At 39.5% G+C, this 263992-nt stretch overlaps 5 protein-coding genes and 1 long non-coding RNA gene across 16 annotated transcripts; 2 read left to right on the top strand and 4 right to left on the bottom strand.

Moving 5' to 3' along the window:
- The first annotated feature begins 24423 nt into the window (after positions 1-24423).
- AICDA (activation induced cytidine deaminase) lies at positions 24424-30198 on the top strand. Its single transcript, XM_025166846.2, has 4 exons — positions 24424-24609; positions 27714-27984; positions 29743-29858; positions 30129-30198. The coding sequence occupies exons 1-4, from the start codon at positions 24424-24426 to the stop codon at positions 30180-30182; spliced, it is 627 nt and encodes a 208-aa protein (XP_025022614.2). The 3' UTR covers positions 30183-30198.
- Positions 30199-31149: 951 nt separating this feature from the next.
- LOC148216235 (uncharacterized) lies at positions 31150-41588 on the bottom strand. Its single transcript, XR_015795574.1, has 3 exons — positions 41449-41588; positions 38631-38676; positions 31150-33818 (listed from the first exon to the last, which is right to left on the bottom strand). It is a non-coding gene; the product is annotated as an uncharacterized LOC148216235 (long non-coding RNA).
- Positions 41589-41754: 166 nt separating this feature from the next.
- On the top strand, positions 41755-85841 carry PHC1 (polyhomeotic homolog 1). 5 transcript variants are annotated; one of them, XM_025166850.2, is made up of 15 exons: positions 41755-42020; positions 59012-59069; positions 60469-60579; positions 61963-62040; positions 62851-63000; positions 64446-64601; positions 65576-66077; positions 66785-67590; positions 68023-68182; positions 70833-71041; positions 72235-72349; positions 73267-73375; positions 73526-73673; positions 82308-82539; positions 83114-85841. In XM_025166850.2, exons 3-15 carry the CDS (start codon positions 60523-60525, stop codon positions 83266-83268), a joined length of 2877 nt encoding a protein of 958 aa, XP_025022618.1. In that variant the 5' UTR covers positions 41755-42020; positions 59012-59069; positions 60469-60522; the 3' UTR covers positions 83269-85841. The 5 variants fall into 5 exon arrangements, with proteins under 5 accessions (XP_025022618.1, XP_007428593.1, XP_087993688.1 ...); XM_007428531.4 differs by having other exon boundaries at positions 59012-59170; XM_007428532.4 differs by having other exon boundaries at positions 41756-42020; positions 59012-59170; positions 68023-68167.
- A 149-nt stretch (positions 85842-85990) lies between these two features.
- M6PR (mannose-6-phosphate receptor, cation dependent) lies at positions 85991-98000 on the bottom strand. Its single transcript, XM_007428536.4, has 7 exons — positions 97701-98000; positions 94886-95044; positions 94052-94218; positions 93854-93963; positions 93259-93407; positions 88535-88661; positions 85991-86674 (listed from the first exon to the last, which is right to left on the bottom strand). Exons 1-7 carry the CDS (start codon positions 97718-97720, stop codon positions 86552-86554), a joined length of 855 nt encoding a protein of 284 aa, XP_007428598.1. The 5' UTR covers positions 97721-98000; the 3' UTR covers positions 85991-86551.
- A 4150-nt stretch (positions 98001-102150) lies between these two features.
- Positions 102151-161248, bottom strand: LOC103051099 (ovostatin-like). Its single transcript, XM_088137561.1, has 35 exons — positions 161118-161248; positions 159415-159571; positions 157512-157564; positions 156015-156035; positions 151156-151324; positions 149520-149604; positions 149204-149315; positions 148328-148442; positions 148054-148163; positions 146594-146752; positions 145955-146197; positions 144819-144876; positions 143078-143223; positions 142185-142334; positions 141732-141899; positions 138135-138270; positions 136521-136635; positions 135159-135387; positions 133484-133613; positions 131423-131544; positions 127437-127488; positions 127245-127328; positions 124672-124848; positions 123889-123970; positions 120156-120312; positions 118388-118462; positions 117484-117649; positions 114242-114462; positions 112540-112755; positions 110365-110489; positions 108348-108438; positions 108046-108114; positions 107858-107960; positions 103731-103804; positions 102151-102282 (listed from the first exon to the last, which is right to left on the bottom strand). Exons 2-34 carry the CDS (start codon positions 159530-159532, stop codon positions 103752-103754), a joined length of 4110 nt encoding a protein of 1369 aa, XP_087993687.1. The 5' UTR covers positions 159533-159571; positions 161118-161248; the 3' UTR covers positions 102151-102282; positions 103731-103751.
- Positions 161199-235586, bottom strand: LOC103050633 (ovostatin-like). Of its 7 annotated transcripts, none has more exons than XM_088137558.1 (36): positions 235509-235586; positions 233445-233628; positions 232736-232892; positions 231506-231558; positions 231251-231271; positions 227744-227912; positions 225684-225768; positions 224886-225003; positions 223345-223474; positions 222970-223079; positions 222198-222356; positions 221598-221828; positions 220752-220806; positions 220059-220207; positions 218732-218881; positions 217708-217878; positions 216975-217080; positions 215916-216015; positions 214129-214357; positions 209623-209749; positions 208878-208969; positions 207449-207500; positions 204787-204870; positions 203502-203678; positions 201803-201881; positions 201284-201440; positions 198201-198275; positions 196188-196353; positions 195317-195537; positions 194489-194704; positions 194263-194387; positions 193692-193782; positions 192401-192463; positions 192209-192311; positions 191824-191890; positions 161199-161301 (listed from the first exon to the last, which is right to left on the bottom strand). In XM_088137558.1, exons 1-35 carry the CDS (start codon positions 235571-235573, stop codon positions 191847-191849), a joined length of 4314 nt encoding a protein of 1437 aa, XP_087993684.1. In that variant the 5' UTR covers positions 235574-235586; the 3' UTR covers positions 161199-161301; positions 191824-191846. The 7 variants fall into 7 exon arrangements, with proteins under 7 accessions (XP_087993684.1, XP_087993683.1, XP_087993685.1 ...); XM_088137557.1 differs by lacking the exon at positions 161199-161301 and adding an exon at positions 169288-170221; XM_088137559.1 differs by lacking the exon at positions 161199-161301 and adding an exon at positions 170230-171188.
- Positions 235587-263992: the final 28406 nt, after the last annotated feature.

The raw sequence follows: 263992 nt of genomic DNA, 5'->3' as shown, positions 1-263992 counted from the left end.
TCAGAATGATTTTTTAAATGTTTAAAATCAGACTTTTCTTCCAATCTACCTGTCCAAATAACCATAGAAACCCAGCAAAGAGCAGCATGCAATATGATACACTTAACATAACTCATAAGCAGCAGAAAAATAAAATAAAATAAAATAAAAGAATTTGTTGGCTGTTGGTCTCTCTTCCAGTTGCATGAGCAAAGTGCACACCGCTGAATTTGCAACCTACCAGCGACATTCATATACTGTAAATAAAAGTCACCAAATTTAGCATACAGCCTGAAAATTTAGCATCAATAAAAGTATGCATACATGACATCAGGCTCAGGGAACAAGCTGCTAGGTAAATTCCTGTTGCAACCAATGGATCAACATTAGGTTGATCTGAAAAAGTGGAGCCTGCACCTATGGGAAAATGCTAGGGGAAAAAAAAACATGCATACCGTGTATACCTGCAGAGGCAGAGTATCTCTGTGTGGTGGAACTCATTGCCTTTTATTGTTACCTTGTACGTTTTGAAATCACAACAGATGATCAGCAACACTTACCTAATGCATATGGAGCAGAACTTTTGCAGTTGTTTATTCATTATCTCCTTGCAAAATTATCTACCCACCCAATGGCCTACAGACCTTGGATTGTATCACTGGAATTTAGGTTAATGGCCACTACATCTCAGAGACACAACATTCCATCTTTTAATGGCCCCAAATATACAAAATAGGGGCCCAAATCTCACCACTCAGTAATGTTACTGTATCATGAGGCATACACCCCTCCTTCATGTTATCCCCAGCCAAAAAACGTTGTCTAGCCTTGATATGATGGATAATTGGGCCTAGGGTGACAAAGGCAGCTTCGAGTCTTGTTCTGCTTTAGCAGGGCTAGAGAAATGGGGGCCTTCCAGGTATTACTGGATCTTAAATCCCCTCAGATTCAAGAAGCTGACATAATCAAGAGGAGCTTCATTCCAAAAGTGCTAGGAAGGCCTCAGGTTCAACACATCTGCTTTTGATATTATAATTTGTTGCCAAAAGGAAAGCTTTTTGTTGGCAGACTCAGAGATCTTTGTATGCTAGGATGTCAAGAAGATAACTGCTTCAACCATGCAAAGCAATTTACAATGCCATCTACTTCATGAGTGCTCCTTTGTGGAAGTAGAAGCCTGTTATCTAAGGCTGCATGAAATAGCTTAAAACCCAAAGCTATGTTTGACTGTAAAATATTACACAGAAACATATCTTTTCTGTGGTGCTTACAAGCATTCAGTCTGGCATTACAGATGCCAGGTTCCCATTTTTTAAGAACAAGCACCAGAAAGGACTGCTGCTAGAGTTTGAGTTTGAATCAGACTCTGAGATTGTGCTGCAGGTATGAAATTAATACTTTTCCTGGTGCTATTGTCTTCTCTTCAAGGGGTTTGCTATTTTGATATGAGAGGAATTCTGTGGAGAGTCTGAGTCCCTGATAGTCTCATCCTTGCCAGTAAGGTCAAAACAAGAGGGTTGAAGCTAAGAATAATCTATATTGGGAGAAATGGGACTCTGCAGAAGTAAGGGAAGATGACCCAGGTTGGAGAAGGAACTCCAAAATCAAAACTAGAAGAAAGTAATGGAAAGCCACTTCTGTATGGACATGGCTCAACATATAGATGACTGGGTACCAGATGAGGAGATCCTCCAGGTTGAAAGCAACTCTTTAGTTATTGTGGAAAATTTTTAAATTTCCGTGAATGGATCTAGAGGTGACAACAGGCCCGAACAAAGCCACAAAAGAGTCTGTTCACTGATGGTGCCAGTGCTGAAATAGCTTTCCTCATTTTGCACAGATATATTCAAAAGAATATGAGATGTAAAATGCATGGGAGAAGAGAAATCTGAATGCTTAATTGTGGAAATAAAATATGCTAAATTAGATATTTTAGGAATAAACAAACTTAGGACAGGGCCACATTAAACTGGATGATTACATACGACATTGTTAAGGAATGAGTCGATATGAAGGAATGAGGAGCAATGATCCTTGCACAGAATAGTATGAATATGCTTGGAAATACTGTTTGTTTTCAACCTTGACTTTTTTTTGCCATTTATCTCTCATTTATAAAACAGGTTCCACTGTCATGAGAATTTCTGCCTTACCAGCTTCAATCTTTACTGTATGTAGAATGAATGAATGAATGAATGAATGAATGAATGAATGAATGAATGAATGAATGGTTGATTATAACTCAATAAGCAACAGGTTCCCAATAAACAGCAAGATTTGAATAGTATTAATTCAGTAATGGAGGATATAGGCTAATAAACTTTTGTGAAGAGAATTCTTTGTGCATTGTTACTTGCTTCAAGCAGCATAATCTCATACTTCATCTGGACATTACTGGATGGACAACATTTTGAGGGCACATATGTGGCTGCATTGTGTGCAAGTGCTATCCTCTACCCTGGCGCTGCCAAAAAAGTCGTATGTCAGCATAAATTGCACTGTTTGGTCTGTTTCTGTTCCAGTTACTGAAGCCCATTTAGGGATAGCATCTACAGCTATTCCCAGTACAAGTGAATTTGGGCTTGGCCCATCATAGCCACCCAGTGCATGAAAGTATGGCTCCCATTCTTCAACTGGGATGAGACAAGTTGCCCAACTAAGGCAGTTCTAATTCTCCAGAGCAAAATCAGATAATTAGAGCAAGCAATGCTTCTGTAACACATTGCTAGGCTTCTCAGGCTGCCTCTCTTTTTCTGTTTTCATAATCTTTTATTCTGCTTTTTGTGCTGTAATAATTATTGAGTATCAGTTTGACCTGGGCTTTGCTTGGAGAGGACAAAAAGTCCTGTTGGGGCCCTTTTTGCCAGGTGGCAATCAACATCAAAACATTATTTGGAATGGCCTGCCTTATTCTTAAGTTTACAGACTTTCACCATACCTAACATTGGTTGTAACATCAGCAGGGGTTTACTGGAATAGATCTATCTAAGTCTCCCTTCCTAATGGCAGAATGGATCAGTAGAGCCTCCTTGGAACCCAATATACCTCAAATGGACCTGCTGAAAGGCCCATTTAACTGAGCGTACTTTATAATCCATCTGAGGGATAGTGCTAACATCCAAATAAACTGTGTTCTTAACTAAAGAACAGTTGGAAAGTGATCGCTATCAGGTTACATATCAACTGTAAAATTTAACATGTGAGACTAAGGTCCTTGATACTGCAATATAGTCTATCAAAGAGGACTTTGTACCAGCCCAGTCTGTATCCAATTCAGAACCCCAAGGTCTCAACTGTACACAGTTTGCATCAGATGCAATCTTTGTAGGTTTGGAATGGGGTTTCTTGATTGACAAGGTAGTAAGAAATACACTGCTATAAAATCAGGAGGGTAGCTATGAAACCTTGTATAAAGCTCATGATCATTAAGTCCAATCATCTCATTACAGTCTCCTACCACTATCATATGAGCAACCCATGCAAATGGTGAGAATAATTTTTGAATGTTTCATTAATCATGGAATGAGTGCTTAAGGGGGGGTACATGCACATTAATTAATAACAAACTAAAGTTATTACAATGTAATAATACTGACACTGCATATAACTCCAAAGGGGGCAATTCTAACATGTCTACCTGTAATGTTGAAGAAACAAAGTTAGCCCCCTGCACAACCTGCCTCCTCCATTTTTTGGGAGAGCATATGGAGACAATGATTTGTATCCCTTTTAAAAAGGGTCTTCGTCAGTCCATGTCTCCTGTAAAAGAATAAGATCCTATTTATCCACGTAATTTAGAAAGGCACCATCATCTTACTTGCCAGTGACTTTGTTGCCAATTCCTGTTCTGCCTCAGTTCTGAGGATAGTAACAGATGCTGAATTTGGGACAAGTTAAGGAGAGTGATGTTGGGTTCCTTTGGCTTCTTTTCCCCTCCACCTGAGCATCACCTGCTGGCTGGAAAAACAACTGCCAACTGCTTTCCTTTAAAATAGCAGGGTGTAGTTGAGTGAGTATAGGCTGATGGTTAGAATGGCTACTTTTACCACCTGTCGTGTGGCCTAACAGATCACTGGGGCAGAGGGATCCACACTTGTTAACTTCTGAAAGTTTAAACCATGTCTGAAACTGATCAAAGGCACAGAGGAGGAGTGTGGAGTGAAGTATAAGGGAGTCTTTGATAAGGTGTGGGCTGTATCCTTAATTAGTGCTGCAAGGCAATGATGACCATGGCTGGCAACACCAAGAAATAGTCTGTGGAGTAGGCAAAATGGCATCTTTCACCATATGAATAAAAACAGTTGAAAAGTACAATCTGTGAAACCCCTGCTTGGCTAGAGCACCAGAAAACCTCATTTCAGAACCAGAAGCACACAACAAGCAGTACCTGGCCCTTTCCTGGTTTAAATCAACCTTCTGTGCAGCACAGAACCAGCAGTCTTGTCTTTAAACACAGATCTATCACTCTTTCATGGAGCACTATACCCATGTACGTAAGGAAACCACTGAAACCTGACAGTGGTTAGGAAAGGGTAAGTGGTAAGTCATGCATGGCATGGGCAAATGCATTCCCCATGGAAGTCAACATCCAATCTCTCCTGCAGGCCAAGCTAAAAGGCAGTTTCCAGCAATTGCAGGAGAAGAGCCATGCCCATGGCACCCTAAAATGCCCAAACAGGAGCTGGGCAGTATGAAGGAAGGTAGAACTGGCCTTGGAAATGGGGAAGGAATGAGCAAACTGTTAAGGGGTTGGTTTCAGAAAAGATTACTCAGTCCTGAGAAAGAGGAAAGCATGAGAAAGAAACTCAAAATAGCCTTGCTTGATTTTGTTTGAGAGAGAAGAAACTGAGAGGCTTTCAAGATTTTGTTGTTCTACCCTACAGCAATAAAGAGCACGCCTAGAATCCCTGCCATGCCTGTCTCAAAGGCTGATGGCAGATCCAATGGCTGAGCATCATCAACCGCAAGACTGAGTCCATAGCAAGAGGAGGAGGAGAGGAAAAACATTTAAGCTGTGGGCTCAGGATGAAACAAAGGCAATGGTTTGAGGACATGGCATAAAAAAGTTTCTGGAAAGTATGCATGCTGTGGTTAGCAAAATGTGAAGATGAGCCTTGAACCAAATTGACTAGAATAGGAATGATTTCCTAAGGTGGAGAAGGGCAATCCAGTCAGCTAGGACAGTTTCAGATGAAGATTTTGGAGCAGATCATGTATTAATGTGCCACATATCTTCAGAGAAGAGTTCTACCAGAAAGTTTTGACCTGTAAGAGCTGTTTGAAGAGATAAGAGACATTGTGAAAAACAAAAACAGTCCCAATGTTTCAAAGTAGAAAAGTTTCAAGTGTCTTTCAGAACAGTTTATCATGATAGCTAAGAAAAAAGCCTGGGACAAAAGGACATAACTAAATGCAGACTTTCAGTGTCAAACAAGAATGTCAACAGAGGAAAACAAAAAGAAAAGGAAAAGGTACCTAACTGACTTATAAGGTCAGAGCATATTGGTATACCAAATAAAGGAGATGCAAGATAATGTGTTGATTACCAGAGCATTCCACTAATAGCAAGAAAATTTGTAAAAAAAAAAAAAATCTAACAATGAAGAGAGCTATATTTGGAGAAACATAAGCAAGATGAACATCCAGGTTTCACAATAGGCAGGAGGACACAAGATCAGCTAAGACAAGATGAATAATGGAGAGAGCAAGAAAATTTAAGGAGGTCTGTCTTTGCTTTGTTGAACAGAGGAAGGGCTTTGAATGTATACTGTAGATCATGTCAGAATGTGGAATATATATTAAGGCAAATGGACACTGATTATTATTCTGAGGAAACTTTAGAAGGAACGAAGCTTCTGTAAACATACAGCTAGGAGAAGCAGAATGGTTTGGAATAAAGAAGGGAGTGAGGTAAAGATGCATATTTAACTAGTACAGAGAATATATTATAAGAATGGCAGGTATCAACATTGGAGATTAAAATATTAGCTGTCTGAAAAATGCAGGCAATGTAACTTATTAGATGAAAGTAAAGGAAGAAGCGCTCATAAAGAAAATAAAAACAGAAAGTGAAAAATCTGGGTAAATATTAAAACAAAATAATGTAAACTAGCATGCTAGGTGAATGCACAGTGGATGATTAAAGGTAATATTTTTCCCACTTGGGCTCAAGAATAGATGCAATGGACAGAGCGTTAGAGAATGTAAACAGCAAATTACTCTTAGGGAAGAAGACAGTGACAAATTTTGACAAGATCATGAAGCATAAGCGTTATTTTGATGAGAAGAAAGATCCGAATAATTAAAGCAGCAGGTTTCCAATGGCAACATCCATTGAGATACTGAAAAAGTATATGAGAAGGAAGATAGGACTTTTGAATTATGGATTTGGAGATGTTTAGCAAGTATGCTGTAGACTGTGTGAAGAATCAGCCCTGCCTGATATAAGCAGATGATAAACTACAAAAAATCACTGTGCTTTGCAAGGATGAGGGAAGGAGAAGACAACAGAGAAAGTGGATGGACAAGACTAGGGAGATGCTTGGAAAAACTTTAGATTGCCACCCGGAACAAATTAAGATGACAGCATTTCCCAATGTACTGTAACTAACTAAAACTATGGCATTTTCTTAATTCAGCTCCCATCTGTTTCTTGACCTGGTCTACCTCGAAGGACTGACATGAATTTTGAAAGCCTGTCCAAGTTTCTTACATTAAACAGAATAAAGGTAGGGCTATTTTGAGTTTCTGTCCACATTTCCTTCTCTCTCTGGACTGTGAAAACTCTTGTCCAAGGACCTCCTTAGCGGCTCTTCCCAAAGGTCACCTCTAAATTCCTTTACCCCCTTCCACTGGGAAAGAACTGGCTCTCCTTCTCACATGGCATGCAGGCAGGAAAAAGAGATACAAAATTTAAACCTTGGAACTGAGAGATAGGGAGAGGTAGCTTGAGGCTTATAGCTGGCAGTTGCTGATTTTCTGTTCTAAGTATCTTTAATAAAATCAGCTTATCAGATCACTCTATCCTGTTCTGCTGTCTGCTAGCATGTTAAGGTTTAGGTGAAGCTGGGCAACAATTACATTATATTATAGAAGAGAGAAAAAACTCACACCCTCTAACCATAGTCTTCACTGCTGAGTTACTCTGTTCTGGTCCCCCTTTGTTCAGTAGTGTTGAACTCCAGGGTGGGGCAACAGAATCATGTGAAATCGCATCAGAGACAAAATTGCTTTGTGTCAGACTTTAGGTCATTCTGAATCACTATTATCTAGTCTTTATGTGTGTGTGTGTGGGGGGGGACTGGCCCAAGGTCATCCAGCTGGCTTCGTGCCTAAGGCGGGACTAGAACTCTCGGTCTCCCAGTTTCTAGCCTGATGCCTTCACCACTACTCCAAACTGGCTCTCTATTATCTATTCTTAAAAGCTACTTATTTTTTATTTTATTTATTTTTAGCTCATGATTTCTTTAAAAGCTCATGCCAATGGTCCCCCTAATTTTACACCACTACCAACAACAATTCTGTGAGGTAGGTAAGGCTGAGAGAGAGGGAGAGAGACTGGTTGGTTGAAGGCCATTCAGGGGTCTCCCTAGTCCAATTCAACCTCTTACAGTAACTACACTGGCACTCTGAGATCCTTTTGATTGTGATGGCCAGCAACCGTGCTGACATGCTACTGTGACCCCATGACTGAGTTCTTAGTTTGAGGCCTATGGGTGGGGAGGGGGGAGGCAATGAATCTGAGCTAGCTGGCTGGCAAAAGAGACACAGCAAGAATACATATTACAGTTTTGCAGAAGTCAAGCATTAAGCCAGTATTACGCCTTCTCCCCTTGCTTGAGGACTTTTTTTTTGCAAATACTGGACATTCTGATTTGGGTTTAACTCCTACAAAGATGGGAGTCAACAAATAAAATCAGTTAGAGGAATACTCTTTCTGAAAGTTGGAGACTATTTAGATTCTTCAAGAGTACTTTAACCTTGGAAATAATATGTAAAGTAGGTTGTTAGGTTTCTTGTTTTGTACTGAATGAAAATCTGGAAGCAAAATGGTGCATCTGAAAATGCAAAATATTGTTTGTTCCAGCTGTTGCTGTGCACATTCTTTTGTAGATCTGTAAACTCACTAAGGTTATGCCGCCCTCTCGTTAACGGCCCCATCATAATAAGCAACTAGTAGTCATGCTACTCTAATTGTACAGAAACAGACCTCAGTCAAGGTGTGATTGCATTTGTCTTATGTCAAGGAGTAATGCAGGGCGCTGCTACACAGGCACCTGCTCTTAGCCACCTGCTGGTGAAGATGAGCAGGACTTTTGCTGCAGGCAGCATCCTGATGAAACCACATCCTGCTCACCACTTATGCAGCAAGAATGTGTGATCTTCAGCGGCCCCTCCTTTGCCACCCCTAATGGAACTGTTCCATTCACCATGCTCAGAATCATGAAGAAGCACTAGATTCTCAGAGGACAAACTTCTGAGCTGGGTAATACTGAAGCAGACGGGTCAATCTGTAGCAGCACTCTTTCTCTTGCCAACAAACTGCTTGCACATATGTAGTGGATTCACGCATCACATTAAGCCATGGTTTCTTGAATGAACCACAGTTAGATGCCTTCATGCTGTGTCTTTTGCCTACTTACCCCCATTTGGTGCTTTGGCTGATGCCTTAAAATGTGTGTATATGTATGTGTGTGCACCTTTGAGTCAGTGTTGACTCCTGGCGACTGCCTGGACTAGTCCCTGCAGTTTTCTTGGCAAGATTTTTTAGAAGTAGTTTGCCCTTGTCTTCTCCCTAGGGCTGAGAGGGAGTTCCTGGCCCAAGGTCACCCAGATGGCTTCATGCCTAAGGCGGGACTAGAACTCACCATCTCCTGGTTTCTAGCCTGGTGCCTTTAAGCAGTACATTGAACTGGCTCTCATATATACTGTTGCTGGAGATAATTCTTTGGATCAAACTCCCCAACAGTCAAATCCTCATGCAGAGGAAAAATGAATTTTGGCTCCAGTGCACAGTGCATGGATTTAAAATAGCACATAGCACATGGCAGACCATTCTAAATGCTGCAGTTACAAAGGGATATTTTGAGCTGTGATTTTAGAACAGTAAAAATGTTCACATACTATGTCAAATAGCTAGTCTTCCTTTGGGGAATACATCAAATGGTCAATAAAGTAGAACTTCGGGCTGATGATGATAGTGAAGACCTGCATAATGATCCATGAAAAGAAAATAAGCAGGTTCCTACTTAGTTCCTATTTTCACCTACAAAACATTGGAGGGTAGGGAAATAAGCAAAAGCACATCGATTGAAGTTTTGGAGTCTGGACTCCCCAAACTATTGGGACTGTGTGCAGATCTGGAATTCTGAGGTTACTTTCACAAAATAGCTGTGAAAGATCTAGTTACTGATTCACATAATAGCTGCCAATAGGGATGCAACAAGTTCCAAAGCAAAGATTTCCCAGCATACTATCCGCCATCCTCTAGCCCTCCTTTCATAGGATACACCTCCTTTTCTGCCTAACTCTGAGCAGGGGAATATGCTTAGAAATGAAGCCCTGGACTGCAGCTGCCCCTCATTTTCATTTGGGGTTCAGCAGCATTATTGGAAATAAGAAGGATGCTGGCAGCTGGCACTTTGCTTTATAGCATTCCAGGTTCATACGTTTAATGCTGCTCAGAATTGATTTGGAGTCAGGCAGTGCCAAAATTGAATAAAATAACATTTATAATTTATTTAATGAAGAATCAGCTGGATAAGGGGGCCTGGTAAAAGCCAAGTGAAGTCTCTACAGGCATCAAGCAGGACATTCCAAATTGGAGGAATGGGAGATTCTGGAACATGGCATGGAATAGATTGAACTCCAAAGGGCCAGATAAATTATGAAAACTACTTGCAGATGACTTTTTAAAATAGACAGGGAGCTTTCCCCACTTCCATCTAATCCCATATAAACATGTCCTGACACCTTGTTCTACTTTTTTTCTCCATCTTGCTCCCAGGCCATGCAGAAGTAGTCCTCAGCTACTTGTATTCAGGTAGTATGCTTCAAGCTGACAGCTCACTCTACAGAATTTGATGCACTTCGCACCCATTCTGTCAGTGGCACAGTCAAGTGGCCTCTGGCCTCTGCAGGCTGATGCACACCCTCCCCTCCAGGCCCACATGGCCTCCCTTGCTACCATTTTGTTCTGCTGTTTCTGAACTGTGTTGAGTGGACTTGTGGAGCTGTGGAGTTATGTGCTAGATACATGTTCTTCTGCTTTACTGTACTCACAAACATGGTTGTGGGAGAGGGATGCCTGGAGGAAGAAAAGGAGATGTTCAGAGCAATGCAAGGATGCCCAAGCAGGTCTTTTTGCTATTCTTTAAAATTAGTTGGACCACTAACTAAGCTCCACACCTCCATAAGTCTGTAGAACACAGTGATGGCCTCTCACAACCCTTAATAAGCAGGGCTCTGAGTTCATTCTCTCTGGAACATTTGTGACAGAATGGGTAGCGAGGGAAAGGGGTGATGGAGAGAGAGTGGAAACAGTGTGGGTGAAGGAGAGAGGCTAAATAGCCCAAAGAAACTGTAGCCAGGACAGAGGAAGAGGAGCTGGTGGGTTGTTATTATTGTTCAGTCTTCTTAAAGAATTGAGATCTGAAACACAACCTGGACTGATGGAAAATTCCATACCAGATGATGATGGGGAAGAGGGGAACAATTTGCCCAAGGAAAACACTTGGGAAGTTTCAGTTTATTTCAAAAGATCTTCTCAAGTTAGCTAAAAATACAGGCAACAGGGGGCGAACTATTATGGATGTCAACTTTTCCAGCTCCTAATGGTGAAAGTCTAGTTTTTCCCCCTTTTCTTTTTTAATGTTGCTGATGAAGAGACTGATCCCACAAGCGTGAGATGTTTCACCTCTCAGTTGCAATTGTATAGGATTAGCAGACTATGGGGAGAATTGGGAGGACTTGTAAGCAGTTTTAAGTTATAAATTGATTGAGGTTAGCTGGAAATGTATATCCTCCTCTACTGAACACCCTGCCTAAACCTACAGCAAAGCTTGTTTTGGGAGCTTGGCTCTGACTTTATTTGAAACAATGACTAGATATGTGTCTCATCTCTCAAAATTAGTTTTTGGACTAATTTGTTTTATGACATTGAGGCTACAATTTCATTGTTTTCTGTAATGCACTGAGTTCTTTTAAGAGGAAGGGTGCTATATAAATTCAAGTGTTAACAAGAGCAGCAGTGCAATTATGTATGGATCTCTTACCCAACCTGGAAGGGTATTTAAACTACAAGTGCCAGAATTCCCAGCAAGTGAGCGAAAAGTCTCAGTACATCTGGATGGTATGGTCAGACCCACCCTATTCCTGCATCACTGTTGTGATTAGTGGAGGTTTTCTGATTGGCAGATGATGTTAGCAGGTGCTTAATCAGGACATCACCATCTGGCACTGAGTCAGAGCAGACTCAGGGCTCAGTAGTGGGGGCAGCCAGTTTTGCTGATTCAAGGATCATGGATAGCACTTCCAGTCAGAAAGGACTGGCCTCCTACTGTGGTTATTGTATAAAAATATATGTCCCCTCTCCATTCGCACTTTATAGCATGTGTATATTTTGCAACTAGATTTCTGAGTTCAACCACTTTGTAACTAGTGCAGGTTCTGAAGAAGCTTGCAGAAGTGCTCAGCCTTGGATCCATTTCAGATCATTTTTTCCATTTTATATCCCTGCCTCCGTTTTATTCTGGACATTCAGTGATGTTCATATGTAAACACCTTTACCTTTGGAAGTAAGACTGCCAATGGCAGTGTGGGCAGAGGAGGCTCATTTCTTTGTCACTTGCTTTCACACTGGGAAATGCACAGATGTACATGTCCTGTAGGAAAAACCTTTCTGTTTCCTGGCTTTGGGGGGTTGAATACATGAATTCCATATTAGGTTGCTGCAGAGTTTCTTTATTATCTATTTGAATTATATCCTGCCTTTCTAACAGGAGTTCAAGGCAGCATACATAGCACTCCTACAACAACAGCCCTGTGAGGTAGGATTGGGAATGAGGAGGAATGACTGGCCCAAAGTCCCTTGGTGTCTACCACTAAATCACACCAGCTCTCCCTCTTGCTCTTTTATTCTCAGGCATTTGGTGCTCCTTGAATCCTTGAATGCTCACCATTATTGTATTTTAGTGGAGCAGAATAATTTTGAACAATGCAAGAACGCAGATCTCCGTGTAAGGTACATTCTGCATTGTGCTCATTACCCATTGAGCAGAATTTGCAACTTGCAATCGTGGTTTCCACTTCTGCCTTCAGCAAGCAGAGAAAGTTTAACTAAAGCTTTCACTGTAGAGGAAAGGAAGTGAATATTCAGATGTGGCTAAAAAAATGGCCAACTGTAGCTGAAAGCGGGCAATTCAAAATGTGATTTCTGAGCAAGGAGATGAGTGGAAAACAAACAGCTATTTATATCTTTCGACCAGATTGCACTGCTTCCTGTTGATTAAAAGAGGCAATGTGTCCCTCCCCCTCCCCCTCCCAGTGCTTGTCTCAGATTTAGATTTATTTGGTGTTGATTTTTCTTAGGTTTTTCTTAATTAACTCTAGAGTGAGAAGTAATGGTTCAAGTAGGGTTAAGGAGATGCCCAAAAAAGACAAATGCAGCCGACTGGTAGGGGGATGAGAAGCAAAAGTGATGGATTGCTTCTCTCTTTCATTGGCAGACAGTAACTTCCATAGACTTTCTAACCTGACAAGATGTTTGCTTTTTGGAAGTTTCCCCCTTCATTGAAATCAGGGGAGGGATTTACTGATGCTGCCCCAATGTCTTAAGGGCCTCTCTTAAGAACAGAGCAGACTTTGCTGCACCAAAAGCCTCTTTGGATCCTGTCGTGTCTTCAGAACATCCTGGTTTGAGTTTATTGCCAGTGGCAACACTAATCTCAGTAGATTCACATCAGTGCAGTTTTTCATAAAAGTAACTGGGATCCGGGGAAGGGGGAACAACTCAGAGAACCAAGTCTTCTCTGCTGATGCAGGAACATCTTTGGATTGTCCTAATACTCTCCAGCAAATGAATCTGAGGATCAGGGTTGCATTCTGAAGGTGCACTAATTCTAATGCCAATAGCATTGCATTAGAAACAATACAAAAATTAAACATGAGGTATTAAAGTCATCCCTTAAAGTTGCAATTCTAATTATGTGGATGTGTGTCCCCTATCTAGGATGGTATTTGCCTGTATTACAACTGCAGTTAGCACTACTAATGATGATGGTATTTTTAAATGTTATTAAATTCTATATTTCTCTCATGTTTACCTTATGTTTTAATTTGCTAATGGCATAGCAACTTCGTTTCCAGACAAATATATAACACTGTAAGTTGCTTTGCCTGACATGGACATGCAGATCAGTTGCAGCCAGAAAAGAACATTACTGTGGTAATGTTTCTGAGGAACATCATATTCAAAGATTCAACGCTCAAGAGAATCAAGCAGCTCTGGTGGAAGGAATAGAAGAATTCCTGTGTTTTCTTTGAAACAAAATACCACATTTTCACACTTACAGTATATGTATAACTTTGGATTGGCAAAATAGATGTCTTCTTCCAAGGAGCCCACAGAGAGGCTTTCACATCAGAGTTGTTAGATATCACCTGTTTTATCTCCTTCTTGATGTGATTAAGGATAGCACTGTACCCTGGAAGCTAAGACATAAAGCAAATAGTCTGTGGTATGAAATATCTGCCAAGGGGGAGCGGGTAAAGTGACCTTCAGCAAGTCTCTTTTTTAGTATTTTCCCTCTTCTCTGCAATTATATTAAGCTACCATGTAAATCTAAAAATAGGCCTTATATCTGAAATGTTTAAAATAATTACTCTATGCCTTTTTTACCTGCAGATTTTTTAAAGAAGGAAAGCTTAACCATTCTTACAAGCAACATTAGGATTTGGATAATACAGCCAGGCAGAATTATACTCCTAGCGCAAGGCAAGACTTAGAAAGATTCATCACCACCACCAACCACTACTACATTTAATGCCCTATTTTAATTCTGGATCCACTAAGTTCAATAATCTGAGTAGACATCAGACAGGAATCTGGGGATTGGGAGACAATATGGAGAAAAAAAATTAATATTTTTCTACTCGAAGAGAGAAAACATACATTAATAATATCAAGACTACCACCTACAATTTGTGTTATTCAAAAATTAAATTATAATTACATGAAGAAAGGGCAGTTATCACTGGCAGCACAGTCAGCACACAAGGAAGGAAAGGTTAATTTTTCTCTCCCCAGATGCAGTCACACGCAAAATGCAGCCCCTGAAACTTCTTCTTTTGTAGTTTCTGAGATACCACTCTCTATACTTGCTGAAGGTGTTGGTGTAGTTTCCATCATTATGAGACTGCAAATACTTGAAAAATGTACTCTAAGCCCTAAAACAGACTTAGCAAAGAAAAAAAAACTTTTCTCAAATCCTTAAAAAAAAGCCCCAGAAAAGTGTGGTCCTTCCAAAAGCCCCATCACACTGTACAGTAGTAAACATTGCTGTGAGAAAATTAGACCTCTCCTGGATGAAAGTGCCTATCCTTTCATGTCTGGAATTTATTTCTGTACCACCACCATCCCTCCAGGAGTGATTGATTCTGGACATGCCATCCTGAACCAGGAAAACATAACATTATAACAGATAGCAAAGTCATCATCTTAGGTACCAAAGTTTTATTTAAGAACTATTTTCCTATATACCGTAGTGTAAGTATTCAGTTAATAATAAGTCCTATTAGAATCATAACAGCTATAAAATAAGTGACAGGGAAAGTTGGAAACATATCTTAGACATTTCAGCCTTTTTGCTATAACCATTAGCTATATTTGTTGATATCTGTGGTATTTATATAAATTGATGTATATATTTTGAGGGTGCGGGGATTGATAACATTCAAAGTTAAGGAACCAATCAACGTCAAACATCTTTTCAGCATGGGAGCCCACAGCTCCAGTGAACTGTGTAACTCCACCCCAGAAAGACTAATTTCTAAGAGGGTTGACAGCCAGCCAAAGACACCCACCTCTTGGTACTTCTCATTTCTAGTCAAAGGGATACTCAGGCAAAGAACTGGCGCTTTGACTCAAAGAGATTCCCCACAACAGCCCCGCACAGTCATGGACAGGTAAACCTGCACCTTCTGCCCCCGGGCAAATTGCTACATCCAGAATTCACTTGTTATGAATTTACTGTTCCTCCCCATCTGACTCAGCTCTCCAGATGGCTTCTTCCCATCACTAACCAATTCTCTGAGGCTGTCAGTTCTCTTTTTGACAATTGTTTTCTCTCATTATTGTTTTTGTCTCTCTCATTATTGTCTCTGTTAAGGTTTCTCTATCCTCTCTTGCATATAGTTGACTTTATATTTTGCATTTTAATGCAATTTGTTCCATAAGGTTATAAAAATAAGGTAGATTATATTAATTATTGTTGTGACAATTATTTCCCTCACCATGCATGCCATTTTACAGAAGTAAAAGAAGCAGGCACCTATCCCTAGGACCTTAGAATCAACAAGGAGGGATTCAACTTTGAGTAGGAAAAGGGAAAAAAGGAGAGAGGCATACTTAAACTTTGGTTACTATGCACTTTTTCTACTAAGATTAGACTAGTTGACAGGTGACTCCTGTGTAATTCAGATCTTCCCAAATCAGGAATAGTTGTTTTAATAAAGATTCATGATACATAATACTTCTTTGAACTGGATCTAAGTATAAATTTTCTGTACCTGTTCATAGTGACAGACAGAAAATTTTTGTTGTCCTGTGTCTATATTTCTTCTGGGTGACTGGATCTAAATGCAACATTTTTGAATCTGAGCTACTCATACATATCTATCTATCTTAATCCTTTTGTCCCAATGTTTCACTCAAAATGGGACTGCAACATAGATTGTTAAAATGTTATTCAAAACATTTTAGTTAGGTAAATACATTTAAAATTAATTAAAGCATGAACAATGCTTTCACCTGACTGATTTTCCATAACTGGTATATTGCCTTCTAGACACTTTTTATGATATATTTAGATTTTTTTCCCCCTTCCTAGCATTTTTCCCACATATGCAGGGTCCACTTTTTTCAGATCAACCAAATGTTAATCCATTGGTTGTGACAGGAATTAACTAACCGGCTTGTCACCTGAGCCTGACATTGGGGGCTTAGAGAGAGGGACTGGCCCAAGGTCACCCAGCCAGCTTTCATGCCTAAAGTGGGACTAGAAATCCCAGTCTCCTGGTTTCTAGCCTGGAGCCTTAACTACTAGACCAAACTGGCTCTCTTAGCTTATACTTAGCCTTAGATGTGGGTTCCATAATTAGCAAGTTGTTAGCTGCCCAGAGTCATGAATTTGAGATGGGTGGCCATATACATTGAAATAATAAGTACTGTAAAATAAAACTTGAAAGGTGGCTAAACCTTCCATCTCAGACACTTGCCCAGACTTCCTTGATCCAGGGTCATCTGCAGCAAGGCATAATTTCATTTGAGTGACAAAACATCACAGTGCAATCTCTGCCTCTTACGGACTTGCAGGCAATATCATAACACAAGTACAAAATGGGTAGAGTTGTATCATGACACATTTGCCCTCCTCTCTCCTCTGGATGCTCATGCTCTCATCCTCATTCAAAATAAAAGTGAAGGAGAAGAGAAAATGAACCATATCTTCTCAATTTCATCCCTGCTCACTTGCACTGAGTACTGAGGGGAAAATGCAGAACTAGCAAGCCAGCATTCCATTTACAGGACATCCTAGGAAACTGAAGTTCAGGAGCCACCAAAAGGTGTGAGCAATAAGAGAGGACTATCTTCAAACTGTAGATGTCCATCATTTCCATCTGAAATCCAGTTTCAAAGCTCTTCCCCTAGCGGTCCAGCTGAAAATAAATCAGCTGAGTTGCTAAAGAGGATGACATCATGGGGTCACAGGATGGGATTAACATAAAAACATCTCATGTGGAAGTCTGCTATGTTGGAAGAAAACACCTGTCTGTCATGACCAGCAGCATATGTCTTGTACAAGTCCTTGACAATTTCCAATCAAAACTTCTGATAAATGTTTTGTTGCAAAAAAGTTTATAATAAAATCTATCATGTGGCATCTGCCTTTTAAAGATGTTTAAAAAATTTTTACAAAGTAAAAGCTTCTGCAATTGGCCTCACTGTTTAAGTAGAGTATTTTTTGCCTGTGTAAGGATAGTGTTAGATTTACCTGCCATTGTGGGAGCACATATCTCTGAGTTCTTGCATTGGATGCTTCTTGGTGAGGAAGTTGAGAAGAGTGATCCTATGCAAGAGGCAGCCTCTTCTGGTGATGGATAATTAAAAAAAAAAATCTGCATCCAAAGTATGTGAATAATCTCATTATTACTGACATAGGGCTCTTCCCCAGACCCAGTCATGTGCTTTTCAACCATCTCTGAGCTGGGAAGAAAGTATATTGTTTTCTAACCATTGCCCCACAGTTGTGCTTTTACTATGCCTCTACAGTGAGCGGTTAAAGTTGCTGCCTGTTACTTTCTATGCAGCAATTGGTTCCTGGGCTGGGCTGGGCTGGGCTGAGCATCAGCAGCGGCAGCAGCAGCAGCACTGCTTTTTCTCATCCCAGAAGGCAGATGCAAACACTGAGAGTTAAGGGGACAAGAGAGGCAGTAGGGTTTTCCTTCCTCTTTAAAGCCAGCACATGCATCGGAGCCCTGGGTTTAAAGGGACAAGGAAAGGGGAGGGGGCATACTATGCTTGCTTTCCTGATGCAAATGGAGTTTGGAGAGCCCTTCTGGCAGGGTAGGGATTGGTAGGAATAGTGACTTTTTAGAATATGTTCCATGAGGTTGCTATTCCTTCCCAAACAGCAGCAGCAACAACAAAAACTTTGTTTGCCAGGTGAGATACTGTCCTCTCTGGCAGTCAAACCAGAAATGGCCACGGAGAAGCAGAGCCCTGTGGCTGATGGCAGAGGATGGTCCTGAGGTGGACCAGTTGGAACCCTGCAGGTCAACAGCCTCCCTCAGGGTCCTGCCCATGTGAATCAGAATGGTTCTATTTTCAGTGGGAAACACCACTTCCTCTTGGATCCAATTCCAGCCTGCCTCTGCAATAAGCAGGTACCAAGAGGGGGGTTCCATTGTGAGAAAATGTCCCCTGTGAAAGGTTAGTGGAATAAGGTCTGAGCAAAAGTATTTAAACAAAATCTCAGGGGTTCTCAAGGAAGTTTCACTGATGTACTGCATAGATTAATTTTTGATGGTATGCTCAGGGCACTTCCACACAATTCAAAGAAGCCTTCTTGCAAGACTGTAGCTGTGAAGGATCCCAAAGGATCCCAGCTATTGCTCCTTCCAGCCAGCCAGCCAGCCAACCAGCAGAGGAATGCAAAAATTAGCACTAAGCCAATGCCCATCCCTTAGCCCTGTCTCTCCAATTTTGGGGCAAGTAGAAAATAAATAAATAGCCAATCATTAGCTGTGAAACTGCACCTCTGCTGTACTGCAGCCTGGTGCAAAGACACTATGTTGCCACAACAGCATAGCAGTGGCAGGGAAACATAGAGAGGCAGGAACTTGGACCAATGGGGAAATGGGAAAACCAGTGGGAACCCCCCCAAGGTCTGTGGAACTACATCGTCACAGTTCGCAAAATTGAAGTTTTGTGATTTGTACTGAGTTGCAGCTAAGGCAGAAGTCAGTTAGCTGCCCAGGGGCAACAATGGTGTGGGATCATAGTGGCATAGTGCCAACTGGGAAAAAGTCATCAAATCCTCATATGGAAGTGTCTACTGTTCTCTCACAGCCAGCAAGTACAGCATGTTTTCATCTACCATGTGTCAATTACAACCCCAGAAATAGAAAGGAATGACAATAACTGCGTCCAGTTATTATAATATAATAGCTCTATATGTGCAAGGTCTTCTAATAAGAGACTTAGGAACACAGGTCTGAAAACATAAGCTCAAAGTGGCAATACGCTTCTGCTTTATAATAATACTTTGTATCATGTAGTCACAATTATTTCCATTGTCATTTATTAGATTACACAGAACTCTCATATTTTAATTTTATCACTGCCATAGAATACCCTGTTGTTGGGGATTGAACACATGGGTAAATCCCTTAGATTATGTTCTTGATAGTGGGCAAGCTATCAATATTTTGAATGAATAAATGAATAAGACTTGTGCTTCGTCCTTATTCTGACCATCCTTGTAAGATCTCTGTTATGAAGACAAAATAGCTGGTTAAGTCCTCACTGTTACCGAGAGTTCATCAGAAAAAGAAGATGCTGAGTTAAGATTATTTTTAACCCATTCACTCGTGTTTTGCATTGCCTTTGGGGGTGGCAAATGTCTCACTTTACTGAGCACAGTTGTTCACAGCCCTGCTCTTCTCTTCACAGTCCTGCTTTCACTCTGATTTGGAAAAGTCATCATGTAGAAAGAAGACTGCAGCTAACAAAATATTTTTCTTTATATTTATTCCTTTAAATCAAGGACAAAGTTATTTCTACAATTTTAAGTGTTTGTCTAGACTCCAGAATGGAATGATTAAATGGAAAATGCCTTTCTCTTGCACAGGTTTTTTTTTCCAGATTTCCATGAATTTCTTGACCCATATATCTTCTGTTCAGAGAACAATTCTTTACTAGATAAATTCTGATTATTAGCTATGATCTCTCTCTCTGCTACTGTATGAAATACACTTGTGCATACAGTATGTTGTTAAAACGCCATCAACTTATCAGCCATGTATGCAGTGCATAAGTGGGACAAGTTGGACAGGGAATTAGGGTCTGGGAAACAGTTCTGAGGAAGTAATGAGCTCGTGAAGGTCCCAGGCAACTGGCTCATGCAACTTGCCTGCAGATTGGATGAGATGTGCCTATATATGGCAGCACTGATAATCTTTTGGGAAGTGCAGGATTGGACCTCCTTAGGAACCAAACTGTTCCACTTAGTTTAAAGCTTTTTGAAGCCTTAGTATTCTGAGCCATTTGTTTCCTATATGCCATTATAGTAAAGCAGGGTATGAATTTTTCTGTAGTATTTCAGGACATATTGGAAAGGAAACTCCAGAAGCACTGACTCTTAGCATCTTTATCCTAATAACAATGCAGTAGGACTACCAGATCCCATTGGAGGCATGATGAACTGCAACAGCAAGAAAGATTTCTTAATCTGTGTTCTGTCTTAATTTTGAAAAAAATGCAGACACCTTTTCTTGTCTCCCAGACCTGTCCCCAATGTGGTCCTGAGGCTACGTAGAGTCTGGACTGCTTAAAAATGAAGTTAGAGCCTGGCAAATAATTCTATCCTTCTGATTTAGGCTTAATCTAGCCCTACAGGGGCTTCACTAATCCTATGGGACCTGTTTAAATCAAAATGGAGGATGAGTGTCACAAATAAATTGGGGTTTTATGGTATGTCAGCTGGTTTCTTGTTATTCCTAGAAATAGAAAAGGACTAAGAATGTCATCTGACAATATATTAAGAATGTTGAATTCCAAAATGAGTTAATACAAACTACATGGATTTATCACCTGCCTGGAGAAATTAAGAGACCCTTCCCAGCAGAATATTTACTTTCCTTCGCTTGTTCTAAGTACTGGTGAGTCTTCTTTAGAGTCTGTTTCAGTGCTCCTCCCTCAGCAGTTTGGGAGGGCAAGTTCAGTAAAACCCACCTATGTCCACAGGAGGGTGGGGGTGGGTGGTAAAAAAGCAAGAGGGTGGTCATGGCATGGCAATTGAAACCCTGTCCCTTTTGTATGTGCACACACATACAAAGAAGTAAGGCTTTGATCATGCTGCTGTGACCACAATACATACATGTGCATCAGGAGAAATTGATTCCTTAGAGCATGGCTTCCTGTGATGTGAATTTTATTTAGATTTGCATTCCAGACTATTTCAGCCTTTATTTAAAAAAAAAAAAATCCCTGGCCAGAGAAATGAATGTTAACAAATAAAAGTTCTGAAGTTATCTAACTAATTGCAAATTTTGTTCTTAAGCAATAAGGCAGTGTTTCTCAACCTTAGCAACTTTAAGATATGTGGACTTCAACTCCCAGAATCCCCCAGCCAGCAAGGCTGGCTGGGGGATTCTGGGAGTTCAAGTCCACATATCTTAAAGTTGCTAAAGTTGAGAAACACTGCAATAAGGTCTGATGTATTAATGTTAAAAGGTTTGTTCTATAGGATATGAAAGACTAAGCCCCAATACTGTCAGTGATAAATTGCATAGATGTAAATTATTATTTTATTGTTTCTATTTTATGTGTATTTGTTTTATCCATATTGTACTCTGTAATAGTTTTATTGTAACAACAAGGGGATTCCTTCTTTGTTCCTACTGTGACAGGAACATATACTGGAATGTCACCTGTGTCTCATTCCTAGCCTCCTGCAGAAGTAGCCAAAAGTTCTCTTTAGCCTGAGCACTGCTGAAGTGGTGCTTTCCTTCTTCTTCCAACAAAAAACTTGCTGTACAGATCATTTGCAACACCAGAGTCACTGCCAGATTTACACTTGGTGAGGCCCTAAGCTATACAAGGCTTGGAGGCCCCTTGTTAAAAAATTACACCAGAAGGTTTCACAAAGGTGCATACCAACACAGGACTCTGGGTTACCACAAAAAAACTGAAAACATATATATGCCTTTTAATTGCATATAAAGCCATTTTAAAACTACACATAAAAATTTGGTATACAAGATTTTAAAAACTACAGTATACATAAAAGCCATATAAAATTCTAATAGCAAAAAAAAATAATAAATCTGAAATTTCGTAAGTTTTGCTTATGCCTAAATCCACCACTGACCTGAGTGATAAAGCTGGCAATGGTAAAGTCAGGGACTGGGATCTGCCCAGCTCCATTTGGCTGCTACAGGCATGTCTCTTTCCTACCTTGTTGCTGGGCACTGCCTTGAATGGCCATTTTGGCTAGGGCTGCCAGAGAGAGAAGATACTTGGCCTGCATAGAGGCATCTGCCCATGGGCTCCTCTGTAAATGCGCACATCTGTCTTTCAAAACAATGTATAAAACAGAACTGTTGTTGATTTAAACTGGGAATAGACAGGTGATTGGTTACATCTCAAAAGAATGAATGACAGTTTTTTTGTTGGTCATGAGGAGAATAGATTTCACAATGTTGTTCCCCTGCTGGTTTTATTATTTGGACGAAGTACCACTGGGATACTCCAATGCCATTTGGTTCCTCTGCAGGTCACCTCTGGGTGGTACCAGTTGCAGGCTCCATCTTTAAATGTGATCACCACAATTCTCAAAGAGCAAAGTTCACTTCTTTTAACATGGGAATGTCTATATTCCACAAGATTCAAATTCGGATGTAAAAAATATAGATCATATTCCATTTGACTGGTTGATGTGGCATAGGAGGAGCACCGGATGAGAAGGAACTCTGCAGCTGTGCCTGCAGGCTCTATCCCGATGGAGAGGTCTTTTTAAAATTATGATTAATTAATTCTACATGGGTTTATCAATATTGGTATACTGATCTTCCAGAATTTTGATATTCAAATGCAAAAAAACCAAAAACCCAGCTGAATGGTTGGTGGTATGTACCAAGGTTATAGTGTGATATGTGAAGAGCTGTTGATCTGTTGTTTTAGAATGTTATTTTCACATGGGAACATAAATCTTGAGGTAGGTGTGAATATATAAAAATAAAAACCAAAACATAAATACCCTAGCTGGTGGGGTTCAAGTAGGGTCAGTGGGTGATGTGGGGGGAAGCTCTGGAAAGTTTCTTTTCTGCTCCAGCTACACCCTCCTATCAGCTGTCCATTTCTGTCCATTAGACAACAGGAAATATTTCCTAATGGTAAGAACTGTTCAACAGTGGTGGGACAATTGGCTGGGAGAAGGTGAATTCTTTTTTACTGGAGGTGTTTAAATGGAGGGTAGATGGCCATATGTTGGTGATGCTATCGTTGTGGATCCCCAGCCCTTATATTCTGCAGTACTTTGATTGATTGACAGTGGAGTAGCTGCCTTCCAGGTCTTATGAAGAACGATTGGTGGTTGGCTTTTCTGCCCGAAAGATGCAGGGTGGGAGGGAAAAGGAAGCTGATGAATTCTGTAGTTGCTATACTGTATTACCCTCCTGGATTACATCTCTAGGGACAACACCTCTCACCTCCCTTCTTCAGGAAGCACAGTAAAGCTCAGCTGGGGGGCAGTGCAATTATGCTGGCATTCTTTTCTGCCAGCTCAGAGACAGGAGGAATGTGCATTAATGCAGCCATGAGGAAGTGCCCTTCCTCTCTACTTTGTTCTCCTAATCAGAAGACTGACATCCTTAGGCTTTCTCTTTGAGTCTCTACCTAGGAGAACATGTAACATCTGTAATAAACTTTACTTGTCCTTTTGGACTTTAGATGCTTTTAATGAGCTTGGTCCTATTCATATGTGAATATTAAATAAAACCGCAGTGAAGAACTGGAGGATTCCAACCAGGGTTGCCTCACATTTTGGGCCACATATCACTGTTTTGGTCACACATACAAAAAGTTAATGTAGACCTTCTACATTAAAGTTAATGTAGTCTTTCTCTTTATTCCCTCTCGTAAAGGTTTAGAGCTGCTATAAGCTGTTTTACTGACTGAATATCACCTTGAATACCATAGTGTACTCTGACTAAAACTCCATATGGGATGTGAGAAAAGACATAAGAGAGTGGAATGGGCCAGAAAGGGTCCTTTTAAAATAAAATTGATGTTAGAATGTGATGGAGAAACATGAAAAACCACATTTAAGGACTGTAACCCTGTCAGTGTTATACTTTTATTAATTCCTTTTGATTGATGGATGGATGGATTATGTACCATCAATTCAGTGTCAATAAGCCAGGACAACCCAATAAGCATGTAAGACAAAAGGGGTCAATAGCAAGAAGTTTCAAAACTCGCAGGGGAACCAAAGTCTATATTTTCAAAAACTGTCAGGAATGCTAATACCTGCAGTGGAAAAAGTTTCAATTAGGATTGCTATTCATGACAAGGAAGAGTGGTTATTAAGGACATTAAAAGCCATCATTGCATCAAAACATTATTCATTCAGTTCAGATGGTTTAAAGTAAATCAGTAATACAATATAATCAGTCCATTTTTTAAATTAAACTTGCTTTTCCTGTTGGTCTCATGCCAGTATTAAATCTAAGCTTTACATTGTATTAACTGTACCCACTGATTTTCTTTTTGTCTTTTATTTTTTGTTTATGTGCTTGAATACATAGGAAATATTCTTTTGCCTAGCACAAAATGACCAACACTTTAGTTGGCTGTCTGCTCCTGAGTTCCTCATTTTTAATCTCCCCTTTGATTAAACTTGAACTGCCCTGTGATTCCCCATATTGACCTTCATATATAAATATATGCTGTTAATTCTCTTAATGTTCCTGCCTCCCTGCAGTCTTCTAATGAAGCAAAAGGAATTCCTTTACCATTTCAAGAACTTGCGATGGGCTAAGGGCCGTCATGAAACTTACCTTTGTTATGTGGTAAAACAGCGGAATAGTGCCACATCCTGCTCCCTGGATTTTGGATTTCTGCGCAATAAGGTAATGGGTCACACATTCAGTTTCCATTGGGTTCTCTCTAGTAGGGGCCTACAAACAGTGAAAGCAAAGGAAGAGGCTGCCTTGGACTCCACAAGGCTAGGTAGCTCTGGGTTCTTGCACATTTGATTACAGTATATCATTTTCCTTATTCAGGGATTAGCCTTCCTGTGAACCAATGAAAGTCTATTAGGGCTGGTCAAAGAGAAAAGCAATGTTTCACAAAGCACGCCGCATGGTTCCTCCTTCAAATGTTAAAGCAGCTGGTTTCAAGGCTGTCCCCAGCTATTTGCATGTATCTGTGCACATGCACAGACCACACCTCTGAGATCACCAGCAAAGCATAATGACACAGATGGTTGAGAAAAGCTTTCAAAAGCCTTCTGGTGGGTGCAACTGTTTTAACACACTTTGAGGAGTGTGCCAACATGCTTTATGAAGCCCTTATTTTAAATGCTTTGGACAGCACTAGTACTTATACCTACATTTATCTTATCATTAATCCATGATTTTGCCAATCCATGCCATTTCCATATTAGATCAATTACAACTTAATACTGATGATGTAGTTGTGATTTTCGCATAAACCCTCCTACCCTCCTTCAGTTATTTTGGAACACTGGAGAGAATAATTATTTCCTGTGCCCAGTCTTTGGCAAAGAGTGATGCTAGTTCTAGAAACGTTCTGCTTTCTCTCCGAGTGCTTCACTTTTATTTGTGTAATTGGTTCCAGTAATCAGTCAGAATATTCCTTCCTCAACCCACTTTGGGATGACAGAGAACGGATTTCATTACCATCTTCTCATGAATTCCTTTAAGATATTTGAAGAGCCCTGTCCCATCTTCCCTTGCTTTTCAAAAACGTGAGATAGATTTCAATGCTTTATTTCAATAGCAAAGCTTGAAAGCAAGCATAAAATGAAGACAAAAATTTGAAGCAGTTCTGTTACATAGAACTTGTAATGATGGCAGAGACCTGAAGATGACAGAACAGATAAGGTGGTGAAAGGAACAGAATTTGATTTAAATAGTGCTGGTCCTTCCAAAGATCCAAGCATCTTTCAGTGGGATGTTTTTATATCTTTTCAGGCTCTGCCCTTCCCATTCCTAATTTGTCAAGGTGCTTAGGGTACAATGTCCATTATATTGATTCTGGCTTGTGATTGGCCAGTCTTTCTGATCCACTTTGAATTTTCCATGGCCAAAGTTTGATTCATCCTGATAAGCCCCTGATTCCACCTCCTAGGCGCCTCCTTTTTTTTTTAATCAGTCCAACTCATTATCTCTGGCCTTTCTGCTAAGATCTGAAAAACAGCTGTTTTCTACCCTAAGTTTCAAATGTGCCTAATTGCAAGTCATTCATGCTAACCTAAATGAATAAACAAGTTATGTAACGAAGATCTATACAGTTTTATGCACTAGCAAATGTATGAACTTCAGTTTTGTTAAAAATTTCCATCTTTGTTTCTTAATGGAATGCTATAATGAATACAAAGTGTTTAATAGCCCCACTAAAGCAATTGGTATAACTGCACAACAATGTGGCTCTTGTCAACTACTGAAAGTCTGAGATAGCAGCAAATAAAATTGATGGCAAATTGAACTGTATTATGATACAACTGAAGAAAGTGGAAATGCAGTTTTAGGCTCCATCAACAGAAATATACCTATTATTTAAAATCAGAGGAAGAAATCATTCTCCTCTATTCTGCTTAGGTCAGATTTCAGAAGTACTACAACCTGTTCTGTGTACTACACTTTAAAGAGTCAGAAAAATTAAAACATGGTGGAGAACAACAAGGAATATTTTCAAGTCCTATCAACAAAATTGATGGAGCTGGGTAGGTTTAGCTTTGAGAAAAATAGACTGGGGGGGATATGACACATTCTTCAAATGCCTTAAAGAATATTATACAGAAGAAGATCAAGAGCTGTCGCCTTTCGTTGCAGAGTGCAGAGTAATGGATTTAAATTACAGACTGAATGTTAGAAAAAAACATCCCCAATAAAAGCCATAGGACCAATTATTCCGAAAACGGTGGTTCCTCTTTGTTGGATATGTTCAAGCAGAGGCCATAGCCATCTCTCTGGGATATTTTAATTTCGATTCAAATTAAAACTGAAGAGAGATTTATTTACAAGATTAATAGGCCACTTCAATTGCAAATGACTCTGAGAAGCTTGAACTTGATACCCTAAACAGCACCTTCCAATTCTGGGGTTCTACAATTCTATACTGAGCTTTTTTCATTTTCTTCTCTCATTATATAATCCTACTTAATGTTGCTTTGAGTTATTAAAAACCCAAGGTATATCTTTGGCTACACTCAGTTTTAGTTTTCCTTAAAATTACCTTGAATAATTTGACCTCATTCGCAGCATCTAAAGTCATTCTGACTTTTTCCTGCTACCAGAAACCTATTGAAGAAAAAAAATGAAATAGCTGACTTTTAATTGGTAGTACTAGGAACTGTTTCTGGAAGAACCCTCAATGCCAGCATGACCAGTGTAATGGAACTTGATACACGATGTATAGAAGCAAGGCAGATAACTTAGAAAGAAATTCTGGGTCTTAAATCATAATGCATGCTGAAATCTTATTTGAACCAGCCTCCTGATTAATTTCTCATCCAATGGTGCACCTTCATCACCCATTATTTCATTTTCTTTGCCAGTTATCTAAATATCATCCCAATGTTATCATCTAAGGATCAGCCGATACAATTCATAGTTTTAATGGCAAAATATTACCTGGAGTGTGTTAAATTAAAAATCCTGTTGCTTTCACTCAGAAATTTTATACACATAACTGTAACATATATACTGATATTCTTGATTGGCTGTATATCCATGTATGAAATACATGGATATAGGAGGGACTCATGCAGACATATAACTTTTCACTAGCAACTGGACATAGTGTCATCTAAAAAAATTTGATACTCCTGATCATACAATTCTTAACACTTATTTGTAGACTGAGCAACTCAGTCCTGATGTGTGGAAATTCCAGATCTCATACTTTTGTTTATTATATCTATAAACTCACATCTGACTTTCATTGTATGTTGGTCATATCCCAGTTTTTTTGTGTCATTGCTCTTTAGTCAGGTTGCCATGTTGAAGTTCTCTTCCTGCGTTACATTTCCACTTGGGATCTGGATCCAAGGAACTGCTATCGTATCACTTGGTTCACCTCCTGGAGCCCATGTTATGATTGTGCCCGGCATGTGGCTGACTTTTTGTGTGCATATCCTAATTTAACACTGCGCATTTTTGCTGCCCGTTTGTACTTCTGTGAAGAACGCAATGCTGAGCCTGAAGGATTGCGACGTCTACACCGTGCAGGAGTTCAGATTGCCATCATGACCTTTAAAGGTGAGACATGGCAGAATGGTGGGATTTAGAATAATAAATAATTGGGATAGCAAAATATAGCCAACACTGTAAAGGAAGAGTCAGCATTATGGTATCTGTGACAATCCCTTACAGAGTCCATGGAATTGTAATATTAAGAACTAAATAATTGAAAACTGTTGCAGTCTTGAAAGATTACATCTTGTAAAATTTTGATTTTTTTGACTGAAATTTCGTGAGATTTCAAAAGCAAGGCCAAAATCTCAAGAAATTTCAGAAGTTGAAACTACTATAATACCACAAGATTTTGGCAAAGTTGTATGTTTTCAACCATTTTTACATTGATTTATTTTCCCATTTATTTTGTAGTGTCCATATCACTATCATTTAATTTCTGATACACAGTTATACTACCCTCCCTGCCCAAAGAGAACTGGTGCCCTATGAGCACCATTAATGGTGCCCTCCAAGCACATATTGAATATAACACAGTATCCATTTATAGCACAAACATGTTCCATATGACATTTTGTTGTAATTGCAGTAGGAATAGGTAGAGTTTGAAAGGTTTAGGTGTATTTTATCATGTGTGTTAACAAAATGAGCACATGCTAGCTACAGTACAGCACTGCAGGTATGCAGGAGGAAATGGGAAATCACACAGTCCAGATTCATTGCTTTAAAAAGTCTGATCATTGAATGCACTCCTGAAACAAAATTGGCTTTTAAAATAAGGGTTAGATGGTGCACTGGCCACAAGTCACAATAAATTGCTATGTTTCTAAGGAGATCTTGGAGGTTATACGTCTATTTTAGGTTGCCTTCAACAGTATGTCTGGTAGCTGCATGAGAACCTGGGCAGCTGTGTGGGAAGGTAGATTTAAAAATATAGATGGTGGGGTTGTTCATTCCTGCAAAGTTGTGTAAGTGGGCCTCTGTGAAGAAAAGAAAAAAGAACCACATATTTCCTGTGCAAAATAGCAGAGGTACACTGAATGACATATTGTGGATTCTCCAAAAAGGGGGTCCTGGACAAAACCTCAGTGTTGTTTCAAATTTTAAATTAAATGAAACCTAAGTGTTTAGGTTTAATTATTAATAATTATAAAATTAATAAGATTGGCCATAATTTTACCCTCAGTCATATTAAAAATTACAACTGAGTGACAAATTGTGGTGGGACTCTGAAGACTGTAGAATTTGCAGAATATAAGTTTAGCACCTCTGCTTTAGAGTTTCAAAACCACTTTCACCAGTTATGCCACTAGACTACAACACACATAATTGGTAGAGTATGGAAATGACAATTACCCCTCACCCAAAGTAATAGAACTAGTCTAAGAAAAGAAGAGGATATTGAGGGGGAAATTGTATTGAGAATAGGCTGGGGAATATGTTGTGTGCTACATTAGTATCCCAAATATTACCATAATTAGATTAAATGGTTATTAGGCAAACAAAGGTAATACCATATAATGAAAGTTAGGGGATATTTGCATCATGACCTTAAAGCAACATCAAACTCATTATATTTGTCAGGTGGATATAAGGGCTGTGCAAGTCCTTCAAAAGATTGGCACGTGGAGATAGGTGGGAACAGCTTCTGAAGGAGGAGTGTGAGCCAAGGAAAAGACAGAGCTGCTTTATTTCAAGAGCAATGCTCTGCGCATACTCCCATGAATTCTCAAAGCATCTCCTTGAAAAGATTTGCATAGCCCTAGGAGATATCTCCTGCAAAATCAAACTGAATTTGAATCTTTCATGAGTCTCTTTTATCAGACTATTTTTACTGCTGGAACACCTTTGTGGAAAACCGAAAAAAGACCTTCAAAGCCTGGGAAGGGCTTCATGAAAATTCTGTGCGTCTTGCCAGAAAACTCCGTCGTATCCTTTTGGTGAGCATTTACTTCTCTCACTGAGCTTCCTTCTTCTTTGCTGCTATTCTCTCACTTGCCATTCCCTGCTTCTCCTCAGTATAACAAGAATCACTGCCCTCTATTTGTTCTTCTCTTCTCTCTCTCACAATTTCTCATTCATATGCTTCCCCACATTCCCACCTTTTCCTACACTTTCTTGCTGTTTTCTGTATTACTGTCCTTCTCTGCCATCCTGTCTCATCCTTCAAACAATTGCTTTTGGATCACTTATTTCTCCTTGGTTCACAGCCACTTTATGAAGTTGATGACCTCCGAGATGCCTTCCGAATCCTTGGACTTTAAACTCCTGTCTGGGGAGAAATGGAGATGAAAAGATACCAGCATGTTTTGGGATAGTCTTCAATTTTTTGTCCCAGTTCTTCTTTCTTTTCTACCATAAGTATCAAATTCTGAGAAAAGCGTATTTAAGAAAAAAAGAGAAAGGTCTTTTGAGCTTCCTTCATTTGCATACTGGGACTGGGTCTCCTTGTACTCTCTCCTCCATGGGAAGAAGCCAGCATTGGAGCTGTCCAAGGCACGTGGCCATATTTATTATTGTTATCAGAAAGATCAGCCAGACAAATGGACAATTTAGGGAGATACCCATTTGTAGTAAAGAAAAGGATCTTACGAAATCTCCTAGAATTAATAATAGACATGGAGTTCAAATATTAAACTTGATTTAAATTGCCAAGGTATTCATAGAAAACTCTGAGTTTACATGGAAGAAAAGGTGGAATTTGAAACGATGCTTTATACTAAGCAGTACACAGAAACACCAATACATCTCACCATATTTGTTTCTAGTAGAGACCCACTGTAAATCTGGAGGACATTGCTGTTTTGGCACTGAATTTGTGCTTGGTCTTGATTGTATCATGACTGTAAGCCAGATCACTCTTGGAAAAAAGTATTTTCAGAAATATACCACAAGAATCTTATACCTTGTATAAGGTATATTAAATGTGTACAATATTGCTAAGGTAGACGTAGATTTTTCTATGCCATTTTTTCACCAAGTACTAAAAAATAGCAACATTTTCTTTCATGTCTTACAACATTTACAGTAATGTTATAAAATTGATTTTAAAAAGTACGTCAAAATATCTTAACTAAATAAGGACGTCTGACAAGGAAGTTATTAATTAACTGGAGAAAATTATATTTATTGATGAAGAATAATCATTTTTAGAATATTGTCTTTAGGTATATGCAAATTTATTCAATACAGAGACCATGGGGACCTCTCTTTCCATAGGCAGAGAGAGAAAAGTTTATTCATGACATTTTCTTTTGATGGTGGCATAAAACTATTATGAGTGCTATCAACTCTGCTCTCCAAATGCTAGGCAAGTGGGGGGAGCATTTCAGAGTTATATTGGAGCAATTTGAGGGGCTTCTATAAAAACTGAGAATAATATGTACAAGTATGTGTAATGTAAAATAAATACGTATTACAATAAGAATATTTAAAAGTCAAGCCATAGTAAATGGAATAAGAGCATGAATATCCTCATAATTATATTCAAATAAAGAAAAAAAAAACCAAAAACAAAATGCTTTTCTTATATGCAGTTCTCTTTAGAACACATACAATAATTTAATCACCATTGCTATAACCCAATTTTTAAAAGACTCAAATAAAGATAAGATTAAATCCAATAAAAAGCTAAATATGTAAAGAGTTTATTGAATTTTTAGGAGATGAAGGAGTCACTAGGGAGTTGATAGCCAATTATCAGTCAGTATAAAATATTCAGTATCTAACTGCCAATATTGCTAAAATATGATTAGTGATAGATTTGATTAACTATATAGTGTTAAATTAATGTAAGATTTTTAAATAATGCAATTATAAATTAATTCCTACTAGAAGTACTCCTGTTCCAAATTTCATCCATTATTTTCTCTCAGATCTTTCTCGCATAATGCTAAATAAATTCTCTATATTTTTTATTTTATTTTTATTTTTTAGATTTTTTTATCCTGCATTATTTTTATAAATAACTCAAGGCAGAGAACATACCTAATACTCCTTCCTCCTCCTATTTTCCCCATTCTGTAGTCTTCTATAATTTTGTAATCATTAAGTAAATTGCATGAATCAAATCTTTACTATGTGGATGCAAAACTTGTTTCCTTCAACTGAAGTAATGCAGAGATTGGCTCATATTTTTTCAGCAATGCATTAATACCATGCCCACATTGAAAACATGAAAAACACAGGCTTGCAGAATACACTGTCTGATTTATCTTCTCAGAAGTTTCTTTTAAAAAAAAACTTTATAAAACCTTTTTGTTCTCACTTAATCAGAAGCCACGAAATCTTTGCTATTAATTTGTTCATTATAACAAGAGATCAGTGGAAATTCATCTGTATATTTTATCCACTTCAAAAATTTCTTTTGTATATGGATTAATGTATTTTCTCTATTATGACCACATGTAAGTTTATAAAGAACGTTGCATTCATTTTTCTGAAAATGCAACTTTTCGTAAAATAAAAAGGATACATTTTAGGTTCATGACAGCCTGGATCATTTTGATAACCACACCAAATTTTGTGAAAACCAGATGAATTTGGGCTAAAATATGGGTAACACATATCCCCACCCCACAGCTTGCAGTCTCATTGGTGACCAATTATAGGAAAAAGAAAGATCAATTTTGTTTAACTTGAACCAAAAATTAAAAAATTGTACCAGTCAGGTGTAATTCTGAAAATCTGGAAAAAGCTGAAAATAGTGAAATCCAGTTATAACTCAAACACATAATACAAGTTCTGATTCTTTATAGTGACTAAATTCAGCATAGAATGTTACAACAGTAGCTTAACTATGCCTTTAGAGAAAAATGGTGGCTAAAAATCTTAGCTTCAGTATTTATGCTCAAACACTTCTGCTTTCTTTCATTGCACTCAGGTTAGCTGTTGTAAATATCCAGTGCCTGCAGTGGATTCCTTGACAACTTTTTTTTCCTCAGCAACTTCCCAATGATCTCTGCACCCAACACTGCTTACCTTTCCCAATACTTCCCAGCTGCATTTGCCTGTTAGTGGACTGAGGATTCTTTTGGCCGTACTGTATTAGAAGATCCACGTCTGTATTCATTGCCATTGCACAATCTCAACCTATTGGCTACTATGAATGTAGTCAGTTAGTGAAGAGATTTCTTTTCTTGACTCCCTAACATTTCCTCTCTGACACTGTTTATCATGCCTCTAATTGGACAGACTGACATTCTTCAGGCTGTCAGCACCTCCAGTTCCTGCTCCTTGCTTCTACAATTCTTTTCTTCTTTGGTAATGGAGTAGATACTGTGCCAGATGCTGTTTCATGTAGTCTAGCATGAATTCTTTTACTTAGATGCTTTCTTCTTCTTTTCCTCCTTTGTTTTTATTTATTTAACAAAAAGAACAAAGGGGAAAAATGAAACAATAGCAAAAGAAAAAAGAGAAGGAAAAAGAAAGCAATAATACAGTGTGTGGGTGTGTGTGTGTGTGTGTGTGTATGGTGTTTTCATATATGTATATAAAATTTTACACAACTTTTAATAAAGGATGATCTTTATCTATTAAATATGTCATTATATCATCCATAGATAATCTACATCTATAAGCAACTTGTTCATAAATTGCAAATATCTTCATGTCTTCAATCTACTGAATAAATGGGCTTGTGCACTTCTCTTTCCAATGCTTAAGGCTTATCTATATATAATTTCCTAATACAGATTAAAGATAAGCATCAGTCTCCAGAAAAATTGTTTGCAAATTCAATTCATAACAAGTTCTATATAGAAAGAGGACCTCTTTACATTTTTTAACAATCTAGATAATTTTTCTGATATAAATATTAGTTGTAAATCTTCAATCCACTTTGTCAATGGTGACTGCATTCAGATGGAGAGCAAAAGAGTAGTTTGTGGAAACTGTAGAATCTATAAAACAAAACCAGTTGAGGTTTGCATTCCAGAAGCTTAGAAAATAATGTTATGAACATAGAAATAGCTACAATGTATGGATGCAACATCCTTTTTATAAAAAAAAAATGTTTTGTTTACAAAGACTGATCACAAAGGTTTTATTAAAGGAAGATATGAATAGAATATGTGACAGAACATACATTGTAAAGGACAATTTAACTGTCTGAATATTACATTTTGCCACTCTATTAATTCTATTAAAGCAAATGCAGCTAAAGCGAACTACTTATCATTCACAGAAAAAGAATCAAAGCAATGTCTAGATTTAAACTACAGAGATCTTTGTGGGTCCTTTCCTGTAGCAAAAATAAACACCAATCTATTAAAAATATTTTCTGAATTGCTCTATTATTTTTCTCTCTATATATACACATATGCTACTACATAAAGCTAACTTACGTATATTATAAAATGCCTGGGGTCTAACCTGAGCGCCCTTACTGTTTACTTCAAGATGTAGGGGGGGCTGCAGTCAGTGACCAAACTTAAAAGATTTGGGATTTTACAAATAGTTGATATGAGACCATAGGTACAAAAGTAAGAGAAACCGATTTACTTAAATAGTTTAAATAATCAATGCCTATTTACTGTCCCATTCATTCACTCTTATATACCATCCCTCAACCAGGTTGATCAAATGTTGGTTAGGTTTGTGGAGAAGACGCTACATGGAACAGATGGACAACCCAGGTCAGAAATCCTCCAGCAAGGCTTGTAATTTCATCTTCCTTTTACAGCCTGCACAGACTCACAAACTTTGCCTAAGTAAATTGTCCCTTCACTGGAAGAATTCACTGTTAAACAGTTTGTCTTTAAGTGCATCATTCCTTTTTCAATGGAATATGGTATTATTTCCACTTACTCACTTCCCATTTCTTTCATTTACTCTCCTTCCCATTTCTTACCATCTTAACATGATTGATCTTTTATTGATGTCTGCCTTCCCACAATCACAAATAATATCTCAGGTCATTTGTAACACATTCTTGGTGTGAGATTGGATCAGGGTTTGCATCATGACATCTTATAAAAACTGGGAAGTGGTTATAACTCATCAAGGGGGCAACAAACTAGAACAAAAGGGGGAAGATGTCAAAATCTCAAAATCAAATATGCAATTAAAACAGAAAGAAAGGAAAAAATAAGATGCCGAGATGGGGGATTCAAGAGTTTTGCAGGGTGCTACAGCAGAGATACCAGTAGGTGGTGCTCAAAATCTCTGATGTTTCTACACCAATGCATAGAGTATGAGAACTAAACTGAGAGATATAGAGATCCTAGTTCAGGAAGACAAATCTGATCTGAGGATGCAAGGATGAGGATATTGCACTGTATGTAAAAAAAAAAAAAAAAAGTACAAGAGGGAATACTGAGATATTTGACTGAATTTGAAAATCTTATAACTCAGAATATTTGTTGGGCTTTATTTATAGGCTATTGGTGAAGTATGACTCAGAATCCGAACAGGTCAAAAACTCTATGATTAAATGGGCGCACAATTTGAATGCAGCAATAGAGATGCAACAATGCAAATTTCAATGGAAGAAAATTAAATTCACTCTGAACATTATATTCAGAGAAAATTGATATGTTTTATTGTTGGTATAATCCTGTATTTTTTATTGCTACAAGAGACAATTCATTTTCAAAAAATTGCTGGAAATGTAATAAGCAGGTCAAATCATTTTTTTATATTGGTGGCAATGCAGTAAGTCTCAATAGTTCTGAAAAAATGATTCACATTAAAAAGGAACAAATCTTAAAAAGTTGAATTCCCATTTCAACCTATGATATTCCTATTAAACTTTACCAAACCATATTTCCCTTCAAAGTACTGAATTTGCTTTATGTATGGTAACTTCTGCAAGGATACTATAATGCTTCTTATTGGAAATTTAGCAGAGGTAATATGTTAATAGCGAATTAATCTTCATTAGGGAACAAAAACTAAATGCACAAACACTTTAGTAGTTGAGAAAAAGATCTTGGAATAGTAATTGACTGCAAACAGAATATGAGCCAGCAATGATCTGGCTGCAAAAAAGGGAAATGCATTTTTAAACTGCATCAACTGTAGTATAATTTTCAAAATATAGAAAACAATGATTCACTTGGTACTGTTCAACTGGATCCCATTTTGACTACTGTGTCCAATTCTGGGCACCCTACTTTAAAGAGAAATTAGTACAGGCTCAAAGAAAGGTAACAAAGGAACTTGAAACTAAGCCCTAAGAAGAAAGACTGAAGGAGCTGTCTTGAAAGCCTTGAAAAAAGGTGAGAGGGGGGATATGATAGGATTCTTCAAATACATCTCATAGAAGAACAAGACTTGTTCTTTAACCAGAATGCTGTATGGAATAATATATTTAAGGTATAGAATACTAGAAAAGTTTCTACTAGTAAGAGCTTGACAATGGAACCAATTAGCTAGAGAAGTAGTGGTCTCTCCTTCATTAGATGTGTTTGGGTGTCTGGGCTACTTTAATTTTGATTAAAGTAAAGAGTTGGGCTTTAATGGCTCCTTCCAACACTATGATCAAATGATGAAATGATAAATAATATGTGTCTCAAATTATTTTATGTCCATTATAATTCCTTAATCTTGATATCTATCAAAAACTGTTACTTACAGAAAGACATCTTTACAATGTTGCAAATTTCATGCAAATTTTCCACAAAATAGGAAAAAGTGCAAATTTCCTTTCAATCACTTCCTCCAATCATAAAAGGTGCACTTACACAATCTTCCTGAATCAGCTCTTCAAGGGGACTGTTGTACATTTGCAGGACTGTTTCAATTATTGTGCCCTCAGGCTTTTGATATTCCAGAAGCAAAAGAAGCTCTTCATCAACATCTTTCCTATACTCTAGTGCTTGTGGATGTATGTAAGCAGTGTTCTCCCCATAATTCTCCTCTGCACTTGGCATTATAGGTACTCCTTGGGTTATGACGGGAATTGGGATCAGGATTGCCATCGCTAAGTGATGTAGTCATAAAGTGAGACATCATGTGACTGCATTGTTTAGCAACAGCAATCACAGAAGCCATTGTAACCTTAAGATGCACAAGTCATTGAGCAGGAAGTGGCAGGAGTCCCAGGTAAGGAGTGTGGGGATGCCAGGGGAGGGCTTGGGAGGCCTGGTGCAGGCTGTGTGTTAGTTGAGGAAGGCCGGGAAGGGTTTGAGAGGCCTGGTGCAGGCTGCGCATGAATTGAGGTAGTTGGGGAGGGCTTGGGAGGCAGGGAGGGGAATAGACTTGGTTGAAGCAGTACAATGTGGCAATGGAAAGGAAGAAGAGAGAAACATCAGAGAGAAGCAAAGAGATCAGAAGGAAAAAAGAAGTACGTGGGAGCTGAAGTCCTGAAAGCAGCAGAAAGAGCAGCAAGGAGAACAGAGGAATCTCAGCAGTGGCAAGGATACCAGGAGAATGACAGCAGAATGACAACAGAGAGAATGGGAAGATGTTAAGCATCAATACTAGCAGAACACCCAGTTTTTTCAAAGTTGTTCCATAGAATCCTAGTTCTGTGAGAGACTAAGAATTAAAACACACACACACATACACTCACACACATCCCTTTACTTGAATGCAGCAAAATTTTACCACTAGGGCTTTGTCTCTCAATCAGGGGTTACAGAATATATATTTTTTAATTAACTGGTTCTGCAGCCGGAAAAAGTTTGAAAACCCCTGCCCTAAAAGACAAGAGGCCAAGAAGTTCTAGCGCTGGCATTCATTTTAGGGGTCCAAGGTTCTGGCCATCATTTAAAGGCCCAGAATGCTCAAATTTTCAAGAAGTGGGCCAGGTGAGGCCTGGAATGGCAGCAGCATTGCAAAGAAGGACAGCCAGAAAACCTACTAGCAGAGCTAAGCATCTGACTTTGGGTCAAAGTTAGTTGACTGGAGAAAATGAAAATTACAGGATCATAAAAAACTGTAGACTACAGATATACAGGTAGTCCTCACTTAATGACACTAATTGGGATCCAAAGCTCCATTATTAAACAACGTGGTCGTAAGTAAAAAAAAAAACATATGACTGCACTGCCCAGTTGCCATTGTTAAGCGAGGACCACGCGGGTCATTAAGCAAGGACCTCACGTGACTGCAACTTCCTGCCAGCTTCCCCACTGACTTTGCTTGTGGGAAGCTGGCAGGGAAGGTTGCAAATCACAATCACATGACTGTGGCTCCCTGCAATGTTGTAATCATGAACCAGGCATGATCACATGACTGTGAGGACACTGGGCCAGCCATAAGCATAAAGACCGGTTATAACTACCATTCATTCAGTGCCATCGTAAGTTTGAACAGTCACTGAACAAGTGATCATTAAATGAGGACCACCTGTAGTATAAAATTACTGACAAAAGGAATAAGATTGAGACTAGTATAAGGCAGTAAGATAATAATTCAGGTAGTTCTCATTTAGCGACCATTCAGTGATGAAAAAGTAATTTTATGACCAATCCTTGCATTTACAACCTCTGCAGGCCTGTAAAGCAAAGAAAAGCTGAAGTAAGATCATAAGCACAGTCATGGTTTCACTTAGCAACTACTTTGCTTACAACCAAGTTGCCTGTCCCAATTGTGGTCGCTAAACAAGGACCACCTGTAAGAATTATGACATAGTGGAATCGGTCAAGTAATAAGGAAGATAGAAATTGATTTAAAAACAAACATGGCAGGATCCTCAGGTGTATTTTAAAACCTTTATTTTGTTGTATTCTGTAATGAATAATCTCTGATTATTAGAATTCTATTACCTTCTCCCTGTGTCACCTCCCAAACAGAACTTATGACAACAGGTCACTGAAAAACATGAAAGTGAGAAAATTTATTGTATATGTGTTCTTTTAGAAAAAGCATATAATAAAGGGAATAGGAGCGAATTACAGAATGTTTTGCATGAAGATGAAGGTCAACAGTCCTTAGGACTGTGAACTCAGCCACCTGCTCTTTAGATCGATGCCCTTCCTGGCTTGTTAAAGAGGCCTGGGGGTTGTTGGATGAGTGGGTTCTAGCAGTGGTTAATTCTTCTTTGAGTGAGGGGGTTGTTCCTTTGCCTCTTAAGGAGACCTTGGTTCGCTCCATCCTCAAGAAGCCATCACTAGACCCAACTATACTGGACAATTTTTGTCCAGTCTCTAACCTCCCCTTTTGGGGGAAGGTGGTTGAGAAGGTGGTTATGCAGCATCTTCAGAGGACTTGGAAGAAGTGGATTATCTGGATCCCTTTCAGCTGAGATGCAGACCCAGGTATGGGACAGAAACGGCATTGGTTGTGCTTTTGGATGATCTCTGGTGAGGGCTGAATGGAAGTTGTGCATCCATCCTTGCCCTACTTAACCTCTCTGTGACTTTCAATACCATCGACCATGGTATCCTTCTGACTGACTCAGAGGATTGGGAGTAGGCGGCACAGTGCTGTGCTGGTTTGCCTCCTTTCTCCGGGGCCAACTCCAGTCAGTGGTAATTGGGGAGCAAAGATCCTTCCCTCAGCCACAGGGTTTGGTGCTCTCTCCTCTCCTATTTAACGTGAGGGCCCGGATGGGGAACAACAGACTTCAGCTGAACCCTGGTAAGACTGAGTAGCTTTAGGTTTTAGGGCCTTCCAGTTCTAGGAGTATGCCATCTTTGATGCTGGATGGGGTTGTACTGTCCAGACAGACCTGGTGTGCAATCTGGGGGTCCTCCTGGACTCACAGCTCCTGCTCAAAGAGCAGGTGGCAGTTGTGGCTAGGAGGGCCATTGCACAGCTTCAGGTTGTGCACTAGTTGCACCCATTCTTGGACTGGGGACTCTGCTCAGTCATTCATGCCCTAGTCACCTCCTGATTGGACTACTGTAATACCCTGTACATGAGGCTGCCCTTGAAGAGTATTTGGAAGCTTCAGCTGGTGTAGAATGCAGTGGCATGGACAATTATGTGTGCCTCTAGAACAGCACATGTTACACCTCTGCTCCGTGAGCTGCATTGGTTGCTAGTTTGCTTCTGGGTCCAATTCAAGGTGCTGGTTTTGACCTTTAAAGCCCTTCATAGCATGGGGCTGGGTTTATTTGAGGGACCGCCTCTCCCTGATTACATCTACCCATCCCATCTGTCTGCGGGTCCTATCTGTCAGGGAATTACATTTGGCAGGTCCTAGGAGGCAGGCCTTTTCTGTCATGGCGCCTGCCTCATGAAACATTTTCCCCCTGGAAGTGAGATTAGCTCCATCCTTGTTAATGTTCCGGAAGTCCCTCAAGACCTGGTTATGTCATCAGGCCTGGGGGTCCCAGTGGGCCGGTGAAGTCTTGAGGTGACTCCATTACTGTAGTTAACATTCACCCTGTTTTGCGCCTTGTGCTCTTTTACATTTTTTAATGATTGTTTTTATATATTTGTTTAATGCTGTATGCTGCCCAGAGTCACTTTTTGTGAGATGGGCAGCTGTATAAATTTGATAAATAAAAAAAAAAAAAAATAAAGTTGGTTGCTGAGTGTAGTAAGAGCAGTGTATGATGGAATTAAACATGTTTAAGAATAAATATATTTTTCTATTAATAGATGTTTGGCTTGATATTGAGCAGAGAGTAAGAAAAGGATATATGTTTTTTAGATAATTTAATATGGGTATTTATTTTTACTGTTTTTACTGTTTGATTTTAATTGTGAGACAACCAGAGTCACCCTCTGGGGGAGATGGGTGGCATATAAATTTAATAAACAAATAAATAAAATAAATATGATGCTATGATAATCAATTAACTATTTAAATGAATTTATGAATAAGTGTATCAGAAATGTTTGTGTTGATGTTACAGGCGTCTTAGCTGAGAATGTAAATGTGCATGTACTTGTGTATGTAGATGATCCTATGTTGCTCCTGAATGATTTTCAGGGAATGTTGAATATTTGTCAAAAGAAATGAAAATGGCTGTGTATAAGAGATTACTTCTGCCCACTTTGTTATATGAAAGGGATTTAGATATGTAAGGAAAATGTAAAAATTGAATGCAGTGGATTACTTAAGAAGTTGTGTGGTAAAAAAAGAAGGGATAGGATTAAGGATGTACAGGTGAGGGATGAATATGAATACAAAAGTGAGCACAAAAGAAATACTGTACCCTGATGGCGGTTTGTTCACATAGAATGAAGCACGATTGAATTGTAGTATCAATATTTGAAGGAAGAGATGGATTGAGACAGAAGACGGAGAAAGTTATGGTTGGATGAGAGCTGAGACGTTTATAATAACAAAAGGCAGTTATTCATATAATGTGGTATATATACGAAGTGGCAGAAGCAAAGATGCTTTGCAGAGAAAGAAAGTTACAGAGAGGTGTGGTAAATGGTGTTGTGAAAGTGAGCTGACCTCAAACGTGTACACAGATTATAATGGGGAGATGATCTAACCTCGCTTAGAAGTTTTGATGCAGTTTTGATGCAGTATTTTGGGCAAGCGGAAGCGTCTAATTGCTTTTCGAAAGCAGTTCCAAGGAAACAGTATTTCCCTCTAGTCCCCAGGTAACCAACAGCTTGTGACTACAGCCCAGTTTGTACCAAGTGCTAGGTAGGACCATTTCTGCTCCTCCTACTTACCGTCCTTGAGGCTCATGAATCCTTGTGCGCAGAAATTCAGCAAGCCAAGCAAACCCGTCCTTCCAAGCAGTATCCCCCAAACTCCTGACCGTCGCGAGGAGGACGACGACGACGGCGGCGGCGGCGCCCGCTCTTCTGCACCACCTGCAGTCGAAATCAAGACCCCCAATGCGAACGAGGGCCAAGCCTCAAGCGCCTGCTCCACATCACCATGGCAACTGCAAACCTCCGCTAGTCAAAGCGAAGGCGGGTCATGTGTCCCGGAAGAGCCGCCTCCTGGCGCCCCCTCTGGCAGGAAGTGGGGAAACGAGAGGAAAGGAGGGGGAAGCCCGGGCTAACGAAATTAAAGACTCGGCGGAGCCGGTCGGCTCGTATTGGGGAAGCGGTGCTGACTCCGGGGAAGGAGATCCGCTGAGGGGGCGAGGTGGCTGCCCGTTGGGCCATCCCGTCCTCCCTGGGTTTCTCCGCGGCCGCCGCCGGGTCCCGGCTCCGCCCCCCCGTCTCTGTGAAGGCCGGTCTGGTCGTTGGCGCGCCCCCTTCGGGGTAGAAGCTGGGCCTAGCTGGAACCAGAGGTAAGCAAGTGCTGCCCGCCCAGGACCACCCCTGCAGATCACTCTTCCCTCTTGCAGCCGTTGTGGTTCCCGCTCCTCCTTGCCCCCCAGGCAGTTTCGGACCATTTTTTGTTAGTGAGCTTCTTAGTCGTCGTGTTTTTCTCCCCCGTCTGTTGAATGTTTCACACAATGAGTAGCGGTAACCGGGTCAGTTGTTTACTCTGACGACGGCTCCAGACAGTCCTGGTTCCTTTGATAGCTGCACTTGAAACACGTGTTTCCCGCGTTAATATTTTACCTGTACGGTGTCTGTAGGGCGTTCTTGTGAACAAAGCTTGCAGTACTTTCCGCAGAATAAAGGCTTCAGCATCCCTACCTGGTCCTTCTGTGCCCGCCTATTCCCACCACCTAATTAAAAACCCTTATTGGAACCTAGAGAAGTCTGTGTCACTCTGGTTAACTGCCGAAAAGCACCTGATCAACTGCTTCTCTATCTGTAGAATAAGGCTCATTTAGATTCTGATTAATTAAAAGCATCAAAAGACAAGGGAAATGTCTGCCAGAGTACCTGTCTTAATTTTCAATACTTTGGAAATGATGTTACCTTTATACTGACATGATTCAGTGCATAGAGCATGACACCTGTGGAGGTTTAGGGTTGTCCTTGAAAGTCTGACAAAAAAGACAAAAGGTAAAGTAGGGTCCATACAGTTATAGTTTAGGAGATTTTTAAAACAAAACAATTAAAAGGTGGGCTAGTATTGTCACTGCATTATGGATAAGGTGCTAAGGCATGCTATGGATAAGGATGATGCTAAGATCTCTTGCTGAGCTGCACAGTCTGAGACCCAGGCAACATGAAGTCTCCAAAAACCCTAGTATGATTCCCAGAGATTTCCAAAAGTTCTTACTAAAGGTAAAGGTTATTGCATATTTTAAATTTAGTTTAATTTAAATGAGTTAAATTTTTAGAACTTACTTTTGTTCTGGCCTACCTGTTGCTTTTTTGAACATAACATAGCCCTCAAACTCCAGATGTCTCCCTTCTTTGAGAAAAAAAATGTGCATTAATGACTGCGTGTGCTTGGCAGAGGCAAATTATACAAACTTTAAAATAATTTACTTTTGGTTTACTACTTACAGATTTGAAAACCCACTGTGTTAGGATCATGTTAGCCAATCTCACTAGCGCTGTGGCTGTATTTGGAATTAACCGAAGTTTCTGAATTATCTTTGAAGATAGTCCCATAGACAACATTTTGCAGCAAACAACAAGAAAATATGAGTGTTGCCAGTTTGTCTTTGTCTCAGAAAGAATTACAGCTGGTATCTCAGAATTCAAAAACAGTCTGGTAGTACCTTTTCAAATCAGCAGATTTTATTAAAAAGCATCTCAGAGCAGTCTAAGCTGATAAAATTGTACCTACTAAGTGAACTCTGTTATTCTCTATGCCTTATTTTTCAAGGGAAACACTGTCTTCTCCATAACAGGCTGAACACTGGTAACCTTGGCTCCACTCTTATACTGTTTCCTTCTTGTTTGGATTAGCTTTCAATTTATTGACGTTCATATACTCCATTACTTAATATAATAATATAATATAATATTATAAGCGCTTATAATATATAATAATAATATAATAGTTATCGCTTATAAAAATAAAAGCAATAATACTATCGCTTAGTGATAGTAATGGGGACTGGCAACTCTGTCGCTAAGCAATGTGGTCATAAAGTGTGACTTCATGTGACTGCGCTTACTTACAATGGCAGTTGCAGCAGTTCCAGTTGCCATTATTAGGCGAATCCTGTGTGGTCGTTAAGCATGACATCATGTGATCACCATTTTTGACCTTCTGCTGGCTTCCCCATTGACTTTGCTTGTTGGAAGCCGGCAGTGAAGGAAGGGATACTGTGGCCTTCGTAATTGCAAGTTGGTTGCCAAGTGCCCAAATTGTGATCACGTGACTGTGGGGATGCTGCAGTGGCCGCAACTACAAGGACTGGTCATAAGTCTCCTTGTTCAGTGCTGTTGCAACTTTGAACAGTTGCTGAACAAGTGGTTGTTAAGTGAGGACTACCTGTACTAAGTCAGGCAGTGATTCAGAATGTCCATCCTCTCACCTGGCTTAAATGAAAAGAGAAGAGAGAAAGCTGGATGTCAACTGCATATTGATAACAATTCAATCCATGGGCTCAGATGCTGTAGAGAGTAAGGAAGATAACCTTGACAGAAATATGCAGGAATTGTTACCTAAGCAAAAGGGGCTGAAATATTTTTTAAATGCAGAACAAACAAGATATGCCTCCCTAATTCACTGAAGTATAAGAAGGAGGAGGACTTGCAAGATTCTGTTATAACCAGTCTCAGTAAAAATAGTTTTAGCTTTCCTATGGAGCTGATTTCCTGGTCCAGTCTACCTAGTGGGGCTGATGGATGCTTTCCACCAGCAGTTTCGTGTATATGTTAAATAGCAGAAAGGATAAAATTGAACTCTAAGTAACCCAGTGGCACATCTGGGTAAAAGCAAAGCTATAAATTCCCACTCTTTGGAATTGGATTATATGCTATCAAGTTGTTTTCAACTCCTGGTGACCACATAGATTTTCTCCATGATGATCTATCCCCAGTCTGGTCTTTCAGGTCTTCCAACAGTGCACTCATCGCCACTGTAACTGAGTCTATCCACCTTGCTGCTGATCATCCTCTTCTCTTTCCTTCCACCTTTCCCAGCATTAGAGCCTTCTCCAGAGAGCAAGGTCTTCGGATAATGTGTCTGAAGTAGGATAATTTAAGACCAATCATTTGTGCCTCGAGTGAGAACTCTGTGTTGATTTGTTTGATGATTTATTTGTTTGTTTTTTGGCTGTCCATGATATTCCCAGGAGTCTTCTCTAACACCAAAGTTCAAAAGCATCAGTGTTCTTCCTATCCTGCTTCTTTAAATTCCAACTTTTGCTTCCATCATATGTCACAGGGAATACCATGTCTACTATGATTCTGTTCTTTGTAGGTATAGAGACATCACACCATTTGTATAATTTTTCCAAGGCCTTCATGGCTGTGTTTAGCTAGTCTGTGGCATATTTCTTGACTGCTTGTTCTTTTACTATTGATGGTTGATTCTAAAAGTCAGAAGCTATCCACCACTTCAGTATCTTCATTGCCAATTCTAAGGCTGGTTGTTCTACCTGTTGTCCTTAGTTTGGTCTTCTTTATATTTAATTTTAGTCCCATTTTTTTTTCCACTTTGCTCCTTAACTTTTATTACTAGAGCTTGCAAATCCTTTGCATTTTCTGCTATCAGGGTAGTGTCATCAGCATATTTATTTATTTAGTATACTGCCTAGTCCCATAAATGCTTTAGTTGACTAGCAATTTCATAATAAAATAATTGAACAATAAAAAAGGGAAAAAAGTACATAACCTGTCAACATAAAAAAAAATGAAACTAACAATTGAGTCTCTATAAAATAGTGTCTTCCTCTTAGACAATTTTTTAGAAGCAGCTGAGAAGTCCATGAAAATCTAGATAATTGTACTCCTGTTCTCTTGGCAAAGTTCATCCCAAGGGTGTAGTTGTGTGTAACTTAGTTTATTATGGTCATAGACTGGAACAACCTTAAAAATTCCAAAAATATACATTACAGTATATTACAGCTAGACCATAGATGGCTTCTAAGAGCCAATGGCAATAACAGACATTTTGCCACTGCCTTAGAGATTGATCGCTAAGTAGTATGGCTATAATTTCCTGGTCCTGCAAATAAGTGAAGGATCTGTTAGCTCCATATGTCTTTGGAGGAAGTTGGTTGCATCCATTATGGATTGTTGGCTCTCAAGCTATATAGTATTATATTGTGGCAGCTTCACTCAAATTAAAGGCAATTGTAAAGGTGATCTAATTGATCCCACCTGTACAATCAAAGGAGTTAAAGAGGAATGCATTTAGCCTCACTTTTAGTTTAATTGGGGTATAAACAAGTTTTCAATAAGCTGGAATACCATCTCCCCTTTTTAGCTCATTTCCCAATTTCTATATTATATTTGGATATTGCTGCCATTCTTTCTGTAACTCCAGCAGGTTTACACAGGCTTTATCATCTTTTTACTCCAAAGAATTCCTCAAAATTAATTACTCAAAGTTTCTAGTGTTCTCACTGTACTTTAAGACACCAGATGGAACATAAATGGGAGAGAGATTGAACAGGTTAAAACTTTTAAATATCTGGGTATCCTTTTTCAGTCTCTACCTGCTGGGCTAACCAAACACGTGAGCTTAATACAAAACCATATAAAACATCCCTTGCCATGATTAAGTATGCAAGTTCTAGTGCTCAAAACTATGCCCCAGTAGTGATTAAACTTTATAAAGCCAGAGTTACTATATGTGCCTAGCAGTGTTTTATATAAAGAGGTATTCCATATAGAGGCTATTCAAACAAAATTCCTGAAATTCTTAGTAAGAATGCCATAATTGACCCCTAACTCCCTGATACGATTAGAATTAAACTGCATCTCCTTAAGGGTTTGTCTGGGGCTATGCCCTGTCAGATCTTGGCTGAAGCAAACCCTCTGGGGATCCCTTCTCCTTGTTGGATGGGTGCAACTCATCCTTGAGGAATCAAATCAGACAAGATCTTGGATGCTATGACCTTTCCATCCCAGAAAACCCTGGACTATGGTAAACCTTGACTGAATGTAAGTTGAGGATCAAGGATAAAGACATTCAAACAGATGTAGCCAGTGGCTCACATCATAGCTACAGCACCTTTGTTCCTCTGCCTTGTACAATCCCCTGATACTTTTTTAGTATTTTGTATGCCCCACACTGGAGACTTTTCAAACTGGTGCAAACTGACATATTACCCATCAGGGTGACCACAGGCAGATACTCTAATCTCCCCTTATGAATGCCATACCTGCTTATGTTCAGATTCTGAAATCAAATCTGTCTTATATGTATCATGTTATAAATGGGTAAATATATAGATCCTGAATGTCAGTACAAAAGAGGCAGCGGAGTAATATATTCCAAGGGTGATAAAGGAAGTTTCTATTCAAAAGTCAGATCTGAAACCAGGTTGAAATTATGTAGAAAACCAGCTTCTTCCAAAAATAATGATGTAATTAGCTTAGGCATCATGTCTAAGAAGGGATGTTGGTACCTGGGCTGGCTTATTATGAGATTGTGTGTGTGTGTACAGGTGCCTATGTAGAATATATGTCTCTCTATATTTGTGTGTGTATATAATAGTAGAGATCAGAGAGAGACAATCTCAGTACAGCAATAAAAAGGACGAAAACCCCAAAAATGCATAAAATAATCAAAATTTCAAAAATGAAACTTGCAATTGAGTGAGTCCCTATAAAATGATGTTTCCCTCTTAAACATTTTTTCAGTATACTATGATTATTTGTATACATGTGTGTATGGATACACACATATACAAATATTTTATGTATATATAAAATATGTATATTTTTCACAATGAAACCTTGTTTTACGTGACTATTTAGTAGAAGGAAATATCTGTTCACAACTTGTTAAATATGAAAGTATGTCATCACTGTAGTTTACATCATTTATATGATTATATTATTCAAATAATATAATTAACACAGTCTACATTATTTGCATAATGACATAAATTGACACAATGTCATTTTGCAAATGTTGTACATCTCCAAAGAAATTTGGTGTGTTATATATGCAAAGTCTGGTAAATCCAAATCCACTAAATTGAGGTTTCTCTGTATTCCTTTGTCTTTATAACTGTGGATCTTCCCTCTGGTAAGGGAAAAATAATTCAACAGAGTAATATTCAAAAATAGAAATGTCAATAATCATAAAAGAGGATTTCCACACTGTATCATTGAAAAGATGATAATTCATGTGCTTTGATAGGAATGATGATAAGAATACTTGCAGTGGCTACTGATTTTGATATTGATTTTTAATAAATAAATAAATATCAATATTTCATATTATCCTGAAATTGAGGTCCAGCATTATGTGTAGACTTTCTTCTTCTGTTTTGCAACTCCAAAAATCAGCTCCAGAGGGTCTCTCAGTCTCTGAAGGAAATTTTGAGGCCATGCGTGGGAATTGCAAGAAAATGGAATTGCCTACCTCCTGGTTGTTGATGGATGTGATAGAGAACTGGATGTCACTTGTATATTTCTGGAACCTTAGATTCTCTGGGGAGAAAAGAATTAATAATTTTTACTAATGTAATTGATCCTGAATTACCTCAGAAGCCAGATAGACCCATTTTTTCTGTTATCTAAAGCATGTATTATGTTTGCACTAAAATATTATTTAAATTTTAAATTATACATTTCACTTCAAAGACAATATATTTTTATTAAACTACTTTAAATTTAAGTTTAACTTTCATCAACAAATGCAAATCTATAATTATGTTTAGTCATAATTACATTGCATCCCATAAATAGGGAATAATACATTTTTTTCATGTTTGGGAGAAAACAGCTTCACTCACTTTATGGGACAAAGTTGAAATGTTTCAAATGTTCTGGCATAAAGAAATAATAGGTATGCAGAATAAGCCTTTGCTTTCCATCTCAAGGCCACAGTTGTAGATGGTATGTAGCCATAGTGGCTGCTAGTTGCCACCCAACCTATAGAAAAATTGGCCAAGACAACTTTTTCTAAAAAAATTAAAACTTCCATGGGAAATAATGCGACTGAACAGCAACAGCCATTTTAATCTTCTCCAGCAAGACTACAGAATCCAAAATGATTCCTCAGTCCCTCAACCAAGTGCTTAAATATCTGTTTCTTTCTCCTAACACTTCACCTTATTCCAGTCAATCTCTGGCAATGATTGCAGGGTGTAATCAGTCCCTACTTGCTTTTTTCGTGCTGTAAAAAGCAAGTCATTCACAAGCCAGAAAACAGCAGGTAAATCACAGCAGTGGGAAAAGCCAGAACAGTCAAACAGTGCTACTTGAAATGGCCAGTTTTTGTTATTTTTTGTCTTTTTTTCTTGAGCTTGAGATGAAACTCTTGAAAAATATATCCCTGTTAGTGAGTCTGCAATCCTATATATTTCTAATCAGAAGTCCATCTTTATTATTGCATTCATTAATGTTAGGCTGCAGCCTAAATAAAGAGAAATAAAATAGTTCCAAAGCAACTGACAACAAAGTGTTAGTATAATACTTGGAAAACTATGGTTACAGTGCATTCGGAAAGTATTCAGACCCCCTTCACTTTTTTCAATTTTGTTATGTTGCAGCCTGATATTACAATCGTTCAAATTCATTTTTTTTCTTATTAATCTACACTCAGTACCCCATAATGACAAAGTGAAAACAGAATTTTAGAAATGTCTGTAAATTTATTCAAAAGGAAAAACTGAAATATCACCTTGGCATAAGTATTCAGACCCTTTGCAACAACACTTGAAATTTAGCTCAGGTGCCTCCCATTTCTCTTGATAGTTACTGAGCTGTTTCTACACCTTGATTGGAGTCCACCTGTGGTAAATTAAATTGATCGGACATGATTTGGAAAAGCACACACCTCTCTATAGAAGGCCTCACAACTAACAATGCATACTATATCAGAGCAAAAGCCATGAGGTCAAAGGAACTGCCTGCAGAGCTCAGAGACAGGATTATTGCAAGGCATAGATCTGGGGAAAGCTATAAAAAATTTTCTGCTGCACTGATGGTTCCCAAGAGCACAGTGGCCTCCATAATTCTCAAATGGAAGAAGTTTGGCACAACCAGGACTCTTCCAAGAGCTGGTTGCCTGGCCAAACTGGGCAATCGGGGGAGAAGAGCCTCAGTAAGAGAGGTGACCAAGAACCTGATGGTCACTCTGACTGAGCTCCAGAGATCCTGTGTGGAGATGGGACAAAGTTCCAGAAGGACAACCATCACTGCAGCCCTCCACCGATATGGGCTCTATGGCAGAGTGGCTAGACGAAACCTCTCCTCAGTGCAAAACACAGGAAAGCCTGCTTGGAGTTTGCAAAAAAGCACCTGAAGGACTCTCAGACTGTGAGGAACAAGATTCTCTGGTCTGATGAAACCAAGATTGAACTGTTTGGCCTCAATTCTAAACGTTATGTCTGGAGGAAACCAGGCACCACTCATTACCTGCCCAATACCATCCCAACAGCGAAGCATGGTGGTGGCAGCATCATGCTGTGGGGGTGTTTTTCAGCAGCAGGGACTGGGAGACCGGTCAGGGTTGAGGGAAAGCTGAATGGAGCAAAGTACAGAGATATCCTCAATGAAAACCTGTTCCACAGCGCTCAGGACCTCAGACTGGGCCGAAGGTTCACCTTCCAACGTGACAATGGTCCTAAGCACACAGCCAAGACAACACAGGAATGGCTTAGGGACAACTCTGTGAATGTCTTAGAGTGGCCCAGCCAGAGCCCTGACTTGAACCCTATTGAACATCTCTGGAGAGATCTGAAAATGGCTGTCCACCGACGGTCCCATCCAACCTGATTGAGCTTGAGAGGATTTGCAAAGAAGAATGGCAGAAAATCCCCCAATCCGGGTGTGCAAAGCTTGTTGCGTCATACCAAAAAAGACTCGAGGCTGTAATTGCTGCCAAAGGTGCTTCAACAAAGTACTGAGTAAAGGGTCTGAATACTTATGCCAATGTGATATTTTAGTTTTTCTTTGAATAAATTTACAGACATTTCTAAAATTCTGTTTTCACTTTGTCATTATGGGGTACTGAATGTAGGTTAATGAGAAGAAAAATGAATTTGAATGATTGTAGTATCAGGCTGCAACATAACAAAATTGAAAAAAGTGAAGGAGGTCTGAATACTTTCCGAATGCAGTTTAAGTGTCATATAATATAGTTTATTAGGTTGCAGTTTGTTGTAGGATTGGGTACATGAGATTCAGCTGCTATTGCTCTGTTGACCTCTGCCCATCATGGTTTATTCAAGCTAGCTGTGAAGGTTGACTTGATGGATCCAAGGAATGGTAAATGTGTCTATGTAACATTTATGCAGCGGGGGACAGCAGGGGTATGTGGCGGAGTGCAGGGCGGCCAAAAGGGCAGAGATGGGGGGGGAGTTGAAGCGCCCCTGCAGTCATAAGTGTGGGTGGGCTGCCAAGTGCCTGAATTTTGATCATGTGACTGTGGGGGCACTGCAACAGCTGAACTTTGAGGACTGATTGTAACTACCATTTGTTTAGCACTCCCGTAACTTCAAACAGTCACTGAAAGAATGGTCATTAAGTGAGGACTACCTGTAATATAGAAATGATAATCATTAAAACTGTCAAACCATTCATAAATTATTACCAGAAATAGTAATAATAGGCATGTTAATGAGGTATCTTGAATAAACACTATTCTGAATAGTACAGTTTTAAGACTTTTTTTTCCTGTTACTAGATTTCAAAAACATTACAGTTACTATATTTTTTAAAGAATTTAGTAGTTTGTCCTATCATATACAAACCAAATAGCAATATACTTATATTCTTTTATTAAAAATTATATAGTTTTTAAAAAAATCCTAACCTGATATACATAGTGGCTGGATAGCATAGTGGTTAGAACACCACCTTTTGATGCGGGCGACCGGGGTTCAAATCCTGGCTGGTACCTACCTTACCAGTAGGGGTCCTTAGGCAAAGAACCCCTAATGCTTTACCTGCCTATCTCAAATATGAGAGTGACACGAACTAAGAGAGTCATGCTGGCTCGGCCATTACCCAGATTAACAAGGTCCACGTCAGATGTTGGGGAGCCAGGACAATCTGATAAGTGGGCTATTGGAACAAATCATACATGGATGAGACGAGAACCTGGAATTGATGGAATGCTGCTACAGCAGTAGACCTAATGAGAGGGGGTATGTGAAACATATGAGGGAACTATGGATGGACAGAAGACCTACATCCACACTAACTGAGAAACAGCTAGTTACCCAACACTTCAACATAGTGAAGGGGAAGCTGCTCTCACAACTTGAGATAGACCAACTACACATTACATCCCAGACTCAAGAACACCCGGAAAAACAACTGGATGTGCAGCCAACACCTGAAGAACGTCACTACCACCTGCTCCATTACAAAGTACAGCAGCTAATATGAGGCATAAGATCATGGATAAACTAGCTACAGTCAGCCCTCGAGACTGATTACCAAGGCTCACTGGAGAAGTACCATCAGATAGTATGCTAGAGCCCTCACGACAATCCCTACTACCACCATAACTCAAACCAATGAACTGATATACGCTACAGCCGCTGTAATCCTGGAGATGCTTGGCTACACAATCAAGAAGAGCAGCAGTACATCCCCCCCCCCCCCCCCAGAAAATGAGGTTGGAGGCTAAGATCAAGGCAACTCGGAGAGGTTAGTCAGCTGGTGGAACTACAGAAGGATATGGAGATTAAGGATAAGACTTGGCTACTGAAAAAATACATGAGCCTGTGGGAGATCAAGGGTATCAAGGAGGAGGGGATGCATTCCAGCAGGGGAAAGGAGACAAAAGACAACATGGTCTGCAGGGGGAGTGTGGGAAGCAAAAGAGGTTCAGGATAACTCCCTAGAATCTCCCAGGGTATATTCACTAGTTGCTGTAGTATAGATTTAGTTTGGCAAGATTCTGTCTATAGGGTGTAAGCAAATAAAGGAAGTATACTTGACTGGACCATTTCATTGTTGTTCTTGGGCTGGGCCGGACAGGGCCTGACTCCATCTGAAGCAACTGCTAAGCAAAAGCTCACAGCACTGGCTGCCAGGCTAAGGAGATACACTAGAGAAGCAGAGGCCAAGAAGATAAATGCCCTGTTCTCCAAAGAACCATCCAAGGTATATTCCCAACTGCAAGGCAACAGCACAGTAACAGCAGAGCCACCAGCAGCAGAAACTGAACAGTACTGGAAGAACATATTCCCATATGAAAGAGAAGACACATAACACCGAGTGCAAAGTGGCTGCAGGACCTGAAAGCAGACCACAGCAATCTTCCAGAACAGGAACCAGTCACCATCACAGCAGCAGACATCCAACAGCAGGTCAAGAACATGAAGAGCTGGACAGCACCTGGCCCAGACATGATCCACACCTCCTGGCTAAAGAAACTAACAGCAGTGCATGAATGCTTAGCAGCACAGATGAACCAGCTGCTAGCAGCAGGCTCCCACCCAGACTGGATAACACAAGGAAGGACAATGCTGATCATGAAAGACCCTCACAAAGGAACAGCACTGGCCAACTACCGGCCAATAACCTGTCTCCCCACAACATGGAAAGTCCTATCAGGCATCATAGCCCCCAAGCTACAGGATCATATGGGCCAGTGCATGAGCAGAGCTCAGAAGGGCATTGGGAACAACACCAGAGGCTCAAAACACCAGTTGCTCATAGATAGAGCAGTCGCCCGAGACTAAAGGTCTAGACAGACCAATCTGAGCACAGCCTGGATTAACTACAGGAAAGCCTACGACTCAATGCCACACACATGGATCTGTGAATGCCTGGCGCTATACAAAGACAACAGGACACTAAGGACTTTCCTCAAGAACTCAGTGGGAATGTGGAAGACAACACTGGAAGTCAACTCAAGACAGCTCACACAAGCGGCCATCAATGCGGCATATACCAAGGTAATGCACTATCCCCGCTGCTGTTCTGCATAGGTTTCAACCCCCTTAGCCAGATAATCACAAGGACTGGATATAGGAACAAGTTCAAGAATGGAATCACCATCAGCCACCTCCTCTACATGGATGACATCAAGCTGTATGCTAAGACTGAACGAGACATCAACTGAATGATCCACCTGACACAGATTTACAGTGAGGACATTGGGATGTCATTCAGACTGGAGAAGTGTGGCCATATGGTAGTAAAGAGAGGGAAGGTAGTTAAGACTGTGGCTGGTGTGGGTCTTCCGGGCTGTGTGGCCGTGGTCTTGAAGTTTTGTTTCCTAACGTTTCGCCAGCACCTGTGACCGGCATCTTCAGAGTGCAGGAGCACAGACTTCTATGGGGGGTTGGACATGTGAACAGTTCACACAATGAACTTGCTAATCACCCCCAGCAGCCCCTCGTTAACAATTCAGTAGAAGAAAAAACCCTTCCTAATCCCCAGGAAGATACACAGATGCTGACACCAAAACAAGCAGCCACTCAGTAACCCAACCCTCCCACACACCCCCATCCCCCCTTCCCCCCCCCCAGATCTCTATAAATACCCACAGAAGGGTCACTTCACCCTGGGCACAGAGAGAACTGCTCCTGTCTGTGCTCCTGCACTCTGAAGATGCCGGTCACAGGTGCTGGCGAAACGTTAGGAAACAAAACTTCAAGACCACGGCCACACAGCCCGGAAGACCCACACCAGCCATCGTATGCCGGCCGTGAAAGCCTTCGACAATACGTAGTTAAGACTGATGGGGTGGAACTACCAATGGGCCACATAGCAGACATAGAGACTAGCTACAAGTACCTTGGTATCCCACAGTCACATGGGAACCATGAGGAGGAGGCAAGGAAGTCAGCAACATCCAAGTACCACCAAAGGATAAGAGAGGTCCTGAACAACTAGCTCAATGGGAAGAATAAGATCCACGCCATCAACACCTTGCCAGTCATCAAATACCCTGCCAGTATAGCAAGCTGGCCAAAGGAAAATATGGAGGCTGCCAATGTGAAGACCCAGAAGCTCCTCATAGTGTACAGAGGTTTCCACTGCAACACCCAGAGACTGTACACCAGCCGGAAGGAGGGCAGGCAGGGTCTGGTGAGTGTCAAAGCCGCTGTCCTGGATGAAACTCAGAGCTTCCAGGACTACATCAGTAAGATGGCACCCAAAGATGAGCTGCTGAGAGAATGCCTGAGGCAGCAGCAGACATGGGAGGAAGTTCAAGTGGAGGAAGTGCCATGACAAGACAAGACCCTGCATGGGATATACCATTGACAGGTAGCTGAGGTGGCTGACATTGGGAAATCCTACCAGTGGCTGGAAAGGGCTAGACTAAAAGACAGCACTGAGGCACTGATCATAGCAGCACAAGAACAGACACTAAGCACCAGATCCATAGAAGCCTACCACACTAGACAGGACCCAAGGTGCAGACTGTGCAGAGAGGCCTCAGAGACACCCCAACACATAGTGGCAGGGTGTAAGATGCAGGCAGGAACAGTATACACTGAATGGCACAATCAAATCGTGTACAGGAACATCTGCACAGTGTATGGGCTAGACCCTCCCAAGTCCAGATGGGAGATTCCACAGAAGGTCGTGAAGAATAACAGGGCTAAGATTCTGTGAGACTTCCAGATCCAGACAGACAGGCAGGTACTGGCAAATCAACCAGATATTGTGGTAGTAGACAAAGACCAGAAGACAGTGGTGGTGATAGATGTATCAGTGCCAAGTGACAGCAACATCAGGAAGGAGGAGTATGAGAAGCTGGAGAAGTACCAGGGCCTGAAGGAAGAACTAGAGAGTGGAAAGTAAAGGCCAAAGTGGTCCCAGTGGTGATAGGAGCACTTGGGGCTGTGATTCCTAAGCTGGGAGAGTGACTCCAACAGATCCCAGGAACAACATCAGAGCTCTCTGTCCAGAAGAGTGCAGTGCTAGGAACAGCTAAGATACTGTGCAGAGCCCTCAAACTCCCAGGCCTCTGGTAGAAGACCTGAGACTGAGAAAGACACATACCACCCATAGGGGTGAGAGGGGATTTTTTTTTATATACATATATATAAAATAAAAATTATATGGTGAAGGGAAAAATAATAATCTCCCACATACTAAACTAACTATGGAATTAAAAGAGGGGGAACCCCATAAAATTGGGGGGAAGGGAGAAATATTTATTTTATTTATTTATTAAATTTCTCCCCCGCCCATCTCCCTCCAATGGGGGACTCTGGGCGACTCACACAAAACATTAAAACCATAAATACATACAAATACATGAAACATCAAAATTTAGAAACATTACTAAAAAAGAGGAAAAGTAGGGTCCAAGAAGATGAAGAATCTGGGGCTGAAGGCAGCAGGCCTCTATGGGGCTAGCCATCCCCACACTTGAAGTATTCCCTCCCCACCCCAGGCCAAGTGACAGAACCAGGTCTTCAAAGCCCTTCGGAAGTACCCTAAATAACTAAACAAGACTAGAAACTTTAAAAAAAAAAAACACCCAAACACCTAAATTGTATGTAATTTTCACTTTCTCTTAAAATTATATAACTTTCTTCAGGGATTTTGATGGGCATTTTTGCATGAACTGCCCCCTTCAGATCCTTCCACAACATTTCTGTAGGATTAAGGTCAGGACTTTGACTTGGCCAATCCAAAACATTAACCACCTTCTGCTTTAACCATTCTTTGGTCATATGAATTGTGTGTTTTGGGTTGTTGTCTTGTTGCATGACCCATTTTCTCTTGAGCTTCAGTTCATAGACAGATATCCTGACCTTTTCCTGTAGAATTTGCTGGTACAATTCAGAATTCATATTTCCATCAATGCTGGCAATCTGTCCTGGTCCAGAAGCAGCAAAGCAGGCCCGAACCATGATAGTGCCACCACTATGCCTCACAGATGGGATAAGGTTCTTGTGCTGGAATGTAATGTTTGCCAAAACATTACATCCATTACATTGCCAAACAGAATGCTTTTCATTCAAGCCCAAAATTTCTCTTTTGGTCTCATCCATCCATATACCATTCTTGCAATGTAGCCTTCTGGCTTATCCAGGTGGTCTTTCACAAACTGTAGATGAGCAGCAGTGTTCCTTTTGGAGAGTTGTGGCTTTCTCCTTGCAACCCTGCCATGCAAACCATTGTTGTTCAGTGTTCTCCTGATTCCAGTCTTGTGAACACAGACATTTGCCAATGCAAGAGAGGCCTTTAGTTCCTTAGATATTACCCTAGGGTTCCTTGAGACTTCCCGGAGTATTACACACCTTACTCTTGATGTCATCTTAGTTGGTTGACCTCTCCTGGGGAGGGTAACAATGGTGTTGAATTGCCTTTGTATACAATCTGCCTGACAGTGGATGATGGAGTCCAAACTCTTTCGAGATAGTTTTGTAATGTTTTTCAGCGTGGTGAGCATCAACAACTGTTTTTCAGAGGTCCTCAGAAATCTCTCTTGTTTGAGCCATGACATACTTCCACATACATGTGTTATGAAGATCAGACTTTGATAGTGAATACCTAGAATTCTGTTCTTTAAATAAGGCAGGATCTCCCACACTCACATCTGATGGTCATCCCATTGATTGAAACACCTGACTCTAATTTCCCCTTCAAATGAACTGATAATCCTAGAAAGTCACATACTTTTGCCACACACAAATGTGTAGCTTTGGATCATTTTCTTCAATAAATAAATGAACAAGTATAATGTTTTTGACTCATTGTCTCATTATCTAATTTTAGGACTTGTGTAGAAAACAGATCATGTTTTAGGTCATATTTATGCAGAAATACTGAAAATACAAAAGAGTTCATAAACTTTTAAGCACCACTGTATAATAAATTAACTACCACGACCACTGTCATCCTTATGAGGTACTTTTGGCATTCTTTTATGAAAGTTTATGTCTTATTAAAAAGCTGTGAATGTTTCTATAATTGATCCAGACAGTGAAATTCTTTTTCAAATACTATCCTTTATCTTTTTCACATTTGGCCTTCTTATGGTTGTGTGTTCTTTAAGTAATTGTGATAACTTCCTCCAGCTCTAGCAGTTTTTCAAGAGGAAAACGTGACCAGTCCTTTAAAATGGGTTCTAGTAAGTCTAGGTCTTTGCTGTGTAGCATCAACAGAAAAGAGAATATAAGCTTTCTAAAGATTTACAAAATAGAAAGCAGTTGGCCCTAAAGTTGTCCAAAGGTCTGGATTTTCTCTAACTCACACTTGATAACCACATGACATTGGGAAAGATTTCAGGGAGGGAATGTCCCATCTTCTTGAAGATCTTTTTTATGCCATAAGGGAAATATAGTACTTAGCAATCTTTAACATTAGTTTCATGGCTGTAATTAGTTTAACAATATCCCTAACTTTACTTTGCATAGGACATAGAAGAGAGCAAACATGTACTTTCTCTGCATGGAGAAGTGGGGCTTTTATTTATGCAGAAGACAATATGAAGTGATGGTTCCCTGCATCTCCTGTATGAAGAAAATGGTCCATTCAGGATTAAAGCAGGGAACAGTTGCTTCCCAAGGAATTTGATGCCCTGTGATGCAGAAGCTAGGACTCTTCGTTCAAGCAACATTTAGAAGTCCATAGGGCAGCAGAGGAAAAGCTTTTGCACCTTGGGTAGTTGGCTCAGATTGACAAGTATTTTATGAAGTATTTTGAGAGCTTTGTCTGGGGCATAAGGAGGTCAATTTTCAGACTTCTCAGGTGAGTTAATATTGAAACATCTACAGCATTTCCCAAGCACATAGCTTAATTAGTTGAGCTTGCAAAATAGACTTTGGATATTAGGAATCTTGCCATGAAATTACATGTGTGCATATGTAACTCCATGCCTTATCAAATGTCTGTAAGTACAATCTTTACTGTGTAAGAATGTGATACCATAATTATGTACCAGGCCTTCTGATTGAATAAATCTCTTTGTTCTTTAATTCCTAGAACCAGAAATTATTTTCACAAACCTCATTTGTTTCACGTATAAGCTTTATATAGAGTGGACAGCATGGTTAAATAGCCTATTTCCGCTTCTTGGTTTTTATTGAAAAGTCATAAATGTTTATTCTGAAAAATTAACATTTGTCTCATCACTTGCTTGTTTTTAAATTATTGTTTAACATAGTTATTCATTGGAACATATCTTGTCTAATTTTGGATGATTATTTAAATAGTGACCCATATTACTAATTGTACTCATATTTTTCTCTCCGTCATAGGTAGATTTTGATATTTGGCATAGATTTATATTTCAGAAAGAAAATATTCAAGTAATTTTGTAATGTAGGCCTGTTTTTCACATAAGATAACCCTCATTTCCTTCATCTAGGGCTTGAAACAAAGCTTCAGACAGGGATCCTTGGGACCTGACACCATGGAGACGGAAAGTGAGCAGAATTCAAATTCAGCCAGTGGCAGCTCAGGCTCTGGTGGAAGTACTCGCCCTCAGATATCGCAAATGACACTCTATGAGCGGCAGGCAGTGCAGGTCAGGGGTTATCTTTGTTCTTTAGAAGTATAAGTGTGGCAGATATCAGGGTTGTTTTTAGAGCTGAGATAGTTAGCCATTGAAGGTACTGGAATTCATCAGATGATGGACTTCAACTTCCTACATGCTAGTATGACAGAACAAAACCTTGTTTTAAATCAAGCAGTGGTTCCTTTTTCCAGAGCAGTTCTTCTTTTACCCCAGTAGTCTTATGGTCTGCCCAGCTTGTATCCTTTGTTTTGAGGATAACCTAAATTAATATTAGGTCTCTTTTTATACTTTTGTTCTTTTTAGATAAGAAATGGTGAATGCATTTTGAGATGAGGGATTATTCTCAGTGACCAGTGCTAGGTCAATGCTAGGGGCCTCTGGCTTTTAAATCACTTCCGCCTTCCATATGCCGTTTGACAAGGACAGAGTATTACCTCCTGACCTGGCTCAGAGGTTGATGGAGAAGAGTGCCTGCAAGAAAAGACACTGAACTATGGGAGTTATATGTTGCTGCATGAGCTTCAGTAAAAAAGAGTTTGCTCCAAACGCTTCTGCAAAACAGTATAGTTCTGGAAGATCAGCATGGCACGTACTAAATGCAGCATATAAGAATTGATTATTTCTTTGAAACAATAGTCACCTTTTACTTCATTAAAGGAAGGGGCAATCTCAGGGTGTAGGTTGAAGAACTCTGGGGTAAGCTCTCATTTTCCAAAGGGTAGTGGTCCTGCTTAAGTTACCTTAAATGTGCATCTCCCAGGAAATTAGAAGCAAACTATAAGGCAAAGGTGTTTGGCTTTGCATTCTGGCCTACTGTGGGAAATGTGGCAAGGAAGCTAAAAAAAATTTGGGGTGGGGGCAGACCTAGCCTGTTCCTGCTGAAAATGTGATAAATCTAGTCCAGTTGCATTCTTCTGACCATTGTAATTAAGCTCTTTAAATTGTTTATCCTAATAACCTCTGTTTCCCCAGATTGGTGTGGTGATCCATATTTGTTTATATGGGACTGGGATTTGATTTGCTTTCATTTAATTTATAGACCAATGATTCTTAAACTGTTTAACCCAATTATTCTTTTTCCCAGTTTCAAATAGTGCCATTATCCCCACAAAGAAACCAGACTCTTTTACACAACTGTCTCATGTTTATACAAGTGTTTGTTTACTCAAACAAGCAATTACAAATTGCTGATTACCCCTATAATATGCCCCAATTACCCTCTTGGTAATTATTGCCAGTTTAAAAGAACCACTGTTGTAGATTATAGTTGTTCCATGGTCTTATTTTGGATTTCTTCTGTACTGCAGGCTCTTCAAGCACTGCAGCGACAACCCAATGCAGCCCAATATTTTCATCAGTTTATGCTTCAACAACAGCTCAACAGTGCTCAACTACACAGCCTGGCTGCAGTCCAGCAGGTGAGAAGTCAAGACATGTGCTAGTGAAACACGCTGTTTGGGAAGAGAAAAACCCTGGGACTGGAACTTCTTGAATGCCACCAAGGCTCCATCTTTTCCATCATGCTTTCCAGCATCTACTTGAATGTGGAGAGTTGAGTTTGAGAATATTAATATGCAGATGATAGTTCTATCTCTACATTAATCTCACAAATGCTATGAAACTTCTGAGTCAGTATTTGGAGACAGTTTTCGTCAGTGTTACATTGGGAGAATAAGAATTTCCCAGAGTAAGAATGCCCATTATGTCAACAACCAATTGCTGTTCCAAACTTGAGGAATGAAAAGCAAGATGTCCGCTAAACTATGATAAAGGTGGGAAGAAGAAGCACAAGATGTAAACTGCAATGGCTATTAGAAGGAACTGCACTCTTAAGTTGACAGAGGGCAATCAGCTGCTAAGTGGCTTCATTCCAGTAGAGAGTAAAGATTCTTACTTAAATGTGTTGAGTGTCTGGATAGCTTCTTTTGAGTTTGAGCCATGTTGTCCACTGTTCACATGAGAGTGCAGTTCCTTATACCCATTACAATTTAAATCTTCTTTTTCCTGCCTTTCCCATAACTTAATAGATAAGTAGCTTGGCGCTTCTCCGGCTTGGATTTAGGTGGCAATTGGTTCTTGACATAATGAGCACTGTTGAATGGTTGAGGGCAAAGAAATTGAGGCTGAGTTGAAAGAAAGGGAGATATTTTGATTAGGAAACTGCTCTCTTAGGGACTGTGGCTTTTCTAAAAAATATGTATGCAGCTTGGCTTTCCATAGATTTACTGCTAACTAGCAGGGGTTGATAAAAAGTAGCTAGGGGCCTACTTGGAAAATTTTGACATGTCTTTGGTTATTATGTGTTAATATAATAATTAGCACTGTCTGGGCTAATGTACTGTACTCTGGGCCACCTTTAAAATGATTATGAGCTGATGCAAAATATAGTCATTCACATAATGATATGAAGTAGGTAATTCATTCATATGGTAGTTGTAGGCTGCATTCAGATAGTACCACTAAATACAAAGTTGTGTCCATCCTCATTTCTGTCTGCTGAGCTTTGGACCTTTTGGAGAGTAGTGAAGGGAACTTTTGATTGCTCTTACTGATTGCTCACATGCTATAAATTTATTCCATGACTCTGAAAAAAACTCAAAAATTGCTCAATTATTTGAAAATAACATAATGGTCAAATGAACAGTCTGTTAAAATGATTGAGGTTTCTATCATAGTTTGCCTGCCTGCAGAAAGAATATATACTAATAAAAAGTTTAATTTCTTATTTTTTTGTCTTTTTATTAGGGAGTACCCAATAATAATACATCTTAATTCTATTTTTTTAAAAATATTTCTTATAGGCCACAATTGCAGCCAGCAGACAGGCAGGCTCTCCAAACACAAGCTCCCCTCAGCAGACAGCCACCACACAGGCTTCAGTAAGTAATTGTCCTTTGAGTGACTCATGATTCTTTGTTTGGATACATTCTTGATTATGAATGAATAATTTCATAGGTAAGTTTGGCATCTTGGAGTCTAGAAAAGGTGTTTGCTATGTGGGTGCAGAAGAAGAATAGATAGTATTAGAATGAAAAATGAGAAATATCTGTTTTGGAGAGTTAATGTGTGGGTGAAGACATTTTTAAATAGGATACTTGTCTTTATGGGAAGGAGACTGAAGTTTATATCAGTATCCCAGAAAAAAGGTTTTCCTTTACAGCAATTTTGGACTGACTCTTGTTTTGTATGATGGTATTGTCACTTAGAAGGCCATTGTGCATGTCTTCCAATTACTGAGGTTGTGCAGATATTGTGAAAGATTTCTGAGAGCAGTTGTTGGACTTCTTCCCCCATCTTTTTTTCCCACAACCTATTGGTGCCAGAAATAATGGACTGTGCACCGCCTGTTTCTTTCCTCTGTGATTCTCAGCTTCAGTTCCCTCATTTTGTTGGATTACCAATAATTGCTCACGGTAGCTATTGTATCTGGAGATGATAGGAGTTATAGCTAGCGATATCTGGAGATCAGAAGTAGGGAACTACTATTCCAGAACACATCTGATTTCCTGAAAGCTGCCAAAAAGACATGAAATCAGAGTTTATGTGTGACTAGTGGGATTGTGGAACAGATGGACCTGTTTTGGTCTTTCTAGTCATGAAGTTCAGGCACCATTTAGAAATTGCTTCCACTTTAGTTTCCATTGATATGTGGTGCCCATCTTTTTGTTGATTTTTTTTTCACTTTACAGATTAATCTGGCTACCACATCAGCTGCACAGTTAATCAGCCGCTCACAAAGTGTGAGTTCACCTAGTGCCACGACTCTGACACAATCAGTCCTTCTAGGGAACACCACCTCACCACCTCTTAACCAGTCACAAGCTCAAATGTATCTTCGGGTAAGAGTGCATGCATTGTTTACATTATCATAAACCCTCTATTTGTCCTCTTGTTCTAGTCTATCATGTGTCTCTCAGGCTTACAACAGTCCATGTTCAGCTGTAAGTTGGCAACCTCTATTCCCTTGAACACTTCAGTGTAAATGTACTGCAGGGACAGAGGATCATTTAGGATTTTATTTTCTGATTCTTAAAGACCCTGTGGCACTTACTAGGAGTTTGTATAATAGAATAGGACAAAAAAAAATCTTTTGGTGAGTTTTGGCTGCAGCTCTTAAAGCTCTTAAAGAGCTCTTAAAGCTGCTCTTGAGAAAATGCTCCCACTCTGCTGTTTAGAAGAGCTGTGAAGACCTGGCTCTTCACCCAAGCCTTCGGTGGGGAACAATGAGGCCCCTCACTTCATCACACTTGCCATATTTTTTTTCTTTATTTTTTATTGTAATTTCTTTGATTGTTGTAAGCCACCCAAAGTGATTGAGAGTTGTGCGGCAAATACATTTAGTAAATTATTATTGTCAGTCACACAGCCAGATGTTTAGACTGGATTTGGCATTTTTATTTACCTATTGAGTCCTTCCCAAGGACCTGAAATAGGCAGATGTTGTTATTTGATAGTGTTAAAGGTATCGTCGCAGGATGTAACCTGTTCCAAGTAAAGCTGCCTTTTGCAATTGACTGATGGTGATTTTGTCAATGCCAGTGGTCTTCAAGTGGTACTCCAGATGTCTTGGGATTGCACGCAAGGTGCTTATTATTATTATCGTTATTATCATCATCTAGAATATGATTCCCATGTCCTCATATCAATATCCTGGTTTGTAATACTGACTTTCTTGATTTTGAGACTTTATGGAGGGAAAGCTATAATTTTAATAAGGCTACTTTCGAAAGAAGTTTACTGTCCCTCCCTCCTCATTTCTTTGGGTTTTAGTTGCATATCTGTGAAAAGCTAACTCTTAACTTGTTTGGTTTCAGATTTTCATTTTAGATTTAGGGAATATGTTCTCTTCATTGGCCTGTCCCCTCCCAATCTTGGGTGTATACTTGAATCTCAGAATGTCCATGAGTAGAGCATTAATTTGATGCTGTGCTCTTGTTTCATGGCAGCTCTATAATATGAAAATGCTGTTCTTTAACTATCACAAGTAGTACATGTCCCTCACTTCCACTACCCCATCCTTCACTATCACTTGTAAACTAGTGGGTAAATTGCTAGATAACTACTGTTGGCCCAATAGTGGGGAAAGAATAATAATTTGCCCTCTGTAAATAAGTAATGTCTGCTTTCTATCTGATGAAGAAAAGACTGCAAAGGCAGGATGAGTTTCTGTTGGAGACCCTAGGACCCATGGCAGATTATAACCTTTTTGCTTCTGGTTCGATTTCTTTCTTCCTTTCTCTCTTTTACTATCCCATCTCCACACCATCTAATCCTTCCCAAACAGCCGCAGCTGGGGAACCTGTTGCAGGTGAACCGGACCTTGGGCCGCAATGTACCTCTTACCTCCCAGCTCATCCTGATGCCAAACGGGGCTGTGGCTGCTGTTCAGCAGGAAGCACCTCCCACTCATGCTCCTGGGGTCCACACAGACACAGACCAGGTCAGTGACACCCTTTTCTGGGGTTCCCATGACCAGCCTGGCCTGTCCCGTCCCAATCTTGGGTGTATACTTGAATCTCAGAATGTCCATGACTAGAGCATTAATTTGATGCTGTGCTCTTGTTTCATGGCAGCATTCATCATTTTCTGCATACATCAGCTGGAGGCCGTATTTCTGCAGTGGATTTATCCAACTGAACAGCTATAATGTTTATGTTTGTTGGCTATCCTGCTGTATTCTCATTCTCAGAATATGTACTTTTGTTGTTCCAGCATTAAATAAATACTTCTGGTATAATAAATGATTATTAAATAATAATTTGGATAAACATCTCCTTTACAAAAGGAGATTGTCCAAATACGGGGTGTGTGGGAATTAATTTGCTATGGGGTAGAGGAAACTTAAGGGCTGTCGTGATCTGACTATGAATCATGATACGTAGAGATTGTAGAATTACTGCCTCTGGCCTGCTTGATCACTTAATTCTGTCTTTCTCATCACTTCTTAACACATTGGAAAGTTGAGGGCGGGGGCAAACTGTTCTGCATCTATTTTCTGTCCATATCTATTTTCCATCTTAAATAGTGTTTCTTTGCAAAAGTCAACTTCTGCCAATTGGAGTTACAGGAATGTGGAGCAAGCAGTCATCAGGATACTGTAGCATCATTCTGAAGGAGCTTGCTCAGGACTGTATTCATATGGGGGAAGGATGTTTTTATCTACTTCTGTCCAGGAAGTGCCATGTGATCTTTAACTTTAAAGAGAAGAGATTAAAACTTTGTCAAAGTAACCAATTCTTTTAAAAACTACTTGATCCTCCTTCCCTGTGGTACTTAATAATATTGGCTAATGCTCAGTCTGGACCCAACAAAAATTGGGCAGTTTTCCTGCTGGATGAACAAGAGTAGATTCCAGAACATTCTGCCCTTTAAAACTTATGGTAATGGCTCTTTCTTTTTCCATATGTTTTCCAGGTGCAGAATTTGGCTGTCAGGAGTCAGCAGACCTCAGCAGCTAATGCACAACTCCAAGCTTCTACTCCAAAGGCTACTTTGCCAGGGAATTCCCAGTCTTCAGTACTTCCCCAGGCTGCCCATGCTGGCCAGACCTTGACAGTAACACAAGCATCTTCTGGTGGTGTAGGCCAGTCACTCAATCTCAGCCAAGGTGCAGCAGGAAGTAATGGCATTTCTGGAGGTGTGGCATCATCAATAGGGAGTCATGCTACCACTGGGTTGAACCAGGCAACTTCCTCTGGCCCAGGAACCAACTGCCAAAGGAAAGGCACTGGTGTAGTTCAGCCTTTACCAGTACCTTCTGCTGCCCAGGCAGTGACTGTGAGCCAGGGAAGTCAGACAGAGGCAGACAGTGCAGCAGCAAAGAAGGCTGAGGGTGATGGTAATGGGCAACAGACTGTGGGCATGAACCTGACCAGGACAGCTACACCAGCCCCAAGCCAAACTTTGATCAGCTCTGGTATGTGACGTGATTCTTTTCTTTGTGGGAAGCCTGCCAATTTCTGCTTGGACCTTTTTGAATTCTTTGTCTAGGTTCACTCTTTTTATAGTTGCTACATGTCACAGGAAAGATAAATGTTAATTAGGTGTAACCTATTGGTACTTCTCATTGCTATGTTGATTTAAAGTGGAAAGGGTCCTTGGCCCTTGGCCCTGGAAAAGGGAGCTGTGTTTTGTTACACCATCTTCATTCTCAGCTGGTGAGAATGGCAAAGTTGTTTTCTGCAGGGATGAGAAATAAATCTACCACAAGGGCAACGTCTCCTATATCAGTGATATCAAGGGTTGGACATATGTGGTCCCTTTCTCTGCATAGAGGAAGGAAAAGAGAAATTGCTCCCAGTCTCTTTACCTACTTGGTGGAAAGGGCTAATCTTTGGTTAATGATTAATGTTTCTTCACCAACATTAAGAGGAGATCAGAAAGAGAAGGAAAAGGTGCAAGACCTTGTGATGCCTGTGGATGAATCATAGAGCTTTTGCAGTTACATGAGTGGGCAGGATTGAGCGTCCCCCACCGCCCCAATTTGCTTGGCTCTCTTGGCTTCTCCTTTTTTCATCTTCCCCGAATTGTTATGTTTTGGGGTGGGGGTATCTGACTTCATTTCCTTACATTACTTTAAATACATTTAGTGATAGTGCTAAACCTTTTTCTTGCTGCTTACAGCCACGTATACCCAAATCCAGCCTCACTCGCTGATCCAGCAACAGCAGCAAATTCACCTGCAGAAGCAAGTGGTGATCCAGCAGCAAATTGCTATCCATCACCAGCAGCAGTTCCCGCATCGTCAGTCCCAGCTCTTGCACACTGCCACACATCTCCAGCTGGCCCAGCAGCAGCAGCAAGCTCCACCTATGACCCAGCAGCAGCAGCAGGGGCCACAGCAGGTTCCGCAACAGGCCCCATCTCTTCAGGGCCAACAGCAAGCCCAAACTCTTGTTGTCCAGCCCATGCTGCAGTCACAGCCTCAGCCAGTGCAGCTCCAGCAGGACAGTCTTTGTCAGGCAGTCACTAAGACCCCTGTCCCTATTCAGTCCAAGCCTCCCATAGCCCCTCTGAAACCCCCACAACTTGGTGCTGCCAAGATGTCAGCTTCCCAGCAGCCCCCACCTCATATACCAGTGCAGGTGGTAGGAAGTCGTCAGCAAGGTTCAGCTCAGGCACTAGGGCTTCCTCAGATGAACACAGCTGCGCAGGTCCCCCGGGGTGTGCCAGCTGTAGTGCAGCCAGTATCCCAAGCCCACACAGTGTCCTCATTGGCACAGATCTCTTCCTCTTCTTCTTCCTCTTCCTCTTCTTCGTCGTCATCTTCGCCACCACCGCCTCCTCTACAAGAAGCCCTTCCTCCTCTCACTGCTGGAGCCAATGTGGCACAAGTGCAAGGCACAACCCAAGTGAAGAGCACTACTTCATCTCCAGTCCTTGCTCAGGCAGCAGCAACAGCATATTATGTACAGCCGGTCCAGTTATCAGTAAGTGGCTCCTTGGGAATGTAGTGGGAAACAGGGTTGGAGGAACATGGAGGGAGGCAGTTATAATTTCCCTACACAGGCTTACCCAGCTAGCCTGTTGTTGAGAGAAGTTCCATTCTGTATCTGGTGTCTGGATAATTTCTGGTCAAATAGGATGATCTGTAAACTGGTCATTAATTTCCTTAGATTTCCAGATAAGTGAGACAGCAATTGTTGGTTAACTATAAGCACTTAAGAATAGCTTTCTTTTGAGGAAAGGTGCAGTTGAAAGAGATGGGCAATCTCTATTCTCTGTGGTTCCGCTGATGCTTCTTTCCTCGCAGCCTTGATTTGATGGCTGGAATCTTGCATCTAAATAATACTTGAAATGGATTCTGTAATATCTTCACTAAAATGTATCTGTCATTTCAAAATGTTGTTCCTCCTACACAGAGCAAGCCCCAAGCTTTGGCAGTCAAGCGCAAGGCAGAATCTGAAGAGGAGAGGGAGGATTCCAGCGCACCATCTTTCCAGGCTGCCAGATCGTCTCCTGTGGCCGAGAGCCCCAAAACCACTGAAGATAAGGGTGGCCTTGGAGGTGAGGAGAGCAGAGGTACATTTTCACTGTTGTTTTTATGGTTTACACATATGGATTCTGTGCCTGTGCATTAGCCTATTTGTAATGTTCCAAAGTGTAGGACTTTTGGTGAGAGTCCTCCCATTCTCAGTAGTATAATATACATAAAAACAGCTCCCTCCTTTCTCAGTATCAAGACTTCAACCTCAGAGGGACCTTTGTGTTCAGAATGCTTGACTTCTGGTTATGTCCAGAAGTGCAAGAAACCATTGGACCCAGGTCACCATAAGAAAAGGCAAAAAATATTTGCTCAAATCTGAATCTGGCATTGAGTTTGTTAGTCCTGCCCCTTCAGTTCTGATGGAAATGATGTTCTTCCTATCCTGCAGCTTCTGCCTCTGTTAGCCTTCCCATTATTGATTGCATAGAAACCCATTTGTTCACCTCACTGATTTTGTCTTATGAGGGGAAATTTGTGAATATATGCTCCCTGAGTATAGATGTGAGTTTGTGCATGATGCCCTGCCAAGTGAGGCAGATTTTCTACAGGTTTAATTCTTTTTGTGATGTTCTCCTCAGATTTGATGCATAAAGATACTACAGTGTAAGCATGTTCAGCATCAGTACTCTCTGTCACATCACTGTTTCTCTCCTCATCCACTCACTTGGATTATGACTAGGTAATTCACCCTTATCCACTACAGGCTTTTCACCCCTCAGATTACCAGAACAGCTCAATGTCATCATGGGATACTTTGATTTATTTTAATGCTAGCCATTCCTATCAGTGAGGCAAGAGTAAATATTTGGGGTGTGCATAAAATGGAAAATTTGTTTTATTTCAACCCCCCCCCCCAAAAAAAACCCCATATTACATTCTGGAACTTCTGCCAAATCAGAACTTCTGAAAAGTCATAGTTTGGCTTGAGAGATGGTTAAACTCATGGGTCTAGACATCTGCCAATACCATCTGGCAACCACAGTAATTTCTTGATTTATTACTTCATTTTATTCCTGAGGGTAGTTGCAGAAATTCCTGATTCATTTTAAATGTTCACAATATTTCAAAGTTGAGGAACCTCTTAGGTTTAGAAGCAATTCCAAAAAACAGCATCTTTCATTCTCCCAGGTGATTGAATTCATTGGCAAACATCAAGATGTGATCAAGAATGCTACTGTCCTTCTTAAATACCATTATGAGTCTGTTGATGATTTGTTCTTGAGCATATCCTGTGATTTTCCTATTTGAGCCTACTTCATCTTGTACCTCTTGGGCCACATGGTGTCAGCAACTGCCATCAGACACTTTGCTCAGAGTACTTCAAACATGATTTTTCAAGTTGGTTCCTGTTCAATCTTCCGCTTCTTTGTTACATGGGAGGTCCTTAACTCCCTGCTTTGTTAGATGGACATGAAAACTCTCAGAAGGGAACTTCTTTCAACAGCCCCAGTCTGTCCATTGTGTTAATCATCTACATCTCTTACACTAAAGGGCACACTCTCATGCCTAATAGACAGGAGGAAAAGCTGTGCCAGCTGTGTGCAAGGATTTGTAGGCATTCAAACAGCTTGTTTACAGGTGCAGGTGATTATGAACAATTCTATAGTGGCTTGATGTTTAAACAAACAGGGTGGAATAATGTCACCTTTGCTTCAGTTTCAGTTATGAAAGATGGGCATGGTCAAATATATAGTGCTTATGAATCAGCTTGGGACAATATTCTTGAATCTCTAGACATTGAATGCAAATGAGGAGGAGCTAAATTTTACTCTGCTTTCTGAAGCTTTCAACTGTTGGGAATACCCAAAGATAAATTCCTCAGTTGCTTACTGGGAGAGGGGTGTCAGTCACAGGTCTCTGGTCCTGAAATTTTCTTTGCAAGTATGTGACATTTCCTTTGGTTGTTCAGAAAATAGCCAGAGCTCTTCAGGAGGGTCCTGATTGCATTCTAATGGAGTTCTTGTGACCTTCCTAAGCATAGTTCACTCTTTTCCTCAAAGGGCTGACAAAACTGAGTGAAATGATAAGAGCCTCATACCTTTGTATACTCTTCACTATTGAGAACGGTGAGTGCCTGTCTCTCTTGGAATAGATATCGTGTAGGCACAAAACCATATGTGTGAATTCATACATAACATCAAATAACTATAGTTAGAGGTAAATCACGAGTTCTGTCTAGTTGGGGGTAGAGAGAGGTATACCTGGAAAATGATGACCATATATATAGAACAGAATCTAAATGATGCTATATAAATAAATATAGCAAAACTTCTGAATCTTGGGAAGCAATTAGGATCAGGCTTTGTTTCCATAAACAGTTTTCTCCCCTCCATGGCTCATAAATGTATTGTTCTCTCTGGTCCTTGATCAGCATGGGTAGAAACTGACACAAGAAGTTGAGAAACTGACACAAGAAGTCAACATGTGAGATCCCCTAGGAAGAAGTTGTCATGAGCAGCAATTGCCCTGCTGTTTCCTCCATCCCAACTGGTATTGAATCCTCAAATTCTGCAAGGGGACTAAATACTATTTAACAAATATGTGCAGGTTTAACAGTCTATACAATTCCCACATGGGATTGTTTTTAACAATGAATGTGTGGATTTAATGTTTATAAAACTAATCCTTTTTGTTAAATATACAGCAGTTTTTAAATTTAGTTTGTTAATGGTGTTTCTGTTTTAGAGAAGTCTGACTCTTTCACCAGTGCTACCCCAACTGCACCCCCAAGTGACCCCAACTCTGTAAATCCTACAACTGCTTCTGTTCCTACATTGGCTTTGTTGTCACGTCAGACAGGAGATTCCAAACCTCCACAAGCCATTGTCAAGCCTCAGATTCTTACGCATATCATAGAGGGCTTTGTCATTCAAGAAGGGGCAGAGCCTTTCCCGGTAAGAAGGTTGTTGGCATTTTGATCCTTTTTTTTTCATGCTAAGTTGATTCTATGGGCTAATCCAAATCTCAGAATTATGGGGAAAAATATATGAACAATTTTGATAGAAGCCAGTGAGTAAATGAAAATGATGAATGTTTATAATTTTCTGCTTTAGAAGACAAATATTTTTTGCCTAGTGCAGCTCAGTGGCAGTATTTACAATTACATCTATTGATGTTCCAGCTTGGACCTGTGGTTTTCTTAGCCTTAGAAACATAATCTACAAGCAGTTATTACATCCTATGACACAAAACCCCCTGTAATTGCCCTCTATAAAATTCTGTTGTGGTGAATTAATTTGGTATAAAACAGTTGAATGGAAAAAAGAATGAGACTGTTGTTTAGATCATTGGAACAGTCTTAACATCAATAGCAAAAACTTCAGTAGATCTTAAATTATGTCTTATTCCACACCAAAAACATTATTTCAGACTTATTGGACTCTTTTGCATTTATATAGAAAGGGCGCGAGTAAATTGTCATGCTATTAGAGGTGCAATGAAAATGCTTCATTTGAATACCTGTCCTGTAATTGTTCCATTGGGGAGGTAGTTAGCACATGTATTCATTCTGAGACAAGATTTGATATTTTCAGATTCTTTTGAACTATATTCCTATTACATAGAAGTTGACATCTCAACACAGAAAGCAGATTCTCTGTGCCCTATTTATAGTTAAAAGACTTAGTCTTCAGCATTGCAAAGAAATATGGCCTTCAGCTCCTCAGTGGTCTGTAGAGTTAATGTTATTAACAGCTTACTTATTGACATAGATTAACTATGAATGATTATAATGATATATGGCTACCATTCACTGAAATGCTTATATAGTACCTTTATATATGTGTATATCCTTGAATGTATGGCCTGTTGGTTTGTTTCTTAATTTTGTGTATTATTTTCCTTTCTCTTTCAATTAAAAGCAAAAAAACTTAAAAAAAAATTGGGGACCTGATATATCATGACCAAGCAATGTATTCCTCTTTGCCCTTCCTTACCTGCCAGGATGAGCTCTGTGTGGACTTAGCTGATATTACCAAAGCCAGAGGAAAAAATGCAGTAATACTGTAGGCCCTCCTAACAAGGCATGTAGAAGATGAATGCTGAGGGTGAGGCTGATGCAAATTTTTTTTTCCCCTCTTGAATGCAGGTGGGCTGCTCTCAGCTCCTAAAAGACTTTGAAAAGCCCCTTCAAGGAGGCACTCCATCTAGGCAGACTGAAAACCAGCCCAGCAACTCTCCTGGAGTGGAAAGCTTAACAGCTGGTGAGTGTTTGCTGAGAGCTAAGAGTAGTTAGAAAGAAACTGTGGTAGGTTATGATATTTTCTTGCTACTAAGTATTTTTCAAATATTTTGTCCATTTTTCTATTTTTTTTTTAAAGCAAGAAGTAGTGAAACCTTATGAAAAAGGGCTCTTAGTTTCCATCATATTTACTTCTTTACATTTGAAAACCAAAGGGATAACCCAGACACGGACATTGAGAAATCTTCACACATTTCTCTCATTAAGACATCCTGTCTCCATGAGGGTCGAGGCCATAAAGACAAAAGGAGGGGGGGGGTTGCCCTGAACTCTGACTAGTAACCAATAGGTCATCAGGAAGATAAGTTTCCCCCAATAATAAGGAGGATCCAAAACTTATGCCAATTTCAACCAATCATTTATTAATTGCTGTATCTCTTTGTAAGGAACATGTATAAAATTGTCTTCTTTGGGCATGGGAGGGGTCTCCTCTGCCTTAAGGGGAGACCCCAGCTGACTCAATTGGCTTACTTTCAATAAAACCTTAAAATCTCAGCTGGTACTTTCGTGTTGGATCTTCTGCCGGACTGAATCCTAATTGGAAAGAGTCAGAAACTCTCAAATCTTGCTAACAGTAGCTGAGTGCGTATTCACATTCTTAGGAATTAATGTGATCTTCCTTGAAGCATTACCCAGAGTACAACAAGATTCATCATTAGCATTACATTCAGTGTCAAGGTTTAATGTTTACCCAGTATAAAAACTATGAGGCTTCCAGACTTTCTTTTGGGAGACATTCTTTCATGCTTTAAATAAGTTTTAGTATAGTCTTTCAGTGGAGCAGTACATTTTTTTTCTCAAATAGATTTTAGTTTATATCCTGTTTTTGCTAATTAACAAGATGGTTTGTAAGTGTCTCTGCATCTGTCATTTCCTCAGATCAAGACAAGAAAGGAAACTTGTTGAAATGTGAGTTCTGTGGAAAATATGGCCCAGCCAGTCAGTTCCGTGGTTCCAAGAGGTTCTGTTCTGTAACATGTGCAAAGAGGTATTGATAATTGGATCTCCTTGAAATTTGTGACTCCTCATACAAGTAATTTAGAGCATGAATGCTTAAATACAAAACTAGTAGACTAGAAAAGAAGCTTCCTTTTATTTCTAAAGGATAGGAATTCTTATTTTTCTCTCATCATAATAGGTACAATGTGAGCTGCAGCCACCAACTACGGCTGCAAAGGAAAAAAATAAAAGAGCTCCAAGAAGCAAACTATGCTCGTCGTCGACGTGGGCCCCGGCGCAACAGTTCTGAGATTGCTCGAGCCAAAATCCAGGGCAAACGTCACCGGGTAAGGATATAGAACTGTTCTTTTTTTCTACCATGCTTAGGAGATGTGGAATTAACTTGAGGTTCTCCTGTTTCTCTGCACTGGTGCTGGGAGACATTTTCAAACAGAGACGTCTGGAACTGAATCAAGGTTGGGACCATGTGGTGTTGGGGCAGAGCTTAATGGAGTTTAAGAGATAGTTGAAATGGGCCAGTCTTCCTCTTTCTCCCAGCAATGTTGCTTTAGTTGCTGTGAGAAATGGAGAAGCTATCACGTTTGCTTACCATCCTATTTCCCTGCAGGTTAACAGGGTGCCCAGCTGCCTGAAGGACAGGAAAGAGAGGGGGTCTCCTAGTCCTAGCCTGCCAAATATGATGGTGGGTGTGGACTGGGGGGAACAAGAAGGGGTGGCATGGAATATGGCAGTTTGCATTGTACCTAGTGAACATTTTGTGATTCCATATCATAAGCATCTTGTGATACCATCTGAAGGTATGAGAGTGTTCACAACATGCTGTTAATTTTTAAAATGTGCTGTACAATCCTAAAAAGTTGCTTATTTCTGTTTAAAGTACTGGAATTGGACTAACTGTTCACAAAATATGTCCAGATGGCTGAAAAATTAAATTTAGAAGCATTAAAGAAACAGTTCCAAACTATACAGATGAAGGCTTTGAGGATACTTTGAGAGGACAGTAATCTAATGGTGTGTAGTGCAATGTTATAGTGATCATGTTGGCCTCTTCTTTATTACAGTTTCTGTAATACAGTTTAAAGAGAGTTTGCAAAGAATTTCCTTGAGCAACCTTAATCTCCATCAGGGCTAAACAAGACTGACAAAAGGCCTGTTATAATCAACATAAACTGTGCAGTACTATAGTTTCTAAAATAATACTCCCATGAAATCTTGATAAAAAATAGAATGTACTCTTAATCTGCCCATTTTTTAAATCCATGTCCATTAAGATTGATTGGAAAAGTTTTACAACAATTCATAGTCCAGTCAAAGGTCCAAGAGATTATATGATATGATTGTATTGTTTTTATGGGATCTTGGCACTTTTGGCTTGTAAAAGAGTTTGCATATAAACAAATACTTGTCCGTTATCAGGTCCTTTGGTAGCTGCCTGAATGGAAAGTAATTCTTTTCCAAACTTGCTTCTCAGAGAGTTGTCTTTAGCAAGATTTGTTGAGATGAATAGCATGGAGACATACAGTGGGGCAAAAAAGTATTTAGTCAGCCACCAATTGTGCAAGTTCTTCCACTTAAAAAGATGAGAGAGGCCTGTAATTTTCATCATAGGTATACCTCAACTATGAGAGACAAAATGAGAAAAAAAATCCAGAAAATCACATTGTCTGATTTTTAAAGAATTTATTTGCAAATCATGGTGGAAAATAAGTATTTGGTCACCTACAAACAAGCAAGATGTCTGGCTCTCACAGACCTGTAACTACTTCTTTAAGAGGCTCCTCTGTCCTCACTCGTTACCTGTAGTAATGGCACCTGTTTGACCTTGTTATCAGTATAAAAGACACCTGTCCACAACCTCAAACAGTCACACTCCAAACTCCACTATGGCCGAGACCAAAGAGCTGTCGAAGGATACCAGAAACAAAATTGTAGACCTGCACCAGGCTGGGAAGACTGAATCTGCAATAGGCAAGCAGCATGGTGTGAAGAAATCAGCTGTGGGAGCAATAATTAGAAAATGGAAGACATACAAGACCACTGATAATCTCCCTTGATCTGGGGCTCCATGCAAGATCTTGCCCTGTGGGGTCAAAATGATCACAAGAACGGTGAGCAAAAATCCCAGAACCACATGGGGGGACCTAGTGAATGACCTGCAGAGAGCTGGGACCAAAGTAACAAAGGCTACCATCAGTAACACACTATGCCACCAGGGACTCAAATCCTGCAGTGCCAGACGTGTCCCCCTGCTTAAGCCAGTACATGTCTGGGCCCGTCTGAAGTTTGCTAGAGAGCATTTGGATGATCCAGAAGAGGATTGGGAGAATGTCATATGGTCAGATGAAACCAAAGTAGAACGTTTTGGTCTAAACTCAACTCGTCGTGTTTGGAGGAGAGAGAATGCTGAGTTGCATCCAAAGAACACCATACCTACTGTGAAGCATGGGGGTGGAAACATCATGCTTTGGGGCTGTTTTTCTGCAAAGGGACCAGGACGACTGATCCATGTAAAGGAAAGAATGAATGGGGCAATGCATCGTGAGATTTTGAGTGAACACCTCCTTCCATCAGCAAGGGCATTGAAGATGAAACGTGGCTGGGTCTTTCAGCATGACAATGATCCCAAACACACCGCCCGAGCAACGAAGGAGTGGCTTCGTAAGAAGCATTTCAAGGTCCTGGAGTGGCCCAGCCAGTCTCCAGATCTCAACCCCATGGAAAACCTTTGGAGGGAGTTGAAAGTCTGTGTTGCCCAGCGACAGCCCCAAAACATCACTGCTCTAGAGGAGATCTGCATGGAGGAATGGGCCAAAATACCAGCAACAGTGTGTGAAAACCTTGTGAAGACTTACAGAAAACGTTTGACCTCTGTCATTGCCAACGAAGGATATATAACAAAGTATTGAGATGAACTTTTGATATTGACCAAATACTTATTTTCCACCATGATTTGCAAATAAATTCTTTAAAAATCAGACAATGTGATTTTCTGGATTTTTCCCCCCATTTTGTCTCTCATAGTTGAGGTATACCTATGATGAAAATTACAGGCCTCTCTCATCTTTTTAAGTGGGAGAATTTGCACAATTGGTGGCTGACTAAATACTTTTTTGCCCCACTGTAGATATTCCAGCAACTGGATTATTTTCCATTTAGAACCAATTTATCCCTGTGTACATTAGGGTAGAGACCTTTTCTTTTTCTTGCTAACAGTCTTCCTGTGGTCCAGAGAAGAGGCAGATCTTTTAAGTGAATAACGTTTACTGCTGGCTGTTTACATAACAGTCTCCTGAATCTTTATTAATCTAGAAAGCAGTTATTACATCTATTCTTTCTTGTAACCTCTCCCTGAGATTAGGCATGAAGAATGATATAATCATCACAGCATCAATCCATCTTGAAAATGCTTCTGAATAAAAGCAAAATACAAACTTAGGAATATACATAAAAGTTCTTGGGAGATCAAGTGTACTAGGAGTTTCATAGCATGAACTTTTTTTTCCTTTCCTCTTGGGGCAAAAATGAGTCTTAAATTGTGTTAATCTACTCAAATACGACATCTTTTTACTCTCTGACTCCTCTGCTATTTCAATACTTTTTAAGATTTATTTATCACTGCTGTGCCAGAACATGCAGCTGCTTGATTTCCTGTCCCTACTTTCTTTTTGCTGTTCAAGTCAATTGTATTAAATTTTGCAGAAGCAGTTTTGGGGAGGCAAGCATTTCAACACTTGGTATAGTCTTACGCAGTGAGATGATCCATGGATTATGGATCAATAACTGGACTTTCCACTTAAGAGTCTTTCCTAAAAAAGAAAAAGAAGAAATATTGGTTATACTATGATAATCTCATTCTTTTCTACTGAGAGGACTATCCATCTAAGTCTTGTATGTCTGTCAGTGAGAAGATTGATTGAGAGGTATCCTAGTACATGTGGAATAACCAGAGACCTATGTATATTCTTTTTGTCTTGTTTCTTCATTCTTCTCTATCTTCACGAGAAGCTTTGTCTTTTGAGTAGTGGTATGCATGAAACAGAAAACAAAATTGTTTTGGTAAAACAGTCCCATCCAGAATATTTTGTTGGAATTTTCTGAGTTCACTGCACTCAACTCAGTGCAAACAAATCTCAAAACAACTCAAATGTTGTGTTTTTTTATGAAAACAAAAAATAAAACATTTTTACTGTTCTAGACATAGAAAACAGTGAGAACTCAAGACAAGAACCTTGCTTCCTTGTTTTTCACCTCAGGCCCATAGGAGTAGACAGACTAGCAGGTCATTTATTGCTATGAACTCTAACTTTAATGTGCAGAAAAATCTATAAAGGAGCTTGTTTTGAAAACTTCCATTTGATTCTGTGGAAACTGTTCAGGAGCACTCAGGCATTCTTTGCCTTTGGAGAATATTAAATAAATTTGTGGAGAGATAAATTGTGTTATTTCTCAAAGTACAAATATATCTCCCACATCCACTGACGCAAACATTTTCTGAAGCAATTCTGGTGTAATTCCTCTCTTTGCAGGTTGCTCTAGCGATCCTTTCCTCCCCTCCATTCTTGCCGCTTTTCTGGTGGTTGCCATTATGATATTACAATCCAAAAACGAAAGTGTCTCAAAAAGGGAAAAAGAAAAGGCAAGCTTCCCCTTTTTTTTCTCTCTCTTGTCTGCCTCTGCCCTTAATACTTTTGTCTCAAGTGGCACTCCGTAGCTACAGTCAGCATCACAGTCTGGCTCATGTTATCTTTATCTTTGTTTTGTAAAATCCACCAATTGTCTGCACTCTTTAATAATAAACAAAAAACATTCCCATGAAGGTCCAGTTTGTTTGTCTAATTTAATTCCAATTTGTTCAAAAGCACCTTCACCTAAAGAATATATATGAAGAAGAATATTATTCTTCTGTTCCAAAACTTAATCAAGAATAGACATGTGCTGGATGTCTAGTTCATTATTAATCAAACTTATGATTAATAATGTGAAATGCAGCTGTTACTTGTGCAAACCTTAACCCAATAACTAAGATTTCACAGAGGACCCTCTGGACTGGAAAGGTAGAAACCTAATGGTATATTATTATTGCAAGAACATATTAAATTGGAGTGTCAACTTGAGTTAAAAAGTTTCTTCCAAACCAGTTTAATTCCTGGTGTTTCTCTATTCACAAAGTCTATTTTCAAATATCTATTTTTAAAAAAAGGCATGTATACACATATACTCCATATACACACCTTTGATATTACCAGCATTCTACGTTCAGATTCTTGGTTCCTTTAGCAGGCTGTACCCACAAACCTATTCATATGGCCCAACTTCTGCATAGCAGAATCTTAACAGTAGTATCTTACTCTCCAGGCAGTCAGGCAATAACATTATGATTCTGAGTAATTCTGCCCAGCTGTGATTCTGTCTATGATGATTCTATCTGAGTAATTCTGTCCAACTGCACTCTGAGCATTGCTTCTATGCTGCATGTGCTCAGTGGGTGGTGCCCATATAAGCTCAGATCCTGCATACTCTGTTTGATTTAATTGGGTGCCTAGCAATATCATCATGGGTGCCAATAACTTTATAAATTGGCCATATGTGGTGGATGAATCCCATAGCAGCTTAAATAGACTCATATGGAATCTCATCAACATGAGCTTTGCTCAGGTGGTACTCAGAATCTGGGGGTGAGCTGTAAGCTTTCTCATTTGAGGGAATCATTCTGAATAGCTTCCTCTGTGTCCCATGTGCACATTAAGTATCTGTTGCTTTGTTCCAAACCTCCATGTCCTAGATCACCTACCCAGCCTAATCTAGTGGTGTGACTAGTCCCTACTTCTGTACTGGCCCAAGAAAGAAATTTCAAATGAGAACACTCCAGTTACAGGAGGTAGGACATCAGAACATCAAAACATTAGTCAAAATGGACATACTTTCTTTCATACTCAGCACTTTCCCCCCTAAATTTGAAAAAAAAATCTGTTTTGATTTCAGTATTTTGTATTCAAATTATTTTGTAATTCTTTACTTTTGAATTAAGAAGTTTGGTATTTTCAAAAATTCACAAGTTTGCATGGGCTATGCATTTTATTTTATTTTATTTTATTTTATTTTATTTTATTTTATTTTATTTTATTTTATTTTATTATTTAATTTAATTTAATTTAATTTTTTTAAAGATTTGTACAGCCACCCATCTTAAAACACAACTCTGGGTGGCTCACAACAATAAAACCCCAGAACCATAAAAACTATAAAAACATAACACCATAAAACAAAACCTGAAACCCAGCGCCTCAGTCAACCCCTTGGGATGCCCCAGTAATCAACCCAAGACACCCTCACTCTACCCCAGCACCTGGGTAGAAAGCCAGGTCTTGATGGCCTTCAGAAGGCTAAAAGGGTGGGGGCCTGCCAGATCACTGCAGGGGGGGAGGGTGTTCCATAAGGTGTTCCATAAGCAGCCATGGAAAAGGCATGCTTCCAAGGTCCCTAGATGGGAACATTCAGGGAAGGGACCTGGAGTGTGCCTACCTTACCCAATTTGGTAGGACGGGGAGATACTCTTAGGGAGAGGCAGCCCTGCAAATAACCTGGTCCCATGCCATGTAGATCTTTAAAGGTGATAACCAGCACCTTGAATTGTATCTGGAAGGAAACTGGGGGCCAGTGCAGCTCATGCAACAGAGGTGTAACATGGGTGAACCTAGAAATGCTCAGCCCTGTGCTCACCACTGCATTCTGGACCAGTTGTAGCTTCTGAGTGGTGTTCAAAGGCAGGCCAATATAAAGTGCTTGAGCAGCAGCTGTGAGTCCAAGAGGACCCCCAAATTGAGCACCAGTTCAGTCCTAGGAAGTGCAACCCAGTCCAGAGTCAAAGCAGACATATCACCAGACCCGGGGGGTGGGGGGTGGACAAAAACCCAAAGTCACTCCAACTTGCCAGGATTGAGTCAAAGTCGGTTCTTTCCCATCCAGACCCTCACAGCCTCCAGGCACTGCGTCAGCACTGCAACAGGATCACCTGCCTGCCCAGAAGTTCAGATGTATATCTGTGTATCATCAGTGCACTGATGATACTGCACCTTGTGCCATCAAATGACCTTGCCCAGCAGTTTCATGTAGATGTTAAAGAGGAGAGGTGAGAGCCAAGCCCTGAGACACCCCACACTGCTGGGCCTAGGGCTCTACCTCTCCCCCCCCACACCAACTGGAACCAGCTGTGGAGAAAGGAGAACCACTGCAAAACAGTGCTTCCCACTCCCAACCCCCGAAGCCAGTCCAGAAGGATACCATGGTTGATGGTATTGAAAGCCACTGACAGATCCAGGAGAGCCAGGACTGTTGCATCACCCCTGTCCTGAGCCCTCCTTAGGTCATCAGCAAGTGTGACCAAAGCCATCTCAGTACTGTACCCTGGCCTAAACCCAGACTGAAAAGGGTCTAGATAATCCACTTCATCTAAGGTCTAAGCTGACAGAGTGAAAGGAGCAACTGCTAAATCTCAGTGATCTAATTCCACTGACTCTCAGGGCTACCGAACAGAGGGTCAACTTGGAGATGGTCTGTGGGTTATCCATTCTTTCCTTAGAGCAGAAGTAAGCAACCTGGCATCTTCCAAATGTTTTGGACCATGATTCTCATAGCATACAGAGTTAGAGCTTATGGGGTTGTACCCAATATGTCTAATTAACTTAAAGCCAGAAGCCCCAGTTAAAATTTGTAAATTATTACAAAATTCTGAATGTTAATATTTATATTCTGTTTTGCCACAAGTTTTATAACAAGCCCTCACATATCGGCTTTGTTTCCCAAATGGTTGACTTTGAAATTCCTGCTGTTCTTTTTGGAAAAAAAATCTGCTTTGCATTTCTGTAGCATGCTTTCCTGAAGTAACAACTGTCATTCCTCTTCTATCCAAAGGATAACTTTTCTCCAAGATACCATGGTATTAAAATTAGATTGTGATCAGCATATGTCATAGGAAGAATCTGTACTTCTTTAATAGATGTGTTAGGGCCTTGTGTCTTGCCAAAAAAAGTATAATTTCTCCCTTTTGGATTTTGTAGCCACCATGTGTCTGTTGGTGCCAATTCATCCATATAGTGACTTTTTGCGGAAGCTTCCTTTTCTTCCCTTGGGATGATTGATCGAAATTCAAATGTAATATTCCATTCATGTCTCCATAACCAATATTTCTCCCTCCTCTACTTCTATTAGCATATGGAAAAATCTTTTGTAAAATTGTTCTTTGTTTTTGTTAGCATAAATGGAGGCTAATGTTACAATTTTGCCTTCTTTTCTAAGTTTCAGGATCAAGATTCTTCCCGCTTTGTCTTTAAACTGGTCCATCACTTCCCGAGCTGCTGATTTAAAAAAGAAATTGCAATTCCATTTTTCTTAGTCTTTTGACTGTCCTGCAGCTAAATATTCTTGTCCTAATAGGCATGACCTATCTCTATCCATGGTTCCTCTAAACAAACAATAGCATTCTTTAAATTTTTTGAAAATCCATTTCCATTTGGTTGTTGAGTTTATCAATGTTGTCTCCATTTTTATTTTAATTGAATGCTGCTGCTATATCTGACTTCCCTTCTTCATCTGTCATGTCTTCTTTGGCTGTGGAACATTCCTTATCCAAAAGGTCCTGGGCAGTTAATTCTTTAAGCAAAGAGGGGGCTTCTGAAATTGTCTTTATGGTTACCCTTTTTGTACCAAGGAAGACCTCCAAGGAGAATGGAATTTTCCATCTGTATCTTGTTTATTCTTACTATGGCTGTCAGAGATACCAATGATCTATATTTTGGTTCATCCCAATAACGATATTGTCAGTGTGGTGAAATTTTATATTTATATTTAATGGCCCAATCTGGCTACCTTTTTTACTTCTGAGTTTTTACAATAATTTTTTCTTTCCTTCTTATACAGTTTTTTCTTCTCATGCTCTGTTTTATGATGCTTGGGATTTGCAGGGCCAAGAAGATTCAAGCAGAGGATCTGATAATTCTAGTTATGATGAAGCACTGTCTCCCACATCACCAGGACCTCTTTCAGTGAGATCTAGTCATGGAGAACGAGACCTTGTCAATTCCAGCATGACTCAGCCTACCCCTGACTTGCATGGCATCAATCCAGTTTTCCTGTCCAGCAATCCCAGCCGCTGGAGTGTAGAGGAAGTATATGAGTTCATTGCATCCCTACAAGGCAAGTTTCTCTCCCATGCCCTGATGAGAAGGTATGGGGTAAATAGCTGTATATTGGACAGCTGAATATTGACATGAATAAGGTGTTTGTAGATTTGAAATAGTAACTGACATTCTCCTATGTTGTGAGAGAGACTGGGGCTTTATGCTTTGGTCCTGCCTCCTTCCTAGGTTCAACATCACATTCAGCAAACTCCTAAACCTCCCCCTCTCCCCCCAAAAAATGTGGGAGCTGGGCAAAGGGAAGTTAAAAGCTAAACAGGATCAGACCTGGATGGGCGAATAACAAATCCCAGGGTAGTAGACTAGACTGGGAAGTTAAAAAAAACAAACACACCCACTCCCAGAAGGCACCAATGGGAAACCATTTCCCCATTTTTGCCAAGAAAACTACAACATTGAAGACTCAAGTCTTTTTAAATGGTATTTGAACATAAAAGTACCATGTAACTGCTAAGTATTCAGTGATTCTTATAAATAGTGAGTTACTAAAAATACTATTAAAGAGTGGGTCTGAGTGGATGTATATTGTTTCTGCTTCTCACAGAATTTTCTCTACTACTTGAATCTATTAGGCTGTCAGGAGATTGCAGAGGAATTTCGCTCCCAGGAGATAGATGGCCAGGCCCTGCTCCTGCTAAAGGAAGAACATCTCATGAGTGCCATGAATATCAAGCTGGGTCCAGCTCTCAAAATCTGTGCCAAAATCAACATTCTCAAAGAGACCTAACCCTGGAATGCAGAATTCTTTGCTTTCCTAGCTGGAATGAATACACTAAATGGAAGAAAATTGTTCTCTCATAGTCTGTATCTTGGTGCTACTTAGGGGAGGAATAACTCCCTTGGAGGCCTTGAAACATCTCTTCAAGAGCATATAATATTGTCTGCTCTGTTATGAATTGTTCCTGAGGGAAAAAGGCAAATAAGAGAAAAGTTCTGTGCTGCAGCTGCTGTGGGTCCTTCCTGTTAAGTTGCTGGATTCTCACATTTTTCTCCCTGTAGAATCTTTCTTTCTTTCTACATGGTTTCATTTTCAGGGGACCAGTTGGTGCTGAATCTTTTCTCTTGCTAAAGGGTTCTGTTCGGAACAGTAAAGAACTAAGTTTTAAATGACATCTTTCCTAATCAAAGTGTTGATTGAAGGTAAGTAGTAAACTGACTTCATACAGAATACTGGAGGGAAAGTTAATTGAACATTAAAGACTGGAGCTGGCCCATGTCTAATGGGACTCTCTAGAAGACATCACCTCTGATAATAGCATCAGAGGATTTAAAGATTTTTAATTCCAGTTGTGTCTCTTGTTTGGAGAAAAATTATTCAAGAGCCAAAGGAGAATCCAACTCTGTTGAAGCTCTAGGTGTTCCATCCTGCTTTTAAAAATTTGTCTTCTTTGGTTTTGTATCTTGCCCTTCCCTTATGAGATCATATGGGACAACTTTCTGCTATCAGGTTTGTATCTTCTGTCCAAAGCCTGTTTATTTTTGTTTATTAAGCAAATATCTTATTCAGTAAAAGGAATGCTTCAAAAACTACATTGCTATCTTCCTGTTGTCTGATTTTTCTCCCCACCAACTTCTGCACAATCAGGTTTGCAGCTTGTTTGAATTATCACAAGCTTTGTTATTGCTTCCTCAATTTAAGTTTTAGAAATGATTTTCTATCTATTTATGAAAGCAAAGTGTATATCGACACAAAATCTTTAAAATGTCTTTTAATTTAGATGCCTACTCTGAAATCTACACCTCTTCAACATTCTTATTCTAACAATTTAGAATAGCATGTATTTTCAGTGTTCCGCCAATATATTTGAAACAAGCTTGTAAAGGTAAAATCAGTGGCTGTATGTCTGATTTGAATAAGCCTTTCAAAATATCATTGTCTCAAGAATAGACTTAGGATAGCCAGGGCTTTTGGTAAATTTTTTCCCACTGCTTCCCTTCCCTTCTATTTATATTTTAACACATATTTTTTAAACCAATGTAATTAACCTGAGAAGGACTTGCAGTAAACAAATAGGGAAATATTCTTTGCTTATTATTTTGTTCATATTTTTTAGAGGTGATTTTTAGTATGGAATATTACTAGAATCTGTAACTTTATCTTAATTTATAGTAACATACTAAATGAGTATAAGGCAGCTTAAGATGAATTCAACTTTCAGAAAATTGAAACATTTCTATTTCCTTGTAGAAATGTTAGTATCCTCTAAAAACCAAAGCTCACCTTAGACTAAAAAAAAGAGTTCAGTGTCAACACAAACATTTTGTTGAACGCAGTTCTATCAGTAAGTTATTTTTTTATATTCATGTATAGTATGATCCAAATTATTTCAGCTTTCTACAAATGAAAACGTATATGATACCTTTTAGCTTCACCTTCTAGACTTCGCTTATACCTATAATCAGATCCATTCCAGCCGTGTTTCCTGAATTAAGCTGAAGTTTGCTCTGCCATTGAACCTTGCTCTTTTCATTTGATTTAGGCATGTAGGATGTGTAAATATCTTCCAAAGAAAAGATAGCACAGAACTACATTGAGATCATGACTTTGTTTCCAGCTCTGTCATTCGCGAACTGTTTTCAAAAATTTAAGCACACGCGTATTTTGAAATTTCAAGTCATTTTAATTTTAAAGTTGCCCCTCTTTTGTACAAAATCGTTTAAACATTACTATGAAAAGAATGACAGATGTAATGGCCCATTTTTTTTCTCTTATAAAAGAGCCTGACAAAGAGGGCTAATACCGTGTCTCAAGTCTCATCTCAGCTACAGTACCTATTCCTAAAGGGAATAAGAATACATGTAGCCTATAGATGCACCTGGAGATTTACTCCCAGTTAGATCCACCAGTTCCTTTAGGAAGATACCAAGTAAAGATGTATTTATTTCCCCTCACAAAGAGCTGGTATTCCCAGCAAGTTCAAGTGAATTCAGGAGTCCTAATTGCATTTTAAATGCAATTCTAAGAATCTTCATTAGGAAACAGTACAACATGCACCAAAGAAATAGAAGCAATTCCCTGAAGCAACAGACCTGCCATGTCCTATCCTTTTTTTAAAAAGTATATATAGGAACAGATCAGATTTGTCATTTCCATTAAATTCATACTGTGTAAACACAACTATAAGCATAAACATTCACCGGTTTTAAAAATATTTAGTCCAGAACACTAAAATAGGTTGAAAAGAATCAGAAAAACATTTTCAATACAGATTTTGGGGTTTTCTATCCTGCCTTTTTTGGTTAAAAATCCTATCCATCGTTGGGCTCTGTATTTTATATAATTTGCAGCTGCAGGCACTGTCGTATTTGTAATGAAAGATGAAAGACATTTAAACAAAATGAAGTAACTACTGTTATAGTCTGCTCTTTTAAGAAAGATTTTATCATTAACTCTTCTAAAATCTCTACTGCCATTTAAATTTAGACCATTTAAATATGTTGCTGGTAGCATCCTTTTTTGCTGACAAAAAAAAAAAAAGCCTAATTTGATGCAGGGCTATTCTCCTTTCTTAAGAAAATATAGGTTTTTCCATTTGGTCTACTGTGCCTCCAGAGGATTTGAAAATGCTAGGAAAGGCTTCACTGAGTTATGAAAAAATTGTACAACTGCATAATTGAAAATCAAAATCCAGTGTTTTTGTAGAATAAAGCCTGTAGAAAATATGCAAGTACATTCAGTCACTGTAGCTCAAATCCTATTAGTATTACTCCCCTGCAGACAAACCCTTTCCTCTTCCACGGACACACATTTTCTGTGCATAGTCATACTGCCACACATTTCTTCCCTTTTGGAAAATGGTTCTGAGCAGTCACTAGTCCAAAGCTCCCTAGTACAGCTTTGTGTTCATATACTTTGCACAGAATTTATTTGCATCAGAAAGGATGAAAAATGGTGTGCAGAAGAATGGGGTAATTAAGGTGAAAGCAAGCCGCTTAAAAGGACAATTAGATGAAGGAAAAGTGACTGGATGTCACTAGCGTAAGAACCATACAGAAAGAAAAGATGCAGATCACATGGGCAGCAAGTGGTCATCTTGTTCTTCTGATTCCTCTCCAAGCTGGTCATCACCAACACCACGATATGCAGCTGGTGCATTTTGTGGTTTAGATCGGCACACAAAATCACAGCCATCCTGCAAACAGATTAATGAACTCAAGTCAGATCAAAGAACTGTAACATTAAACCTCTTCTCCAACTGACACAAAGTTTTATTTCTCCAACTACTTCATTTTGGTTTTGTTTAATATGGGGTGAACAACAACTCAATCCTAAAGTGACAAATATGCCTGACTCTTACTAAATATTGGATATTAATTGTCTAAGTGTCAATGACTTATGGCGGAAACGTAGTAAGATAATATTTAGAAATTGATTCAAAGAAAACTTCACTGGCATATTTACTGCCCAAGACTCATTTTTACCACAATCCAATTTCTCCAGTTGCCAGTTCCTGGGTTTGTACATCATACTAAACCATAATGTAGCTTGTTTGGTCTTGGTACATGTTAATGTTTGGGTTGGGGCACCAAACACCCTAAAAGATTGATGACCTATGATTTCACAATACTGTAAGGATCTAGGAATAATTATTCAATAAGCCATGGAACCAGGTACATTCCAAATATTGAAGTAGAACTTGAGCACAGGGATCACTTTCTAGCAACAACTGTAGAGGACTCATTCTACATGACAACAGCTACATCTGCAGTCTTCCTTCATAGAATATTTCTACCAGAGTTATACCAGGACTTTGTCTGGACCTCTGTTCTCAGATTGATGCAGCCTTGGATGAACAGCCCTTTCTTTGTTCACCTTATGACAAATAGACCTTCCTCTAATAAGCTAGTAATGACCTGAGTAAATCAGAGAGCACGATAAAATTGTTACTTACCTGTAATTAAGATTCTACTAGTGCCAAGTGTGAATTCACACCACCCACCCTTTTATCCTGATTAGTGTCAATGTTTTTTCTTGGGTCAGCAACTGAGTTTCAGTAACTCAGTATGTCCAGCAGGAGGTATATGAGGACTTCTGCAATTATTTCTTTAACTCTAGAGGATTCTAAAAGGTTTCCATCCAGACACATAATCTGTGAATGTATTCACAGATGATCTCTAGAAGAATGTTACTGTAAAGTAACATTTTATCACCATGTGTGAACGTAACTATTTCCCATGGCGCTTCCAAATATTCATGCCACTGTATGAGATATTACATGAGAAAATTTTGAAAGTGTTACAGTATAGACTAGACTCTATTCTCATATCATAGCCAGTTTATTTTAACCATATGTTGAGCAAGCCACTTATTCCTGTAAATGAACTATGTAACTATGGTCTGCTTAGCCAACTGCTGGTTTGCTTTTTTCAGACTACACTTGCCTTGTCTGAAGATTGGTAAGAGACTAGATTTGACACACAAAAATATAGCTGTAATAAGCAAGGAAACTTAAATTTCCATCTCCATTCATATACTCTATAGCACAATTGTGATCAGTAAGCCAGTTACAAACTATTCTTTCAAAGTATGGTTCACAGCTTAAAAATAAACTGCTTTATTAACAGACTCCTTGCTACCAAGAAACAAATCATGTTATGACTTAGAACAATTACAATTACCACTTGTTCAGTGACCAATCAAACCTGTGACAGCACTGAACGAGTGGCACTTATGACCGATCCTCAAAGTTCCAGCTGGCACAGTGCCCCCATGGTCACGTGATCATAACTGCAATTTGCAGCCTTCCCTGCTGGCTTCCCACAACCAAAGTCAATGGGGAAGCTGGAAGGAAGTAGCAGTCACATGGGGCCTTCGCTTAACAACCTGCTGTCCTCACTTAACAACAGTAACTGGGGACTGTCAGAACTGTTGTCACTAAGCGGTATGGTCATGTGACATCATGCTTTAAGTCTGCATTGCTTAGCGATGGAAATTCCAGTCACAATTACTGTTGTTAACTGAGAACTACCTGTATAACCTAAAATATACTTACAGCTACTAGATTGCCGAGATCTTGCCAGAAAGCAAAATGAGGAAACTGCTCCATGCCCTTTGCTCCTACTACCAGACGCTGGTAGAGGAATCCCCCAATGATGTATATTGCAATCAGTGAAGAAAACCTGGAAGAGAAAAGAAAGTCAAAGTACACCAACAAAAGATTCGCATATAGAATATAACATAATATAAAATAAAATACACACACATCCATACAAGATGACTGCATATTAGGGCTATGCAATTCTTCAAATTTGTTTTCAAAAAGTCACTTCAGATACACAGGGTACGAATGTAGTATCTGTCTGTAAATTGTTAAAATAGCTCCTTCTAAACAACTCTGCATTCCAAACCAAAAAAAAAAAAAAAGTTGCTGCAGTAAAGAATTGCAGGCAGGTACCTTTCAACTGCATTATAGTCAGATGTTATGAGAAAGCATCCTCCATATCAAATCATCCTCTGTATCTCTTTTTCTTTACTTTTTATATTTTCTTTAGTTTGTATTAGTCTTTTATCTTTATACTTGTAAACTCTAATAAAATTATTATTTAAAAAAATTTAGTTTCCCAATCCTGTATTGACAGCAAGGTTTCCAATATTGTACCAAATTGATTCTTGCCACTGTTAGCACGTATCTTAATAAATTGTGATGTTTATCATTTATATTCTCTGGGATCCTAATAAAAATGTCTGTGCTTTTAAGTTGAATTTTATTTTCAGAATTTTCTGAATGTTTTAGTGTATTTTTTTCCAGTACTTTTGAGTCTTTTTGCATAACCACCATGAATGAAATTATCTTACTTAAAAATGAAATGCAAAGAAGAATTAAAAAAATAAATACAACTCCAGGATTGTCAGAACAACTATATGAAAGACAAGTAAAGCTTATATGAGAGGAGTCTTAATAAGGCTTGCAGCAAATCAGGAAAAAGAACATAAAATATGGAAATCATGATTACAAGGGAAAATAAAGGAGTTAGAATAGATACATAAAACCTTTCCAAGTCAACAAGCACTGAAACAGTTAAATAAAGTTAAACAACAATTAGACTTATTGGAAACAGCAGAACTTCAAAAGAAGTTGCAAACAAACCAGGGAAACTTTTGGCTTCATATCAAATCAATAAAGAGAAAGAAATGATGATAACTTGCAAAAAAAATATTAAGGAATTATATTCCAGGCAAAAAAATGGCACATGAATTTGAAATCTCAGAGCCGAAAGAATCTGTTCAAGAACACAGATAAATCTTGGACTTCCAGGGGAGATATGGCGAACTGAAGACGGCTCTGTGAAAGCAGAGCCAACGACCACATCAAAGATCAAGGAACCTGTGAGTAGACTGATTCCTTGAAACCTCTCTGGATAAGGGGAGGACAGGAGATTGCCCACATGTGCTTGGAAAGGCTGCTCTTCACAAGGAGACCACAGGACAGCAGTTTTCCATGGATTTAAGTGCCGGGAGACAACAGGATCAACCATCTTGCTAACAACCATGGCGGAGCCTTTTAAAGGACACTAAATTAGCAAACCTCACTTTATAATCACTTTTGGAAATTTCCTATTAACCATCTTAAAGCTATTAGAGACCTTCAGAATAACAAGTTTGAAAGGTCTTCATCGGATGAGTTTATCTTCAACTCTGAACAAAGAAAAATTAATTATAAGCTTAAAAACTTAAAGAATTTGAAATAAACAGCAAAAAGCTAAACAAGATTTTGATCTAAGAAAGTTATGAGCAGATTAAGGGTCCAAATAAATTTGGAATATTGACTTTTACTAATTAATTATAATTATAATATAAACAACTTCTTTTTTAAGAAACAGATTTGTTTTGGTTATTGCAAGACATAACAAAGATATGTAATTTCATGATTTTAGAAACTGGTCACTAGAGGGGACTAAAGTTCCTAAGCAGAGGAAAAAAAATACAAGCCTGCTTTTATTTACTGAGACTTACAAAATGATGCAAAACGCTGTAATTTTAAAAATATTAAAGGAGACTTCTGAAGAATAGAACCAGAAATTAGTAGCCACAATATCATCAGTAGATAGACTATGTCCAAAATATATTATTGAAGAAATGACAAATGTGGAACAAATTTTGTCTGACAAGATAGAGATGGCACTGAAAGTCAATTTACAAACAAAAGACCAAGAAAATGACTTGGAAAAGGATGCCTTACTGGATATACAAATGAAACTGGCTGAGATTTTAAAAATCAAAAGGGAAATACAAATGACAAGCCAAGAGAGTGACCTGGATGATTTTTTCTTATTGAATTTACAAAAGAGGCTTGTTAAAGCCTTGAAGACATTTGTGCGATAGGACAAAGAAGAATTGGAGAGAAATCAAATCCTACAACAGTATTTGAATAAATTAAATATTAAGTCTGTTAGAAGTAAAAGGAAGGAATATAAAGTTGATTTATTTGCTCAAGGTTAAAATAAGATATGTTGTTACAAAGCTGGCAACCCTTTATGGACTTTTTGCTGATATCTGGACTGAAAAATTGATGCTTTATAGATTTATCTATAAATAAGGGATGGGGTATGCAATGAAGAGATATTTTTTGTAACCTTATAGGGGGTGGAGAGCTACTAAATTTGTTTATGCTTGTTGTGAAGGAGGTTGGAAGTCACTTCTTTATACATTTCTTTATTATATTCTTCTCTTTTTCTTCTTTTTCTTTTTTCCTGCACTTTTTATTCTTTCTTTCCATTCTCTTTCTCTAAGTTTAGTTTGTAGTAGTTTTTACTATTGTAATTAAAATTCTTAATGAAAAGTATATTAAAAAAACCCCACAAATCTTAAGCAAATTAGTAACAACTGAAGAAGTAATAAATTAAATTAAATTTAGTAAACCACCAGGCCCAGATGGGCTGACAACTCTATTATAAAAAGCTAAGAGAGGAACTAGCAGAACCACTGTTGAAGACAATAAATGAAATTCAAACAACAAAAACAATACCAACGACTTGGGAAGAGGCATATATGTTTACACAAAGAAAGGAATGATTTGAAAAAATCCTAGTCATATAAGACCAGTATCTTTACTGAATGTCAATTACAAGGTATTTACTACTACAGGTAGTCCTTGGGTTATGACCACTCATTCAGCAGCTCTTCAAAGTTATGACAGCATTGAACAAGGGGGACATACGACCAGTCCTTGAAGTTGCAGCTGTCGCAGCATCCTCACAGTCATGTGATTGTGATTCGGGTACTTGGCAACTGGCTTGCACTTATGATAGTTGCAGTGTCCCGCAATCACGTGATTGCCATTTGTGACCTTTCCCGCTAGCTTCCTACAAGCAAAGTCAATGGGGAAGACAGCAAGAGGTTGCAAGTCGCTCTGGTAAGTTGCTCCTGCCGCTTTTACTCCCAAGAATGCCCTGGGCCATAGCACTGCTTGCACTTGCACTGTGCTGTAGCACCCACCCACCTATCTCCCCCATCTGTGCCCTTTTGGCCACCCTGCACAGCATGGCTGAGATGAAGATGCTGCTGTATTCCGCTGCTGCTGACCCCCCTGGTTGACCTTCATTGTCTTCTTCACCTTGCCTCCCATCTGCTGGGCTCATCTCCACTTCCCCAGCCAAGTGGCCAGCCCCATTTCAGCATTCTCAGCCCGCTTCCAGCCAGGGGTCATGCATGCATGCTTGCCGCCACCACCTCCCGGCCACCAGGCTTTTAGTGAGTCTTAGCCCACTGTGGAGGGGTGGCAAGGCAAAGAAGAGAGTCAGCTGGGAGTGGCGCGGGGGTGGCAGTGGTGGAATACAGAAGCATCTTCATCTCAGCCATGCTGTGCAGTGTGGCCAAAAGGGCAGAGATTGGGCGGGGGGGAGATAGGCAGGTGTAGGGAGTTGAAGCAGAGGCAGTTTGCGCAGGACAGGAGAATGTGACCATGGTACACTGCCAGAGTTGTAAATCCAGGCTGGTTGCCAAGCACCCACATTTTGATCATGTGACTCTGGTGATGCTGCGACAGCCACAACTTTGAGGACTGGTCTTAAGTCCATTTCTTCAGTGCCTTTGTAACTTTGAACAGTCTCTGAATGAATGGCTGTAACCAGAAGACTACCTGTACTTCTACCATATTCAGATGAGGCAACAAATATGCTGAATTGTGCACCTGAAGTCAATCACAGATTAGAACAGAGTTAGGTTTCATAATGACAAAAACAATTTTTAGTGATGGGTGATAGTACTTAATCTATTTTAGACAGGGATGCACTCCCACTTTAAACTGTAACTCTTTCAATCGAGATTTGCAATCCCTCTAAACACATAGACACTCTCCAGCAAATTCCTTTCCATGCTTTAAAATTAAGGTTAACAGCCTTTTTAATTGCCTTATATTAGATGCCATCCTGCACAGCAGTACTTTGGCTATTGATAACAATATCCATTTACAACACCAATAGAGTGGTAATATCCAGATTAGACAATGAATTATACGTGGGGATATTTTAAGAATCACCATTAAATTACAAGTCTTTCTTGAATGGGAATAACCTAATGGATCAGAATCATTTATGTAAAATCTCACATCTGCCTTTAGTAATCTGACATTACTAAAATGTATATTTAATTAGCTTTATCATACCAAGTTGCTATGTCTGATTCTGAGTGTTTTTCCCCCTTAAAATTATTATTGTAAGCTGCCCCGGAAGGTGTTTAACTCAGAAGGGAATTGTTAAATATTTTAAATCAACTTACGTGATTAGCAGTATAGAGCCAATACTGAGGTGAGGGTGTACATTTTGGTGCAAGTCTTCTGGAGGGCAAGCCAAGCTGCTCTCTAACTCAAAAACATAGGAACATTGCTTTATCTTCTCCCTCTCTTCTGCCACCATGGTGAAACCAGTCTGTTTGGAGAAGATAAGAGTCTAATGGCACATAAAGCAAAGTTCAGCTGCCCCCTCCCCTTCCCGTGAGACACCGTAACAGAGTGCCTCACAATTCTCATAATCCTATTGTGGCCTGATTCACACACGTGGCATGCTGACTGGGACTACAAAGAGCTGTAGTTCAGCACTATCTAGAGGGTTGCAGATTCCATTTCCCTAGGTTAGGGCAAAATGTTCTAACAGTCTCCCATATGATGTACCTTGTAGCATGCTCAAACATTTTGATATGTAACTTCCGTGTGATATTGTATACAGTATTCTCCCTTTTTCTAAGCAGTCTCAAGTTCTGATACTATGTAACATATAATCAATACTGCAAGTAATATGGTAAGGGCTGAGTTTTAGTCATATACTAATTTTTCTGAACATATTCATTTTTTTTACTACCCCATTCTTATACTCACTGCTAACATCGTCCGGTTGCAGATGATCATTACTAAAGCTTTCCTGCCCTCTTGCGTACAATGGGTACCATAGGGATCACCACCCTGGTAGACCAGCATAATCCACCTAGCTGCCAAATTGGAAATATAAGAGATTCGGTGAGGCGTGAGTGTAATTATAGGAACATTCAATGGTTCTGTTCAAAAATTATGTCTTACTTCCATTTGCAAGATGGGTCTCATTGATTCGTCCTATTACTTTTTGTTTGTTGTCTGTCTTACTGATCTGCACCAGGCCAGAATTGGTCATATTGCTGAAGACTTCTCGACATATCCTGAATTTGTAAATGTAGTGGCCATCACCATTCTTGCTTTCTGTTTCAAAACTACAAAAAATAGGGAATTTACACAAATATAGGAAAATAAAACAGTAGAAAAATTAACAGTATTTTCCTGGAATATTTCTGATAATCCTAATCTGATCCTTGCCTGTCAAATGAAGGAACAGTTAATAGCCAGAACACAATTAACAGTGTGTTCCAAATTTCATTACAAACAGAGCATTAACCCTTATGCTAGATCAAATGAGAAACATTTGAAATCTTGAACTATATTAAAATATAAAAAGTGTGGTACTTGCATAAACTTCCTTTAAGTATTTTTTTTTCAGATGTTGTAACTGGGAAGTGAGGAAGTACTGAGAAAGCATTAAAATTAGTGTAGTATGTGAAGATATAATGCATCAGTAGGGTTAAAGACATGATAGCCTTTATTTTCAATAACCTCATGAAGAATAGAATACCGGTATGGAGATGTTATAGATTTCTAAAAGCAATGTTTCTCAAAGGCAGGTTTTAGTAACTTCAATGCAATTATGAGCAAATACTAATCTTATATTGATCTCTGTTCAAGTTAGCTAACTCTGACATTCAGCAAGTTTTCTTGTCTCATTACAGTGCTTTCTACTTCTGGCATTCAGAGAAGTTCAATATTTCCTACCAGATGAAACCAACCATATTTACCTGTTTGATCTGAAACCTATTGGCACTGTACCTTTGATTGACAAGTGGCTCCAGTCTATTCAGCAATGCTAGTTCTTTTGAGGATTCTTGTCCCTGTTCCCCAAGAAGATCACATGTCTTTTCTTCTGCCATCACAGTGATTATGATGGCTAATACCATAGCATGGAAGAAAGCATGAGGCAGGAACATTCTATAAACAGCAGTTTACAGAAAGTGAGGAAAATAGGTTTCAAAAATACTATTAATATGTCTGTTAATGCTCTGGACACACAAATCCTGAATTCAGCAAACTGTCTCAGGCCTCATAACTCCAAATTAAGAGAAGAATAAGCAGAAGAATGTGGGGCATTACTGGTCTCATAAAAATAACAATCTGCAACGAGATGGTTCTGAGAAAGATGGAAATTATATGTAGGGAATGGAGATTTCAACTATGCTAGTGCTATCCTTGTAACACATGTGTAAGCAATGTGGTGCCCATATATACTTTCCTTAGTGTCCATTAATACTTTCTTACAAACTGCAAAGTGGGGAGAGGAAAGCCTGCTTAATTAGACTCTTTTCTCATAAAATCCATTCCAACCATCCTCTGCAGGATACCAAAGGAGAAAAGATCAGGCAATGCCCATTCCAGAAGGTTGCTCAGCTGGACACTTTGCTAGGCCAGTGTGGTAGGGAACCTAGAAAGTTATTGTTTTGAAGTGGAGTTGTGATAGGCTTGAATAGGGGTTAAAATCTAAGAATCCTGGAAAAAGCTGTAGTCCTGAGATGCGGTGCAGATACAAATTGCTTGTACCACCTATATTTGTTTGTTGTTGTAATCCAAGTTATATTTTATCCGTTGAAAGTGAGGCTTATTACTGTACATTATTGGGGCACAACTTCTGTAGATCTCCTGTATGATGAAGCAGGGAATGCTGGAATGTAGGCATGTTTGGCATTAGAAGTTTGGCCACAATTTGGGATCATAACCATAGTCACCATCTTTTTCTTACGGTGGATGTTTTACAAGCATTCTACTGGCATTTCTATGTTTTTTGATCTGCCTTCCACTTTACTGATGGAATCCGTGACTACTATCTTTGGAAGCCCAGTAAACGTGCAATTATTCTGGACAAGGAAAGCAATAAACTGGAACTACTGGAAGGCATATAGAGAAGAAATGAAATAATTTGACAGATCACTGCACTGTACAAAGCCTTTAAAACTTATATCCTGCAATTTCTCTAAAGGCAGACCGTTCAGAAGCTGGAAAGGCTTATGCAACAGATACTATTTTGATGATACATACAAAGAATTCTGAATAAATGATTCCTCTAACCCACAGACATTTGGGATTATGACATTAAAACATACTTATTTTAATGTCATGCTCAAAACTAGAAATCACACTTTTAAGTTCCTCTCTTTGATAAAACTAATAAGGATTGGTTAGCTACATTCATCTTTCATATGATGATCGTTCAGAATAAATACAGGGACTTCGGACCATTAATTCCTTTTGTGTAGTCTAACTACTTTGATGTCCATGGATACTAATATACCTATGGACACTGTTCTCTGCACTTAGCAACTCCTTTTATCCTAAAGCAATATTCTTTTATTTAATAAATTAAATGAAAGCTGGCTTCCAAATAAAATGCCAGCTTCTATTCCTATTTATAAAAATACTTATAGTTCCATAGGCGTTCTTAGAAAATAAAAATGTTGCTCATAGCCATTTACAATCGACTGTACTTGTGCAGAAAAAAAAAGGCAAAGCTGGGAGACGGGTTAGTGGTAAGAAAAATAAATATTAACAGTTTGCCTATGGAAAATGGTGTTATGCAGTTGGATACACTCATCACAGTCATCCTTTTGTGAAAAGACCTCACTGATGGCTCTCAACATTCCAGATGTATCCTCTTCACCCAAAACAGCTGAAAACTTGTCTTGGGATTTTCAAATATGAGTGGACTAATACAAAGTTTTGTCCACTAACAATGCTTGAGAATGTATTTGCAAGACTGATACCCCCCAGACAGTTTGGTCACATGGCTCAGAATGGAAATAGTTATAACCCCATGCAGAAGATATTACAGAGGTCTAATTGCATCTGAAAAATTTTTCATTGTATTACTGCTTAAATCTCTCCCTATAGGTACAAATTCTGCTTAAAGAGAAAAGTTTAATATATGCAACAGTTTCTTGTTGAAATCCATAATGTTTGAAAGTGTTCAACTCTGACATGACTAAGAAGGAGCAGGTTCTCGGTTCTTGGTCTAGCTTACAGTGTAGGAAAATATGACCAATAGTGTGAAGGAAACACTTCATGGCTAAAGGCTCTGCAATACCACCTCCAAATACTTGAGGTGGCATGTTGCACCTTTTTTTTTTTTTAGAATGAGAGGCATGCATTAATACGTGTAACTGTCTTCTACTATATGAAAAGATGAGTCTATTTAGCCTTTAACTGAATGCAATCAGACAACTATGTAAACATTACTGAGATTTCTGCCCTCTTCATATAAGAATACAGTGATTATATACCAGCTCTTTCCTCCTTGCTGGCTGGCCACTTTCCACGTGACAGACATGTACCTGGCTACATCTTTCTCCTTCTCCAGCTCGACAAGCAAGCTATGTACCAACCCGCAAAGCGGCCAACCTGATTTCCAAAGCACATTCATTAGTATGCCATCTCGTGCGATTCATTTCAACGCTAAGGCCCTGATAGAAATAATTGCGCAAGTTTCACAACTATGCTAACAAGCAGAAAGGAACGCCTGCAAAGTCAGCAGAAAACGTGCAACAATGCCCGTCCATTCTGCAAGGCAGAAAGTCAGGAGGGGGAACGACTCCTTCACCTGGGGCTGCAACAGTCCATGAGGGCTGTTTGATACGTTAAGACTCCCGTCGGTCGCCGATACTGGATCCTACGAGTTCTTCGGGTAACAGCCCCGAATCTCTCACGGAACCCTGTGGCTTTTCGTGCTCCAAAACGGTACTTCCAGCCTCGCCGTCCGTTACCAGTACCTGGCGAAAAAGTCGAGAAACAGCGAGGCCCAACCCACGCTCACCCTCGGAGGCGCTCTGGTTACCGGAAGCAGTGAAACAGAAAGCAGCAAAGATGGGTAAGCCTTCATCCCCGAAAGACGATTGGCTCCCACCGGCCATTTTATCTAATCAGAGAAAACATATCCCCAGATGGCTCCGCCTATGTCTCTTTCTGACCCAATAAAAAGTGAGGATGACCGCCTCCCGCAGGCGACGCTCCGTTTGTAGTCACGTGATTGCACGGCGCTCCAATGAGAAAGAGGCAAAAGGATCTATGTCATTACCCATCACGGGACCCTCACGTGCCTCGTTTCTAGTCATTTCCCGGGGGCGGGATTCATGAGGGTGGGCGGTGCTGATTAGTCTCGTCCGTCTGGCGTTCAGCTGTTTGGAGATTTCTTTCTTGCCCTACCCATGAAGTGGATGGCTGTGAGAAGCAGCTTGGGAAAAGAGTGGGTGGATCGCTTCTCTGGCGAGCAGGTTGCTTTCTTTTGCTGACGAATGATTGGTAGCCCTTGACGTGAGTCTGTCGAGTTAAATGCCATCAACTCGGGCCGGGCTCCTGGTGATGTTACCGCCATCTCAGCCCATCTTCAGTGACTTTATCCGTAGTTCTTGCAAGTTATGTCCTTGATAGCATTTACCCAATGCTGTCTTCTTCCCTTACTGCAGTACTTCTTTAAAAAACTCTAACAAGCATAGCAGTTTCTCTCATCCGCATATGGTCTCATCACATGCCCATGTGCATTTCTGCTTTCTGCAGCCAGCTTTTACTTGGCCCAGGATTGATTTTCTTATAGTCCATGGTACTCTTTCTAACTATCTCCAAATCCATAATTCTCACTTCACTCACAGTACTGTATCTAACTTTCATGGCTATACATTATAATAAGGCAAAACGTATTCTGAATCTTTGTTATTGAAATTCTCTTCATGATTTCCCTAAGTGCTTTTCCTCACTTGCCCCTTATTGTCAACACGATTCACGTAGCCAGTCTTTGACTTGCAGTATTCTTTCCCTTTTCATTATTCTTCCATGGGCTAGAAGCTGGAACAAATAATCATTTGAACCCCCAGCATCTTGAGCTTTTTTTCTCATAGCTTTAAAGGTGACCGTGACACAATTGCCACTGCAGTCTCATTTGTATAGGCAGGAAGGGTTTATCATCATTGGACTTGCAAGTCTTGGAAATTATGTCCCTTCTGTACTCCTGGCAGACAGCACATTTCATGAGCTGATAGGGTAGTAGCCAGTCTCTCTCTCTATAATCTCTATATATCTCTACAGTATATCTATATAGTCTATATATGCTTAGATCTAGATCTATAGATATAGATATACTCTCTCTCTATAGAGTCTATCTATATCATCTATCGAGAGACTGGTGACCACGAAACTATACTATGACTCTTTATCTTGCCACAGAACATAATCTTTTCTCTTTAGAGATACACCATTTTGCCTCCCATTCCGCAGCGTCTCTTCCCCTGACCACTCGGAGCCCATTTCAGGCATGTGCTTGAAAACTTTCTGAGTTCCATCTGTACAGAATATCTTCTGTCTTGCTTCTGTTTGCTACTCTCATGTGCTTGCTTCTCATGCACTTGTTTCTCTATTTGTGTGGCTGACTTATAGAGGGATGCGTCTACTGTCTGTTTTCTACCGTTCATTTCTTAGAACTCATAATTGCTCTTCCTTTCTGATTAACTGAAGTGTGGCTGGGCCATCTCCAATCCTTTGACTTTTTCTTCAAGGACTGGCATACTGTATGTTTGAATCTGCTGCAGATATATTTCAAATTATTTTCCAGCAGAAAGATAAATGTGCTACAAACACTGTAGGTCATAATTACATGATCTTGTCCATCTTCACTTTTTCTCCATAGAGCACTACCAGTAGAAATCCTTTTGTCTCTTCTTGTTCCTAAGACTCTCACATCAGCCAACTATTTGATTTTTGATTTAGAGATAAATTTTGTTATGGACTCCACCCTTCCTTCAATCTTTTTTTACCCAACAGGGATTAATCAGTAACCCATACTGGGGGTAATTAGTGGCTATTTAAGAGATGACTTTTTCACCACTCAATAGATGTGTAGTTTCCAAATCATAGGAGGTAATTTCACTTAGGGATGCCTAAAATTAAGGTTAGGTTATGGAGGCTGATGTTAAACTTCTAGATAAAACTCCAGTTTTTCCTCTCAGGTTTACTCTATTAATAATGGCTGGTGATTTTCCATCAAGTCGGAATAATGTCATAGAAAAACTAATGACATATGGATTATCAGCCGCATTCATACAATCCTTGGGGTATGACCATGTCAAACATGCACTTTTGCAAAGTTTAATTGATACTGAGTTCCAGATGGAAGTAAACAGCTTCAGTAAACAGTATTTTTTGTTTCTGGCCATTGGTGTAATAAAATATGTATGCATGTAATAGTTTCACTGCATTCTGCTTTGGCTTACTGACTATTGTTTGGGTATTGACTCCTGTTACAGGCAATAGAGTTTACAAAAGACTCAAGCAAAATAGAACACTTTCGAAGAAGGATGAAAAGGAAATTAGGTTCTATGAGAAAGAGATTGAGCGAATGGGTATTCCTTCAACTGGGAAAGGGAGGTGGGATATAACAGTACTTTTCAAATACCTGTTATGGATGCCCCACAGAAGACCCTGACGTATTCTCTGAAAAAATGGGTAATCCTGTAGAAAAATGGTTTTTACTAGGAAGGATCAGCATGGCTTCTGCAAATGGAAGACTAGCCTCATAGTGGGCGTAGTATACTTGAATTTCCAAAATGCTTTCAACGCTGCTGCTCATCTATGACTCCAAAGTAAATTGAGTAGTTATTTGTAAAAGATTTCCTGTGGAACTGATTAAACAAAAGGAAACAATGAGAAGAAAAAAATGGGATGTTTGCAAAGTAAAGTATGATTTATGAATTATGAAGTGTGATTCCCCCTACATTTGTATTGGATTTGGTGCTGTTTGACATGTTCATGAATGTTTTAGAGATAATAGGTGTGCAGCAAACTGAACAGTTGTACACTAGACTGGAGAGTTCTGAGAAGATTCCTCAAACATTTAGAGTTTAGGGTCATCAAAAAGGGGATTAGGAATGGATTCAGGAGGCAATCATAAAACCATCATACATATATTTAATTTGCGGAATTTGTTATCACCTGAAATAGGAATGATAAACTGCATGGAATAATGGGTTTCATTGGTTGAAATCAATTAATGGCTCCTAATCATGATGAACTTTCCAGATTAAGAGATAATATGCTACCAAATGGTATGAAGCAATCATGGGGCTGGTGTTCAGACGTTAAATCATGATGGATTCTCACATGTTAAGTCAGAACCAAATATTCCACAAATCATGGTTTAACTTGACTCAGCCTGGGAGTGAGTTGCTATTAATACAACTAAAAGGAATTATCTGGCTATGTCATGGCCCTGAAAAATAAAATGGAAGGACTATATTCACTACTTAATGTAGGTAGTGGAATAAAGTAAGTAATGGAGAAAAGCTAGAATTATTCCATTGCTCTTTTGCCCCAAGTTTTCTCACACAAGAAGGATTGTCTTCACTCTATGATATGAAGGTGGGATTTACAGTCCAGGATTAGGACACACAGAGAACTACTTCAAATGAACCTAGATTTCCAACTGGTTTCCAGACAAAGGTCTCCACAATATGTATCAAATCAGTAACATGGGAATGAGGTTTGTCACTGCTGTTTGTATGGAGAATTTTACCAGTACTGCTGGAATATGGCCAAATTTGGAAATATTCTGCATCTCCATTTTGGACCTGAAAGTGGGGGCCTCAGTAATGCTTTAAATCCTTGCCACATGTTCACAGAACACCCAGGAAGGAGGAGAGAAGGTGTTTGCTTAAAATAAAAAGGAAATAAGAAACTGCCATCCACCTCTCTTGTATTTGTTCCCCAGATCAATGCCACCTTGTAAGCACATTCCTGTCCCCCTTTTTAATGGCAGCAACAATTTTAAATTGCCCACGATTTTAAAAAGCAAACATTTGGGGATAAAAAATGGCAGCTATTCCTGAAATAGAGGCAAAACGAAAAAGCCATCTTTGAGATGGGTCTATCAGTTAGTTCAGTCAAGTCACAATTCTTTTTGTTAGCCACAGCGGTATTCTTACATTTATTGATGTATATTATTGATACTCAGTATCAGAGACTGCAATGAACAGACAAGACAATAACTTTTAATAGTCACATGATTTTATTGTACAGAACTGCTACAATCATCTCTTACAGCAACATCTCCAGCTGTAAAGTTGTATCTCTGTTCACCATACCCCTTCATGTGCTGCTGAGACTGGTTGTGGAATACCTTGCCAGGATGCAGCTTTGTCCTGTAGAAACAGGGAGACTCCCCCACATTATTATAATAAAGTGATTTAGTTAGTAGAAATGAATAATGACTCAGTTCCAAAAACTACTTGTAGATCTTTCAAACATTGATCTTAAAACACAAACACCAGAATATAAAATCTACAACATTTCAATTCTGAAGAGCTTATGTGCTGCAAACATGAAGCTTTCCTATTTCAAATATCTGTCAGTTTTCTATTGGGATTTCTATTCAACTGTCTAGGCAGAAGCGGGGCTTGGCTTTGTCTCTTAAATTTTTTCCCCTTGATTCTGTGCTTTCCCACTGTCTCAGAGGGGTAGTTAAGAAATATACCTTGTCACTGGTAAAAAGGAACTGAAGCCATCTCCTCCTTTTAGTGTCTATCTTCAACAGCATGTAACAGTAGTACATGTAACAGTAGTTACATCCCCAAAGAGGCTTCTCTGCCTCTTCTGAGACTGCCCAGGAGCAACTGTGCTTGGCAGCACCAACACTAATCACTTGGCCCTTCCTGGTCCTTCCTAACTTCTTTGCCATCTCCCACAAAGGTGGCACTCCCTGCCCCAGCTATGTAGCCACTGCATAATTGACATAATGTGTGCTTTGTACTATGAGACCTCAGGCTGAGTACAAAATACTATGTCCAAGTTCACCTAAGGCTTATTCCCATATGCTGGAAGAAGACAGGCATAACTGGAATGGGATTTCAAATGGAGCTGGCTTAAGAGATTTTTCAAGTCTCATATTGAGGTGTGTATACGTAAAATTTTCCAACTTTTAGTGACTAAAAATGCTGTGCCTTCACTGTATGTATGTGTACATGCCCACCTAGCCCCTCACTTTTATTAGAGGGGATCTGACAACCTTCAAAATTCAGATACCAGGACCATTCCCTAACACACAGGACCTGTGGTCCTGAATTATCATTTCCACCCATCCCAGCCGAGGGGAGTTTCTCTCTCCTGCTCTAGATGTTAGAAATTCTGAATACTGTAGATGTTTTGGGATACATTTGCTAGGGAACAGGAATTACTTTTCATAACTAAGGGACTTAGTTTTGTAAGAAAGAATTGTATAAAAGGTAACAGCAGAGACTTCCCAGTCAGTGGTTCATTTTAAAAATACTATTTGAACTGTTTTCCCCATCCTCCCTAACCCTAAACATTCGTAAACTGACCTGGGGAGTGAGCATTTGTGAATGAATGAGATGGGTGGAGTGGGAAAGCTTCTCCAGATCTCCAGCTATCATCTTAATGTTTTGCATTTCCTTTAAGGTGAAGGCAAGTATCTTTAAAGAAATTATACTCTTTCCATAGCTCATTTTTATCAACTGAAATGCTTAGCAGCTTCTTGCTTGATCCCGAAGTGTTTTTTCTCCACTCCCTTTACTCCCTACATCAGGCACCTCATTTCTGTTTCCCAAACCAGTTTTTCTGTTGTTCCGCTTACCCTTCATGAATTCCACAGGCCTCAAGGAACTCCTGCAGTGCAAGGTGCTTCATATTCAGCAAAACTGGTCTCATCTGGAGGACAGAAAGTAGTATGAATATTATTTGCCATCCACCCCATAAAGCTTAGGGCAAAATAATTTTATCTTGCATAAATCTGAACCTTCTCAACATTAATTTAGCAATTTGAAATAAATTAAATTTTAGCAGTGACAAATGTAAAGGCCTACACTTGGGTAGGAAAGAAAATCAAAGACATGAGTATGGGATTGTGAGGACCATACTGAGTGTTAGTACATACAAACTTTATTATGGATTATAGATTCAGACTTCATAGAAGAAAATACTGTATCTAATACAAACTACAATGCAGCATCTATAATAAAAACACCTGTAATCATCTACTTTGCTGTCAACAATGCACAAATTCTACAGGTTACAAATACAAACTTTACAACAGCAAGAGTTATCTTGGGATCTTTATTAAAAGAAGTAGTATATGCAAAACAAGGCTACATGGATATCATATACACATACATACATGCATACATACATACATATAATTGTGAAATTTATATAATACATTATATGGTTTTGAAACACTGATATTTGTATAGTATTGATTAAAGATTAACACTCTAATGTTTAAATAACTTAGACCATTGAAAATCAGTATTAATTATGACTTAAAACGTCAGTGTTAATGAACATAAGATTATTCAGCTTTTTCATTCAGAATTAAATATATGCAGATTGCATCAAAGTGTTGTACAATAAAGGGTTTTGTCTTAAGCTGATTACTTAATATTAAGGTCTCCACTGTATTGCTACTTAATGTTGTTTGTGCATGTTGAAAAAAGAAAAAAAAAGATGAACAAAGCAAATTTGACAATTCATTGCAAAAGAATAAAGTAAGAGAAAAAGGAAAAAAAGAAAAAGAAAAATGTTTTTTGGTTTGTAATTTTCCCCTTGTGCTTCTACTAATTTACAAATTTATAAAAATTTGGGCCCCCTTAGAAGCCAGACTATAAATATTTACATTTGCCATGCTGCATGATGTATTGTATGTACGGGAACCATTTTGGTTAAATTTGGTTAAACTTTTGTTGTGAATATATACTGTAAATTTTGCCATATTCTCCAAGTTTAAGTTCCCAATCAGATATTGTCAGAATTGTATATTTCTACCAGTATTGGGCAAAATTTATTCTTGCTGCTGTGAACATGTATCTCTTTAAATTGTACTGTTTCTTGTTTTTTTTCTGGGATTATACCTAGTAAGAAAAATTGTGGTTTCAATTCAAATTTAAATTCCAAAATTTTCTGCACTGTACTATGTATATCTTTCAAGTACTTTTCAGTTTTTCTACATGGCCACTACATGTAGTAAAAAGTTCCTTCTGTTTCATGGCATTAACTGTATGATTTGCCTATCTTGTATATTATTGATGGAGTTATACCATCTGTAGAACATTTTGTACCAATTTTCTTTTAAGTTATAGCTTGGTGTAAATTTTATAGATTTAGTTCATAATTCATCCAATTGTTGTGTTGTGACTATTTCTTTGAAAATTTGCATCTATTTTATTATACAGTTTGTTTATTCTGTCTCTGTGTCATATCTGAGTCATAAGAGTTTATATGTGCACCCAGCAAAATATGTTGGTTTGGTATGAGCGTTTCAAATTTTGTCCTTTTTCTTAATATACTCCTTCGTTCTTAAGATCTGATTTTATTCTTCCAGCAATTTGTAAATATATCAACCATGGTATATTGCAGCCTTCACTGAGTAATTCTTGTATCTTTAATCTGTTTGTAGAGTTTGAATGAACTGTGCCTGCATACTATATGTAATTACATTTTTCTTACTGTAATTATCTCCAACATGGAAAGGATTTAAAGGAGAAGCTAGAGGTGAAATTCTTGGGCTTATTATTCCCTTTGTAGAATTCCATACTTTTATCAATCTTCATCTAATAATACAGGTAGTCCTTGACTTACAACCATTCACTTAGTGACTGTTCAAAATGATGAAAGCACCGAAAAAAGTGACTTACAACTGGTCTTTGCACTTATGACCGTTGCAGCATCCCCACAGTCATGTGATTGTGATTCGGATGCTTGGAACCATTACATAATTACAATGGTTGCAGCTTCCTGCAGTCACATGATTGCCATTTGCGACCTGCCCAGCTGGCTTCTGACAAGCAAAGTCAATGGGGAAGCTGGCAGGGAAGGTCGCAAGTTGCGGCCACGTGATGTCTCGCTTAACAACCATGATGATTTGCTCAAGAACTGCAGCAAAAATTGTGAAATCGGGTGTGATCACGTGATGCCTCACTTAATGACCACATCACTTAATGACAAATTTTCTGGTCCCTATTGTGGTCGTAAGTCAAGGACTACCTTTATGTCCTTTTAAATTTTTATCCTCCTTTGCGTTTCTGTAGCATAAATATTTATGTAGTTTATTGGCTAAGCTGGCTCCTTCCAGTACTGCCATTTTACATTCGGGAATTTTACCCACTCTATTATCCATGGAAGGCAACTTGCTTTATGTTACAACTTAAAATTTGGAAGGGCAAGACTCTTTGGAATCTTGTAAAATTTTTAATTTAACTCTAGGTTTTTTCCCACTATATGAGTTTGCTGACAGTTTCTTGTCAAGGATATGGATATCTTAATTGATCACAACTTAAACCTGAGCCAAACAGTGTTATGCAGTTGCAAAAAAGAAGAAGAAGAAGAAGCAAATGTATTCCCTGGTTATATTAACACATACAGAGAGATCAACAGAAATCCTTTTTCCTCTCTATCCTGAGCGGGTTGGATTGAACATAGAATGTGGCATCCAATTTTGGGTATCTCATTTTGGAGAGCCATTGACAAGCTAAAGCATGTCCAGAGGAGAACAATCCAGATGATAAGAAATGTGAAGGGAGAAACCTAGGAGAAGAGAAGACTGCAGGGAGACATGAGAGCTGTCTTCAAGACAATAAAGGCATCTCCAACTTTGCTGAAGGTGGCTAAAGAGAAGCTGGATAGCTATCTGTCAGAGATGCAGTAGTAGTAGATATTTGCACTGAGCAGGGGGTCCAATTAGATTAGATTATCTCCAAGATCCTTCCAACTCTTATATTCCATGGTACTTTTTAAAAATAAAATATTATGTAAAATCAAAACTTAACAATCTTGTTTTACAGAGAACAGAAATTATGTAATTAAAGAGCAACTAAAGTACTATTCTGGCAGCAACTAGTCAGCTTTGGCTGATCTTGGAGGTTAAGCAAGGTTGGCCCTGGTTATTATTTGGATGAAAGGGGTACTTTGGATAGACTGGAAAGGCAAAAAATGTTCCAAAAGAAGGCAGTGGCAAACCATCACTTCTATAACATTAAGAAGCTATTCCTCAGGGCTGCCTTGTTGTATGGGAAACTGTTGGACAGACAGAATTACAAATAGGCCTGGAAAGTAAAAGGAGGCAAAATACCTTATGCCTTATCAGTCCTCAGCAAATATTACTCCACCTGCAGTTAATATACTTGCACCCCATAGCAATTTTCGTCAGTTCTGGTAAGACTGTGGGTGACAACACAGATCTAGAACTCAGATAGGCAATGAGTTTAAATTCTCCATAAAACAATTAAAAAGGGATGGCATTCCAAATCAAAAGAGCCAGTGCAGATGCAACCTAAACTAAGTTGAAGTGAAACACATATCCCATGGATTTCTATGGTTCAATAAACTTAAGAACAGGGTTATAACCTTGAGGAAAAAGACAACAAAAGGGAGAAAGAGCACCCCACTAAATAAGACCATAATGCCTCATTGTCCGGCACCCCTCTTTTTAGAAGTGTCCGGAAATACCCTTTGTAGGTAGGCATGACAGCCATTTTCAGTTGCTGATCCCAGCATTTAGTATTCAAAGGAATACTGTTCTTGAACATGGCCTTTCCATGTTAATATGATTCATGTCTAACAGTTGTTGGAAGTCAATCCTCCATACACCTGTCTAACAGTTTTGTAAAGCTAGTGGCCAGCACTGCATGTTCTAGAATTTTCTGTTAATATTCAAGAAGAAAAGGGCTCCAGATGAACATGAATGAAGGAACATTTTTCCAATCCTACCTGTTTCATAGTAGTCATAAATCCGTACTGATGCTGGTCTGAGATTGGCAACATTAAGATCTTGTACAATAATGAAACTGAAACTTATTTCCTTGTTTGAAAGCTAGGAATGAAGCAAAAGGGGAATGGTCATCCTTGTAGTCCATTAATATTCTGCCAAACAACAAACAAATCTGAATAATACTTACTTCATCCAGATAAAAAAGCACATGGTTTTTTTTAATTTCCACTTTCATTACATTAGGAAGAGCATGAGTCTGTAACAAATAAAGAATAAAAATATACGATTCGCAATAGTCATGAGTAGGTACACCACACTTTTCTTATGAGATAGTGTAGCACTAAATTAACAGATTATATTGCATTAAGGATATTTTCTGGCTTCATATTTTCTTTCTGCTTTCTTTAATAAGAGCTTAGATAAAGTTCCAAATACTTCCAAGGCAGCATTAAAGAATGAAATAATCCAATGGCTGCTATGAACGTTTACTTTTTGCAAGGATGACTGATCAGGTAGAAATCCTGTGAGCATCTTTGCATCGATGATGGCCATGTTGGAATGATTACGCTTCCCAGTATATCTGAAAGAAAGCCCAGACTGAAATGAATTCCTTAACTAAAATCATCTTTGGATACATCAAAAATTATTATTCTGAACTGCTTATAGGAGTGGCAACCTGTGGCCTCATTTTTGCAGCTCCCCCCAGAGCTCCTAACTGTGACTTTTGAAAAGAAATATAGTTTTCTGCAATTTTGAAGTAAGTTCCAAAATAGGATTAACATAGCTCTAAAAGCACAGAGGAAGATCAGGCTATATATATAGATCCTTCTATTCTGTGTCAGACAGTGGCCAGCCGGATGCATTGGGGCAGTTCACCCTCCTGGACTGGAGGCCAAGCTACAGAAGAATCCTTCTGCTGTTGCTTCCTAGTATATGATTAGGAGGCAGTAGATAGCCATTTGATAATTTGATAAAAGGGGTCCATCCAATCCCATTTTATAGATTAGAATTCCATTATGTGTGGTGTAAAAAAATTATTTACTTTCATTGGATGACCTTGTGAAAAAGAGGGAAACAGTCTCCACCTTACCAATTGCCATGCATGATTTTAAATAGTTGTATCGCCTCCTTCATTCCAAGCTGAGGAGCCCCTTAAGGCCTCCCTAAAGCTCAGAAAAACAAGAACAAAAATCCACTACCACCCCCTCCTATTTCTATTATTTCCCAAACGATAAGTATGGCCCTCAGATACCAAATGGTTTAGTTTAAAAATTAGCATTCTATTTCCATTTCATTTTGGACGAATAGCCAATTTTAGGGACAAGTTACATATTTTTGTTAGAAGTTCTAGAATTTCAGTTCTTTAGAAATCTTAGACGGAAACCCTTTAGAACAAGGTATTTGTTTATTTTCAGGTTTTTTTTACTAAGTCCTCAGACTTCATCTTTTGCTGTCACAATTTGTCTCAACAACTCAGAGATCCACGCAGAAGATTCAGGCACTAGTATTTTTCCTAAATCTTCTGCAGTGCAGATAGGGAGGAAAGAACAATATTTCAAAATTGCTAAGTATAAAGCTGCTGTAGTGCCACAGGGTTGAGGGGAAGTAACATGCAAGACTGATCGGTCATGCACTCCTTGGGGATAAGGACTCTTCTACATAAACTTTGAACCATTCTCAGATTGGCATCACAGCATTCACATTAACTTGTCCTTCCTGGGCAGTTGAGATGATGTTCTTCCAGCTTCGCTGGACAAAATCTGCACAAAATAGAAGTTTTGTGATCTGAGACATGGGAGCCCTGTGGGGCTTGGGGGTAGGCAGCTTTTTTGCCAGTGCCTAGCTCTCTGGCTCTCTCTTGGCTGCAATGCTTTCAGAGCACGATGGAAATTTTGGACTGAATTCCATGTTTTTTCAGCTGACCAGTTTTTTCCCCTCTTTGCTATACAATAATAAGGGGAGTGCACACTGATTGGAAACTGATTTTTGTGCGCCCTTATTGACCAGCTGGAGGGCACACAGGTTGTCTTTATTTATATTTGCAATGACTGTTCTGTTCTGAGTATGGCTCCAAGGTTTGGGAAAGTGTTTGAGAGTTGCTGATAGCATCATGTGGAAGCAGAGACATCCCCAGGGTTAATCAAGGAGGGGCAAACGACAAAAGCAGGGTTGTCCTGTGGAAATGCATGTGAACCATGACGTCACATATATATATACCAGAGGCAGATCTTGCCTTGAGACGGCACAACCCTACTTTTGTCATTCCGACACAAGCCTCTGAGCTCGTGAGCAACCTCTGCGTGGAAGTGTCTTAAGATGCAACAGAGACATGTACTATAAAGCAGCCCTTTCCCATGCTGCAACAACGTTTTCATTCTTGAGAGGCAGGAAAAGAAGGTTGGAGGACAGGCAGGGTTTTAGATGATTGATAGATGATCTGTCTTGCTTCACATCATATTAGCTACCTCGTTCATTTATGCATATGAATTTGATACATCAAAGGTACCTGGCTGAGATGTTTATGGCAAATGTGGTTTGGAAGCTGCCTGCACAAGAAGCATTTGCTGTGTGCACAGAAAGAAAAAAACCAGAAGATTTTTGTGCAAGGTTTATGTTGTACCTCAAAGTTGTCTGGAAAAGATGGAAAAAGAACACGGGGTTGAAAAACCACTTGAACCATTCCCAAAATTCATATTGCCCAAGTCTAGAGCTGCTTTAACAAGTTAAGATTTGCATATGAGCAGGATATCCATGGCTACAACAGGCACACAGATTCAGTATTGTCTCTGAATATATTTCTTCTTCATATCACTTTCAGTTTGGCTGTTTTCCTCCTGCTATAGACTCCCAGCCATCACTGATTTGTCAAAACACACACATCAATGATCTTCAAAAACATGCACATTTTGAAACTACAACTTGAGAAAAAACCAGACTGGGCTTAGATACTGATCTATAGTTGTCAATTTTTCCATTTGAGAAAAGGAACATCTCTAAGAACTTCCAGCACAGCTTCATTTTCAAATAGATACCATCATGGAAGGCATTATGGCCCACATTTTTGTTAGCATGAAGGCTAATAGATACAATAATACTGTCACCTCCCAAAGCTCTAATACAATATTGTCACCTCTCAAAGCTACTTTGAGAGGTGACAATATTGAGTAGAAAATTGGAACGAAGAGGGACAGTTGTTTAACCTTTTCTCTCTATTTTAATAGACCATTGCCCCAACCTGTATTGCAATGCTTTTTAGTAGAACTGGGCACAAATGGCCTCTCCAAACTGAGGGGATGACTTCTACAAATTCTCCAAAGGAAGAAGAAATTCTCCAGTTATTTCTCAAGAGCAGGACTCCCTCTAGCAGTGGTATTAATATTGCTACTGGAAAGGTACTAATTGATTGAATACATTATGACAGTCTGTTTACTGGAAAAAATCCAAAGGAGAACTCCATCATGATGTCTTTCATTGGGATTTATTGAAATGTGGGAATCTGGAAAACAATACAGGTAATCCTTGCTTACTGACTGCCTTGTTTAGCAAACATTCAAAGTTACAATGGGGTAAAAAAAACCAAAACAGCTGTGTGACCTGTCCTTGAATTTAAGACTATTGTGGCATCCCGTGGTCACATGATTACCATTTGGGCGCTTTGCCACTAGCACGCATTTACAATTGTTGCAGCATCCCGCAGTCATGTGATCACTCCTTGAGTGCTTCACAACCAGTTTCCAACAGAGTTAATGGAGAACGCGGAAGTAAAGTCATGTGATAGCTTGCTTAACGACTGCAGTGATTTGCTTAATGATTGAATGGGAAATGAGGTTGTAAGCCCATTACAGTCACAATTTTCCGCTTAGCAATTGTGGCACTTAGTGACGGAGTTGCCAGCCCCAATTGTGGTAGCTAAGTAAAGACTATCTGTATGATTATTATACAATAAAAAGACACAAACATGTGGCCCAATTGGTTAGAAAATGTGCACTATTCTGCTTATGAAAATTTATCTGACGTTCTCTTCCTCTGAAAGAATTTTAAAGCAATTTGTTTCACTTGTGCAACAGCTTCAGAGGATCCTGGATGAAAAAGATTATCAGGACCCCTTCCAGTCAGAATTCAGGTCCTGATATTAACCATGGTATCCTTCTGGACTGGCTTCGAGGGTTGGGAAGGATGACACTTCCTTCCTCCAAGGCTGGTTCCAGTCAGTGTCGACTGGGAGTAAGAGGTACGACTCTTGGCCCCTACTATGCGAGGTGCCGCAGGGCTCGGTTCTTTCTCCGCTCCTATTTAACATCTACATGAAGCTGCTGGGTGAGATCATCTGTCACCATGGGGTAAGGTATTATCAGTATGCTGATGATACCCAGCTATACATCTTCACCTCTGGTGAGCTAAGTGATGTTGTTGATAACCCTTCTTAGCACCTGGAAGCTGTGGGGGTTTGGATGGGGAACAACAGGCTTCAGATGAACTCTGGGCAAGACTGAGTGGCTTTGGGTTTTGGGGCCTTCGGTATCTGGAGAATTGTTTTTATCTATTTGGATTGTTTTATTTTGTACACCACCCGGAGTCACTATGTGAGATGGGTGGCTATATACATGTGATAAATAAACAAACAAACTGCAATTTTTGCAACCTCATTCTGCTCTTCCTTGTAGACTATGTGAATAGTTACCTGTATAAAGACACATCCACTCCCATTCACGTCAACTAAATACTCTCCTGGAACATCAGGCAAGGAAGTCTGCTGCAGCAATAGTCGGTTGATACTGGCTACCTCAAAGACTTTCTCAAAAGGTTTATTAGAATGGATCTTGACAGAATTCTGACCATCCTCAGAGAAGGTAAGTTGGCTAAACTGAGCCAAAGCTTGTATAGCTACAACCGTGTCCTGAAAAAGAAGAAAACATTTGAAGTTTGTTGATTTACCAAAAACCTATTAAGACCCATACATCTGACCACTACTGGCAGCTTACATAGGGTACTTCCAGATGACCAACCTTTCGGATTGAGGTTGTTTCATTTATGCATGGATCTACTTATCTCTCTTCTTTCCCTGCGACTCTTCCATACAATAGCCCAGGCAAAGTAAGCAGATAAGAAAATGACCATAAATTAGGAATAGACCAGTCAGAACAATGTTTTTTTCCAACTCCAGATGCATTTTGGACTTATGTCAATTAGGGTTTCATCTAGAATATGGTGCTGAGACTCTTTTAGTTGCCTTAGTTGACAACCTATGCTGAATATGCAACCTTGGTAGATTTCAATACCATCAACCATGACATCACTTTAGATCACCTGGTGGAACTGGGTCCTGTTCTGCTATGGGACCAGGCCTCCTTTGTCAGGATGCATCTGGAAAGTGGTGCAAGGCTCAATTCCAAACTCATTGACTTGTGGTGGTTTCTCAGGGTTCTGTCCTGTCCTCTATGCTATTCCACATCTATCTGAAACTATCGGGGAACATCATTCAAAGTTTTGGAGTTGAGTGCCATCAGTATGCTGATGATACCCAACCCTTACTACTCTTTACCACTCAGTTTCAAGGAAGCAGTCAGATCAGTGCCCTTGAATGTTGATCCATCCTTAGTTACAGAAACTCTCAGGGTGACTTTGAGCCAATCATTCTCTCTTAGCTCAATATACCTCACAATATTGTTGCAGTGGGGAAAAATAAGAAAAAAATAATTGCTCTCAGCTCCTGTATGAAAGGTGGGATAGAAATGTAATGAACAAGCAAGCAGGCAAAAAATAAATGTCATTTAACCTCATTGATGGGTTGGATGAAAAAGAAATTAAGACCAGACAATATGGGGTTGTTCTTGGTAAGGAAAAGGCTGCACTAGGAAACTGAGGTGAAGCTTCCTCTGGATGGAGTGTTACTTCCCTAGAAAGAGCATGTTCACAGTTTGGGAGTATTCACTGATCCCCAGCAGTCACTGGATTTGCAAGAGTGAGCTGTGGCAAAGAGTTCATATGCACAGTTATAACAAATGCACCAACTACACCTCTTCCTATGTTTGCTGATCTTAGCAATAGCTATCCATGTCTTGATTACATCCCACGCGTAAGAAAATATGGTGATGCATTTAACTGTAAAATGCTTTTTTATGTGCATAATTTATTTTTATTTACATTGTATCTCAGTCTTCCTTCAAGAAACTCATGGCAGATTACATAAGACAACCCCTATTTTATGGTTCATGACAACTATAAAAATCAATGAGAGAAAGTAAGGTGTCCTATGACTTTAATGGTTGAGCAAGGATTAGAATACAAACCTTTTGAGTTTCATGAACCGCACTAACTATTTTACAACTCTGGTTATTTTTCTTGCAGAATACAGATAAGGGAGAACACAAGAGTTCCTTTACCTGTGTGGTAGAGAAGCCTCCATTGGGATTCTGCTGCTGGGACATCCACTGCACGATCTGTGATGATATTGTCATTTGCTCTGGAGTTATGTTGGGTATAGTCAGCAATGCCAAAAGCACATAGCTAGTCATCTCAACCTCCGCCGATGAAGCACGTGGATAGAAAGAGGGAGACTGTTCTGTAGGTGGCCTATCATCTCGTTCCCAGTGTAATGAGCCCCCTGATAATTGCAAAGAAAGGCCCAGAAATAACTCAGGTCACTGCTTCCATGCCCAAACCAAAGTCCTGCCCTCTCAAGAAGGGGAATGCTACAGAATCTGAGATTTGTCATTTGCTACATGGAATGTGTATTATTCTTGTGCTAGAACTGCCAGTTGTTAGGGCTTTATGCTTTTTAAAACATTAACATGTGCTATGGATCAGAGCTATGCAAAGCTTTGAAGAAGTGCTTCAGTTTGGTGGACCTTTGATCAAAGCACCCAATCAATGCAAATTCACCAATTGAAACAGAGACGTGCTTTGAAGTTGAATTGAATCAGGTGTTTTTGAAATACACTGTAGCTTTCCTGCTATTACTGGGGTTGTTACAAACAACATACAATGTTGCAACTTCATTGCTACATAGGGAAATTGCAGAGAGGAACTGAGCATATGATGGGCTCCCCAACAGTGACATAACCAGATGGCCAATTAGACCTACTTCCTCATTAAACTTGGCCTATTGGAGTTCTTTTGGGGTGGCAAAGTTAACCTTGCTTTTTGGCCTTCATTCATTGTCTCAGATTTCATCTTGTATAGAATATAGCCAGTCACAGGCCTGACTTTTGCTCTTTCTTGCGTTAATGGAATGCTGGTCCTGCTGATACAATTGGGAGTTTTTCAACTCTGCAATCAGTCCATAGTTAACCAGTCCAGTATCCAGTCTTGGGTCAAATCTTGCCTTGAATGATTGCAGTCTCAATAATGAGTGAAAGGGTGACAGGCACTGACCCAAAGATCTACTGTAGGAGGTATGAAGCTATGAACGTCAGTTTGTCTGTGCTAGCCTTTTTGTCTGTGCAGACTAATTGCTGTTAATACTGTATCTTACCGTGCCAGCCTGATTCTGCTGCCTCTGCTAAATAATAAAGAGTATTGCTAACAAACCAGTAATCCTGACATAATTGACCCTGTGAATCCTTTCCAGGAGGCACTAAGTTTGCCAACCAGCTATGTCCATCCTCCTACACTGTACAATGTCCAGGGATTAGAGGGAGCAGCCCAAAAGTACAAGTCAATAAAAATTCTTCCAAGACTTCCCCAGAAGAGACGAACTTCTGTAAATATGTCTTGTCCAATTTGGTATCCCACCAAAGTCAATGATGAGGGTGTCTCACCCAGGTGGGACTAAGCTTGCTAATCCTCCTGGCAGTTTAGAAAATCCAGTGATCAGAAGGAATAGATCTAAATCACCCCACAGTGGAAGTCTGTGGTTATTCTTCAATCAATCAAACCCCTGTTCTTCAGAAAAAAGCATGTAGAAAAAAGCTTAAATCACCAACTTAAATCAAACAATGCCCTCATATGTATAATTTGAACAAAATCAAGAGTAATTTGCAGAAGCCCAAATGGCCTACCATATTTTAGGCACTTTTAATAAATATATCATAATTTCAGAAGAAGTAAAATAAAGAAACATAGAACTACATGTATTAGAACCTTGATTGCTTTATTTATTCTAAAGAAAGGCTGTCTTGGGAGGAATTTAGTTAATTTATGATACTACTGATGTCTCTGGAACAGATAAATGATGATATGCATGCACAAATCCTTAATTCCTACTCTCTACCTCTCCTTTCCAATTTTTAAAATTTATTTAAGAGATTTACATAGCCACTCATGGGCCATAACTCTGGGTGGCTCACATTAAAAAAAAACAACCCCCAAAAACAACTCTTGGTGCCCTAAAACAACACTCCCAGTACATTAAAAAATATTGCAATCACTGGGTTCTCTCCCAATGCTTGAGGAGAAAGCCAGCTTTTAAAGATCTTTTGGAAGGCTAGAAGGCCTGTGGGATCTTCCACTCCTGTTGCAGATACATACACGTTCTCTCTGTCTCTCATATGCCACCTTTGTTTGTTTGTTTTATTGCAGTCAACAGACCAGAGATAAAAGCATAATCTATTGATCTGGGCCTGCAAGGAGATAAGTGGCAAGTAGGGTAAGAATGAGAAATTCCCCATCCTTGTATTTTCCTCCTAGCTTTCTATCTTCATTTTGTATTTTATACTTCAGTCCTGAGCACAAGTCTTTCACTCTCCCAATAATTTTGTTTCCAATATAAAATGTACCCATGTTTGATCTGGGCTGTTGTGACTATTTTCATATCTACTAGGACTTCAACATAATATAAACATGCAAATGTTTAAAGCTTGCACAGAACTATCAGCCAATCAATGCTTGACTTTTCTGGACAACAACTAAGCACAGCGTACTGTCAGCCAATCAGTGCTACTGTATTTGCCACCCAGTTACTAAGTGCTTTGTCCCATTCTCTCAGGCTCCTACCTAAACACATCCTATCCTCCTCTTCACAAATGTAAAAGAGAACTGAGGGAACTTCTCTTTCTTTCTGTGCTTTTGCAAGCCTCCACTGCTTTCCAAACTACCAGAGCTGTAACACTGGTGATTCTGCTTTTTGGGCTTCTTTAGGTAAACACACCAGCATGCTGCTAAATAGGATTTCAAGAGCTAAGGTGAGATTGCAAGATTCCCCTCCAGTGAGAGCACAAGCTTGAAGCACAAAACAATGATAAGTAGGCATTTCTAAAGCAACATTCATTGCTTGAAACAGCATTTCTCTGCCTATGGATTCAATGCCAGTAGCATAGGAATATATTGAAACTACAAGCCCTTGATTATGGCATCATGTGATTGGGGATGCATCTCACCTCACTGTAGAGAATGTCTGGAAGAGCTCAGTGAGCACAGCCTCATATGACCTGAGTTCTGTTTTTTACAGATAGTTCCATCTATAGATCCATCTATCAAATTTGCTAATCTCTTCACATTTTAGTATGAGAGTTCTTGTTAGTTGCTACAACAAAAATAAAAGATGGTTTTATGGCTAGCACCATAAAAACCAGCAGATTTATAATGGCATACTGTATGTTTTTGGATAATAGTTCACATGCTCAACTGTTCTCTTGGGTTGCAGGCATGGTAAGAAAGTCAGAAAAAGGAGCCATTGGTGACTCACCTTCCTTCTTAGCTGATTCCATCAGTTTATCCAGTAACAAATCTAGTTTGAGTTTATTACCAGCTAAGCCAAAGGCATAGGCCAGGAGAGCTTGGTCATAAATAGTAATAGTTCCTTTTTCTAATCCAGCCTCCAGACAATACAGGGCATTTCGGACCACTGAATGCTGATGGGGAAAGAAGTTGTCAAACAGTTTGTAGGCATCACAATAATATTAGGCAAATTAAGGTGTAAGCAGTTTCAAGCAAATTTAAAAATCAGCCAAACAAGTGGCACAATTTACTGCCATTCATATAGATTAAAAACAAACACAACGACCCTTCCACACAAACCCTAGGAAACAACAGATTAATTATGACTTCACTTACAGTTGTGATACACTACCTCTGCTTTGCATCATTGCTATGCCCCCTATGGCCCTTGGACTCCTCCCAAATGTTATCTTTCATGGACCTAAGTGACAAAAAGTCTAAAGATTCCCAATCTAAAGACAGACAAGCTCAAATCCTTCCTAAATTAAGTTGGATATGATTTAACTAGCTAAAGGAAAATGGGAGCTCATGTGAAATAGAGAAAACAGCAACAGTAAAATCATCCAACTCTATGAAGCCCAACCTGAAAGACATTGAGATAGAAGACCAATGGAAACTAAACTTGAAAATAAATCCTTGAGGAACTGAAATGAATGGGAGAAACATTTAACACCTGGTTTAGGTCTTGCATAAGGTACTACATTCAGTACAGGAAAATCCAAAATAGAGTTTGAATACATATTTTTTTCAGTATGATGCATTTCTGTATATTCATCATGCTTATTCCCTATCAAACATACAGACATTTGCTAGCAGGATCCGAAAGTAAATTAACTGAAATCCTAATCAGCGAGATAACAGAAAATAAATACCGAGGTAGGAAGTCCAGATTCAAGCAAAGCAGAGGTGATATAGGCAGCCAGTGAAAATTCATCCTGTATTCCTCCCTGGAAAAACAAAATAGTGGGTTTTTTTGTTTTTGTTTTTTTGAGGAAAGATACAAAAGCAAATAAAATTTAGGAAGATTTTCATCCAGACAACAGTGGCAAGGGAAAAAGTTTAAGCACCTTCATGTGCTACAGTGTGTCTCCAAGAATCAACCCCTACAACAGCTTTTTTGTTTATTTTTAAACATGTACCCTGCTTAGAATGGAAAGAACCTCGGAGGTCTTCTAGTCCAACCTCCTGCCCAGTGCAGGAATCCTCAGACCATCTGGACAAATGGCTGTCCAGTCTTTTCTTGAAAACCTCCAGCGATGGAATACCCACAACTCTGGGAGGGAAAGCTGTTCCACTGCTTAATAGCTCTCAAAGTGAGGAAATTCCTCCTTAAATCAAGTTGGGATCTCTCACTATAAAGGTCCTATCCATTGGTTCTTGTCTTACCCTGGAGTGCCAGGGCGAATATATTCACACACTTTGCCCTGTGACATCCCATCACATATTAGAAGACTGCTATCATTAGTCCCCTTAGCCTTCTCTTCTTTACTAAACATATCACGTTTCTTCAACCGCTTCAAGATTTAGCCTCCAAGCCCCTTACCATCTTTGTTGTTATTCCCTGCATTCTTTCAAGTTCCTCAGCATCCTTTTTGCATTGTGGTGACCAGAACTGTCACAGTATTCCAGGTGTGGTCTGACCAGTGTAGCATACAGCAGTACTATCACTTCACATGATCTTGATGCTATACCTCCATTGATGCAGCCCAAAACTGCATTGGCTCTTTTGATAGTTGCAACACACTGCTGGCTCATGCATTGTTTGGCCCCTGCTCGTTATCCTCAAAGCACAGTTGGTTGCAGGAGAGCCAATGTAAAGTGATAATTTCAAAGTAGCATTTATAGAAATCACTATGAAGCAAGTTAGTCTAAAAAACAGACCACTGTTCCAGCTCTTCAATCCCTCAAAAGTAACTTATCTAACCAATGAACATCTTCACTACTGCTGATCCTGTCAGCCCCACCAGTTAGGCCAAACTAGGAAATCAACTCCACAGGAAGGCTAAAACTACTTTTATTGAGAATGGCCATAATAACAGGTTTGATTATGCTGTATCTCCTCTTCCTTATACTTCAGTGAATTAGGGAGCCATTTGCCTGAGCTGCTTTTGAATGTTATCTCGTAGTTCTGGACTTAAAAAAAACCCGCTTCAGCCCTTTTTGCCTAGATGTTTCCTGCATATCTCCATCAAGATCATCTTCCTTACTCTGTATACTGACTGACCAAGAATGCTAAGTGGCTGAATACCAAGAGGGGAGAAAGAAGCTGGGAGGCAAGCCAATGGGAAAAGGGACTGCCTACAAGCTCTGCAACTCTTCAACTGAAAAGATCAGATAACTGCAGTTGTGCCAGCACTGAAGATGATACCGTGTCATCAGATAGATTGGATGCAAAGACCCTGTGTGGAAGTACCCTAAGAGACGCAGAAGTCAGCAAGGGACTTTTAAACCCAGCTCAGGTCTACCGCTATAACAATCCCTTTCTCCCTTTTAAAAAATGGTAGAGGGACTTAGGAAGGTATAGATACCTAGCATGGACAAAGATGTAGGACACAGGTGTGAAATGATGACATTAACAAGAAATTAAAAAGTGTTACTGCTATGAGATATATTATCTATTAATAACCTAAAAATTAGCACCTTTAGAGCATTGTTGAAGAGTTTCCCAACATTCTGGAAGCAACCATCTGATCTCTGCTTGCCAGTCAGCCAGATGAAACTTTGAGTTTGGACATCTGGATCAATAAAAATGCGATGGGAACTTCGTGCAAAATTCTTGAACACAAAGGCGGTAAGCCTGTAAGAGAGTATAATTAAACATTAATATCCATTTGCAACTTTCCACAGCTGGAAAAGTAGAATAATATTTAACAAATTATTACAATTACAGTTACGTGCATCTGCTGTTTATAGATTTCAGCTCAGCATTTAATACAATTGTTCCCCAACATTTGGTGGACAAACTGGGTTCACTGGGTTTCAGTACTCCGTTGTGTAACTGGCTACTTGACTTCCTTACTGAGAGGTCCCAGTCAGTGCGAGTTGGAAATAGTATCTCTAGTTCTATTTCTCTGAGCATTGGCTCCCCACAGAGCTGTGTTCTGAGCCCATTGTTGTTCACCCTGATGACCCATGACTGTTGTGCTAGGTTTACCACCAATTCCGTTGTGAAATATGCAGATGATACAACGGTGGTAGGTCTTATCAGAGATGACAATGAGTGGGCTTATAGGGAGGAGATGAAGGGTCTGGTGCAATGGTGTAATAAAAACAGTTTGGTGATATGTGTGGAAAAAACTAAGGAGATTATCATAGATTTCAGGAGGAACCAGTGTAATCACACTCCACTTTTTATTAATAACATAGCTGTGGAGTCAGTCAGTAGCATTAGATTCCTAGGGGTGCGGTTAACGAATAGTCTGACCTGGTCCCTTAATACCGCACTTTGGTGAAACGAGCACAGCAACGTTTACATTTTTAACGCTGGATGTGATGGAATGGAATTATGAAGGCCAGGCTCAGGGAGATAAGCATGTTCTTAGTTCACCGGAGGAGCATGGGAAGATCAAGAGGATGAGGCTGGCACCTCCCTGAGGAATTCAGGGTGTTGTGGCTGGCTGGCTTGGGAGCTAGGGTTCAGTCTGGGGAGATTTTCTGTATAGAGGTTACAGCTAATAAACACATTTGAACTGGATTTGCATTGCCTCTTGGAGTTCTTTGGGCTAAACCTGACACTGGATGAGGAAAGTACATCTCTTATCCTCTGTTCTCCTTACCGTCTATAGAGGTACCATAGAGAGTGTACTCACTAACAGTATTTCCATCTGGTATGGAGGTTGTAGTGCCTCAGACAGGTAGTCTGTGCAGATGGTAGCAAGAGCAGCAGAGAAGATAATTGGGATCCTTCTGCCTCTCATCCAAGATCTAGCATATGAGCGCTGTTTGTCTAGAGCTTGAAAGATCGTCAGTGACGCCTCCCATCCTCATCATGGCCTGTTTTCTTTGTTACCTTCTGGGAAGAGGTTCCGCTGTATCCGATGTAGAACAGCCAGACTGGGAAATAGCTTTGTCCCCCAGGCTATTAGATGTCTGAATGTTTAATATCCAATGTATAGAATGCATATTTTATGGTAACTTAGGTATCTCAATTGTATTTTAGTGTATGACTGTAAGCCAATTGCAATGGAATTTCATTTTATTATGCACTTGGTGTATAGTGTATAGTGGAATGACAATAAAGTTATATTCCATTCCATTCCAACAAATATTTCTATATCCAAGCAAGTAGTAAAGATAGGAACTTTATTACCCCACTTGGTCCCAAATTATGAAGAAGTGGAATAGAAATGGTTTATGCCCATGCTGAAAATTTGTTTATACAGTTGGGCAAAAGAACCAGAGTACAACACTGCTTTGCATCTGCTCCAAAAAAGCAAAAACAGAGAGCAAATGGAAGTGTGCTAATGGAATTCAAGGAGGAGTCTGACTACTTTTCCATCTAAGTGAACAGTGTAAGCGCGCTCAATTAACCTTGGGCTCCAAGAAAGGAACAAGAATATAAACCTTTTACTTAGAGCTGAGAATGAATGTGCAAGAGACTGCCCTTGGGACCTCCAAATACACGTGGAATGCTTGTCTTCCTGCTTGAGAATAACCTGGTGTACATTATATTTGCTATATACTGCATATATTTAAATTTGCTGCAACATGTACAGTATACATGCAGGTGCTTGTGTACACACACACACACACACACACACACATACAAACACATGTGCAGCAAATGCACATTTGTAGCAGACTTTGAAGAAAAGGTCAAAGGACTGGAGCAACAAGTGGTTTCAGCTGATGAGAGAAGCAAAGATTTATCTGTTCAAAAAAGAAAAAAAAGAGGGGGAGGTGCCATGACATAAACTGACAGTGAAAGCAACAAAGGAGCAGGAATGGAAAGGAGGGGTAATAACCAGAACCCAGAGATGTAAAAGATGCTGTGCCCCACAGGAATTCAGAAAACAGGTTTATATTCTTGAAAACAGACTCTAAATGTTCAGGGGAAGAAAAAGAGACACAGTAGGTCAGGAGGTAAGCAGAGAGGATGCAACTGTGCCCAAAAGAAGACAAAAGGAATAATTATGGTAACTGGTGACTCCCATTCTTATGAGGAATTCAAGCAAATGCATCCGTATTGATCTGACTCACTGTTTTATGAAGTTTGCTGTTTGCCAGGTACAAGAATCAGGCAAGTGACAGAACAACATCCAAAACTTATCAAGCCCACTAATAATTATTCCTTTCTAATTTATATAAGGCTGCATTATAAATGATATTGTAAAGATCAACTATAACCCTATCACCAAATACTCTGAAAATCTAAGAAGGAATCTGAAGATCATGGAAGGTCAAACAGTGTTCTCATCTAGCCTTCTAATCCATGGAAGAAGACCAGATAGGGAAAGAAAAGTACAGGTAGTCTCTGGGTTAAGAAAGCCCGGGTTATAGACGACCCATAGTTAAGAATGGAGCCTATTTGTGATGGAATGCAGTAGAGATCTAGGTTCCCAGGAAGGAGGGCAAGACAAAGACAACACAGTCCAGAGCAGGAGTGTGGGAAGAAGAAACTTAAGATAGCCACTCCCTTGAATCTCCCAGGACATATCTATTAGGTTAGTTTAGAGCAGATTTAGTCTGTCTATATGGTGTAAGCAATAAAAGAATCGAACATGGTTGGACAGTTTCTCTGTTGTTCTGCTGACACTATTGTGGCAAAATTCGAGTTAAATGTACAATGATTCGAGTTAAATACTCAATGGTTTGAGTTAATTACACAATATTACTTATACAGTATAATATAATAATACTGTTCCGGATTACATACAAATTTGATTTAAGGACAGACTTTGGGAACGGAACTCGTTCTTAAACTGGGGACTACCTGTACTGCTAGTAAAGTTGACAGAAAAGATTTGGTCCAGGTTAGCAAGATAATTGACTGCTGGCATGAGATGGGTAAAAATGTGTTAGCTTGAAGCATGAGAAGTTTTATTAGGAGAGTTTAAAGCTGAATCCTCTGGCAGTTAGAGATGAAAATTCTGAAGTAAGGACTTGAGCAGTACAAAGAGAAGTAAGAGGGTTGCTGTAATGGGTCTATTAAACCACTCGATGAAAAATAAGAAAGAATGTTGTCATAAATTTCACGTCCTTCAGTGTCTGTGCTCTAATGCTCAGAGAATGGGAAATAAAATGAGCTTGAACTCTTACTACAGAAAAGCAAATAGGGTTTAGCATGTGTAATGAAGACCTGCTGCAATTGGAGAATACAATTTGTTCAAAAGGAACAGACAATAAAAAGCACCTACACTTTATATGGTCTTACCAGGTATTGCCTTCCTTGTCTCTGCTACCAAAGGCACTATAGGACCCATCAGGGTGCCTATAAGAAAGCTGTGTCTGGTACCCTTAAAAAAACATTAAATGTGTTATTAAATGTATGCCTTACTCATCCTATTTAAATATTCATTTGTAATAATGCTATTAGCATAGAGGACATATTCCAGTGAGGGCAATTTGAATACTGTAAGGCTCTGGTATACAGTATTCCATCTAGTGTGTGAACCTGACCTTTGGCAAGCACACAATGGATGTGTGCATATTTTTCTTTGAAAATCTTACCTCTCCAAACCAGCTTTCAAGACTGTCACATAAAAATGAGGGCTTTCTCTGGGGGTACCGTGAGAGACCAGTTGTATGATTGCTGCCAGCTTCATTTTCTTTTCAACACCATATCATTTGGGGGTCTAGGCATTTTCATATTTATTTATTTGACAGATTCATATGCTTATCTTATGTTTGAATAGTTTTATGCTTCTTATTTTGTAATGTTTATTGTACTTGTCAGTATTTTAAACTATACTTGGCATCCTTTCTACATGAATGGCAGTTTATACATTTTACAAATAAAAAGGCAGTTTAGTAATAGTTACAGTAAAATAAATAAATGAATAAAAACAGGATCCATAAACCATCACCTCAAAGCAACTAACCAACCAACAAAAGAAGTTTTTAAAAGTAAAATGTTTTGGTGGCATGTATATTTGTCAACTGGCAGTTAAAGCAGAATCTCCCCCAGTTTCAGACCAAGCAAGTGTTAGCATCCTACCAGTGACTAAGTATTCTGTAGCTTTGGATTTGATCTCCTCAGTCAGCTGCCTCGTTGCATTCAGATACTCCAAGATGTAGATGTTGGGTGCAAAGAGGGCCATGTTCTGTTCCCCACAGCCATAGGGCATCTGGAGAAGCTGCTGCAGATTGTGCATGGCTGTGCCCATGAGATCTCCTATCAAAAAGATATTATTTTGTGAATATAACACAATGGAATGGCAATTCAGCAAGCCTTTCATTGTTCTGGGTACAGCAGATGGCAACAGCTTTATTTTGTCTACAGCAGATGGTAACATCTCACCTGAACTCAAAGTTAAGCGCAGTTGGATCTAGTTAGTATTTGGATGGCAGACTTCCAGGGAATACTGGGACTGTGGGCTACATTGAGAAGTTGAAAAAGATGCCTGAAAATAATGTCAAACAACTTCCATATTGTTAAGAGAACTACATGGGTGTCTCTCTGAAGTCATCAGGAATCAAGCTTGGCTTGCAGAAGAATACATTGGTTCAGTAGAAACAAAAGGAAAGCTAAAGAACTTGTAGGTCCTCTGAGAGGAGAAAATAATGAATTAGTAATGGGTGGTGAAAAGACAGAACTTCTGAATTCCCATTTGGTCACTGTTATGCCACTGAGGGAAGGAGAGAACTGCAGCTTAGGATACAGAGGGAGAGGATAAGACAGGATTTAGTTAATTTAAATGAATTCTAGACTCCATGGCCAGATGGGTTACATCCCAGAATATTGAAGAAACTAGTTGAAGTGATCACAGAATGACTCTTGGCAATCTTTGAGAATTCCTGGAGAACTGGTGAGGTCCTATAAGACTGAAGGAGAGCAAATGTCACCCCCATCTTTAAAAAAGGAAAGGAGGAGGATCCAGGAAACTATAGCCCTGTCAGTTCAAACAAGTTATCAAATAGCATGTTTGTGAACACTTGGATAGGCATACTTTAATTAACAGGAGCCGGAATAAATTGTCACAAAGAAATCCTGCCAAATTAATCTTATTTCCTTTTTTGACAGAGTTACTAGCTTAACAGATTAAGGAATGCGGTAGACATAGTGCACCTGAATCTTAGCAAAGCCTCTGACAGAGTCTTCCATGATATTCTTCTTAATAAAATGATTAAATATGGCCTAGATGTACCCAAAGAATGCTTATCAATGGTTCCACTTCAGTCAGGAGGGAATTATTGAGTGGAGTGTCAGGGCTCTATTCTCTGTGCTGTTCAACATTTTTATTGATGTCTTGGATGAGAGAATTGACAGGACCTTTATATTTTCAGATGACACAAAACCTGGTAGGGTATCAATTCAAAAAGATCTAGACAACTCTGAGCAGTGGGCTGAAATGAATAGGAGAGAGAAATGTAATGTTCTGCATCAAGGTAGAAAAAGTGAAAGGCACACATTTGATTTGGGGAACCTGGCTTGCCAATAACGCATGTGAAAGGAATCTGGGTGTTCTTGATAACCACAAAATAAACATAAGCCAATTATATGATGCAGCTGCTGAAAAGGCAAATGCTATCTTGGGAATGCATTAACAGGAGCATAGAGCCCAGATCACTGGCAGTAACTGTTTCATGTTACTCTGTCCTGGTTAGATCCCATTTGAAATATTGTGTCCAGGTCTGATCACCACATTTCAAAAAGGCCAGTGATAAACTGGACAAAGTTCAGAGGAAGGCTACCAAGATGGTAAGAAGTCTAGAAACCAAATCCTAAGAAGAGGTATGACAGCAATCTTACCTATCTGAAGGAGTGGACTTATACTATATTGCCCCAGAGAGCAGGATCAGAACTAGTGGGTTAAAACGATAAGGAAATTGATTCAGGCTAGTCAGGGGTAACTTTCTGGCTATATGAACTGTCAGCCAGTAGAAGAGTTCGTCACATGAAGTGATGAGTTCTCCTTTGCTGTACATCTTCATGCAGATGCTGGATGATTATCTGTTAAAGATACTCTAGTGGATTCTGCACGAGCAATATGTTGAACTAAGAGCTCTAAAGCCACTTCCAACTTTATGATTCTATAATTAGAGAACTGTAGAAAATAGTAATAAAAATGTAAACACCTTTCTCTCTTCCTATCATAGACAAAGTCCCATCTTTTTTTTACTAATGATCAAAGAAGCAATCTTTGATCATTAGTAAAAAAAACCTTGGACTTAAAACTTGCTTAAAGGCCAAAGGGCTTTTTCTCATAATAATTTTATCCACTGTGCATTCCTCCAGAAAAATGCCAAAATTGCTTCTGTATGACCATTATCCATGTGGAAAAATTGCTGATAATCTATATGGTCACATAAATGTAGAAACCATTTCAAGGGAGCTGCATGTGGGGTGGAAATTTTAGATATGGAAACAGCAATAGCTAGTTGAGCAGGAATTACAGTGAGGGAAGTGGGAATTAATCCTACATAAAAATAGAAAACTAATTCACATGTTATATTTTACTCTTGCTTGGGCAGGTAGAATGCCTTTTGATTTTTACAGGTAAAATTAAATAGATTTTAATTGTGACAGAAAGACTTTTTTATCATTATATTAAAAAACTACCAACTGACCAATACAGGAGAAAGAAGATCTGGCTGATCCTTCGACTAGATTTTCGGGAAGTTTCAAAGACACTGGCTCAGAGACCATAGCACCTGTAATGAGATACTTTAACTTAAATGTATTTAAGTGCAAAGAAATGAAAATGTACTGTACATTTCAGTACATCTCAAGCATAAGCCAGAGCAGAGCAATCCTCTTACCTTTGGGGCAGACAAAAAGGCTTTGGGTCACTTCCTTTTCAACTCCTTCAGGCTAATGGAATTAAGAAGTAGATATAAACCATATGAATGAGTGAAATGCCAAAAAAAACCCCAAAACAAAACAGATCTTCGACAATCATTACCCATGGTCACTTGGTTAATAACCAATAATAAGAAACAGGATGTGCAAATCAGCCAAGATTTGATTCAGATGTCAAAGCACGCTAGCATGATTTGATTTAATATTCTGACTTAAGCTTAAAGATGGTGTGGTATGATAAAGGTTCACCCATTGGTTATAAAGTGGGCTACAAGATGGAAGCATTAAAATGGCTGTTGCTGGGTTTTTTGCCCTTTTTTTTTTTTAGCAGAAAGGGTTGAAAACAAAAGGGATGGTTCTCCAGTTTTACTACAGAACTTTAACCCTTTAACATGTCAGCTGGATGACTTCAAGGGTTTCATGCAATAATGTGTTTAAATATTTTCTTTGCAGGGATGAGGAACTAAGAGCAAAGCAGCCCCCCCCCCCAATTATTGAGCAAAGGGGCTATACAAAAGCTGTGCTAAGGCTATGTACAGTAGGCAGTGTCCTACAATAACTTGAGAGAGAGAGAGAGAGAGAGAGAGAGATAGATAGATAGATAGATAGATAGATAGATCTTTACTAAGACTGTACATTTTAAATGATTTCTGAAAGATTTTATTTTTAAGTTATCTGTCTATCTCATTTATATAGCCACCCATCTCAGCATATGACTGGGTGGCTCACAGTTAAAAACAATGTAAAAACACAAGATTGAAGAAACTACTATGCTTTCATCATTTGCTTTTCTCAGCCAGCAGCCTTGGCATGACTCATTTGAAAGGTTAGTCTCTTCTGAAAATGACACCGTGGAGTGGAAATCTCAGGATTTCCAAAACCAAGACTTTACATGCATATCCCTTTATGGATGCAGGATGCCAAATTACAGGTCTGATCTCTCCTTTATTAGACTGGGACCTTGAAAAAATATCCAGGAAATTTGTTTGGTAAAATTATGTACTGGAAAGTTTTGGTAATTTTAACTGATTAGTAAGTGAAAGTGACTCACATTCAATTAGCAATCAGTTACAATCCCAAAATACCTTGAAGTCAGCACAGTACTCAAGGTGAGATCTGACCAAAACAGAATATAGTGAAACACTGACTAAGCACAATCCCAAAATCTGAATGAAAGTTAGAAAAAAAATCCTAACAGTAAAAGCAGTTCAACAGTGGAACCAGTTACTCAGAGAGGTGGTTCACTCTCCTAATGTTCCTTCACTGTTGGGGATGCTTCATTTTAGATTCCTGCACTGGACGAGGGTTGAACTCAGTAGCCTAAATAGATTCCTCCATTCCTATGATTCTGTAATACAGTATGCATATAAAGAAATAGTCCTTATTTTATGCAATGTAGTCTCAAAGCAAGCACCTTTACTCAGATCATTCAAGCAATACAGAAGCCAGAAATAGATAAATAAAGCAACAGTGGGGTTTTTTTAAAAAATGAAGGGGTGGTTTGGCAGAATGAAAGGGAAATAAAAAGAGGGAATTTAACAGCTGTTTAGTCTAGCAGAGACTAAAGGACAGGCAAATACATCAAGAATTAAAGAAGGAGAAGCATAAAGTGGTATGGATTACAGCAGTGTTTCTTAAAGAGTGGTCCTAGGACCCTTGGGGGTTCATGAAATCAAAATTATTTGCCAGCCTAGTTGAAAAATAATACAATATTAAAATCCCATCAAACAATTGTGAGAAGCTGCAGCAAAGGCATCAGTTTTAATTTTTAATATGGTAAATATTGATAAATATAACTCATACAAACAAAAGCTCTTTTGGGGTCCTCCATAATTTTTAAAAGTGGAAAGGGGTCCTGAGAGTAAAAAAGTTTAAGAAACACTGGATTAGAGCTAACAATGAATCAGTGAAAACAAACAACAGCAACACAATTTCGTGCTCTCTCTAAGACAACCTATATAAACAAATTACATTAGAAAAACAAGATACAAACAGCACATAAAAGCCACAAATAGCAGAGCAGCATGTCCCTCATCACCCACTCTAGTAAGCAGAGTTTGCACAGGTGATAAAACTTGTGAAGCAACTCTTTCAAAAGATTTGCACAACCCTAGTCAACACAAAATGAATGTACATATTTATAATTATTAATTTGTTCACATTGTTAGTGCAAAAATCTATCAAACAATTCTCTCACAAAAAAATGGACTGAATAAATGGCAGCAACATGACAGCATATTAATTTCAAGTGATTTGTTTGCAATATGTCCATATGATCTTTAAGGAGTAGCAATACATTAAATATATATAATTGGATCACTGAAAAGAAATAACCTGACATTTCTCAAATAACAGGGGTATGCAACTTCCATTAATTGGTGGGTCACATGGAATGTGGAAGGTCTGCAAGGAGACTAAAGCCTTATTTAGAAAATAAGTTAAGAGGGGAAATGGAGGCCTTAAGGCTTAAGGCATCCTTTTTGCCATTTAAAATGTCAAACAATACCCACCATGCTAAAAAAAAAAAAAGGCAGAATTCTTTGGTACCACCCATTCTTAGGTGTCACAAAAAGATGGACACATGTTTGTACCACATTGTAAGAGATTGCCATATAAATTAATTATTGGAGTAAGATGAGTACACGCTTTGCAGAGCCATCTAGGAAATCAAATCATTTTTTGTTGTTGTTTAGTTCCAATTTATGTCTGCAGAGTTTAATGTTTCTATTAAGTCTGTGCAGTACTTTGCATCTGAAAGCAAAAAGATGCTTGAGAGCAGGTGATGGTTGCAACTCCCTAAACCAAATGGGTCTTTTCCTGGGATCTGACAGCTGCAAAAAGGAGCCAGGCAATGCTGGGGAAAGAGGCAGCTGCTTTACCAAGTTGCAGATGCTACACTCTTGCCCATGTGGGCTCCAAAGTGCCTTTTTGTTCTTGAATCTGAACAGCTGCACCATCACTACTGACTTAATTCCAGTTGGTGTAAGTTTGCAAACTAGGACCATTCATTAGGAATGTATCTCACCAATATTTAAGGAATTCCAGCATCTCAAGTCAATTAAAGGAAGCCCTACCTGCCTTTGGGTCTGGATTCATGAAGGAATCAAGCTCTCAAATGAGCATGTGCTGTCCTCTGAGGTTCATTTTGCCCTAACGCCTGAGGGGACTTTCTTGGCTGTGCTATCTCATCTTTGCAATGCGCTTTCAGATGAGAACTTCACTTATAGCACTCTAGCGAAGGCCTTTTTATTTTCAATTTGGTGCGCTATGCTGCTGGAATTTTGATGTTTAATCTTTCTGCTTTATTTTAGTTACATTTCCCTGGAAATATAAGTTATAAAATATTTACATAATTGTTGCCACTGAAGTTTGGTCTTCATTGAGGTGTTAAATCTGCATCTGCATGAGGCTAAAGAGAGGGGTTCACTTGACTGAATTTTCTTTTTATTAAAAAAAAGTATCTTCAGCACAGAAAACATACATACTGCTCTGAAGGCTAGGATAGAACCCTTTCCTAGACATTTTTTCTAACAGTAATATAAAGCTCCATTTGCAGTTGCAACATTTGAACACTAGATTAGTCTTACTGTAGAACAAAGACTGCTATTACAATTAAAGACTATATAATAGTTTCAATGCACAGTAGCTATTTCTATCATTTCCCTAACTTGAGAGGCATACAGTTTCATCCTGTCTGTTGCTTTCTTTCATTAAAATGAGGCAGTATAAAAATTACATGTTAAAAAAAAAGTCAGACTTGTGGAAGAAAAAAATATCCAATTCTCCTGGTTGCACAAGGACACAAGCTACTGTTGTGTAAAGGAGTTACCATCAGATTTGAGGCTACAAACAAATTATTTCATAAAGTCTTTTATGAGAGGGACCATTATTTTCTCTTTAGTAATACTTTTAGAATACGTTTTCAAAGCAAGTCTTTCAAGTTTACCTCAACTAGCAAGGTCCTAATCAAGGTGTCCTTTCGTCCCACATCTAGGCCCCCCGATGTTCCATTTCCACAAGCTGTACTTGTTTGTGGGGCTTCAGCAGTAACAGAGAAGACTACATCACCTGAAAGCAAATAACCAAAAGAAAGAAAATACAATTTCTTCTGTGCTGTGCTGTGCTTCTTCTTCCTTAAAGGGCAAGCAGTGGCAGCTAACAGGAGGGCTCTACCAGCAAATGTGCATCTACAGAAGTACCCTACAGAAGGTCATACTCCTATGCTGCTGGTTTGGTCCATCCTTCTTGGAGCTCCCTTTTCCTGGGCCAAGAAGAACTTTTTTTTTTGCTCCTACTTAAATTGGTGCAGGGAGAAAGGCTTTTTGCCTAGACTTTGCTGCCATCTCGCAGACAATGCAGATGTGGTATTTTAAGCACAAGATGGCAACTGATCAGAGTGGCAAAGCCGAAGTAATGGGAAAGTAGCTGGAAATACCAAGAAACTTTAAACTGTGCAGCTAAGGAACAGGGTAGGCGGCCCCTGGAGCTTGACTAGGTTGCATACTCAGAAGTCCTGGGGCTGAGAATTCATGCTTCAGGAGCAAGTCCCTCAAGATCACAACGGTGCAGGAAGATCGGAAGGAGGTAGGTAATGAACTGCACTACTTTGAGGAGGACCTTAGGTAAAAATTATCCCCATCTAATTCCTAAGAGATTTTCTTACCAAATATTTGCACAGTTTGATTTATCACAGATGTTGTTTGCTTAATAAAAGTTCATTATTGTGAAATAATGTCAGGTTTGCAATGTTCAAATCCCAATGAAGAAAAATCTCGTGCAACCCAGGTTAGGTTCAAAAAAGATTTCATTTATTGGAACAGTACATGCGACTCTAGGCAAAGCGTTGCTGAAACTAAAGCTCATGCTTTTTCCCTCTTTTCTTTTACTCCTACTTCTCACCCCGTTCTTTCCAGGCGCCAGTTCTATTTCCTACAGAGGTGCGACCTTGCACATTCCTATCCCCCGACAACAGTCCATCTTCCTGGCCTTTGATATCACACCAATTCCTTCTACTTTCCTTTTCCCCCTCCCCCTTCTAAAGAATGACGGAAACAAAGCAAGCAACTACTAAGCTAATATTCTGATTGCTGAAGGTTGTGACAAATAGTCTATAAAACACTGTTGCACAAACAATCTTGTAAAAGTTTTGCCAAATTTAAAATAAATTGCATTTGCAAACTGGAGGCTAGCATTTCCATTATTTCCAAATAAGTATCAGCAGCTGAAATTGGTAAAACTGAAAATCCATTATATGGTTTTCAAACATCCTACCATATTTCAAGGAAACCAAAATGGAAGGAAAAGATGGATCCTGATTGGCAAGCTGTCTTTTACAGTGGTGTAAAAGTGGTTAGTGTGTGGAACTAGCCCTGTAGAGACCATTCAAGCCCCATTCAGCCATGAATCTCACTAGGTGATTTGGGATTAACTATCTCTCAGTCTAACCTACCTCACAGTCTGTTGTGAGAATAAAATTGGAGGGGAAAAACATGTGTGCAGCATCTTAGTCATCACACCAAGCAGCATCTGATTTGCTTTCAGAGAACTCTAGAATTCTTTGAAATAGACTTTGAAAGTTACTAAGACTGCCCTCCCCACCAAAAACACCCACAAAAAAGCTACTACCTTAGAGTTCTGAATTAGTTGTTTTTCCATAAATACTACATATAAAAATCATACAAGAGAAAGTCAATGATTTTTTTTCATCCTATTTAGGATGATGCAAGTCTACCTATACAACATTTGAGGTCCATTCTGTCACCAAAGCATAAAGCTTGAATGGAGTCATCAATGGAACCTCTTACAGTTTCTATGCTTGGGATTTGTGTCACTCAGACACAAACAAAACCCTTTCAGAAAAGAAGTATCACTTCAGTAACGTGTAACCTGTCTTTATTTGGGAAGGAAGGAAGGAAGGAAGGAAGGAAGGAAGGAAGGAAGGAAGGAAGGAAGGAAGGAAGGAAGGAAGGAAGGAAGGAAGGAAGGAAGGAAGGAAGGACAGACTTACCAAGTTTTTTAGTGATGATATTCCAAATGTAGGTCTTCCTCTCATTGCCACACACACAGTCTTTATCATCACCTGCAGGTGATATAAGTTGGGCTTGAAAATCCAGAGATTGTGCTAGAGAGGCAGTGACCTAAAAACAGGAGAAAACAAAATGTTAGCAGAAGACTTAACACCCATTCCCCATGGAAGGAAAATTTAACCTCTTCAAGTTAGAGAACAACATATTCAAAGGTTTGAATTTATTCTTTGTTGCATCAAGATCCACCATTTTCCCCCAAATTCTTCAATTTGCTTGCTAACAAAGAAGCATCATAACCACCACTATATTGTAGGACTAAGCCCCACAAACAAAACACACATTAGGTCAAATGACATTTTTATTATAATGAATCTAAAGTGATAGACTATTGACCAGATCCTGACTTGATAAGGAATTGCATTCTTGTCTTGTAGAGATTTTGAAAAAAAAGGAAAATTTAGTTTAAGATTCTGTAGATTTGTTTGAAATCTCTATAAATAATAAAAGAAGTTACAAATTCCTATATGAGGAATTATTTGTTCATAATTATAAATAGCCTTTCACATTATGCATCTAGCAGATCTTAAGTTAAACATATGATAATATTTAATTGAAACACTTGAAAATAAGGTAAAAACAAGAAAATTGCCAGGCAAAGCCAATAATCTGTGGAATTTATGATACAAGAAAAGTACCATAAAACAAGGAGACAATACTTCACTTTCCTTTTATTAACCATGAAGGTACTGAACATGTTCATGGCCTTTACTTTGCATATAATTCACATGCAACCTCTTACACAAGTGTGCATTGAGAATAAATTGAAATACAATAAAAATCTAATTCAGGTTGCAGTCTTATACCTCTTACTAGGAAATACACACTCTGTGGAACTAACAGCTAAGAATTAACAACAGGATTCTGCAATGCTTTGGATTCCATTCAGACGTGATGCTTTGAAATGCAAGTGTAATACCTGTCTGTAACTCATTAAAGCAGCCATGCCTGTTTCTAAGATGGTTGCAAGGAGGCTTTCATATGCAATTTTGGAAAATTGTATGGTTTCTTTAATGAGTCATGAACAGGAACTACATTTGTGCTTCTTCATGTTCCAGAACACCTCTTCCAAAATTGAATCCAAAGCTGTCAAAGACATACACAGAATTGCAATTACAGGGACATATTGCTTTACAATACTTTAAATAGATGGTAAGATCATTAAATCAACTGTTTTATCACTCTAGTTCCTCTAATTAAGGAACTCTGGAAATTATAGCAGAGGCTGGAGGGGAGGAGCTGGAGGCTATGAGTATCTTATAAAATAAGAGTTTCCAAGAGACTAGGGAAGCTCTGCAAATTAAACTGATCCAATATGTTATATAGCCGTAGTTATTCTGCTTATCTCAATAAGATACATACTTTTTCTATTTCTGGCCATATAGCTGAAATCTAGGAGAGAAATAATGAGCAAGATTCTATTCCAGGGACAAGGAACCTATGGTCTTCTAGATGTGTTTAGATTCCAGTACCCATAAGCCCCAGCCAGAACGACAATAGCTGTAGTCCATAACACTGGAAGGGATGCAGGTTTCCCATCTGATCTACCCTAACAGTTTTAGCCAGCAAGGAGCACAAAGAGGTAGTGTGAGAATGCACCTGGATGCATCTGTCCAGATAGTTAAAGATAACAGCTTTAAGGAGGAAGTCTTCCCCTCTAATGATGGAGTATGGCAGCGTCAGGTCCACAAAGAATGGCTGGAAGGCTATGAGGGATGCAGGCTCTGAGATGCCAAACCCAGTCTCCTGGTCCACACAGAAGGCATTGGTTTTCCACTCTGTGATTGTATCAGGTACAACGTAGGTGAGGTCAGCATGGCCAGTTGAACTAGTAAGTAGAAGGAAAAAGGAGTCTTTTTAATTTGTGGCCACAAGACTGAGAACAATGACTTTTTCTATTTATGACCACATTTTTCATGCTCTTAAGAGAAGGAATGACACTTCTTTTGCTTTTAATTTCCTTCCCGGAGCAGGAGACACTTTCATTTTGGGCTTCCTGCTCCATGCCCTTTTCTGCTTGCTTGGAGCAAAACAGAAGCCTTTGTTCCCTTTAGCTAAAAGAGACTGGGAACACAAGGGGCTAAATGCATATCAGCAACAACGATACTTGGAACTGCAACACTGCAATCCTACTTTTGGGCTGCAGAGGAAGAGACACAAACCTGTGCAGAGATTGATAAAAAGGCCCATAGAAAGTCTTCTATGCTTTACATAAAACAGCAGATTTTTTTCCAGATTATGATTTGAATCCGAAGATCAAGATTACCTCTAAAAGCACGTACTCTTAACTTGGTAAATGAGAGACATGCAGATTGTTTTGTTCATTTTTAACCATTTCAAATTAATATAGTGATTGAATGCTTTAGGCAAAAATTAAAAATTACCCATGTGTTAGCTGGAAGACTTGCCACTGCAGTAGGAAGCTACGTGCCACTGGCACCACTTTAGAGAATTTCGGCAGGAAAGGAAGTAGAAACTCACTCTGGGCTAAGGGCTCGAGGCTTCTTGCCAACCCCCTCTCCCCCCTCCCCTGGCTTGCCAGTTTCTCCTCAGCAACGTGCGTCAGCCCTGGTTTCTGTCCCCTTTCCCACATCCCCTCGTCCCTTTGATTTTACAACTGAGAGGTGGAAAAACAGCTAGAAAATAGGGGAACAGTGTAAAAAACAGAAGATGAGACAAGCAGACATGGATCTTGTCTGATACCATCACCTCACTCTAGTTGGACAGGAGAAAGAAGCTGAGGGAAGGGGAAGAAGGGGGAGACAGAGAATGCAGCTTTGGTCTCACCCACTGCTGGCATGTGACCTCCCCCAGCCTCAAAATGGTTATGCAGAAATACTGCAAATGCTGCCCTCGTGATGAGAAACTATCCCAAGAAAGTAGCAAGCAGACATCCATCGGGCTCTGCAGAACCTGCAGGCATTAGCTTCTTCTAAAAAGGTATGAATATCAGCGGCTCACTTGACAGGAATGATGTCCCAAATCCAAGTTTCTGGCAGCAACTTTCGAATAGTTTCAACAATAACATGATCTCCAATTGCATCCCCAGGACTTGGTGGTGGAGGAGGAACAGGCTCTAAAAAGAGAAAAAATGTAAAAAATTATGTGGATTTGCAAAATAGCAGGGAACAGCTCCTATCTATGGTGTAGTCATTTGTTCTGTGGGGAGACTCTTCTTTTTTCTACTCCTAACCCATTTGGACTGCCGCCAAAACTCTGAAATCCAATAGATGAGGAAGCAATTGTTTGGCATAATGGCCACCGGCTGTCTGTAAGGGCACAGGGCCATCACTCCCTTCCCAGCAGACAAAGCCTCATTTAATTATAGTTTCACTGAGCTCAGTATACACTGAGTCAATGGAGATCAATAGGTTGTTACCGGTATAGGAACACAATGCTTTATGAATCATACAATCAAGGAATGTATGTAAGGTTTGGAGACCACAGAGATCATTGAGTATAACCCCTCCCAGTGCAGGAATCCACTCCCACAGTCCTCAGCAAGTGGCCATCCAGCCTCTGTGTAAATACCTGGATTTGATAGTTGGAGGAATTTCCTGATGGTAAGACCTGTCAACCAGTGGAACAGGTTGCCTCGTAAAGTGGCATGTTCACTGGAGGTCTTCAAACAGAGGTTATATAGCCATCTGCTCATAATGCTTTAACAGAACCTGCACCAAGCAGGCAGTTGGACTAAATTACCTCTGAGGTCACTTCCAGTGCTATGATTCTGCTTAAATCAGGATCTAATCTAGTCTATTTTATTTATTACAATTATACCCTTATCTTTCCTCTGAGAAGTTCAAGACAGCTTATATACTTCATTTTACCTTCATCAGAATAACCTGGTATGGTAGGTTAGACTGAGAGAAAGTGACTGGCACTAAGTCAGACAGTGGGGACCGGAACCTGTATTTTCCCAGCCCCATTCCAACACTTTAATCACAGTCCAACAGCATACTGGCTCTGTCTTCAAATTAGCAACATCAGTTGGTTCTGTGAGGCAGAAGTAATCAAGAATAGTAATTTTGCTAGCCTGAATTTCAGAAATCAAAAGGTACTAATAAGAACATCAGGAAATCAGCAAAAAATAAATCTAAAAGACACTTTGGGAAATGATTTCTGAGCCACAAAAGTCCTGGAGAAACAGTCCTGTTCTGAAACAAGCTCATGGTTCCCATGGGGTCTAAGAAATCTGGAGTTCCAAATCTGCGTTAGCCTGGAATTAATTATTACTGTTATTATTCAGATTTAAAGAAAACTTCATTAAATTGCTACCCTAAATATACCAACAAACTAGCCTGCTTGTGTTCTATGGTGCTAAATGAGAGGTAAGAGAGTCTATAACTCTAGCTTAAATGTTGGTTTCTCTCACTACACTCAGATTAAAACTCTGAGCCAACTTTCTCATTACAGCATTACAGAGAAATCAAGGCATCTGATATCTTTCTCTCCCTGTGACAATTCTTTTCCCTGCCCATATAATACAGCAGTACTCCTCTTTTCCCTGACTGCTGCTGTAGTCAGTTTTCCTCCTGTTCTGCAGGACTGTAATTCCTTGCAGCTTCAATTTACCTGCAAAGGAAGGACCAGCTGTACTTGTAGAGAAGCGACCAACTGTTTCAAGAGAAAATGAAGATGGAAAGTGTCTGCTTGAACATAAAACTGGTTGTCGTATCCCAGAATTGGTTACAAACTTTATACCTGTATTCTTCAAAACAAAGAAAGATTTGAAGGGTGCTCTTATTATTATAATTGTTATTATAATTAGATGATTTCTCTCCCATTTTTACTTTTATTAACTCCTTTGAGGTGGCTTCCAATATCAGTACAATAAAACTTCATACAACCATCAAAAAAGTTCAATAAAAACAAATAGAAATCTTACAGCCATTGTCTAAAAATTCATTAGTAACATTAAAAGCAAACTGTTAATTAACTTCAGCAACCTATATGCAGCTATGATAAAAAGGGTCACATAACATATAAGAAAAATAATAAAAACATGTAATCATTAATAGTTTACAGTAACAACAAAAGAAGTGGCAAACCTAATAAATTAAAATATCATATCAGCCTTTTAAAAATGCCTGGGCTGCAAGAAAGAAAAATTATTGCTAACCACATGGAATTTGTATTCCATAAAATTGCTAGTACAGAGTTAAAAGTTTATTGCCAAGAGGTTTTTGTGGGAAAAAATTACAAAGAGAGGAGGTTTTCCAGGGGAGCAAAAAGGAAAAACAAAAAAGAGGAGATCAAGTGGAAGAGGGGAAACAGAAGTTAAAAAGTACAGCAAGAGGAGGTTTAGGGGGAATTTGGCGGGGGGGGAGGCAGGAGGAAGATAAAAGGTGAGCCTGACAAAAAATTGGGGAGAGGAGATTGAGGGCAACCCTCACTTTGTTCCAACATGAATACAGGCCACTGACCATTTTTCAAAGGCAGAAATATATAACATTGTCCTCTACATGCCCCCAGCCTATGAGGAACGCAACCTTCCTCCCTTTGTCTTTTCCTACTGTATATCAAAAGTAGAATCTTCTGATTCGTGCCAGCTCAAAGCAGTACTGCCTGGTTCCCCTGCTGTGCCTTATTTCATTTTCGGCAAACACCTCCAATTGGCTATGGTGCATTATAGCAGGAATGCTCTCCCCCTTGTTTTCACTCGTCATTGTCTTCCAAGTTCTTGGGTTTTGTTTTTCACAAGTTCAAGACGGAATGGTGAAAGGCTTTCTTTCTTTATAGGAAATAAGGAGAGGTGAAGAGGGCTCAGTGGAACCCTTGGCATAGACCAGCTCCTGAATTCAGGGCACCCTCCAGTTAGCACAAGGGTTATATCCATTTGGTGGCGGCAGCCTCTTTCTTGTTGTCCCATTAATATAAGTAGCAGTAGTAGTAGTTTATTAATTGATTAGTCCTACAAACTTATCAATAAAATAAATTAAAATTAAGTACAATACACAGTCTAGTTCCAAAAAGGAAAATAGATAGGAGAAAATACAGTGATAAAATACATATGTGACAATACAAGGAGTCAGTAATCAGATAAATGAATCTCCCTTACAGGATATCCCAATTTGTTCAATGTATTGGGTTCTTATGACCACTGCCTTAGTTATAAACTTAGCAGTTCTGCATACAATATACACATTAGAACCCCGGAGGAAATAAGACAGTCTGTGGTTTGGATCCCAGTATGTTGTTCTTTCCAATAGGGACGATATATATTTAAGCCTAATGGGTGCATATAATTGGCAACTGAACAAAGTATGGAAAATATTTTCAATGGCTGGTGAACCTCATATGCAGGTTCTCTCATGATATGGCAAGTGGTGGAAGCGCCCATATTTGGCCATGAAATCCAGCAACTCAAATCTAGCTCTAGAATAGGCCCTTCTTAAAAACTGTGGCAGACTTATTGACAGGTATTTTTCAGGTTGGAAAGTAATTTTATTTTTTGCCAACCATCTTAAAGATGTATTTTTAGTCAATAATTCCATGTCAGTTTGCGCACTAATATCCAGGACTCTCTATTTAAAAATTTCCCTTGCCTGAGAGACCGTTGAAAGCAGATGCTGAATAGAAAGCCCATGTCGTGAAATAACTTCAAAGAGTTGGCTGATCCAAGAATTGGGTTGTGCCATATTTATCTGTCCAGTTAAGCATATTTTGGGAAGTCTATCAGTCTATTGATTGGATCCTCAGCCAGTATGTGAAAACTTTAATTATTAAGTGACTATGTAAGGAATGGATACCTAATTCCGCTTTGACTGCAGGGGCAGACGTATTCTTATCTGTTCCCAATATGCATCTTAAAAAGCGGGTCTGAATTTGTTCAAGTAGGGTAGCTTTATTTAAACCCCACAATTCTGCACCATAGGTCAGCACTGGAACTATTTTTGCCCTAAACACCTTCAATATAGGGTCAGGGTGCCTGGGTAATTGTAGTTAAATAATTTATATAATCTTTTAGTGCTTGCTGCGGCCCTTGCCGAGCTTCTCTTGAATTGATTTAACCGCAACCCTCTGCTGGTAAAAACCACTCCTAGATAGTTGAAAAAATTCACTTGTTCAATAGACTCCCCATTTATCTGCCAGTCATATTTCTCGCTTTTTCTGCTAAATACCATCACTTTAGATTTGCTTTTATTGATGTTTAAAAAATTATGAGCACAGTAGGTATTCAGTTTTTGCAGCAGTCTTTTCAGGCCTATTTGGGAATGCCCATTAATGTAAGGTTTTTAAGGCAGAGCCTTAAAATCTGGCATGTAGGCATAAAGAAAGATTCCTTCAAATATTGTGCCTAAGCCACTAAAAAAGTACAAAGATAATCACCATCACCTTGAACTAAACTTGGAAGGAACTAGCTAATGCAGATGTGATAGCATCTTGGCATACCAGTTACAATTCTGACAGCCAGATTATGTGTTAGCTGAAGATTCTGAGTCATTTTTAAGGGCACCCAATGAACAATATATTACAGCAATTCAATTAGAATTCATCTGAGCATGGAGTATTGAAGCAACTATCCCCATTTAAAAATGGTTGCAACCTGCAAACCAGCCAAAGCTTGTAACAGACAGTTCTAGCCATTGAGACTACCACAAGTGACAAAGCTGAGTCACATAATACCCTGAAACAATGTACCTGCTGTTTTGGGGGAATGGCACAATCTGCATACCCATTGATTAGACATGAGAGCCACCTATCCCCTAGCTTCCATCTTGTCATGATTCACTTTACTTTTTCAGGCCTACCTACATACCCTTAACTGGAGAGATATTCTCAAAGTAAGAATTCCTCCCTAGTACAAGATCATTTTCAGATATATAATCTTATTTTTAATTGCTCTTTGTGCTGAAGAATTAGTGCCTTATCCACAGCCTACTGACCCAGGTACTTCTATAACACATGATTAAATCATATAATTCTCCTATATATGAATCACCTGGTGCTCTTTCTTCTAAAGCTACCTATTTATTTCTTTTTATAGAAATTTATTCCATTGTTTTGTTTTGCAATCAAAACTATTTAGATCGTGTAACCATTTTTACTTTTGTGTATCCATAGAATATTGCTATAAATAATTTCATCTTTAAAAAATGCTTTTGACAATGGAGAATGTCAGAAATTTATTTTCCATCGTTGCTAAAAAAAGTAAAAAGGGAAACTTACTCTTATAAGTTCATAGGCATCTGGGCCATAACTGATAGCAGCAGGAACATAAAACAAGCCATTATAAAAAATGTTGTCGGATGGGAGGCATGGCTCTTCGGGGTCATCCTCTAGGTTGAGCCCATTGAAGTAATAACCAAACATATCATAGGGGAGCAGACTGTAGACCTAAGGAGGAAAAAAGGCAAAGTCTTGTTATAATCAGGCCAAACAGATATACATTCTGAACACAGACAATGGCCCCATCCCAAAGGCTAAAATTTACAATCTGAACAAACTGGGATGAATTAGGCTACATACAGAGCAAACCTGGCTTTTAATGTATCCCTTAAAGAACTGCATAAGCCTAGGATAATAATGAGTCATATGAGATACCGGAACTGCGTATCTTCTCTGTTATTAAGTGTACAGGATCAGGCACAGCCTGACAAAGACAAAGTAGTCAGTGCTTACACTTTTAGCTGACAATTCTGTCTCTGGTTTTAAGAGAAGGACACTCTGATCCACAGCTCGCAGGGCACAGTAAGAACTATCAGCAGCTTTAATATGGAGTCTGACTTTTGAAGCTGGGAGAGCTTGCTTCTCAGAAAACTGAAGTTTTACCTGGAATTGAACAGAAATCATGGAAGGAATTTATCTTATTATCCATAGAATTCAAATAATGAAATGATGTGAACCTTCTTTCCATCTCAGACAGGAACTGTGACAAAAGCCATATGAAGGAAAAAAGGGTCTGGATATTCCACTTTCCACTACTATTTTTAGCATCTATCTGATTTACGCAACTGCTCTGATCTATTGTATCACATAGATTTTATTACCTTTATCGGTCCAAGCTTTTTTGATAGTTGAATATGAAAGTGGAGGGGGAAAATAAATGTGTTTCAGTCTTTAGATGTATACGTATGATGGGTCACTGTTCTGGAAATAGAGACTAAACCACAGAGTGAATGGCTGTTTTTGGTCAAGAGCTGAAGCTGCTGATTATGATTAGAGAACCACAAGAGACACTTGTCCCATGATTCTGGCACAGACCATAGAATTTCTGTAGAACAACTGATCTCTTCCAAACAGGAAACCAGGAAGATTCTTATTCTGAGGTGGAACAGAACAGATGGAGAAGGAACCAGAAATGTATCAACATAGAGCAGAATGGAAATAAAAGCAAACAGGAACATTTTGGCAGACATTTTGTTGCTATACAAGACCCCAAAGAAAGCCTATGATATGCACTAGGGGAGGACATTTAACTTGGTAGCTAAATTCCATCTTTCCCTCAGTTCTATTTACTTGTGAACTGTATTCATAATAGCTTAGCTTGACTTGTCTGTGTTGTTATTCCTGACCTTATTTTTGAAGCACTTTTCTATCTGGAACCTGGCAGTATCAACAACCACCTCCCTCTCTGGATGGAGAGTGTAGACCAGCAGCGTGGCAACTGGAGCCAGGCTTGAACTGACCTTTAGTCGGATGTTGAAGGAGCCTTTGGAAGCTGTCATAGAGGAGAAAAGTAGGAATCAGCAGACAGCCTCCTTCTGAAATCCACAGACTCTGCATTTCTTCTGAAGCTCATACTGTTTTATCAGATCTGACAAACCACTCAATATCAGTTTTGGATCCAACAGGAATTATTTTATGTACTACTTCTCTACATGTTTATCTGTTGCAACCTTTAACCCAGATTTAGCCTCTAATTCAGAGATCTGGTGGATGTAATGGAGCACGTTTTGTATCTTACAAATTCTGATTGGCTCAATGTTTTCTGATTGTTGATGACATTTTTGAACGAATCCAAAGCAAGTTGGGAGGGTGGAGGAAAACTTGGCAATCACTATTAGTGATCAGATGGTATTAACTGCAGTGGTAAGAAAAATTACTGCAGTGCAAAAGTGAACATTTATTTATTCTATAAATTCATATAGCATCCTTCAAATCAAAGGGTTTCCAAGGTGGCCTCCAAACACTTAAAAATCCTAAATTTAAATTTTGAAACTAAATAGAAAATAAAAGTATGCAGGATATAAACACTAGAAACAGAGAATAACAGAAGTAAAATTGCCAAGATTGCATTGTAGCATAAAGCTTTATTCATAGCATTATACATTCTGACTTATCATTTTTAGATGTATTTGCATAAATACTGAAAAATACTTCAGATTGTCCAAATCAGAAGGATGAGTTTCTCAAACAAGTTTTGTACTCCTCATTTTTGCCAATCTTTTGACAGAAGACATCAAATGAAAACTTTCTTAAAGATTTCCCAGATTTTTATACATATTAATATGGCTTTAAAAAGGAGCCTTTGGTACACACTCAGCTCTGTTGCACACCGCAACACAAGTTTTAAAAGAATCTTCCACAATTATCTTCAGAGCACAGCAAGAAGATATGCAGAAACATCCATTCCCCACAATGGCTGTTAAAAATGGTAATGTCCATTCAAATATGAAAGGGTCAGGAATGAATCCACTGCTCTGAAAGTATCTTTGCTGAACCTCTGCCATTAGGGGTGAATCAAGGCAGGCACTGCCTACCTCAAGATGGCCTGACACCACTTCAAACCTGCTCTAACTTTCTGATAGTTGCTCATCTTTTCCCTTCTCCCAGATGAAAAACTCAGCAGCTGTGATTGAAAGAAAGACTGGAAGATCTCAGAAGGAAAAAAAATGCTGCTGGAGCAAAACACTCCTTCCTTCCCTCTCCAGGATTCTTAGGCTAAGGGTTTCCTATGGGAATAAATCTGTGTGAATGAATGTATTGCAGTCACAACAAACAGGCATTGGGGAAAAAGCCCTAGAGCTTAACAGTTGTTCACAAAAGTCTGTAGTCTTTGTGGCAAAATCCATCCATCCTTGTTTTCAATTAAGATGATGATGAAAGCAAATCAGCAACAGGATGGGGAAATAATTGCTATGAACTGCTGCAGGAAAATGTGAAACATAAAGGGGCATAAAGTGGTGAGTGGGCTGTTTTGCAGTTCAAAACAACAGTTTTCATATTGAAAAAGTATCACCACAGTCCTGTGCATTGCCTCACTAGTGAAGCTGACTCTTAGGTAAGTGGGTGTATGATTTAAGTAATGCTTACCATGACTAAGGGAGACAGTGTACTTATTGAAATGGACAATTTTGTTTTTCACCAGTACCTGTAAACAACAACAAGAAAACAAGCTAAAATGAAAAAAAAAGGAAGTAAGAGAATTGCTGCTCATTAAAACATGCAAATAGCAAGAGCTCTTATTAAGCCTGAAAATCTGAAGCTCTTTATAATGTCCACACTGTTTTTCTGTTTTGCTCAGTAAATCCTTATTTAGTACATAAAAATGGAAAAATGACTGTAAACACACAAATCTTGCAGTATATATGCTTTAGAAGTTGCCAATTGTCCTCACATTACTGCAAAGTTCAGTGATAAGTATCCCAGGTAGGATTGCTTACCCTGCTGACCATCCACAGCCAGGCACCACCAAGGTCAGTGGCATGTGCCTAGATATAACCGTGGCAAGGGCTAGAGGAAAGAGGTGCTAAGGTGAACTGTAACATGACACAGAAACTTTGTCAGATATTTGTCAATGTTATTATCATATAAGTTTTTGTGAATTACAGTCCATTGGATGTATGTGGTATGGTTCTGAGAGAAACATTTTACATGTGCTCAGTTATTGGTGTGGCAGGGTTAACAGGGGAGAAATAATGAGGACGGAAGTTAGAGACAGAAGGGTAGAATTACTTTAGTGTGGGAGATGGAATTACTGAGATTGTAATAATAAATACAGAAAATGTGTTTACGGGAGTAGCCATGTCAGTCCAAATAACTCTTGTGGATTTTTTTTGTTTGTTCATTTTTGGCTTTATTTTTGCTACAAAAGACTAACATGGGTGGAGTTTGTTTTTTTTAATTTAGACATTTATACGGTATTTGTATGTGTGTTTCAACGTAAAAGAAAACTTTTTTTATAAAACAGTACATAAAACAGTAACAATAAAGAAATTGAGATAGGTTTCTCAACTAAGGGGAATCTCCAAATTTACATAAGATGATAACATTATCTTACTTGTCAAAGATGTCACTAAAGGAAGTCAGTAACTTAATAAACATTTATCCTGGCCAACCTCTCTCTCAGAATCCACTTCTACGTTTAAGATGTTGGTATTCTGTTGCAGTCACATGTTTCAACCCTGGTAAATGCTGTAAGAAAAACTAGGCAGAAGTTTGGTTCTTACCAAGTAGTAGAAGGTTGCCGTCCTCCTTCCTTTTAAGTTTTGGGGTGAATTTGGGATATTGTTCAGGATATAAAACACTTTGATCAGTCTGAACTGGTCACAATGCAGATCTTCAAAGACCTGTTGTATCTTTATAAAACTCTCTGTCCTGGAATAGAAGCGTTGGACTGAATAATAGGCCTCTGGATAGTAAGGTATTATCCAGCCATCACTGTTGCAATTTTCGTTGGGTTTATATATTAGCTGTAGGGAGTGAGAAGGGAAAGAACAGATTATTTTACATCATTTGTAGAAATCAATATATTTCATAGTATTTTTACATAATTTTATTAAAGATTATAATTGCAATAGTAAAAACTAATACAAATTAAAAGGAAGAAGAAAGAGTAGAAAGAAAGAGTAAAAAGTGCAAAGGAAAAGGAAAAAAGTAGAGAATAGAAAGAAAAGAAAGAATATAGTAAAGAAAGAAAGGAAATATATAAAGAAGTGACTTCCAACCTTCATCACAAGTATAAACAATTTTAGTAACTTTTCACCTCCTCTTAATTTACAACCAATGATCTCTTCATCCCATGTTCCATCTATTATCTATAACCAAATCCATAAAGTATCATCATTTCAGTCCAACTGATGACTTACCCTAAGAGAGAAATCTGGGCTCAAGATCTCGGAGGTGTCAATGCAAAACTGAGCCATGCCATTTGCACTGGTGCTGTAATTGCCCACATTTTTGCTGTTAAGTAATAGTTGGACGACCTCATTTGCAATGGGAGAGTTATCAACATCAACCAGTTTCAACTAAAGAGAAAGGAAAACTTCAGAGACATCAGAAACTAACTTCTGATCCTGCAACACTTTGTAATTAGGTATGTATAATTAACTGCTTTAGGCTTGTAAAAATTGTTTGGTATACCCCAAATCCCTCAAATATTTCACAGGAGGAAAAAATATTATCTTAAGGGCACAATTTTATCCACCCTAATGGAATATGATTCTTCAGTTCACTTCACAAGGCTTGGAAACACAGCTCCACTTGTGGAGGCAAACCAGTGTGAAATTCCCTGACCTCCTCTGCCAGTCTCTGAGGCAGCTGTTTCCAAAATTAGAAACAATAGCTCCGAAATGACCTCAAAGGACAGAGTCATGTGGTATGGTACAGAAGGAACTCATAATCCAAAAAACAAACAAAGAAAATCCTCAGCAACTTATCATAACCCTAATAGAATTGATCATATTCCCTTCTTTTGCAAACGTGAAATACTTTAATTTGGGGGATGGGGACAGAAAGCAATTAATACAGCTATTTTTTCTGTGTGAGCTGCTGAGAGTCATTTTTGATTGCAGCAGCATAGAATTATGATAAATAAATGAATAAAGTATTTCTTGTTTCTACTCTGCAAATTTTTTGCTAGAAGAGCATTTGGAATTGTTCCTCTCCACTGTATAAGTTAGCCAGTTGATATTTATAGAGTGCATTTTATATTTACAACTATAACATTTAGTATCATAGCTACCCTTACGATAACCCTCTAAAGGAAATTATTATTTGCATGTTACCTGCTGAAGAAAAAATAACAATGGCTGTCATTTCTACCCTAGTGCATTATAATATCTTACAGCTTCATCCAGCCATTGCTGTGGCAATGAATGAAGACAGATTTTATATTGCTGGAGTAAAACTGGGTGTTGCTATAAATAGAAAGACTTCCATAAATAGGGCAAAATGGTATAAATCGCTAGTGTGGAAGTGGTCTGGAATTCAACTTGGGGATTTTCAAATTTGATGCTCACATTCTTTGTTACCATGCTACAAAGTTTTCAAATTCACAATACATTTTTAAAAATCTAGCAACAACTTGAAGATTTGCAGAAAACCCTAAAAGCTAACATATGCCCATGCTAATGCTGAAAATATTTCTCCTGTAAGTCCCCCTGCCATTTCATTCAAATTTAGTTAAAGTTTCAATGGAGCATCTAATTCCATTATTCAACCATTTTGAATGTTTGAAGTTTTCCAGGATCACCTTTGGTAGCTGAGGTATAATCAGTATCTCTTGAAACAACCATTTAGGCTGGGACGTATCCAATTCTCATGTTACCTGTCCACAATATGAAATCCCCCTTCTGTAGTTTTGTTCCATATTTTCAAAAGTCACTGTTCCTAGTACCCGAGAAATTGAAATGGAGGCCAAACGGTCACTCTGTACCCCTGTTTGAGTATACCAGGGCAAAAATAAAAATTAGTCTTGAATTTTTAATTTAATTCATGGTAAACTTAATATATGGTAAACCAGTTATTTAAAGTTGTTTATGGCTGTATTTCTATATCTTCCTAGCAGCTATTAACCTTTTTGATTAAGCAGAAGGAGTTACCTGTTCCTTTTTCTGTAACAACAGCTTTCACATCAAGATTCATCCAATAACCTGAACGATTAAGTTCAAAAGTCTTGGAGCTAAAGATATGGGAAAGGCAGCCATCCTTGCCTAGCTGATAACAAAAAAAAAAAAAAAAAAGGAGGGGGGAATTCCAATGTGAACAGGAAAATGGATTGTCAAAGATTACCATGAAAAGTCTTCCTGGTACTCATTGTATAAAAGCATATCTTTGGGCCAGAATACCTAACTATTGGGGTAGATATTTGTTAGATTCCATAGAGCCATGCTTAGTCCTTAAACATGCTATGAAATATTCCTAAGCCTTAAAATGCAACATCCTCATCAAAATCTGTCTTGCATAGAGGACCAATTCCAAGTATTAGTTCTGCTCTATGCTTTTCTGAACCTAGCTAATAACCAATTGGGGCACTGGAAAATCCTGCCTAGACTTTCTCCATGCTAACACTGAAAATGAGGTGAGGAATGAGGAACTACTGGTTCTTCTGCATGATCTCCATATTCAGTGGAAGATATGGAAGGAATTTCTATGTGTGTGGCATCGGTCCAACAGGCAAAATTTCATATCCAACAATTTGTAAATTTTTGTGGGGAAGAGGGTAAGCAGCAATCTGCTGATATCAAAGCAACATGGCACTTCCACCTCCATTGAAAGAGAACATTTCTGGTCCCACAGGAATATTATTCAAATTATATCAACTCCAATATAGGATTTTTTTTTATTTCATGTAAGGTGGGGCGTACATACTATAATGCAGAAAAAATTGTCTAGGGATGTAGAAAGGCTCTAAGAAAAAGGAGAAGGCAGTAAAAGAAAGGAAAGCATCAAAAAGTTTACAGAAAGATGAATCTTACTTTTTTGTTAACAGATTCACAGACAGGATCTTTCTTGCAGGTTCCATAAAAATTGATATTTCTACATACACTGAGCTGAACGTTTCCCTCAACTGGTTGCCCATAGGTGTATCTAGAGAGTAAGGGAACACACTGGAGAAAAGATGGCTTTGATTTAAACAAGATCTGGAAACATATAGAATTAATATAGGGAATGAATTTCCTCGGACAAATGTTCATGTTAATTTTGCATTCATCTGCAATGGTTATCAACTACCAATTAATTAGCAATAACTGTGTTAGAGAGTTTTACTTCAAAGTTTGTGTCAATACTTACACACTGCACACCTTCACTTTGAAATCAGGATTCTCCACAGAGACAGTTTTGGGTGCGCTGATTGTGACATCAAACTTTGGTAATACTGGGAAGTAAAAATGGAAAATGACATATTCTACTTTTTTTTTCTTCAGAAATTTACTTTGCAATTCTAAACTATCTGGCAAAAATATGACTTCAGAGAAATCAAGAGGGATCAGCTCCTCAGTAAAATACTAAAAACCACTGTCTAGAATGGAATGTTCTAGGAAAATTTGTTTTTACTTGTTTTTAGTTTGAAAAATCATGCCGTTCTAACACATTTTCCATATATTTTTCATTCAATTTTTAGACCTAGGAAGGTCTTCAGCTCTTCTTGAGAGAGCAAAATATAAAGAGTCACTTCTGGTGAGATGGGCAGCTATATAAATTTGATAGACAGATAGATAGAAATATATTTATAACCGCTGTCAAGAAGACTGGAAGCTGCTTCTTTATAATCTTTCCTTTCCTTTCCTTTCCTTTCCTTTCCTTTCCTTTCCTTTCCTTTCCTTTCCTTTCCTTTCCTTTCCTTTCCTTTCCTTTCCTTTCCTTTCCTTTCCTTTCCTTTCCTTTCCTTTCCTTCCCTTCCCTTCCCTTCCCTTCCCCTTCCTTCCTTTTTCTTTTTCTTTTTCTTTTTCTTTTCCATTTCTTTTTCTTTTTTATTTCTTCACTATTTACTATTTTTCTTTATTATCTTTATTTTCTTTTATGGTTTTTATTTCATTAAAAACTTCTTCAGTAAAAATTATTTTTAAAAAAGGAAGGCAAGAAGAGTTTTGTGGGGAGGCTTACAAGACGGGGAAACTAAGTAGCAGAATCTATAGTAAAGTCATGCTGGTTGAAGGAAGAGTACAGAATAATAAATGCATTAAGAAGCAGGGATCTGAATGAACAAAGGGCTCTGAGAAAAATAACAGAAACAGGTCTCAAAAATGTGTAAGAACTTCAAGACAGAAGTGAACATACATTATGGCCAATGAGCAGGAAGAGGCTGGTAGAGCAGCCTCTGAACTAAAAAATCTAGGCAACCACTGAAATGAAAAAAACAAACTCAGCAAGTGAAGGTTGATTGAAACCAAACAGAGCCAATGGGGAAAAACAGCCCTTTATGAATCACTGTGATATGATTTGTATTAGAGGTCTGAGATACAACTAAAAAAAGATTTGTCCACAGACTGTAATGGTGAAGAATATAAATTCTGCTAATTCTTTTAATTTTTGGCAGGATAGATGAAAATAATAAGGAAGACAGGTTTTTTAGAGTCTTGCCAGGTTTCAGAATCTTTTTAGAATCTTGCCAGGTTTCAGCTGAATATCTTTGTATCAGTTTTACTATAATACGTATTTGAAGTATTTCCTCTATTCAGGTTCAGGGAAGGACAGCATAGTCACCTCCAGGTTGTCCAGTAAAAAGTCTAAGCTCAACCAATGCAGCAAATGTGAACTATGATGACAATTACTTCTCCCCCATCCATATGGGGAAAAAAAACCATATGGGACTTTTGTACCTGGCCTTTCCTCTTCAAAGGCCTGGAAAATTAACCATCTTAAATTTCTAACAAATCCTATTTCTGTAGTTTTAAAATCTTAGAAATCAGAAACTACAGATATTTACCATATTCATCCACAGTGAAAGAATGGGAGATCTTGGTCCCTGATTTCTTCTGCACAGTGATTTGGTAGATTCCTAAAATTGGCTCTAAAACTAATGTGAAAAACAGCTGGACGATGTTAACCTCAGATGTAACATTTATCCACTGAAATATTCGATTTCTTTGAGGATCCTGGAAAGGCAGAATGAAAACGAATTCAGACACAAAGAAAAAGATCCAATCTAGGTTGCTTAGACCACAACTGTGCTTTCTGGCTGGAGAGAAACAAGGCTACACTTTTGGCTTTTGTTTGCCTCCTAACCACTCCCTTGCCCTTTGGAAGGCTCAAGTGCCTGCTTACTGTCCTGTACACATTGAAAGCAATAAAATCACACCAGCAGCCCTTGCGCACTATGCAAACAGTTTACAGTACTCTCTGCAATCCCTTTCTTTCCAATCTCTCGGCTCTGGGGGGGTGGGGTGGAGAGGGTCAGACAAAGGGGAGACTCCCTACAGAAATTGCTTGCTTCCCTCACACCCCACAGAGCAGAGAGATTAGAGAAGAAGAGATTTCAAGGTAGTACTGTAAACTGTTTGTTTGTGTAGCATACCTGCAGCTCCCAGCCCTGAGCTGCTTGGCACGACTGCATTGCTTTCAATGTGTAGAACAGCAAACAGCTTACTCTCTTGCAATTCCTTTCTCTCCAGTCTCTCTGCTCTGTAAGAGAGGGGAAAGAAAAAAACACAGGTCAGGCATAAGATAATGTGTACTAACTATAATGACGATCACGTCACTAAGGGACAGTGCAAAGGTTGTAAATGGTCTGCAAAGTTATTTTTTCAGCACCATCATAACTTCAAACAGTTGCTGAACAAAAGGTTGGTAAGTGAGGACCGCCTCTAGTGCTATCAGAGGAAGAACATATGAAATCACCTCTAATTTTGCTGGCATATTTGTTGCAGCCTGTGATAGTTGTTAACTACCACCACCACAAGGTGTCATCCTCAGCTCAAATCACGCAAATGCATTACAGTATTAATAAGTTACAGCCCATACTGGGCAATGACACCACACTTTCTCAGGGGCTGGGTGGCAGGCCCAAGCTTGCATAGAGACAACCAGTCAACCTGAAGCAGATTCTCACAAGCAACAAGAAACAACAGAATGACGGGAACCAGACCTGCAACAAATCCAGATATCTACATTGCCTCTACATCTACATGAACAGCACCGCTGCAGGCCCCAACCCATACGCACACAAGATTAGATGTGGCTTCATATGCTTTCCCTCCTATGCGATATCCATTACCTGCCAGCAATGCCCCTCTGGATTCTATATAGGACAAAGGGGATAAACTTTGTGCAAAGGGATGAATGGACACAAGTTTAACATCAGGACTCAAAACAAGGTCAAAGCAATATTTCAGCATGTCAGCCTCCCAGGACATTCTCTGGCAGACTTCAAAGTGGCTTGGAACAGCAACATCAAAAGGTTTCAGGCAATCTCAGAAAGTCTCTATAAACACAACAGGTTTTTAACATATTACAATTGTTAATTGTTAAGGTACTTGTAATCTGTCTCACTAGTAACTTTCATCTGCATAACCAATCTATTTTCCTCTCCCTTTCTCCCCCCCCTTTCCCCCCACAATTCAAATCCTGCATCAGTCTCACTGCTCCATACATCTGATAAAGTGAGGTGCAGGTCACAAAAGCTTATGCTTTTTCTTTTCTGTGAAATGTGTTAGTCAGAAAAAGTGCTATCAGACTCCTCCTAATATATGAGGAAAGGCTCTGTCAGCCGAAATATGACTCCTTGTAGTAAATCAGAGACAAAAAGTTAGTATGAGGAAACGAATGGTCTGTTGCCATGCCTTGCTAATACTACAGTAAGCTGATTTGGAGGCTGCCATCAGTGACCAAAGGCACCCAAGGCAATAATCGTTTGTCAGAACATTTGTTGCAAAATCCAACCTTGAAAACATTTTCTCCAGTACAAGATATTTTTTTGCTGTTCAGAGTTTTGCTGTTCAAAACTCAACTGATAATAATATGATATAAATTGGGTTGTCATATGAAAGTCATTCTAATACAATTTTGTAATTTCAAGAGAAATATATCTACATTTAAAATATTTTTAAAATTATTATTAATACTTCTGAGCATCTAGAACACATTGATGTTAAAACAATTTTTAGTTGGCACAATATTTCTAAAGCAAATCACAAGAACTAGTTTTATCCACAGCTGATCCACAGTCTTCCCTTTTCTCCTAATTTTCTCCCTACTATCCTATTTCTTGTCAAGAGAAAAAAACCCAACTTTGGAAATTTCAGTTAACAAAAATTAACAGGTATTAAAATAAATAGAAGAAAAAAAAGGAATGAGAAGAAAATAAGCACACCCACAACCTATACAACACTATAAACACGTATTGGTTCCAGGTAATATTAATTCATGTTTGATTAGAAAAAAGAACTTCAAAAGAGTATCCTTTTTCAAGAACAAACTAGATTAGCAGTTAATTAGTTAGCAATTTAGAAGTAGATGAGCACTTTAAATGTAAAGAGTGAATGTGTGATGACTGATCTGGATTGGAAGGGCAACAGAGATCAGGAAGCTTAAATTCGCTGCCTTCCTCTCTCGGATGAGGTTCCAATCAAGATGGCTCATCCCCTTTGTATGGAAAGGAAGAACAGAAGCGTTTCTTATGCAAGAAGCAGGGGACTCCGATTCACAATGGAGCTAAATGAATGGCATTTCACTTAGTCTGCCTCTCCCTGACTTGAGAAAGGCAGCAACTCTATTTTTCTTCCCTTTCAAGCAGATCTGAAAGACAAGTACTTGTATCCTAGATTTCTTATTTACCTTAACATGGATTTTTTCTTATTGGATACTCTATCAGAGCAGCATGAACGATATTTCTTCACCACTATCTGCTGATTTCTTTATATCAGAGGTGTCAAACACGTGTACGGCCCACAACACTCCTGAGTGTGGCCCGAACCAGTTTAAAAGCCAATTGAGTAATATTTAAGAAAATAAAATAAAAATGCAACAAAACATAGAAAATATTACATTTTAAAACGAAACAATAATACATTTAGTCACCAGAACTCCAGGTTCGCGACTGGCGAGGAGTCCTGCACAAGCTCGCCGCCTGAGCTTTATTGCAGCGACAAAGATTGCTTGGCGCTGCCCCGGCGCGGGCTGAACAGGAGCAGCACATGACCGGAGTTCCTTCTCAGGCCGAGCTGCAGCAGCGCCAATGGACCGAGCTGCTCCGAAGAAGTTCAGGCAGCAAGCTTGTGCTTTTCCCCGGGCAGCAGGCAGGCAGCCAGTCTTGCACTGGTAGCCAACCTGCTCTGGACCGCAGAGCCTCCAGCGCGCCGCGGGGCACCTCTCTCTGGAACAGGTTGCATTCCTTTCTCTTCTCCTCCAAAAGAGATTTAACTGATATCTGTTGAGTTTCAGGCGGCACAAGACTCATGATCATTGTTAACTTTATAAAAATGTCAATGTTTAAATTAATAATAATTGAACTTTAGATAAGTTCAAAATACATCCACAGAAAAAGGAAAGAATGGGAGGAGGGGGGGATGAAAGACAAGGGGTGATCTAAATGGTTTTTTTTTAATGCTTTCTTTTTTCTTTTTCTTTTTTTAAATTCTTTTTAAAATATTTTTGTAAAATATTCTTTTACAATATCAAATTCCAAGGAAATAATTTTAAATGCTTACAAAATATTGATTGCAGTTATCAGTGACTAGTGAGTTTATATTATTCTGTAATCTGTAAACCTGTATATGTGGAACCAGCTTAGCGTAGTAGTTAAGGTTAGATTAGAAACCAGGAGATGGTGAGTTCTAGTCCTGCCTTGGGCAGAAAGCCAGCTGGGGCCAGTCACTCTCATGCCCAGGAAGAAACAATTGCCAAGTCACTTCTGAAAAATGCTGCCAAGAATAATGCAGGGGGCAATTGTCAGGTGTCCAAAATGACTTGAAGGCATAACTTTCAAGAGTGTATGGGTCATACTACTGTATTCTAGTTTCTATATTTTAACTAAAAAATACATAAATATTTTAACCTTTGAGTCAGTTTTTGACTCCTGGTGATTGCCTGGACAAGTCCCTGCAGTTTTCTTGGCAAGGTTTTCAGAAGTGATTTGCCATTGCCTTCTTCTTTCCAGGGCTGAGAGGGAGTGACTGGCCCAAGGTCACCCAGCTGGCTTTGTGCCTAAGGCAGAACTAGAGCTCCTGGTCTCCGTTTCTAGACTGATACCTTAACCACTACAGTACACTAACCTGGCTCTATATATTTATATATACACACAAATATATGTGTGTGTGTATACACATGCATATACAAGCACACACACACAAATATTGAAAGCAAATAGTGAAATTCATAATAATTTGTTTCTTTTTTATGTATTAGTTATATTCAGTTCCTATCTGATTTTAAGGTGTTGATGTATTAATAAATAAATATATAAATGTGTGGTTTTCTAAGCCAATATGCAGCCAGCAGGGATCCTTATTTTCAGTTTAGTGGCCCTGTTTCTATTTGAGTTTGACAACACTTACACCACAATTCTCAGAGGCACCAGAGAGGATAGCTTTTAGCTAAGGAAAGCATAGAGAAGGGGTGCTTTTCATTAAGAGCCATGGTGGGGTAAGGAAGAGTTAAACCTCCTCTCTTTGCACATTTCCTTTGTTCACATACTTATTAACTTTTTATTTTGATCCTGCAAAGTTTAAGTGACTTATTTGATGTTGAACCTATTTGTTTCTTGATTTGGTCCCAAGTCAGTCAACGTCAGTGGCTTCGCCTCAGTAAGCACAATACAGTATAGATAAAAAGAAAGAAACAGTCTCTTACCTGGATGGTAATTAATGGATACTGAAAGATGAATGAGACATCAAAGTTTATTAGGATGTATGCTTTTGACACTGACAACTTCTAAGACTTGAGCATCAGAATTTCTAATGGTCAAATCTTCAAGGAAACTTTTCCCATCCCAATTCTCTATGAAAGCTGCACATGCTGGCTTTTTTTTTTGTAATATATATATATATATATATAACTATAAAACAAAATACAACTCAGGTTACAATTATGGTAGAAAAAAGTGAGATTACTTTCCTGGCAATAAGCAAAATTAGAAGCCAGCTTCCTGTTAGCATTTTTGCTACCAAAATACTGCAGTAAAATGCAAGATTTAATATGACTGAGTGGCACTGAAGAAAAACATTAAAAATATACTTTTCTCCAGGCAATTATCATAATCAATAAAATTATGCTGTCTCATAAATGGCCAAATGTATTAATGATGTAATTACATAATTCCTGTAACCCAGAGTTTAAAAATTCAAATCTTTATAGATTCCCAGAAGATAAATATTATTTCTGTTAAAGCAGCTACTAAGTCTATTATACTTCTAAAACTGAAGCTAAAATTCTTTCATTGCCTCATTTGTGCCCGGATGCTTTATTCTCTCTGCCACAATTTTAGTTTAGTCACTGCCTTTCTAGTAAGAATAAAGTTTATTTCATTTCTTGGAAAATTATACTCTGAGGCATGCATAAATACAACCAATTCAGTTTTCACTCAGACAGTGTGATTTGATCAGATTTGATTCAGCAGAGATATTTAGAGCTTATCCGCAGGGCCGTTACCCCATTGTCAGAATGGGTTGGCAACCATTTCTGGAGCACAGAAGCAGACATTGCCTTTCTGTATTCACCCTCTTTCATCACAAATGTGACCTCTGAGAGTATTCCTGGTGGGGTTTGAAAGCAGTTTCCCCATTACATTGCCTTGAGTGTTTCTATCTGTTTTGCCTGATACATTCCTTTGTTATACTTGAAGGTGTCTGGAAAAAAAGATGTCCACTGGAGGGGAAGTGATCGGCAATTGCTTTCCTTAATGGAAAAGTTGGAGAGCAGGGCCGCAGAGGAAGTGTCACATGGGAGGAGGTGGACACCAGCTGTTCCAGCTAAATGCCACGCAAACTGTTGCCAGCTGTCTCAGTCTGGACAAGATTTTCTTAAGATGGCTTTTAGTCAAGCAGCATGAGCTCAGGACGGGAGTATCTTCAGAGTCTAGTGTGAATACGCTGTAATTTAGCTTTTATCTCCAAAGCAGAAAATGCTGCCATACCCCAAGAACTCATTATTAGCACATTTGGGGGTTCTTGTTTTGCCTTCTTGGTCAACAGCTGTATGTACTGTATATACCTACAGTACATCCCTCTGTCTGTCTGTCTCTCTCTCTCTCTCTCAGAAAGTTAGAGCTGATTAAATGAATGCTAAAAATTACCAGTAAATAAGGATGTCTCTTTTTTAGCATTTTTTTCCTCCTTGGCACATACTTACAATCTCAGGAACTGGTTTGAAGTGTGTATCCAAAGCCACAACTCGAAAGAGCACTGAAAGAGAAAAGAGAATTATTTGGAGGAAATGCAGTAATTTTTTTTCCTACCAAGCAACAAGCTCTCTTCAGCTTTTATCATTCTAACATTAGAGTAAGATCTAATGGATGGATCTGCGTTCACATTCACATATGCTGACCACTTGCACCAATAATGGTTTGCAGGATACACTGAATTTTGAAATGTTTGTGAGTTACCTGGCCACTTCCTTTTATGATCAAATCATGATCAGCCCTTTTAATACTTTTTTCTATCTTCTTCTTTCCATGTCCAATAGACAGCTCCTATTCATCTTTGATACTTTGTCAAGATATTCAGACCACTGGTATTGATATAGGATACTTTTTATTTGTATAACATCTGTCTGTGGCTTAGGTACAGGATCTTCGAATAAATCTGGACAGCTTGCCAAGGGATTTTTATGAGTCAGGGAAGCATTTCATATTGGGATTCAATTAAGAGAAACATTTTTTCAAGGTTAAGGTTGCTCTTATGTGTGCCTTCCCCTATTAAAACAGGTTGTTTTTGAGTATGTGTTTGGTCACCTTACCCATTCAAATTTGACACTTTTGTTTAGACTCTGTCTAGCATGAATGGTATAGGGAGGACTATAACAAGATCCACAAGGCCCAAAAGGAGACTGCAAATTTAGAGAAGCAACACAGTCTTCCTCGTGTACACTCATATCTGACCCTGCCTGAATTCCACAAGACCAAAAACAGGTGCATAGAAAGAAGGACTGAACTCTGCACGCTACTGATCATTCCTCGTCTTTACCAAAACAGAACATGGATGGATTTCTTGTTTCTCCACATTCATAGGATGATAAAACCAAACCCTGTGAGGACCAGCTAAACGAGCTGGGCACATTTAGAAGAAGAAAAAGAAGTTGGGCACACAAAGAGAAGAATAAGAGAGAGAAGCAAGGGAGGGCATTCTTGTTCTCTGTGGAAACTGAGAGCATGACAAGGAGCAATGGGTTGAAATTAAAGAAGGTTGAGGCTAACTATTATGAAGAATTTCTTGATGTTTTGCCTAGATCAGTGGTGGTTGCCTCCCTCGCTGGAGATTTTCAAATGGCTGGATTAACCTGTTGAGTTAGTGAATTCCTGCCTTGAGCAGGAGATCAGACCAAATGGGCTATAAAGTTCTTCCAACACATATATTGACATTCTATGATTTTAAAGCAATTCACCTATCACTTCATCAGGGTCAGTACTTGTATGCAGAAATGATTCTGTGAGTCTGCCTTTAAGGGAACCTCTGGGCATGCTGACCTATATTTATTCTTACATGCACAAAAAAGGTGGATTTTTGCTGCATCACATTAAAGGGATTCCTTTAATGGTTTCTATAACATATAACATTACATATAAACTTTAGCTATCAGAACGTTTGGTGGTAGGGAGCTGTAATATCTAATGCTCATGCTTAAAACCGTGTAGTTGCCATTCAGAAATTCTAACAAGTACCAAGTGCACTTAAGCTTAGGTCAGATCTATATGGTTAAATTACAAAGCTGGATCTGAGGAATCTGGGTGACTGCCATATAGTAAGAGAGACGTTTAGAAAGCAAAAGCAGTTCCATTTCCATTCTTGAGAGCAAATATAAACCCAGGACCCCTGGCTCTAGAGCCTCTTTCCTCTATCTTTTCCCTTTCCAGAGTTCTCCAGAAATTTCCTCCAGAAATCTCTTTACAAAAAGGTCTAGGTTTCCAGGCCTGGACCACTGCTGCGTATCCAGTTCTTGCCCTGTTTCTTTAGTTACAATATTAGAATATTCTGAAAATGGATGAGAATAAATAAAAGTTTCTGAGGCTCTTTGTACAGAAATGACCCTTACTCACCCTTCTGTCCAGACTTGTAGATGGATTTGTCTGTCTGGATAAAGACAATACTGCCTCTGTTTTGTATAGCAACGGCTCTCCTCACCAACACATTGTTATAAGCTCCTTTGATAGACATGAGGATGAACGCCAGAGGGTTGGAGCTAGCAGAAGAGATCTGGTGGGAGAAAACCAACCAATGATGAGGCATGCTTCATTACTTCAGTATTTTTATTGTAGTTACTAGACATCTTTTGCCACCCATAATCCGGCACTAGCCTCACTGAATTGAACAAGAATTACAATAAAAGTTAAGATAAAAGTTAAGTCGGGCATTGGGAGATCAAAACAAGTCCGTCCTCTGGCATGGAGACATCTTGAGTGATTTTGGGCCAGCCCAACCTACCTCACAGGGTTGTTGTTATTGAGAAAAGAGGAGGGAGTGCTATAAATACTACTTTTAGCTTCTGAATGTAAATCTGAATGTAAATTAAAACAAGTTAATATAAATTCCATTCTTGTAGAATTCTCTTTCTAAATAGAACCCATTTTGGTGGGCTGAGTCAATATGAACAGGGGATGCCATTTGGATATTAGATCCCAAGGGCCAAAATGTCTTAGATCAGACTTGTACTCTGAAACATTCAAAGGCAGCTTTCATGGAGGTGTAGTGCTGAAAGATGCAACACACTGTTACCCTCTTTTTCAGAAGTAGTTTTGTTTTCTTCATTGTTTCTTGCTTTTCTTGAGCCAACCCTTGCATTGCTGATATTTCCATGGTAAATGTGCAAATTCTATGACTTCTAAGCATCATCAAGCAAAATAGATAGCTTAAAACAAACCCTTTCAGACTTTCTACCATAGGCCCATAGTTCTGCTGTCCCCAGTCCACTGCCTATGTATTTTGTATTTCTTTCACTCTTTTGAACACCCAGTGCACACAGGCCTGCACATCTTACAGAATGGAAATGATAAATTAAAAATCATCACAGGCTGCAAAGGAATACTTGGCTGTTTGGTGGCTGGTGGAATGATAGCACTTGGAGCTGGCAGTGTTGGTGAGACCTGGAAGGTGTTGGAGGCACTTGGCTCTTTCAGGGCGGCAGCAAAGTTATTGACTTTTTAAAAAATAAAGTCTGCACAAGGCTGTTTGGTGGGCCACATGTGGCCTACCAGCCGTATGTTGTGGAGACCTGGTATTACATCTAGTTTGCATTCAACGTATGTCAATTCCCACCTATACAAATGGGAATTACAGCATTCTTACTGGAATTTCTTCTCTGGAATAAAATATTCCCTTGATCCTCGTGTTCTTGCACTATTATGGCTAGTGAGGCATTTTGTAGTGCAGTAGCTAAAATTATGAGTGATGAGCTAAGACAGTGAAGAAGTACAGCTATCAGTTGGAAAATTCTTGTTGCAGGAATTCACTGACAGAGCCTCTGACAAGTCTCCTTTCTCTCAGATTCCGCTCTACAGATGCAATATAGGGTGGATAACAAGAAAGTGCTTTCACACTTCTAAGGATTATTGAACAAAAATATATGAAGCACCTTAAATGCTAGGACTTAAAGTTATTATCATTTCTTCACCAGATTTTCTCTTCTTGCTAAATTATCTCTCCTTTCTTGCTCCTCCTCCTCCTCTGAGGTGCTATAATTTCATTTCCCCTTCTTTCTGCTTCTCTTCTCTGCTTAATTCTCTTTAGAGAAGTAAAGACTTACGAGGAAGCTGTGGCATTTGAAGAAGTTCTGTCCTATCCCATGTTCTGTCAAAATACTGGTGTTCTGTCCTCCGTATTCCAGAACAGCATTCAGATTTACGGACTCATTGAAGTTGAAAAGATGTATACATGCAGTAATTGGGGCATCACCATGCAAGACAGAAGGAACGACTAGGAGGTACTGCCTATGAAATCCCAGAAAAAGAACCATGTTAGTCTGTGTTTAAAAGGCTTATAATCTTCTTATGAGAAACACTTCATTTTCAGGTTTGCTTTTATATTCATGAAAAACCTGGATTGTGTGCGCTAACACAAAGAGAAATATCCAGGTTGAAGTTTATTATTTATCCACAGACCAAAAGTATTAGCTTCCTTTTTTTCCCTTATCCCAATCTAGTACAATTATTTCTATGTACCTTTAAGAACTGTGCAATGAAAGGAGCTTGGGCAGGTGCAGTTTGACATAGTCAGGTAAATGTAAATAAGCTGTCTATTACTACCTGACATTTCGATAATGTCACAGCATTCTAGTTGAGATAAAATCACTGTAACTGTAACCAATTATTAAAGTTAGAACAACTCTCTGTACATCTCACTTGAAATAACAGTCTGAGTCTAAGCTAACAGTCTAATTTCCAATGCTTACAATAGACATTGGAGCAGCATCAACTGTTCAAGGGCAGGCTAATCATAAACAAACAAGCATAATTAAAATGGATTGTATCTTACTGCTCTTTCTCCCCATCTGCTGCAACTCTGCTAAAATGAAAGAGAAGTATGCCAAGAAAACTTTGCAGCCACATCATAGCCCAGAATGGTGTGAGTAGGCACAAAGCTAGAGGAGTCTTCCCAGTCTGGATGTCTGCTTCCTTGTTATCCTTATACACCTTGGACTTGCCTTCGTCAGTAGAACAGGCTGCCTTTCCTTGCCTAACTATTTTTGCAAGCTAAGACCTTTATAATCCTAGCAAAGAACAAGCCCATCCTCAGTTTTGTCCCCTGATAAATCTTTGAACCTATCAAAAAAGAAAGAAATGTCTGCTACCCAACCATGTCTGGCTGTGACTTGTGCAGAAACGATTGCAAGAAAGAAAAAGCATTTCAGAAAAAAACCAGTCAAACTAGTTTAGTTTGAGAATGCTATCCATCCTCTCCAGTTCTAAAGGAATTTATAAGTGTATGAAATTTTCAATGGATGGTTGATTTTAAAATATATAGATAAATTTTATGGGTTATGTTTTAGGTTCATTTTTTATAAATATCAAGAATTGTGTCCATGTTTTTAATGTTCTTATTTTCAGCATCATTTACCTTTGTTCTTCTTTGATTTTGGCAGCAGCATGTTATTGTCAGAGTCTGCACGCTCAATTCCCAAGACCAGTAAATCCTCTGGATTCTATTTGTTTCCAGCAAAGATTTCTTTATTAAGAAGCAGCATACAGCATCCATAGAAAAATTGCTGAGACTGACCCTCCCCGGCCAGAGCTCTCTTTTTAACCCCCCTCTATTCTACTTTTCCCGCTTGAATTCTTCGCGCCTCTTCCCGGGTCTCACAGCCGTTCGACCTTGCTGGCGCCTCTAGCCAAGATAACGGTTGCACCTGGCACTTCTTGTTTTATTATTCTCCCTCCCTCTGACTTTTATGGCAGGAACCAGCAAGCGGGTATACAAATCATGGTTCTTGTCTTAACTAACATTTTAACCTATTAGCTATTCATCACAATTCTACATTTTAAGCATACTTTCTAATAGCCTTTAATTGGTAGCTTGCGCAGTTCCTGAGAGTTATACTGAATGCTTGTAAGCCAAACCCTCTTGGTAACTGCTGATGATGCCAATTAGGCAAAGGTAGTTGAGGACAGTCAGGTGAAGGAGAACAAAAACTTATGGTTGCTTAAATATTTTCCAGCAATTTGGCTTCAGTGAATGCATGTTCTCAGCTGAATACCTAAGTTAAAAATAATCTGGTACCATCTTAATTATTTTTGCTTAGTGCAAAATATTAGTATTTGAAAAACATCTATATATCTTTCCTAGAATATAGGACTTAGAAAAGACATTGGAGATCACCTAGTCCAATCCTCTGCTCCAGGTAGGAATCTATTACTATAGCAGCTGCTTCTGTATGAGCACTTGGAGCTGCCAAAAGACACCCAAATCCTTTTCACATGCGCTGCTGCCCAATATGGTCTCCTCCATCCTGTATTCTTCATTTTTTTTCTACTCAAATGAGTACTTCACATTTACTTCTACTGCAATTTGTCTTGCCCATTGTTCCAGCTTGTCAAAACTCTCTTAAATCTTGTCTTTTAAGGTGTTCTGACAGCCAAAAAATATATCTTGAATTTTTTATGAATTTTAGTCAGTGTTCTTTTTTATTTGGCAAGCTAAAGTTAGATAGAAGGAGGAAAATCATATCAGTATAGGATTTTCATTGACCAATGGGATGTTTTTCATGGACATTTAGCATATGAAAGTTAAAACAATGTACACTGAACTTTGAAGTCAGGAGCATAGTATAAATATTCAGTAACAAATCTGGTTCCCTGAATCCATAAATATTTTGTGCTTGATCAGTTTTTTTGTGGTTTTGTTTGTGAGCTCTTTGCTGGATAATTTGGCAGCTGCTATGCTCCTGTTTCCTCATCCCGGCTACTTCTGTCTTAAAAGGGGTGCAGGACGAATATTTTATAAACATTATTGTGATGAAACCCTTGAACATAAATGAAGAAAGGCAAGGTTACTGTTCCTCCAGTTTTGGAGTAGCAAATATGTATTAAATTAAATTTGGCCCATAACTATCTTATATTAGTGGTGCATCTGTTTTTACAATACAGTACTGTATATAAATACCTGTACAGCAGGTTTTATGTCAAGTCTGTGGTTTTATGACAAGATAATTTTGTTGACCCTTCCCCCAACTGCTTTTAACAAAAATTGTAGCCCATAAAATCAATTTTATGTGAACAGGTGTTCCTTCTATTTCCTGTCTCAAGTTTCACTCTATATTCCCATTATTGTCTATCATTTGTTCTTCATGATGAAATGTTCTCTGTAATGGTTTCTGTTGCAAGAGATAAAATTCCCCATTCTTTTTTTAAAATTTGTATATATATTTTGCAGTCTCATCTTCTAAGGGCTATCCCATTACTTAAAGTATTTCCTGTATCATGTAGTTATTTATTTCAAAACTGACCCAAAGATTCAATAAATGAGAAGAGCTTTCTTTTAGCTTTCTTGTGTTTGTTGAACTAAGAAGTTATTTTGAAAGAATGTGAGATTTGCCCTGTTGGATCAAAGCAACAAAGCTATGCAGGGACCAGACCCTTAAAAGATATAGAAGGAAAGCACAATAGAGTCATTACTTAGTCCCTTTTAGATATTATAGTAATGAACACAGGTGGTGATATGATAGAATAGTACTGCATGTATCTGAACCTAGTTGATTCACTATGAAATTTCAAAACAGAACTGCCTGTCCTGAGTGAGCAAACAAAGAGAGCCAACAAAAGTTTGGTAGGGAAGGAATTGCTTTTTGTTTTGTTCTTCGTCAGAGATGAAGGGAATATGTACCATGTTTGTTTTCCTCTCTGAAGACAACTATACATGTTACAAGTGCAAGCTAATTGCCATCCTTGAAGAAAAGTGAAAGGCTTAGAGGCAAAACTGTACATCTCCCAGGGAAATGGGGAATTCTTGAATCAGACACAGAAAATGCTTATGGAGGGACAACAATACCATCAGGCCTCCCAGAAGACAGAAGAAAGCTAAGTGGAGAAGATGGAGAGATGACACAAAGTGTCAGCCCTGTCAAAAACAGCAATTATACTCTGAAGCTTCAAATAGATTCCCTACACTATTGCCTTCCCTGTTCCAGGCATGGAAGGGGCTTGATAAATAGGGATTGTGGGCAACTCACATTTTTTACTTGGTCAGCAGCCCAGCTAAAATGTAGATCCTTACTGATTGGCATCATTCTCTGCACAAAGTCGTTCTTTCTATACATTTTCTCTTTGGGTGTTGCACAGGAATTCCCCATGACAGTCTGCATAGTTGTCAGTGTGATGAAGAATCCTGTAACCAAAGCCTTACAGATCTCTCTATTTTGTTCAGGAGAAATATATCTATGATAGCAAGGAGGGTAAGTTTATTACAAAGCTGTTTACTCTCTGGAAAGAGCAGAAGACAGAATACACTGCTAAGCTGCTGAACTGCTGGGATATGCAAATGAAGAAAGATGGATTACACCAGTGCTTCCCAAACCCTGGGTAAATTACCCAAAATTGGGTAAGAGTGGCTTTTTCTTTGGGTAATGACACATGAACCCATTACCCAATCACAAAAGGGACATTTAAATTGACTTAAAAATTGCCACGTGTACTAAAATATATTCAAAAATCTCCCAAAGTATTTCTATTAAGATGAAAAACTATGAACTTACCAATGGTAATTTGTTGAAATGACATAAAGATCATTCAGTGATATTGTTTTTATAATACAGGTAGTCCTCAAGTTATGACCATTTGTTCAACGACCATTTGAAGTTAGGGTTAAGGAAAACGTTTGGGAAGCACTGGATTAGACCCTTCTATAAAGACAGAAAATCTGCCTACAAGCACATTTCAACTGTGATTTTTTTTCTGTAAAAAATAGAAAATGTATCAAACATTTGGGTACAAGGACCTTTTTAATCTGTGGCCGCAATATTGAGAATAATTACTTTTTCCATTTGCCACAGTTTAGGAAAGACATTGACAAATTGGAGCACTTCCAGAAAAGAATAACCAAGATGCTAAGGGGTCTGCAAGGAAAAATGTACATGGAATGGTTGGAGTATGTTGCTTTAAAAGTACTGTTATGTTCTGTTGTTGCTACATTCTCCTTATTGGTGTGGCAAATGGTTAAAACAGCCAAAGATAGGTGAGATAATCTTTTGGAGGTTTTGAATGGAGATCCAAAACATTGATATTTGTATATTGATACTAGAAGCCTTCAGGTCAAAATTAAGGTGTTTGAGTCTAAGCAAGAATTACACAGAGAAATACTGACGTGGTCTCTATTCCCATCATTCTCACAATGATGCAATGGAATGCAATGGAAAATTATTCTAAAATGTTTGTGCCCACTTCCCTTTTGTCCTTTGCCTATTTTCTCCTGTGCCCAAGAATTGTTTTCCCTAGTAATCTTCTCCATTCTCACAATCATTCCAGCTCAAAACATTACACAGCACATCTTTTTCATTTACTTTCTCTCTCATCCAGGTTTTCCACTGAGACTTCTGTACATAATCTCTTCCCATTTGCATTTGAAAACAAAGCTGATTATTGGCTTTTAAAATTGTGTTTACTTCGGCATTATTGTTCACTTTGTGCCCTGCATTGTTTTGTGTCCTTTTGTTTCTGTACTCAGCTTGTACTTATGACGGTTGCAGTGCCCCGCAGTCAGGCAGTCGCTATTTGTGACCTTCTCTGCTGGCTTCCCATAGTTCATGTGTAAAAAGAAGACCTGTTATGCTGAGCAAGGGTGCGTACATGACTCAGGATAACTCTTGTTCTGCCTGCACCTGAGAATTCATGATGTAAATGTAATTTAAATTTGTAAATTACAGGGTGAGATTTCTTGTGTCTCCCAGGGTGGGCCTTCTTTCCTGGGCAGGAACAATTCCTTGCTTGCCTGCCTGTTTTCTCTAATGTTCACTATATCAGTTAGAATATATGGATGCCAGCAACAGCTAACTCTATATGTGACCCTTTAAATTTTGGGGCGGAGGAGGGAACCTATCCATGTCTACAAAGTTAGATTTAGGGATAGACAATAGAAATTTAGAAGAAAAAGATTATATAAAACATTTCAACATGCTCCCTCAATATCCGGGGTGAAGTTAATACAAATTAATAATAATAATAAATTTAAAAAATAAATTAAAAATAAATATTACTTCCTGTTTAGAGGTAGTAATTGTCTGAAAGGCTTGTGCCTTGTACCAAAAACACAGAGCCCCCTCCCTTTCTTTTTTAGTGAGAATACCTCTACTTCCCCTGGGCAAATGATTGCTCTAAGTTTAGGCTTATGCCAAGGCTACAAATCTGGGTTGCAAAAATCCCAGTGATGGTAGCAAAGATACCTATGTATATCTATGGTAGATATGGTATATTTTTGGTATATCTTTGCCAAAACATCCAAAACTGTTTTGAGTTTTGTTTCTGCCAAAACAGGGAACAGACAATTTAGGCTTTGGTCCTGCCAAGCCACCATCTGCTCAAAATGGGTTGCCAGTGCTGCTGAAATGCAGCATTTTGAGTTTGAAACAAAACACACTTTCCATTGAGAGCAGTCCCCCCACACCACTAGAAATAACATATAAAGAAAGGACAATCCCACAGGTCCTGTGGGATCTGTTCCTTCAAAATGGGAATAAATTCTTTTGTTGAATCACATGGTCCAAAATGTAATTCATTTCTTTCTAATTAAATATTCCTAAGCTAGAGATGAGTAACGAAGAAACTAAGTTTGCAGAGGACAGTATGCTTGCTTCTATGCTAATCCTTTTCTTGCACTTATCATAGGTTTTTGTATAGCTTTATCATACCTTTTGCCTAGCATTTCACTATTAAAAATACAGAAGGGAAAAATGTGAGGAACAACATTCCTCCTGTCCAGATTGCAGGATGAGAAGCTGGGCAGTTCGGAAGCTATTCCTCAGCTAGCAGGATTGAAACTGGAAGCATTTTTCTCATCAAAATAGTATAGCAATGAAAGCTAAGCTCACTTGCTCCAGTGCTGACTGTGAGCATACAGAGCCCCTCTCTTGAAGCAGAAGAAATGCTTCCAGTTAAAATGGCAGATAACTACAGAGCCTCAGTCTGTAGCATTTCACTTTGCAGCATGCTGGCATTTCATGGAGACCATCTTATTATGTTCAGATATGATGTATGCAAACAATAAATATGCTGTGGCCAATGGTGGATTTTGGTATTAGAATAAGAATATGCTTTATTTTTATATTAGAACCATAAAAGAAATTACATGTGACAGAATTTTGATAAGCATGTATGTTAGTATAGCCCATACCTAGATGCTAAAAAGCAATATTTTGCAATTGCATATGTCACATTTGGGTTTCTTTCAGCCAAAAAATAATTAATATGTAATTCATCCATATGGCCAATCATTTTTTGCTGTTAGGAGTTAGGATATTTGAGCTTTAGTCAAATATCTGTATAGAACTTGCACTGTATTTGCAAGTTTATTGTACTGTACTTTATAATGTTTTTAAAACCATATAAAGTATATTTTAGTTTTAGGATGAATTGGAGATGTTGTTTTGGGACCCTTATTCTATTCAATCTTCTATTCTAGACCATCCTCATGTTGCCTGACGTGTTCATCTACAAGGATTCTGGGAATCATACTGCAACATATCTGGAGGGCAAAAGGCCTAGGGAAGCCCTTTGATTCCTGGGACTATTTAAAAGTTATATTGATCTATGATGTCCAGTTGAATTTGACTGGGCCAAAATGGTTTCCTGAACCCTAATGTTAAATTTAAATTAAATTAAATTAAAAAGCATTAAATTTATGAGGTCATATTTTTTGGAAAAACAGGAGGGAAATTGCTTGAAAGCTTTCAGGAAAAAAGAGAACTTAAAAGGCAAATCTGTTTTGTTTTTTACTTTTTTTTTAAATGTGATCTGTTATAGCAGGAGAAAAATCTCAGAATGTCCTTGTAAGGTCACTAGCAGCATATTTGGAGTACAGGCATGTGAGGATAGACTTTTTAAAAGTACCCCCAAAAAAAGTGGGGGGAGAAAAAAAAAACTACAGCCATAATAGTCTTTTAGGAGTTGGGCAGCCTTAAAAATCCAATCAATCAATCAATATGTTTAATAAAGCAAAAAAAAAAAAAAGGAATCAGTAAATGTTTCTCACCCCACTCCAATTCTGAATTGCTTTGATCGTCTCCCTCAGTGTTCTTGGTGTGCATGCATAGTGTACATGTGTGTGTCCTTGCATACACACACTCCCTCCTTAATTTGTTTGTCATTTATGAAAGATACTCTACACTCCATGTTATTATTCTAAGAGAAATCAAAAGTGCAGCAATATAATATTTCTAGTATTGTTTTTAATAAATTTTACAGTATTAAAAGTTTTTAAAGGAACATAAAAACTAACACCAACTAATACAAAATAGAACAAAGAAAGAAAGAGAAGAAGGAAAAACAAAAGTGCAGTGAGAAAGAATAAGAAGAAATAGAAGAAGTTTCCAATTTTCTCTGGAGAAAATGTAAGTATGATTACAAAATTATCTCCTACTCTGTGATTACAAAAAAAGCTCAATTGTTTCTATTATCGTTTTTTTTTTCCTAATCATCAAAACCACAAGTCATGAGTGCATTTTTTTCTGTTCCATGAAAAAGTCTATAAGGGGTTTCCAGTCAGCCATAAATGTAGATATTGTCTTTTCTCTGATCAAGGACATTAATTTAGCCATCTCTGCAAGTTCCATCATCTTCACCAACTGTTCCTCCATTGTGAATAGTGTCGAACCTTTCCACTTTTGAGCATATAATAGTCTCGCTGCAGTTGTCATATGTCATAAACAAAGTTCCAGGACTTGATTTCATTTTACAATCCGCTTGAGAGAATTCTAGTATATCATGGTAGTTAACCATTTATATTTACTTATCATTTCTTGTCTATAAAATGCTTCTTGTGCTGAAAGCCACAAAGGTGTTTTCAGGTAGACCCTAAATTTATATTTATTCCGTACTCTAAGAATGGCTCACTTGACATAATGGTTTTTGAAATCTACATTAACCTTACCTTCGTCATACCATAAATATCAGTGCCACCCAAATCTCAGATCATGTCCTTCTAACTCCAATAGCCTTCTATTTTTTAACAACATCCACTGTTTCATCCAAACAAAAAAACAGGTAGCAAAATATAATTTCAGATCTGGTAGACCCAATCCTCCTCTTTCCTTTGCACCTTGTAATACCTTATATTTGATTTGTGGTTTTTTTTCCCCTGCCATACAAATTTAGATATATCCTCCTGCCATTGTTTAAATGGTACATCAGTTGTCAAAACAGGTATTGTCTGAAACAAGAATAACATTCTAGGTAAAACATTCAGTTTAATCACAGAAATTCTACTCAACAGTAACAATTGTAATTTGTCCCATCTCGACATAACATTTTTAACTTCATTCCATGTCTTAACACAGTTATTCTGAAATAACGTACAATTCATATTTGTCATAGTTATACCCAAGTATTTTACCTTCTTCTCAATCTTAAAACCTGTTTTATTCATCAGTTCTGTTTGACCTTGTATCTTCATGTTTTTTGTTAACATCTTTGTCTTCTGTTCATTAATCTTAAAACCTGCTAACGTCCCAAATTCTTTTAATTTACTTATTAAATGTTCAATTCCCTTTAAAAGGTCGGCCAAAACCAAGTCATCTGCAAAAGCTCTTAACTTGTGTGGTTCTTTTTTAATCTTTATACCCACGATCCTCTCATCTTATCTTGTCTCTATTCAATATTTCAAGAACTAAAATAAACAAAAGAGGAGACAGTGGGCAAATCTGTTCTGTTTTTTTACTTTTTGTATTTCACATGGTTTGGTTAAATCTCCATTAACAATTATTTGTGCTGCCTGTGAAGTATAAATTGATTTTATCTGTTTTATAAAATTCTCTCCAAAATTCATATCTTCTAAAACCTTACACAAGAAAGTCAAGTTCAAATTGTCAGAAGCCTTCTCTGCATCCAAAAAGATCAATGCGGCTTGTTTTTCATTATGTTGTTCCAAATATTCCAAAATATCCAACACAGTTCTAACATTGTCTTTCAACTCTCTGTTAGATAAAAATCCACATTGATCTTCATGAATAAATTCTCGCAAAATTATTTTCAGTCTTTCAGCTAAAATCATTGTAAACAACTTAGTCATTATTCAATATTGATATTGGTCTGTAGTTCCTTGCTAAAGTCAAGTCTTGTCCTTCTTTAGGTATTAATATTATATTAGCCTCTTTCAAAGTCTCTGGCATTTTTCCACCCTGTAAAATAGATTTAATATTTCTAGTATTCAGTAATGCTCTACAAAAAATGGTTGCACTTTTCCCTCTCTTCTTTAACTTATACATTATTAAAATTATCATGAATCACATTATAATGGAATATAATTACATTTTTACAAATGAGATTCTTGGAGCTTAAAGCATCTGCTATAGAGGCTTTCCTTTTCCTGCACAGTTCTGAAGGAGTTTTCTTATTTTCTTAAATCTCAAAATATCATACTGGTCAAAAGAATCCCCACAGTGAGTTATAATGAAAATAGTTTCTTCAGATCCAGGAACATTACTAATAAGCAGAGAATATAGAACAAATACAATAAATAGGGAGATGTAACAGAGAAAATAAAGAAAGATTCCAGTCACCCTTATCTGACTGGAAATTAGCTTAAACAACCTCTGATGACATAATAACAAGAATTCCAAACTGGTTGGGTTAGATTTACAAGAATAACAAAGTCTTCTGGTCTTATTTATTTATTTAGTTATTTAGCAAATTTATATAGCTGCCCATCCCTACATGGCATGGGACCAGGTTACCTGAGGGACCGCCTCTTTCCCATGATTTCAACCCGTCGCACCCAATCACACAGAGAGGGCATGCTTCGGACCCCCTCGGTAAAAGAGCTCTGACTAGCAGGGTCCAGAAGGCAGGCCTTCTCAGCTGTAGCCCCTGCTCTTTGGAATATCTTGCCCCCGGAGGTGAGATTAGCCCCCTCACCCCTGGCCTTCCAGAGGGATTTGAAGACCTGGCTGTGCCATCTGGCCTGGGGTGGGGTGGGAAGATATCAGGTGTGGGGTTGGCTAGCCCCCTAGAGCCCTGGCGTTTGCTGCTCTGAACCATCGGCCTCCTGGACTCTTTCTTTTTTAGTAATTAGTAATTTTTTAGTAATTTAGTAATTAGTAATTTTTTAGTAATTTAGTTATAATAGTAATTATATAGTTTTTAGGTTTTATGTAATTGTATTTTTATTTATTGTTTTAATGAGTTGTAAGCTGCCCAGAGTCCCCCATTGGGGGGAGATGGACGGGGATAAATTTGACAAATAAATAAATAAATAAATCTCACAAAACAAGTGGTGTACAATACATAAAAACAATAAAAACCATAAAACATTCATACATAAATAAAACAGAAAAACAAAACATAAACATAAAACCCAAGCTAGCAAGAGAACAACCATCACTTGACAATACACAACCACCTTGCCAGCTCCCCATGGGACTCCCAGGGTTGATGGAAAAACCACATTTTGAGGCCTTTCCAGAAGGCAAGCAGGAATGGGGCCAGTCAGGGAGAATTATGTTCCAGAGGGTAGGAGCCACAGCAGAAAAGGCACACTGTCTGGGTCCTGCCAGATGGAACTCCATAGTAGACGAGACCTGCAGCATACTCCTCTGGCATAACCTGATGGTAGATGTAACTGGGAAGAGATGGTCCTGCAGATAACCTGGCCCCATACCACGTAGGGCTTTAAAGGTCAAAAACAGCACCTTAAATTGCACCTGGAAGGAAACGCAGCCAATCCTAGAGGTGCACATAACTGTTCACGCAGCTGCATTCTGCACCAGTTGAAGCTTCCAGATACTCTTCAAAGGCAGCCCCATGTAGAGTGTGTTACAATAATCCATTGTAGAGGTGATCAGGTCATGAGTAACTGTGAGTAGAGCCTCACAGTCCAGGAAAGGGTGCAACTGGTGCACAACATGAAGTTGTACAAAGGCCCTCCTTGCCATGACTGCTACCTGCTCCTCAAGGTTGTGCACAGGATCTGTCTGGGGCAGTGCCATTCCCATCCAGCACCAAAAATGCTAAAAACCTAAATCCAGAAGGCCCCAAAACCCAGAGCCACTAAGTCTTTCCAGGGTTCAGCTGAAGCCTGCTGTTCCCCATCCAGACCCTCACAGCCTCCAGGCACCGAGACAGGATACCAACAGCATCACTTAGTTTGCCAGGGGTGGAGTTATATAGCTGGGTATCATCAGCATACTGATGATACCTCACCCCATGGCGATGAATGATCTCTCTCAATGGCTTCACGAAGATGTTAAATAGGAGTAGAGGCAGTATGGAGCCTTGCAGAGCCCCACATAGTAGGGGTTGAGGACAAGACCTCTCACTCCCAAACAACGACTAGTACTGGCCTGGCAGAAAGGAAGCAAACCAACACAATACTGTGCCGCCCACTCCCCACTTGTAGAGCCGATCCAGAAGGTTACCATGGTTGATGGTATCAAAAGCTGCCAAGAGGTCAAGAACAGTAAGGACAGATGCACTACCCCTGTCCCACTCCTGCCAGAGATCTTACTCTCTCTCAGCCCAACTCATCTCACAGGGTTGTTGTGGGGAAAATAGGAGGAGGAAGAAGTGTTAGATTTGCTGCCTTGAGTTATTTATAAAAATAATAAAGGGGGGATAAAAAAAATCTAAAAAAAAAAAGCATGACCAATGATGTCTCCATCCCATGCCCAGGCCTGAATCCTGACTGAAAGGAGTCCAGATAATCCACTTCATCCAGGGCCCGCTGAAGCTGCTGCACAACCACCTTCTTCACAACCTTCTCTAAAAAAGGGAGGTTAGACACCAGATGAAAATTGTCCAGCAATGGCCTCTTGAGGAGGGGGGCCTTAAGAGGCAATGGAACAACCCCCTCTCTCAAGGAAGAATTAACCATTGCTATGATCCAGCCGCATGACACCCCCCTGGGCAGCCTTAACTAGCTGCAGGGGGCATGGATCTAGGGAGAAGGTGCCTGAGCTCATAGTCATTAGGACCCTGTCCACTTCCTCAGGTCCAACAGGATCAAACCATTCCCAGATAGCAGGGCAAGACTGTGGAATGGAAAGAAGCATAGTGATTTTGTCCTACAGATGCTCTGCAAATTCCTCCACAGGGCCTTACAGGTGAACCTCTGAGTCCTCCTTTCCCAGGAGGGCTCATGTCACCTTAAACAAGGGTGCTGGATGGCTATAAGGGCAAAGAAGTATTGATGCTTTACCACTCTTACCGCCACAAGGTAGGCTTTAATAGCGGCTATCACCCATGTTTGATCAAGTTCATCGCATAGTGATCTCCAGCAGCACTCTAGACATCTTTTGTCCCATTTCTTCTCCCTAAGCTCTTCCATAAACCACAAAGAACAACACAATATATGAGAGAGGAGAGGTCATATGATCCAAAGTCTTGGCCACCCTCTCATTGCAAGCCACAGCCAAGGACTCAGCCAGACCATGTAGCAGATTGTCAGGGATAACCCCTCTGGAATCCATCCAGGTCCATCAGTCACCAGGAGTGGATAGATGTAATAGGTCCCGCCTCCCTGCAGCAGGGGAAGGCGCCAAAGAATCTCATGGCTTCCAGAGCATGATCTGATCATAACAAAAGACCACTGAGAGCTCCCGCAATTCCAGATCACACTGCCATTGCTTTGACAAGAAAACCAGATCAGGGGTGTAACAACTGTCCCAGGTTGGCTCCTGGATGACCTGGAATAGGCCCATGGCTGTCATGGTGGTCATGAACTCCTGAGCCATCTAAGATCCTAACCCCAGGGAAGGCAGATTGAAATCTCTCAGGACCATAAGCCAGGGGAACTCCACCACCATTCTTCAGACTAAGTTAAGGAGCTGAGGCAGGGAGTTGCTATGCAGCACGGAAGTTGGTACAGTAGCAACAATCCCAAATAATCCCTAGAGCCTAACTTCAGAAACAGGGTCTCACATCCAGTAACTTGTGGACCAGTGCTCCTGAAAGCCATAAGAGACACCCAGATGACAACTGCCACACCCCCACCCCTGCCATGGAGTCTCAGCTGATATCACACCTGAAACCCAGCTGGGCACATTTCTGAGAGGGGAACCACCTCCCCCTGGACCCAGCCAGGTCTCGGTAATAATATCAGGTTGGCCCTCTCATCTGTGATTAAATCACAGATGAGGGAGGCCTTATTACAGACTGACCTGGCGTTTAGCAGCAACAGCCAAAAGCCAGGGCCTCTGAAGACCTGCTGACCAGGAAGTGGGGTTGAGACCTGGTGACTGGAATGGGAGACCAGTACAAGACACTGGGCCCACCTTCCCCAGAGTGGCCCGCCCCCAGCATCCTGCCATATCTTCCCATACCTGTCACCACTATGATATTCCCACCCTCCCCAAATCCCCCCACAAGGCCCCTACATGCCCACCCCATGCCCTCCAGTTCCCAAAACAGGAGATGCCGACAAAGTCTCCTGGGCACTATAGCTTGAGTTCTCAGTGCCACAAGGCAACTCTAAAACCACTCCTCCTATACAATCAATAATCAATGCCTCCCCTCAGCTACTCTCACCAAACCAGCTAGGGGAAGCCTCCAATCAAAAACTACACACCCACCACCACTTCCCCCCTCCCAACTCTCACCGGGGAGGGCACTCAGTTCATACTGGGAAAAAAACTCCACTGTCCAAAACCTTACTACCAGTCCATCCACCAGGTGGCATTCATATATCAGATTTAGTTGGCTCTGAAACGTCCACCACACTATCCTTTCTCAACTTCAGCCATGAAGAAGATGAAAAAATGGCTTCTAGAGAGAGAGTCTATGGCAGTCCTCAGGCACCAGCCTTTTTCTGCCACTATTCTCTCCCACTCCCACCAGACGCCCCTCACTAGACACCCCACAGGGACACTCAAGAAGTTCTTCAGGTCCCAGGCCGAATTTGGGGATTGCAAACCACCCCACGTTGCACTGTCCATCTCAGAAAAAGGCCAGGAAAGAGTCACGTTGCCGCCATCTCCTGCATTGTCCCCGCCTCTGCTGCAACCACAAACACCCACACACATCCACAAAACAGTCCCAGAAGACAAAGCACCCCTCTCACCAGCACCTTTGTCCGGGCCTCCAACAGCAGCTTCTGACATCACTGTGGCGACCGCCCAGTCAAAAAACAGATCTGCACCGGTCTGGTAAGCCTCCTTATTCACCAGAACGACTCTGATGAAACTCGCACTGCTGATGTAAGTCCATGGGAGCAGTGTGCACGCATGGCTCTGCTCCCTCACAGCACACAGCCCAAGATGGAGTATGAGTTTCATGGCCCAGCTGTTCCAGCTTGGGAGCCCGTTCGGATTTGCCAGTAATAAAGTGGGTCGAAAAGGGACAGGTGAGTGCAGAAACTCACCGGCTCACCACATAATCCATTCATTCACTATCTCTAACACTCCCAAAACCCTTGCTACACACAAGAACATTCAAAAACATACCAATCCATCTAATACAGGTGAAGCCTGCAACACACATCTACCAGTCTCATCACCATCTTGCCCACCCCCTTGTATTAGGACCGATCTCCTAACTTGGGAACACTGGCAAACCCTAAAGAAGCATTTTGTAAATATATGCGTGTGTGCATATTTTGCACCAATTGCAGCATATTTTAACACAATATTTTAACATACAATCTAAAGGAGTGGCCAAAAGAAAGCTCACAGTCTGCATATTTTTCCTATCTGGATTTTTCCATTCTCTTTTATGTCACTTTTGGAATCTAAGCAACAGCTTACTAGCAATACCTCCTGCCCAAAAAAGTTGTTGTGTAGTTATTTGTGAATATTTGAGAGTGGAGACTAATTCCTAGGGAGAAGGGAGTACCTGCTGAATCTCGAAGCCCAGAATACATTCTGCATGTGCGTGCTGTGATGGCTAGCTGGCTGGCTGATAGGGCATTACAGCCATAAGCAACTTGGTGGAGAAGAAGGGCTCAGTCCAATCTGGGGATTTTGATGACCAATGCAAGCATGCTCCTTATGTTCATGTGTGTGACATTGCAACATGCATACATAGTAGAGTTTGTTGTACTTTTTATCATTTGCCCCCCTCCCAGCCAAAGGAAACTAATGAGGGACAAAAGAAAAACAAAATCCCTCACAGGATTGACTGACAGATCTAATGTAGCAGTTTTGCTGTTCCTAAAGACAATCCTGCTAAGATAAATTCATAAATAATTTTCCCTCTGAGGTATCAAAACCTTATTTATGTAAACACCTCCATCAAGACGCAGAGCTGTGATGTGAAGAAAAAGAGCCCAATGAGAAATAGGTTGATGCCCAAAAGTAAACCTAGAGGAAAAATAACCCCCATTGTAGATATTTTGGCTAATTTTTTTGTTGAGTTTAGTCATTCATATCTACTGCTACCATGATTATTGTTGCTAATGCATAATCAATATCTAAGATGGGTCTACCAGTTCTAGGCTGCAATAGTCCACATGGCCATTAGATAGCAACCGAGAGTCTGCATTATCTGCATCTCTTTATTGCCATTTAGTGATCACCTGGATTTTTGCAACCCACATGGGATTTTTGTATCACTCTAGGATCACTTCTGGACTTCTGAATCTTCACATTGTGTATGTTCCATAGCTGAGCTGATTTATTTCTGACTTACAACCTGAACTGGAAAAAAAGTATTTCTGTTTACAATAACGAAGCTTTAATGCTTGTTAGTTTTCCCCTATTTTCAGGTGCTTAAAGGGAGCTTCCTTCTCAATAAAGTTTGTGTGTGTATGTGTGTTTGCGTGAGCACTTCACCCTGCTAATTCTACTTGAAAAAGCAATGGGATTGATCTAAATTCTTTTGACTTTTTTCAATTCCTTTCATCCCTGGAAGCTGGGATGAAATAAATGAAAGGGTTTGTCTGTTTTCTGTGCAAAACCTGAGGCTGCTTGGCTTTATTTGTCTCTCCACGTGACTTTCAGGAGAATGGAGAGTGTGATAACAATTTATTTTCTTTCCCTTTTGCATGGAATGGGATGGGATGAGAGGATTTTGCATCTGTATGCATTGTTTAGAATATACAGGAGAAATGGCTGGTTGCAAAATTGATGATGTAATAACATGCCACTGTCATGACTTTTTATAGGATTTTTGGCTTGATAGCAAAATAACAAACATCAGTTTTGGATTATTATTATTATCATTATTTGCAGATGACGAGACAGATGCATGCAACATGGAATAAGGGCATGTGACAGCAATTTAATTTCTTTCTGTTTTGAACGGAATGAAGGGGAGGGGGCTTTTATTCCTTCTTGCAGTGGCATTGAAGTGGGGCCTGAGAGAATGAGGTGTTTTGCAACTTCCCATTAATCACTTGGAGGGAGATCATGGGTTGCCTCACGGTCCTTCCGTCTTCTTTTCTGTGTTCTGAGGACTCCAGCAGGGAAGATAATCACAGAGCTGGTTTCCAAATAGTATGGAGGGATTGAGGAATGGGGATGGTAACCTGTGGAAGTGCCCTGAAGGTCAGGGATTAACAATTCCCCCCTTTTACTTATGATCACTAAGAATCTGTTAGGCTTGCAGGCCTAATCTTGTTCTATGGGATGAGGGATCTAGAGTACTATGTACAGCCTTGCTATAATGCTCCACGGTAAGAAATGCTTGGTTGACCACTATGGGATCTAGTATGGGCTATGACAAGGACTGGCTTTCTCATTAAGGCTGTTTAACATTGACCTCGCAGGAGATATTCTCACACCTGTGACTGAGTTATGCTGCATGGATAGTTTGATTTAAAGTAGCGATATTGTGATGACTTTCAAGCTCTACTTTGTTACCTAAAGTTGATCTCATCAACTTTATGCAGAGCGTTTCTTACCTAATTGCAGATTCCTATCATGACAGCCAGGTTAATGAGAAGACAAATATAGTGTCCACAACAGCGTTTCTCCAATATTCTCAGTCATGTTTGTGTTTATGTCATTCCAACAGTAATGCATGACAGTTATCGCAATAGTGTGGTCAAAATCTGACTTGCTTCCCTTGAAATTTCTCATGTCACATTACATTTGATGGAAAAATAATGCCAAAGCTAATATTAATATAATGCCCATGACTAAAGTATGAATGTCTTCCTGGAGTAGATGCTATCTGATTCCTTGTTGAAAGTTGTGATTTAAATATCCTAAAATCAATTATTTGAGGCCAAGCATTATATAGCAACAAAACAACATTGGCTCCAACTGAAGAAACTTCAGGTATATGAAGTAACCTCTGTTTTGTATCAGGTTATCCACACTTTCAGAGCATTTGCCAGAGTGAGCACATCTGTTGCCTGGAATAAGTAGGTATAAGTTTGATCTAATCTAATGACACTGATGCACTAGTGTCTCAACCTTCCTTCTTAACAATTCCATACATGAGCCCCTTTATGGAGTTGAGTACTTTTTACCAGATAGAATAAATATTATGAGAAAAGAACATGCATAAAGATGAATCTGGTCTCTTCAGGCTCTTTAGCATCAGGCTCTTTAGCATCTAATCTATCAGATGCTCTATGGGGCACTGTGGAGTCAAATTGATTTGTCATATTGATTTGTTTTTGTTTTGAATATAAAGCGGAACCTTTTGATTTTTTTTAAAGGAAAATGTGTTGCTTGAGAGTATGGGAACAGCCTTGTGGAATGTGGCAGAGAAGCTCCTTATTACATTGTCTCTCTTTGTGTGATCAAAGCACCAAATTTGATCTGTGTTTTGAGGCTGTTGTTTAAATAAATTGCTAACTCTGTTTTGTCTCTGGATGGAGCTAGAAAGCTTAGCTATGATTGCATGGCAAGTTACTAAGGTCAGAGGAACCACAGAATGTCTCAATGTATTGTTTAAGTCACCTTACTTAATCAGATTGCTTAAGAATTGCTAAATTCTTCCACATGCAGAAGGAAACCTTGCTTAATGTTGTGTCTGTACAAACATTTACCACTGAAAACATATTTCAGATGGAAGCTCCTAGACCATTGGGTTTACCAATATACATGGATATTATTTATACAACTGAAACTGTACTTCCCTGAGCTGATGAAATACTTCTAGAGAGATCACATAGTGATCCATGAAATCTTAATCATAGACTTGGAAGATACCTCAGAGGTCATCAAGTCCAACCCCCTGTACCATCTGCTAAAACATTTTGGGCAAATGGTTATCCAGTCGGTATTCGAAGACCTCCAGTAAAGGGAATCTGCCTCTGCTGGTTGGCAGCTGTTACCATCAGAAAATTCCTTGTAATGTCTAGCCTGAACCTCAGCCCTTGTAATTTTTAATCCATCAGTTAAATCCTGCCTATTGGGGCAACAGAAAACAAGTCCCCTTCTTTTACTATATGACATGATTTTTTTTAAAAAGTATGACTCACCACTGCTATGCTCCCCACAGTTTGAGAACTGGCTTAAACAGAACAGTACTACATTGTTCAATTTCTAAAGTGCCAAAAAATGCTTTGTTATAGTTCCAACAAATGTCGTTTTACCTTGTTTGCACCTGCTTCCCACCAATCTTTACCTTCCTTCTCACAAGCAAAATGCTTTTATTAAACCCATTCAGGACACAGTACTTTCTGCCAGTTCTGTTCTGCTTATGTAGAATATTATAACTACCCTCTATTCAGACTAGAAGTTGTTATTCTTGGGCCAATTGTGTTCAGGCTAACCTCAATAATTTTTTTTCTCCTGAACTGCCCAGAGAGGGAGAGAACCTTGCCCAGAGACAACGCAGGCTGTGAAGAGAAGTTTTTTTGTCCTCAGAGGGAGCTGAAGCCTATAACCCCAGGATGAAGAGTCCTGCTCTCTTATTAAGAGCACAGTTCCTGCCCAACCTGCTGCCTTTGCCTGGAATGATTCAATTTTCAGGTTCCTTGCCTAAAGCAAATAGGTAGCAAAACATTGTGGGAAAAGTCTCCTGGACTGCAGAGAAGTCAGACATATGGAAAATAATTTCTTCTCTACCTTCTGTCTTGGTTGTTGCAACCAGTCTGCCCGCAAACCAGAATTGCACCAGGAAAAGGAGGGGATGATCTTTGAACCGTCTCTTTCATTTTGGGGAGGACTTCTGTCCCAAGTCTTCTGTTTGGGTCCAGCCAATTGACCCTATTTACCAGGTTTGGGACTTGGTGCGAGGTGAACAGAACACCAAGATGAAAATCAGACTTTTTATCCACTTTATTTTAGAGCTCTAAATAAATTGGAGACTCCCAGCAAAAGGAGGGAGTCCTGATTACAGATTTTACATAGCTTATATACTTTTTCTTCACAGGATCCACACAACAGCTTAAACAAAGAAACCAGTTAACTTCTTACAAACCTCTGTTTCACCACGTCATGGTGACTTCAACCAAATATGGACATCCTTCCAGCTATACATTAATTATTATTCATTATCCATCTTAAACTTATCTTAACCCCAACTCTCTTCCCCTTACCCTATCAGGATAATAACATTACAGGCATATAAATCTTGTATGTCCTGTCAGTTGCCCCAGCCATGGCCCCTTATTAGACTGACCACAACTGGTCTCTCCCATCTCTTCTATAGGGTCAAGGAAATCACAAATCATACAACCATTCTTATCTTCAAGGATACAATGAAAGCATTAAAATAGTATAGCTATATTTAAAGCTTAAAGACTATAAAAACAAGCAACGGGTTACAAGGAAGCCACAAAGCACATAACTATCTTTAAAAATTGCATAGACGTGTCATCTGCACAAAAAACAAGCAAGGGATACATCACTCTTGACCAGAATGTCATTGGGAAGGAATAGATCACTCTTGACAAGAACACTGAACACAGTTTCTATCACGGATGTGCACATTCTCATATGCCAGCCCACCACCCATGTCTTCATATGCAGGTTCAACTTCCACATACTCAGGTCCACTATCAAATTCAGTCCCAATGTCCATTCCCATCACTTCCAAGCTTAATAATTTTTAAATATATGTAAATATCCCCCCCTGCATGCGCACACACACACACACACACACACACACCTCCCACCACTGAAGGGAGTATGACCATTTGTGAAAACATGGCCTGGAATTTCAAGGGACAAAGATAAAGGACCAAAAGCTCTTGCTGAACTGCAGTTCTCTGTGTACTTGTGAGACTTGCAGCTTTCTCAGTGCCTTTTCTACAGATCCCTCACAGGTATTTGTCAACCATCCAGGATATTGCAGGCAGAATTTTTGTTTGAAATAATTGAAACATTTGCTATTTCAGTCTCTCTTTGTTCTTCCTCTTGCAGCTGTAACCTGCTTCCTTTTCAGCTTACCTATCAAAAGACAAGCTTTCATAAATCTCCAGATTTTTCCCTAAACCCCTTTTCACAATTTTCTTTCCTCTCCCTCCTCTTTTTTAACCTCAGCTGCTTAAACCCAATCTTCTCTGACCATCTCTGTTCCAAATCATGTCACAAAGCCTAAAGCTCAGAATGAGCAGAGGTTGCAAATGATGTGTAGAATGACAATAAGAGCTTCTTTAGATTTGCTGAACTGGCAGGAAAAGCTAAAGGAAGAACAATTTCAAAATGGATGAGAGTTCTTTTAAAAAAGTGACTTATAGTAACACAATGGTAAACAATGATAAACAATTCTAATGAGGAAAAACACAGTGGATAGTACCTAAAAAGCTTAGTGAAAATCTGAATACCAAAATCACCAACAACAAACACCAGAAATAGAAAATGCCAACAGGGCCAAATAATTAAGGAAGAGTGCATAGATAGCTGGAATTGTCAAGAAAATAAACATTCAGAATGGGCTAAAGTGAAGGAAGGATACTAAGAATAACAAAAAAGGCTTCTTTAGACACAGTGAAAATAAAAGGAAAAGAAAACTATCAATAAAGCAGCTGCTCAATTAAAGTGGCAAAAACCCAAAGCAAAGGGGGGATTTGGTAAACTCTTATTGTGCTTCAGTTTTCTCCAATAAAAAAGTATGTGTTCTGCCAGGAAGTGGTGAAGAATAGACTGAAGGGACAGGATTGAAGCTTAAGCTTGATAGAAACATGGTCAGAGAATAGTCTTATTTTGAATGAGTTTAAATATCTAGGACAATATGAATTGCATCTTAAGTGCTGAAGGAACTGGCTGATGGTCTAGCCATGTCCTTTTGTCTTATCTTGGAGAAAAGGAGAATAATTTGAAGAAAGAGGAAAAGGAAAATCCAAAAAACTATAGTCAATCTAAAATTGACACCTGGGAAAAGTCTGTGTTATAAAGGGAGCAATCTGTAAGCACTTTTAAAAGAAGGCAATAATTGTAAGAAGGCAGCAAACTTGCCAGACTAACTTTATTTCATTTTTGATTAGTTCAGTTCTTTAACAAAACTGTGGGAATATTGCAGGCATACTCTATTTTGACTCTTGGTGACTTCCTGGATGAGTCCCTGCAGTTTTCTTGGCAAGATTTTCAGGAGTGGTTTGCCATTGCTGGCATGAAAATCATATTAAAAGAGTGCTTATAATGGGTTCCTGATTCAGAAACTGAGTGCTGCAAGGGTTATTCTGAGTCCTCTATTTCTCAGTAGTTTTATTAGTGACTGAGATTAAGAAGTGAATGCTTACAAAATTGGCAGATGATACAAAATAGGGTGAAAAGATGAATAAAAATAAAATTCAAAACAATATTGATATGTTACCAAAAGAGGTTGAAAATAACAAAATGAAATGTAACAAGTACAAAGTTCTTCAAGTAGGAAATAAAACCCCAATATATAGTAGAGATGGGGAATACTGGTGTTTCTTCTTAAGCCAGTTGGATTTGGTGGCAATTATCTGAGCCTTGGTTATGTGCTGTCTGGGTTATCATAATATAGAATAGTGTTTGCAGTTGGTACAAAATGTAGTAGCTAGGTTGCTAACCAGTGCTAGTTATAGGGTTGATGCTTGCACTTCTTGTGGCCAAAATCTGGTTCTCCTAAACCAACCAAATCACTCTGAAGATATAACATAATTTTATTAGGCATGCAAACTTGCATTTGCAGCTTGTTGGGCAGCCCTGATCAAAAGCAGAACCATAGCTTATATGCCCTTGGCCTTGTTGTTGTTGTTGTTCAGTCGTTAAGTCATGTCCGACTCTTCGTGACCCCATGAACCATATTGCGCCAGGCCTTCCTGTCCTTCACTGCCTCCCTGAGTTTGCTCAGTTTCATGCTCATTGCTTCAGTGATGCTATCTAACCATCTCATCCTCTGCCATCCTCTTCTCCTTTTGCCTTCAATCTTTCCCAGCATCAGGGTCTTTTCCAAAGAGTCCTCTCTTCGCATTAGGTGACCAAAGTATCTGAGCTTGAGCTTCATTATCAATCCTTCCAATGAGCAGTCAGGGTTGATTTCCTTTAAGATTGACTGGTTTGACCTCCTAGCAGTCCAGGGGACTCTTAAGAGTCTTCTCCAGCACCACAGTTCAAAGGCATCAATTCTTTGGCACTCAGCCTTCTTTATGTACCCCTTGGCCTACTGCATTGCAAAGGCAAGACAAAGAAAAAGGCAGATACTGTAAATTACAGCATGATGTTGGAATGTTTTTGATAAGCCCATCTGTGTCTCATTATTATTATTTATCCCTTCCTACTAGGTCAGCATGGCAGCTATACTATCTCTGAGATATGGTCAGTGAATATAAACAATTTGGTTTACTGGGACACTGGGTCCTGTCTGATTCCTCCCATTGTCCCCATTCAGGGTCAATTCAGCTTGCTGTGAATGTTTTCTTACAAGGGCACTTTAAGCAGTTCACATGTATTGGGGGCGATCTTATAGGGTTGGTAATGAATGCAGCTCACATGTGTTTGGAGGGGTGCCTTTTACAACCACACACTGAAAGACTGTCAGTTTCTTATTGGGCACTTTTTAAAAACCCCAAATGGCTTAGGGCCAGACTATCTAAAGTCTCTCCCACTGCAGTCTATCCATCTGTTACTATCTACAGAAAGACCCTTTTGAAGATGTCATAAATAATAGAGGATACTGAGGATGTGTGTATTTGCAACTGGCTGATCAAAGGGTACTCATAGCTGGTTCTGTATCAGTCTGAAGAAAAATGTAGACATCTATCTAGAAAGCAATGTGGAGCAGCTGAAAGAAAATCATCTGGATCATTTATGAAAGCTAAAGCTTCTTGCATAAATTTACAAAATATTCTGAATATATTGATGGAAGAAGAAGTCTATAACCATACTTCTATAATCATATGGTCTTCTCAGAACTTGTTTCCCTTCTTTTTCTACTTACTTCTTTAATTAACACAGTCAGCCAATCAGCTTCTTCAACAAATTTAAACATTTTTCTTTCCCTCAGAGATATATATTATCTGTTTATTTAATTCACAAAATACTTTAAATGAGGCAATATTCCAAATTTAACTGTCCCCTTAGTCCATTTTTTAACTTATTCCAAAATCCTGGTAAGCTTTTTGCATTTAATTATTTTAAATCTTTATAACTGGTTCCTTCTCTTTTTCCCTAATCTTTCCCAGATCGAAGATGCAGTCATGCAGGTGGCTTTAGATACTCTGCTGCTCTGAAGGTCTCTTTATACTTTAAATTTGCTTCATTTAAATGTGTTTTAGAAAGTGGATCAATCAGACCCAGTGTCCTTTAAACAGACTTTGTCCGAGGTTGTGAGCATGGTGTCTTCTTCCACGGTTCTCAGTGCTCTACTTGCGGGTTGCCCACAGGCTCCCTTCAGGCTTCCTTGCAAGGAGCTGCCCCCCCCCCCCAAAAGCACATGTGGGCAATCTCATGGCTTCTCCTTATCTGGAGAAGCTCTGTTAGCTCAGGCATATCGCCTGGCTGTTGGTCTTTACCTCTGTGTCATCCCCAAAGTTTCACAAGATGTACTGCCATGTTTCCACCCAAATGTCCTTAGCTTTTGTGGATTTCAGAGTGGCATTCAGAGTCTCTAGAAATTCTTTGTGAGATAAGCTCAAAAACTCTATTAATTAGAAATATTTGCTCTTAACGACATATAACCTATATGGAAAAACCTCTTGTAGAGTTAGGTACAATGGTGCTGGACAGTGCCCAAATGTACAACTGAAAAGGGAGTGAGACAAGGACATTTTGGCCATTTACAGGATTTAGATTTACATGTTCCTAAATTGCTATATAAATAACTTTCTATTTTAGGGAGATGATGCTGCAAGCTGTCATTGCCTCAGGTTGGTCTCAGGAGGGTGCTTAGGGTCTAGGTCCAACACTGTGAAGTAGTAGTAGTACTCTCAAGTAGTAAAATGTATCTTGGTACTCTCCAGTAGTACCAAAATCCACAAATGGTGTCTAAACAATGAAGCCATTGAGCAGTAATTAGCTTTAAATATCTACAAATAGTGTTCCAATCCTCAGTGTAATAAGGCATAATCCAACTATAACCCCTGTGTAGCCTAAAGAAGTGAATCAGCCAGGAAATTAAGGAGCATTTCTTGTTCCAACTGCTTAAACTTTTCATTGTACAATCTGGTGCATAACTATTATGTGGGGTTCTTTGGACTTTGTGGAAAAGGATAGAATCGTTTTTAAAGAGACCTCTTGGCAAATTGATTGCCAAGCTCCAGCTTCTATTCTGGGCAACCTAATGTCTAACCTCAGGGCCATGTAGGTGTCAAATATGTCCCTAACATAACTCTAAGGTTAAAGGCTGGGCAACTCAGAACTAAAGCTGGAGCTTGGCAATCAAATCTGTTTGCCTGGCTAAGGCTTAATTTAGGTTCCACAGAGCTGCTTCCATTAATTTTGTGGCACAATTAGATAAAAACAGTGGTCAAATGTAACAAGGAAGCTGTGCTCATATGGTTTGTCACCTGAGTCTTGCTCTTTTTTAGGCTTCTTCACCCTGATTTTTTACTTATTAAATCTAAGGCATCCTAGAGCAGGATTTTAACATCAAGATGGAGACTGGAAGGTCTGTTCAGTTATGGCAGTCCCTGAGTTAAGAACATCTGACCTATGGACAACTCATACTTACAAACGGGCTGCCTGTTACTAAAAATGGCAGATGGTGTTCTCCTTCCTCAAGCTGATGAACTGCTGAAGCCATTCAATGTTTTCATGAGCCGCTGAAGCTGCGTGTTTTTAATTTACAGCCTGTTTTCAGCGGTTCATGTAAACATCATGCAGCTTCAGCGGTTGGTTGGCTTGAGGAAGGAGAATGCTGTCCACCATTTTTAGTAACAGGCAGCCTGTTCATAAGTACGAGTTCCAACTTACATACACATTTGAGTTAAAGACAAGCTTAGGAATGGAACTTGTTCTTAACCTGGGGACCGCCTGTATGTGTTCTTTTTTTTGCAATATTATAAATTTGTTTTACAGTTTGAGAACTGAGAAACATCTGTGTTACCTTTTGCTTGAGAAATATCAATTTTTTGTCCATGTGTAAAACAATTTCAGGTAATCTGTTGCTTTTTTCTTATTATGGTATAGTATTTTGTGTGCTATCATTTTTATTGGCCTTTTAAAAACGGTACACGTGTTACACAATAATTGATTTTATTTTGTGAAACGCTTTGAATTTGTCTTTGCATAATGAAAAGCAATATGTTTATGAATTACAGGAGCACTGACCCATTTCTATAAGGAACAATGATTACAAATTAACTGAGAAAACAAAGGTCATGTTTTGCAGGGGGCTTTTAAAAACTGACTTGGACCCTTCAGGTGCATAAAATAGAGCAGCTTCCCTATTTTAAATATCTGGGCTTCATGTTTCAATATTCAGGGAAATAACACACTCATGCTGCCCAGGTTGGTCTAAATGCCTAGAGGACTCTGGAAGCAATCTTGTCTTTCTTCTCCATAGGGGCCCAAGTTCAGTACGTACTTAAGCTGCACTGAAACTTTTGTAAAGCCAAGGCGCTGACACACTCCAGTGTGGAGCTCAGCTATCAACTGCTACAAAGAGAGAGTCCAAACCAATTTTCTAAGAAAATAATTCCAAGTGACAAAAAGTGTTCCTAATGTTGCCCTGCTATCTGGAAACAATGGAATGGCTATCAGTATTTAAATGTTCAGCCTCAAGATCTAATACATCATATTCTGACAGATAAACACTATTCTTCTTGGAAATGGCAAATAGGAGACAAATTACGATAGTTGGGATTTTCAACTAAGAGGCTGATGTTCCTGGGACAACAACAGGCTCTGGTAGTTCTTAGACATTAGATATATAATAAACTGTCACAACTGAGTCATAGCAAATTTTACTTTAATCCAGAATTTTGTTTTGCCCAACTTACAAATAATAAATTTTGTAGGGCTTTAATATTACTGCAGTTTGATATCTTGCTGTCATCAGTGGTGAAGGGCAAATTCTGGAAAATTCCACATGCTAAATGGTACAGCACTGCCTTTGTGAAGACAGGAATATTGAAACATGGGCTCATGTTTTGCTTTATTGTAAATATCAAGGTATTTATAATGAGCTTGAAGGGCATTATTTTAGTACACAATTTTATATTCTATATATATTTTATAGAGATATAGATATGTTTCACATAATGTATAACTATACCTGTAAGAGTGCACTCTATTCTAAAGGGTTAACTTACTTTATAAAGAGCATACCATTCTCCTACCCCATCTCCCTTAAAAGCAATTAACCAGAGGCCTGTAGCCATAAATTAATTCCGTACCAGGCTGGTGTTAGGCCGATGTCCGGAGAGAAAGGTTTGGGATTCCAAAGGATAGATAAGAAGGAAAAAAAGTTAAACTTAGATTCAACTTTCAGGGACCACCTCAACCCCTCCTTAGACCATCCCCAAAACCCCATGTATGGATATAGGGGAATGTATCACCTGCATACATTAATGGATGTCTATAAAACTCTGATGTTTGCTTTGTGAGGTGTGATTCCTTCAACATTCCTTTCTAATGGGTGTTGACTGGAGTCACCCAGCTGTGTCTTGATCAATATACATCTATTATCTTAAAGAAGCCTCGTCTCAAGTCTCTTTATTTGGCTTTATTGGAACTTGGGAAATAAAAGGTGCCATACAAGCTACTAACTCCTCTTTTTAGCAGTTTCCCAGATGAACAGAAGAATTCTACATACAAGTTCTTTCAACAGATAAAAATCTTAAAACAGTTCTTGCTTTGCTAAGTTTATAATTGTCACCTGTAGAAATTCATGTTTTCTTAATAGGAAAATAGACTAAGCATAATCAGAAGCCTTTTAATCAGGTGTATTATATTATGTTTTTGTGTTGTCTGTGTCTGTGACTTGTAATAAGAACACTTGAGTTGACATAGATTTCAGGTCTCCTCACCCCTCTTGCATTATCTTAACTGGTTATTCAAACAGCAGAATTAATTTTTTGAGAATGTATTCCAAAGAACCAAATCATAAAGAAAGCTCAGTAAGAAAACAAATGAATCTAAATGGTGAAATGATCAAATAAGGTTTTATTTTGTAAAGAAGAAAAATCAGACTGTTAATCTGGAAGTTGGAAAATTTTACAGCTAGTTCTCAGTCAAAAATTTGATTTTTCAGGTACTTCTGTATTATTCACAATTATCTTATTAGGACATTTGATTGAATGGTGCTTTTGTGATTCACCTGGAAATAGACACAGTTTCTCCAATTTTCCTGCTGAAATAAATGAAAACTCTACTTTAAAGAAAGAACAAAAACTAATTCATTAATTTAACACTTAATTTGAGGGCTTATTTACATCACATAGAACAATTTATTCTATCCCCAATCAGTAGCACTGCCATGAAATTGCAACAGAGGAGAACTAAATGTAATTGCAATTATAAGTAGCTAAGCTACATCTAATTTCAACAATTGTTACACACAAACCATAGATTTTTTTTTTTACAGTTATATATTTTATTGGGAAGTATAACAACCAGAGGATATGATGAAGTACAACCAAAAAGGTAACAGTGCTAATAAAATCGGAAAAGAATATATAGAATAATAAATAAATGAGTGACATTTGTAGAAACTAAGTGTAAGGACTGTAACAAACACTGCGTAGGACGAACAGGCAGAAGACTAGCAGAACGCATCCATGAGCACCAACTAGCAGTCAGAAGACATGATGAAAATTCCTTAATTGCACAACACATGGACAGACTCAACCACAATTTTAACTGGGAAACTGTCAGCATTTTAGACCAAGCCAAATCCAAATATGCAAGAGAATTCTTGGAAGCCTGGTATTCAGACAAGGCAGCAATTAACAGACACATAGAGATTAACAGCATCTACATACTATTCAAAAGAGACAAAAGACCAGAAGATCACCTCACCAGCATTCAATCACCAGCAATCATCTCCAGCAATCCTCACCCAGACAAGCAAAGGTCACCACCAGGCACACAATCAAGCAGTCAACAGATGCTTATCAATGAACTACCAGATGAGCAAAACAGAACCCCCACCCCCACCAGCACTGGCAAAGCAGGCCACAGCAGATAAATAGAGAGCAAACCTCATCCCATTTTAGCACTGAAGGTGTTACTTAGCCGGGTAATGAAACGTTTGCAAGAAAAGAACCAAGCTCAGAGAACCCCAAGGACTCCATAGAAACTAAAAATATATCCATAAAATGTTAATATAGAACTAGCTCAGTCTTTAACATAGCACTGAATCTAGCCGGGTAGACCATCTATTGCTCCATCTTCTCAGTTTTGGTACAATATGTTTTCAAGAAAATATTGGACAACCATTTGTTTGAGATGGTATGAGGGCTCCTGCCTTGGACAGGAGGTTGGACTAGAAGGCCTCCAAGGTCCCTTCCAATCCTAAGATTCTATGATTCTATGTTATTTCGATACAGTTATATTTATATAATATACTTGGATTCTTAATATTCTATTATTTAGGTGCTTAGTATATTAAATGCAAATAGGAGAGAAGAAGAAAAAAGGGGGGGAAGTGCATATTATATCAGTATTAACTACAGTTTCGGATATTTGTGTTACAAGCATTACAATTATTTGACTTTTCTTCAGAATTAAATATAATGAATATATAATGAAATGAAAAAAATGAAGGAAGAGGTATTTGTTTTGCAATAAAAGTTTCTGTCTTAAGCTGAATTACTTGTTACTAAAATCTCTATTGTGTTGGTGCATAGTGTATACATATATACGGATGTGCTTTTGTTGGATGTACCTGTTAATAAAAAACTAAACCAACAAATTTAGCAATTTTGAAATACTAAAAAGTAAAATTAAAAAAGGGCAATAAAGAGAAAACAATTTAAAAAACAGGAAAAAAAGGAAGCTGTTGAGTTTCTGACTTCTTTTTATACATCTGCTAATCTGCAATATTTATAAGCGTTTAGACTCCCTTAACTGTAGATGGTTGCAAATCAACCATAGATTTTTGTCTCTGAAGAGTCTCTAGAAAATTTAGTCCTGAATATGGCAGAAAAGGTGTTAATGAGAGATCACATAGCGCCGTTCTATGTTCGTCTTATAGTACGCATAGTTTAGAGTACCAGTGATTATCTGAAAAGACCTTAACTAGAGTCTATATCTCTTGCTCACACCCTAAAATATAAAAGGATGTTTATTCTGTCTCCTTCAGGGTATCTAAGGAAAGCTGAGCAGAATGCCTGACATCCTTCTCAGGGGCCACACTCTAGCTGTGGGCCTCCTTTCCAGCATTCTATGTGCCCCCATTGCTTCTGATGGTCAAACCGTGGTCAAAGAGGCTTCTGTTTCTCCTCCCAGTTCTTGGAAACATGCAGTGCACAAGGCAACACCTAGCCATAGCAGAGCTTCTTTGTGCATTTGTGCTATCCTCTCTCCTTCCCAAAAAACTACTGCTTAGCTAGCAGCTCTTGCCTTGGCTTACCTTTTTCTTTGTTGGATCCAAGCTCAAACTTGGCAGGGTGTGTTATATTCAGCCATGGCATACTCATCTGGTGGGCAGAAAGGTAAGAAAAGTTGCAACCCTGCATCACATACAGCATCCTGAAAATTCGATCTAGTATCTTTTTCAGATATTCAGGGAAAGCAGCCAGTATTTAATTTTAGAAGAGACATTCTAAAAAGCTCATGATTCTAAGGATTGTTTTTTTTTAAATGGCCATCACCTAGCAAACCCCCGCCCTAGTTCATCTATTTCAATGAGGTGCAGACAGCCGATACAAAAGGACTGTGGATTACTAGATTAGTCACAGAACTGGTTACCATTGTTCTATAGAGGATGTGTGGTTTTTGACTACCAGATGACATACCTGTTTCATAATAATCATATATACCAATCTGAGCTGGTTTGTTGTTGGTGACAGGATGGGTTTCTTCTATAGTTATTGTGAGAGTAATTTCCTTTGCTGATACCTAAGCATAAGATAAGATATCAGACAATGTCTAATTTGTTCCTTCCCTTTAAATGAATCTACACTATCATTTTCACATTTCAAACGTACCTCTCTCAGATATATGCTGACATGATCATTTCTGATTTCCCAACGTGCAACTTCATTCTGGAGCTATACAAGAAGAAAAACAAGGAATAAAATATATTTGGAGAATTGAATACGTTATAGGAAATGACACTGAAGTGAGAGTTTCATGTAAAATGAGGCAAATAATTTAAAAAACAACTGACTGATTGAAATATGACAGATATTAAAAAGCTCTTCCATTTTGATGTTCCTAACAAGCAGAAATCTAGGTGTCTCTGTTACCCTAGTTACGAGTTCTCTGTTAATCTTGTACCTCACTGAGATTGCTAGAATGTAGTTCTTCCACCCCGTATTTGATGGGTGTTGCAGATATAGGTGTTCTTGCTGTGACTGAACTGCTACAGATTCCCTGTTGAAATTTATAGTCTTTTGGCAACAGCATAAAAGATGGGTTGTGGGCAGACCAGTTATATTTCCAAGTAATACTAGTCTCCTATTTAGCCTGGCAAATAAATTGAGGCAACAGCTCTTTGTCTCTTCCTGAAATACAGCAAGAGTGGCCTACAGCCATCAGATACTGCAGAGAAACCAGGTGCTTGAGTTTGATCTAAGTTTTTTTTGGGGGGGGGGGTTCTGTGATTCACTGAAATGGTATCATGTCACATTTTGTCAAATAGGAATGAAGTAGAATCAGATGGTTTCATCTGATTAGAAACAGAAAATAAAAGCATGCATTTACACTAGCATCCATTGAATAAATAAAATGTATCACAATATTTTGTTTGCGCCTTCTTCCTATTATGCATATACATTCTTTTCATGTTGAAAACGGGCACTCTTCAGGTACCTCTAATTTCTTTGTCTTGGTTATCACTAAAAAGCTCAGTAGCCTTACCTTGCTTTATTTTACCTAGAAGCATAAAAATGGTAGAGGCCCTGAATAGCCCCACCTACAGTATATTTATTACAAACAAAGTGTCACATTGCATATTAATATACAGACATATTATGTAAGACATGGGAGGGGCTCCCTTATATTTATTAATAATAACCATACCACTTGCCCCCAAAAGAGGAATCAAAAGAGAAATGTGGTTATTTGTTGTTTTTAATTATGTATACTGCCCTAAGTTGCATGCCAAAGGGCAGCTATATAAATTGAAGTAATAAAATAAATCCTCAAAATTACTAAATTTCCTACAACTTATAGAATTGCAATTTTAAAGCTTGTCACTTTCAGTCAGTTCAATGCTATGATAATTTCAAAGTTCACTCTCTAGGTTATTTCATTTAATTCCTTTGCAGGCTCTACCTGATCCAAAGATGAACGGACTGGAACAAAACCAGAAAGCATCTTCATATCTATGATGGCCATGTTGGATACATTGCGTTCTCCAGTGTAACTTGAATAAAGAAAAATAATTTATTAGTTATTCTGACTGAACTTGGTCAACAGGTAGCCAAAAAGATACTGCAAAGAACTATTTAGCTAATATCTATCCTACAGAATTCATATACATGTTGAATTATAAAGCCTAAGCACACAATTTAGAATTATATACCAGGGTAACCTGAATTCTTCCACAAAGATACAGATTGTTTGATTGGTGAACATTAAGTTTAATGAATTGTGCAAATGTTTACCTTATTTAATTCTAATTTTTGAAAGTGATTTTACATAAGTTATTCTATGAATTACTGTAGAAGGTGGGAAAAACATTACACCAGAATTATTTTTCTGCCTTTAACTGTCAATATTTCACAATGCCTTTACTCTTCCAAGCATTTTTTCTTAATTATAAGAGTTTGAGACTTGCTTTCAGCAGAAGATAAGTGTTATTTGGCAATCCCTACATTAGATTAGATTATATACAGGAGATTACCTGACTGTGAGCACAACATCCATTTTGGGGAAAAAATTGCCAGTACATGAAGCATTTTTTATTTCCACAGCCAAACTAAATCCAGAAGCCTGTTCAGGAAGGATGACATTGTATCTCAAGAATGTCTGAAACAGGAAAAAAAACCAATATATTTTTATTGTAGTTTAGCTCTACTAAAAACTCTAGGTATCTGTTGAAGGACATCATGGCCAAAGAAATCATTTACCTGCACATAGACACATCCAGAACCTTTCACTTCCACACTGTAGTTCCCTGGGATGCTGGGCAATGTAGTCTGCTGCAATAGGATGCTAACGCTACTATCCACCTGGAAAAGTTGTTTAAAAGATTCCCCTGCACTGATAACAACAGTGTTTTGAGCATCTTTTGTGAAGGTGAGGGTTCCATACTCAGATAAAGCTTGGAGAGCCACAGGAGTGTCCTGGAGAAAATGGTACAGTTCTAGATTAGAAAACAATGTGAGGCTTTATCACAAATCTTTCCCCTCTCCTTCCTCCAAAATGATTGATTGTGTATATGGAGCTTATCTAATTTTATTCTGATAAAAATCAGGAGGAGTCTGATAGCACCTTGTCAGATTGCCAAATTTTATAAAAAGGCATAGACTTTCATGAATTACAGCTCACTTTTATTCTGGCAGTAACCCCGAAAGCTATGTGAGGTTCAGTGGTCTGAACCTTCAACCAGGTTGTTCCCGCCCAAGCCTATTATTCTCTGTATCTCTCTGGCTCTTCCCAGTAATTGCTGAAGCCTCAAAAGTGAAAATACAAAGAAATAAAGAACAGAACAGAAATAGATGTGGTGTCATTAGTCTTAGGACTAAGCAACAATAAGAAGCACTGTCATTTGACAATTCTTTTGGATAAAAAGAAAACTCTTAATACGGTAGAAAAGCATTATTTGGAGCAAATATGATTATAAATACAGTTCGCATTAGTTTAACATGCCAGAGCATCTCTTTTATAAAAAGAAACTGCCCAGAAAATTCGCTGTTGAATGTTTGTAATTCTTTGCATGAATTTATAAAAGTCACCTGAGTAGAGGAGAAACCTCCATAGTAATTCTGCTGCCTGGTCAGCCACTGGGCCATCTGTGAGGCTTCTGTCAGCTGCTCCTGGGATAGGTTCAACTGTCTCAGGTGGGCGAGCAGGACATAACTGGCTATCTCAATCTCAGCTGATGAAGCACGAGGATAGAAGGAAGGGAATATTTCTGCTGCAGGCTTTTTCTCCCTTTCCCAGTATAACAAACCTCCTGAGAATGTAGAATAGGATATTAAGAAATAGCAAAAAATATTAGTGGTACTCATACATATATCCAGAGCCAGCATCAGACTACAATATTTCATCAAACGTGCTACAAGTCCAAAGAGTTGGTGAACTGACACTGCCATGAAACAATTTTCCTCAACAGTGTACTACAGGCAGCAGTACAGAATGACAATCTAGTTAGCCCCCTCCTGCTAAGAAAAGATCTTTGTCGGTACAATGACAATGAGAAGTGATAGTAATTTCCCCTCCTTTCTGCACATGTTCCTCCAAATTCTATTGTGAAGGGACCCCAAATGGGAGGTAGCTCTCTTGGTCTAACTCAAGTTAATAAACTGTGCCCCTTTCCTTACAAAACAGACCTATCTAGAGCATATGATCTAAAGGATTTTGAATGTCTGGTTCTGTGGTTTTTTAAAATTATTTTTCTATATGTTTTGAACTGAGGAAAAACTAGCTATACTTTATCCAGTTTTCATTAAAGTTAGCAAATAAAATGATCTATAGCTGTAGATGACAAAATCAAATTTTCTTTTGATTTTTAGCACAAGACATTGTGACAATATTTTAGATCCTGTCAAACTTTTAGGATAACTAATCATAACTGAAATGTGATTACAAATACAGGTTACCTACCAGTTCTAGTGGCAGATTGCATCAGAATATCCAAGAGACGTTTTTGTTTTTCTGCTTCACCAGCTAAACTATACGTATAAGCCATAAGAGCATTTTCATAGATGTTTTCAAGATTCCCATTCAAAGCTGCATCCAGGCAAGAGAGTCCATTCCGTACAACAGGATACTATGGTTTAAGACACATGTCATGCTAAGTATATAATAAAATTATTTGAATCTCATCAGCTGAATGACTTACAAGGCTAACAAAATAAGATGATTGTAGGAAGCTCCAAAATATGGTTTAGAACATTCCAGTTGTTAGAAATCTCTGAAAATTCTACATACATACATACATACATATTCCTTAGCAGAAACGAGTTGCGTATGACAAAATAGTTTTACACACAGACCCAACCCCCTGGTTACTAGGAGAAACTAAAGAAAAGCGTTTGGGATAACTCCTAAAAATGAGAATAAAAAATACAGCCGTAAATGATTAAATTACTTGCAGACCACCCCAAAAACTCAACTTAGGTATACATAATAATCAAGAGGTATATGCATTGGAAAAATCTACAAATAGTGAGGCATGATGTTTACTTCAAAACAGATGCATTACACCAAACTAAACCAGAAGAATCAACTCATTCACACTTAGAAGTGAGCTCTGCAAAACTGTGGCTCATATTCAACAATTCTCCAGTTTATCTATGTTCCTTTGCTATGCTTCCCTCCCAGTTACATCCTTTCCATTTAATTCTAACCTATCTCTCAGGGAGGAGGCAGTAGTGCTGGTAGGAAGCAGTAGTAATGCTCTGGTCCTCTATAATTCTATTTCCCTGGAGTATTGTGTGGACCCTACTCTTCTAATATTTTGTAAACAATTGAAATCAGTATTAATTCTAAGCTGAACTGACTGTGGGTATCTCAGTTCTTATTCTTAATTCAGTTTTGTTTACTCCTTTTGTTTTGTTGCTATATTTTGTTTTTTTATGTTGATGCAGAAAAAGCCTTTCAGATCTGGAATAAACAAAATATTTAAAAAATAAATAAAAGTCAGAAACATGCATATTGAAGGGTACTTATTGCAGAATAAATACCCTTCAGTTGCAGTTATTATTATATATTTAAACAACACACAAGCCAGTGATATATAGCACCATTCACTTCAGTAAGCTTGCCAATTCAATTCAGTCCAAGCCCAGGTATAGTCAGAACATATTTAATTAGAACTGTCACTATCACAGAACACTCAGTCTTACTGTTAGAATCATAGAAACATAGTTAATTCAAATAGTAATAATAATAATAACAACAATTTATTAATTTGTATGCCGTCCAACTCTCAGTGACTCTAGCATTCACCTCCAAATATTATATTTATTATTTTTCCTTGGTTAATGGAATTTGATTGCAAAATAGTGGCATAACTCAAAAGAAGAAGAAACAGCAACGAAAACACAATTTGCTCAGTCAGCTACTGACTCAGAGTAATCACACTATTTTCATTTATATCCTGCTTATAATTTTAATTGTTCTGTTTGTTGCAATATAACACATATTGAATAATGGAATGTAAGGGTTTGTGATCATCTAGTCCAACTTCCTGCCCAGTGCAGGAATTCACTACTATGGCATCCTTACAAGTGGCCATCCCACCACCACCTCCAGGGGCAATATGTTCTATTACTGAATAACTCTTACCTTAGAGATTTTTTCCTGATGTCCAGCCAAAATCTACTTCCTTGTTAGTAAGCCCATTGTTTCTTGTCCTAGAAGAACTCTGAACATGTCTGTCCTGACTTCTACTTCTTCTCCTTGAAGACAGCTATCATGTTTTCCACAATCTTCTCTTCTCTAGGCTAAACGTACCCAATGCCTACAATGTCCCTCATAATTTTTTTCCTTCCAGGCCCTTTATCATTTTGCTTGGTCTCCATTGGATGTATCAATGCCTTTCCTAAAATGCAGTGTCCAGAATTAGACACTAACTACTAACCACATAACACTAAAATCATAATAAAATCTTACCGAATTTGAAATACCACTCTCCAGTAGAGATGCGGTGACGTGAGCTGTGACTAGAATATCATAATTTTTTCCCTGCTGTTTGCAAAAAAAAAAAGAAAAAAAGTTTAGACAAGACAGCTCTTTCAATCCAGAGAAACTGTATTCAGTATTATTTTAAATTACTTAAAGCAGATGGAAGGCAACTGTTGAAGTGGAAGGGGAAGTAGCAGAACAGTCAGGGCTGCTTCACAACTTAACCATTTTATTATTAACCATGATGCAATCAAACCTGGCTGTATATATCTAAAACACAGGGTTTTTTTTAACAAGTCAGAATCATTTATGCAGTAAAGTGAAATAATCATGATTTGTCTGGCTGATTTGTATTTATTCTCTCTGCTTTTTTAGAAATCTTTGCTTGACACCTCTATAAATTGATCAGATACTTGGGCAGGATGCAAAACAAAGTAGAAATATAGTAAGCAGAAAACCATAAATAAACCATGCATCCCCATTTTCATAACCAAGTTTTCATCTCATGTTAAACTAATATCACACAAGCCATGATAAAACTTGGTGGCATGCATTAATCCAGTCATTCTGTCTGAAATTATAGATGTAATATCTTGAAAACTCATTCATTTAATTTAGCTGCAATGGCTTTAAGATGGAAATAATCTACTATTCAGATTTTAAGTGGCATTTTATTACTTTGTCAACTTGAAAGTCAGTGTTGGTGGATTGGAATAAATGCAAGAAAATAATTCAATCTGAAATCCTGTATATATACTTTCTCTTGAGAACAATCCAAATGTAACTCAGTGTGACCTTTTTCTGGGTAATCCAACTTAGGTTTGCATTATTCTGTCTACATAAAACAGACCTGCCATCTACAGTTGAAACAATATGCCACAGAATCAGAAATGGAATTCGGCCATTTAGGTCACTGAATTCAACCCTCTGCTCCATGCAGCTATCCAAATTAAATCACTCAGATCTGTTCTCAGTTGGAAGCCAAGCGTGGAGTAGGTCCAGTGGAGTTGCCCGGGGAGCGTTCTTGCCCAGTTATCTGGGAACAGTTTGATCCTGTTGCCCCTGAGGAAGTGGACAGCATCCTCGGGGCTGTCAGTGTGACCACCTGTGGTTTAGATCCTTGTCCCTCCTGGTTAGTTAAAGCTACCAAGGAGGTGACTTTAGGGTGGGTTCTGGTGGTGGTTAATTCATCCTTGCAGGAGGGGGTGTTTCTGAAGCCTTTTAAAGAGGCTTTGGTCCGCCCACTCCTCAAGAAACCATTGCTAGACCCCACCCTCCTGGACAATTTTTGTCCAGTCTCCCACCTTCCCTTTTTAGGAAAGGTGGTAGAAAAGGTGGTCGCGCAGCAGCTTCTGAGGATACTGGAGGAAACGGATTATCTGGACCCCTACCAGTCAGGATTCAGGCCCGGTTATGGGACAGAAACAGCATTGGTCGCACTTTTAGATGATCTCTAGTGAGAGCGGGATGGGGGTAGTGCATCCATCCTTGCTCTTCTTGACCTCTCGGCGGCTTTCGATACCATCGACCATGGTATCCTTTTGGGTCGGCTGCAGGAGTTGGGGCTGGGTGGCACAATGTTGCGCTGGTTCAGCTCCTTTCTCCAAGGCCGAACCCAATTGGTGTTGATAGGGAGCGAGAGGTCTGGCCCCCGGCCCCTACTTTGTGGGGTGCCACAGGGGTCAGTACTTTCACCGCTCCTATTTAATATCTACATGAAACCGCTGGGTGAGATCATCCGGCACCATGGGGTGAGGTATCATCAGTATGCGGATGATACCCAAATATATATATCCATCCCAGGTGCCTTAAGTGACGCTGTGACTGCCCTCTCATGGTGCCTGGAGGCTGTGGGGGCCTGGATGGGGGACAACAGGCTTCAGCTGAACCCTGGTAAGACGGAGTGGCTGTGGATATGGGGAGCCTCAGGATCTAGGAGTTTGTCATCTTTGGTTCTTGACGGGGTTGCACTGCCCCAGACAGACCCAGTGCGTAATCTGGGGGTTCTCCTGGACTCACGACTCCTGCTCGAAGAGCAGGTGGCAGTCATGGCTAGGAGGGCCTTTGCACGGCTTCGTGTTGTGCGACAGTTACGCCCCTTCCTGGATCAGGAGGGCCTCCGCACAGTCACTCATGCCCTGGTCACCTCCGGGTTGGACTACTGTAATGCGCTCTACATGGGGCTACCCTTGAAGAGTATCCGGAAGCTACAGCTGGTACAGAATGCAGTGGCGCGGACAGTTCTTAATGCCCCTAGGAGGGCACGTATAACACCCCTGTTGCGTGAGCTGCATTGGTTGCCAGTTTGTTTCCGGGTCCAATTCAAGGTGTTGGTCATCACCTTTAAAGCCCTTCATGGCATGGGTCCAGGTTATCTGAGGAACCGCCTCGCCCTGGTCATCTCAGCCTGCCCCACTCGGTCCAGCAGAAGGGGCAGATTGCAGACCCCACCCGTCAAGGAATTTCGATCGGTGGGGTCTAGGCAGAGAGCCTTTTCTGATGTAGCGCCCGCCCTATGGAACATCTTGCCGCCTGAGGTGCGATGTGTCCCCTCCCTCATGGCCTTCAGGAAAGAGATCAAATCCTGGCTCTGCCAGAAGGCTTGGGGGCCAGAGGGGGGCCCGCACCTATGGAGATGGCTGGTTGGCTGGTGGGGTGAGGGGTTGTCCCCCCCCAGCATCTTACAGGTTTTTTAGGGCCAAATTATAGGAGGTTTTTAGGCCATTTTTATATATGTTTTTAACTATTTATAGATTATGTTTATGTCTGGAGAGTCCTGTGTTTTTTTATTATTATTGTGAGCCGCCCAGAGTCACCCATTGGGGGAGATGGGCGCCATACAAATTTGAAAAATAAATAAATAAATAAAATAAAAGTCCCTAACAGATGGTTGTCCAGTTCTGCTTGACCCCACTAGGCTTCATTATCAAGTCCCTAGCATATAAATGTTCTGTTTCTATATTATATCCCTGTGCTTCTTCCAACTGGGAATTAGAGCATTAGGAAAAAGAAATGAGAGACACTGGATGCTGGATCACTGCCCTTGAGAATGGAATGCAAAGAATACAAACCTTTAAGCCATTATTATATATTCCCCCAACTGGTTCGAAGCAGCCATCTGCCTTCTGTTTGCTTGCAATCCAAATAAGAGCTTGGTTCAAAATATTATCATATATATATATATGGGACTTGGTTCGTGCAAATGCCTTGTACACTAGAGCAGTGAGCCTGGAAAAAAAAAAAAAAAGAGGAAGCCAGGGTAAGGATAATGTTTACACAGCAGCCTAGGTAAACTCACCCTTTCCACTGTTTCAGCCAACACATTATTCATTCCTATGGACTGCCATTAACACTTCTAAGTTACAGTATGTGCTTCTGCACGTAAGGATTAGTTGTGAAGCTAAAAACAATATTTTCCTCTTCCTCTATCCATCACAAATGCTCCATAAGGCCAAAGTGGAACTCCCCTTTGATTGTCATATCTGGAAGCCCACAATCCCCATGTTTGAGGCAACAATGCACGAACATCTTAGCAAGGCAAGTTACTTTTTTTCTACTTGAAATCTTTTTAGAAAACCCACAGTTCTCACCAAAGGTTTCCCTCATTTGCGTTGCCAAAAGTACTGAAAGCTCCATTTGTGAGTTGGTAAAACAGCTGTTTCTGGTATCCTGTAACAAAAGGAGAGTTATATATCAAATACAATTTGCAAATGCTATTTTCCTCTCTCTTTAACAATCACCATTTGAAAACTGGTTATTGGGTCTTTGGTTATAATTCTGATGCTGTCTGATCAGCCGAAGCTTGCATTGTCACTGAATTTTGTCTTGGTGAACTTGGGTTTAAAATAATCATCGATCTCTTATTTTAGAAACTGAACTAAGCTTTGCAACATCCCCTTTAAGCAACAACCATGAATATTAAAATAAAGATAATAATAGACTCAGTGGAGATCTTGATTTTACATGTCTGAATTCCATGTAATAAAACAAAAGGACTGTTGATTACTTTCCTGATTTTACATCCTTAAAGTCAAAATAGTAGCAAAGGGTGTAGTCTAAAGGTTCATTCTCAGGTTCTCCTAACTGCAACACAAACTTGCCCTGAAAACCATTTTTTTCTGCTGACCTCCTAATGCTGCTTTTGTTTACCCACCCCACAGCTCAGGCAGCTGAAAGTCATGTTTAGCTATTCCAATGCCAAAGCAACATTTTCCTTCTTCTCTCAACATTGTTTTTGCCATGGATATGATCTGGCATGTTTCACAGATTGTTTGGTTGCTGACATGGTCAGGAGGTGGATGTATTCAGCTCCTTTTGGCCACTTTAGGCTTCCCTTCCAGTCACAGAGCATTACTCTCCACAGTCATTTCGGTTTCTGCTATGGAGAGACTGGACACCTGGCTTCTGCAGAGGAATCTGCTCACATAACGCCTGATCAGTGCTTTCCAAAACACATTTAAGGTCTTATGTGGGCTCCTTATAATGTTTTTTTGAAAGAGCACTAGATTTGTTTATTTAACATAAGGAGTAAGTGCTGCGCAGAAGATTAGTTTAAATCAGGAAAGAAAAGTGGGTTTTGCCAGCTTTGTGTTGCTGGTTCTGTCATCAGTGAATGGAATATAGGTTTCTCACTGCTTCTGCCAACAAGCATTTTTTATATGTATATTTGCATGAAGAATAATGCCATTTTGCTTCCTCTTAAGCTTACTGTGTAGGTTACTTCCAGCAGCTGTGGCCCATGGCTGCTGCACTGCCATTTTCTTGATTGCTCATTATCGGTCACACCCTCCCACTTCATCTTGACACTGGTGACCTGTCAGCCAGGCTGATTTTGGACATGATTTTAGCACTTTTTCAGGAGAGTGCTATACCCATGTTCATAAATAGCTTGACTGACAGGTAATGAGTATAGAGACTTCCAAGTCTGTGACCCATGTGTTAATTAGACAGGTATCTATACTCCCCCATCCACACCCATTAAGTGATTTGTTGTTTATTTTGCTGCCAGGTGACCCTTGGCTGGGGAGTGGGGGTGGGGGTGGGAATGAAGCCAGGAAAATCCACCAACGGTTTTATTTAATATTCCACTTTAACACAGACTCTGTGAACTGTATTTTCACTACTCCATTTCCCATTTTTACAAAAATGTATTCGAAAACAATTAGCAAAGCCTCATACTCTCTTTGTGTTCATGCTGCTGCTTTTGGGGCCTAAACATTTAGTGGCACTCAATAAAATCAGCCACTGAAATTAAAACACTTACTCTAACCTATTTTAAAAGCCACTTACCACTGTTCAAATGTCCGATTATCCTGGATTTTTTCTCTTCTGTTAGCTGCTTTGTATTATTCAGATAGTTTAAGATTATGAAATTGGACAGGTACATGGCAATATTCTGTTCCCCACAACCATATGGCATCTGGAGATAATATTCGAAGTTCCTCATGGCTGTGCCCAAAATATCACCTGAGAATCAAAAGAAAAGAATTCTTGTAGTCAGTGAATGATTTCAAACTGGGTTGCAACTTCTTGTTCATACACATTTCATAGTTCAGATCACAAAATTTCAGTATACTTTGCATTACTGTGGATATTCAGGAGACAGTTTGGTTGTTTTCGTTTGCCTGCCTCAAAAAAACCTATAGTTCTCCTTATCTAACAATTATACTGAACTACACAGTCACCAAATGATCTCAGTATAAAAACTTTACCTCTTGATCTATGTGGGCATGGGTTCTCTCTCTGTTGGATCACTTAGACAGGAGTGTACAAATTGTCAGCTCAAGGGCCACAACAGACTTAGGGTGGCGTTTGAAGGACACACTCTGATTTTTGGTTCCCATCCATTTTGGATGGGCTCTGGAGAGCTCAAAAATGATGCTGCCAATATGCACATGGCTTCTGGGCAGCATTTTCTTGCACCTCTGATTTAGCTGTAATTTCAGATTTGCATGGGAAATAAACTGAACCACCCTTGTTAACCAGTCAGCTACTAAAGCTTTTGATGTGGGATTGCATGTTAAAACAGCTGATTTATGTAAAAAGGCAAGTACGTCCCATGCTTTTTCCCAATTTACTCTATCTGTTGTCACTGAAAACTAGGCAAAAGAGGGAACTGGGCAGGAAAGGGCTAAAAACAGGCAATGCTAAGATGCAACATTTTTTATTCACACAACAACCTGAATCCATGCACTTTTCCACTACATGAAAAACACCAGCACACTGCTGCAGGTAAATAAGCTGAGGCTGTAAGAAGGTTTATAGGAGCACACAATCACATCTGTTTCTCATAAAATCCATTGCCTGCCACAGCAAAGAATACAGAAAAGTGAATTTAACACAAAAAGGCAAAGAAGAGTATGAGGGGCATTTTTGCCCTTTTCAGAAAGTTCAGGTGCCATGAAGATTGCTATGCTGATAAGTTAAGCAGTTTGACTTGTAATAAAACTTATAAAAATGCAATACTTATAAAATGCAATAGTAGAAAGTCATATAAAATATCAAATGCCAGACCATTGTAATTCTATTGTTCTTGTGTCTAACAATGATAAGATTTATAATTTTTAAAACTTACCAAGAACAGTAAATGAAGCTCTGGCTGATCCTTCCACCAAATTTGCAGGCAAGTTCAAGATCACTGCTTCAGAGACTGGTGTGCCTATGGAATCACAGAAATAAATAATGGAAATTTGGCTCCCAGTTTAACATTCTTTATATCATCATTGCCACTTTGCTTTCTGGTGAGAGTGGCAGTATTTATGTTTGCTTGCTGATGTATTCTAATAAGACTCTGGTGATTGGCAACATCAAAATAAAGGCAATACTAAAACTGATAATCACTAATAGCCATCAAGCTGCCCTAACGTCTACAATCCAAGGGAACATTACTATAGATTAAAATCTCTTTGGAATAAATCTTCTTTAACTGCCCTCATGAGCTCCAGCAGAGAGGGTGCCATCCAAATCAATGGGATGGCTGTTCCAAGAGGGGTGGTGGAGCGGTCATAGAAAAAGCATCATCTCCTGCCCCCCATCCCCAAGCTTCCCATATGAGCAGAATCTTAAAATTTCCTCTGAGACAAAAGAATTGAACAGATTGGTTCCATTTGAAGGAGACAGTCCTGGAAATACAGTGGTACCTCGGGTCACGAGCGCTTCTGTTCATGACCAATTCGGGTCATGAACAGCACAGTTTGCAAAATTTTGCTTCCGTTCGCGAACTCTGCATCGGGTGACGAACAGGATCCACGGCCATTTTCCCTGCTGACACACATGGTCGTGGCTTCCTGTAGGGAGGGGGACTCTCCCTCCAAACAATAACCGCCTCCCACCCGCCTTCCTGTCCTCCACGCCTCAAGCAAGGTTAGTGTTCTCTCTCTTCATACTGTATTGTACTGTACTTTGTGTCATATTTTTGTGGTTTAAAAAAAAAACATATGGTTCAGAACAGATTAACCGTATTTACATTGAACCTTATGGGAAAATTTGATTTGCGGAGTGAATTAAGTTCGTGACCCGAGGTACCACTGTATCTGGATGCCAAGTCATAACAAACTTTAAAGATTGAAATCTGCACTCTGAATTTATTTATTTATTTATTCATTCAATTTATATTGAATGCCCATCTGAGACCAGTGAATTGTACTTGGAAACCTATTGGAAGTCAATGCAGCACTTGCAGAACTAGAGATATATGGCAAGCAGGCATGTTGCAGGCAGGTGGGCAATTCTCTATTTTTGTGATGATGAGGGCATGAGTTATTGTCACCAAGGCATCCTGCTTCAGGAAGAGGTACAACTGGCACCACAAGTGAAGCTGGGCAAAGTTCTTCAACTATGATTTTCATCTGCCTATTTAGCAGTAGCCATGAGCCAGCAGAACCCCTAGGTTGTGGCTACTAGTTCAGGAGGAATGACACGCCATCCAGAATAAAAAAATGGAACTGATGGAAAGCCAGATGGCATTTGGACAAACATTAACTTCATCTTGCAGAGATTCAACTTCAGCTTGTTCCTTCATATCCAATCTTTCACAGCCTCCAGACACCAAATCAGGGGTCAGAACCTCTACCACATCTCTGATTTGGCTCAGGATGAAAACCTAATATATGATCAACATACTGATGATGATACCTCACCCCAAACTGATGGATGACTTCTCCCAGCAACTTCCTTAGATATTAGACAAGGAGACAGAGGTACTTCATGTAGGAACAACTGCTGAGTTGATCTCTCCTCCCCCTGCCCACCAGTAATTGAAATTATCTGCTGACGATAGAGTGGAACCACTATCATGGCCCACAGTCCCAGCTCTCACAGGTGACCCAGAAGGATACCATGATCAGTGATATTGAAGGTCACTGAGCAGTCAAAGAGAACAAGAAGAGGACCAGAGATCCCTTTCCTGAACTTTATGAATGTCACCTACCAGAACAATCTGTTTTCCATGAAACAGATGAACAGATGAACAGTTTTCCATGAACCTAGACTGCATGGTAATTGTAAAAAATAACTGGATACAGGAAAGGCCTCTTCAGGAGAGGGTATACCACCACTTCCTTCAAGATGACTGGCACCATCCCCACCCCCAGGGAGCTGTTGATCTCCTTATGGATCCAACCATTCATGTCCAACCCAGCTACCTGAAGAAACTAGGTGGAACGTGAATCTAGTCCACAAATGGCAGAACTCATTCTACAGAGCTCTCTGCCTGCTTTCTGGGAAACAATAAGCCAAATATGAAATCTCATCATGCAGAGTTCTCATCATGCTTAATTAAATGTGAGTGATTTTATTTGTACAATGTTGCACAAATAGCTTCATAGCCTACTGGCATTAATTGCTCTTCACCTGTACAGCAAGGTCCTTGGTCAATACCTAGATATCCTGGAGAATCACTGCCAACAGAGCTGAATTTGCTCTTAAAATTGTTATGTTTATTCACTGGAATCTGAATATCTGACTTTGACTTCAATGTTTTATTTTTAAGAGTATGGCATGCAAAGATTTTAGGATCTAGCACTGTTGTGAACCAAGCTGTTATTTTTTAAGCTTTGTTTGACTATTGACTATTTGTTCTACCTTATCCTGCTTGATTTGAAGGAATCAGCGAAGAATTAAAATAACATATATTTGACAGGAAGATCTACATTTTTTTGGAAATCTGGCAAAATAATACCAAAAGCGATTGTGGAAAACTTGAATACTTTCATTGCATTCATGCATTTCCACCTTACCTTTTGCGCAAATTAGAGAGCTCTGGGTCACCTCCTTTTTAACACCTTCTGGCTGCATGATGGAGAAAATGAATAAACAGGAAAATAAGAGTAATAATAAAGAAGGGAATCACAATTAATAAATAAGTCTATAACACATAGTTATATCTATACTTCGTGATGTCACGTGACCATATTGCTTAGCAACAGCAATTCCGGCAGTCCCGGTTGTTGTTGTAACCCCAGGACCGCATGGCTCATTAACCAGGAAGAGGAGAGAGTTCCAAACAAGGAGTGTGGAAGAGTGCATGGGCACTGCGGGGGGTGCTGCAGGCAGATGCTAGGGAATGTAGGTGAGCTGGTAGGGGCTGCAGGTGGGCACTGAGGAGTGCAGGCACTGGCGAACATGGGCTGGGGGTGCTGCAGGCGCGCTCGCACTATGCAGCACTGGCAGGCGGGGGGGCTGCTACATATTCTGTACTGGGGCTACTTGGGAGAAAAAGTGGCAGGGAGCAACTTGTGACCTTCCCTGTTTCTCCCCATAGACTGATTTACTTGTGGGAAGTTGGCAGGGAAGGTAGCAAATGGTAATCATGTGACTGCAGCTTGCTGCGACATTGTAATTGCAAGCTGGGCACCTGGATCATGATCATGTAACCATGGGGACACTGCTATGGCTGCAAGTCCCCCTCGTTCAGCACTGTCATAATTTTGAACGGTTGCTGAACAAGTGGTCATAACTCAAGGACTAACTGTACATTATTGTTTAAGTTTTTTGTGGTTGGGTTTCAAATATCCTTTTCTACACCTGTGAGACAGCGCCTCACTATCTATTCCTCTCTCTTCAGTATAATATCTACCAGTTAGCTCTGCTTATTGTTTGAATGTTCTAAGCTTCATCTTCTCTCCATGATAGAGTGTGCGAGTGTATATACATTTATACATGTAAATACTCTTCACGTAGATACCTATGTACAGTATCTCAAATGCACGAAGGGTTTATATTTTCCTTTCCACAGACATATGAACCATTATTCCCTCACAAAACAATTACAGGTAGTCTTCACTTAAAGACCACAATAGGGACCAGAAAATTGATTGTTAAACAGGGTGGTTGTTAAGCAAGTCACCATATGACCAGCCCCGATTTTACAACCATTTTTATGATGGTCATTAAGAAATCTCTGAGGCTGTTAAGTGAATCACATGGTCATTAAACAAATCCAGCTTCTCCAATGGATGTTTTTTACTGGAATTTGCTAAGGTCACAAATTGCAATCACATGACTGCAGGGGGTGGTGCGACTGTTTGCAATGATCGTTAAGTGTGAGTACAAGTTGTAAAGCACTTTTTCTGAGGCCATCATAACTTCGAACCATCATTAACAAATGGTCATTAAGTGAGGACTACCTGTATTTCACTCTTGTAGATGCCTAAACTTTATGCTTACCTCAACCAAAAGTGGTTTGATGACTGTGTCCCTGCGTCCCTCAGTTAGCTCACCTGCTTTGGCTTCAGCAGTGACAGTGAAATTCACTGTACCTGAAAGAAGGCCCAATTGCACAAAAAAAAAAAAGAAAGAAAGAAATTTTCATAGGTAAAGAAGAAATGCATCATTATAAAAATCCTACTGCCTGCTTTAGATAAAAATTTACTCATTTGTATGACTTTCTAATAAAAAATTATAAAATATTATAGGTGTTATAAATAAAAAATAGTAAAGAAACAAATCAATATAAAAAGGAAACACTTTGCTAAAAGCAATTAGAATAGAAAGGATGTTCATTGTTATGTGGCTGATTGAACATAAACATTATGATTTGCCTTGATGAAACATCTTAGGTTACCTTGTACTATTTCACATGTGAGAAAACCAGAAGAGGCTTCTGGCTATTGGAAGTCCCAGGAGAGGCTGAAGAAGACTCTCAAAGCAGCTAGAAGCAAGGGGCCAGTGTTGCTTTGCAAAAGAGCTTTGAACGGATGAGCCTACTTTAAAGCAAAGCACCCCTGTTTTGTCTGGTTTCTTTCTGAGAAGGAATTAATTTAGTAGAGCAGCCTATCTCAATCTATAGGGTTGACCACATTTGGCTGTTAATTCTGAGTGATGTAATATGAAGAGAGCAGGATGGTACCAGTTGCAGAAAGTTATTCTATGAAAATCAGAGGAAGGATAATTCTGCAAAAGAATAGGTTACCTAGCTTTTGAAGCCTAATTCTCCAACTGTAGGATTTTGTTTCATCTGCACATATTCTTGTGAAATCCTTCTCCGTTGACAGATTTTCTACTTCAAAATCTTGAGAGTCTTCTAGTGTAACAGTTACCTGAGAAGAAAAAAAGAACCCATTAGAATATAAGTGTAGAGCTATTATTTGCTCAATCTAGGCCAGATCTGCAGGTCTGAGCAATTGATTCCAATCTATTGACATTCCAAGCTGCAACTGGCTGCAGTGCCAGGCATGCCATCTCCTCTCCAGCAGTTGGTCATTGTCTATTTCACCCAGGGCTGTTATGTTCTCAGCTGGCCTACAGCTTCCTCTTTTTAATTTTGGTTTATCTAATGATGGGTCACAAACAGCATGAGTCCAGTAAAATCTCCTGGCCACATGGTTTCCCCCACCTCTTCTGCACCTCAGTTCCACTGTTACATTTTTCAGTGGCTGCTCTTTCAGTTTCTGACCACACTGGATAAAGTATACTGTCCTTTCTTCTTCATCTTGTGCCCACTATACTGCAATGATTCCTTTCCTTTCCTTTCCTTTCCTTTCCTTTCCTTTCCTTTCCTTTCCTTTCTCCTTTCCTTTCTCCTTTCCTTTCTCCTTTCCTTTCTCCTTTCCTTTCTCCTTTCCTTTCCGCAACAAAGGCATGTTGAAACACAGCTACAAGCTTTTAATGAATGCCATTCCTTTGCTTCTCTGAATCTGAACTATCCTTGGTACAAATTTTTTATCAAACTTCAGTAGAACATCGGAAAGAAGGAACAACCTGTTCCATTGGCTTTGATTACCGTAGCCTCAGAACAGTCACTGGGAGTCAGGCAGCACATAAATGTAATAAATAATAATAATAAAAATTGGGGGGGGGGGGTAGAAAAAGTATTTGAGTTAGTGTCAGAGGAGAGAGCACAGGAAGTGGGTGTGAAGGCATCCATGTATGCAAACATCTGGTAAAGAAAATAATGGTGATTAGTGAGGAAAAGGCAGGACCTGGGAGACTTGCCTGTACAAGGGCTAGCCACTGAGGCTGGCCTTTGTTTGTGAATAGGAAAGATAACAAGTAGGGGAATGATCAATCCAAACTGAGCACCAACCTGGCTCAGTTGCCAAACCACTGCAATCTAGACTAGAATTCATTAAACTGGCATCAAGAACAGCTGGGAGCAGCATAGGAAACAAGCAGCTTAGACTGCAGTGGGAAATTGCCCCTCATCCAATCCTCTGGTCTAGTATTGCTAGCTTGTCTGGGGGGAAATCGCATCATTTTTCCCATCTAATTTCTCCTACATCCATTAATGGGAAATACCAGAGATTAAACTAAATTATCCCATAATTCTCGCTGATTTTTACACCAATTATGAAATTATACTTGTTATTTGCTACTATTCTGAGACATTTCTGAAGACCAGAAAACTACTTGTACTGTGGAAGCCAAAAAAAAAAAGTGGCTAGAAATGGCAGGAAATGTTTGTAACAGATCATAATATGTAAAAAAAAATTGCTGTTCTTATTCCAACCTACACTTTTGCTTAAATATTTCTATTCCTGAACCTTGCAGAAATTTCTGCTGAACTCATATAGGTTAATGAGTACTGATTCTTATTTCTCATGCAACAAAAATATAAGAACATGAAAACATTAAGTAATTAATCTCTAAGCATTCCAATTCTAGCAGATATATTTGTTCTCTGACTGCAGCTGGAATCTCCACTCTATTTTTTTTACCTTTGATCTCTTAACTAGTGACATACAAGGTTATTTTTGCTCTCTTATTAAACTTAAGAAAAAGATTACACAGTATGAGAAGAAATTCACTGAGGACACAAGAGAGCAATGGAAAATGGATGTATATGCCAAACACTTTGTTTTGTAATTTAAGGTAAACCTGTCTTAAATTGCCACAGGAAATACCGTATTTATCAGCATATAACACACAGGCATACAACATGCACCTTAATTTTAAGAAGGAAGTTTGAGTAAAAAAAACTTAAATTTAAAATAAATGACTTGGAAGCAAAATAAAGGGAGCTCTGAACTTTTTGTTTATTAATATTTATACTACTTATAAGGTAAATACGTAATATGAAAGAAAAAGCACCTTTTTTGTATGTTGTAGGCTGGCTGCGTGTAGCATTAGTGTTTGTTAGTTGTGTGTAGTGTGTGGTAATGGTAATCTGTTTTTTACCATACTGGTACTTATTCCCTCCCTTCCTGCTTACCTGTCTGCAGCAGGCAGGCAGGCAAGATCTCTGGTGGACCAGTAGGGGTTAAAAATCCCTGGTGGTCCGACTGGATTGGGGGGGGTACAGTAGTTTATTATTAGGGCATGCCTCCTCTGTTTGCAGTCTTTAGTAACATCACCTGCGCCAGCAGCCAGGAGAGCATTACTTTTTTGGCAGCCGCCGCAACCCAATGTTGCCGCTCCAGATGGCCGCGGGGGGAGGCACGGGGCCCACGATGCGCTGCACAATGCCCCCCTGGCCACCTGCCGAGAGCTGTGCCTGACCCCTCTCGGATCGCCCCAGGACCAGCGAGCGCGGACGATGCAGCCTCTCCTCCAGTTTCTGTGGCCTTGCCCACTCCTCCCTCCTTCCCCATGCCGTTGGGAGCACGGGAGAGTCTGGGGACCGTGTCAGAGCAAAGCGCAAAGAGCAGATCCGCAGGGCTCCTGCGGTTTGCTAAAACGGGGTGGGCAGGGAGCTGCGCGCCACCAATTCTCTGGGCCTGCGACTTTGCAAACCAGCTGCTGTCCCAAGCGCGCTCTGCCTGGAGAAGAAAGAGTTAAGCGCCAGTGTGTGTGTCTGTGTGGGTCTCACTGAGAGCAGAAGGGGGTGTGTGTATGTGTGTGTCTCACCAACAGCAGAGGAGACACGGGCTTTGAACAGGAAAGCCAGACGCTCCTGGGCAGAGCAGGGCACCTCCCACCACACTGAGCCTCTGGCTTTGCCTGGGCTGAGGGACTGTGCAGTCTGGAGAGGTGAGCGCTGTGTGCCGCATCATCCCGGTGAGGGGATCGGCGCTCCTCCGAAGGCTGCTCCTCCGAAGGCTGCACCATGCTGTTGGGAGCATAGGAGAGTCCAGGGACCCTAGTTCTCCAGCACTCAGTGTGTCAGAGCAAAGCGCAAAGAGCAGATCCATAGGGTCAGAGGCTCGATGCAGCGGGAGGTGCCCCGCTCTGCCCAGGAGCTCCTTGCTTTCATGTTCAAAGCCCGTGTCTCCTCTGCCCTCTGCGAGTCTCTCAAAATCACTGACTGATAGGGAAGGAATAAAAACCACATAAACGCGTGCGCACGCACACACCCCTCTGCTCTTGGTGAGACTGAGACACACACACACACACACACACACACAGAGGTACTTAACTTTTCCTCCTCCAGGCACAGCGCGCTTGGGACAGCAGCTGGTTTGCAAAGTCGCAGGCCCGGGGAAGTGGTGGCGCACGGCTCCTAGCCCACCCCATTTTAGCAAACTGAGGAGCCCTGCAGATCTGCTTTTTGCACTTTGCTCTGACACGGTCCCCGGACTCTCCCATGCTCCCAACGGTGTGGTTGAGCCCTCGGAGAAGGGGGCCACCCCTCTGCACCAAAGTTTCTCCTGACAGGAAGGAGGGAGGAGTGGGTGAGGCCCCGGGGAGCTGGAGGAGAGACTGCGTCTTCTGTGCTTGCTGGTCCTGGGGCGATCGGAGAGGGGTCGGGCGCAGCTCTCGGCGGGTTGCCAGGGGGGCGTTGCACAGCGCGCTGCGGGCTCTGCACCTCCCCTTGCAGCCATCTGGAGCAGCAGTGCTGGGTTGCAGTGGCTGCCAAAAAAGAAATGCTCTCCCTGCTGTCAGCGTTTTGCTTTCCCAGCCCTGCCGCTTGAGGTGAGAAGCCTCAGGGCATATTGGCATATAACATGCAGCTAGGATTTCAGCCCCAAATTTTAGGGAAAAAAGTGTGTGTTATACGCTGATAAATACGGTATATAGGTTGTAAACTAATCAAAAATTGATTAGTTTAAGAATCTATTGTTAGATTGCGCCAAATGAAACCTTTTAGGAACCACATACTGTAAACCTTAGAGAAAGAGCTGAGAGAACATTTACCATCTTCTCAGTTTCTCCTCCTCTTAGTACTATTAGGTAGAACTTTTGTCTCTTTGTGTACACCGCCCAGAGTAGCTTTGTGAGATGGGCGGCTATATAAATGTGATGTATAAATATAAATAAATAAATAAATAACAAGAATACCCTCTTAGGCTTCTTAAATTTTGCTTATCACTGCTAATAGGTTCTTTATTATATATCTATGCTCTCACCCTTGTTATGATGTAAATTTTGACTATGTTCACACAACATGCTTAACCTAGAGCATGCATTCATAGAGCATGCTAATTGATTAATTTAACTTTTCTTCAACCTCTTCAATCTTTCTTGTATAGCTTAGTGTGTTTTGATATTGTTGCTTTCATTCTGTATTAAGTTATAACTGCACTTAAAGAACAAGCTGTACCTCAATGCAACTGTTCAGATGATTGAAGATGTTGGCTTTAAGAATAATTTCTTCTCCTCGGACAGCAGAGTAGGGGAGAGTAATTTCCACAAAGAATGGCTGAAAAGCTGTCAGGGAGGCAGGCCTTGAGATGCCAAACCCAGCATCATTTTCAACACAGAATGCGTTGGCTATCCATTCAGTGATGGTATCAGGCACAGTGTATAAGAGATTAGTTTTCCCAGTAGTACTGAAATATAAAAGGAGAAAACTGTAGAAATATTCTGGAGTTATTTGCTGTTCAAGTTTCTTAGTACTATCTCTGTAACCTTGCACAGTGCAGTCCCCCAATGAAACGCTTGGAGTGCCTCATTTTCACCCAGAGAAGGCATCTTAGGTGTGGAAACAAACAGCTCTGAGATTGGAGAGAATCTGTGGGGTGGATTCTGAGGAAACTGAGATAGAGACAGGGACAAATTCTGAGGGAAGTGACTGAAAGAGACTCAAAAAAAACACTGAATAATCTCTCAGGAAGAGGGAGAAAAATAGTTAAGAGAGAGCAGAATTTCTGCTTCCCTCCATGCAACACATGGCAACAGTGGAACTCTATAGCCACCTCCAAGCTCAGTTGTACACCCAAGGACAGGTGAGTATCCAAATTATTATTGGACACTATCCTTCCCCATTCCCTCACCCAAGTTCTTATTTAGAGACTTAAGATTGTTTATTAAATGAGGGCCAGTAAATTCAAACTGAATCCATGTAAGAAAGATATTGTAGATAGGTGGTGCTCACTCAGGTCCAAGGAACTAGGAACAGGAGCTATACTGGATAAAGTAAAATTCCCTCCAAAGGAATGGTACTTAGTGTGGTGGCTTTCTTTGACTCCAGTCTGTCACTAAAGGCAAAGGTGGCCTACATCCAGTATGCCAGCTATGGCCATACATGGCTTAGGTTTACTGCAATGAATGCTATAGGAGGCTACCTATGAATATTATCTAAAACACAGTTTTCCAATTGCTTAAAGGGGGCAGTAAGTGGGACCACTTTTAAAACTAGTTCTGAAACCACTGTGTTGGTTGCCTATACACTACTGGTCCAATTTAAGTTGATGACATTGGACTTGGATAATTAAAAACTCTCATTCTGACTATTTTGTTTTTCTTTTAAAAACAAACAAACAAACTGATGAAAACCATCAAAATGAAACCAACAATACTTAAAAAAACAAACATTAAAGTGCTGTTGGTTTTATTTTGATGGTTTACAGTTTTTATTATTTTTTTCAACTACTATCTTTTTCTCTAGGAGGAAAAGCGTCATAGAAAAAAAATCTATTATTTGAATGTTTCTTTTGCTTCGTCTCTTTTCCCCTTTCTGTCAAACAAATTATTGGGTTTTATATATTAAGCTGTCTTTATTAAGAAGGCTTTAACCTTCTTAGGAAACTGTTAGACTGGAGGCCCTGTGCATTACTTGTGAATGAGTCCTGCAGATCCCCCCTCAAATATATCACAGCTGTGTGAACCAAGGCCCAATAATTTCTACCTCAAGGACCCTGGGATTGAATCAGCCCCACTGTATTATATAGCCCCATATATAACTATCCCCTGCATAGATTTGTCCTATAAGCTATTGCTGCCACCGCCACCAGCTTCTTAGTTTATTGCAGAGTATTTTTCAAACCTAGTTACTTGTGGGGTAAGGTTTTTAACAAATTGTTCAAATGTCTAAAAATAAAACTAGAAAATAAAGGTCAATAGTTCTCTTTCTTCCTTTTGAGAGAGAAGGACTATAGAAAGACTCACTCGATTGTAACCATATCCCATATCCAGGTTTCAGGAAAATTTGTTCTCACTGTCTCGATCACTCTGTTGGCAAAGGCATCAGAACTAAAAGCCTTTTCAACTGGAAAACAAAAGCAATACAGAGACTTGAAATTAGCCATAAGAATAGAAATTATAGTGGAAATGGTTAGGATTTATTCAAGAACACTGCTGAAATAAGCATAGTATATCTAGGGTTTACAGAACATGAATGCTTAAACGCTATGGAAACCCTTGTATTAGCTTTTCCAGATCTGGGATTTGCCTTTAAATGTAATATCCAGCAACAGATGACCACTTAAATTGATTTAACGAAAGGAGAAATTCTAGGATTAACTGCTTAAAAGATGCCAAATTGGATTGGAGCCATGGTCTAGATGTGGAGAACTTTAGCAGTTCAGCCCCAGCCTAATGCTATTTGGACTTGGCCCTTCACATCTGCTATCTGTCAAAGGAGAAAACTCTCTTTCCTGTCTTCTCCCTCAATATGGTCCTCATCACATTTTACTCTAACACAATAATTAGATGGCCTGGTGGGAAGATCCAACTTAGGTCTTCTGGAACAATATAAAGCACAGATACAGAGAGATCTGAAGTGCAGCCTAGTTAGGTGGAAGAGGTGAACCAGGCACATAGTAATCACAGCCCAAACACCTTCATAAAAAGAAAAGCTTTTTATCAGGATATTAAAGAAGTTATTATCCCAACTGCAACAACATTTCAGGATTTGTAATCTGTTTCTTAAATTATTTCTGTAATTTTTGTTTACTGAATTCTTGTGATAAGTTGCAATCTTTGCAAAACTATACAGAATTTAAATCCATGCTATTTGCTGGATTAATATAATAGCTTTTTGAAAAGGGCAAACTTGGTGTCTGATCTACCTAATGGAGATGATCAAAAGGCCTACCTCATTTCAAGGATAAACAGACTGGCGGCTTCACTTTATAGTGAAAAAAGATCAACATGGGCAGGCTAGAGCAAGAAATCCATCACCACTTCATTGTAAAAATTCCACTTAAGCCTTCTTTTAACACTTACCACGTGGATCATGATCATCGGTGGAGATTTTCTTGCACTCAAAGTCACTTACACATACAACAGGTTTCTGTAGGCTGGAACCGGTGAAAACCTTGATACCCATATTCTTAAAATGGAGAGATAAATGCTACTTAGTCAGTTCCTGCATTAATCACCAAAACATACCACACTTCTCAAAAATGGATTTTCCCTATCATAATATAATCTAATATCCAGCAAAGCTTCTTCCAGTGAAATAATTTAGTAGGGCTGAACAGATATTATCCTTTTTTCATACTACATGCTGTATACATTATTGCTCAGAGCAGCAAACATATAGTAGCAGCCTTCTGGAATTTTCCATTAATTAACTGGGCCTACATGAATCTTCTGGTAGGAATCTTTTTAGGAGGGTGGGACAGCTTTCACTTTTTCCTTGTGAAAGCTATTTCTCATATTACATACTGCTCAGGTAATTGTGGGACTGATGTCCTTGCACTATCAGCCTCATATTTAATCAGAGCAACACATTCCTCCTTAAGTCTTTAACAGAACGTAGAACTTCTTCTGCTTAGCTGTGATTCATTGGCCGATGACAAGGAAATGACCAAAAATTGGAAAGCAAATTGGTTGTGGTTTTCTAGGTTTTCAGCAAACTGCTGGCGATAAACAGGTTGTCACTAAACAGACACAGAAAACATTTATTCCAAATCTAACAAAAGGGTGTTTTTTTCTCTCTTTCTCTCATACCTACCTGAAAAATATCATGGACGTTTCCATCATTGGTAACATTTACAGGCATATAGTACAAGCCGTTATAAAAGGTGTTATGCATCTCAATACATGGCTCTTTAGGACCATCATCAAGGTTCAGCCCATTATGATAATAACCAAAGAGGTCTAGGTAAGGCATCCGGTTGTATACCTGGTGGGAAAGAAGGGGTGCATTTAACTGGAAACAATGACTTGGAAAAACATACAGCACAAGCAAAGATCAACACAGAGATTATTGCGTTAAGGGAAGTAGGAAAATGCTGACGATGCCTAAATGAAGTGTTTTAGTGATGATTTAGAACTGAGACAAAGTATCAGAAAAAAGTTTTTATAAATTTTAGGAAAATTTCCTAATATGGAGTATACTGGTTGCTCTCGAAGAGAGGCGTGTATTTCTCTGACTGGGAATGGAGAATTTTAGGCTTATCTGTAGATTCCCCCTACTTTTATTTGCATGGCTCTTTTATTTTAAGAACACGCCTGAAACAATCTATAACACGGTAAAGAATATTATTTCATTATGCTGAGCATTCATATTATTACTTAAATCTATAAGAAGACAACTCAATGACATAATGCAAAGCAACGTAAAAGTTGATTCCAGTATGGGAAGAAATTTTTAAAAAAAAGATAATATAGGTATATGATAAAAACTAAATAAAACTTGAGGAGCTCAGACTGAAAAAATTAGGAATTACTTAGAACTGTAAAGATGATGCATATCAAGGACCTGTAACTTGCAACATTCTTCAAAGTTCCCTTATGTACTTTCTCATCATCCATAATCTTATGTACATCACATTAGGAAAGTACATTCCACTGAGTTTCTCACTTCAGCAGTCTATATGATATAATAAACTATCTTGAGCCCATATCCAACCTTTCCTGATCAGCCTCCAGTCTTCATTTTGGAGCACACAATGGTAGAGAAATACTCCCAGTTCCCTCAGAGATCGTTCTACTGAAGGCAGTTTTTGACTCAAAAGAGAAAGATTAAAGCTTACATTCTCAGGAGACAAATCTATTCTCGGACTCAGCAGCAGGACACTCTTGTCCACAGCCCGCACAGCACAGAAGGAAGTGGCCTCAGCACTAAGATGAAGGGTGATCTCAGAAGCTGGTAGTGCTTGCTTTTCTGAGAACTGCAGGCTCACCTAGGATCAGAAGGACACATTCCTCAAGATACAATCCCAAACTCAGGTATACTAGCTTGAGAGGACTGAAAGTTAGTTACCAGCTGTGTGCTATTTTCCTTCTGTCTCAATTCAGGAAATGGCAACTGTTATGAAATAAATATAACACCTGCACAGTACTAACATTTCCATAGGTTAGTATATCCAACACCTGGATTCTGAGCCAGCAGCAGGAGGAGGAAGATGGTACAGGTCAGCTGGGGGCAGCAGGGGGTGGCAGGGGTAGGCAGCAGCAGAGCGGTGAAAACGGCAGAGATGGGGGGGAGATAGGCAGATGGGGGGAACTGAACCAGCGGCAAGCATGGCAGAGCAGTGGAGCCTCATCTGCTGAAGGGAGCTCGCTGGGCCCGGCTGGGGAGGCAGCAGTGGGATGGAGCTGGCAGTTTGCACAGGGTAGAAGAAGCATGAGATCCTTGCCTAATAACCGCAACCGGGACTACTGGAACTGCCATTGCTTATAGGGAACTCTAATGGGACATTCTCTCCTAAGTTGAGTTCTGCTCTCAGCTCTTCCAAAATCCTTTTTGACCTCTCAATATTTTTCTAGGCCTCTCCCTCTTCCCAACTTCTTCCCCTAAACTTTCCTGCTTGTCTTTCCTTGTGGTTTTCTCCATCCACTGCCCTCTTCTATTGTATGCCTCAGTACTTTCTTCCCTAGGCCGTTATGCCTCTCCTCCTACTGTGTGACACTACAGCAGCTCAGCTATTTGCTGCCAGCAACTTTGTAAAACTTGTAAGAATTCTGCTGACAATGTAGAATAAAAGGAATAGTATTTATGGATGATTTCCCCTTCAGCATTTTAAAAGTTGAGACTATATGCCCATATCTTCTTGATCACTATTGTTTATTTAAGTTTCAAGAAATAATTAGTATTCTGTGTGTGTTCCTCACTATTGGGAAACAACCCTTGGGTCAGCTTTGCAGTACCCCAAGTACCCCAAATATTTCATTAAAACTGAAATGGTCAAAATCTTACAAAATCTTTATTCTCATATGAGTTCTCATTAAATCTGCTTAAAAAAAAACATGTTTATATTTTGACATCCACTACATTACATAAAATCATGCAGTGGTGCCTGCTGTTTGAAAGGCTACTGATCCCTGCTAATCAGAGAGAGATGAACAAAAATTTCTCACCTTGTTTCTGAAGCACTTTTCAACTTCCAGAGAAATACTGTCAGCAATAATGTCACCATAAGGTTGCACAGAATAAACGAGCAGCCTTGTTCTTGGGGCTAGATTCTGAGTGATGTTCAGTGAAACAGAGAACGTACTATATTGTCCAGCTGTGAAAAAGAACATTAAATTATCATGAGGCTACATCAAGAGAAGCTAAAATTACTAGCAAAGCAGTTCTACTGCCCTATTTCTGTAAAACAGAACCAAGATAACTGAAAATGGGTTTCTCTTTCATAAATCTTTATTATTCCACAGCAAAATTTTCTCATGTTGAGAAATGCTGCCTTCCATGTCATAGATATGTTGTAAGATGCTTCATCCATTGATGAGCATTTTAAATTTTCCCCTGAAATTGCATTTTAAAAATAACCAAGCTGCATGATGATCTGATATGATGCTTACCTTGACTTGTGTCATGAATGTGAAAGAAAAAAAGGTCATATTACAAGTCAATCTAAAGGCCTGGTGCTTTTCGTGCCCTCCAAAACAATGGTAATTCAAAATCCATAAATGCCTCAAATCTTTATTAGGAATAATGAAAACGGTAGAAAAGAGTGCACAAATTTTAAGAATTCTTTTTTATGTAAGGTGGTATTTAACCATCTGTACATTTGTTTCTCTACTTTCTAATAGCAAAATTGGATTACTTACCCCTAATACTGACTTCTTGTTTACCACCATCAACTATTTTGCCCTTGGTCACTAGCTGTGTATAAAAATAAATAGAAAAATGAGATTGCTAAAAATTAAATGATTTGTTTGTTGCTTAAAATGCTCCATATGCATTATCTGATTCTAGATGAGATGTGCATTCATAATAATAAAGTCATTATGATTATTGGATATATTTAGATGCAGAATGTGAGCCAGAGATGCATTTATCCCCAATTAGAGATCTTGCAACTGAGGATTCTTCTAGGAATTATCAAAGATTCTGCTTCACATCTATTCATATCTTTCTTACAGTACTTCATCCATATCCATATTCCTTCCACAACAGGCCCCATTTCTAATGATTGTGTCTTTAATGCACTAGTTGTGTTATACAACTTGCAGATGCTTCAGGGCAATGAAGATCTTATTTTTGCTCTTTTAACTAAGCTCAGTTCTGTTTCTTACTATAATTTCCTTTTGGTTGCCATTCCACCTGGCAGGGAATAAAGAATATTTGTATCTAGCTTCTCAGGCTGATAACAGGCATCCAATGCCTTCTCTTGATTGAGATCATTGGTTAACCGATAGAGATAATACAGTACTTGATGATATGGGAACTTCAGCATTCTTATCTTGTCCTGTTTATTTTATCCCTGGGTCAAAATGCAGCATAATTTTGCTTGCTAAATAAATAAATAAATCTATTCAGGGACACTATCCCAACTCCCAACCTTTACTGGAGGGCTATCTGTTTTTGTTAGCGAACAGGCAATTTGTTCCTTTATTCAATCTTCAATTAAGGATTAAAAGGCAGTAAAGAAACAATTGCTTTCTTGTACTTACAATAGCATAGAAGTTAACGCTAGTGGTCTGGATATCTTTATATTGTTCTTTATTCAGAATATAATGAACAGTGACTGATTTTTGCTTGCCACATGGCAATTCCTCCAAAACCGGTTCTATCTTCACAAAACTACCACTTCGGGAGAAAAAGCGCTGAATGTAGTAAACTACTTCTGGCTGGTAAGCATCCAGCCAGCCATAGTCAGTGCATTGATCCGATTGATAGAAAGCCTGGAAGGTTGAAAAGAAAGCAAAATATATCATTTGCATATTTAAACTATCTAACTGGATATTTAGGGGAAAAATACGTTCTCTTGTCATGGTTCTCAATCCCCCTGATTTTCTAGAGATATGGTTGCAATTTAATTTGTGTGGAGAAACAACAATGAAGCAGCAGTGAGCACATAGGCCTGAATAGCTTAGCTCTCAAGAAAGAGCAATTCCTCAATGGGTGCTCCTCCCCCCACACCCCAATTTTCAACGGTGTCTGCCACACCAACTTTTTTGTTTTCTGATAATTCCCAACACAATGTATTATCAACAAGAATGCATACAAAGTAGTACAGAAAAGCTACTGTCTGGAAGTGGTTAATGACTTACTCTCAATTTATAGCGAGGCTCAAAGAGGTTGGAAGTTTCAATGGAAAATTGAGCAGTACCATTTATGTCTGTGGTGTAGTTAGCCACAGTCTCCCCATTGAATTCTAAAAAGATAAGACCATTGGCGAGTGGTTTGTGATCCTCATCTCTCAGCCTGATCTGCAGGAGAGAGAAGCAAAAAATAACACTAAAATATTCAAGAAACATTCTGAGATACTGCATAATACAAGGCTGGGAATATTTTTGAACCAGAAGTACATTTAGAACTTTGAAACCCTATTATAAAAGCTCTCACAAAATGGCTGCAACCCGTTTACCTAAATGGCTGCAGTGGTGTCTGCAATGAGTCTCAAAATACAGGTGATGATAATGGAAGAATTACCTATTCCTTGAACAATAATTCAGAGTGACTTCTGAGTCACTTAGCACACTGAACATTACCACCAGAGCATCAAAACTCTCTTCAGTCAACTGTTGACCTCTTCATTCTTTCACTGTTCACTCATCATCATTCCTATTTAATTCTCTGAATCACTTAAGTCTCTGATAAAGTATGGCTCCTCAAAACTACATTTGCATAGTTTAAATTTGGGAAAGGCCACCATGGAGATATCCAGACCCTGAACTATGTAGGGCTTTAAAGATGACAACCAGCACCTTGAAGCTACACAGCAGCCAATACAACTCCTGTAATAGGGGATTTACATAAGTGAGCCTTATGACAATCTTCCAAATAAAATTCTTTAACAATCTATAAAGCTATTGTTCCTACCTGTCCAGAGTAAGGGAGTCCACGTCTATAGTATGAATCTATGTTCTCAAACATGATGGTTTTCCTTGCTTGGTAGATAGAAATGTAGGTAGACCTTGAAATCTGGATGCCTATGAAAGAATCAAACATCAACACACATAAACACACACAAATTTGTACAAAAAGCACTTGAGTACCAACCTTCCAAAATGTCCAGAGTCACTGGGAGTTGGGTGGCATATAAATTTAATACATTATTATTAATCTCTTTTTAATCCTGAGAGAGCATTATCTTAGCTCAGTCTCCTAATCCTATTTGGTTAACCATATTAATAATGCGGTATTATTAATTTCGCTGTTCTATTATCTAAAATGATCAAAATAATATAAAATTACCTGTTCCATTTTCTGTGACAGTTCCCTCTACATGAAGTGACAGAAAGAAATAACGATTTTCACCTAAACCTGCGTAAAGACGGAAGACTTTGGTGCTAATTATCTTGGAAACGCAGCCATTTTTTCCCAGCTGAAAGGTAATTAGGAATTAAAAGAACAGATTTTAAACAGGGTAATGCCAAAGAATCATGAAGTAAATAATGCATGTGACACATTTCTGAATAATGCTAAACATATAAAAGTAAAAAACAGAGTGCCTAAATAATGACTTATTTTGAACCAAAATATTACCCCCTGTAGAATATTTATCTTCTACAATTGAAAAACTACACTCAGATATTTGTCATGGCATCTGTCCTCTAGAATTAAGTCCCCCTTGAGATTGGAACAGCTCCCATTCTGATAGCATTCAGGAAGGCCTTAAAGACGTGGCTGGTCTCCCAGATCTTGGAGTAGGGCGCATGCAACTATCCTTGACGTTTTTTGTTTTGGTGTTGATGTTTTATGTGTGTGTGTGTGTGTGTACTGTATATATATAAAATGTATTTTATTTTATATTATATATATATATATAAAAGATTTTTTATTGTTTTTATCACCTTTTCAGATGAGCGGCGTATAAATTTGATGAATAAATAAAATAAAAAATAAATAATATGTTACAGTATTTGAACTGCCATTGTGCTATTTTTCTTATTGTATTTTTTTTCTTTATGTTATTGTATCTATATTCTATTTTATATTGTGAACTGCCCAGAGTTGTTCTGGAGTTGCGCAGCACCAAAATAGAATATATAAATAAAAAATGCTTTAAAATCTGATTCTGCTGATTCTGCTTCACTTGTTCTTTGAAAGAATATGACAAATTCTCCTTTGCCTTGTCAATTACTTTCTGTTTAATGAAGTACATTAGAAACTGTTGCAAGTTGTTTTTAAGAAAGTACAGGTGAAGCCAGTCTTATTACTTTATTTCTTGACATTATTTATTCCCTGCTTTCATAATACTACCTTATACATTTTTATTCCAGAATAAATCCCACAGAATTCAATGTAATTTTATTTTAGAAAGCAAGTATAGAGTTGCAGTTAAACATACATAGGATATGTTCAGATATTTCTTTCAAATTTATCCAAACATACACTCCTAAGCTTTTGCCCTAATTTAGGATGAAAGACTTTATTCAATCTAAGACAAATTGTCCACTTAATTGCTGGGACTGTAGGCTCCACCCCCATCGCCACACCTGGGCAGCTCTGTGTGAGTTGCTTTTTGCCAACATATCTTATGGAAAACCATTTTTACTAAGGAACTGTATACTATTCCTAATATGATCTCAGTAACCACCTCCCCCAAAACCCTATGAATCTGAAGCAGATAAGTGATATTACTATAATTCAAAAGATAAAATAGACTTTTTCTTTTAAATGAGTCTAGATGTATCCTGATGAAATCTAAAAAGCAGCCAAGTTTATGTTTTCTTTTTCCACAATACACTCAACAGTAGTAAGAATAACAAAAGTTTTAGGAAATAAACATGTACCTGTGCACTAACAGTTTCACAAATCCTATTTGAATCTTGATTACATCTTGGATTGTAATAATGTTGTCTGCACACTCTGAGCTGGGCTACTCCCTGGACAGGTTGGCCATAGGTATACCTAACAGGAAAAGCATAACCCACAAAATCAGCTGAAAGTAGGGAAGGTTCAAAACTAATTCTAAGTTCATTTACAAAACTTGGTTTCTGCATGGAACAGGGTTGTTCTTCCATGCCAAGTGTCCATTCTCTGCCCATCCCATAGACAATCTTGGTCCATTACTTTGCCATCTTCACTGTTCAAAGTAAGATTCAGTAATATTATAACAAGTCTTTGTTCCAGCTTGCTGCAAGAAATTGAAACAGCCTCTCATTTACTTCTGCACTGTCCCGTCTACATACTATGGCAAGCTGTTTTTGTAAGATTTCTCCTAAACTACTTGCATGCCAATGCAAGGAAGGAAAACATGCTTCCAGGTCACTGAATATCTCCAGAAGGGTCCATAAATGTGTTGTAATTGCGCTCACTAGTACTCGTTCAATTGTTTAGCAATGTTGATCACTTTGATATCTTTTAATGCAAGCATTTGTCTATAACCTTTAGTTAGCTATGGTGGGGTTTTTCAGTTCTTTGACAGGTTTGTTTTGAGTGGATGGTAAATTTTAAGGCGATTTTTAAGGCTTCCCCTGCAAGAGAAGCAATTTCTTAAAGTTTGCTTCACTATCCCAGTTTTATAATGTCTTTGAGGCAAACATTTTACTCTCCAAAATACAATTTAAACCTTGAAATTTAAAACTTACTTAGCACAAATGCTTAATTCGAATTCCTCATCAAAAGGAGAGAGCTTCTCTGGTGCTTGGATGGTCGCCTCATATCTTGGCAATACTGGAAATATATAATAAATGCAGTTAAGTCTAGCATGCTCAAAGAAACAGATTGGATGCATAATAGAAAAGATGGTATATTTGATAATTGCCTCCAATGTGATAAAGAGGATCTGTTAGGAGAAGCATTATTGAGGGCTGGAACTCTTACTGAAGCTTAAGCTTAAGTCTTTAACAAGAAAAGCAAAGTAATGTTCTATTTTACTTATAACATTTGCATCCTGGATTTTCATTGCTTAAAACTTTCCTAAAGCTGAAAATGTATTTATTTTGTCCAGGATTATTATACAATAATCCAAAATTAGCCCACACTGCCCAGATTTAACTGAAATTAAGTTTTAGCAGGAATTCTTTCATTTTTTCCCTCCAGAGGAGGACAATATAAAATAAATAGCTGCCCTTCTTCTATTTGATGTCAAACTGTTGGCCCAGCTTCCCTATCGGACTCAACTATATTAAATTAGAAAGAGTACAAACTATTTTTTAATGAAAGTTATTTCAAATAGTAGGATGCATTCCTAATGCTGCCCTGTGACTGGAAGCAAGGCTGCTAGGAGTTGAAGCAAGGGCACCTTTTTTAAATAGTACCCAAAAGCTCCACCCTCAAGGCTTGATGTCACTTATTTGCTAGATAAACACCATTCCCCCTGGAAAAGCAAACTGGAGCCAAACTTCAGCATTTGTGATTTACATCAGAGGTGCTGCTGACTTGGCAACAAAAACAAACCATTACAGTTCTTAAACAAAGGACCCTAGATGCAGAATTGCAAAATAGATGCAGTAAAATAGCAACCTGAATACAAGTGGGACCTATGATCCATTTTAAATTGGCCCTGTAGCCTGAACTGCTACAGTTAAAACATTTTGTTGGGCTTTCACATTACTGCTGTTTGATCCTTTGCCACCAGCTGTATTGGAATGTAGGGTCCAGAAAACCCCTTCCATAGAAAGAATGTGCCCCTGCCTGCCTGGGAAAATTGAATCACTGACCCACATTTTAGAGATACTTTTAGCAAGCTATTAATATCTCTCATTAGGACATTCTCTGGTCAACCAGATGAATTTTTTATGAAGCCTTTCTGGTCTAAGTTTGTGTTTGTAATTTGTAGAACACATGCCTTGCTAAACTAAATTAATTTGAAATTGATTAGTAGTTATATTAAGTGGGGCATTAGGTATCATTTTTTCTTATTTTATTTTGATATGTTTGGTGGATCTGTGAATAAAAAACACCAAAATTACATTTAAAAACTCAAATTATATTATTGATTTTGGGTTCATTGTTCTTGCTATACTTAAGATGTGCATGGCTATTCCGCTGTCAGCTGGCTGAAAAATAACAGTACAGTTTCACACACACTATATATATGTGTGTGTCTGTGTATGTATACATGCATATATTCAGAACAATTCTTCACTTTTGATACATGGGCAGTTAATGATACAGCAGTTTTTCTAGTGGTCAATGACTTTCTCTTATCATCACCAATAAGCCTTATTCAAAAAATATGTAACTGCATAGCAGAGAGGTACATAGTTATTCTTTATACTTTTTAAAAATAGTGTTTGCAAGAGTCCTGAATGCACAGCTGTATATACACAGGAGCTCCATGTGACTGGGAGCCCTTCTTTATCAGGAGCCCCAATCAGATGGGGAAAAAAAGAAACCCACACGTGTGATCTATCTTGTACAGATTCATGGGACATCTAAGTCCAGCTATGTCTTAGCTCACATACCATCAGGTAAAATGTATTACAGGCTCAGGTTCATTTTAATTTATGTGATCTTGTTCAGTTTTTGTAACCATAGATTTATAGGTTTATTCAGTCACCAAGTAGTCACAAATTTTATTAGGAGTCATAGTGACAATAATAGATTTAAGGAGAATTATTTCTCATTGGGCCCAAATCAATTCTAAAATCAATTCAGAGTTTATAAAATTTCTAATACAGGTTAATTTCACAGAAATACTCACCATACTCTTCTAAACTGAACCAGTGATAGGTGTATCTGTTTGGAGCATGTTCAACAATGATCTGATAGGATCCTAGGTTTGCATCTTGAACTGTTAGGAACTCAAGCTGGAGAATGCCAAAAGCAGCACTTTGATTTAGCCACTGAGCAATCCGATTTCCCTTGGGATCCTGAAACAAAGCAAGGAATATGTCCGTTTTTAGACCCACTCCTACTGGATTTACTTAATGAATAAGGGTTTTACTTGTGAAATAAACTTAATCACATGTATTTATTGCCAACTCATTCAAGTTGACAATTCATAAGTATCTTTTTTACCAAAAGAAAGTTGTAATTTTCCAGAATACGGTCCATAAAAATGTTGCTGATATGGCTACTGATCAATAATGTGTTAAATTTATTTAGCATGAATATAGAGATCCAATATCATTACAGATGTGATAGAAGCATCTCCTGCAGAAAATTCCTTCCTCCATTTCCCTCTGCCACAATGAGAGGGTCATCACCTGTCTGCCTAAGGATTTGTCCAGGGTACAGCCTCAGTGAGGAACCCTTTGTTGATCAGGTGAGAAACAACAGGAATTCCATTCTTATTAAGCTCGAGTGCCTGCTTTTCTTAACCTTCCATTCTCCTTGACAATGGATTCCTTGACTTGGCTGCCTTGTTACAAAAGTGCATTTTTTGTTTCACTATAGAAAAACGTTTGCCCCCTGTTTAACATCTATCCAAAATTTGCCCACCAATCAGAGCCCAAGGACTTCCCACCTCTCAATCCCAAAGTGTGTAAGAATATCTGCCATTCAGGGTCCCTCTTTCTTGGAAAGCAGGCACCCAATGATCATTGCAGTAAACATGGTTCTTCTCCTCAGCATTGTGCTTCTGCCTTTGGCAAAAATTCCACAACACAGACCTATATGAGCGATATAGAATGGCTATGTTTGGATATAGAGTATGGATATGAACAATTATAGCTTGGTCGTTAATGGAAAAAATATGTTCTTAGGTCACCATGTATAATGATACCTCAGATTATATTTAAACTTTAAGGTGTAAATGCTACCCTGGAAATGCTTTTGTTCTGAAAGGTGCCCAACAACAACAACAACAACAAACAAAGTAATAGAAAATTAAAAAGCTAAAGTGCTCTGGGACTTTAGAATTCAAATAGACAAGTGGTACAATCCCAAAACATCTGAAGCACCAGTTGAAGACCATCGGCACTGACAAAATCACCATCAGTCAATTGCAAAAGACAGCTTTACTTGGAACAGCTTACATCCTGCGACTATACCTTTAACACCATCCAACAACAACATCTGCCTATCCCAGGTCCTTGGAAAGGACTCAATAGGTAGATAAAAATGCCAAATCCAGTCTAAACATCTGGCTGTCTGTGTGACCAGCAACAATAATTTGATCACAAATACATAGATAACTTCAGTTAGTTCAGATATAGGAACTCAGGGTTCCTCACAGAGGCTGTACCCTGGACAAATCCTTAGGCAGTTAGTTCAGATATAGGAAAGGGCCACAATAGTGCTGACATATTTCTTGTCCCAATTAGATTTAGGGTTCATCCACACAGCCACTTTGCTATGTTTTATCTCAGAGTCAGGAGGAAACCACATGGACATCAATCATGCTGCTTTTACAGCATGCCCTTACAACACATCTAGAAGAGGGCCATGTTGCACTGCTGTGTAGCTCCTCTGTATGACACAGTGAGGTCAGTGATTGGATGTTTTCCCTGGCTGAAATTCTAATGTCACCAACCTTGGGAGAAACTTCCACCAACCACTGTATAGAATGTGTGCCAGGTGGTGCTTGCAAAGCCCCGATACAGTAGTCTGCTCCATCATTTTTATGTTTTTTCCCCCAAAGGACTGTCAAGCTATCTACCTGTCAAGCTATCTATGACCACTAGGTGGCCACAAAGAGTTTGTGTCTCTTAACCACAATGTAGTGGTCACCTGGATTTGTGCAGCCCAGATATACAGGTTCTTGGAAACAGAATTCAAGAAAGGGGCTTTGGTATATATGAGTTATTTTCACCCGTGAGGTGTTCTTTATACATCCACCCAGTTTTTCAGAATGATTGAGCTCTCAACTAGTCAACTTATCGGCCATTAGGAGGCAGCAAACAGCATGTCTGTCTCTCAGGCTCCCATCTAGTGGCCATCCAGATTCAGATTGCTGAGATACAGCCACTGGGAAAGTATTGTTGAAGAGTTACTGTTGGAGAAATCAGTTTACTGATTCTTGTGCTAAATCATAACATACATTCAACTTCAATCCTCAAAGGTTAGGAGTGGGGAAAAGTTGATTATATGTTAAAGCCATCAATGCTGTTTCTTTGGACTGGCATCAGCTTGCCTCAACAGTGGGTTGCATATGAGATGGAAGCTGTTGCCTGTCCTCAGCAAATGGCAGAAGTGGGGCATCTTTGTGCCACAGTAAGCAGGCTGTGTTGAAGAGCCCTTAAATTAGTGCTGAGACAGCAAAATAGATGGCCCAGCTTCTTTATGGCCAGAGATTCCTTGCCATTTGTTAAGAGACTGGCAAAACATTTCACATGGATATTGGCATTACAATTATCCACAACCTGAAGAAAGCTTCAGCTATATACTTGGTTATATCTCTCAACTCCCTGCTGTTCCTTCCTTATACAGTTTTGCAGTTTCAAGTTTCATATTGATGTTCTTATAAATATAAGCATTAGGTTGTCCAAATGCTTCAAAGAACCCTAGACTATCTAGATAAGAGAAACTTCACTGTGTGCAAACTGTAACCCAAACAGTTTTTTTTCTAACCATTCAGTCGCATCTGATTCTCAGAGACTGCTTGGACAAGTCACTGCAGTTTTCTTGGCAAGGTTCTTTCAGAAGTGGTTTGCCATTGCCTCCTTCCTAGGGCTAAGAGAATGTGACTGGCCCAAGGTCACCCAGCTGGCTTTGTGCCTAAGGCGGGACTAGGACTCATGGTCTCCCAGTTTCTAGCCTGATGCCTTAATCCCTATACCAAACTGGCTTTCAACCATAAGAGGATATAAAATGCAAAAAATGTGTTATCACAATAACCTAAAACACACCCAAACTGATTACAACTATGATGGACGTTTCCATGCTTCAATCTCTCATGAATACTTATTTGTTGAGGTTGGTACTTGAGATACTTTGTGTGCCCCTAAAGAAATGTATTTCTTTATTTGTAGGCAAGTCTTCCTGATTTATAAATTTATAAAGCACCAGCTCACCAACAAATATGTCTTCAAAAGAAAGGAGATTTTCCATTTCCAAAGCCCGAGTGAGCTGGTAATGAGATTGAGCCAGTATTGCTATAACATAATTATACCAAGAAGCAATTTACTATTTAGAGTTAACATTTCCTCTTCAATATTGCAACCCATAAGTTATTGTTCTGTATTCAGAAGAACAGGACAAATAAGCTGAAACCAAACTATTTCTGCAATTCAGAAAAAAAGTTTAAGCCATGCAGTCCTCCTCTTACCTGGATGTAAATTGATGGATACTGGAATGCAAAAAAAGAAAAAGCAAGAAAGAACATTGTTAGATACATAAGCCATTTTTTGGGCATTTTGTGTTACTCATTATTTATATTGATATTTTTAAATCATCTTGCCACCTAGAGTTGCTTTGTGAGACAGGTGGCTATAAATAAGTAAATAAATAAATATATAAGCCACAAAAGAACGTTATCTGCAGGTTTTAAGGCTCCAGGTAGTTGACTCTCAGTTGCTCTTACCATTTGGTTCACTGGCTTGAAATCAGGATTCAGAGCAACAACTCTAAACAAAACTGGAAGAATTAAAAAAAAATCATTTGCATTTTCTTTATTTTACTGAGGTTAAAAAAATCAGATTTCTCTATAATTTTAACTGACAGCAATATCCACCAAACATTTCATTTCTAGCTATTAACTGATAAATAATGGAAAAGATTATCAAAGTCTATACAGAATTTTGGACTGAACTCCCAAAGTCATAATTTTAATATTAAAATGTGTATGTTATTACAAACTGAAGCTATGAATCATTACAGCAGCACCTATGGCCAGGCCAAAGGAAGAACCACCCATGGATTTCTTTAATTGGTTCATGAGCAGGCAGAACCAGTGCATTTTAATGTGCACTGAAAACATACATGTCAAGTCTTCTGATTTGCTAAGGACGTACAATTATTTACACATGCTCCTGTGCTAAGGCAACTATCTCACATGGAAGTGATTTGGGGTTTAGCTCCTCTCCAGCAGTCTTTTACTGAAGAGAGAGTGAAATGAGTTGATCCCACCAACAGACGCTGCAAGAACTTGCTCTGGGCTTAGGGACTGATGGCCCTGAAATACTCTAACATATCTGGCCAAGGGTGTTGTGAAGCTGCCTCTTTCCATCATTCATGGTAGAGGTTTGTACTGGATTGGAACTGTACCTTAGACCAATTTCTCTTCCCACCTGAGCCCTGGACTTAAAGTTGTATGTTTTCACTCTCCTTAAAATATTTTGGGTTTTGGCCCCCATCCCAGTCCTGCCCTTTGGGCCTCAGGGAATTAAACAAAAAACCACTTTTTTCTCCTTAGACTAATTTTCCCTTCAGGTGCCTGAGGACTCGGGCCTGCACACTGCTACCAGCATCTGGAGAAGAAATAAAAGCAGTACCTTTGTAGCTGGGTCAGACATGGCTTTTCTGAATAATATGTGGACTTAGGCTCATGTTTAAAAATAATATTTGCCTGAACATTCAAACCTTCTCCCTGCCCCATTTTTAGTCCTCAGAGAGGCTGCAAGCAGACACCTACTTTATCAAGAAGAGAAGAGGTTAGAATTGTAATTTCATTTACAATTTACAGAGCCTCCACGCTTGCAAGACCACAGAGATAATATTTGCTGACAGCGTTTGCTCACTAGAGAAAGTTGGCCGTTCTATCTGATTGAGAAGTGACTCTTTCTAACACTTTAGCAGTGCATTCTTCACATACCTTTCTGGCTAGGTTTGTAGGCAGACTTATCTGTTTGGACAAAGACAGTAGTGCTTATATTCCGAATGGCCACAGATCTCCTTTCATGGAAGCTGACAGAGGAACCCTGGGCAGAAAGCACTATGAAAGCTAGTGGATTAGAAACTGCTGGAGGAACCTGTACAAAGAAAATATTTAAGAAAGAAAGGGTTAAGAAGAGCTATCAACTTTTTGTTTTCATCCTAGAAATGAACAGAAAGTGGCTCTGGACTCAGCTAATAGGCCTGGGTTTTGTGTATTTCAATATTTGAACAGTAGGCAATCTTCCTGATTGGGTCCTTGCTGGAATACATAGAACATAAGCTCAGTCAATACATAGAACATAAGCTAGGACAGAAAATGGGAGAACTTCATGGGTTCAGTCAAGTTCTCCCTTCTTACATGGCCCAGACCAGGCCACATATACACTTACATTAAAGTAAAATAATACTGCAGAGGTTCTGCTGCACAGTGCATGTTTTTGCTCTGAGACACACGTGGGTGGGGTGCCACTGAGTAGCAGAAAGTATGTTAACCACTAAACCTGGGATAAATAGTACTACAGTATTCCAGCCAAATAGGATGAGCTATAAAATCAGTTCTCCACCCCACCTTTTTTATTAGCTCCTTTTCTTCTTTCACTCAATGACAATGCAGAATACTGTAATAAGGTAGAATAAAGATTTTGTACCATGAAAGTGATACAGTGGGAAAAGGAGTTTTCCTCCACTGTCCTCTTCCAAAGAGGATAGCTGTCTATGTTGTACTCCATTGTAATGTTCACAGAAATTGGTTCATTGATGTTCAGGAACTGTACACAGGCCTCATTTGAAGAGTTGCTCTGTACTACTGCAGGTACTAACAGGACATACTGTCTGTAATCAAAATAAAATCAATTATTAATTAATTGATTCAAGTCAGTCACTACTAAAATATGTCTAATGAGTTGAGGAAAACTGCATATTAGTTAGATTTGCTTGTTAGGGCAAATCTCCCCTTTGGCACCTCATCTCATTCCAGATATATTGATTCTGACCTTGTTATTTGCACCTTCTCTAGGGGCAAAAGACATAAACACCAACTTCTATAAACTTATGAAACAAACAGAAATTAAATATGACATTGGGAATAATACACCTCAAATGAAAGTAGCAGCTTGATTATGGCTTAGCATGGCCCATACAAAGCTTTGGGTGTGGTCCACATGGTCCCTCAAAAAAATTTCACCAAATTCTCATATGTACCACACATCTTGCAGCGTGGCAAATATAACCAATTACAGTATGGCTTTTAAGGGGGCCTGAATGCTTACAAAGATTGGAAATATACAAAGGAGGGAGTCAGAAAACAATGGTTTGCCTTTTTAAATATTATTTCTCTTTTTCTCTTTTTCAGGTATTTTCCTTTTTCAAAAAAATGCTTCATCTTTCTCTTATTTCCTTTATCAATTCAATTCATTTTATTGTTTTGACTATCGGTGTTAACAAATCAGATAAACCTGCACAAAGTGGCCAAACGTTAAAAAAAACATTAAAATGTTCAAAAATCAGTAAAAACATTAAAACAGCGTTATTATAGCAACATTCCTAAATCCATTAAGGTCAGAAGTCCATGTCCCTGGGGACATGGCAAAGAGTGTAATTTAGATGTTGGGGCTTGGATTGCCCCACTGTACAAAATCTAGATTCCAAGTCTGGGATGCAACTGCTAGATGGATAGACCAACACAATGTACTGTGCCTTTTTTCCATATGGTATTGGCCACATGCTTTTACCTTAATTAATTGGCTGCAATTTTAAGCATAGTTATTTAGAAAAACCCTAGTAAAATATCTGACACACCTAATTGAGGCTAGATTTCAACCCCTTTGCAACATTCTGTTAAAAATAAAACAAAAAACAGGCCCCTCCATTTTTCCAAGACTAACTCTACACCCTATCTTTATGACAGGAGTGTCTTTTGGAATCCAACGTGAAGATGGATCTGGGCCACTCACTGATGATAATATCAGTGTTTCATTGCAGTTCTGGTCCTTGTCCTTTAATAGAGTCTACACTAATTCCTCAGAGTGGGGAGTGAAGCCTCTTCTTTCTTCACAGTAATGAAATCAGTTCAAGTCTCTCAATAGGCATAGGCATCCTCAGACTCAATAACATCTAATATTACATTTTAGCTATATCATTCTGCTAATCAGCGCATTTTTCATATACTATTTCTTAAACACTTGTTCAACTTATTTCAGAAACCTATAACAGATCCATAGGTTTTTAGAAATTATATAAGGTAAGTGGTCTGACAGACCAGAGTTTGAACAAACAAATGCAGTTTTTAATCCACCATGTTACATTTAATTGTTTCCCTTACATTGCAATTCTCTCTTGAAACCATGTCTCACATTATGGTCTCTCATCATGCATATAAATAGCACCATGTAAATTAATATACACTTCATATAACAGTAAATAGATGAAGGGGTAAATCATACTGGTTTATATTTAATGGCATAAATAGCCTAGCTCAGGAACAAAAAAGCAGAGAGACAGAACATAAATATCTTAATTAAACCCATTCATCAAATGCATATGTAAGCTATAACAGCACATCATTCAGCATTCATGTCTTCAGAGTCGCTGCCTCCACCATCTATTAGCATCTCGCCACTACAGTCTTAGAAGCCATCATCTCAGCAAAGTCTTATCCATTGCTGCCATTAGGCTTAATCCAAACCTCTGTTGTATTACACTGGATTACTTACGGCTCCAGAGCTTTTGCAGTACTTAAATGAAGGAGGAGGGCCACAAGGAAGATCCAAGAGCCCATGTTTGCTCTGATGTAGCAAATACACCTAGGGACTGAGACTTTAAAGCTACTTTTGAAAATTGGCCCCTCCTCTTCCTTCTCCACCTATTTCTTGAAAGGTTGGTTAATGTCAGTACCAGGATTTGCATTCAGTGATTAATTTCCTTCCTCTATTGCTGCTGCTGATACTTTTTTGTAGGTTTCAGGGGTTTCCTGGTTGGCTGAGCTATTTGCTTCTCTCCCAGGTGCTTACATCAATCTGCATTCCTTCCTGAAAGGCTTGACAATTGCTGAGTATTTCAATGATTCACACCCAAATTAAGACATAGCAAATATAACAAAACCTAATGTACATGCTTGGTTGGATTAAGAGAAAAAATAGCACCATAAGGCATAACAAGCACCTTTACATTTTAATCAGTTTTTTTTTAAGTAGCAATGTCTTTTCCATCTGGGCAACTGAAGTTGCTTTATTATAATATTAAATTTGCAAAGTCTGTCTCCTGCTTTCCAAAGACACTTGAGCCAGGATTTAAAGAGATGGGCTGAATTTCTTTCTCCCTAGATATGTATCAGTTATGGTGATAATATTATTTGTAACCAGCCCCTGTAAAAGTCATAAAAGTATAAGGTCCTGATCTTCTTGAATTCTCACAATACAAAAATACTGACATACATTAGTAAACACAATACTTAAAAGGGATAATAACTGGGATTCAACTGGGATTTTTTTTAAAAAAATCCAACTATTCTACCCAAATTTGGAAAATAGCTAAATTTATGTTTTCAGAGGAAAGCAAAAGATGGATGTCACTCATGGATACTATACGCTTAGGATTAAGATCTGCAAACACTTGGGCATCGATTTCATCAACTTAACTTCTAAATATATGTGCAGCTGAATGTGTTTTATAGGGCAAAACAATATTTTTACTCTCTCTCCATCTCTTTTCACAATGATTATATTATGATTATCCCAAACAATAAAATCACTTTTCCTCAAGTCAGCAAATTCGTAAACATGAGCTCACGTAAACAGTTCCATCTCTGAGTAATTAGAATCTCCTGAGCCCACAAGCCCTTGTCCTATATCTCAGCCTCCACCTCCTCCTCAGTCTTTCACTCCCTCAGGCATGGGAGGGAGGGTTGATAAAAGTTTGCAGTGAGAAGCAAGCTCAAGCTTATTGGCACAATGTTGAATGATGTGGAAAAAATGCATTTCTAAATCACCGGGGGAACTTACACAAACATCCAAAGCCCAGTGCAATCCTAAATGAATAAACAAATTGTTAAGTGAATGGATCATATTCTGACACCAACTTTTTCCTCACATTGTTGTTTATTGTTCAACTTAAAAGAGTTGATGACAGCAGTGGTAGAATTTGGGAGCATTTCCCAACTCACTTGGAGAGCACAGTACTGTGGGCAATTGTAGATCATGTTCATTTCTCAGTGTAAGAAAGTTCTTTTGACCGTACCAGACATTGCAGAAATGATGCATTTCTATGCTATAGTCAATATTAAAAGGTTAATTTTTAAAACAATGTTGCAACTATCTGGATTCTGTAGGGAAGAACTGAATATTACCTTGCAACCTTAAAAAGATCATGTGCTAACAAGCTAAAAAAAATGATTCACTGAAGGACTTTACTTCATCACCCTTCTAAATTAAACTTACATAACTTAAGAAAATGTTATTTTAATCTGGTTTGTTCCCTGCAAACACTATGTTTGGATTATGATGGATCTCTTTACTAGGAAAAGCGCTGGAAACATTCTATAGGAAAACAGTGAAGAAAGGAATCTACTTAATCTACTAGGAAGACTCTAGTGACTTACAGCTGATTAACTCTCAGCAATAACAGTAATAAAATTATCCCCCACCCATCCTAAATTGTAATTTTTAGCTAAAGATGTGGGAGTGGACTTGGAATGGAGGACTGCTGACTCTTTTGAATTATAGTACTGAGAGCAAAATTCGGGAGTCAGAATTAGTTAATCTGAGATCTATAGATATCCCAATTCTGAATTATACCCATCCTTGCTCTAGAAGAATGTAAAAAAGAAGTTATTTCTGCAGAACTTGGGTTCCCTGAAGGCTGCTGATACTTCCTTGTACATGAGTCTCTTGTATAGATACATAAGCAACAACACTCATGCCTGGACATTGGTAGCAGAAAAAATGACTGACCTGCATGGGGTTTCAAATACATAATCCTTCTTTCTCTGTCCTCTCGCATATTTCCTAGGTCAAGCTTAAAGTAACAAAGGATTGCTTAAATTTCTGTGGAAGACATGAAATGGGGGATACATGAATAACCCCTCTGGAGATCTGTATGTAGTAAGAGATAGTGATTATAGCAAGTATTGCCAGTTTTGTATCTTGATTGACCTGTGGGCTTTCATGGCCTCCTAGCAGTGGCTTATTTATATAATATCTACTATATAGATGTCAACAAATGATAAGAGACTAACAGGGGGTCTTTTCTTGCTGGCTATGTAAGCACTTCCAACTATTCAATTCTTAAAGAAGGAGAGTACATGAATGGGGACATGTAACTGCCCTTAAGATTTATAGGTATCATAATAGCCAAGATTTTCCTGCCTTGATTCAAAGAGATTTCTGTTGCAGTATGATCTAAGTGACAATTTCCTGTACTCCTAGAAGGAATTTTGGAAAACCAGATAATTTGGGTATGAGAGAGTTGGAAGGAGGAGTTAATTGTGTCTGTCCAGTGATGTTTCAGAGGAGCCACATATGTTCACATGTATAAGGTTACCCACACTCATTACTTTACCTGACCCACCCAATACTCTTGCCAAACATATATTTACCCCCACACCCCAGATCTCCGCATCATGAATAGAGTCACTGGAAGCCTTGCAGCTCCCCTTTTCATTCCAGCCTGCTTTAGATCACTGGGCTCCTATGCCAATTGAGCCCCACAAAACAATTGATCTTCTCTCCTGGGAATGCAAATGATGACATCTAGATTCCCCATAATATTTTTGAATACAGGGCAATTGTACAAGAAATACTTCATCTGAAAGCATCATCTGCTCTTGTTCTGGGAAAAGAAAAAAGGCACAAAGGCCTACCTAAAAATTATTATTGGCTCTCAATTCCAACTGTATTTTGTTGAATTCTTACAGTATAAGCAAATTTAATGTTAGTAGGCAAGAGCAAAACCAAGAATTATAATTTTAGCTTTGAGTGAAATACATCCAGCCTTCTCTACCAAATCTTTGAGTGGATCATGAAAGTGGAGATTAGCTTCTCCAATTTACTCTGGACAAAGCATAAATACTTGGCTGGTCTTTGTGTACATGCCCTTTTTGCAGCAATCAGGTGGAATCTCGTACAAAGCAAATTAAAACATTATTCACATGATACAAGAAATATTTTTAGCGTTTCAAGTGAGTTGTGCATGCTGTAGTTTCACTCCAGAAGCAATTTTTCAGCCCTTTTCTAGAGCAATATTTCTTAAAGTGTGGTCCCCCAAGACCCTCCCAGGGGTCCATCAAAATTATTTGCCAGCCTATGTTGGAAAATAATACAGTATTAAAATCCCATCAAACAATCGTGAGCAGTGGTAGCAGCAGTGAATGTGTCCATTTTAATTTTTAATATGGTAAATATTGATAAATACAGCCCATACAAACAAAAGCTCTTTTGGGGTCCTTCATAATTTTTAAACGTGGGAAGGCATCCTGAGAGAAAAAAGTTTAAGAAACACTGCTGTGGAATATCTTCTCAGATTCCATTTGCAATAAAACATATCCCTTAACATTAAGAGTTTTGAGAAACAAGAATATAGCAATCATTATGATGATTGCATTGTTGCTGATCATTGTAATTTTCAGACAATTGTTCAGTACAAGTATGAGGCAGTTAATAAACAGCAGTAAAAGGTCAGTGCACTTAACTAGCAGAGCAAGTCTTCCTGGAATTTCCTTTATGTTAACACCCAAAATTTGTATGTAAAATTTTAATTTTTGGAGTTCGTTGAATCAAAAAGAAATTATTTAACTGGTTGGATTTGTCACGTTATAGAATCTTCACTATAAAAATTGTGAAGTATCATTTTTCCTCCCTGGCTGAGGAAAAATAGATTTTTTTTTAGAATTAAATTACACGTAGATGTATTTCAAATTTCTCCTCATGTGATTCCTGGATATTTGCTAATCAAGTTTCAGCTGATAATACTCATGTGGCATTTGAAGCTTTTTTGTGTGATAGTAGCTGCACTTACAAAATGTTGTTTTATGTAAGTTATATTTCTCCATAAACAGATCTATATGAATTTAAAATGTACTACAAAAGTAATGGAAAGTTATATTTTCCTGGAAGAAATTATGTAATTTTTTCTTCTCCTTTTAGGCCTTCCTGCTGGATAATCTTCAGGATATTACTTTCTTTAATTGCTGTTAAAGAAATCCAAGGCTAAATAACAAAAGGTCCAAGGCTAAATAACAAAAAGCGTGTCCAATTTCTTAATTTCATAATAATGGGCACATTATTAACAACTTCAGTTGATACCTACAAACTTGTTCTGCAAGCTACTTAATGAAGTGAGACATTTGGCATTGCTCATGCCTCCCTTTAAACAGAAACAAATCTCCACAGAAGAGTTTAGCATGCGATTATTTCCAAGCACACAAAATGGCTTGCACAAACATAAGTAGGATGTCATCAGAGGCATTGCCACTGAGCTAGAAGTTGTTGCTTCCTTATATACAGTATGTGCTGCATTGGACTAAAGATCATGAGAGCCTTATGATAAATCTATTCTTGCACCACTAAAATAACGCTATTTGCCCAGTTTCATCTAACTCTTATGAACATGCAGTGGCTATCTCTTTTGAATGTAGATTCAGATTTTTGATAGGTGAACTCTTGTCTTTGATGAATGTGATGATGTAGGAAGGGTGGCTCAGTCATTTGTCATTTCCAGGTTACCGTCCTGTCCTGATTGGCAGATGGTTTCTGAACAGTTGGTGTTCAGATAATAGGAAGGCAACAAAGAAAGAGGGTTTAACTAGTTGCTTTACTTAACACACCCTGCATACCACCAGTGTATCAGCAACCACCAGTGGCAAGCCAGACCAGGTGCAATATTGTAGATGCAGGGCAGGAATCAACACTGGGGACAGCAGATTTCATACTGGTATATGTATATATATTTTTATCAATTCAAGGGAGGATAGCAATTTAATTTGGCAGTGGGGGAAAGGGCCAAATACTTTTTTCCAAGACATGTGAGTCTTACTTGTTCCAACAGGCAAACAGAACATCTTTTTCTATTTGGTGAACTTGGTGTTCAGATTATTACTCTCTGGTTGAAACAATGGAACAAGATGGCATTTCGAAATCTTTAGAAGAAGCAGTGAAGAAATCTTAACAATCTGACGTCATGAACTCTGAAGTAATAAATTATGCAACATTCCTTCAGGCTATATGCTTGTTTATAGAGAAATATTTGTGTGTTCTATTTTTCATTACATTTTAAAAGGGAGCAGTACAAACTAAAGTATACCTGGAACAGGTTCATAACCTGTTTTTGACCAACTTGTCAAACACTTTGCAATAAAAGAACCTTGTCTTTTCATGGGCAGAATCTATGGAGGTGACAAGGGCAACATTTTATCGTATTATCTGGGACTCCTTTTGACTGGTGAACTCTGATGAAGTGATAGGGTGTTCTCTATAATGTCCTCTGCCACCTGCAGGCTTTGTTCATGCCTCTCTTGGCTCCTTCGGGGAATCAGGGTGTGTGTGACCACCTGTATCTAGGAGACTGTCAATCCCTCATTATGAGAAAGGGTGTTGTCTGATCGCTATGCAACCCCTCATAAAGAGGCACACAACTATCACAATGACACATCCTAAAAGAAGCGGATTATCCGGATTCTTTTCAGTCAGTTCACTTCTGGATATAGGACAGAGATGGCATTGGTTGCTCAAATGGATGACCATTCTCAGGTCCTGGATGGGTATGGTACGCCACTGCTGGTTCTTTTAGAGATACCATTGTATCCTTCTGGAATGCCTACAGGGGTTGGGGATTGGACGCACTGCTTCTGCTTCTTTCTCAATGAGTTGTTCCAGTTGGTGGTAGTAGTAGAAGAGAGGTTGGCTTAGTGGCCTCTCTGTTGTGGGGTGCCCCAGGGATTGGTCCTCCCTCACCTACTTTTTAATAACTACATAAATTCACAGGAATTTGGGGTACAGTATCATCAATATGCAGATAACACCCAGCATTACATCACTATCCCTGGCTGCCCTGGAGATGCAGCTGATCTCTTAGCCTAGTGTTTGTCCACTGAGGCCCTCTATCAAGACCAACATTGTCTTTTGACAGGGATTATTCCTAAAGAAGCAGGTCAGCAACTTAGGGGCCCTTCTAGACTCATGGTGTTTGCTAGAACAGCAGGTAAATACTGTACTGTGGCCAGGGTGACCTCGCCTAACTTCAGCTGCTGTGCCGTTTGTAGTCTTACCTGGGGCAAGAAGCCTAGCAACAGCAACTAATATCCATATTACAATCTAGTTGGACTACTGCAATGTGCTGTACATGGGGCTGCCTTTAAAGACAACTCAGAAGCTATAACTGGTCCAGAATGCAGTAGGCCATGTGCTAACTGACCCACACCATTGATAGCGTATTATACTTGTGCTTTGGGCCATGCACTGATATCTGATAGGCTTTTTAAAGTAAAATGTTAAAGTATTTTTACTTTTATGCAATTTAAAGGTTTTGACTATAAAGTCCTTCATGGCTTGGCTCCTAGTTATCTCCAGGACCACCAATTCCAACTGGAATTGGCCTATCCAATATGATCATCTCAGAAGAAACTGTTAATAGTTCCCCTTTCCAAGAAGTAAAAGGTCTGAAGCCAGAAGGTGCTGTTTCTTAATAGAATACCTGTTTTTTGGAACAGCCTTCTAGAAGAAATCAGACTGCCCTCTTCCCTGATTCCATTTAGGAAAAAGTTAAAAACTGAGTTCTTTCATAGAGTATCTATAACCTAAAATTAACATTTAATGCATATATTGATTCAACATGATGGTATATGGTTTTGGTCCATTATATTTTATTGTCTTGTGGCTGTATTGATTTTAGAAATTTTTCATTAAGGTTACCATGGATGCTTTGTATATCTTGTAAACTACTGAGGTTCATATTTGTTCATATTCATATTCAGCAAACAGACAAACAAGCAGACAGATAGACAGATAGATAGATAAAACTCTGCCTTCTGATCCAGTGGGGACATTGTGACTATTATGTAATTCCTGTAAAGGCTAAAAAAATACCATTCATCCAGTTACATTGGATCAGTTGCAGTTAGTTTCCCAATGTGTTCCTGACTCACTGAGTTCTTGACTCTCATCAGAACCCTGTGACATTCATCAAACTTGGAGACATTTAGCTTGTTGCTTATTTCTGTTTTGAAATACCTTTGATCAGCCTTTCCTAACATGATGCTGTCCAGACATGCTACAACTCCACAAATTAATTAATCTGCCAGAAACCAGTGTTCTGAGAAGTGCAGTCCCAATACGTCTGGAGGGCAGCGAGTTGGGAAAAATTGCTTTGGGATTTAAAGACAAACTTTCACTAATGGCCTCACATATCTAAGAACACTTTCACAGAAAGTTATATAGCAGTGTGAAAGCTCTGCACCTCTGAATTCCCACATGGTTACCAGTGTCAGAGAGCTAAATTAATTTATTTCCAGCTCAGCTTTTGTGCAGTTGAAGCCACTGCAACATTTCTTCTTGTTGTTTGGCTCCCTTTCCACATTGGAGGAACTCTTCTACCTCCTCATTCCTGAGCTTCAAGTCCTATAAGGGAAATGCTAGCTAGTTAACAGCCACCAATCAGTTGTCACGATAAAGCCAACAGGAAATCAGCCTACTGTAGTATGTGCAGATCATTAGTGCTGTCTGTTTCTTTTTCTTTTTTATTGGGAAGGGAGGATGAGTAGAGGCAATATATGCATGGAGTGAGAAAAACACAAGGGCATTTCTGCTGATTGCTTCTGAAACTCTAAGCCTCATGCCCCCTAACCAAACCATGTCCTTCATGTCCAACCCATTCCCATCCCGCCACAAAAGCAGCCTGCATTTGTCTCTGGCTGCTTTTGCATTAAAGGGGTATTTTCTTTTCTGTTTCCAGACAAATGTTGCCATCTGTATCATGCCTCGATAACAGTGTGATCACTGTCACGGCCTGAGGCTGGATTCTGCTGAGCTTGTTTTAACCACCCGGGGCTACTGTAGGTACTCTCTTCCCCTGGGCTCTGGGCCCTGTTTTCCAGGAGCATTTTGCTTTTACTTATGGGAGAGTCTGGTTCTTTCAAATGAGGTCCTCCCACTGCACCAATCAGTTATCTCTACCCACTTCTCCTGTCACCCCATCAGACTTTGCAGCAGATCTAGAAAAGATCAGGTCTTTAGCTGACAGTCCTCCAATCCAATGAATCAATTGATTTACGTGATTAGAGATGTGGTGGGGAAAGATTCTACTACCTACCACTACAGCCTGTCAGCCAGGTGGGGAGGGGAGCAGCATGGACATGTAGCATAGAGGCAATCCCATTTATCACACGGCACTCCTTGTTAAAGCTTTTTTTTTTTTTGGCTACTTTCAAACACTGGTTTAATGTTATTGTGGGAGAATGTGAACTTCATGTTTTAAACCAGTTCTTCCTACTCTTCTTTTCAGCTCAACAACAACAACAACAACAAAAAGGTGACAGGGTAGAACGAAGAAGCGAGAGGTCCCACTTCACCTACCTCTGCTCTCTGGAATAGTATTGCCCTAGAGATCTGTTTGGCTATCACCCTGATGATGTTCTGAAAATCTTTGAAAATTTGGCTTTGCTCCCAAACCTGGAATAGGGTGGTTGTTGGGCCCATCAGTTTTTTCTTTGGTATGCTGGGTTTGTTTCTTCCAGACATGCATTATCATTTTCTTCTCTTTTATTGTTCTTTACTTTTAATGTGTAAGCCATTCAAAGTCATCTTGAATTGGGTGGCCTCTAAATTTAATAAAATAAATAAATATGCCCTACATGGAGTAAACTATTTTTAAACATGGGTCCTGCACTCTTCTATAAGTGTGATGGAATGTGAGGGTGACCTTGGAAATCTGGGGGAAGAGATGCCACCTAGGGAATTATCAGATAAAAGAGAAAGGAGTCTGCAACAGAGTAACAGCCAGAGAAAGAAACATAGGAAGGACCCGCCCTACCTACCCACCCAGGCAGTAAATAGGGAAGGTGGGAAATTTGTATTTTCAGATTTGTAAAATCCTGTTAATGTAGCCCTACAATAAAGTAGAATTAGCTCATCCAGTTGTCTGTCATCCAGAAATTCCTAAAGAGAGGAATTTCAAGAATGGCCTTCAATCCTCAAGGAACCCCGCTATGTGCTGAGCATCTGGCAGCAGTGTTGTTACAGCACCAGGAGCAAGTAGTCACACAGATGATCAAGTTACAGAATGCTATGATACAACTAATGCAACAACTTGGGGTAGAATTTACCTTAGCCTGCAGCAGCACAACTGGTAGTGGCCCAGCCAATGCCCATGGGAGCTTGCTGGAGAAGTTTCCAGCAAGTTGTGTTCTCATGGGAGCTTGCTGGAGAAGTTTAGAGGGACCAGGATCAATTCCGGACATTCACCGCTCAGTGTGAAATGTTTATGGCAGCCAAGCGGGTGGAGTTTCCCACTGATCTCACCAAAGTGACTTTTGTGCTGAGCTTGCTGAAGGAAGCAGGAGCTAAGTGGGCAATGCCATTCATTGAGAGGAACGATCCGGTGCTGGACAACTATCAAGACTTCATGCGTAAACTCAAAGGACACTTTGGGGATCCCATACAGAGAATTAAAGTCTAAGGATCTGAAAGCTGAAGCAGGGACAGAGAAGAGTAAGGGCATATATTTTGGACTTTAAATTACTTGCTGGCGATTTAGGGTTAGACTTAATCCTAATTGACCAGTTCAGAGTAAGGCTGAATGATGAATTAAGGGACAAGCTGGTGAGACAAGGCACTCCAAATAACCTGGATGAGCTATATCAGTGTTGTGTAATTATAGATGCCACTGGAAGCGCTGAGACAGGGGAGGAATGGGAAGGAGAAGAGATCCTACAATCTGTCTTCCCCCATACCACCCCTCCCAATGGCCTCCTCGGAATCCAGCGTGGGAGAACCCATGCAAATCAGAGCAGCCAAGAGATCCCCATCATCAGGAAAGAAGCAAAGAAGGGATCAGGGACTATGCTTTTACCATGCAGCCCTAGGGCACATACCCAGATCATGCCTGATAAAAGCGCCAGTGGCTGTTAGAGCAATAAGATGCAAAACTTGTAAATCAACAGAGCACGAAACCAGCAAGTGCACTCCCAAACAGCGCCCCAGGGAACCTTCACTGGCCTCCCTCCCAGGAACTCCAAAGGAGGGCCATCCATCTTACCCCCCACCCCGACTCCATTGCAAAACAAGGAGAGCTCAGACAGCCAACACAAAGCAAGCATATCTAATTACTCCTATTATTGTTTCTTTAGATTCCAGGCAGAAGATGGAGCTTTCTGCTCTCATAGACTCTGGGGCAACCACCAATTTCATAGATACAGAAATGGTATAGAAAGTAAAGCTGCCAATCCAAGCTCTAGAAAACCCATTGATAGTCGAGACCATTAATGGCCAGCCACTAAGGGCAGGACTGATTCTGCAATGCACAGTTCCTTTGAAATTGACAATCAAAGATCACACAAAGTTCATAGCACTCTATGTAACTGCCTCCTTGTAAGTGTCTTGGGTATAAAATGGCTTCAGCTGCATGATTCAGTTATAAGTTGGAAGCAAGGGACACTTCCTCCCCTAAATGCCAACAACATCACTTACAAGCAGTGAAAACTTACCCCCCCCCCCCCCATTGAAGAACAAGGGAGGATCAGTGCTGCCAGAAATATAGGCAGACAACGGAGATATGTTCAGGGAGGAAGAGGCATCCATGTTACCCCCACACCAGGCATGTGATTGCACCATCAATTTGAAGCCAGGGGCCCAGATCCTAGCAAAGAGACAGTATCCCATTTCTACCCATGAGTTAGCCATCCTCAAGGAATATCTGGATGTCAACATCAAAAAAGGATTTATTCATCCTTCCGATTCACCAGCATCGGCACCCATGTTCTTTGTCCCCAAAAAACAAGAAGGAGAAACAGCAGTCACTCTGAAGGGAAAGGAGGGAGCCCACATAACTACCATTCATGATTATAAAGACCTGAACAGAGTGACTATTAGACACCATTATCCACTCCCACTTATCCCCAATCTACTAGACCAGCTACAAAAGGCATGCATCTTTACAAAACTAGACTTGAGAAGTGCTTACAACCTAATCAGAATGAAAGAAGGGCATGAGTATTTAACAGCATTTGATACAAGGTATGGAAAAGTTCAATACACAGTAATGCCGTTCAGCCTAGTTAACTGTGGAGCTGTTTTTTCTAGATATATGAACCAAATATTTGCAGATATGTTAGATAAATATGTAGTTGTTTACTTGGATGACATATTAGTTTATTCTGAAGATCCCTCCTTACATGTCAGAAATGTATTGCAAAAATTATGGGGCAACAAGCTCTTTGCTAAGTTAGAAAAATGCACATTCGATCTGGCTCAACTGGACTATTTGGGTTACAGAATCTCCACAGAAGGTATACTGTACAGATGGATCTAGCAAAATTACAGTCTATTCTAGCATGGTACACACATACACACCTGGCCCATAATGCAAAAGATGTGTAGCACTTTCTGGGCTTTGCTAACTTCTATAGGAAATTCAGCCCTAATTTTGCTGAGCTTGCGAAACCACTATTACAGCTCTTAAGAAAGATCGGCGATTCTCCTGGTCAGCCCTAGAACAAGCAGTGTTTCAAGAGGTAAAGCAGCTCTTTGCTTCTTAACCCCTCCTCTGCCCTCCTATCCCTTTGTTGTGTAGACAGACATCTCAGATGTAGTGGTAGGAGTGGTTCTACTCCATGTAGAAAAGGAAGGGGAGGCAGATTTGTTACCATGTGCCTTTTACTTCAGAGTGCTCCTACCAGCAGAAAGGAACTATGACATTTTCAATAAAGCGTTACTGGTGGTAAGAAATGTCTTTCAACAATGGAGACACCTGCTAGAAGGAGCAACATACCTGATACAAGTACATACAGATCATAAAAATTTAGAGATTCTGCAAACCACCCAATCTCTCACTCCTTGGCAAATCAGGTGGGCACAATTTTCCTCCTGCTTTGATTTTTGTGTCTCATACATCCCAGGTTGCCAGAACAAGCTTCTAGATGCCGTCTCACACAAGCCAGAGTATGAGGTTGCCCAGTCACACACCTCCCCGTCACAGCAACAATATTGCAGCCATGCAACTTTGAGTCGCACTGTATATCAGACAAACAGGAGAGGCTGGGAGCAGGAAGACAAGTTGCTGATCTCTTTGATTGGATTAGGACACAGCAGCAACAGGATGCATATCCCAAGGCCTGAACGGATGGCCTTCAGGGAGCTCAGCAAGATATCATTTCACCTTTCAAAGTGGAGGGAGGGCAGCTGTTCCACAATGGAAGTTTGTATGCTCCTCTTCCCCTAGGGGAGGAAGTACTACAGCTGTGCCACAACAACACAGCAGGGCATGGGGAGGGGTATTTAAAACCCAACAGACAATCCTCACTTTTGGTGGCCCCACATCCACTCAAACATTAAGGATTATGTTTTGTCTTGCCATGTCTGTTGTAGAGCAGAACCTGGTAAGCCAGATGGCCTTTTGCAACCTCTGGAAATTCCTTCTTAGGCATGGGACACTATTTCTCTAGATTTCATCACTGATCATCCTTCAGCGTGAGGATATGCTACCATACTGGTATTAGTGGATTTATTTACCAAATTGGCCTATTTTATTCCTTGCAAGGGTCTCCCAATGGCCCAGGAAACAGCTCAACTCTTTTTAGACCACATCTTAGATACAGATTGGTCAATCATGTTGTGACAGATGGAGGAAGTCAATTCACTTCCGCATTTTGGAGGGTCCTCTTGCAATTATTAAATATTGAAATTCATTTGTCTTCCCTGCACCATCCAAAGGCAAATGGAGAAGCTGAGAAAGTTAACCAACTATTGCAGCAGTATTTAAGGTATGATATTTCTTATCAGCAAGACAACTGGACTGAACTCATACCTCTTCCTGAATTTGCTTACAACTATGCAGCACACTCATTGAGCGGTATGTCACCGTTCCAGAAAACTTGTAGATTCCACCCATGGGCCACCAAGCAAAAAAGCACTGTCCCTCGCACCGCAGATTTCTTGCATGAAAGGCAAGCAGCCCAAAGCCTCTTAAAGGAACAGGTCAAACTAGCAAAGACAGTGTACAAAAAAAGCATCAAATGCACATAGACAAGAGGGAGCTAGAACTGCAGAAGGGGATTTGGTGTAGCTTTCTACAAAATTTCTAACTTCTGCAAGACCTTCCAAGAAACTGGACTCAAAATTTATTGGCCCTTTCCCAGTAATTAAGCAAATTAACCCAGTGGCTTTTTGTTTGCAGTTGCCGGCATCAACGAAGGTTCACCCTGTATTCCATAGGTCTTTGTTTGTAAAGGAAGTCCCCCCCTGCACTCTACGTTGACAGATAGCACCCCCCCCATTCTAGTAAACAGGGAGGAAGAGTATGTGGTGGAAGCAGTGTTGGACTCTAGACACAGAGGGAAACGGGTTGAGTACTTGATACACTGGAAAGGCTACCCAGAGTCAGAAAGGTCATGGGAGGCAGCAATGGACGTGCATGCACCACAGTTGGTGAGCTGCTTTCATGACCAGTACCCCAGCAAACCCTGTCCTTGGCAACTGCTGGCATTGCAGGAGTCAGGCACTGACCAAGATGAACAGGAAGAGTTTTTCTATGTGGTGGAGGGGGCCTCAGGAATAGCAAGAGACCAATCAGCTCCTTCCATATCAAGCATCCAGAACCAAAGGGGAGGAGTCCAATGGATTCCTGAGGGAAGGGCGGCTGTCACCTCAGCTGAAGCAGATGGTTCACAGGAAGACTCATGTGATCTTGGGGAGTTACCAGGAGGAAAGTAATGTGGTTGCATTTCATTCTCACAGTCCACAACCTTTTTACCCTGGGAACTCAGGAAGGTGGGGGATGAGTCTGAAGGGAGGGTGATGTGATGGAATGTGAAGGTGACATTGGAAGACGGGGGAAGAGATACCACCTAGGGAATGATCAGATAAAAGACAAAGGAGTCCGCAATAGAGTAACGGCCAGAGAAAGAAACTTAGGAAGGACCTGTCCTAATTACTCAGGTGGTAAATAGGGAAGGTGGGAGATTTGTACTTGCAAGATTCTGTTAATGTAGCCTTACAATTAATCATGGCATCTGGACCCATTAATTCCTGGCAAATAGAAGGGGTAGAAATGGAAGCAGTAACAGACTTCATTTATTTCGGCTCCAAGATCACCGCAGACGGAGACTGCAGCCATGAAATTAAAAGACGCTTGCTCCTTGGGAGGAAAGCTATGGCAAACCTAGACAGCATATTAAAAATCAGAGACATCACCTTGCTGACAAAGATCCGCATAAACAAAGCTATGGTTTTTCCATGTATGGCTGTGAGAGCTGGACCATAAAGAAGGCTGAGCGCTGAATAATTGATGCCTTTGAACTGTGTTGCTGGAGAAGACTCTTAAGAGTCCCCTGGACTGCTAGGAGGTCAAATGAGTCAATCTTAAAGGAAATCAACCCTGACTGCTCATTGGAAGGATTGATAATGAAGCTCAAGCTCAGATACTTTGGTCACCTAATGCGAAGAGAGAACTCTTTGGAAAAGACCCTGATGCTGGGAAAGACTAAAGGCAAAAGGAGAAGAGGACAGCAGAGGATGAGATGGTTAGATAGCATCACTGAAGCAATGAGCTTGAAACTGAGCAAACTCAGGGAGGCAGTGAAGGACAGGAAGGCCTGGCGCAATATGGTTCATGGGGTTACAAAGAGTCAGACACAACTTAACAACTGAACAACAACAACAACAGCCTTACAATAAAGTAGAATTTGGTCATCTAGTCATGTTTCCTGTCTGGTTTACCTGAGAGGGCTGGCAAGAGAACTAAACTATATTTATTTATGTTTTATAAATTTTATTAAAGGTTTTACAAATAACTTAAAAACTAACACAAACTAATAAAGAATAAAAAGAGCAAAGAAAGAAAAAGAGAAAAGAGAAAAAGTGCAAAAAGAGAGAACAAAAAAAAAAAGAATTTTCCGATTTCTTTTGCAGCAAATATACTATAAGTACAATTACAAAATTAACTCTTCCTCTGTGATTACAAAAATAAGCCCACTTTTTTCTATTATTGAGTTTTTTTTCTAATAATCAAACCACAAATCATAAGTACATTTTTTCCATTTCATCCAAAAAGTCTATAAGGGGTTTCCTTATATAAATAAATAAATGTAATAAATAAATAAAAGCCATGCATGTAGATACTGGTCTTTTTTTTTTTTAAATCAAGACAGTTAATTTAGCCATCTTTGCAAGTTCCATCACCTTCACCAGCCATTCATTCCTCCATTGCGGGTAGTGTCAAACCTTTCCACTTTTGAGCATATAATAGTCTCACTGCAGTTGTTATATATAAAAACGTTTATTTATCTTATTTATATTTCAAATTTGGTCGCTGCCCATCCAACTAGGATGTGACTCTGGGCAGTTTACAGTAAAAACAAAAAATAAATATTAATTAAAATACAATAAAAATACAATAAAAACCATATATATGCATAAATAAAAGTTCCTCGACTTTTTTTCTAATTGCCTGTCCAAGAAAAGTCTCTGGTTTCAGTTGTACTTTAACCTTTAAAATCTTATGAATTAGTGTATGTATTTGTATCCAAAATCTTTTGGCTTTTTTTACATGTCCACCAAACATGTTCGCATTTCTGGCCAAGATTTGAAGTACCTTTATACCTAATATCCTTCTGTTATCAGATCTTTTCTTGATTTCATTTTACAATCCCCTTGAGAAAATTCTAGTACATCATGGTAGGTTAACCATTTATGTTTACTTATCATTTCTTGTCTATAGAATGCTTCTTGCTCTGAAAGCCACAAAGGTGTTTTTGGCCAAAACCTAAATTTATATTTATTCCATACTCTAAGAATGGCCCCTTTGATATAATAATTTTTAAAATCTACAATCACCTTAGCTTTATCATACTATAGATATTCATGCCATCCAAATCTCAGATCATGACCTTCTAAATCCAAGATGGTGACCGCCAGCAAACACTGGGTGCGGCCACTGCACTGAGGGGGAAGATTGTGGGATTATTCCCCCCCCCTGGGATTTTTTCCATCTCCTAGGGCTGAATTGGGTACGGATGGGTCGCTCAGGCGCAAGCCCTGGGACAGGGCAGTGGAGCGCGGCGGAGAGAGTGCAGCGGAGAGCGGCAACACCAGGAGAGTGAAGAGCAGCAGACCTGGTGAACTCCAGTGCAGTTTTGGTGCTGGGCGGTGGGCCCCATCGATCCCCAGAGCAGGGCGGGGAGCAATACCCGGCTCTGGCATGGGCGGTGATCCGCAATGAGCCTGGGGTCAACGCAGTGGGTCCCGGGAAGCGCCGGTGCGTCGTGGCAAGCCCACTGAGTTCCGGAGCGGCACAGAGTTCTGCTGGGCCCCGGTGTGGGCAGCGACCAGCGGCGAGCCTTCAGACTATCCGACCCCCGTGGGGTGCAGCAAGCCGCGGGGAGCCCAGATGAACTGCAGCATGGCGTGGCAGGCTCCAGTGACCAGCAGCGCAACACAATGAACTCTGGTGGGGCTCGGCACGGCATTTCCAATCCCAGGCCGAGTGGGCCCAATGGCCCAATGGACTCCAGGCCTAGCAGCCTCAGCAGGCCCCAGCGAGCCCCATATGGTGCGGCGAACCCCAGCAGGCCCCGATGCAGAGCGGCTGTCCAACTGTGGAGGAAGACCCCTCGGCTTTGGAGGAACAATTGGGCAGCAGGCATCCCAATTGACTCTTGTTTTCAAGAGGGGCGAACTGGGGCTTCAGGACCTAGCCACCCCTATTTAATCCCGCCCAGTGCCAGTGGAGAGCTGTGGGGTCCCTCCAGTGTGTATCTGGGACTCCCTCCTGATAGCGAGAGTCTGGGGGGGAGTCTAGGAGCGTTTGGGAATGTGAGGGTCTACCTGCTGGGTGAGAGCCAGGAGGTGTGAGTGAGTGTATGGGATGCCCGCCCTGCTGACTAGTGAGAAAGGTCATGCAGGGGGCCAGAATGTGATTGTGGTGTGAAGTTGGTGGGGGGGTGGGTCCCAGCTAGCGCCGAGAGCGTGAGCTGGTGCATGGGCGGGATCTCCCCTCACCTGGGAGTGTTTGGTTTTGAATGTGGATGTCTGACTGGATGGAGGGAGCTTTGCCCCAGATTGGGGACTCCAAGGGCCTGGGATTGGAGGTATCTGGGCCTGGCACCCCCGGGGATGATGCGGTGGGCTACATTATCGAGGTAGTGATGGGTAGGGGACGATATGGTGGGAGCAGGAGGGTGGGCTATCTTTGGGGAAGACACCCCTGGTGTGTGCTACCGGTGGCGTGTTCCAGCCCTCCTTGCTCACTCCCAGGCCCTGACCAGCAGGTTCATAGGGGCCCTGGCCTCTGGCTGCTGCTGCTTAACGCCAGGTCAGTTAAAAACAAGGCCCCTCTCATATGTGACTTGATCACTGAGGAGGGGGCGGACCTGGCATGTATTACCAAGACCTGGCTGGGGCCCGAGGGGGTGTGCCCCTCTCAGAAATGTGCCCAGCTGGGTTTATGGTGTGGCACCAGCCGAGATGCCAGGGCAGGGGAGGAGGGGTGAGTGTTGTCATCTGAGAGTCTCTGGTGGCCTTCAGGGGCATTGCTCCACAAGTTTCTGGCTGTGAGACACTGCTTCTTAGGTTGGGTTCCCGTGAACAGTTAGGAGTGCTGCAATTGTACCAGCCTCCCTGCTGCGTGGTGGCCTCCCTGCCTGAGCTGCTGGAGGCCATCTCGGGGCTGGCGGTGGAGTTCCCCAGGCTTATGATTCTGGGGGACTTCAACCTGCCATCCCTGGGACGGTCCTCGGAGGTGGCTCGGGAGTTCATGACTACCATGGCAGCCATGGGCTTGTCTCAAATTGTGCGGGACCCAACCCAAGACAGTGGCCACATGCCGGATTTAGGTTTCTTGTCTGAGCAATGGCAAAGTGATCTGAGGGGAGATTTACAGCTTTCCCCGCTGTCATGGTCAGATCACGTCCTGGTGACCCTGAGTTTCTCCTATGCCACACCCCTCTGCAGGGAGGCAGGACCCATGTGATTGGTCTGCCCCCAGCGCCTGATGGACCCATCAGGGTTCCAGAGGGAGCTGGGGAGCATTCCCGTGGATCTGCTGCAGTCCAGCAGAGGCCTTGGCTTGCAATAGGGAGGCAGCTGGGGCCTTGAATAGGATCGCGCCTATGCGACCTCTCTTGCCACATCGGCCCCGACACTCCCCGTGGTTTACCGAGGAGTTGAGGGTGCTGAAGAGGGCCAAAAGACGTCTAGAGCACCACTGGAGGAAGACACAGACCGAATCCGACTGAACACATTAGAGCCGCTATTAAGGCCTACATTGTGGCGATAAGAGCAGCGAAGCGCCAATACTTCTCTGCCCTCATCACGTCCGCAGAGCACTGCCCGGCGGCCCTGTTTGGGATCACTAGATCCCTCCTTGGTAAGGGGGATCTGGAGATTCATTTGCAGGGCTGCATGGAGGAATTTTCAGAGTACCTGCAGGATAAAATCGCTCGGATTCGTTCCAAGTCGGACTCCGAGTGTGGTGCAGGCTCTGGGAAGATACCAGGGGATCGTTCTTGCCCAGTTATCTGGGAACAATTTGATCCTGTTGTTCCTGAGGAAGTGGACAGGATCCTCCAGACTGTGAGGGCCACCACTTGTCATCTGGACCCATGCCCCTCCTGGCTGGTAATATGCGGTTGGGATCCAGGTGATCATTAATACATCCTTGCAGGAGGGGGTGTTTCCAGCGCCCTTTAAAGAGGTGTTGGTGCACCCCCTCCTCAAGAAGCCCTCCCTGGATCCTACCATTCTGGACAATTTCCGTCCAGTCTCCTACCTCCCCTTTTTGAGGAAGGTGATTGAGAAAGTGGTGGCATCACAGCTCCAAAGGGTTCTGGAGGAAACAGATTATCTGGACCCTTATCAGTCAGGTTTCAGGCCCGGTTATGGAATGGAAACGGCATTGGTCGCACTTATGGATGATCTCTGGTGGGAGCAGGATGGTGGAAGTGTGACCATCCTTACTTTCCTTGATCTCTCAGCAGCTTTTGATACCATCGACCACGGTATCCTATTGGGACGGCTCAGGAATTTGGGGGTGGGCAGCACAGTTTTGTGCTGGTTCACCTCCTTTCTTCGGGGCTGGTCCCAGTCAGTGATGACAGGGAGTGAGAGGTCCCATCCTCGGCCCCTCCTCTGTGGGGTGCCTATGATGGAATGTTATTATGAAGGCCATGCTCAGGGAGATAAGTGTTTCCTTAGCCCCCAACAGGAGTGTGGGAAATTTAAGAAGATGAGACTGGCACCACCCTAAGGAATGCACGGTGTTGTGGCTTGCTGGCTTGGGAACTGAGGTTCAGTCTGGACAGATTTCTGTCTTGAGGTGGAAGCTAATAAATGCAACAGAACTGTATTTGCACTGTCTCGTGCAATTCTTTGGGCTGAACCTGACAGTGCCCCAGGGTTCGGTTTTCTCTCTGCTCCTTTTCAACATCTACATGAAACCGCTGGGTGAGATCATCCATCATCATGGGATGAGGTATCCTCAGTATGCTGATGATACTCAATTATATATCTCCATCCTTGGTGAGGTAAGTGATGCCGTGACCACCCTCTCGCGGTCCCTGGAGGCTGTGAGGGTCTGGATGGGAAACAACAGGCTCCCACTGAACCCTGGTAAGACAGAGTGGCTGTGGGTCAATGGCTCCTCTGTATCCGGGACGTTGTCATCATTGGTGCTGGATGGGGTAGCACTGCCCAGGCAGACCCAGTGCGTAATTTGGGGGTCCTCCTGGACTCACGGCTCCTGCTCGAAGAGCAGGTGGCAGCTGCAGCCAGGAGGGCTTTTGCACAGCTCCGGGTTGTGCGCCAGTTACACTCTTTCCTGGATCGGGATGCCCTTTGAACAGTCACTCATGCCCTTGTTATCTCCCAGATAGACTACTGCAATGCGCTCTACATGGGGCTACCCTTGAAGAGTATCTGGAAGTTTCAGCTGGTCCAGAATGCAGCTGCGTGAACTATTTTTGGGGTCCGAAGAAAGACCCATATAACACCATTGCTCCGTGAGCTGCATTGGGTACTGGTTTGCTTCGGGTCCAATTCAAGGTGTTGGTTATTATCTTTAAAGCCCTACATGGCATGGGGCCAGGCTACCTGAGGGACTGCCTCTCCCCCACGATTTCAACCCATCCTACCCAATCACACAGAGAGGGGATGCTCCGGACCTCCTCGGCAAAAGAACTCCGACTAGCAGGGTCCAGAAGGTGGGCCTTCTCTGCTGTAGCCCCTGCCCTTTGGAACAACTTGCCCCTGGAGGTGAGACAGGCCCCCTCACTCCCGGCCTTTCGGAGGGACTTGAAGACCTGGCTCTGCCATCTGGCCTGGAGTGGGAAGGGAGGTCATCAGATATGGGTTTGGCTAGCCCCCTAGAGGCCTGGTGTTGCTTCCATCGGCCTCCTGGATTTTTCCTCTTCCTTTTACTCTGTGTAAATGTGTGTTTTTTATAAATTTTAACTATGTATTTATTTATTGTTTTAATCTGTTGTAAGCCACCCAGAGTCCCCCATTGGGGGGAGATGGGGGAGATAAGTTTGATAAATAAAATAAAATAAATAAACTAAAACCAATAACCTTCTATTTCTTAACAACATCATTTTTTTCATCCAAACTAAACAGGCAGCAAAATGTAGTTCAAATCTGGTAAGCCCAATTCTCCTCTTTCCTTTGCATCTTGTAGTACCTTATATTTAACTCATGTTTTTTCCCTTGCCATACAAATTTAGGTATATCCTTCTGCCATTGTTTAAATGTTGTCAGTTGTCAAAACAGGCATTGTCTGAAACAAGAATAATATTCATCTTAATCAGAAATTCTACCTTTAACTTTTTAAATTTTTAAATTTAAAACATAACTTTTTAAATTTCACTCCATGTCTTAACATAATTATTTTGAAATAACATACAATTCATATTTGTCACAGTTATATCCAAGTATTTTACCTTCCTCTCAACCTTAAAACCTGTTTTATTCATCAGTTCTGTTTGACCTTATATCTTCATGTTTTTTGTTAACATCTTTGTCTTCTGTTTATTAATCCTGAAACCTGCTAAGACCCAAATTCTTTTAATTTACTCATTAAATATTCAGTTCCCTTTAAGGGATCTGCTAAAGCTAAAACCAAGCCATCTGCAAAAGCTCTTAACTTATATGACATTTTTAAAATCTTTCTTTCTTTCTTTCTTTCTTTCTTTCTTTCTTTCTTTCTTTCTTTCTTTCTTTCTTTCTTTCTTTCTTTCTTTCTTTCTTTCTTTCTATAAATAAATAAATAAATTTGTATGCTGCCCATCTCCCCCAGCGGGTGACTCTGGGCAGCTCACAATGAAAGCCCTGTACATAAAAAACTAAAAACATTCAAGATAACAGGGGAATAAAATCAATTACCCCACAAGCCACTTCTACTGGTGCGAGCCCCCATCCAGCCCCTAGGCCATCTGGCATAGCCAAAATTTCATGCTCTCCCTGAAGGCCATGAGAATGGGGGCACCCTGCACCTCGGGTGATAGGTTTTTCCACAGAGCGTGGGCCATGGCAGAAAAGGCCCTCTTCCTAGATCCCACTGGTCAAAATTCCTTGACTGGTGGAGTCTGCAACATGCCCCTTCTGCCAGACTGAATGGGGCGGGCTGATAAAACAGGGGTGAGACAGCTCCTCAGATAACCTGGTCCTGTGCCATGAAGGGCTTTAAAGGTGATAACCAACACCTTGAATTGGACCCGGAAGCAAACTGGCAACCAATGCAGCTTGCATAACAGTGGTGTTATATGGGCCCCCGGGGGCATTCAGAACTGTCCGCACTGCTGCATTCTGCACCACCTGTAGCTTCCAGATACTCTTCAAGGGTAGCCCCATGTAGAGCGCATTGCAGTAATCCAACCGGGAGATGACCAGGGTATGAGTGACAGTGCGGAGGGCCTCCCGATCGAGGAAGGGTGTAACTGACACACAACACAAAGTTGCGCAAAGGCCCTCCTAGCCACAACTGCCACCTGCTCTTCGAACAGGAGTCATGAGTCCAGGAGGACCCCCAGATTATGCACCAGGTCTGTCTGGGGTAGTGCGACCCCATCAAGAACCAAAGATGATAAACTCCTAGATCTTGAGGCTCCCCGTACCCACAGCCACTCCGTCTTACCAGGGTTCAATTGAAGCCTGAACCCTGTTTCTAACCACAATCCTTTCATCTTTTCTTATAAGATAATTCTCGCTTAATGACTATTCATTTAATGATGGTTCAAAGTTACAACAGCCTTGGAAAAAGTGCTTTACAACCTGTACTTGCACTTACGACCATTGCAAATCATTGCACCACCCCCCACAGTCATGTGATCAGTCGTTGAGCAAATCACCATGGTCATTAAGTGAATCACGTTGTTGTTAAGAGAATTCTGGCAAAAAAATCTATTGGAGAAGCCAGATTCACTTAATGACTATGTGATTCGCTTAACAGCCATCATTAAAAAGGTCATAAAATCGGGACTGGTCACGTGGTGACTCGCTTAATGACTGCCCTGCTTAACAACCAGTTTTCCAGTCCCTATTGTGGTTGTTAACTGAGGTCTACACGTATCTCAATTCAGTATTTCAAGAACTAAAATAAACAAAAGAGGAGACAGTGGGCAATCTTGTCATGTTCCTTTTCGTATCCCACATTTAACCATTAACAATTATTCATGTTAATTTATACTGTGAAGTATAAATCGATTTCACCCATTCTCTCCAAAGTTCATACAGTATCTTCCAAAACTTTTTCCAAAAAAACTTTTGAATTTTTCAAAGTTCATATCTTCCAAAACTTTAAACAAGAAAATCCAGGTCAAATTGTCAAAAGCCTTCTCTTCATCTTAAAAAGGCTTGTTTTTCATTTTGTTGTTCCAAATATTCCAAAATATCCAACACAGTTCTAACAATGTATTTCAACTGTCCTTTAGGTAAAAACCCACGCTGATCTTCATGAATAAAGTCTCATAAAATTATTTCCAGTCTTTCAACTAAAATCATTGTAAACAACTTATAATCTTTATTGTATAAAGATATGATATTTTGTTGGAGAAAATAGATGAATATCTGAGAAAACAGAATTTACTGAAGATTACAGAAGAACAAAGACATGTTATGAATGGACCTATAATGATAAGGGAAGTTTCCAAAGCAATTAAGAAAAGTAAACCAGGAAAGGTATCTGGGCCAGATGGACTATCAAGTTTGTATTATAAATGCTTTGAGGATGAACTTTTACAATCCTTACAAAATATGTTGTATAATAATAACAAAATATTATACAGGGTGGAAAAATGCCAGACTTGGAAAGAGGCTAATATAACGTTACTACACTTAACATTGGGTACCAGTTTGCTTCCGAGTCCAATTCAAGGTGTTTGTTGTCACCTTTAAAGCCCTACATGGCATGGGATCAGGTTACCTAAGGGACTGCCTCTTCCCCATGACATCAACCCGTCCCACCTGATCACACAGAGAGGGCATGCCTCTCAGACCCCCTTGGTAAAAGAACTCCAATCAGTGGGTTCCAGAAGGCGGGCCTTCTCTGCGGTAGCCCCCACTCTTTGGAGCATTCTGCCCCCGCAGATGAGATTGGCCCCCTCACTCCTGGCCTTCCGGAGGGCTTTGAAGACCTGGCTCTGCCACTTGGCCTGGGGTGGGGAGGGAAGACATCAGACATGGGGATGGCTAGCCCCTTAGAGGCCTGTTGTCTTCAGCTCCAGAACCATTATCCTCTTGGACTTTCTCTTTCTCTTTTTGGTAATGTTTTGTATAAATTTTTATGTTTTATGAATTTATATATATTTATTGTTTTAATGGTTTGTGTGAGCCGCCCAGAGTCCCCCACTGGGGGGAGATGGGCGAAGATAAATTTAATAAATAAATAACTAAATAATACCTAGAGAAGGACAAGACTTGACTTTAGCAAGGAATTACAGATCAATATCATTGTTGCATAATAACTATAATTTGTTTACAATTATTTTAGCTGAGACAGCTAAACTATATTTAAAAACAGCACCTGATCCATGGGGTAAATGCGCACTTCCCACAGAGCAAGAGAGAATCTTTACTGGATAGACTAAGTAGACCACCACTTGGATGGGCAGACGATCCTGCCTATTATATGCTGATCTTCAGAGGGACAGGATTATTTCTGCCCAATAAGGCAGGAGAACATCACCAGCTTTACCAGGCAGCAGGACCCCCACATATCAGCTGTCCTTGACAGCTATAGTCATCTGTCAAAACTTGCCTCCTTCTTTAATGAGTGCTGGTGTTTTTTCCTGCTGAGAAGTGATATCATGGGAGTCCACAATCACATTCTTTAACTTGTCTGCATTAGATCTGTGAGGACAGCACCAGTCACTGACCTCATTGTTGAGAGTGCTGAACAATGAGGGCAGCGCAATATGTTCTGCCATACTTTTATGCCACTTCATGGACTGGAGAAAACCACATTCACGTGGCCATAAGTAAGAGCCCTCAGTAGGTATTAGAGTCTGTTTGTTTTAGTCATCTTTATTTTGTTCATTTACTCGTTCCTTTTCACCTAAAGTAGGGCATAAGGCATAGGAAGGCAATGTAATACTTGCAAATATCAGGGGTGCCCCCACATTGTCCATCTCTCTTAATACTCACCAGTTTTCCTGTCCCACTTATCTTACCAAAAATATACCTTTAGTTAAAAAATACACAGACATTTGGCAAGCGGTAAACTAAGCAGGAATCTTTGCATGCCTTTAGGCCACATAAAAGTCCTATAGTACCTGGATGGTAGAAACAATTGTGGGGAATAGTTTGTCTTCTGGGAAAACATGCAGGCAGCTAGTTAGCTCCATAAGCTTTAGGGGATAGAAAGTCTTAATTAATTTGCCATCTTCTGAAAATATTGAGCTGTGGTATGATATGAAAAAATATATATGCACGATGGTGGAAATCAGGATATTTTATTCTTTTTTTTTTTTAATTCAACTAAGTGACACTAGATGGTTTCTGCCTACTTGCCAGAATTGGCCTATGTGGAGCATGTCTTTAGGACAATATGCAACTACTGGGGAAGATTAGCTAGAAGTTGAGTGTCATCTGTATTTTCTTTTCCTTGTTCACTGGATCTAAATGCAGCAAATGTGTGAATGTTTGCACATAGTTTTGTGCTAGATGAAAACTCTATTCAGGTAACACAGAAATGGTATGGGGCTCTAGAACATCAAGGTTGCATAGTTATCTGTTTCTAAATGTGACCATATTTTCCACAACACAACCTACATAAGCTATGAAAAGGATCACACTGTCATATATCAGAAACATTTCAGAAACCACCAACAGACTATTACAACCACATGGCATCTCTGTATCACACAAACCAACAAAATCACTCCAAAATATCTTAAGTAAACCAAAAGACCCAATAGCACAAGAAGAAAAAACTGAATCATCTACAACATACAGTGTAAGGACTGTAACAAACCCTACGTAGGGCAGACAGGCAGAAGACTAGCAGAGCGAATCCACGAGCACCAACTAGCAGTCAGAAGACATGATGAAAACTCCTTAATCTCACAACAGATGGACAGGCTGAACCATAGTTTTAACTGGGAAACTATCAGCATTTTAGACCAAGCAAGAGAATTCTTGGAAGCTTGGTATTCAGACAAGGCAGCAATTAACAGACACATAGAGATAAACAGCATCTACATATATTCAAAAGAGACAAAAGATCAGAAGATCGCCTCACCAGCAATCATCACCCAGATAAGCAAAGGTTACCATCAGGCACACAATCAAGCAGTAAACATATACTAATCAAGGAACTACCAGAGGAGAAAAACAAAACCCCCACCCTCACCAGCACTGGCAAGGCATGCCACAGTATATAAATAGAGAGCAAACCCCATCCCATTTTAGCACTGAAGATATTACCTAGTTGGGTAATGAAATGTTTGCAAGAAAAGAACCAAGCTCATAGCTTGGGTGTATTCCTGGAATCTACTTGAGTCACAGCAGCAGAGAGCGAGTCTGAATTTTGTCATTCTTGGATGATAAACTTATAAACCTTGCCTTTGCCATTTTTGTGTTAGTGATCTCTCAATTTGATTGCTGAAGCACACTGTTCTTGATGTTATTTGTAATATATCATTGATATAAAATTCTACAGCTGGCATTGTATGTCCAGTGGAAGGCTGTGTATCCACAGAAAAGGACATTAGGAAACAAGAGGAAGGCACTGAATCAGCTTGCTCAAGGGAGGAAGTCCCAAAGGTTTCAGAAGTTTAAGAAACAATGCTTACATCCCAAAATTGAAATGGACAGAAAATGCATCTCAGGTTAATATCTCACTAGTCTGTTTTCCAATACTGTAGATTCATAAAATCTTAGAGTTGGAAGGCAAAATTATTAGAGTCTATGCTCCTAAAATATTTATGTTCTTAGTGGCTCTATCACACTGATTGTTCATGTTCAACTTATGAACATCCTTTTCACATGAACATGTCCCCATTCTACATGTGTCTTTCAAATTTTCTCCTCAAATGCAAGACATAACATTCCCTGTTAAATTTCATCCTGTTTTGGCCCATTGTTCAAGCCTGTGAATGCTCTCTTTCTTTCCTAGTTTTATGTAAGCTTTTGTGCAATCTCTTAATCAAAAAACATTGAAAAGCCAGGGCTCTGCCCTATGGCATTCCACTTGATACTACTCTTTAAGCTGATGTGGAGTCATTTATGAGTACTCTCTGGGTGTAGCAGGACAGGAAGGCCTGGCGCAATATGGTTCATGGGGTCACGAAGAGTCGGACATGACTTAACAACTGAACAACAACAATCTGGGTGTAGTTGTTCAGATAATTTTGATTCCAGCTTGCAGTTGTATTATTATAGACCATATTTATCATTTTATCAACCAATATATCATGAGAGATTTTGCTCAATGTTCTGCTGAGGTCACATACACTGTATCTACAGCACTCCCCTGATATTTTATGCTAATCACTCTGTCAAAGGAGATAAGGTTAATCTGGTATGACAAACACAATCTCTGCATACAGTCTCCAACCTTCAATTTACAATGCTAACTCCTTTTCTCTTGCAAATTACAGTGAATGAAACAGCACATTTATTTGGTCTCTTGATTGCTCTTTGCACTGTGAGTACATGAAGACAAGTACAAAAACTTAGTGAAATTGGAAAAGTAAACTTCAGCTGTTCAGTTTCAAGTTTTTATCTGAAAGATGTTGAACATTTTGAAATCCAGATAATTTCAGAAGGACATTATTACATATATGTATTACATACATGTTGAAATCAGTGATAACAATAGAGGTGAATCAGTGATTTCTGTTTTGGGTTGAGCTTGTTCCATAGCTCCAAGGTAAATTTTCCAGCAAAATACACTTCTTTTTACATGTGAATTTTAGAAGTTTAGGTTCTTACTTCTAAAATGAAAATGCCTTCAGATATTTTCACAGTAACTCTGGTGCTTAAAAAGAACTGTAGTGACATCTAGTGTAAATGTAACGTGAGGTCTTTTTTCAAATAGGATTATATGAAGATTGGATTCAGAGGCAATTCAGGATTGATTTGACATATCTAACAGAATTACGGTATGTGCCTTTAATTCACCAATTCAGTAGACTTTTACACATATGAACACACTTATTGAGTTGAATCAAATCTTCTAATCAATTTGATTCAACAACTTATCTTTTTGAGACTTGAATTGACTCACAGAACTGTATCTTAAATCTGTCTCTCACTTTACTGGGCAGATCTCCCATTTTCGCCAGCCATTTAGCAGGCATGCTTGGACAGAAAGTTTAGCGGTCTGTTGAAAGTTGTGGAATTTTGAAAGAGCACTAAATGCCCAGTTCAAACTGTTGGAAGTGTGACTTCAGTTGCACTGACTTTTCGGCATGTCACACCTAACAAGGGGCAATGGGATATAGTTAGGAATTTTCTTTGTATTCCTTTTGTGGCTTATGCTAAGTGCCCGTTGTAAGTGTGCTAAACTT

Source organism: Python bivittatus, unplaced genomic scaffold (genome assembly GCF_059951505.1).
Source record: "Python bivittatus isolate LINGU-HERP-01145 unplaced genomic scaffold, Pbiv_v1 ctg000220_np1212, whole genome shotgun sequence".
Lineage (NCBI taxonomy): Eukaryota > Metazoa > Chordata > Lepidosauria > Squamata > Pythonidae > Python > Python bivittatus.
The sequence above is the reverse complement of the archived record's forward strand: the minus strand, read 5'-3'. Positions and strand labels throughout refer to the sequence as shown.

What these genes read in the sequence shown, in the direction of transcription:
- PHC1 (XM_007428531.4), top strand. Translation starts at nt 59,057, where the DNA reads ATGGAGACGGAAAGTGAGCAGAATTCAAATTCAGCCAGTGGCAGCTCA. An exon ending in AGTGGAAAGCTTAACAGCTG is followed by an intron (nt 72,350 to 73,266) that starts GTGAGTGTTTGC and finishes TCATTTCCTCAG; the next exon opens with ATCAAGACAAGAAAGGAAAC. An exon ending in TCCAGGGCAAACGTCACCGG is followed by an intron (nt 73,674 to 82,307) that starts GTAAGGATATAG and finishes TGGGATTTGCAG; the next exon opens with GGCCAAGAAGATTCAAGCAG.
- LOC103050633 (XM_088137558.1), bottom strand. Translation starts at nt 235,573, where the DNA reads ATGGGCTCTTGGATCTTCCTTGTGGCCCTCCTCCTTCATTTAAGTACT. An exon ending in TGGGATATGGTTACAATCGA is followed by an intron (nt 214,358 to 215,915) that starts GTGAGTCTTTCT and finishes TTTATATTTCAG; the next exon opens with TACTACTGGGAAAACTAATC. An exon ending in GATGTTGTGCTCACAGTCAG is followed by an intron (nt 193,783 to 194,262) that starts GTAATCTCCTGT and finishes TCTTTATTCAAG; the next exon opens with TTACACTGGAGAACGCAATG.
- M6PR (XM_007428536.4), bottom strand. Translation starts at nt 97,720, where the DNA reads ATGGACTGTTGCAGCCCCAG. An exon ending in GGCTCTATACTGCTAATCAC is followed by an intron (nt 88,662 to 93,258) that starts GTAAGTTGATTT and finishes TTTCTCTTCCAG; the next exon opens with GTTTTCTTCACTGATTGCAA. An exon ending in ATCTCGGCAATCTAGTAGCT is followed by an intron (nt 86,675 to 88,534) that starts GTAAGTATATTT and finishes ATCTGTTTGCAG; the next exon opens with GATGGCTGTGATTTTGTGTG.
- AICDA (XM_025166846.2), top strand. Translation starts at nt 24,424, where the DNA reads ATGCTGTTAATTCTCTTAATGTTCCTGCCTCCCTGCAGTCTTCTAATG. An exon ending in TTGGATTTCTGCGCAATAAG is followed by an intron (nt 24,610 to 27,713) that starts GTAATGGGTCAC and finishes ATTGCTCTTTAG; the next exon opens with TCAGGTTGCCATGTTGAAGT. An exon ending in AACTCCGTCGTATCCTTTTG is followed by an intron (nt 29,859 to 30,128) that starts GTGAGCATTTAC and finishes CTTGGTTCACAG; the next exon opens with CCACTTTATGAAGTTGATGA.
- LOC103051099 (XM_088137561.1), bottom strand. Translation starts at nt 159,532, where the DNA reads ATGTCTATCAAAGGAGCTTATAACAATGTGTTGGTGAGGAGAGCCGTT. An exon ending in TGTTACAGAAAAAGGAACAG is followed by an intron (nt 148,164 to 148,327) that starts GTAACTCCTTCT and finishes ATACTCAAACAG; the next exon opens with GGGTACAGAGTGACCGTTTG. An exon ending in GAGGCTTCTCTACCACACAG is followed by an intron (nt 112,756 to 114,241) that starts GTAAAGGAACTC and finishes CTTCTTTTTCAG; the next exon opens with GACACGGTTGTAGCTATACA.